The sequence below is a fragment of the Erithacus rubecula genome (assembly GCF_903797595.1).
Source record: "Erithacus rubecula genome assembly, chromosome: 2".
NCBI lineage: Eukaryota > Metazoa > Chordata > Aves > Passeriformes > Muscicapidae > Erithacus > Erithacus rubecula.
The window spans coordinates 73,019,866-73,263,658 of NC_136685.1; the positions used below are offsets into that span (position 1 = coordinate 73,019,866).

A 243,793-nucleotide genomic window follows, 5' to 3' on the forward strand; every position below is an offset into this window, starting at 1 on the left:
TTGGGGCATGGCATCAGCACCACAGTGGGGTTTCCAGTGTGCTCACACATCCCACCTGTGCTGCTGTACACCACAGCAGTCACCATGGTGTCAACTCTCTGTGCTTTCTAAGCAGCGAGGAATAGTTAGGCTTTTGTTCTTGCTAGTTTGTTTCTAATAAAAAAATTAAAATCTGGAAGCAGCACATGATGTAGGAGCTTGGATCTGGGACTGAATCCAGCACTGTCTTTAGAGGACACAAGTCGTGAGGGATGTGTCATATTAGTAGCTTGCAGCTAATGGACTGGCAAAGGCTGGAAGCTGCACTGGCTCCTTGCCCAGAGCCCATGGAACTGCTCAGGTAGCAGCTCCAACAGTTTGGCCAGTGGACCATGACAATTTCTTCATCCAGAGGTAATTAGCTAAGGTTTCCACAGGGCACCAGCTTTGGTTATAGGTGCCATCATCCCCCTCCTACCTCAGCTGTTTAATGTCTTCCCTGGACCACAAAAATACCTGTGTCCATGTCCTCAGTTAAAGCTTACTGCAAATTTCTACAGGGGAGTTACTGTCTCTCTGCATCTGGCACAATCAGCGCAATAATCACTGGAAGATAACAAACAGAGCAGGCAAGAGTAGAGTGTCTGACTGTCCTTTGGGCAAAAGGATGTCGAAGAACCCATTCACAAGGAAAACTTCATGAGAGTGACAAGTGACAGCCTGTCCTACTGGTTCATGTCAGAACCAAATCCAGCAGAAAGGCTGGAATGTAGAGCAAAGTGTTCATCACAGCCTGGCATTAGCAAGCAGGAAGTGTTGATTTTCCACCCAGCTCAAGCTGGTAGGTAATAGTGAAAAAAGTTTAAAATTATAAAGGAAAAAGAGGAAATAGCAGAGAATTTGGAGGAGATTCTGCTTTCTTTGCCCTTAGTAATAAAGGTAGCTCATGAAAAGCAGTGTTAACTTCCTTATGAGAGCATCCTGCAGCAGACAAGAAAACAGCACTGTGATGAAGCTGAGGTCAAAGGGGTGGCCAAGCCCAAGAGCTGATAGACAAGGAGGCAGCAGCAGGGCAGATGAGGAGGTACCATACCCTTTCTGGGACTCTAAATGGCCAGGTACCATTTATATCTGAGCCAGCAGCCCTGTATGCACAGTGCTTAACACCAACATCAAACACCCTCAAGAAAACATTGACACCCATCATCAAAACCCTGTGCTATTTCTAGAAAAATTGCACCTTTAAGGCATGGAAAAGAGATGCAACCATAAATCTCCTTACTCTAAAATATGTTCCTGAGCATGAAGTAGTTGCCATTGCCTAAAAGAGACCCAGATGCCTACATGAGACTATTCAAAGGAAGGAAATTACAGGTTAAAAACAGTGGTGGCTTGTAGTACAGAAATGCCTAGCCTCTCCTTAGCTGCACAGTTTACCTTGCCTGGATGTAATACCACACCTTTTGCTCATTAACTTAACTTTTACTTCCTCCAGTGCAAATATTTTGCACACCTAAGCTGTTACATACAATTCTCTTGAAGATACTGTCCTAAATGGTTATTGCTAATTTCTTCACTAAAGTGCCTGGCATAGTGTGACAATCATTCTTGGTAAAAAGTGAAACATTAAGTTCCTAATTTTCCTGGTTTTCCATTCTGTAAACTGTTTCACATAGATTATCTGCATTTTTCAGTGCAACCTCAATGAAAACAAACTTTTACCCTGTACAAAAAACACTTGTTCACTCTTCCAGTAAGGAGAACCTGTAATTTACCTGTTAACAGGAGATGATTTGCTGCATTTATCTTCTTAGCTGCAAGAAGAATTTGACAGTAATGTAAGAAGTTTCTTAAGTTGAGCTAAGTTGAAGAAGAGAGGAAGGAGCAGCATGGATCACAAGCTGCCTCACAAATTATTATTTCCATGCTTTTAATGGCTCTACTTGAATAAATGCAGTACACCAGGGGAAAATATTTTTTTCCTAGGAATACAAAATTGATACAATCATCCAAAAATTCAATAATTTCCTTTTTGTGTTGCCTTTGAGACTTTCTGACTCCACTTCTCTCCTGTCTTCACAATTCTTTCAGAGCTACTGGCTTGCCTGCAAAGGGATACTGCTGCAGCTCTGCATCAGAAACATGATCAGCTCCTGGTGTCTCTTCTTAAGCTACAAAAGCTGGCTAGGCACCTAAGAAGCCAAAATCACACAATAATCCACTGCTTTCACTTGACTAGGAAAAGCAGGATCTATCCCCAAAGTCCAGACCTGGGAAGGTCATCTCAAAATATCCAGAGGATAATGAAATTTTCAGGCTACGAATTTTTCTTGGGAAGCATTTGTAAGAGGCAGAAAACTTTACATTACAAATAACAGAGGTTTGTTAGGTTTTGTATAAATCAGTTTCCTGTCACACATTTTCCTGGTTTTATTAGTATTTTTAAACTGCCAGGCGTGAAGCTGGCAGATCCTAGTTTGCAATTTATTTTTTTCTTTGGAGTGAAGTCTTTTGCTGTCAGCTGATAGCTGATTTACTGTCATTGCCTTCATATATGTCACTGGGGTGAATAAACCAAAACAAATGATTCTTTACTACAGGAATTGAATTTCTTCCCAGCACCAACAGCTCTCCTCCTCCTTGAGTTTTTGGAGATGACTTCTTGTGATTCCAAACCTAATGCTGGATTTGTGACCCACGAGGATTTAATCAAATGTCACACAGTCAAATCAATCAACAATGTCGTTATCTTCCAGTATTTTCTGCTTGTTTAAGCAGATAAATGAAAACAGACAAAAGTCAATATATCAGTCATTTGGTTATACAAACAATTAAAATATAATCTCAGGTATTTGGGATCCCCAAATAACATATCTGGAAAGAGATGCGAGTCTGTAGGGTCCAAATATCGCTGGAGCTGCAAAGTACATGCCAAATAAATGGAGTTTACAGATCACCTTGTTTGATGCTTGAGACAACAAATGAAGGGACACAGGAATATCTAAACACAGGTAGAGATAGTGCTTCAGACCCAAGATTATGGAAAACATAAATCATGAAAACAGTTTGTTTATTTGTCTGGTTTTAAAGAACACACTCTAAATGAGAAGGAAGCAGAGAAGGTAGCACTGAAAGCTCTTAGCATTCTGGGAGATGTTGCTGTGGGTGGTGTGCTTTCAAGTGTGTTGAATGTTGTACATAAACTGATTGAGACCAGATGTAGTTTGTGCTTTTGATATGGTGCTACTGATTTGTTTTTCTCTACTGAGTCTAAATTAGATTCAGTGTTGATTTCCTAGATCTAAAGTATAAGATAGCAAATCTTGCACATAAGCAGCTTCTAGCAGTTACAAAGAATAGTGGTTTTGTGTTAGCATGAGAAAGACATTGACATATCTTGTTATTCACATTGTATTTTTTAAGGGTGAGAGCTTTCCTGGAAAGCAATTTCAAGGCAGTTCCAACATTATTTCCATAAACTCTCACCTTATTTTTAAAACATTGTTTCCTATATTGAAAACTATTTTCTTCTAATAAAATCATTACTCTCCCATATGTGTGTTTGAGGCACAAGTCTCAGAACAACTCACGCAGAGTCCAGCTTCCTGCTAATGAGTTGATATTGAGCTGACTAGGAGCTGGCAATATATCAACTGCTCATCATTAAATCATTCCCAAAATGAACATTAATGAACTTCACCTACTTCAGCAATGCAAGGTAGCTCATGCTTCTCCTGATTTCCAATCCACAGCAAAGTAAGTTGAATTCAGCCTACACTGCTGACTTCATTGAGCTGCTGTGCAATGAGCTACCATAAAAACAATAAGATTTTGCATGTGTATGTTGGACATTCTCAAACATATTAATTTGGTCATCCAATGTATTACAGCTACTCCAGTGAACTTCCAAATGGAAATAGACAGTCCTAATATCCTGCTTTAAACTATTAACTGCATGTTGGAAGAAAGTGCTTTTCTTAAAAGGAAAAGCCCTTTCAAGGCAGAAGTTTTGTATTCTGTTAACTTTTCCACTACAGAAATGTAATTCAAATGTCCTTAATTTTGTCATTTGCTTTTTTTCCTCAGTGCTATTTAAATGGGTGTTTAAATATCAAAGCTTCCTAACCCATACTTTCCTGTGTGGTCTGACAACACATCACACTTGCAGAATCAAGAAATTTATTTGCAAAGAAGCCTATGTGTGACAGGCTTACCTTTTATCAGTGAGGTCTACATAGATTAATACATACAACTGGAAAATTGTTCAGAAATTGTTATCTAAGGCTCATGTCCACATGTTGAAACATGTCTCAGAAAAGAGTTTAAAAATTGAGCATCTCAAAGGCATACTTTACTTCAGAGGTCAGTCTGTTCAAAGAGAAGGTTAGGAAGATATTTGATCATAACTACATCCATGGAGATAAGAGGAACCTCCGACTAGTACAGTAAAATATTGATACGCATGCAGCCAAAGATCAAACTCTGTGGCTACAACAAGAACCAGTTAGGTCTTTGTTCCTTGTGAATTGCTGCCCAGGATCAGTTTATCACTGCAAACTGTGTCATTTCAGGAGACATTTAGCCACCCCTGCTCTGGTGGGCAGCAGCCTCTGGGAAGGGGTGGGTGAGCAGATGGGGTAACCATTGCTCCAGTGATCTCATCTGAGCCTGATGTTAACATCTTTGGATAATGAGATATGAAACACCAGGGAGCTGAAATTAGGAAAATTCAAATGCAACATGAAATGCTTACTTTTGAGAAAGAAATAGCTATGTGAGCAGTTTTCTGTGGGATCCGGTAGATTTCTCATTATAGGATGTGTTTACAACAAAACTGGATATATGCTAAAACCTATACATGAATAGGACTTAATGCAGACATCAGTGAACTGAATTCTGTTACTTGCTTTATTTAGGAAGTCATCATAGGCCCTTCTGGCCTCTAAATACATGAACCCAAGAACCTTTGACAGGAGAGCAAAATTGTTATTCATGGTATTGCCTTGCTACAGGAGCAGTTGGTCAGAAGAACCATCAAGTTAAAATGTGTTCTATTCACTGGTGACAGAGAAGTTGTCATAGTCCTCTCCAAAAAGCATTTCAGACTTCAGAAATTGCTTCCTACTTCTCCTCCCATGTTTTCCTAATATAAACTTGAACTATCCTCTCTCTCCTTCATGTTACAATCACCTTCATTTCCTCAGGTGTCCAATAGGAGAGAAGAAGAATAGGGCTGAGAACACGATGCACCTGAGATTTGTGTCTGCAATGGAAATATTTTTCTCTATATTCCAGTTCAGGGAAAATCTGTGTTTGCTTTTGTAGTTACAGTTGGTTTGAACTTTTAAAGCAAGTCCAACCACCTTTGAACTTTACGGAAAGAGACTTGAAAACGTTGAAGTTTTTAAAAGAATGTTTCCTTTTTAAAAAAGCAAATACAATAAATGTGGCATAACAGAGATTTAAAGATACACTATACTCTTTGAGGAAGCAACATAGTCAACCAGATGGAATGAAGAAAGAGCTAAATGTGCATGCATACACACAGAAACACTCAGAGAATTTCCTTATTAACTAAGGACTATTAAGCACACTGCAAAATCCAAATACCATCAACATTTATTGTGTTTCCTAATTTAAGGACACATAATTATATTTAAATAGTTTTACACGTAACTGTATAATCAATTACAAAGCAACAGTGCTGATATCCAGGATACCCATGTACCTCCTCAGAGGAGTTTGCTCTGCCCACTCACCTAACAGCCATTTCCAGAAGCTGGCTACTCTCTCTGGCCTCCAAGTATGCTCTTTGTCATTTCCCTGCACTAGTTTTAGAATAAAGAGTGTCTCCAAACCTTACAAAGCAATCAAAACACAAAATACAAATAAAAGAAACACAGACACCTCTCCTCAAAAGATCTCCTCAAAAGATCTAGGTTTTCTTGAAAGGATGGCAGCACTTACTGAGGTCCCCCTAATTGTTCAGCTTCCAAAGCAGATCTATACTGTTGCTCTGAAAATTAGACCTCTCCACTTTTTTTTCATTTGAGCACCAACATTTTCAAGCCACTTTTCACTACCTTGACTCAAAAGCACCATAAAAGAAGCCACCTTGCTAGTTCAAATCAGGAAAGATTATTTTATTTAGTCCTCCTCCTGACACTGCAAATACAACTAAGTAGAAATCAGCACTCCATTTATAAAATGTCCTCTACAACCAATTTTTATTTATTTTAATTTGCTTTTCACAGAATCTCCTAGCACCAGGGGACTGCTAAAGACATGACTCAAACCATGAAGCAGTGATGCACTGCAATACCCTTTCCACATCTCTCTGCACACCCTGTCTCATAGCATTTTAGTACTGAGTAAAAACAGAGGTGGCAAAGTCCTGTGCCACAGGAGAAGCACAAACATGGATCACAGGGCTCACCATGCACTACTAAGCTTGCCCAGCTGCTAACACTTGCTGTTTTGGCTGCCTGGATGCTGGCCTTGGCTTGGGCTGTGGCTGGGGAGGTGGGTACATGGCAGCACCTTGGAGGCCAATGTGTCCACACAGTGCCAATGTGACACAAGGCAAAGATCTAAACATCCCCAGCTGCACTTAGAGCTCATTGCAGGGTAGAGTGGTGCTTGTGACTCTCAAGGGCACCAGCAGCAAAGGGAGGGCTACAGGGCTCTTATCTGCCTTCTTTCTTCCTCACACGTTCAGACAGGTAGAAAAATACTATAACTCCTCTGGGATTTGTGACCAAAACAGCCATATTCTTGGGTCAACAAAGGGAGGAGTTGAGCTGTATGGCAGCAATTTCTTCCTAAACAGGATCCTTTTTTCATTATTAACTCAACTGCTTTGTGTACCCTTCAAACAGGAATATATTAAAAAATCCTCCCATTAAGAAAATTTGCAAGCTTTCTTGCCCTTTTCAAAAGCCTTGGGAATTTTCTCTAAGTTTCCACCTATGTCAGCAGCTTTAAAAATCAGTCCCTCTCAGTTGGAAGGCGGATTTAACAATTGAAGCTTCCCTATTTACACTTGGAATGAAATAAGCAGAAGTTACAGTTGCTCAGACCTTTGGGTTGAAAGACTCAGACAATTCACTTTTCCTTCAGACTTGGAGCCATCACAGTTTAGAGGTGTGTATTCCTCCCCATGTGTCAAGCTCAGGAAAAAGATGGTCTTTCCATAACAGCAGGCTGAGGCAGTAGGAACAAGCCACCTAAGGTCTCTAGTCATGGAAGAACTTAAAAATTGTAAGGCCTAGAGGTAACTCACTCATTCACACAAGAAGCAACTTTTCTGAGAGAAAGAAATGTTACTTTCTCACTTTCCTTGGACATAGTCCTGGATCAATGTTTATATTTATAAACTGAAGTATTAAGTCTATGTTTCTTGTGGGGTTGCAATGGGTCATTTAAAATAAATGCAACATTTATGGTAACTCAAATTTTGTCTGTACTGTAATACTTCTTGTTCTCACTGTAGAAAATACTACAAATACCATAGCAAAGCTCAAATATCAGAGGGCACTAAAGTGTTGGTTTTTTTAATGGCAGTCTCAAAATAAAAAGCTCATAAAACTGCAGTTTTCTTAATACTAGCGGTATTCAGAGGTGAAAGGCAATGAGACATTCAGGTTCCAGAAGTAAATCCACTAAAGTCAGTGGGGTAAGAGCTAGACTCAGCTTGACCTTTGGAGAAAAAATGTGAAGGTTAGAAGTGGACAGGAGTTCAGGACAGGGATTTACAATTAAGCAAGAAAGCCTGGAGAAGTAGTGGGCTTCCTGAATGGATCCCTGAAAGCCTCAGCTGGGATGCTGCAAAAGCCATTCTCAGCAAATTGTTCATTTTGTGCTGCCTACAGGGTCAGAGGAAGGAGTGTGAGGAGTTCTGGGGGGATTGCTAAGAGAAGTGGAAATCACAGCTCAAATGGCAGAAATTAAATTAGAAAGGGGGCAAAACCTCAAAAGTGGGATCTGAACGTCTTTTTCACTATCAGCAAAGAGCCAAAAGCAGTTGAGAAGTTTCTTCAAAAAGTTGTAAGTTTTTTTGTAATGAAAGAAGTCCCAGGGGAACAACTGTAACACTGCAGAGAGTTGCCACTGTCAATTCCAGCTTACCAGGATTGTGCTTGCTTTTGCTACTACTTGAACCAAATTAAACTGCTCACAACTAAATAATCACTGCACTGTTGTTCTGTAGAGACCATGAAATGAAAAGGAATGAAGCCTAGTCCCTGACCAAAGAACTGCATTAAAAATATGTATAAATCCAGTATGCCAGAGAGAGTTCAGCTCCCATCCTTTGGATTTATGATCATGTCTTCCTAAACAACAACCTCATCAAGCACTGGCAAAATCCTAGTTGCCCTTCTATATTTATAAATTATTTTCAGTTTGGGAAAGGACCTCCATCTTCATCTAACACTGTCCAAAATATCTTTTGGAATTAAACTGGACAAACTAATAATTAAAAATCATAAAATTCAGCTTGCAAGGTACCCAGAAAGTCTCTGGTCCAACCATCTGCTCAAAGCAGGGTCAGATACTATATCAGACCAGATCACTCCCAATCTGCATCTCAAAAAACCTTCAAGGATGGAGACTTCACAGCCTCTTTTGACAACCTGCTCCATTGTTTGACTATGTGCTAACTTGAACATCTCATTTCAACTATTGCCTATTACCCCTTATACACCCAGTATGAAATACTGTGAGGAATTTGGTTCCATCTTGTTCATAACCCCCTGTGGTTACCAGAAAATGAAAGGTAAGGTGTATATTTACACAGACAAAGCATTATATGGTGATGTTAATATTAAGATAAATCCAAATCAACAAGTATGAAGTTTAGAAGATCATCAAGTTTTGGAAAGTGTAATCTGGATATAAGTTTCACAAATGAGTTGTGCTGCAACATGTGGTCAAGAACAAGGCACAAAATGCACTTTCAGTTCTCTCGTTGTGTGGTATTAAGAACCTGATATAAATCTATGGTTTCCACAAGAAATATCTTTGATATCATAGGCATCATTCACATGGGAGTAAACCAGGAATAGTCCTACTTAAAACTTGCTAAGTCACATGATTTCAGGCAAAAAATATCACAGCAGTTGATAGCACACTCTCAAATTAGAGCACTAAAAAAACCTTTCCAGAGGGAAAAAAAAATCAGCTAAAAAAACTGCTTCATGATGGTTTCATTTGTTTGTTTTATCTGGAATAATCTACTCTTTCCCTTGTCCATGTTCCTCTAATCAGTCTATATGGTACCACTTTTCTGCTGGCAAACCAGGCAGGCAGCTATGATGCCAGTATGCCTGAAGCTTGCCTCAGGCATACCCCTGCTAGTTTAAAACTTTTACCACCTTCCTGACTAGCTCAGCAGTGTACTGATACAAAAATCACAACTTATGGACATGTGCCCTTGACAGAATGAACTGTTTCAAGTCTTGAAATTCCCAAGTCTTGTCTTCAAAAGGAGGGGAAAAAAATACATACACATATATATATATCTCACATATTTTAAAAGACACGTGAAAAAATCTAAATTAAACTAGCTATATACTTCAGGCAGGAATTTCAAGTCTTTTACACATTATTTTCAAACTAGCTTCCCGATAAATGTTTCACACAATTTATCCCCTAAAATTCACTTTTCTCCACTGAAGAAGTCATTCAATGTCACCAAGAGATTTGCATACCAAACACATAGCAAATCAGACCATGGGGCAACATTTAATAATCAGATCATATTTGACACACAGAGAATATATCTGAGTCCAAGAACCATGCAATATTTTCAGCCATATAATTTATGCTGCAGCAGCAGAGAAGCAGAAGAGAATCAGATGGGTGCTAGCAGCACACTAATTTCTTGTCCAGTGTAACTTAGGCAAGTCTAAGTGAATCCAATGGCACAAGCACCTTGGTTGATGGATTCTCCATCAACAAAAAGACAAGGCCCACCACTAAATGTCACTCTTGATTGAAAAGCAAAGCCTGATGATCTTGTCTGTGAGAAAAGAGGAAACAAGGTAATTACAGAATTTAGAGATTCAGAAAAAAATTATTGCAATCTCCATGTTGAGACAGTCATGAACAGCTCCTTCCTCACTAGGCAGTGTTCCACATGGCAATCAAGAGCAACTGGATCACACTCATCCTCCCCAGATCCAAGTTAGCAGCCCAGAAGACACCATAGAGGATGCACTACACAGGATGAATTTCCCCTGTACATACAGAAACCCCAGGCACATTCCCAGCACTGCAAGGTGCATGTATATCAAGTTTTGCAAGGGCAACATCACCCTGTACCTGCCAAAATGTGAATCCACTGTCTTTCATTACTGTTTGTTCCAGAAGCTCCCTCTCCATAGGTTTGAGGCTGGAGGCAGCAGGAGGAAGACTTTCAATCCCCATCCCAATGTCCTCAATTTTTCAAACTTTCCAGCCTTGAACTGACAGGGGACGTCACAGATGACTCCAGTTGTCTCCAGCACCTGCTCAAAGAATAGACAAAGTAGGTGAGCTAATTCAAAACTGCCAAATGGTACCTGATTTACAGGGTCCTGGCAAGGAGGTACTGGTGCTGAGTGACTGTTAAAGAGTGTCCTAGAGCTTGCAAGAATTTATAGCACTTTTTATGCAAGACTTAATCACCTCATGGACATTTTTGTAAAAGGAGCACATTTAGGCCCAATCAATATGGAAAAGTCTAAAGGAATAAATAAGACATCTCACTAGCTCAAACCACTGATAACATGGAACCTTTTAGGAGCTGGCAGATAAGAACTTCCTCTATAATTTCATTGCACACTCACTTCTACCACCCCATTTCCTACTTTCCAAAAAGTTTTCATGCTGACACCAGAGGCAAGAGTTAAAAAATGTGTTACCATACCTAAGTTATTTCAAGGCACTCTTCTTCCTTAAGTAACTTAAGCCAATGGTTTAAATCAAAATTTTGTCTTGCCTCCAAGCATCTTAAGGGTCCATGGAAGATGTTACAGGGTTTTCATTTCCACTGCAATGTGATAAATACTGCTACAATTACAGGCACCATTCCTGGCAGCCTCAGATGCACCGGCCTTGCCTGTCTGCACTGCCTTTGAACTTGCCCTTCTAAACGCTTCCCTTTATATGAAAACATGATCCAGGGGAAGGAAGGAAGCTTGTGCTGGCCTGCACCTGCCCTACATGCAGTCAGAGCACAAGAAGCTGCCTCATTTTAATTTGGCTAGTTTGAGCAAAAGCTGAAGATTTTATGCTGCAATTTCTGTATATTTGACACTTGAGACACTGATGGAAGCCAGCTCAGCTCTCACCAAATTCACCCTCAACTCTGCCATCCTCCAGTCACACCCAAAGTCTGCTGAGCTCTTGTGTAGGCATTAAAATTCCTTAAACTCATTCTGACAGAACAACACCTCCTTTCCAGAAAGTTCTGGCTGAGAAACACACATCCACTCTCCAGACCAAAACGTTGATGCCTACCCCACACAGGGGATTTTCTGTCTCCCCCTGCTTCCCCCTCTGCCCTCTCAGACAGCTGGGTCTCCTCAGTTTCAGAGGGTCCTTACCAAGGTGGAAACAGAACTAAAATAACTTGAGAAATTTTCTGACAAAATATCAGATTGTATCCTTTGTGCCAAACTTTTCCATGGGTGGCTATAGCCTCATTCTCCTCAGGCTGGCCCCAAGCACACCCTGTAAAAGCACAACACCCAAAGAATAATGTTTGGCTCAGCAGCAGCCTGTCCCTGCCCTGTCGGCCTTTTCTGATCCCTTTTGTATTGCTGTATGATCCTCAGTATTTATCCACCTCCTCTTTTCATCCTTAATAAAATTGTTTTATTTGCAGTTATCATCTGCAAGCAGTTTAAGAATCATTCAGTGTTCCCAGCACCCAGAATAACAAAAAAGCTAATAGGCTTGACATATAAGAACTGATATACAGTGTCTGAAAGAAATAAAGCACAGATCCACATACCAGTCCAGGACATAAAATTTCCTATCAGGGAGAATTTATTCCCACTTTTAGTTGGACTGTACTAAATTATACCAGCTCTCTGATAAAGTGATTAGTCCACCCTCTGCTACACCTCCCATTTAGTCCTTCTGGGACATAATTAATGGGCAATTTACACTTCTCTTGCAAAAATTAATAAACACCAGTAAAAAAAAAAAAAAATCTACATTACACTGTCCAGCACCACTTCAGGATTCAATATTTTGCTGCAAATCACCATCATTTATTCAGATTCTTTCCATGCATGACACAATGCTTATACCCAAGTTGCTACAAAATAATTGTTCAGGCTGATGGTATTTTGTCAAATTCCTTAATAATATTGAGAAATATCTGTATTTCAGTCATACCATCAGTACCATTGACTACAAATTCAGTAATGTTAAAAAATATCTATAAATTCAGTAAGAGATTATGTTCTATATGTATAAAAGTGTTATCGTTCATCAGCTCTCATCCCTTAACATTTGCCTCACTACTTTAATAATAAAAATGGACTTAGCATGTACAGTCCCCATTACAGCTCCCCATGCTCTCCCACTCATACTTTTCATAATTTTTAAAAATTACAAAAGTATCACATCTTCTTTTCAGTTTCTGTTTCAGATTTCTGCAGTCACAGCAGTCATTTTTATCTATTTGAAAGAAGATTACAAATTCATGGACTAATTTCAGGAACACTGCAGAAAATCTATTAGAGCAACTTACCACATACTGCAGTTTCAAACACTAATGATTCAGCATTGAACTCTTACAGTAAAAGCTTTAATAATCAAATCTAGGAAGTCTTGTATACACCATTTATTCTATGTCAATGTGAAATCTAATTTGCATTAAAAGAACTATTGGTTACCAAAAAATTAATAATTATGAAAATAAATGTGTCTTAAACTATAACATTAAAAGGGTAAACTTAAATTGGTCTTTCAAGCTCAGCCTTCCATTTTATTTTGATTTTTCAGACCTGGAATTGTATTAAAACTTAAACATCATGTACACAGGCAGCTGGTTTGGGTTTATTTGGAATTAATTGCTTTTGAGAAATATGGTGTTTTGCCTACTACCCCCTTGTTGTAAGGAGCAATCAATAGTCTGCAGAAGTCTCAGCTGCTGAGGCTTCAGTGCTCACCACTGAAAAATCTAGCTCATTAGCTCTTAGCTATATTTGCTGCTTAGCTATGTAGCCTCTGCAGGGCTAATGAGTAAAAAGCAGTCAAGACTTATTTTAGCCATAAAGTTAAAGATCTGACTGAATGCACACAAGTAGGTGTCATGCTGAGGAAGAAGACACCATCATTACCCAGCCACTTTTCTGGGTAGAGCCCCACTATAAAATACATCTATCCATCTATTAATCTTCAAGCTTAAGAGTTAAGTTAAAAGTCTGAGCTTGTTTTTCTTTGCCTTCTGTTAAGGAAGCAAACAGTTCATGTTTATGGTTTAATGCTTGTACACAAAAGAAGAAAATCACAAAAAACACCCTAAAAACTAAGACACTTGTTCCAGTTTTCCCAAACACAGAACAACAAAATTTCTCATGCAACTCAGCCTAAATATCGAGCAGCCTGAAACAAATCAACTAGAACCAATTTTTTTTCCATATTAGTAACTCTACTTGCAAGTGCTTGTAGCATTTGAGAAGGCCATGGAGAGGAACCAGACCAAAAAGCAGCAATGATCTTGTTAATTGGAGCAGCTCTTGATTTATCACAATCACAAAGATTATTTTGTGACCCATTGCTAACAGCGAGAAGAGGTGATTGTCTCCCTGGAGGAGGCTAACAGGCACAGAGCAGCTCCCTCTCATTGCTCTGCTGGAGTGTCTTCCAGTCTTCCACAGAGGGAACACCAAGAGAAGACAGCAGGACACGGTCTTCAATGTGAACTGGTTGAAAACTTCAGCAGTTTAGCACAGTAAATATTTTTTCTCCCACTTCCCTTAGTGGCAGAAATCAATACAGTTGATTAATAGAAAGTCTCTCCTTCAAATGTTCTAACACAGGAATTTCAAAGAATTAACCTTCAAAAAGTTTCTTTCTTGTGCTTTCTTTATCTTTACATGAAATGGACACAGTTCATGTCACTGTTCATGTTTTTGCAAGTGATTGACAAGTGCTCCTTCTCCACCTGCAGGCCAGGAGAAAATGTAATCTGCAGCTATTTTAAGATCATTAGTAAATGTTTGCAATTTAGAAGAGCAACTCCCAAAATAAATGTAGATATGCACATTCAAAAATAAGAGGCTTGAGAGGCCAAAAGCTCCCATAAAGCTGATCAAAGTTACTTAATGTGGGCAAGTCTCAAAACATACAGATTTTGACTTTTAAATGCTACTCCTCATAAAAGTTACAGACCAAATGCAAAGTTCTGATTTTCTTAGAAAAAGGGTGTTTTTTTTCCAAACAGGCAGAGGGCTTAGCTTTAGTTGCTTGCTTTCTGAAATTTCTGTAAGTGTAAAAATTGACAGTGCTCTACATAATCCTTTTTGCTAAAATGAAAAGAAAAACTTCCCTGATTGGTGGTTGAAGTTAATGGGAATTGATAAATTACTTTACATCCCAAAGGACATGAAATCTTCAAAGTTTCAGATTCCAAATGAACAAGCAATTACTTCTGCAACCCAGTCAGCAGAATCAAATATAACTGTGGAGTTTTTTAATCTTATCAGAATGTGACAAAAATCAGAAAATTCATGGCTTTGTGACTGCAAGTTCTGAATGCACAAGTCACAAACATTCCATTTAGAGAATTGTAATTTATGAATGCCACCTTTGCTTTCACAATGCCAATTTAAAATTTAGGAATCCTTGGGATGCTGGCAAACAGCTCCCCAGTGCTAACAGCAGCAGCATCTGGAGGGCACAGAGGAAGGAATAATGTCAAAAGACCTCCTTCAGCTAGACAAGCCCTATTTTCACACTTCCCCAGGCACACCTTGCTCTCAAAGGCACTCTGAGCTCTCAGACAGTTAGTTAATATACTATGCTGAGCACAAATCCACTGGCTCAGGCTAAGACTTCTCTGCTTTTTATGTCTCCCTCTTTGGCAACTTCATCAACAAAACAGAGATGTAGAGGAACTGAAGTGTTTGCCCAACCCCAGGAGGCAGGGTGGAGGACCACTGAGCTGGTCTTGGCTCCAGCACTGCTGTGCTCTGGCCCTGGCCCCAGCCCCAGCTTTAGCAGACTGATAGAAATGAGCTTTTTTCAGTTTCTGAGTAGAACCTGAAAGAGCTCACAGAGAAACTGCCCGATGCTCTGGAGGCATTTGCCCTTCAACACCTAGGGTGAGCATGGGGGCTGTGAGTGCTGTCACACTCCATCTCCCCCAGCCATAAATAGCAGCCACAGTGAGATATGCCCTCAGCCAGCCAAGAGGCTGCACCCACCCCTCCTGGCTGGGGTCAGCTCTGCTATGCTGAGGTTTTCCTCACCTCCTGCTGCACAGCACCCCGCTGGTGGGCAAGGTGACATGTGGCAATGCTGTCAAAGAGGGTTGAACTGCACACCTTCGACCAGTGCTCTGCCTCTTGCCCTCTCCCCTCACCCTTCTCTCTGCCCCTCTGCATCACAAGGTCTGGGTGCTCCCCACACAACACCTGTGACTCCCAGATGGAATTCTGCCCTGCAGCATCCTGCCCCAGCACAGCCCACAGCATGGCCTGGCTGGGTTTGTCCTGGACTGACTCATTCCTGCACAGGGAATGAGCCAATTTAGGAATGTGGCACAGAGTTCAGATATTCATCCAGAGTTTAAGAAGCAAATGAACTTTTTATTATGCCAAATTTCACTAAATCTTGCAGTACTTAGGTAATTCACCTCCAACATTTGGCTTTAAGAGGTAAAAAAAGCCAACATTCAAAAGTTTGGGCTTAGGAGGCAAAAAACCAAAACACCTTAACCCTAAGATGCAAAAATTAATTTTCTTTGAAATTCTCATGAGATTTCTGGTTGGTTTGGTCCAAACTGCAAGAACAATTTCAATGTGTACTTACCTTTCTGCTTCCAGTCACAACCTGGAGCAAATATTGAGTGAAGTGTCAATGAAAAATACCTGAGAAAAACTGAAGAGATAAAGAAAACAGAAAAATATCTCAAGTACTGGATAAACATGACAAAACCCTCATTTTATTCCTGGATTTTTAACGAATGAAAGCATGCTCTCTCCCCCTTAGGTAAGAAATTTGTGCTTCAAATGTGTACATTATGTAAAAAAGAAAAGCATGTGCAATGGCACATGCACAAAAAGTTCTTTTTTCTGGCTATGTTGAGAGCCTGTTCAGTTTGAAATACCTACAGCCAGTAAGTGCTGCCAGTGCTGTACAGGCACCTCTGCACAAGGGAGAGGGTGTTGCTGCAGTGCTGGTGTTCTTTGTCAGGTGTGGAGGCTCTGTTGGAGGAAGCAGTCCACTTTCTCTCCAGCAGTAACAAGCTCAACAGCCATCTATTTTTTTATGGCAGCAATGTAAATGCCTGCTTCCCACCACAGCAAAAAGATACCATTTCATTTCTGGCTCACCTAGCTCTTCAGTGTCCCTGAGGATAATTAGTCCTGAACTCAGGGAAACTATTTATCTTACACTGGGGATAGTCTATCAAATGTTTCTTCACACAAAAACTCATTTAAAAGGATAAAAAACATTCCCTGAGGAACTGAATATATTTTCAGTCTTCTAGTCACTTCCAGCAGGTGTCATATCTGAAATCACAGAGCCTCCCCTTGGTAACTAGGTGAGAGCAAATTAGCATCATTTTGAACTGGGGAAGCTGCACCACAGCAGCCTCTAAGGAACAAGTTCCATTTGTTGTAAACAAATCTGATTTGCTCAGTTTTACCTCCCCACAAATATTACACTGCAGTAATGTACAGAGAAAGGTGTTTTACAGGACAAGCTCCCATCATCACTGGAAACAGGCATGGTTTTTATCTCCCCAGGAGAGGAAAAATAAACATGACAATTCACAGCTACCACAGGTAGTGGCTGCAAAGTAAACACTCTCACCAGACGTTCTCCCCAAGGCTCCCTTAAATATTCCATGACTAGCTACATCCAAATGCATCTCCCAAAGGATCAAAGTACAATTTTCTTTCACTTGATAGAAGGCACTGAGTGGTTGCTAACAGTTTGCAGTTATAGCCCTTTTGCTTCTACTACTTGCAGAAAGAAATGCTCTTTGAGGTTTTTCTTGATACAGTGATTGTCCGTGCCATCAGAGATTTATTTTGGCCACAGTGTTTTTCTGTGAGGACAAACACCTTGTTCACACCCCATTAGAAGGGGGAGCTCAGCTCTTACAGCAGTTTGGCAACTAGAGGTGTACTGGTCCAGCAAAAAGGACTAGGGCTATAAAGAGGATGAATCCACCCAAAGGTAAGTTCTAGGTATAAACTAGAGGCATGTTCTGATTTCCATACTTGGAGAAATAAAGTACTTCTAACACATTTGAAAATTAAAGGAGTTAAAGGACTGGCACAGCTACATCTGCCTGGGTCTTCTGCATGCAGACAGCCCCTGCACACTAAATTCTTCTAAATGAGAAATCAGAGCAAAGTCCTTCATGGATATTGGTGGAAGACTGTGTCCTCTGGAGTGTGCAGAAGTAGCACTTTCTCCTTACAAATAGCACAAGGTAAATCTGAAAGCCTTGCATGGTTTTCAGCACTTATTAAGGAAAAACTACTAATTAGGGACTGAATAATGGTACAGAGCTAAGACATGTTCCTACCAATCCATCAGGCTAACTGGCCATGATATGCTGTCTGGATAATAAATGTCACTTAGTGCTCATTAATATGTCCTTTATTAAAACCTATGTAAAGAGGGCAGAAATAAAAATTATGTAAAATAGTGCATAAAGCTGACACCACCCTAGACCCATGGTGCAGATAGGTGACATGTTGGCTCCATGAGAGCTTGCCCTGGCTTTTCTGTGGATAGAGATTTCCACTCTTAAACAGCAAATCAAGTGCTGTTTCCAGTCTGTTAAATTGTGACCAACTGGAGAACACAGTGGTATTAGTATTCACGTTGACCTACTATAGACAGATATGCACACAAAATACCTCTAGTTTTTCTACACTAACCTCTCAATAATCTCCATGGAAACTGTTCAAAAATATTAATTCTTTATTGGCAAAACTCTTGCCCTCCCTGTGATTTCAGGAACTAATCCCTACTCCTCTCCTCCCTGATGGCTGTTTGTGAATTCATAGATTAAGAAAGTCATTAAAAAAATGCAGATTGGGGAAAAAAAAAGCAAAAAAACCCAAACAAATCAGAGAAATTATAAAAGGGCTGATTACATTGTTTACATGACATTTCTTCACCTTAGGCAGGGTGAGAAATTGTCTCCTGTATGCACAGCAAGGAGCAGATGCTTCTTTTGAAAGAGACTCCACCACCATCAGCAAAACCTGAGCCTTAGTTTGGTTCTGTTTCCATCTTTATAATGAAAAATTTCCATTGGTATCCATCTTCATTAAGGGCTGGATAAGGAGATGGGGCCAGGATATCCTCTTTGCAACACATTGCTGATGATCAGCCTTTCAGAAGTCACAAACACAGAAACTTTGACCAAGGAAAAAAAACATCAGGAGGAACTTGGGGAGGAGCAGAAAAATTTTTTAAATGGCTTTGCCACTGGAGAGGCCTTAACACAAAACAAGGATCTTAGATAGCTGGACACCTCAGAAGATGTAAGTTTATAGTGTTTCTGTCCCTCAATTTCACTATTTTTCCTGTATTGTAAAAGGCCTTTCCCTCACAAACCCACAATGACAGGACTTCATTAACTGAGGTCTGGTGAAGGGCTTTAATGAAGAAAAATGTGTTAAGTTGGCAATCATTATCCTTACAAGCATGTTAAGCTATTAACAACAAAGACAGGAGCTAGGAAGATCTGGCATAACCATGTTGAACTCATCATGCTTTCCAAACCAAAGTGAAGTAGACATATTCAACAAGGCATGTCTCCATAGCAGCAGGAATAAGCCTGCATTAAATGTCATATTTATCTAGACTTCACCATGAACTTAATCATAGTGAGGGAGAAACAGGCCCACAAGAAAACATCAAAGGCTTGATCAATTACAGTATATTAGACTCCTTAATAATGTTGAAACCTCTGATGCTAAAGTTTTTCTACATTTATTTAATTTTCTTTAACCTCCTGGGAATCTGAGATCAGGAAAACAAAAGGATGAAGCATCTGCCTTCTGCAACATGCACATGAACACAAGGACAAATATTGTCAGAGGCACTTGACAGCTGTAAAAGCAACAGATTCTTTCCAGTCAACTCCTAGATAAGGAAAAGGAGACAGCTGCCCCTGGGTCATAGGCAAGGAAGAAGTGATGCTTTCAGAAATTCCCCTAGGCTGAATTTCAGCAAATATCTCCTTCATGTGTAGGTGAGTTTTTCCATTTTCCAACAGAAATTGAGAGCAAAGCAAATGGCTAAGACTTATGAAAATAAAATGTGTGGGCACAGGCATTAGCATCCTACTTTTGAAGACTGATCAGGTGAGGAAGAGGGCTAGATAAGGTCTGGGATTGGGTTTTGCAGAAATGAGTTGTGTGTTTAGAGGCTGTCAAAGGTATGAAGCATTGCCTCAAGGGGTTAGCAAGGAGTAAAGAGTGGTAAATTTTGCATATTTTGGTTTAAAATACTGCTGAGTGCTCATCTGAAGCCCTGCATAACCTAAGACCATTTCCTTGAGACAGTTGTATAAAGTTACATTAAAAAATTACACAGCACACTAAGTACCTGAGAACTTCCTTTTAAACATATACGTAATAGTCATCCCTCAGCTAAAATCTTGATACTGACCTATCCTAACCCATGTACATACATTTTATGAAACATCTGGCACTTGCTTTGGATCCCAGCAATTAAGTTTCTTACCACAATTCCTCCATGCTCACATCATTACCAGCAATAAGGACTTTGCAAAGATGAACAAGGTGAAAGCTCTGCTGATTGCACACAAAGATAAAGAATTTGTAATATATTTAATAGTTGTTTTAAAAAGTAAATAAATGCATTACAGTATCTTTGAATGCATGTACCTAAAGCAAAATACATTCAAGGAAAAGCTTGAATAAAAAAATTATGCTTTTCATTTTTTTCTAACTTAATTAAGGCTTAAATTTTTCCTTCAGCTTCCACAAAAAGAAAATTTTTAATTACTGTATGCGACCTTTTTATATTTTAGCCTGAGTATGACAGATCCTGAGTATTAAATATCTGGATCAATGGAAAGTAATTTAACCTTAATAAATACACGCTCATCTGAAGGAGAAAGAACATGAAATTTGCAGCCAAACTTCAGCAGTTCTTGAAACTACAATCTCACATGGATGGTCCACAGCACTCAGGCCTGAGGAAAGGGACCTGCACTGGCATGAAGAGTAGAACTCTGCCCTCTAATTGGCAGCATGGAAGGTCTAACACATACATTTTCCTGAAGGTTTTTCTCTTCTGTAGTATCCTTTCCCATAAGTTGAGTTGGAGTTTTTTGTGGTTCTGGGGAGCCAAAGCTGGAGTGTGTAGAAATTCAAAGGTTTGTACAGCACAAAACCTTCTCTACTACAGAAACTTCCACCAGCTTTTCCTGAGTTTTCTTTCTCCCTGCCTAACCTGTACTCACTGAAAAACAAACAAATAAATAAATAAATGGATAAACAAGCAAGACTGTTCAGCCACTTAGTAAGGTTTGGTGTGGATTCTGAGAGCAGCTGCTGAGATCAGGTTGCAGTTAACAAAAGCAAGAGAACAAAAATTTGAAAGTCTCCAAGTGTCCTGGTTCAACCAAACACACAAATGCTGAGGAGGTTATCAGAAGTGTGCCTCAGCCTCCAGTCACAGCACACCCTTTCTCCTCCTCTCCTGCACTGAAAGGGTAACTGCCTGGTCAGAATTACTCACTTCAGGTACTGAAAGTTTAAGGTAAAAGTAAAAAGCATGTCTTAGATGACTATTGAAATATATTCTTCCACTGAAGAACAGCACAATTTAATTATAAACAATATTAAAACAGAGACAGGTGAACATTACCCACCACAAGCAGAAAATACAAAACAGCTGAATGGTAACTGCATAAACAATGTATAAGGATCTGGGGTAAATTGCAGTCAAAAAATCTCCTGCTTTAAAAAATTAGTCCTTAAAAAAATAATTTAGCATCCCTAACAAGAATAGTGCACTTTTCATGGCATGAAGGAGCAGAGTGCAGAAGGACATGACCACACTGAGCCAGGTAATCTTCATTTTTCAGGCATTGCAGAACTTCTCAGAATTGACTCATTAGGCAAATTAACTCTGTAATCAATATTGCACTGTGAATTTATGCTTTCCTTGCATATTTAAAATTTTGCTAGAATTTCATTTGAGAAAAGAAAATACTGCTTCTGTCTGCCATGCTCAACTTGTTAGTTTTATCTAGGTCTTTAATTGCAATTTTGTAATCTATAAATTATAAAGGCTGAGTCATGTAATCCATATGGAAGCATAAATGTTACTTAAAATACAAAGAAAAAAAAAGCTATTTCCCAGATCTGTCTAGAGAAATCTCATTAAATAAAAGTTAAAAATATGCAGTCCTAGATCAGAAACTATTTAATTAGAGACAGACATGCCTACAGTTTTCTGTTGGACTGTGAAGTATTGTTAAAGACAGAGCTTCTTTAAGTGACATCTGCATAAGCACACATGCATGTACACACTTACATACATAATTATATCAGACAATATTAAGGAACCCTTAATAAGTATTTAAATTAGAGAATGCTGATCCATGCTGTGTTAGCTTACACAGCAGAAGTGCCACAGAGGCCTCTCAGGCTACTCTGCCTACCCATGACCAATGTCACCAGTGCCTGCATCACTTGAATATTGCAACACAGTAGGATGCAACTGCTCTAGTGTGAGTCCACAAGGTGACAGAAGAGGGAATCTTTAACCATCATTATGAGACCCTTTCCCTGTGACTGTCTCCCGCTCCCACTTTCTCCTGGTCCTCACTCTCCTGCAGCCCCTGACTCAGTGTTGCTTGCCCAGCTGATTTTGTGAGGCTGTGTGCCAATGCAACACATATCATCATCTCTGTGCTAGATTAACAGCAGAACACAACTAAACTGATGTCAGCCTCAGCAACCTCAAGGCTGCACTGGCTGGCACCCACACAAATCTGTGGACAAAGATACTTAACACAATCCTTCCATGAAGATTGATCCTTGTAAAAGACAAGAATGGGTCTTCAAAGCTGTAGTAACCCACAGCTGCATGTAGATGTGAGTAAATTTTGTATCAAAGCAACTAGACATGTGAGGCCATGGTGCTCATTGATAGCTTTTCACCATAATTAATTTTAAAAGTTAAAAAAAAAAAATCCCTATGTTGCTATCAGAAATTATCAAACCACTCAAAGTACACAAATAACTTGACTATCAACAACAAGATCTGCTGGGCTGCCATAGGTTTAACATATACAGCTCACCCTCACAAAAAACTGAGCCCCATAGGAAATAATGTTCCCTAAAATATCCTTAAGCTTCAAACAACCTACCTGTGGGGAAAGGTTTCTACTGAATTCTGCACCAAGGACAGAAAGGATCGTGATCTGACACTGAATAAGCTTCTTGATTGTGAAGAAAAGGTCCATGTCTGGTAATACAATGCACCTCTTTTCCTTGCCATACTTACAAACAAGCTGCCATTCTGCTGAATTAAAAAAAATTTGACAATTAACACATGATCCATACATGCAGAAATGTGGTGATTGAGGTGTACTGGCAGAGGGAGGTATAAGTAGAGTGGAATGTTTGGAATTATATGTCAATATTCCCAATTAGATGGAATTTGAAAATCTAATGTGATGGGTTTAAAGAAGCTGAGATTTTTTTTTACTTTTAGAGGGTAAATCTTGTTATTGGGATTCAGGTGATTGATCCTAATCCTAGCTCTGACACTGCTTCAAAATGGGAGTTTGGGCAAGTCACTTAACCAATTTTATTTTGCATCAGAAATGACAAGCACTTCTCCTTTCAGCAGAACACTTAATGATGTCCCCAAGGAAACACCAATGTTTTTACTTACTCGATTTAATTCTGTGCTGTAGACTGTGATACAATGGAAGGCCAAAGGGATTTGCCAAAGCTGTCTTTATGGATCAGAGGTAGCTCTATGGGAAGAGGACAAGCAGTTTCAGAAAAGGTCTGTTCTAGGTGGCCTCACAAGGGTATTAGTCACACCGATGACTCAGAAAAGGTAACGCTGATTAAAGCTATTGGCAGCCAAACAAAATATGAGTAAGGCCAGTTTCTGAGCACTTTGCCACATAGCATTTCTAGTGGCTTCTATTTTATATTAAAAGTTGCTACTCAACTGGAAGTGATACACTGGAGGCGGTGTCAAAAAGTTTTTAGTGTCTGGCAACCCAACAGCAACGTTATGTTGCATACAAATCATTTGATGTAGTTTTAACTATCTTTCCTAATGGCTGAGATAGCTCACCAGATATCCAGCTAATAGAAATGACATGGTGTAATTTGACAAGCCTGAGCAATTGACAGGCTTGTGGAATACAACTGTTGAGGAGATGGTTTAAATCAAGGTAATCCTGCTGCTACCTCATCCAGCTCAGCCTCAATCTCTGCACAAAACCATGAAACCTTTAACCTGTATGCTCCAGCAGCTGTATCTAAACACAAAAACTTCTCCTACCCTCCATTCTCCCTCCCTGGTACCCATGCACCAGATCTATGGCCTTCCTGGCAATAATCCAAATAAACCAAACAAATAAACAATTAATCATAGAACGCAATGCATAGATGGATCTCATTAATGCTCTTTCCATGAGTGACAGGTTTATCTGCTTAACTAAAAGTTTCAGGTGCCTTTCAAAGAGATATTTCCATCTCTTGGCCAGATCTTCCTCATCTCTGCACTGCCCTCTTCGAAGAAGGAGTGGGAAAAGGATAAGGAGAGAGGGCTGTAGGGAGTAACAAGAAGAAAGTGGCAAGACAGTACTAGCACATGAACTTTTCAGGATTTCCTTTAATCCTTGGCATTAGGTTGCAGGCTCTGTGCTTGTGTAGGAAGAAGTTCATGTCAGTTTGATGGTGTCTTGGCAATGGACAGTAATAACAGGTCCCCACTTAATTCCTTCAGATTTGTCAGAAACTCCAAATATCATTCTACTGGGAGGCTCTGCTGACATCTGGGAGCTGCAGGAGCAGGGAGAAGTCGTACCAAAGTGACTCATCAGCTGCCCAGGGAGATCTGCATGGTACAGCAGCAGCAAGGGGTGCCAAGTACAGTGTGTGCTCCACAGTGTGAGGCAAGCACGGAGCAGCTACTGATGAAAGCTGGTCAGACAGAGGTGAAAACCACTGACTGCCAAAACCAGCTTACCTCATCTACAGGAGATGAGAGGAAATTGTTATAGTGCCTTGCTTTTATAAGCTGCAAAGTGTGTCAGACACCAGTGGGCTGGGCAGATTTGACCAGTGCAAGAAAGAAGGAATGATACGTTTATGATATTGCCAACACCATCACAAAGACAATAAAAATGCTGTTTCAACACATTTTTTAGGCCACTGTTCATGAAGCAAAAAAATTACAAATGTCTTGCATTATTGTGAAGAATACAACATGTTGGTACTCACCAGTGAACTCCAGCTCTATATTGGACCCATGTCCAGGACATGCAAGAACTGTGATTATAGTGCACTCCAGACAGGCTAGACCACAAAAAATGTCATTTTCCTAAAAGGCGGTAACACTAGTCCAAAGACATCAAATATGGTGCTCTTAACTATGTGCAGAGTTGGAACAAACTTGGCTGAAATGTGAGCTGTAAAATCACGACTGAAGACATGGCCAAAGAGACATGTCACAGGCACAGGTAGTTGTAAGAAAAACAAGTTACTGGACATTATTTGAAATCATGTCTCATGGGAGAGAAGCAATACATTTTATCCTGTAGCACTGAACAGGTGCAAGAAATATAAGGTGCAGGGAGAAGTCAAGACCTCCAGTATTTTTCAAGTGCTTTTAGTAATGAAGTGATTGTGTCTAGACAGATCCCTGCAACAACTGTCTTCTGCATTGCATCACCAGGGGTCACTTGCAAGTCCAAAGGTCTCCCAGTGGACGTGTGAGACAGGTGTGGGGCCTTGATCCACGCAAGGACATCCATGGGGGGGTAAGTGCAAAAATGCTGTCTGAAGGTGGGAGAGCAGCAATGCAGAAAGGGATGGGCAAACAGCAGAAAGAGCCCTCAGGCATGGCTCAGGCACAGGATGGCATCCTGCAGTGGGTAAAATAAAACCTGTGGTGGAACAAGCAGAAAGGCTGTGTTAGCAGAATGTGAAAAATGGTCCATCTCCTCCCTGCAGCACTGCCCCAGGCTTGATGCCCTCCCCAAAGAAACAGCTGGGACCACTTTCATGCCTCAATAAAGACACGTGCCAAAACAAGGGAATTGAAACGTGGTAAGGTGAGCAGTCAGAGGTCTAGAAACAATGGCCTGTGAGAAGAAAGAGGAGGATGGGGGTTGTTTAGCATAGGGAATGCTAAGATGACCTAGGAAGAACATGATAATGTTGTTATACAGGCTGCTGCTAGGAACCAGCAAATAAACATTTTTTCATCTCTGTGGAGGGTGGGATAAGAAATAATTAGCTGAGGGTGCCAAAAGGGAGACTTAGTTTAGACATTAGGAAAACTTTCTGGTGATAAGGATAGGTAAGCACTAGGACAGGGGCAAGGCTGCAATCTCTCTGTCCCAGAAGAAAATTTAAGTTTAGCTTGGACAAACAATGGCACAGAAATCCTATCTCAAAAAGGAGTATTAGTCAAATGATATTAATAGTCCCTTTCCAGACCTATTTTTCCCCGATTTTCCTTCCTAAACATGGAATCCAGCTGTGACTCTCTGGAGCTTTACTCTATTAAGTACAGCATGGCACTGAATGAACTCCTGAATGAGTTTTCTAAAAAGAAAACAAATACAATAATGTAAATATCCTAATGCTGCAAGCTTTTATGGCTTTGTCTTCAGTTCTACTGTACTTGACCCATTTCTTAAAACTCTGGCTCTTGGAATCAAGCAGATTCATGAAAGCCAAGCTTAAACAAGCAAAAAGCTGTCTAAATTTATGTTGCAGGAAAAAAGAAAAAAAAAAATGAAATCCCAACCAAACAGATTAAAAGCATGACAGAAGTAATTCCAGCAGCCATAAATCCACAAGAGAAGTGAATTACATTATTTAGTTTAAAATCTGGAAACAAAAATCAGTTGATAAAAAAAAATATCCTAAGTGCTCAGTAATGCTTAATTTTTAATGGTCATTCTCTAAGTCAAATCTAGGCTTGAAGTACAAAAGGAAATTCTGGTGCTTAAGGAAAGATCCAGAAACCAAATAGCCCTCCCAGAGAGTGATATACACCAAAGGATATGGGAACCCCCTTTCAGTTCAAAATGGGGAAGTACCCAAAGAAACCTGCTTGTGATGAAAAAACAAAGAAACAAACAAAATAAAAAAACCAAAGAAAGTGGAACATCTTGTCACAGGATACTGTGTATTCTTTGTGTGTATGTAATGTAATGCTGTGAGCATGTCTGTGTGTGTGAGACTCCAACACAGGAAATCTCTGAGCCACAAATTCTTGGTGACTGTGAAAATTTTGGGGAGAAAATATTACCCTTTGCTTCCCTTTTTAATTCATGATAGTCCCCAGGCAGATTTTATGGGTCACTGTAGAAGACAAGACACCAGGTTATATTTTTAATCTGACCACTGGAAGATGGTCTTGTGTTCTTTTACTTTTTTGTTGTGGTCTTGATCAGACTGCAGCACACAGGCAGAGCTGCATGAGGAAATTTTATATCCATTCTCTGAATAGCACACTGCCTTTTCTAAGGCTGTCAATCACAGCCTAGCAATAAATTCTCAAAATAAAAACTTTTAATATAAATAAAATGCACAAATAAAACTGATAGTGCAGCATAAGTTGAGTGCAGGAATGTAATGATACTTATCATAAAAATCGGTGCAGTGTGAGTTTTCATCTGACCTGTCATCACTCTGCAATCTTTTTCATTATCATAAATCAAAAAGCATTGTTTGGTTTAAATCACTTGCTGTTTAAAGATGAATCACCTTCAATTTCCTGAGCTTTGCTTACGGCAAAAGGGGAAAAAAAAAGCTTTCAAAACTGTACAACAGTAAAAATTTCTGGTCTCACTTTGCATACCAAAAAAATGAAATAAAAAAACAAACTGGAGAGCTCTAAAACTTAATCTAGCAAGCAACATAAAATGAAACAGAACTGTGATTTAGGAAAAAAAAAATATATTTCTCCATTTGCAGAGCTATTAATTTAGAGTTTGGTCCAGAGAGTTCAAATAGAGCAGTCTGTGAAGAGGGACTCCAGGCTCTAATGGCTTGAAGAAGATAGGCCCTCAAACATTTAATCTAGCTACAGGTGCATATCTAAGCTTCTCTGTAACATCTGTCCCTGTGGATAAGAAACCACTGAGCATCCCAGACTGGATTGTGCAGACACCAGCTCCATGGCTTGAAGTGCATCCTGTGTACTGATGACTGACTTGCACCCAAGTCACCTCTGTGGGTTTGGCCAGTGACCTCTTCTCATGAGGAGCAGAGTCCTGCTCCTTTATCCCACCACCTTGGCATTACATCCCATGCCCAGAAGAGCAATTAGATTCCTGGCACTCTTTCCAAAGTCAGGAAGAATAGGGTCATTTAAAAAGTCAGTTGACTAAACTGATGAGCCTGATGGGCTGGAACAGCAGAACTGATCACAGCTTGGTGCAAGTCATCCCCAGGGGGACAACACAGAAGAAATATGCTGCACACAGTCATATCTAGGGTTGTCCTGTGAAGAAAATCCTAATAAGAAAAGAAACAAGCAAAAATAAAACAGGCTTCATTTTTTATGTCTCCCATTAGCTAGAACCCTCATGGCAATTCCCATCAATTTTGGATGTCTGGATAATAGCCAGGGAGCACTCAGCTTCCATATGCTTGGCAAAAAGAGCAACAGCAACAATGCAATGCTGTTGTCAGGCAAGGCAGGTAAATCACTGCATAATTCTCCACAAAACCAATTCTCTGAAAATTTCACCCTACTTTAGCAAACTGAAATTGGCCAAGTTTGGTAATAAGCCCTGTAAATCCCACAAGAAATCCTAAATCTCAAAACCTGCCTGATGGAGCTGGCTGCATTTGTCCACTCAGCCATATCTTTTGACCCTTTTTTATGCCCATGAAGTGGAAATGTTTCCTGAACATAGAATAGCTATTTGCTGTCCTTGGGAGGCAGTATAAGCTTAAAAGGCAGTAGGGTAGAGGCAGAGGAAGAAGGGTGGGGGCTGGACTCAGATGCATCTGTGTTTGAACCTCACTTGTGCTGCTGTCTGTTTTGGGGAAGTCAGTTCACTTCAGCCTCACATTCCTCTCTCTGTGTAAAACAGAGACCTTATATACAATTGTGGGGAAGGTGTATAATTTGTTAAACATATGAAGCAGTAAAAGAGCAATTCATCTTGCTAATTTTATCTGTCTGCAAGTTACTATCTGGTCTAACTAGGTTTCCTCCACAGCTCAGGGACAGAGAGAGCTTGGATAAATCACATCAGTTTTCTCCACTGATGGTGGAAGGAGACCAGACATCTGGCCACATTTAGGCAAAATTAATCCCATTTCATGTCCAGAGTCGTAGTAAAGGCCAGAAAACTCCTGTTGCTGGCACATCCCAGCCTCCTCTACTAGAAAGCTGAAGGATATGTTCACAATGAGTAGGCTTCTGAATTTTTGTTTCCAGAAACTAAACTCACAATTTCAGAAGCTCTCTTTCTTTACTTAGCCCTTGATAATTTGAGACATTAGGATAACATCACTCACTGGCTTTGATCTATCATTGCTACTAGATTGCCAGCTTGCTCCCTTCTGGCAGCACATCAGCCCCTATGTAGTACACAGGTAAGATTTTTGATGTGTGAGCATCCAGTGCCTCAAATTTAAACATGATTATTGTGGTGACAAGCACACATGTTTTAATGAATATTCCTGACACTGAATAAACAGCCAGATCTCACCCTTCACAATCTTTAACTAAAAGTTAGGTGTGCCTTTTGGAAGGGGAATAAAGGGTAGGGAAAGAGTGCAACAGGCTGGACAAGCCCAGAATTTCTCCTTGAGGTAACAGACCTCTAAAATCCTATTCATCTACAGAAATATTGCAGAACATCCTCACACTTAATATAAGCTGAGCAGACATCAAAGAAAAATGGCTTATGGTCATTACTGCCTGACATTGAATTCACATGTGAGTCACAAGGAACAACTTATACTGAGTTTTGAAGTCTGACCCATGCAGTCACAGGATTGTATTCTTTGCTTTACTCTTGGGTGGTATTTTTTTCTCAAAGCTTAGTTTTCTTCATCATACAGCATGATATTGGGTACTTCAAAAACCAGCTACTGGTGAATCTGGGGAGCCCTTTGCCCTCAAAGTCCCTTGACTGAGCTAAAATTTTCTAATGTATTATATCGCTTCCATTAACAGTAATAAACAAGCATTTCCATAGAAATTTCCATAATCAAACTTTTCCACTCAATATCTCCTCTAAAATGATCAGCTGACTTTGCAGGGAGGAAATCAAGGCAAAAGAATTATGCAAAATGCTCAAAATCACAAAGTGAGTCAGATTCCAAGGCAAAAAAAAAAAAAATAAAAATTAAAAAAAGAAAAGCTGGGGGGAGGAAGGAAGGGAAAACAAACCCTTTAGTTCTCCTATCTGTGCCTCTGCCCCAAGGCAATCCCTGTCTTTCACAGCTAGGGACCAATTCAGATACCATTTACACACAGATAATTCCACTGACACTTTCAGAGTTAGCCTTGATTTACAGCACCATCTGTGAGATCAGCATGCGGCACAAGACACTCTCATGACTGGAAAATACTTTACTGACAAGGAGAAAATATATATGTATTCCTGCTCTCTGTTGCTAATCTTTGATGGCTACCTTTCTTCAAAGGCTTTCAGTCAAACCTGGACTGAACCACCATTTCTTTCACATTTAAATAGCCTTGTTAATTGAGTTAGGTGTGATACATCTTCCTGGTCACGCAGCTCCCTTGGCACGCACTATGACCTTGTCAAGGCTTCTCCTAGTGCTTCTCTTTTCCATTTGATTGTTTTCTGCTTCTTGGTAATATAACCATCATCTAGATTTTGTCATTTGCATTATATGCCCCATCTTCCCAGCAATAATAACAACCTGTCTGGGGAAAAAAAAACCAAAAAAAAAACCGTAAAACCCAGCTGAAAACAAAACCCTGTATCCTCTATCTACTCATCTCTTCTGATTACAGAAAAGTCACCAATTATACCTGAAGAATTTTAACAAAGCACTGACATCTCACCAAATCATCAAGCACTGCTCCTCTCTGGAAGATACGCATGAACATCACTGCCTGGTATCTGTGTTCATGCAGATATCACGCATCAAGACTGAAATAAATTGTTTATGAAAATACAAAAATATGTGTTATACACAGATCGTATTAAGCATTTCTCCACCTCTATCCTGCCTTAAGATATACTTGCAAAGTCACTGAAAGAAAGACTAACTTATTAACCTTATTAACAAGTGTGAAACGAAACATTAAATCACCCCAGTGACCCTGTGAAAGATTTGGTTACACAGGGTAGCCTACTCACTAATTCACAGTTTAAATGAATTCCCCATATCACCTGCTGGCAAAACATCTGAGCTATTGCTATTTCCTCCCTGCTTTGGCACAGTTGCCTAACTGGGATGCCCTCACCTTTGTCCCTTCCTATGTTGCACATTCTAACGTGAATAGAGAAAAAAAAAAAAAAAATCCCACTTGCTTTGTTCTAAGCAACAAACTATGTCTTTCTTCCCTCTGCTCTTCAGAGAGCAAAGGAAGTAAAATATTAACAGCTTCACTCATGCTTTCCCCTCAGCTTCTGAGGTAACTTTGCAATGAAGAAAAACCTCTACATCATGCTCAGGCTGCTGCCCAGGGCCCTGCCACAAGAGGACCAGGCTTGTTTGCTCCTCTGAGGACTGTGCAGCCACAGCAGCTGTGTTGGGGCTGCTTGTGCTGCCAACAGAGTCAGCACAGGTGCTGTCACAGCGACCAAAACATCTGGGTCTGAGACCCAAAGCATCTGTGTTGTCTCTCTGGTTACTGACATCAGTATCTGAGTTAAATTAAAAATACATGGCCACGGTGCTTGCAGGTACAACACGTGTAATTTGTCCTCGTGAGCATGTAGCACACGAAGCATTCAAAAAATACTAATTCTCATTTCTGATCTTACAGGGAAAGCACACTGCTCAAAAATAATTAATTTGGATATAATTTTAGGGTTAGATTTCTGTGCTGTTGAATTGGTAGTGAAAACTGTGGTTTTCCAAAAAGCACAAGATTTCATACTATGCTAAGGCAGACATTTTTCAAAGAACATTCAGTTGCATTTTAGATTGCACCTCCTCCTGTCTTGAATGAGGCTTCTGTGGGTTGGAAAACAAGATTTTTCTCTCTGCCTGTTCAGGCAATTTATTAGTTCATGGCAGTACCTGGATATTTTACTAACTAGAATTATCATCAGCAATATAGCTGGCATATGAGAAAAGATTAAACAGTACAGGACTCCTTAGCTTGAAAAAGGAGATATGTGATTGAGGAAAATCATGCAGAATGTCAAGAATTATTATCAAAAGTACTTCTAAAAACTCAGCAGGGAATATTACTCACTAATCTTTGCAACGCAAAAGGTGGGAGTTGTCATAGAAATCATCAGGCTGCAAGATAAAAAGGTGCAAAAGAGGTACATTTTCACACAGGACCAAGTTAAACTGTGGAATTCATTTTCAATCAATAGTGCAAAGACCAAAACCACAAACAATTTTAATTATAAAAATTCATAGGAAAGAGACAGAAAAAAATAAATACAAAGATGTGGACCTAACCTGAAGTTGAGGAAATTCATACACTGATGCTTATCCAGGGATATCCTAGAGGAAGGACACTGAGCAGACATCCACCTACATCTGCTACCCATCTATGTAACCTCCTCACTAGAAAAAGGTGGTATGAGCTAGTTGGGTCAGGGACAGACAGCAAAAGAAAAGCAGGGCCCTGGCTGGGTCCTGATTTCAGCTCTGGGTGCATTAATGCTTGTTCAGGTAAGGAACTTGTAATCTGAGCAAATGATTAATTGGCATAAACACCCAAACCTAAACCTAAATTCTGCTTTAGCTGTCCTAGCTAATCTCCCTTCCAGGAAAACAAGGACCTTAAAAGCTTTTTTTCTCAGACCAAACCAAGACCCTGAAGTGTTTCCAATTCAAGCAGCTGGTATCAGCAAGTCACTTAACATGTCTGTGCCACCTTTGGTCTATGCTTTTAGAACAGCAGTTATTAATAGTGACTTCATAGGTGCCATGGGGCCCAAAACACACTTCCTCTTTATCAGCTCACAGATACAGGAGGTGGCAATTTCCATCAGTGATGTTCCATTTATCTACGAATGTAGAAAGCCAAATTTTGTCATGGAATTGGAGCACAGAGGGAGGTGGAGCATGCAGGGCAGAAAAGAAAAAAAAAAAAAAAAAAGAAGAAGAATTCTACAAATTCTCACCACACATATAACAGGCTGCTGTAAGTAAAAAATATATATAAGCTCCCTGGGGTTAATTATAAAGGAAATAGGGAACTCTCAGCAAAGTATTACCTCCAATTACTGTCATTAGTTGAATCAAGCTGTGTCTTCATGGGGTAGAATACAAGAAAGTCACAGTGGTCCACTTCTATCTCCTCTGTCTGCTGCCCACCACCCTGCTGTGGTCACACACACTGCAGAAAGCAGCTGAAATCATCTGCCAGCACTTACAGCTCTGACAGCTCTCCTGCATCACAGTCTGAGGGAATACTAGCTCTGGTAAATGCTACATTTGCCTGTATATCCCTCTGAACACACCTAGCCCCCAGGTTGCTGCCAGAGCTACTTGAGAAGTCTGCAGCAGACCTCCCTGTCACTGCTTAGGAGAAGCCAGGAGCAGCTGGAGCAGGAGCAGGAGCAGGGCAGAGCCATTTTTCTCAGGAGCACTAACCCCAGTGTGCCCTTACACCCCAGACCTGATGCAAGCATGACTCACCTGCCACTGGAGCCCAGGCTGGGAAAACACCTCCAACCTCCTCCAGCCCCATCCCATCCATTTATATAACAGCTACACAGCAAACACCCAACACCTGCTGCCCACCCAGCACAGCAAGCCCTGCCCTGGGGAAAGAAAGGGAAAGCCAAAGAACTTCAAAATATCTTGACAATCACAGGTGCAGACACAGGGAAGAGCTGGGCTGTATCACTGCCTCCATCCACTACCAGTGCAACTGTGGCACATTTTTTCCATTGCTGTTTAGCTGCTGTTTAGCTTTTGTGAGATTATACTCATTATTACTAGTGACCTACAGAGAATGTAATGTAAGACCTGAATATGGGTGCTGAAGGTTCCTCCATAGGAACCTTTTGGCTGCAAAACCAGGTCCTTTATTTTTTGTCTGACTCCACCAAACACAAGATGCAGGTGTTCAAGGCCTTACAACTAGTAAAATTTAGTTTGGGAGCATTTTATGAAAAATGTCTTCTTTATGCTAGAGGTTTTGCAAAAGGAGGTTTATCTCTTCTAAATAAGGATGGACTCATCAGTTAGAACAGGATTTTTTGGGGTGTAAATTTGCCTCGACTCTATCAGACTTATTGCACTTTAGGGCAATGTAATTTCTCCACTTATGAATGAGTTTTTCCCTCTGTGGACAAGTAGCTAAAAGGCCAGATTGACCTTAAACAGAGAGGCTAAATCAAGAAGTATGTTATGATGTTCTTTCTACCTGTGTCAAAATACTCTGGCATGCCACACATGAGCTGACATTTACTTTTGACTTTCAAGTGGCTGGGACTGTATAATACTCCCAAACATTTTCTAATGAACCAGTGCCCTGCAGCCTGCCCACCTAGAGGGCTGGCCTCTTTAGAAATGAGATCTGAGCACTCCCTTTTTCACTGAGCACAAGACAAAGGTGGAGTGTTCAGAATAGTCTCATTGCCCAAAACTATAGGGAAGCAAGTTGCCACATACATATCCGAACTGTATTTTCCAATCTTCATTCTTCCCCCTGCTCAGCCATCCCATCAGGTTTACAGCCAGAACTAGTATGAATGCCAAGCTCCCTACTGGCTCACACATAGTGCATGTTAAACTTTTCCACAAGAAATAAAGTTATTTAATTTAAACTGTAAACTGTTGAACTGTTATTTAACTGAAAAATCCTCTTTTTTTTTTTTTTTATAACATTGTGAAAAGAAGCATATAACAGAGGCCTGCTGTTTGCATGACATAGAGTAATGAATCAGTTAGCAAAGAGATTTAGGTGGAAGCATTGATTCATGACATGAAAATGGGAACTGGGCTTTTCACAGCACCTCCCTGATGTAGCAGCACACCTGTCCTTTCCCAGCTCCTTTCAAAACTGTTCCCACAGCACCACTCTTCCACCTCTTGCTTCTGCAGTTGGTTGAACACGGCATCATTTTGCAGAATTTGGGGGAATGGCACCATACAAGTGGCTTTGGCTGGTGGAAACCTTCTGAAATTGAAGGACTTGGGCTCAGGAAGAGTTTGTGCCACATTTCTTCCTTTCCATGGAAGCTTCAGTGTACAAATCCATCACTTCTCCACTTGACTCCGCACTGTTGGAGACACACACTGTGACACAGAGGGATTTTGGCAGTAGAAAAACTTCAAAAACACTGAGTCCTTAAACGTGCCAATACATACCAGGCAATAAGGATGGAAACCTGTCAAGGAGAGGCATTTCTCTGAGAGAGGAAGGCTGATCTCCCCAAGAGGGAGAGGTGTTTTCCCCATCCTCCCTCCCCTCCTCTCAAAAAAGCACATCACAAGTACTCAGCAGATGTCAGTCTGCTGCAGGATCCACAATTCCCTTTCCCTTCCCACCACCCACTATTTCTCCAGACTCCCAGCTGCTGTGTGGACCTGATCTGGGGTGCTGTGCCATGGCTCACAGCATGCAGAGTGTTTCTGGAGCTCCAGCCCTGAGCAGAGCTGAAGAGCATCCAGCAGTATCTATGGCAGAAGACAGAGGATCTTTTCTGTGATAATCCGCACTGGTGGCAGATTTCCTACCACAGTCCCTAATCTCTGTAACTGGTTTTCACTATTTCTCCATGTGGTGTGCCATGTCTGTCCTCATCTATTCAGCCAGACACACAGGGAGCATGGAAGCTTTCCACTGTATGCCTTATTTTGTCTATAGGGTGGTATGCCAGAGCTGGCAGCAGCAATTCTAACTATGCTTCAGTGAGGGTACAAAGCCACTAGGGAGGACTTCTGAGGAGATGGCAGGCAGGACAACAGCAGCCAGAGCTCTTCCATTGGGAAGGGCAGGAGAGAAGGGTGGCTTCAACCCAGCTTGAGGGGTTTGTGAGCAGCAATTTGATGTACAGTCACCTCCATTCTCCCAGCCACCCCAGAGCCTCAGGAGCCACAGCACTTAAAGCAAGTTTTATTGGCAAAACTTCCAGCACTGCACCTTAATATGTGGGATATTAGTGCAATTTAGATAAAGTAGGAAAGTCTTCATGGATTAAATAAATACCTAGTGCTAAACCATGCCTCACCAGCTATTTTTTTATATGGCTGGTGTGGTCAAGACATTGGAGGGAAGGAATGCCATCCAGAGGGACCTTGACAGATCTGAGAGATGGGACTGTGCAAATCTTATAAAGTGGAACTAGGGCAAGGTTCTGCCCCTGGGTCAGGGCCATCCCAAGCACAAGTAAAGACCCAGCAGGGAATTGGTTGGGAGCAGACCTGAGGAGAAGGATTTGAGGCTGCCTCTTGACAAGAAGCTCCACGTGACCTGGCAGATAGCACCTGCAGCCCAGAAAGCCAACTGTATCAGCATGCAGGGCAAGGGGGAGGATACTGGCCCTCTGCTCTGCCCTTGTGAGAACCCACCTGAAGTTCTGCATCCAGCTCTGGGGCCCCAACATAAGAAGGATGGGACCTGATGGAACAAGTCCAGCAGGACACAAAGATCATCAAAAGTTGGAGCTCATCTCCTATGAAGATAGGCTGAGTGAGCAGGGATTGCTCAGCCTGGAGAAGAGAAGGCTCCAAGGTGACTTACAGCAGCCTTCCAGTACTAAGGGGAGGCTACAAGAGAGCTGGGGAGTGACTTTTTATGAGGATGTGAAGTGACAGGACAAGAGGGAATGGCTTTAAACTGAAAGAAGATAGAGTTAGATTGGATAATATCAGGAAGAAATTCTTCACTGTGAGGGTGGTGAGACACTGGGAGAGCTTGCCCAGAGCTATGGATGCCTCATCTCTGGAAATGTTCAAGGCTAGCTTGGATAGGGCTTTGAGCACCCTGGTCTGGTGGAAGGTGTCCCTGCCCATGGCACAGCACTTGGAACTCAATGATCTTTAAGGTCCCCAAACCATTCTGTGATTATCTAAGTCTGTAATTCTATGATTGTATGATATGGACTTTCTTCATAACTGTTAAACATGATACTTAGCAGATTATTTCCTTATTAGAAAGATTAAACATCTTCTTGAGAGACTTCATTTATTAAATGTCACCTTTGCAGTTTACTATGTTTCTTGCTGTGCCTAACACAAACAGCAGGTATTTAAAGCAATAACTAATAAGCTGCCAGCTGGGAGCACTCAGTAGCAGGCAGGCCCTGCCTCAGGACAGCCCTTTGCCAGTGCTGCCAGGAGGGGGCCAGTCCAGGGACATGCCACTGGCCCCTGTCCTGAGCACCACTGCTGCCACCTTGATCTGAATCTGCAGGCTGATGAGGAGAAACATCAGCACATCTTTTGAAAACCAAATTTCCCAGTTCCAGTAGGATCAGCCTAATTCTCCCCAGAAATCCTTGGCTGCTCCTTCTCACTGGCAGTGTTTTGCTAAGGACATGGTGAAATGAGATCCACCAATTGGTATCAATATGTGATGGATGTAGGCTACATGGTCACCTCAGCACTGGCCTCCATGGGATAAATGCACACATGACACTGCACAAAAACAATCCCTGACTGCTCTGCAATGAGACATCTGGAAAAACTAGCTGGAGGGAGGTGGGGATTGGCATTGCCACTGCCGATTTCTGCTTTCATAATTCTGGTGTTAGCAAGTTAGAAAATACAAAACAACAACTTCTCCAAAGAATGGTTTATATGGGGGAGAAAACCAAGCAAATAAGAATACCTGGAGCCAGAGGGGAGGATCTCAGTGGAAGTGTGCAATTGGATGCTCACCAGAGTAGATGATAGGAAGCACTGGCTGTGCAGCTGCCCTCCCCCTAACAGAGATGGTGAAACAATGGCACATCAGAGGATGGCTTGATATGAAAGCTGGGTTTGAGACACAAAGCCCTCTTCCAGATTTCCTCCAGGTCTTGGCTCTGAGGCCAGCTTCTCTGGAAATTAACCTCTTCAGAGCTAGACTGTGTCACCTGCTGATTGGAAGCTGATACTCACAGGAGGAGCAGCCCTGGAACCAGGGTGTTAGAACCATGCAGACCAAGCTAAGACTCTCTTCATTGAATTTTTGGTAAAAGTGCCCTTATCACTTTCAGAAACAGGAATTTCCAATTTATCCAGCAAGCCCCAAGGAGGAGCTACAGACTCTGTGCTGGCCATCACCTTGGCAAAAACTGATTTGTGCCTTCAGCCAGAAGTGGCAGAGAAGAGGTTAAGAATTTATGAGCCTAAAAGGCTCCTTTTTGAGGGGTGGGTTTGGGGCAACCTGAGCTAAGGAAGCAGCCTTAACAATATAAGAAAAGGAAGTGATGGTCGTTGGTTTGTTTGTTTATTGTTTCAGCAGTTTGTACTGTGTGTGTCTTATGTGCTATCTTCATTCCTCAGTCTCCCAGTCGGTTAATTATCCAGGGGAAGCAGCCCTTCCTGCCAGCGACCTCCTGGGTTCCCTCCCATTGTTCCCTGGGCTGACACACAGTGCTGGAGACAGCAGAAAGGGCTGCTCATGTCTCAGCCAGTGAGAAACACCCCAGAGACTGTGGTTAGTTAATAAAACAGATGGGTTTATTGGCATCGGCAAATTTCAGTGCTAGTGATGCGTTTAATAGGGTTAATCCAAAGAAAATCCCAATAAAAATAAAACAAGGAGTTGGGAGGAAGGAGATAAATATAGGAGAGACAAGAGGATGATTTGTATCTCTGGCATCTCCATCAACCGTGCTGTGTCTTCACAGTCTTCAGGACTCAGCAACAGGGTTGCTCAACAATCCTTTCTCAGCTAAGACTTGCTAGAACAAGAAGAGATCCTTTGCTCTAAAATCCAGACTCAGGTGGTCTAAATCTCATCCAATCCCTGTGCCCAGTGAGTTCTTTAAGTTTGCTTACATAGGACATATAAATGCTCCTCAAAGGTCTCATGCTCTCCCTTCAATTGGTGCAGGGGCTCACATGGAAATGAGGATGACTCCTAGCCCCTAATACTGTAAACACATTTATCCCCAAAGCCTCAGCACCCTGCATGCCCCCAGGATTTCTTTTCTGTACTTCTGCAATGATCAGATGGCAGCGCCTTACAAAAGAAGTGTGTTTCTCTCAAATGCTGTTCAGACACTTCAATATTTATTTCTTTTAAAAGAACATTCTGTACAATCCCTAAGTGGGCCCTGAAGTAATGCAAACAATAACAAACAGCAGCAGGCTTGAGCTGCAGAGCAGGGATACAGATGTGAATCTCAACTACAGTAAAGTTTGAGGGCGCTTAAGCCAAGCATGGAAAATCTATGTTTGATAATTCCAGTTTTTTGAAAGATATCACACCACTGTGATTTTCAAAGAATAAAAGGATTTTTGTTCACTCACATAATTAAAGGTAAAGCAATCCCTTTTGAAGGCATGTACTGCCAGTTTTAGTATGCATATCTTAGGGGAAAGTGGGCTTTGCTCTGTGTCACATAGGTTTGTTCAATTTCTCCATGTATTTTTACTTTAGCAAGAGAACTGTCCTATATAAATCCAATGTCCAAATGCATCTTAGAAGTTGCACCACCCTGATAATGGATCATTGGTGGATCAAAATCCACTTGCCTAAAGTCTTAGAGGAAAAACAAAACCCGGATCCTGGCGATTCTTCACAGAGGGAGATACCATTTCTATGGATGAGTTGATTTCTCCTCTTTGGGAAAGGATATGCCAGAGCAGTGCTGTCATTGTTGGAAGTTCTTGTTCATGAGGAAATATTATTTGCACATGCCACATCCAAATGACAACAGTGGCAAAGAGGACTGGCAATTGATCCTGCTTTAAATAGCTGCTTCTCTAATGAAGGGAGGAGCATTTTCGTGGCTATTTCCGTAGCAAGATGTTCTACTCACTTCTGACCCAGCAGTGCAGCATTTTGATCTTGCTTTGCCTTGCCTTGCCTTCCCTACCCATCTTCTGTCAACAAACAAGTAGGAAAAGAATTTCACCACGTCAAGAATTTTAGGCTTTTCAAATAGCTAGCACACTTGTCCCTGCCCAGGTTCAAGACAGAGCTGAGCTGTTGCCCAGATGTAAGGTCATTTGTGATTTTTTACAGATGTTTTGAATCAAATCATAGTGCTTAAAAGGAACCAAAAAAAAAAAAAAAAACCAAACAAAAAAAAAAAAACCAACAAACCTCCAAACAATTCAGAGCCATGTTAAATAATTTAGAGAGTGGTTAGACAAATCTGGCAAAAGAGCTCTGAGACTGGATCTTTTGGCTCCCTGATGGGGATACACTTAAATTAAACAGCTGGTAAATAACAAGCCAAAGACCATCATGCCATTGAATAACAAAAGCAGTTAAAGAGCTAGATTGATGAGTGAATATTGTGTGCCTACCATCATTTCCCTCTTCTGTCTCTTGGTGATGAGAAAGAGAAGAGGAAAGAGCAACAAATGAGCAGGGTCCTGGCATTGTTCATCTCCTCTTTCCTGATGAAGGTGAAGAAACAGGAGGAAGGTAGAAATTATTCATTTCCCCCTCCCCCAGGAGAAAAGGGAAGTAAAACAGTCACAAAGACAGGATAAAAGTCTCCACCTTGGGGAACACAAAGCTGGCCTGTCAGAATAAAACTTGCAGCAGCAGAGAGCAGAGGAATTCCTTCTCCTCCCAATTATTTTCCTTTGTTTCTGTTTGTTTGCATTACTCAGTATTTTAAATAATTACAAAAAGCTCTGACACCAACTCTCTGAAATACACTGTGGCCACAGAACAACCTAAAGAGCTGTTTCTCCTGCAGAGCTCTGCTGGGGCAGAAATTAATGCACTGCCACTTTTCAAATATTCCATAGCCCAGACTGGAGGGTGAAGCAGCTATTCATTTTCAAAAGGATGAAGGAAAGGAGTGCACTAATTTATGCAGAGTGAATTAAAAGCTGAAAGCACCCTGGATTTAATGGATGGCAAAGCTAATCGACAACCACTCTGGATTCAATATTACCTAGCCTGACAAAATCCCTAATATTTCTCAAATTTAAGGGCTGTGTACCACAGCCTGTATGCTTCTAATGACGCACATTGGCAGAGCAATGCGTTCCCCACCCTCCTTCAGAGAGAACAGGAGACAGTCCACTTCTCGGGGAACACGTTTCAACTATGCACTGTAAAACAGTTCTCCTACTAAAATCAGCTGGAACTGAGCATGATTAGGAGCACTGGATCAGCCTCCACATATGAGAAATTTCCTGCTGCTGCAAAGGCAAAGAGTAGGTGATGCTCAACAGCCAGGAAAAGCTCTCTCTTCATAGCTGTGTAAAAGCTACTGAACGATGGCTGAATGCAAGGTCTCATGCTTGGGACACCAGCTGCTTCCTGGTGACTGCAGCTAATTTTGGCAGTGGGGCCGAAGCGCGGTGACCATACAGTTTGAAGCAGGATACAGATTATAAACATTGTTTCCCTGACATCTTGCTGTGCGCTGCTCAAATTTGTTTTCAAAGGCAGCTCAAATTAACCCTCCACCTCCCCCGAGGCTAGATCCAGAGATGTTTAAGACAACAAACAGCCTTTGGAGTGGAGACCAGTCTCATTCTCTCCTTTCCTCCAAGACAGGTTCCTTAGCAATCCGACTGCACCGGGGCTTTTCCCAAGCCGAAGTGCAATAACTGTGCTTTGATATTGCCCACTGGCAGCGTGTGTGTGCCGCCCAGGACCCTGCCCATTAATTAAGAAATTCTCTTGTAGCGCCTGCTGCAGCAGGTAAGCAGCCAGCAAATAAAGGAAAGCAATGACCATTCAACCCCTGTCAGCCCGTGTGCTCTGACTTTGATTGCTTGTGATTGCTTTGGGGCCAGGAAGGGAACACACCTGATCTCTGCCAATGGCAGGTCTAAGTTACTTGCAGACAGAAAGCTGCACTTTTTCTCCCTCAACAAGTGGTGACACGAGCAACTGTGGAAGCAGCCACGCCTTGTTTCCCTCAGTGGCGTCCCAGCTGAGCTCCTCTTGGGGTCTCTGGCAAAGGCTGGACTCACAGCCCAGCCTCCTCCACACTCAGCCATAGGAAACCTGGTCTGCTTTCAGATAATCTTCATGACAAGATCAGTCTCAAGACCTGAGGATTCAAGCCACAGACTTTAGTAAGAGCCAGAGAAGCCAGAAAACCTCAGCACCATTTAGTGTTTCATTAGTGGCTGTCCTCCTGGCAGCACTTTACTTTAGAAAATTACACTCAGGTTACAGACAGCAAAGCTGAGGCCTGCCTTTTAAAAAAGACTCGTCAAACATCAATCACAACCGAAAATAAAACCACTGCCAGCAGGCTGCTGCTCTGGGTGTGAGGCACAATTTACCAGCAGGGTGAAGCTCTCCCCAGGCAGCTGTCAGACCATGGAATGTGATGACGATGGCACGGGGCACTGGTGCACAGGGACAGTCCATGGGAAGGCTGCTGCCTGCACAACCTCCCTCCCCTGCCCAGATGAGCCATGTGGCCTGTGTGAGCACTGAAACAATTGTTTTTACAGTGCCAGAGTTAGTTATGTCTGAAAGGCTGCCCACAAGCACGGTGAGCAGTGTCATTAGGCTGCTGGCTGGGCACTGGAAGATGGATGTGTTGTTCACTTTCATGCAGGCAGTTAACAGCACAGCTATTTGGTTACATGAATTTACAAGCTTAGCTGCCGAATAGAGGAGACCACAGGTTAACAGCAAGGGGTGAAGGTGCTTGTAAAGGTGCAAGCTGAGCCCTGAACCAAGGTGATTACAGCTCACTGGGAGCTCTTGAAACCCATTAGTGCCAGAGCAAGGAGCTGTCAAGATCCACAGATGAGAAGCCAAGTTTGCAAGCTCAGGGTTGACCAGCCACATACAGGGAAGGGAATTTGCTTTGCTCTCACATAGTATCTCCCTCTTCTCTCTCCCTCACCAAACAGCCAGTGTGAACAACCCCAAGCCTCCCCTGGCAAGGACAAGGGACTCCCAGACCATCTTGCCCTTGAAAGCCACACTCCTACATCCACCCCTGTGCCTCCCCAGATCTGTGGGCAGCATCCCCACACTTGTCAGCAGCTCTCAAGAGCCACCAGAAGGAACTCCTGATCCCAGACCTGCATTAAGCCCTTAGGCATACAGATCTGCTGTACACTTTGGAAGGCAACAGAAAATTATTTTCCCTAATAGGCATCTTATTTCCCCATGCTGTCCTCTCCCACAAAATAAATAAAGGTACTTCAAGGTGTCAGACAAGTCGTCACACTTTAATTTCTCCCTTTGGCAAGCCTAGCCACTAATTCAGTCTTGTTATAGTTTTCCCAGTAGGGACAAAATATATACTGAGCTTTGAAAACCCATTGTGTAGCAGCAATTGTTGCTGTAAGCCAGTGGCTCTTTTGCTTTGTTCAGCACCGTGTGCTTGTGTCTCCTGTGAGATATTGTTTTGTTAAGGCCTGCTATTGATTAAAAGGGAGAGGAATTGAATTCCAAATGGGAGCAGCTGAAACATTCTAAAATGCTGCATAAAAAATGTGAACATTCAAAATAATTTTAAAGACAGGTAGCTTTCCTAAACCATATTCATTTTCCCCTCAATCCTTGCTCACCACAGCATCTCACCTCAGGGCTGACTTGCAGTTCAGGCCCAGGGTAAGGGCCACATCCTCATCCATGTTTTTGGGGCTGATGGATGCAGCAGAGCAATCTGGGGGCTGCTCTGCAGGTGGCAGAAAGCTCCAGGGCACTCTAGAGGGAGCAGCCTCAGGCATTTGTCCTCTGCCCTAATGCAGCACCACAATTCCCACTGTGGATACAGTAAAAAGTAAGTAGGCATAAAGGTACCCAAGGCTCCTTCAGCTTCATCTTCTACCTGATACAAAGAGATTGATTATCCCCTGATTGAGTATCAAATAATCTGTCTTTATCTACAACACAGGATTTTTACCTCTGTAACTACACCAGAGTAACAGAATAGGGTATGGTCTTATATAGCAGAGCAGCAAGCAGTACTGTCCCAGAGCAGGGACTGAGCTCACCTGGCTACAGCATCCCTGTAAGCAGTAGACAGGAAGGGCAGAAGTCCCATGGGTCCCCAGGCAGCAGCAGCAGCAAGTCAGACCTGCTTTTCTGCATCACCATCGCACAGCATAGACTGCTACCCATGCCCAAACCCTGGGCAATTGCCCCTGCACATCTTGGCCCCTCTTTGTGGCTCCAGATGGGCTCTGAGCTGCTCCACTGGCAGGCTCAGGCAGTCACAGTCTCATACTCCACACACTTACCTGTGTATTGTTTTGGTCCTGTTGTGCTGAAATGTGGAGGAATGAGGAGACTCCACAACACCACTTTTTCTCTGTCTGGGCAAAACTTCATTTCATTGACCTTTGAAGCACTTTGGGGGGAGTGGGGAGCTGAAGAGTGATGGAATAGATTTCTAAATCTTCTTCAACCAGTTTCAGCATTTTCACTGGAAAAATAATTGCAGGGTTGAAACATCCTTTGTGTGACCTGCTAGGAGTAGTGGATTAACCACCCAGGAAAACCTGGTGCCACTTAACAAGAGGGCCATGTGACATAATTCCTTTAGGATATTCTAGCCATCCCAAAGCAAAGAGGAAATAATACAGAAGAGTGGAACCCATATCTGTTTTGTTGTTGGTTTTAATAGAAATCAGAGGTTTTTGTAAGATCTGACATGTTGCTGGCAGTCTTCAAACCTAAAGCCTACTTGTGCCACTGCGCTGAAACCAACTTATCCAAAGACACAGTGGCAGAGGCAGACAGGAGAAACCAAGTCCCTCCTCCCACTTTCTGATGCTGAATGGCCACAAACAAATGCAACTGAAAAGCACAAGGGACCACAACTTGGCTTTCCACTGCTGATTCCCATCCACTTTACCTTAGAGACAGTTAGCCATTTTTCTTCGAGAGTTTCAGCTCATTTTGCAGATTACTATGTCAACATTTAAGTATGAATGATAATGGCAGCACATCTCTAAGAACTTATCTTGGACTCAAGAGTTCTTAATAGCCACTAAGTGCAGTACTAAAATCCTTATTAGAGGAATATGGAGCTAAAATACTGCCCTAAAGCAGGTGGTCTGGAGAATGTGCTTCCAGAGGTAAGATTCTAGCAGTGCTCTCTTCATGAACAGCACCTTCCCAAGATAGCTGTGCTTGCCTGTGCAGCTCTCCCAGAACAGCCACTTCTGAAAAACACAAACTCTGTGTGCTGAATAGCACTATTGTACTCACAGTGTTGTATTTCAGTGTCAAATACAAATGTGCTTGACAAAAATAGAGTAATGGTTACAAAATACAGCCAGACTTTTCAAAATGTTGCTATCAGAGAGATTTCTGGAAAAGGGAGCTGTGCTTGGTGGGACAGTCCCGTGTTTCAGCTGAAGGAGCACCGGCAGTGATGCACCCCACTGTGATAAGCGACAGTGTTTGTGGAAATAAGGGTACAGGGTGGATCAAGGGCATATGAAGATTACAGCAGCCTCCACCCATGTATACATCTCTGGCCCCAGCCCAGGCTGCCGCACAACCCCGTGCTGGACAGTGATCAAAGGGTTCAGTGTGAGCTGAGAAAGTCACACGGGGGGAGGGGGAGAGGCATCCCCAGCCTCCAGCCCACCCTTTGTTCAGCTTGCTCACAAGTTTCCCAGCTATGTTTGAACTTCTGTCTCACACTTGCCGGCGCTCAGCCACTGCTGATGGTTTCAGGGAGATGAGCAATCAACCTCAGCTTCACATTAACTTCATCCAAATTACATCTGAATCCTTTTAAAAGAAGAGATTTAAAGCTTTTTGTTCAAGAGAAGGTGTAGACAGGAGGGCAAAAACCAAACCTGAAAACACGGGGGAAGAATTAGGTTTAGAAGACACCTTTAGAGTTATTTCAATTAGTCTGAGTGCTGGAGACCTCTGGAGAAAGGCTCCTCTTAGAGCTACTGAAGTAGAACAGAGTATTTCAGGGTCTCACTTTCCCATTGAAATAGCAGCAGCACACCAAAAGCCTCTTCCTCTGGATTCATTCATCTTCTCAAATGCACAGGGCTGCACTCAGTGCTGTGTAGCTCTCAGCAGCAGCTTACCTCTGACAGGTTTTACAGAAGCATGTGCCCATGCCCTGGCAGGGGGGATGCAAGCAGGCACAGCGGTGTTTTGAACCTCAGACAGGGTGGTTTGAGAAGTGGAAACAAATGTTTAATCCTGGCACTAGTGAAATCCAGGGGCCTGCTGGTCCTTCCTCACCCTGCTGGTTGTTGATGCTAAGGTGGGCAATGCTTGGAGGCACAGAGTATGAAACAGCCCCTGAGCTGGGGCATTGATCCATTTGTGCTAGGCAGAGCTTTGCTAAGGTACTTCCTTGATGAAACAAGCCTCCTTAGAGATTGCTTTCAGTATTTCCAAATACTAGGCAAAACCCCTCAAACACAAAACTAAAAAGCTACAACAGGGAAAATCCTTGCCTAAAGGTCTCACACTGGCAGGACTAAGATAATCTTCTGTAGGCTACCAGTCAACCGGAAATTTCTAGGCTTTCTTCAGTCTCCATAATATCATGAATATCCCTCAAAACCATCAGGCCAAGACACAGAGAAGCTCACTGACTGGTTTTCTTGAGAAGGCTCCTGCTAGTCCTGCCTCAGGTAGTTCAGCTGCCTTAGTGAGAAGCCAAGGGTGTGTGTATTGATATAAGCACGTGCAGCACTGTTTATTCACAGGAGCAACATGAAGCAGAGCATTAGGAGGAAAAAGGTTGGCTGGGCTGCACAGAGTCTCACAGGGGAGCTTTGTGCAGATAATGTGCCTCATCCTGTCTATTCTCAGTGCAAGCTAACAGGCCAGATTTCTCAAGCAGAAGCCCCTAACTCACAAGAGTGTGTCCTGAAAGTTGGAAAGAGATTGATGGCTGACACTGAATAAAAGTGTGTTTACTTTTTGTCTGAGCCCAGTATCAGTGTGTATGTAGCAGGAGTGAATATTTGTTGAAAAACAGCCTAAATTATTCATGAAGGTTTTAGTCTTGAATCCTTTAATTCCTTCATATCCAGTGTACAAAAGAAAACACCTATCTTCCTTACTTACAGATTTTGTAAAGCAAAACTGGTTGGCAAAGCTTGATAGTTGAAAGAAAACAAAAAAAAATATTAATTGTTAAGCATCAGCTACTGTACCTCCCCTGCTGAAATTAACAGAGCCACTACTTGAAACAAAAGCTGACAGAGCTCTTTGGGAAGCAGTGGGCAGGTTTGTTTGCAGTTTAGTTGCACTCATCCATTCCAGCAGTATTTGCATCTTCCTCCAAATACTCAGTGCAGCTACACACAGAACTCACGGATAGCTGGGCTACAGGTTGAGTCCAAGTACCTGGCAATTCCAAACAATGCACATTTGTTTTCCAGCTGGTCTTTCCAGAAGAGGAAATCTGAGATAAATATTTGTTGTCACTTGAAAAAAGAAAAGAGACCTGTCCATACTCCAAGTTCAATATCAAAGCACTTCATAATTACTAGTCAAGTGCAGGTCCTGTAGCCCATGACTTTTCAGCAGGAGCTCACGGATATAGTTAAATTTTAGAACAAGCTTTCTTGTAGACATGAAAATTAACAAAGGGGTTGCTGGAGTCATCCTTCACCTTCTGAAAGGGTGTTGTAGGACCTTTCAGCTGGACAATATCTCTGTATGCAGAGCAAGGAAATCCCACTTTGGACAGAAAAGACTTCTACTTGAAAACCCATCTTATCTTACTTCATAAGGCAGCTGGCTACAGGAGGAAACCAAGTCCTTTGTCAAGGGCAATGTCCAAATCTTCCAGCCAGGGCTACATCATAGCACCAATTTTCACACATTACTTCTCATTTTTCTGAATGGAAAATCCTCTCTTGTTCTCAAAGGGCAGCTGGCTGCCCTAGTACAGGAGGGCCACCAAAATGCGCTGTATGCAGAGCTGCCCAGTACATGGAAGAAACAAAGGGAAGAAGGAAAAATTTCTTCACTGACAAGCAATCTTGCACATTACTTGTAACAAAAGGGAGTAAACACTGTTCAGGCAGAAAGATATTTTTCAAGCTGACAGAACGGCTTCCAAGCATAGTACCTAGCAGAGCCTGGTCCAAGCACGCAACGAGCGCTCGCAAGGCTCTTTTCACTTACAGTAGAATAGATGGGGCCAGACAGTCTGGCAGCCTCACAAAGGCACAATGAGCAGGAGCCCTCTTTCCCTGTGTGCGTATAAACACCAGCACTCCACGATCTTTCACAGCAACGCGCCAAAGCAAACACCAAATTGACTGTAGTGTTTCAGAGAGATGGCCAAAGCTCACAGATATTTTCCATGTGATCCCCTGGAACAATCCAGCGCTTTCATTAGCACAAATGTGAAAATATGTGCAGTGGAGAAAAGAGAGATTAGTTTTAGAAAGTTTTAGAAAGGAACATAAACAGAAGCAGGTCTTAGCTTGGCCAGGAATTATTCTGATCCCTGTGAGAACAATGCCAAGGTTGAGTGCTGGGGTGCAGGACAGTCCCACCCCAAGCAAACCATCACTCTTTGTTTCCAGGTGAGGCTAACTGATAGCCCCAATGCCTAAAAATCCTGTCTTCCTTGGCACAAACTGATTTTCTTGAAGGCAGGTGATGCACTCACATCCTTCTGCTCAGACACAATCTCTGGTCATAAAATAGCAATGAGGCTGAGGCAATCAGATGGAGGATGGCAGCTGGGAGAGCCAGTCTTAGTGCACTTGATGTAAACAGCAGCAGGACCTGAAAAGCTGTGAGGCTCATCCCAAATGGCTCAGGAGACACTGATCATCCTGTAGGCCTTCAATGAATCTCAGCACCCTGTAGCCAGCTAACAGATGGTTAGATTGCAACCCAAAAAATGGCAGAGCAGTGTAAGTGTAGTACTGTGCAGCAGTGTCTAGCTGTGATTCATCATTTTTGCAGTCTATTTTTGCCACAGACTTGGCTTGAAGTCCAGTTTCACAAATGGTCATCTTCAGCTGGCAATCTGTGGAGCCATGGGATTGGGAGATATTTCCAGGGGGCTCTAAAAAACTGACTGTAAAACCACTGTCTGAAAAATGCCTCTTTGAAACCCAATACCAGGTGAAGCACTCACCTTAAGGCTGTTCCTACTGTTGCCCTGTGTTTCAGTGGCACAAAGATGAATTTTCATGGAGCTGTGGGAGGAATCAATTTTAAAACTGGTTAAAACAAATGAACAAAAAAAGAAGGATTGCTTTTAACCTGAACTGGTTCCCCTGATGATCTGCCATGTAGCTGTACCAGACCTTTGCTGGCACCACTAAAGTGATTTGCAGAGTGAAAGGAAATGCTCCTCGAATTGCATTCTAAGGAAGGTTGCTGCCAGTAGGCTGCTATGGCCCACTTTCCAATGGGAAACCTCTGACAGCTAGGTCTGTAGTTTCAGCTGTCCAAGCACACTGAAACTAGCTCTAGCCAAGCTAAGTCAAGGACCTGAGCTGCTCTTAGGCTTACCTGTAGCTCTCTCTTCCCACAGCTGAACAGGATCCACCACCTCCTCTCTTAGGGCAAACAATCCATCCATGGAGGACATCAAGATTTCCCAATTAAGATTTTATTTACTGGCCTAAACTCTCACTTAAAAACATACATTCGCAAGACTCACAAGACTCTCATACCACTATAAAGTGAAACTCAGGAGAAGTTTCCCAGAAGACTTGTGACTCTCATGTGAAACCACCCATAAAGAAGATTTAACAGTTGTTGCAATAAAAATCTTAAGCAACAAAGATAACTGCACCAGGCTCAGCCTCCAGCACACTAGAACCATGCATAAGGTTTCACATGAAGGTCATGAGAGGCTTCAAATGTTTCAAAGTTTCAAAAGAGATATCATAATGGAGAAACAAAAGAAGGGACATCTTGTGTCTGCCTTCTAACTCAAGGGAGTCTGACTTGCCTGTGTGGGGTGCATTCAGCAAAAGCAAAAGCTCCAACAGCATTCCCTTGGAGGTACCTTCAAACAGCATGGACTTCCTGGTTTTGACAGGCAATTAGATTATTCTCGGTGGAGAAAGACTAAGGACAGCACTGAGAGGACGGACACAAGACACTCTCCACAAAAATTAGCCTCTGTAAATGCTATCTTCTCCAGGCCAGAGTACTGTAATACTTTTGTTGCAATTACAGCAAGGACAAAGTTTAATCAACTTATCTATTAATTTGTCAATTTATTTATTAATTTTTTAAAATAAACTTGTCTACTAATTTATCTTAATATTATATTTTTTACAGGGAAAAGTCCTACTCTGTTCATATACTGTCCATTTTTACATTTTGAATGCAACATAAGATGAATTTTAAACCTAAGATCATTTCATCCAGCACCTTGCTTTTCAGAAACCCTATATCTGTGTCTTCAATATTGCATGACACATGTATGTTTTATGTAATAAGTACAGATCACTGAACACCTGAAAAAGAAAAGCCCACATCTTAAAGTAATATATTAAATTCCAGTTACACCCTTTCAAAAAGCCTGCAGCAAAATGAGAAGAGCAGCAGATGCAGATGTGAAAGGGATGGTCAGAAGAATGGGTCACCTGAAAAAGGGAGACTAAATATGGCTTGGAAAAGAAGGAGACAACAGAGCAGAATACAGCAGACAGCTCAGTGTTTATGAAATAGAAAAGGTTAACAGATAACTGTTATCCATTGCTTTTCTTAACACAAGAGTAAGAAGGCACTAAAAGAAAACATCAGGCTGAAAGTTGATAAGCAAGAACAAAAGGGGACTATTTTGCAAAACCACGTGAGAGCACTGTGTGATGCACCACCATGGGATGGTGTGAAGCCCAAGGCTGTCCAAAGGAAGGTTCAGGAAGTGATTAAAAAGAGTTGTTAAATAAAGGTGCCTTCGGGACTTTTGGACAGGCACAAACATATCCCATAGCCCAGAACATCCCAAGAAATGCAGGATGCAAGGATCAGAGCCAGTTACAATGTGACCAGCATTGCCTTTTTTCTAGCTTTTCTTCTCCAAGCACTTGCTGTCGGCCACAGATAGACAGAGGGAAGAGAAGGCTCTGGGGAGCTGAAAGGCCCTGCTCTTGTATTTTCCCTTCAAGATTAGTCTGCTTGAGTGGCAGGCTCTGTCACTTAGCCAAGCTTCAGAGGTGACAGCATGAGGCAGGCTGAGAAGAAGCACCACAACACCTCTAAATGCTTCTAAGAAAAACGATCCCTCTTTCTTTATTATGATATAGCCTGTCATATAATAGCAATAATCACAATTGCTTTGTAATATACTTGGAGCAGCTTTGGAGATTGATTAAATGCTCCAGCTTCCCTTCAGCTTTAATCAACCTGAGCAGCTGTTTATCGCTCAGAATACTTTAGATCAATAGAGCTTATACCTTTAAAATAGTATGGTCCACACCAGCTCCCTTGGAGCTGTAAGCAGTGATTACAATAAGATTGTACTCTGTAGAGCTAAAAGTAGGTGTTATAAAATTGAAAAAAATCACCTTAGCCAATAACATCAGATGCTTTTGAAAGGCAGTCTTTCCTAATTTCAAATTTATCCCAAGTTCTTTGCTAAAGGAGGGTCTGGAAAGGTTGTGAGAAAAGTTCTGCTCAGACCCTGCCACCATCTTGGACAACAGAGGCAGGAGACAGCTGGACACCAGCCCCAGACCTGTTCTCCAGGAGTCCAGCAGCAGAAGAAAGACCCAGGGTAAGTCCTAGCACAAATGAGAATACCTCAACTTAGATGGCAGTACAGGGACTGAAACCTTCAGTTTTAAAGATTCTGTGTAATACAGCTATGTCTTGTGACTGTGTCAGCAAGCAGTTTCTGAGGCATTACACCAGTAAAGCTTTAAGCATATTTTCATTCTATAAAAATTAGCAAAATCATAGCAAAACAGTGTGAAAACTTCTCAGACGTTCACGGGTTCAGGACCTCACTCTGTGTTGATCATGGCGCATTAAGGGAATGAAAGTTGAACTGCAGGCATAAAATCATCAAATCCAGACAAAGCACACTGGAAAAGTTCATTTCATCATACTGCCAGACAAGACAAGACAAACTCTTGGCTGGTGCCTTGAAAAGACAAATATTTGGATAGGAAAAGAAAAAGCAGTTCAAGTCACTACTTCTAAAATGATATGTTATGGAAAATCATTGCATCACTTTTACTAGCAGTTCACAGCTACTCATTAATTTTGCAAAATTGCAGTAGCTGCTGCTTTCTGAGGTCTACTGGGGCAGCAAGGCATCTTGCCTGCTCATAGGGGAACAAAAAAGCAACACCCAAGAGAACTGCCACATGAAAAATAGTATTTACATGGAAGGTGACAAGACTTGGTTCATTCTATACACATCTAGGACCTGTGTTTAAAAGAGACAGCACTGGGACTGTTTTTTGCACATGCACAGCAATACAGGCCCTTCTCCACAGCAGGGAAGACACTGTAAAGCAGTATTAATGTCATGTTGTGTCAGCAAACACAGCACTTCAGGACTCAGGACCCTTTTAGGTGGTCCAGCCCTCTAACCCTCATCTGATCCCAGCACTAGGCAGAGAAATGAGAAAATTGTCAGGCAGAATATGCCACGCACTACATTTGCTTTGTTAGACGCTGAGGCATATTAAGTTAATGATCATTAAAATCCAATTAAGAACATGGTGAAAAACACTCTGGGTGTTTAGAAGGGCCCCAGCCTTCCAGTCAATCAGGCAAAAGAAGAAGAAAGCAGATAGAACAAGATAAACACATCCTGTCATTGCTGTTGCCATTCAGAAGAGGAGGAATGCTGGATAATCTAGAGCTTTTCCACTCTATTATATTTTGCTGTTTTTCTCAGCTGCATCTGGAATTTCAGCTGTTAAAAAAGAGGAGGGAGATGAGGGAAGATGGGCTCTTCAAGTTATTTTATAAACCCAGCAAACGTTTCACACGTTTCAATTTCTGCTACTCTGTGTTCCTTTTCACACTGCTAACCACTTAAAAGCCTCTTGCAGGGAAGAAGCTACCAGAGAAAATAGTTTTGGATGCTCCTTGTTTATTATATGCAGATTAAGCAGATCTTATTAACTCAGTCTTCATTCTTCCTTCCTAGGTAGCAGTGCTGTGATATTATTTGCAAGCAGCCAAGGTAATTACCATCCAGCAGGGTCCAATTGTTTTCAATTAAAAGCTTGACTGAAGTCTTTAGTTTTTAATACCATTGTGACCATCTGCTTTCACCGAAGTTCATCAGCAAAGGCACAGGCCTCATTCTAATGCTGCTTAATTATATAGAGGAACTTCTTTTTTTTGGTCAGGGGTTCATTTTTTCCTGCTAAAGAAATGGGCAGCAACAGGGCTGCCTGGCTTCTCTAATAGCCTGCAGCAAGATGAAGTATCCAGGAAGATCATTACCTTCCCGGGAGATCCAGCTGTTATTGCACTGACAAAAAGATCCAGGGGACCAACAGGAGAAAGCAGTTAACCTCAGCTGCCCTCCTCCCATTCAGGCACTTGCCTCCTTTTTCTACCAGCAAATCTGAAGGGGCCACAAGGAAGAGGATTTAATCTAAAACAGAGAGTACGATCCTCCCCTGCTGATTAGATTTTCAGACTTGATTCCGGGCCAGGAGCGCAGGCAGGCTCTCCTGCCTAGGCACACATCCCCTCCTCCCTGCACATGCAGTGAATCTTTTGCAGTCCTCTATCATCTCAGATCTGAGGATCTTCAAATCCCTTACGGGCATTCATTAAGCCCCGTGCAATCCCCAGGAGAGGTAAGTAAATATAATTTTCCAGATGGGGAAATTAGGGCGGCAAGAGGTTAAGTGACTAGCCTGAGGCCGAACAACAAATAAGTGGCAGAATCAGCATGAGGATCTGCCAAGTCCCAGGTTTAATGAAAGTCTCTCGAGTACTCAGCTCCAGAAAAGGAAAAGCAACACCCCAGCCCTCAAATCCTCAGGACACTTAACTCATTTACTGCAGCTCTGCTTTATATGTGCCAGTGCTAATAAGCGTGACTCTTAACATTTCCAACTGCACTGTGCACAGAAAGGCATTTTGTAGATTTAATGCAGGAACTGCTGTCTCAAGGCAGGGAAGCATGCTTGATGTTGTTCCATATCATCAGCCCAGGCAGGCACACAGCTTCCTTACGGGTGCCTGCTGCCATTTCTGTCACACACAGCTATTTCCAAGGATTGGCCCCCTGAGAGGCAGGTACTTTGCCAAGCACCAGTTAAAGAGGAAAAATAAGAGGTACAACATTGTCAAAGCTGAGGAGATGTGCTGTCTTGCTCTAGTGGTGGTTCAAAACCCTGAAATAAGAAGCCAGAGGGTTCTCCATCCTCTAGGCTGGCCACATAAGTAAATCTATCACTCCACTAAATCACACAATTGTTCAACCAAGACTCTCTGTTCCTCACTAATCTTCAGGGAGATGGGAGGTTGGGTTTCACCCTTGCCCCAGGGATGCCTCTCTCCTTGGCACGTGTTTCCACTCCCAGAGTTAGTCCCAAGCAGCTTTCCATCCCAAAGGCCAGCAGTCCTGCTCTGCCATGGTACAGAAGAAGCACTAAATCTACATCAAGACTGTTAGACAGCCAAACCCAGGTCATTTATGCTATACTGAGACCTCTGCAGCTCCTCTGCAGCAAAGGCATTGAAGCAACTGTAATCTGACGCTTGGGAGATAATTACTTCAGCAAATGGTGTAAATTACTTCAGTATTTTGAAAGGCTTGAGGTGTTGCTGCTCAACTACCTTCAGCTATTTGCAAATGTAATGCAATTTGTTTCCATACAGATTTCTTTTAAAGCTGTGTGTAGTATGTGTCCTAAATACATAATTACACACCAGAGTATAATGGCTCATTTGGGTTTATTTTGCAACCAGCATGCAGTTTAAAAGCAAATTCTGAAGGAACATGCAGCAACAAACATGCAGCACACATTCTGGTTTCTTACACTTTCACTCCAAAGATGCTCCCAAAGACCTATACCTGTCAGAGACACAGACATGAAAAAGTGAGAAGTAAACCCTTTCTTAAGAATTACCTTGAAGGAAACATAATGACCCTGTTATGAAAATAGTCCAGTAAAAACATTTTTGACATGGGTGTTCTGTGAATTGGATGGCCTAGGAAATTAGTAATAAGATTTTGCATTTTTCTTTCTGTGTTTGAAACTAATCTGTGCTGATAGCAATTCGGCATAGCTATTCCAAAGAGTTTTTCAGTGACCTATGTAAAATCATCTGGCAATGTCCAATTGGGCAGCTCTTAAAGAGCTTTGTATCCACTGCACAAATTACAGAGAAATTTCAACTCTTTTCAAATATACTCCTTATAAGCCCCCCAAAAGATGGTTTCTAGCAAAAAGTCCTTCTTTGACATGAGCAATAATGCATCAATCAGCACATGCAAGGTTTAAATGGTAGTCGGACTGATGGGAGTAACCTGGGGTTCATCTTCATGAGTACTTCAGACAGCCACTCTCACTTAAGTTATCAGTAGTTAGAATAAGTTGCCTTATTCACTAATTACAACCAAAATATTTGGACTTTTTTCCTTCTTTTGTAATTCCCTGATTTGCCCTAAGACAATGAACTGCCTTTAGATAGGAGTGCATGACCATCAATGCTTTTCCTCACATGTCCCCAGCAAGCTCCCAGCAGCATGAACAGCTCTAGGTCCATCCTGCTTAATTTGAAACATTTGAAATTGCTGAAATCAGGTACCATCTGCATCAAGGACCAGGTGCTTTCAAAGGACAGCTAAGATCCACATCTCCCATCAGAAGCATCTTTCTTTCTCGATCAACTACAGAAAGGCTCCCAATTCTGGCAGCTGAGTTAATTGCTCAAATAAAAAAATAAATTCTGCCTGTTTGAAACTACCTGTTAGCTGTATTTAAGCAGAGGAGCTACTGGATATAAGAAGCTCCCTATATTAAAGATGAGAGGGAGGAAAAGATCTTGCTTTCTGCTTTCTGGTCACTGTGCATGTAGGTCAGTGAGGCAAAGCACGACTTGAGATATTGTGGCTCTGGAGCCCAGTGAGCAGACAAGGCCTGCACACAAAATTCCATTAAGTATAACTACAGTCTTCTCAGTTTATTTCTGGAAATGCAAAAAAAGTCTGACATTGAAAAGGCAACAGTTCTTTGATGAAAAGTAATAATCTCCATCAAGTAAGACAATCCTATTTTCCTGCTAGTTTCAATCTGTTTTAATAAAAAAAATCCATTTTTCTTTCTCCAAATATAATTTTTCTTTCTCCTTGCTATTTTTATTAATTCAATTAAAATACCAGAGAATTTAAAAATAAAACTATATGGAGAATTACTCACAGCACTGGGATTTTCCCAGGTGATCTGCAGCACCTCTCTGCTGGAGCTCCAGAGCATGGAGGGCTTCATTCATTTGCCTTCTTTCAAGTCACACATTCACTGGGTCCAGATGGAATCTGAAATGTCACTGTACACATTTGAGGTGAAAGGGCCGGAATATAAGTGTTCAGATTCTACCACACTTTTTCAGACCTGAGGAAAAATGAGATTTCCAAATGCATCTGTATTATAACAACTCCATTATATCTCAGTCTGTTCTTTTTAGATCTAAAAACATCCAATTCAAGTAGGGAGGCAGCTGAGCCTAATGAGATGAATCAGTGGCAGAGGACCCTTTGGCCTCAAGACAGGAGAGTGTGCCACACCAGTCAGCCAGCTCAGGGAAGGCTGGCTGCTCATCTAGGTCTTCAGGGCTGATCTCTCTATTTTTGTTTCTTGAATTCTCATAACTCTTCCCCCCAAGTCAGCTCCCAACAAATTTTTTTACAACCAGTGTGGCAAAATGTTTCAGATTTAACTGCTGGTTAAAAGAAAGAAAGGCAGTATCTCATGCTTTGTATGTTTTTTCCTCTACACAAAAGGAAAAGCTTCCTCATTTTTTTATCCTGTACTTATCCCTTCTTAAAGCACCCAGACAGCTTAAAGACATAGATGTAGAGTCTGAGTGCCCAGAATCTATGTGAAAAACAATATTATCAGAGGATCAATCTGAAAACCTGTATTTCAGTGAGCTTTGTGCCATTTCCTGAATAACAACTTCACATCTCAGGTACTGTCTTATAATTATGAAAAATATAACTTGGTATAGAATGCACTGTGTCAGCTTTGATTATGCCAGCAGAGAAAGACATGGGATACAGAGGGAGAATAAAGGAAGAATGATGGCTGTCTACTGGCTTATCAATTTACATCTCTCTACAGTAAATCTAAGTCCTTTGTGCTGTCAGTCATGCACTCCTCCAGCAGTGATTGCTGGAATATGAAAATCACAGCTTTGAGTTCCATGTGTTCATCCACATAGTTGCACAGCCTCTGTGGGTTTATTGCTTCAGTGGCTGCAGCATCCCCCATCAGCATGGGTCCTGTGATTTGGGGCTTCCTGTTTGCCCCCACTATGCAGCTTATGTGCAACAACCTATACCAGCACTGTGAATCACCACCTTTTCAGTTCAGATTGAGAAGGAAAGTGGGAAAAACCCTCAGGAAACTGTAAAGGTAACAAATGATCGTGTGTTAGATGACCTATTTCAGGCCTAGAAATTGCAATAATGTGTTGTGATTGTGGCTAAAAATAACACACCTCCTCATCAAATATTTACTGTAACATAAATAACCACCTAGCCAACATCATGCTTTTGAACACATTGACAGAAATTGCATATTTTCAGCTGAAAGGACTGGAAATTAATGAAGACAAGAAGACATGAACAAAACCACCTCACTGCTGCCATCACCCCTATAGCAATTGTCAGCAGCAAAGAGCAGCTTCCTGGAAATTTCAGAGGCATGGAGTTCAGAAAAAAAAAAATCATGCTTGTCACTGGTACAACACATGGTTATGCACACACACACTCCACAACTAAATTTTCTATGAGCTGAGCAGTAATTTAGGACCTCACCATCCCCAGATCCCTCCCATCAGGACCCACAACCAGGAGAATGTCAGCAATGTTTCTTGCTGTTGTAAAACACACATGGTCATGGAAAAGTGTTTTTACAAACTTTTTATGCACACTGTGAGGGTAAACCTCCACCATGTAAATTTCCCACAGGGCCACAGGTAACTGGCAAAGAGGAAGAAAAGAATCAGAAACTATCCTTTCTCTAAGAACTGGTCTCAGCTATTTTCCTACCATGGAGCTAGCATTAAAATTTGTAGCAGAATACCAGTCCTCATCCAAATACTTGAATACTATATATGTCTCTAATGGGATAAGAATTGTGATGCAAGAAAAACAAAAGCCACTGGAAAATACGGAAGGATAACAAATTATTGCTGATTTCCTGAACTTACGTAAGTTGATCAGAATCCCTTAGAAAGCTCTCCAAACAATGTTTCTGTCTTAAAATTTCTGCATTTAAAAAGAGAAAACTGTCATATTCATGTACTCAGCTTTTGAGCTGCATTCTGTAAGGCAAGAACGATTCTTCCAGATCAGCAAATCTGTACAATATGGCAGTGTTTGTTCCCACACTGAATAAAACATGGTCTGTCCTATCTGATCATTTATTAGACTTGGCATTTTTTTCCCCACTATAAGCATTCCTAATAGCATTGGACCATTTTCATCATGAAGTAACAAGAACATGAAATCACTCCTTGTCTTTAAAGTAAACACATACACTGGTGTTTTGGGGATTTACCTTGTGTTGAGGCTGAAGTATCTTAATGTTTGGCACTCCTTGAGGCTACTACCACAGAAGGTTATTTCCTCCTTGGCATCTCATAAAATCCCAAAATGCCCATGTCTGGGAAGAAGCAGTACTACAAACAAGTAAAGGACAACAGAGAGAAAAGGCCCATAATATTTTCACAGTTTACCCTTAATTTTAGCTGGGAAAGATACTTGAGTCCTGCAGTTTAATTTGAACCAGTAAGGGGAACAACATTTGTTATTGGAAATAAATAACCCTAAACAGTATTTGCTCTTTTTGCAGCTCCTTAGACCTGTGCATTACCTCCACTCAAAAGCCAGTCTCCCTTAAAGCAAAACAATCACCCCCTGAACCATCACAAATAACAACCCTAGGATTAACCTAGGGTCCACTGGAGTCAGCAGCCTGTTAATGACAATGGCCAACTGAGGATGTTCAGGAAGCAATAAAAGAGAAAAGGAAGGCTACAGTTATGGTCTTGCATTTGTCTTTCATGTTGGGCACCATTTGAATGAGACTTAATTTTTATTTTAAGCTGCTTCCTGCTAAAAATGCCCTGGTGAATCAAAGGTAGAACTCAGAATATAGCACAATGAATTTCTGGTCTTGAGTTTTGACCACTAGGCTTTGACAACCTTGCCAAAACCCTGAAGATGTATCTGTGCCTATAACACAAGCAAGTCCATTAGAATGCTCCTCTGTCTTTCTCCTACTGCATGTTCTTTCACCTCTTAGAATGTTTTTGCATGAGAAGTACTTGAATGACAGCCCTAGCAACAGCCTATCACACCACAGTAATAAAGGATTAATTACCTCCATCATCAGCACTCTATTATTATTTGTAGCACCAAGTGCTTGCTCTATTTTTGTGAGCTACAAATTCCTGGGAACACCGAGAAGAAGACACTGTATTAATTCAACAAGTCTGCTAGCCTGCACCTGTGTTTAATTAGTTACTCTCAAATCAGACCTGCAGAGCCAGGAGCTGCAAGAGAGAGCACTGCTGACTGCTGGCCTGGCTGGGCTGCCAATGTAATTAATTGCATTCTTACTGTGGCTCTCTCCTCTGTGCAAACAAAAAAAGTTAATCATTTACTGGGAAAGTCTGAGCTGATGCTTCTCCACCGTTTGAGCCAGTGTGCATAACATTTCAATAAGAACATCCCCCCATCCCTCATGTTTACTGCTTGCCTCCCAAAATGACATGCTGACCATGTTTATGCTGCTGGAGATCTCCATGGAGGCAGGGATAAAGAAGGTATAAAGAACAAAAAGAAAAAAAAAAGGAAGTGAAAATCTGAAGTAGAAAAGTGCTGACCACAAAAAAAACCACCACACAGTATCTGTCCCTAACCAAAGGCTTCTTTGAGCAGAGGTTTGGCAAAATGACAGCTAATAATCTGGCTTTGTTGTTTCTCCTCTTGCCTTCAACTTTAGTGCTCATGTAAGCTTCAAGCTATTTGTACACAATCATGGTTGTATCCCCAAAGAACACTTTCAGAAAGAGGTGTGCATCATTATTGCTATTAAATGCATGACACGGAGACAAGCAAATATCATCTCCAGAGTCTCCACAGAAACCAGCAGAAAAGCAAGGTGCACTGCACCTTTGCATGGCTGCTGTTTCCAGCACAAGAACACTCCTCTTTTCCAGGAGCTCAGGTGACAACAACACCAGAAGACTGGCAAGAAGCCACTGCAGAAACAGAGGTTTAGGCATGGAGATGATACCTTCAAACCCAGCAGTGCCTGTGGAGCATGTCTGAACAGACAGAACGGGCTGCAGGTCTGAACAGGAGCCTTGCAAAGGAGCAGGTTGGTTATTGCTCGCAGGTCTGCCTTCTGCTCCTTCTTCCAAAGACAGCCAGCACCTTTTCCAAGTGGCATAATGGGGCTGGAGCAAGGACAAGAGGGAGAGGGATGGCAGAGCTAGGCAAGTCTGGAAACAAGGAGACAATTCTTTTCCTTGCTTGCTGGAATAACCTTCAGGGGTGACATGAACTTTTTTACGTATGATTAGACTTCAAATGGACTGTTTTGCAAAGGGGGAAAAAACACTCCACCAACAACAACCTTTGAAATTTACGAAACACACTATTTAGAAATGATGGGCTTTCTTTTTAAATTGTTTTATTTCCCTTTTTGAGAGCAGCCTGGTACATCTCTTTAAAATTAATGGCATATACTTGATCAAAAATGCTAAAATGCTGGTTCCAGCAAATTACACAGATAATTAAGTCTAATTTCAATAATGCTCTGAAACACTACTAATAAATCTTTGGGCTCATACATTCCTTGAATATATACAAGCTACTTCATGAGCACCAAATTCTACCCTTGCAGCTCCTTTTCTGTCAAGCTTTGGCAACCCCAAGCTAAATTCTGCTGTCAGTTATATCCTGTAAGTCTGGAGCGATTGCTTGTCCTCGGTGGCATAACTCAAGATTACAGCTGTGTAAATGAGCACAGAATGTAGCTTGAGATGTTGTAAATCTGACCTTCAGCTTGCTTCCATGAAAGGGGAAAACCCAGGAACTTGTTTTCACATTCACTAAGCTTCTTGAAAAACTACCCTGCATAAATATTATGATTTCAGTCATAGACATAGCAGATTTAAAATGGAGTTAAACCTGCCTAGTATCTAGGCCTACTGGGAGGGGGAAAGATGACAAGTGTAATATTTATAAGCTACCACAAGCAATGTTTGCTTTTAAACCCTGGCATGCTCTTTGGCCTGCTACCATGGCACATTGAGACCTTCAGCTTATTCTAGGTCAGCGCTTTACCTCAGGATACTGCAGCATTTTTTCACCAGCAGCACTTGAATGCTGGTCACCCAACCTCCATGGACACAGATCAACAGCCTCCCAACACACTTAGGTGGATCTCTTGTTTTTGGGGGGAGTGTCACAGAATTGGTGCCTCACAGACCACACCTGGAGAGTGTGAGACTGCTATGGACCATTGCTCCTACTGACCTCCCTGCTCCCCTGGAAAGCTGACCCAAGGCATTTGGGGCCATGTCTTTGCATGGGGGTGGATGGGTTCAGTCCTAGCATCCCCATTGGATTTTGCACTGGCTCAATTTGCCTGTGCAAAAATTCCCACAAGCAGACAGGAACAGGGAAGAAATCTCCCTTTTTGTTCTGACACCTCAGGACTAGCAGGCCCAGCAAATAAGAGAGACCCACTCTTTCCCAGACTCCTTTTTTCTCTGAATGGTATTATAGATGACTTGTCAGGTAGAGGGTATGGTAATATACTTACCAATAGTGTTAGAAGAAAGAATATCACAAAAAACAGGCCTCTAAACAAAACACCAAAAAGACAAGGGAAAATAATAACTGGAGCACCTTTTGTTCATTGAAGCATAAGTTAATTAATTAATGATTTTTCTAAACTGGTTTTGGAGAAAACATCATTTGCTGAGGTGCAGTACAATCCTTGCAGGGTTGCCATTTGCAGTTGTGAAAGCATCTCTCCGTTATTACCAATATCCATGTCTGAAGGGTTAGCTGGTTTCAGACTAGGGGAAAAAAGCCCACCAAAATACTGCCTGGTAAGTACCCCTATACATGTTGATTTTGATTATCACGTTATCTCTTTGCTTGGATATGTCCACATAACATTCAGAGATCTCTATCAGGCCACTAAGTATAACAAATTGCTGGCCTAAACATTTCCGAATTTTAGCTGTCTAAAGAATAAAATTATGGCTTTGTACTACAGCACACAGCTGGACAAAGCTGGACAAAGATGCATATATCAGTGGCAGCAAAGATATTTATCTACAGATGAAAAGCTTGCAGAGGATATGTCAGCATTTTATTTGCTTCTAGACTGCATTATCAATCTCTGGCATTACCCAAACTTAAAAGTCATTGCATTATGCAAAATACTTTCAAACAAGCAGCATCTCTTGTCTTCATTTCTAACTTTCTTAAAGCATAATTTGATGCATTACCATAAATGAATGAAAGAGCCACAAAATATCAAAATGAGAAGGGAGAATGGATCCGAGTCTGATGACCTGTAATTTGTCTGCTATTGGGGGCTGCTTTTAAAAAATGGACCAAACTCACTTTGTGCTGATTGCTAATTTAACCACTTTAAATATTTTAATAGATAATTTCCATTTTTCTTTCTATATTACGGAGTGAATGCACTTTCCATTTTGATTCCCTAACTGAAAAAGCAAGGGAAGAGTGTTTGAAGAAGCCATTTCAGAAATATATCAGTTCAGGCACATACCTGGAGACAGCAGAAGTCACTAGCACCATCAACAGACTACTAGGAAACTCCATCTAAGGACCTGTATTAATGATAAGAAACAAGAAGGAATTTCTCTTTACTCAACAGTGAGCATAGTTTCTGTGGTAAAACCTTCCAAGCACATGGTTTGTTCTGGAAACAGTGGGATCTGAAATAACTTTTGTAAAGAGGGAATGTTTCTGTGGAATTGGAACAAAATTATCCACAGGTATTTAGACGAATAAAAAAAAAAGTCAATAATAAAATAACCTAGATTTAATTTATTCTTTCTCCCTCTCCTGATTTCCACTGTCTTATCCCTTCTCCAGGGTTTGTCTTGAGAAAAGTATCACTGTAAACTGATGTGTTTGGTGTAGAATAATAAATTTCATCCAAGACCTTTTGAGTTACAGGTCATTTAATATAGTAACTGTGGGCGAGTCCCCATTGTGCTCCCACTGATGTCAATGAGCATTTGCTGGCCATGAGTTCAGAAATGAGTACCAACTCTGGCTGTGAAAGATCACTGCTAATCTAAATTTGTCACACTTGCCACTGCCTGTACCTCATTTTCTGGGTGCCCATTTTCAGGCTCCCAGAGATTAATTTGCAGAGCAGGCAGGTGCTATTGGAAACAGGGAAGATCTCTGCTTCACATGCTGAGACTCTTGCTGTTTGGATGCATTTGCTCTCCTACACTCACAGCCCTTGTGAAGAGCTCTTCACTTCTTCCATCCTAAATGCAGGCAAGTAAGTGCAGGTGCAAAGGGAGAGCTTATCTGGTTATGGCCTTCTGTCTGCAGCAGAGTGGCAATACTCCAGGGAAGCAGAGAATATAGAAAAAAAAAAAGGAGACAAGAACTGGGAATTTATACCCAGGACAAAAGAAAAAAAAATGCACCAAAACCCAAACAAAGAAAGCAGCCCTTTTATCATTTTGTGCTGGCAGAAAGCTGGGTGCAGACACTGTCATTTGGTTCTGGCTCTGGTAGGATTTGTATTAAAACAAACAAAATAAAAAACTAAAGAAGCCCCAAGAAAGCACTTCTATCGTTTCAGTAAAAACCAACCATGACCTCTTGTGTCTGGCTAACTTATCAGGTGGAAAATATTAACATCATGGAGCTCCAAGCAATTTCAACATAAAGCAAGGTCCTTGAGTTCCTTACAGGGACCTGCCCAGTTAGTTGACCCTCTTTTTTTTGATTTTTCTCTCTACAACTAAAATTTTAGGAAACAAAAGGAATAAGAACACTTCAGTGCACCCAGTCAGCTGTAAATAGACAAAGGATGAAGATGCTCTGCTGAGAATGCCACAGGGAGAAAATGACTGATCCTCTGCAGAGTCCAAGGAACCCAAAACCCCTACTGAATAGTGAGAGTGAAAAATAAAGAGATAAAATAAACCAAAGCCAACCACAAAGGATGTTTATCTAGCCAGGAAACGGCATCCATCCATAACCCAATGTTTCACTTCACAGTTCTGATATGTTTCAATATATTTTTGTCTCAGCTACACAATATACCATTCCTTAAATGCATGCATAGATATTAGTTCTAAAAGACTGGACAGTTTTCCTTGCCAGCTTTATTGTGTCAAATTTTTCCCATGTTTAAAAGGTCTTTCTCTGTTGCTGTGAGATAGACCTGGGCAAATAAAAATCTATCCCTGCCTGACTGCTCAGGGAAACACTGACCCTGAACAACAACCACATGCAAACAGTGTGGACAGCCCAGATTTCTCTCCTTTAGCCGATTTTGCTCTTGAAATATGGAAACTAGGTCATAATTTTGCAACAAAACTTTGAAGACTAAGATCTTCACAGGAGTCACTTGTAATTGTTAGACCAAGAAGAGCCTCTGGCACAGAGGTGGCCAGTAAAATGTGGACTCTGCAAACACTTAGGTGAGTGGTTTTTACTAAGTATAAGAGTTTTGGGAAGAACCCTGTTCCCAAGGACATCCATGGCATTTTTAATCTCAAAATTAATGGGGGAAAGATTTTATTTGATGGGTTTAGTTTATAATTTAATGTAAAAGGCCAGAGCTCAAATTGTTCTTTACTCATCAAAAATGAATAATACTAAGTGTGAAGTAGCACTAGATAACCAAATTACACATGCAAATAAAAACATTGTGATGGACTGCAGCAGTGTAAATGAAAAAAATTATTCACCTTCCAAGGGAAAAGAAATAGCTTTTAAATGAACCTTTAATTTAATCTATCCCTTTAGAATATTAGCTTAAGAGAAAACTTATTACCCCTTGGAAGATATACCCCTAATGGAGACTTCTCAGGTATCTCTCATAAAAATATTCAAAAGAGATATGAGCACACTTTCTATTTTTTCCATAAATGTCATCATTTATTTCTGGTAAATATTTTCCCTTGCTTTATCTCTGCCAGTTGGTATCACCTCAGACCAATAAATCTGTGCAGGAGTCCATAACTACTTACTACTCTCATTGGATTAGCAGTGATTACAAGTGACTGCCCCATAGATACACTGGATGGAGTCCAAACCCTTTCCTCATGGCATGTATGCCTCCTACCACTGCAGAATCCCCCAAGAGATTTCCCTGCTCTCAGGCACTATGGGTGTTCCTGGTAAATCAGGAAAGCACAAGGTTTGTCCCCCCTCTTAGGTCAAAGTGATCACTGAACATTTGTTAACAATGAGTTGTCCCGTTTTTAAAAGGTTCATCTTACATCCTAGGTTGCCTGTCTACATAAATCTGCCTGGATGACAGGCAGCAATCACACACACTAACCATACAGACCAGAGGCTAGGATAATTTAACATAGTTTCTTCAGACTGCCCCAAGGAGAGACAAAAGAATTGCCATGCCGTTTCCCAAATGGGAAGTGGCCAGTACGTACCAATACCAAGGAGGTCTTTTACTGCAAGTGTGATGAATGGCAGACACAGCCAAAGAAGCAGTGTCATATGAAGAAAATACTTTGCTAAAAAGGAAAGTACTAATTTCACCCTGGAGCTGCACTAAGCAGACAGGGTCTTGCAAAGCAGACAGTCCAAGCACAGGGGAGCAGCAGAGGGTAGTATGAAGGAATTCACTTTCCAAAGAAGACAATATTGGCAGTTGTGGGCTCAAGGCCAAAACAAATAGAGATGTGTTGATTTTACATCTGCCCACAGGCTGATTTTGTTGTGGGAGAAGAGAGCCTTAGAAACCTTGAGCTATTTTCCATGGCAGGAAGCCCCTGGTGATGATGAAAGTGCACAAACTGCCCACAGTTTCCTTGGGAGGGAATTGTCCCTAGGTTGCACCAGGTGTGTATTAGTCTGCTGGCACAAGGACCCTCTGAACCAAGACAGAGGATCTGAGAGGAAGGAGCAGGCTAGAAAGACGAAAGCAAGAACAGTTTCATGTGAATGTGGAGAAGGACAAAAAAATGAACAAATCCCACTTGACATGAACTACAGTGCCCCTAAGCAAAAGCCTAGCCCTACCCCAGGAGGACAGAAAAGCAGCTGTGACAACATGCAACAGTCAGACTCACAAACATCTCTTCAACTGGTCATAAGCAAGGAGTGTTCAAGGGAATCCCAGGAAAATATTTTTTCTGTGCCAGAGGAGTAGCCTTGAAAGAAAAAGGAGAATGAGAAGCCACAGTGGTGACTGAGCCCAAATAGCAATTGCATTGTTCTGTCTGGGAATCCTGCCTCTGTGCAAGTAACAATGTGCTCGGTGATCCTGAAGCTGTTCTCTAAACATGCTCTAGCAGTGATGCATTTGCACTGCTAAAGTTTGTGCTGAACACAGTTATTCATATAGGTGGAAAAAGTCAGACGAATGGATTGACCTTGGAACTTGGCCTGGAAGTTATTCTTAGTCTCCACAAGAAAAGCACTGTTCATTTTGCATAGCAAAGTCTAAGAAGTAAGCACGAGAACCCCAGGGATATGCTGGTGACTTGCTTGGGAGTTCTGTTCTCTTAAAGACACCTCAAGATCCAAACTGAGTAATTTCTCCCTTTGATACAAACATTCCCCAAGGCCCATAGGGGCATGAAATTAGATCCAGTACTTTTCCCAACACATTGCTGAGTAGATAGTCAGGAAAGTTTGGAGAACAGGTTCCACGTAAAATATTCACAGATTCAAGGAAAGCTAAGGCCTGGTCATGTGGTGCCTTCCACTTGGAAGTAGCTCTCCTGCCCTAAGATCCTCAGTGAAGGACAAATGCAGCAAGGAGAAATTGCCCTTGGACCCAGCTAAACCTGCTCACTTCTGGGTGAAGTGTTTCTGAAGGTGCAATCCTGTGTCCTCAATAACAGTGGCCAGTTTGTCATCTGAAAGGTGGGAAGTAGCTATCATCCAAACTGCTGTTATTGGAGTTATCCTGACTTGGATAACAGATGTTGCCATGAGCATGAAAGACACCAATGTGCAATGATCCCTCTCACCTTTCAATCCCTGTGCTAGCTTATTCTGTTGAATAAAATGCTTCAGTCTATGGACTTGAGCCTGAACTGAGTCATTAAGTATCTTCACTACAGTTGAGTCAATGTGGATACTGCCTTGAAACCTATCTCAAGTCCTTTTAAAGACCTCAGACCTGAACTTTGTGGGCACTATATTTATAATTGGTGCTTTAAATGCTGTAATCTGTAGCCTGGGTGGGAAGCCCACCTGCTTTCCAGCAAGGATTCAGAGAAAATCCCTGGTATATCTGCCCCTGGATTCTAGAAGGGCAGATGGGCTCCAGAGGACTCCCAGGGTGGGGATACAACACCAGTGACTGTGATGTAACAGCTCTCACCTGGGCCAGAATGGAGATTCATCTCCTTCCCAGGCTTCTTCTGCATCTGCTCTCCCCTGGGCAGCAGACCCAACACCTGGGTGACCAGCCCGAGGACTCACACCTGCACCACAGTGGGTGGTCAACACAAAAATCCCTACAGTGGCTGAGCAGCCAAGCTCACACCCTTCCAAGCAAGAGTCCCCTGCTGGCAAGCGGCACTCTAGAAACCTTCTCTGCTGCCTTTCCCCTCCCAATTCAGCATAAATCATAAATCAAAGGGAAAAAAAAGAGGTAGAAGCCAGTTAGCTTTTCTTCTTTGCTTACTCAACTGTCCCTTGTCCTTGTTCCCTTGCCAGAATGGGAAGCACAGGTTCCAAAGGCCCAGGGAGTTGCATCTGGTGTTGTCCAGCTCAGCTGGAAGCAGAAGAGCCTGATGCAGGTGGCACAAAACCTTGTCTGGGAACTGCAGAGCTCAAGACATCATTTGAAGTTGGCAGCTCCCCTCCAAGCTGCCCACTGTTTCCTTGGAGCAAGAGTGAGCATGGAACCTGCCCCAGGCTGGAATCTGGGATCTGCTCTCCCCTGTGTGAGATTCCAAAAAACAAAGGGAAAGAACCTGTAAGCTGTAGAAGGCCTCCTCATAAAGTCACCAAGAGAAAAAAAAAAATAAAATCAATTCATTGAAAATACCAAAGAAAGACCAAACATGTTTCTTAGCATTCCGATGCACAGTACTGTGCAATATATCTTCTGCAAGAACATTTTAACCATGCCTCTGTTGATGCTGCCTTGTGCCCCCTCTGGCTTATATTTAACTTTCCAGAACAGATCATACTCAGCTTTGGACACAATAAAACAAATCAGTTTCTTCCTTTTTATTTGTGTATGTCATTAACATTAAACACATGCTGCAATGACAGTGGAATTGGTGGCTGAATGGGATGTATTTTAATTTAAGTAATATTTCCATTAACCTAAAAGCTCTCCCTTAAAAGTCTGTACAATTTATTTATTGGAAAAAATCCAGAATAATTGTACTGAAAATTCTTCTTTGAATGATAATATGTCAGACTTTTAAAGCTCTCTTCTGGCAGCTTTTCTTTTTGCCTTTGAAAATTACTGACATAAGAATACATTTCTCAAAAGTCTGACGTGTGTTGAAAAAAGAGGAGAAAAGAAAAAGGAAGAGGGACTGCTGCAGAAATCCCACTAGGTGTAAAATGCCACAGCGCCAGATCTGTCCCCTTGGCTGGAGAAGTGCATCCCAGATTTGTTACTCGTTTATGTTGGGTTATGGAAAATGCAGAGGATTAAAAAGGCAGAGGGAAGCAGATGCCATGCAGGCAGAGACAGCTACAAGCCAATCTCCATCCCAGAGCACAGAGGCACTGCACCCAGCAGAAGAATGTGTTTGGAGGCAAAGCTCAGCTGTGGCAGCTGGGGCTGGGGCTGAGGGGTGCAGCTGCACTAGAGAAGGAGGAGGAGGAGCAGGGGGCATTCCTGAGCTCAGAGAACAGCAAAATCCACCGTGCAGAACAAATAAAAGCTGCACTGTCCTCCCACCCCCGTGTTTGTGCTCACTGGATTTGGAGCAGAGGGGGGCAGGGAGGGCTCAGAGCTGCCTCAAAGCCCGAGCTCAGCCTGCAGAGAGAGGCTGCTGCAGGTCTGCCCCTTCTGCTGCCCACGAAGGGCACAGCTCCCACTGTGTCTCCTCTAAGGATGTGCCATCAGGGGCACACAAACACACATCTACCTGTGCTTTTCTGTGGGCCAACAAACACATACATCTAGACAGTCTTCTGCCTAGATTTCTTTCAGGGAGGAGAGGGAAAATCAGAGACACATGACAGCTCTTGTCACGTCCCTTTGTGCTCCACTGATCGATGTATGCAATCCCTAGCAACTCCAATTAAGCAATATAAAGTGCCTAAATAGGGCAGCATGGAGCCTCCCCCAGGGAGCACAGCCCTGGATTTGGGATGCCACAGGTCAGACCATGCACGTTTGTCCAGCCTTTGCTTTCCCCAGCTTCAGGAGGAGGTGGTTGGGCAAACACAGGGGAGCTGTGGGTGTGTGAGGATGACTACTTCTCCCCTAAACAACAGCAGACTTCTGACAGACATCAGCACAGAGCCCTGTGAGCCAGCACAGGTGAGAGAGAGCTGGGGGCAGAACCTCTGGTCTCCTCTCATCTCTGTGGTACCTACCTACCAAAGCCAGCCAGCCCCAAGGCAGAGCCAAGGCTGTGTGTGTGAAAATCAGGCACAGCAGCCCAGCAGCACCCCAGGGCCAGGCCAGTACAGTCACACCCTCCACCCTGATACAGCTCCTTGGGGGAGTTTGGATCCACTCTGAGTACCTTGAGAAGCCCCCTTGCCTGCTCTGGCCAGCACGGGAGGATGCCCAACACCATGGCAAGTCTTCTCCTGGGCCGTGTAGGAGCTGGGTAGAGGGAAGGACTGCACTGAGATCCTGGAACTGGGAACTGGTGGGCACACTGCTCTCTTCTCTCCCTGCTACAGACCCAGGTTATGCAGCAGCAATGAGATCAGAATGCAGCAGCTCTCTCCCTTCCTCCCCTCCATCCACTGCCAAAACACCCTTGGCTGCACCACACACCCCTGCACTGCAGCCAGATGATTATTCATTTTGATTTAAGATAATGGTCAACAAGAGATCAGAAACTAATCGTACAAAGCAGCAACACCTCAGGAAAGCAGAAGTTACTTAGGATTTGGATATACTTTCTCCTGTCTCCACCCACAGTCTGTACCTCCAAGACAGGCTGGTTTCTCGAGCAGTGGAGGTGGAGCTGCTCCAGCAGCAGGTGTCCAGCAGCTGGAAGACTTTCCACCCAACTGTCTAGCTCAGTTGTGAGAACAACACTCCCATCAGCTCTGTACAGGGCCAAACAAAACCCATTTCTCTTTCTTGCCAACAGGGGATTTCTTCTGGAAGAGGACACTGACCCTGCAGTTTCACGGTACTCGCGAGCGGAAAAGAGCGCGCTCCCTCCCAGCCACAGCCCCAAGGTCTGTCTCCCTCCACGGTTAGGGAGGGTCAGGAAGGGCAGCCAGCCCTTCGTGTGTGGCCTGAGCCTGCTTAGCATCGTTCACCCTTCATCACTCAGCCGTGCCTCCCATCTGCACTGGCTCTAGATGTCTCTCCCTCCCCTCTCCTCCCCTGGCTTCTCCTTGCATAGGCTGATTATGTGATGCATCCAAAGGAAGACAGTGAAAAATACATTAATATTAACTCCTGCCTGGGCAGCTAAAAATGCTCACAATTCTTTGCCACCCATAGAGCTAAGCAAATCCACCTGCTTTCTATTACATGCAGCATACTCATGCTGACCTCTCCTTAGTCTTGTGTGAGGAAACATATTGCTGAGGCACAGCCATGCTAAATACCTGAATACAGAATGCATAGAAGGAAGTTGCTCTTATCACCAGCTATTCATTTCATAAGGCCTCTGCAAACAGATGAGGATTTTGCTTTTATATGTCTCATTTTTCTCATTCATGTATGGCCCTCTTTCTTTTTCCTTTGACTCCTCCTCCACTCCCAGCACTTCCCCATGCTGACTTCAGGTTTCAGCCATGATACAGTGGATTAGGTACAAGGTTGACTGGCAGCTCTTACAGCTGGGGAACTAATTCATACTGCTGCAGCTGGCCCGGCCTGTATCTCTGAAGCTCTCGTGGCACTTTTTTCTCCACCTGGAGAATAGCTATACTTACCCACTTTGGAAAAAAACCCATTATTTCCACTTAATACACCTAAGAATAGCATGGGGTGCTGTTAAATAGGAAACCTAATGTGACAGAGCATGTGTATGGACTGCTTTGCTTGGCCACACACAGCTCAAGGAGGGACATAGAGGATCTGCATCCCCTGGGACTGGTCTAAAAGCAGCAGCAGCAGCAAGAGGGCATCTGGAGGAGTCCATCCATCTCCCTCCCAGCAGGATGCTAAGCAGCTACACTAACAGCAGTTGACAGAGGGAAAGTTAATGGATGTGTGCATTAGCCTACATAAGCATGTTAAAGCTAGGAGGGCTCTGCAGAAATCAAAGGGGTTAAGTTTCCAAGCCTCCTGTTCCAGAGATCATGAAACCACTCCAAGGCTCAAGCTCTGTCATGGGATGGTCACAAAGAGACTTCACATCATCGTTTTTTTTTACCTCACTCATCAGTGCAAACTCTAATGTGTGTGTGCATACATGGGTGTCTCTGTACATGCTGCTCAAATTGATTTTTTAATTTATCCCCACTACCCCCAGAAACATGGGGCTATTACATGCAAGGGAGCTATTGCTTTAAACTCAGAAATTTTTATGTTTTAACTCACCCCTAATCTGTCCACTGGTCCAGGAAGAGTCACCAAACAGTTCACCATGGCTTGCCACAGGTCCAACACCAACCCCTGATAGATCTGTGCCATAGAACTGAAAAGTTATTGTGATGTTTTTTTCCTTGGCATAGGAAATAGGCACTGCTATTTGGCTTAGCAACAGATGCAGAGCCTCAAAGAAAATATTTCATGATAAACAAGAAACCTATGTAAACAGTGAGTGAGTATAGATATATAATTAATGATGGATGCACTTGGGACCAGAGCAAGGTATAGAGAACTTGGTTTTAGGCACAGTATCCAGAGGAGATACTTCCGACCTCTGGCATGTCCTCCAGGCCAGGTTCATTCAGCTCAGCTGTATCTAGGAGCTTAAACTGCCCTAGAAAGCTTGAACCACGTGGGTTGGGAATAGGGAGAGGGAGCAGGAGTAAAGCCAGACTGGGTGAGTGGAAAATCTCTCCTGTAAAAGCTTGTGAGACCTTTACGGATCATCATAATGGCTTTTTGTTGTTGTAGCTGCAGGGATCATTTTTTAAAACAAAGAGATAACGTTTGGTTCATTTCTTTCATTTTGGAAAAGGGCAGCTCCTAAGCCCTTATCGTTAAGAAATAAGAGCAGTGTTACATGTTCAAACAATTTATGTGAAGATCCTGCCATTTGTTATGGGAACAGCAAGTACAACTGCAAGTCCATTATCATCCCTCCCTGCCTCTGCATGCACAGCATGAGCAAGTGAAGAAGACTGAGGGTAAAAGCAATGGAGCCTGCAAAGTCAGTGACAAATATTCAGCACTTAAAACCCTCTTTGATGCTTCCCGCTCTGAAGTGAGGCTTTGATTTGGCCAGTGGTCAGACATGGACCCACTGATTTTTCTCAGTCTCCTCTCAGTCTCAAAAAATAGCAACCTCTTTCTGTGATGTGATGGCTGAGAAGCAAGTGACCCAACTCCACCACAGTACTCTGCTGATGGCCCCATGGGCAGTACTGACAGGAGGTGGGCTGCAGAACTCATACAGATAAGTTAATAGTGTTGGAAGGAGTTTCTGGACACCTGCCAATGTTGAAACCTGCCAGTGATATTGCCTTTTTACTTTAAAAAAAAATATAAAAAAATCACAAGGCAATTGGCATTACATTCTGGTCTTGTTTCCAAACCCACACTTCCTGTGACCTCCACTCCCCATCTCTTCACCCTCCCACTCACAGCTAATCTCTCCCTGCCTCTCCCCACTGCTCTGCTGTTTCTGCAGACAACACATTTATGTTGTGTGAGTCTGCAGCAGCCGACAGACCATTTCTCATAATAAACCACTCCTGGCTGCACAGCCAGGCTGGGCCCTGCCACGTGAGCAGTTGGGAATTTGTGGGTTTTCAAAAGAAGCAGCTTTGTACTTCACAAAAAAACCCCTACATCTCCTGTAGGGCAAGCACAGAGGGCTGGAAGGAGGACAGCAGGGATGGGGGGTTCTGGTCCAGCCCTCCATGGCATCCTGCACTGTGAGTGCTCAGCAGAGAGCCCATTGCAAGCAGAGAGAAAAAAAGCCACTTATTGATGGGCAGCAAGGAAGGGCAAGGCCCCTGCTGCAATTACTGAGCAAAGTTTAGAGGCCTTTAAACAAAGAGAAGGTTTCTGGGGAATGATCGTGACCAAAACAGCAATTAAGGATCCTCCTGAGAGTGCTCTAGCTGTGCCAGCACATCCCTCTGTTCAGTGCTTCTGCCCACAGACATCATGAGGTGCAGGGTGAGGGAGGGAGGAAGGAGGGAGAGGAAGGAGGGAAGGAAGGAAGGGAGGAGCAGCAGGAGAGCCACCCCACTGCCCCTGCCACCTCACAGATGTGGCAGTGCTCCCAGCACAGGGTTGGGGTGCAAAAAATCTCCACAGGGAGCATCACCTGTCTCCAGCATGCAGGGCTGTGATGACAGCTGAGGGGGCTGGCTGGCAGCAATGCCCCCTTCAAGCACCTCTGCTGAAGCTGGTGGAGCAAGAGACACCATGGCATCACTCCTGCCAGGGGTGCCTTAGTACAGCAAAACCAGCAAAGGTGGGGAGAGGGAACCTTGCCTGGGTAGGCAATGAAATAAAGCAATGCAGCAATGAGACCCTGGACTGATGGGGTGCCAGGGGACTGATGGGGACCCCCAAAGTGTGGGTCACACCCCATTATGGGCTCAACTGCTTTTGGAAAGAGCAGAGTGTGGAGGAAACCACATTCAGGAGCAGAAATCCTATGTGGGCAGCAGAGGAGCACCTTGCTGGGGGAAGAAAAGAGGGAAGTTGCTGTACTTGTTCACTCTAATTGCAACTGTGCCTTCCTCAGCCCCTCCTGCAGCATTCCTGTGCCTACAGTATCTTCCTCCCTCTGCAGAGGGGAAAGATTTACAAGCTCAGTTGGTATCATTCATTTCACTGGAAATTTAAGAGGGAACCACTTGTAAAAGTGTTAAAACAACAAAAGAAAAATGGCAGAGGGACAGGGCTGCCAGATATTGACAGTTACAGATGTCTTTATCTGCTTGAAACAGAACTGCACAGTGTGCTCCAGCCACCTGCACCAGCAACAAGGAAAGAAAGGAAAAAAGGGAATAATTAAAGGATGAACAAACCTCTTGGCTTGGAGAAATCCGTGTCCCTCTACACCTGAGCTCAAATGCTTGCTGCAGGTCCCTACAGCCCACCCTGTGCCAAAACAGACCTGTCATGAGGGGCCAACACAGCTACAATGCCAAGCCTGAGTACAGCGTGGTAAATTTTAAAGAAACTGAGATGTGGTAGAAAGTAATAAAACTGTGGGAACACAAACTTTTCTCTCTTCTGGCTCATCTGTTGGAGTCTCAGATGCTTTGGACAGTGATCAATGAGAGGAAAACAACAGCATTTTCCATCTGTACTTGCTAAACAGGCACACTGGCACAAGCAGCTGCTGAACCAGGGCATCCCACTGGCATCATCTTCCCATGAATCCATGGCTGGAGCAAGATGAGTCCTGCTACTTGGAAAGGAGAGATTTGGAAAATGCAACACTTATTTTATAAGAAGTTTAGTACTAATGAGAGAAGAATCAAAGTGGTGCTTTCAGGAAACACCACTTCCAATATCAAAACTGTGGTGTCAAGTACCAAGTGGAGGCTGCCAGAGGACACAGCCAAAAGTGCCAAAGCAGTGAGATACTGAGGAATTGATGGCAGTAGCTTCCAAAACAGCACTGGCACCCCAACATGTGGCAGGATTCAAGGCCAGACACCTGGAGGGTCTGAAAGCCCTGTCTCTGCAGATGAGAGAGAGTTTTCTCAAACTGAGGCTACCAAAGCATTTTGGAACAAAAATGCCAGTGCAGAAGAGTGAAGAGCATCACCTTACAGGAGTAAACAACAAATAAAGACTCTGAACATGAAGTCAAAATAGACAGGAGCCATTGGGAACAGAGGCATCATGAGGTATGGGAGCTCAGAAGAGGGCACACAATTAAACTTTCTTGCCTGAATGGGTCCAGCAGAACCACAACTCAGCAATGTGACTACTGGCTACTCCACATCTTAAAAAATGATCTGATTCCAAGTAGTCCCGAGTATGCAGCAGGTTCTCACTTAAAATTTAATCCATATTTCACACCTCCTAAGTGCCTAATATCCTCACCTTAAGCTGCTCTCTGAAATCACCTCCTCAGGAGTCAGCTCAAGGTTCATGTGCGCACATGTGCCTGGAGCACATCCTCATGTTCAGCCTCTCTTTGTGCCAGGGAAGACAATTCCTGCACTCAGCTGTCCCTGCCACATCCCTCTCAACCTCTTCTGCATCAACAGCACAGGGACACCACTGCAGAGAGTGGGAGGCCATGCTCAGAGGAATGCTCCTGAACACCCCTACACCCACTGCTTTAACTCACCACTGCTGCTGGTGCCTCGCTCACACCAGGGATCCCAGCTGTGTCAAAGACTGTTGGCAGGGACAGGTCTCTCAGGAGCAGACAGCAGGAGAGAGGAGAACTGACCTTCCAGTAACAGAGGCTGGATGAAATCATGACACATACTCCCTGCACATTTCTGTGAAATCATTCCTCTCAAAAACACCAAGGCTGATCACCTGAGTGCTGGGACTGCTGTAGAAGACTTTAATGTATGGTAGTGTTATGGTAGTGCTGGTGCCTAAAGCCACGGTGAAGGCAATGCTTGCAACACAGAGATGTGCCTAAGCCCCTGCTCCATTGCTCAACACCACACTGTACCTGATGGTGCCAGTGAGAAAACTCACTCACTCTCTCTTTCCAAAGTGAAGGAGCTGTGAGCCATTCTCATGCATTGCCTGCATTAGCAAAACAAGCCTGTGAATGCTACCTCAGCCTTTCCATTGGAGTGGTCAGCTCCTACAGAGTATACTCTTTCTTCCCAGATGCTAAGAAGAATGGGGAATCCCTTCAGGGCTCATTATCTTGACTGTGCACCAACCCAGATCTCCTCTTCCTGTCTACCCCACAATTCTGGATAGGGGATCTCTGACAATAGGGACTCACACCTATGAAGTGGTTCAGTGCCCTGGAAGCAGTGAGCAGGAAACTCAGAGGCTTTAGCACCATCCCTCTGGACGTGAGTCCAGCTCTTCTAAAACATTTTACAGAAGTCAGTTCATACAGCTCAGCACATGTTGGCAGAGATTTGCAGCAGACAGTTCACCACAAAGGTGCCCCTCTTAGAGAGTTCACCATAATTCCCCAGTGTCTGTAACTTAGTCCTGTAATTGAATGAATCAGCAGAATTTTCTATCACTTATAGAGAACAAAAGACTTAAAATTTAGCCTGAGTGACCTCTGAGGGCTCGAATCCATAGACTCAATAAAATTCATGGCAGAGAAGGACATCAACACATTTATCTGGTGTTTTCATTAACATTTTTTTCATCTAGTCTTATAATTTATGAGACAGGGAGATCTGACTCATGCCTTTGGAACGTTTGGGGTTGGCAGGAAAAGATGCCCCATACACGTTTGTACCTTGCAGTCTCTGAAAAGGTCGGCACCACTCATTAAGTGGGTGTCAGTGTTCTCGGGAATAAAGCACCCACACAGCTGGCCAGGAGGTGCACAGTGAAGCTGAGTGTGCATTGTGTCTTATGGAGTAGGATGCTATTTCACTGAGGAGGGGCCTACCTGATTATGCAGCTTGGTCTCTTTCTGTCTTTGTAATTTTCTGAGATCTTGTGATGTAAGTCTTACGCAAAGAAAATGTTATAATAAAAAATGAAACTATAAAATGTTAGAATATCCAGCATATTCATGTATTCACTGTACAGTAGAGGTAAGAATAGAGATTTTTTTCCTGCAAAATTCACCTTAATCTCTCCATTCTAGTCAATAGCACCCTTTTACACCACTCGGGTGCATTTCCATACTGAGCTATAGAATTCACCTAATGAACAGATTATGTTACAATTTGCTTTTGGGATTAAAATCCCTACTTACTGCTCATCTGTTTCCAAACAGTCATGGAACCTGTAGATGGGAAAACCTGGAAAAGAAAAATACAAAAAACTCATCCATTTATATGTTAAAACATCAGAACTGTCTATAGAATGAAAGCTTCCTCCTTGTTCGTCTTAGAAAACCAAGCAAACAAACTGACCAACCAAATGTTCTTGAAATCATGAGCACGTAAAGAAGGATTTTTTCTTCTATTATAGCAAGCAGGATGCAATGCATACTACCAAAAGGTTCTCAGCTAAGCAGCTCTGAAGGGGTTTATGTCAGAAACACTGCAAAAACAAACACGGCATGGAGCTATACAAATCCAGGGTGGTTTGCTGTGGCTCAGTCCTATTATCCAAGTTAATGATGCTGAGGTGTCACAGCTGCACACCCCCACAGGGCGGGTCTCCAGCAGGGCTGTCCTGTATCCATGGAGCTGGCACAGCCTCCAGAGGAGCTGCCCCAGGCTGTGGGCCAGTGTCCTTCCTTGCCTGGGAAAGGGGGGAAAAAACAGGGAGTGCAGGAGGAAAGGCAGTCCTGGTCACAGCTGTTGAGGTGAAACAGAAAAGAAGAAGATTTAAGAGTGAAAAGCACTGAGTAGGGAAACTTCTCCCTCTTGCCCCTTCCCGACAGGAGCCACTTCCCTTCATCCCCCCAGCCTCCCTCCACAGCTCTACCTAGATGAGTTTCTCATGGCTGGAGGATGGTAAAAGCAAATGCTGACGATGGCAGCTGGTTTTCTGCCAGAGGTTTGCATTGCACCAACCCTGAGAGCTGCCCTTCATGTCTGGTGATAGTTGTGTGGTTTTGTTTCAAGCAGATATCCCAGCCTAAGAATGGATGGTGGTTGAAGTTCCCTGCATGGAGCAGAGGTAGCTAAGAAAAAAAATGTGCTAATTTGGTAATAATGCCCCTTATTACACAGCAATTAATAAAAATTGTGCCTATTAACATGTGTTTGGTGTTTACATTGAATCACACATCTAATGCCTATTTAAGCCAGAGACATCTCAGCCATTTTCATGCTGGTTTTACCAGCTGCAACTTTTGAAAATCCTTCCTCTTTTTTTTTTTCCCTTGGATCTGCATCACCCATTTTCCTGCCTCCTCCCTGGCTACCATGCCCAACAGCAGAGGAGGGGAGAGATGAGGACCTGCAGTCCTCGAGCTCAAGGTGCTGCTGCAGCAGACAAGGTTCACCCCACAGCCCTGGGCTTCCTCTTGCTTTCAGTCTGTGTGAATGCACTGCACCAGCCCGCAGCTGCAAGGTCCACAAAATCAGGGCAGCCTGGGGCTGGTGTCACGCTGCAGTGAACCAGACCACTGACACCCAGGTGAAAGATTTCAGGGAAGCAAAGAGGTATTTCTTCTCCTGTAAGGGCTGCAGCTAAGAAAGGCTCTTCTGCATGAGATTTGGAGAGGCTCTCTCCTCTAATTCCCTGAAGAAAATCCGAAAGCAGAAAGCGAGACCAACATTGCATTGGTATATTGGCTTATGGGTACAAAACCTTCTGACAAGTCGTTTGCTTGGCCCTGATTGGAAAATATCTTTAATTAAAACACCACATCAGAATCCTGAACCAATTTCATCCCAGCTCCGCTAAGTGCTTTGTACAAAACATTAACTCTAAAATCTCATTACACATTAGCAATCCCTGTGACAAACATAAATGATAATTTAGCTCTAATGCATTCTGGAGCAAGCCATTTTTAAGATAGGCACATGATATCAGCTTGCTAGGAGAAGGAGAAGAGTTGAATTTATCTGTCTCTTTATTTTTTAAACAAATGGCTCTAACTGGCTCAGCAATGGGCGGCACAAATCATTGTCATGTATAGATCTGACAGTACATAGCAGCTGTTTAGCCCAAATCTGGCACTTGAGCCTGGGCTGGGTTTTGAAATCCCAGCAGCAGTGCTGAGCTCCCAGGTCTTTAAGTATTCAGAGGAAGGGGCTGGGATGGGGAAGTTGGGGATGTCTGGTGATTTTAAAGGATAGCAGGGAGGGAGATATATCCAGAGACTGCAGGAAATGTGAGCTTGCCCAAAATCACAGGGAGGAGGAAGGAGGTGAAACTAGTGCCTGCAGTCACTCCAGCTGGCTTCCCAGGAAAGAGGCACAAGTGCAAACAAGGCAACACCTGCAGTGGTGATGTGATCCCTCGTACTAGTGGGAACTTTGCACCACTAAACACTGCACAACCCAGCCAGGACAACAGAGGACACTGCAGTGGATAATATTTCTATTAAATACAAGAGCTGTCTTAACAGCACTTCTAGGCCAGGGGGATGGTAGTGGAACTAATGTTATTTGCATTTCTTGTCAAAATGATATTAAATATCGCTTCTTCGATTAGCAGCAACATTTTCAACCTCCCTCTAGTCTTGAAAATGACCTTTCTAAACTCCTCAGGCTGCACCTTGATCAATTTTTCTGTGTGCAAGTGAGCACATGGGCTGTTAGCTATGTGAAAAGGGGAATTTATGGTTATTTACTATGGGATTATGAAGCATGTACATAATAAATATTATACAGGGATTTAAAAAACTGGCAAACTCCAACATTTCCTCCAAATACCACCTGCCAGATTTGGTAATTTTCTGAAAATCTAAAGCTGGAATCACTTTTCTTTTACTGGCTAAGTAGAAGTTGCTGAAATTTTCAGTGAAAGGAATGCTTTCCTCTCATCTGATCTTTTCTGGCTGCACAAGAAATCAAACAGATTTTTTTTTTTTTTTTTTGTGGGGGGGGGGTTGGAAGGGAGTGGATCACCTGCATCCACTTCCTTGTCAGAGCTGAAAGATATCCATGTGGCCTAATGATCAGATGATGTTTCCTCTGCTCCATCTGGAGAGAAAAAGGTGCAAATCAAAATAAACTTGACTTGGACAATGAACATCTCTCTCCTGTAAAAAGACTTGAAAACCTGTGTTTGTTCTAGCAAGGAAAATGTCCCCCTAAAACTTACTGCAGGATGAGTGCAATCTTCAAACAGCTCTTCTTTCAAGCAGCAGTTGTGCTTTACTTTGCCCTACAAAAGTGAAGAAATTATCTCTACCAGTTTAATGGGTGCCCAGACATGTTAGCTTTATGTGCTTTTGAAATCTCTTGTGTGGCAGAAGAAAACTAACCACTTCATTTTTTCTTACAGCTGAAATGTCAATCTGTGGTTTTCCCTATTTCCAGTCCTGGAGGAGCTGCCTGCCCCTCTGTACTGGGGTTGTTCCTTCCCTTTCCTAGAGCTCTGCAAGAGGTGCCAAGTCTAGCCATCTCCATAGAGAGATCTGCTAAATATTTGGTATTTTTCTTGCACTTCTTTTCCAAAACATCTGAAAGCAACCACACAGATCAGACAACCAAGCTCCGCTTGAGAGCCAGGAGAAAATGAGAAACCCCAGAGGAGGTTTTTGTGAAAAGGCAATGATATTGCATGTAGGGAAGCTGACAGGTGGTGGGTGGTTGTCTGGGTGCTGCAAGGCTGATAATTCCTTGATTTTTACTGCTTAAGAATAGTAGCTTGGGGTTGCAGCTCTTCCTCTGTCTTAGTCTGCAGTTAGGCCAATGTCCCAAAATCATTCAGATTCTTTAGAAGATTTTTCCTTGAATCATAGAATATCCTGAGTTGGAAGTTACTCACAAGGATCATCCAAGTGCAACTTCTGGCCCTGCACAGGACAACCCCAAGAGTTCCACCATGTGTTGTGGACAGTGGTGCAGTCCAAACCCTTCTTGAGCTGTTTGGTGCTGTGACCACTTGCCTGGAGAGCTGTTCCAGAGCCCAGTCATAGCCTGGTGAAGAACCTTTTCTAATATCCAACCTAAACCTCCCCTGATACCACTCAGGCCATTCCCTCAGGTCCTGTCACTGGTCACACAGAGTAGAAATCAGAGCCTGCTCCTCCTCCTCCCCTCAAAAGGAAGTTGTAACTGCAGTGAGATCTGTCCTCAGTCTTGTCCAGGCTGAACAGACCAAGTGACTTCAGCTGTTCATCATATGGCTTCCCCTCAAGGCCCTTCACCCTCTTCCTGACCCTTGTTTGGACACTCTCTAATTGCTTTATGTCCTTACATTGTGGCACCCAATTTGCCCCCAGCACTGGAGGTGAGGCTGCCCCAGCTCAGAGCAGAACAGGACAATCCCCTCCCTTGCCTGGCTGGTGATGCTGTGCCTGATACCCCCCCCTCCCAAGACAGGGTTGGCTCTCCTGGCTGCCAGGGCACTGCTGACTTGTTCAACTTGCCATCAACCAGAACTCCCAGGTCTCTTTCCATAGCACTGCTCTCCAAACTCTCCCATTCTGTGCTTACATCCAAGTATGCCCCACCCCCCATGCAGAATCCATCACTTACCTTTGTTAAGCTTCATGGAGTTGGTGATGACATAGCCCTCTAATACACCTTGGAGACTTTCTGGCTAGCACACAGTTTTTCATTTCTTCATTTACAATAGAGCTTTCCTGAATTGTTTCCTCTCTAGAGGATTTGTCTTCCCAACCACCCCGCCATACTGCCAGGTCTCAGTACAATTTTCCTTCCTCTTGGCACACCTGTCCACTTGCCTCAGATACTGGACACTTTTATCCTAGACTGAAAAATCATATTTAGTAAAACTTCCAGTAATAAGCAGCATGATGTGAAGGCAACTCTACTGTGTTAGGTAGCTGTACTCTTTCTCCTCTCTTGGTTGCAATCAGTGCACTGGGTTTCAAACAGAGTTCAGTCAAAAATGGTTGCATGTTGTCCACAGAAGGGGTGGGGAGTAATTAGAGGTGATAGCTTCTTTCATCCTCAGCATGGCCCTTGGCTAATCATTAAATCATGTCTGTGGGCTCTGCAGAAGTGAGTCCATTTGAAGGGTTGATAAACGCTGCAGGGTGGGAACAGGAGCTGTGCTCAAATTTGTGTTTGGCAGTGACAATCAGCATTATCAAGTGATGCTTCATTTCACGTGAAGAAATGAGCAACGCTGTTGCTGTATTTGCAGCTTTCTGCCTCAGTTATATGCTGACCTTGGTCCACATAGCTCCAGTCATAACACTGTCTTTCTGCAGCATATCTTACCAAAAAGTCATCAAGGCCCCTGACTATTCATGACATGCTTTACAGCTCTGCCTACATACCTGTGTCTGCATGGCTGTGTCCCACACCTGCCTGGGACCTAACCACCCTTGTTCGAAGGCAGCAACTCATCCAAGGTAGCTTAAAAAAAAAAAAGCTGAACTTGTTCTACTCCTTAGTTCAGCTTATCCTTGTTGAAAGTCACTGCCTGTTTACTTTGTGCCAATCACGTGTTCAAAAACTACATTTGGCTCACATCAAGAGGAATTTTGTTCTCAACACTGCTCCAGCAGAAAGCATAAGCTTCACTTGCTGTGGAACACATGACATCACTCCAAAAATAGTCCACTATTTCTTCAGAGTAACAAAGTTACCTATTGGAGAGAAAACTTACAGCTACAGCCAGGGAGATGCTGGAGCTGAATGAAGAAGACAAGAATGCATCAATCTTCACAGGATAACCATTGCCCAGGTAGAAAAACAGGAAAATCCCATTACCCTTGGGAATTCTGCTCTCTGGTCTTCTCTCTCCCCCTTTCCTTGACCAGATTCTGTTCTCTGGCAGCCTCATTTCAGGAAGGAGTCCATGCTAGGACACCCATGAGTGCTGCTGGAAGCATCTGGGGAGTGAGGTGTGGGAAGTGGGAGGCCAGTACCTCCTCATAGAGATCTGTGCTTCTCTTCAGGACTGGCCTGTGGGGATCATATTCCAGCTTTCTATAGCATCCCCTGCACAGTCTCCTGTGGCTGGGTCTGCTACATAGAAGAAATTTTTCACCCCACAGGCTGTACCTGTTCCAAGGACAGTTCCCAGCTGGGGTGGTTGTGCTGTCCTTTTCAGTGACCTGCATTCACAGTGATTTGTGCCTGCCTATAAATCTGCCACCTGTGCCTGGTGCCATCTGAGCTCTTCCAGGAAATCCCTGTGCCCTGGCCTCACTGCCTGACACTGACCCTGCAAAGGGAGGCTGGGACAAGCCCAAACTGAGCCCTGAACTCTGCATCCCTGTGGATCAGCGAGGCTGGGACAAACCCAAACTGAGCTGTGCACTCTGCATCCCTGTGGATCAGGTCCACAGGAGAGCAGCAGGGGTGGCCACTGGCCATGCAGGCAAGTTCTGCCCTGGGATTTGCTCTGGTGCCATCCAACAGAGCAGAGTAAGGGCACAGCCACGACCACCCAGACAAATGCAGATTGACTGCATCAGCTGGGGGAAGACAAACATGAGGAAGAGGAACAGGGTGTGCTGCAGCTCCTGGCAGGATCAGAAGCAGTGCTGCTTTCACACACGTTTTGCTTAGCATAAAGGCTCCTCTGATGTTTCATGACTATCAAAGGCTTTGAAATTCACAGGAATTTCAAGGAAGGCAGAAGTTCATCTGAAATGAGAGAAAGATTATATTTTCCCTCCCACCATATTTCCAGCTTCCCAAGAATTTTCCTTTGAAGGCTCCACTGCTCCCAGAAATGTCTTCATGATGTTTTTCAAGTCACTTCCTATACAGGATCACCACTGCACAGTGCAAGTAAATGGTAGAGGCTCAGAAAGCAACCTATGGGGGTGAGAACTGAGGATGGGTGAGCTTCAGCTTCTCAACAAAACTAAATCATGCTACCACAGTGTAGTGCACTGGTTAGAGGCAAGTGTACCAGTATCACTTACTGGAAGGAGAGCAGGGGCTTCCTGAGCAGCTGCAGTGCCTTACTGCTTCCATGCTGGCTAAACCAACAGTACAGATTTGAGCTATGGGAGAAATTGAACTTTTTCAAACTTTTTTTCTCAAGTATGAGCCACTCCCATCTGGAAAAGAAAGCACCTGCTAACTGCCTGCAGCAAGGGAGAAGAGTCTCACAGCAAGGCATTTTAATTTCCAGCCCCCAGAAGGGGACTCCTCTCACTGGTCTGCTCTGAAATCTGGCCACCAGGGAATAGATAAGCATGGGGCAGACTGCAGAAACTGAGATGAAACTGCTCCTTTCCCTCTGATAAGAAGGAGCTGATATTGAACCTATTAGTCAGATTATGGTGGATCTGAATTTGTTTCCCCTTGAGCAGCAGCTACAGAGAGAGCAGCTGGATTAAGTTTCATTTTCCTATGTAAAATGACTTAACAGAGTAGATAAAACTTAAAATTTGTGAAAGCTCATGTGTTTCCCTGAGACCTGATCTCAATAATGTCTTATGAATGCCTTCCTGATTGTTTAATGAATTATTTTTCTTCCTCTCAGACTGTTAATAATAAATTATAAGTAGAAGGAATGTACAGACTGCTTGAAATAATTCCTTAAATATGAGTTCAGCCGCAGAACTCACTCTGTTTTGCCTTCCTCTACCTCTGAGCAAGTGCTTTTTGATGAGGATTTTGGGGCAGAGAAGTTCCCCCTGTTCCGGTGAGATAGGAAGGCCCTAGGGATGAGTGAGCTACATTAGGGAAGCTCAGCCTATCTGTGAAATACATGAGGTTTCAGTGAAACCAGCTGGCTGTGTGTGTACATTGTTGGACACCTCCCAGATGGACTTTCACTTGGCAAAGCAAAGGCAGGAAGGACAGAGAAGCTTCAGAGGCAGAAGAGGAGGCATGGTCCCGTTTCAAGGCTGTGGAAAAGGACTCAGGATCTCACCATCTACCTCCCTTGCCATGGGCTTTAAGAGATGCTCAGTGTGAGTCACACTAACCTCACACAGGCTTTGCTGTCTGAAGGACTCACATCCAACCAAGCCACCTCCATGGAGAGCCCAGGCAGGTAACAGGGGAGGAAAGCTCTTGTTTGTATCAGACTCTTTCTGGAATCTGGGCTGAGCTGCCCTTATTGCTGCCCACATCCTGCAGCTGATGAGGAGCAGGAGCCTAGTTGAGAAGCCCAGATCAGGACCAGAGTCAGGCATCCCACTGCTAGTGCCAACAGCCACCCACCCACACAGGAATGTTATGTGGATGGGTCTCTACTAGAAGCTATTAACTACAAGAGGGATTTCCATATTAGTCATGAGCTATAAATATATAGTCTATAATATATATATATGCATTGTAGAGTATAATCCACAGATTATTAAAGTGTGTCCCTTAGCACAGTTCACCCTGGAGGTTTCATGGATCATTTCACACATTTCAGTGTTAAATAACAACTGGCTCTATATCCATAGGCATGTAAATGGATCAAACTCAGCTACCCCAGTTACTCTTAGCAGCACTTTGCTCACAGGAGAAAAAACAACAGAGCATTAAAAGAGGAGACAGCACCAGGAGAGTAAATGAAGGACAGCCTGAAAGACACAGGGTGCTAGGATGTCAGCTGCATTTATAAACTTCCATTATTAGCCCTCACCTTCATCCTTGCCTCTTCCATAGCAAAGTGCTTTAACTTTAAATAGTGCCATGCACCCAGGGGAAGCCTGTGCAGTTTTCTGCATGCAGCCAAGCCAGACCATGCCTTGCATTCAAACCAGAAGCAAACAGCTTTCACCATCCCCAGTATCACACATGGAGCTGAAAGCCAAGAGAGGACATTGAGGCTCTGCACTCAGGGGAGAAGCCTTTTGAAGAGGTAGGATGGGCACCATCCCACCCCGCAGTGTGGGCATACTGTAGAGCAGGTAGGACAGGAGAGGCTGTTCATGTTGTCCCCAGGAACACACAGAGACATGGAGTAAAACAGCAATAATCCCATGAGCTCCTCTGCCCAGTCACTGCACGCCAGTCCAGCCAGCTGGTTGCACAGTGATGTGCAACTAAAACCTTGATTGTGAGGGGTAAGAAAACATTCTTTAAATCAAAACCAATTCTGCAGTTTTAGCAGGGATGCCGAATACAGAAAACTCACTGAAAGCTTCCTAGTTACTTATGCCAAGTGTTTTGGCACATGTCCTACAACAGCACTTATTCCACTGGTAAATTTTGCAGTAAAACCAGTGTCCCAGGTTCCCCTCTGCCCAAAAGGCAGCCCCAAGGCTCACCAAGGCTGCAGGTTAGCTTGGAGTCTCAAGTGAGGAAGCATGAGGTGGGCAGGTCAGCACTTTTGGTATAGCTCATTAGAATGACTCACAGCTTGGATACAAAGCCAGGTAGATGAGGATTACTCACTGCTCCTTTCAGCTGATCAGAGCTCGCCTCCTTCCAAAACCTGAGTTAGCAATTGTCACCTTTGCAGACTGCAGGGTAGCCAGAGCTGCAGCAGAGCTCATTAACACCATTTAGGCTCCTATGAATCACCCTGTGGTGGGACACCATGGTCTGCAGATGGGCCAGGAGGGATGCTCTGGCTTCTCTAGTCCATCTGCTTTCTGAGTGACTCCCACAGCACCCACCAGCTGCTGGCATATCAGCTTTCCACCAGCCTGAGCAGGAACTGCAGGTCCCTGCACAGGACACACAGTCACTGTGTGGGTGGGCCCCAGCTTGGAGGCTGACAGGATTTAAGCCATCAAATAAATTTTCTTCACAACAGCCACCTGTGTGAGCTAAGCTGTGTGTCTGCCCTTCTCACAGGACCTGGAAGTCACCAAGAACAATCTGGGGGAAAGAAAGCTCCAAAGAAAGTGTGAAAGAAAGACATCTATGTCCTCAAAGACATGTAGGCACCTGCTGCTGAATGAAATCAAGGGTGAGGTGGGTTTTTTTTGCCCCTGTAACACCCAGGGCATGGATTCCTCCCAGGCTGGCCCCTGATGCTCAGAAATTGCTCACACTGAGGACTGATGTGCAGAGCCCCAGAAAGATTCTTACATGTCATTCCAGGTTGTACAAAGTGGCACATTACAAACACCTGAGGTATCCCAGCTTCTTTATCTCTGCTCTGATAATGAATGTTTTGACCTGAGCTAGCCTTCCCCACCTCCTCATCTGTATAAACCCACCACTTCAGAAGCAGTGGTTTTGGTGCTGCACTGCTGACTCCTGCAACTTGGGCAAAATTGCTCCAGAAATCAGAAACTCGTAGGTGAACATTTATCAACCCTGTATTAAACTGTGTGGTCATTACTGCCCTTGTGTTACACCATGCCCTTGGCAGTCGCTGTGAGCTCATTGTACAAATACCTACTTGTGTCTGTACTTCCATCACACTGGTTTACTGAAATAACTCACCATGAAAATGCATTTCCCATATGGGAGCTTTCTCTTTCCCCAGCCGTACTTGCTTGTGCATCTCCTTCTCCTTTGGCTGTCAGACCTGCCTGGCACCAAACCACTGACCTCCCCTATGTTTGGCAGGGAGCTAAGGAGCATTTCCATATTTCCCCACACTGCTAACATCCTTAGTATTTGGGATGTTGGTGGAGAAAGAAAATGAGATTTCTGCCAAAAAATACATGCCCTGGTTCTTTAAAAAAAATTTTAAGTCTTATTTCAGGCAATAATTCAGCCTCTAATTATTAGGGAGGTGGCTAAGATAAGCCTATAACTAACAGGCACTACAGCTTCTCATTGAAAGATCATTGGGCCTTCCTGTAACAAGTCACAAAAGGACAGTGTATTTATAAGGATGCCTTAGGAAAAAAATCAGTAGGGGGGAGTGAGAGAGAAGGGGAGAAAACATCTGACCAAAAATTGTAATTAATCTGTGGAGGAGAAGGTGACAATTTAAAAGATCCAAGAAGGCTGTTTTTACAGTCATGAAAATAGCACTGAACACTGCAGGTCTGCATTCAGGCCACCAAAAGAGAAATCTTGTGAAGCAAGGTGGTGGGGCTGATTTTAATGCAAGGAGGAAGTGTCTCTGAAGTTATCAATTTTCTTTTCAAAAAGATTCTTGCAGCAGGCAAGGATCAAGTAATTACTTTGCCCCTGTTCACAAGATATCTCAGAATAGTAACAGACCACACACCCAGGAGATGATTAAAGGAAGTCAGGGGTCAGGAACACAGAAAAGCTTGTGATACAGAAGAGAAGATTTGCATGGCCATTAATATTTCATGACTCACAAGCCATGTGGTTCAGAACAAATATCTGCACAAAAAAAGTAGAACTGTCTGCCATCAGGTTGCATATTTCAAGACATACCTGAGTCATAAAGGTATTATTTACATGCCTTTAGCCATAAATAGAATGCAAAACTGTCTGAATCCCTGTACCTACTGTAGGGAACATGGAAAGCTTTCTGAAGGCTCAGCAGGATTTGAGTGGGGCCTCTGCCCTCGCTAGACCTCTGCACAGGGTGAGTTTCAGCCTAAAAGCAAAGCATAAGTAGCATTTTTCATACTGCAGGCCTATTAGATCCACTACAAAGGAAAAGGGCCGCTGCACTGTCAGTTTGTCTCTTCAGCCTCTACTCCAACCCATGAAACAAAAGAAGTGCTATTTATATGCAAGTGTATAGGTAGCAATGCAGACAGGAGATATTGTATTCTCTGCCATTTTCCCATTTTAGACACATCAAAGCTGGTAATTGAATTTAAAAAAAAAACCCCAACAAAACGAAAAACAAAACACCAAACCATAAATGACTACTTTTCTCCCAGTGAAAAGAACAAGATGTGTCAGGGGTTAAGCAGAAGTATTTTATCCCAGGATTTTTGCAATTACGCCTGGTGAGATTTCATTCTGGGAAAGCAGAGTTTATTGTGGTGGCATAAGCAGGCCCTTTCCTCACAATCAAAGCAGGAATTTTCCCTGCCTGCACTTGCCTGTGTGTGGCTGGAATAAGCAAGTGGAGCGAGTGGCTCGGCTGACTCACCGGCACAACCAGACTCTCCTGCTGCTGCCAGCCACCAGCGGAACCTTCCCTGCCTTTGCACCGGGCTCTCCCTTTCCCAACTGCTGGAAGCTGCGAGGCTCCTGACTTGAAAGAAAGGCTGAGAGCCAGAGTGACATTGCTAAATCGCCCCAAGGAATTGCTCAGAGAAGGCAGGCATGTTAGCACTGCTGTCAAAGCTGCTGCTTCCCGAGTCTCTTAGTGCTCTCTGAGTGTGAGGGAGAGGTGAGAAGAAATGAGAAGTTGGGGGGAGTGAAAAAGAAAAAAACAAAAAGCACTGCCACCAGAATTGCATCCACTGTTTTACTGACAAGAATAAAAGCCTTTGCTTAGGGAATTTATAGCCAAAATTAGTCTAATACCACAGGGCTTGATTGCCCTGATTGAGTGCTTTACAAATTACTCACATGAGCAGCCCCACTGACTCGTCTGAAGGATTCTTCCACGTGCACAGTCCGGCTCACAGTGATTAGTGAGAGCAAACTGCAAGGGGAAAGGCAGGACAAGGGAGAAATTGCTCTGAGGCAACATTATTTACTGCTTCCCTCCCTCCTAAAAGGAGTCAGGTGTTTTGGCTATTTCATTCATTGGCTTCACCTTTGTTTTAAAGCAGGTGCTTGCCAGAGTGGAAATAATTTATTTCAAGGTTCCTTCACAGAGGGAATTCTGAAGACAAATTCAGAGCAGGTGGAAGTCCTACTTCATAAATATAATTTATTATTATCATTGTGAAGTACATGACTAGTAAAATGCAATTGCTTACTTCACCAAGATAGAATTTTAGAAGAGTCTTGGCTGAGGAGGTAAATTCCCCCTTCTCCACCTTCCAATATAGCTCTGTTGGCCAAAAGTGTTTGGTTGCCAGCTGTCTTGTGGTTGAGTGTGACCAGGGGTAAACTGGTTAAAGTCGAATTTTGCTGAGGTTAGTGATGTGGCTGATGAGATGATTTTGTTTTTTATCTACCTGCTAACCCTGGTTCTTGCTTGAGAAATCCAAACTTGTAGCATTTATCTCCCTTCTTCCAAAGCAAATTGAAAGCTCACTGAAAAATCTGTATCCCACATGTAATCATTCACATCTATAGGCATGAAGCTGCAAACACTGTTGTTCTTGCCTCAAAGTTAATTATTTTAAGGCATTTCAGTTTCAAAAATTGTATGTTATGCTGAGAGTTGAACCTCATTTGACTGCAGAGCAAATCTCACTCCTGCAAACCAGGTTTTCAATAGAATCCCTTTTTTTTTTTTTTTGGTCCTCCCTGGTCTCAGGTGCTGTAAGTGCTCCCCACTTCTACATTTCACTGGTGAAGAGACAAAGCAGTGCAGTTTCCTGCAATTGCATCTCTGTCCCTTTGCCTCCCCTTGGACTTGCCAACTGTGAAAACCAGGAATGCAGCTCCCCCAGTGAGGCTGTGGGACTCAGACTGTTTTGAACCCAATCATAGAATGCCAGGTTGGAAGGGATTGCAAGGACTATCTAGTCCAACCTTTTTTGGTAAAAGCAAGGTCTAGACATGGGCTAGTTTGCTGTCCAGCTGACCCTTAAAGGTGTGCAAAACTGGAGAGATTATTCCAATGGCTGCTGTGTTCCTTGTAAAAAATTTTCCCCTTGTGCCAAATGAGGATCTGCCCAGGAGTAGCTTGTGCCCATCATTTCTTGAGATGGGCATCCCTTGAGACAGTACTACTGGAGGTACTAACTGAGGTGGTTTGATCTGAGACTAGGGCTCAGCTGGCCTACGAGATTCTGGAAACTTTAGCATGGGTTTGACTAAGTAAGAAGTCAAAGGTATTTTGTTTTGCTTTTGTGCTTTATTCTCAAGTACATTCAAGATGGTGAGACACTTGGACATTGTGATGATACTGGAGTGCACTCAGCATTGTACAGCTTGAGCATACTGCAATCTCAAACGTGGCCATCCACAGCTTACACTCTGCTGGGGTTCTCCTGTTAACCTCATTTCACTGACAGGGACAAAGATTCAGAACAAGAGCACCAAAGGTACTTGAGTAAAAGCGTAGCTTTCATCATGGGTAGCTGGGGAATGCCAAGGGCAGAGTTACAGCCACACATGCTGCGCATGTGAAAATGCCTGAGAGAGACAGACCCAAGCAGCCAAGCTGCCCAGCTGGTTACTGAGGGGGTGGTGGAAAGATGGGCATTTACAGACCAGCTTTCCCCTCTGCACTCAGGCAGGTATGTTGTCTCTGGCTACCAGGGCTTTATTTTTGGATGATGTTGTTGCTTGAAACAAACAAAAGAAGATAAGGAAATGGTGTTTACTTTAAAAAGACCATTAAAAAGATCCTTTTGATAAAAGTATTGGTGACCACACTTTGTATCTTGCCACATCACTTAAGATGATGGTGGCATTTTGTGGATTTGCCTGCAGGGGCCTTGCCCAAAACTGCACAAATCATCAGCAATGAAAGACACATCTAAAACCCTGGTGTTCCCACCATTAGATTTGTGCCTTCACTATTGAAATAGTTCTCTTCCATCGGCTTGGAGTCATGTGTATGTAAAACAGGCTTTCTAAATAATGTCACACTTGAACATCCTGATCTAGACCTGAAGTCTTGCTTCTTGTCTTTCTGTACCAAGACGAACCTGTGCCACCTCACCATCCTAATGAAGGGAGAATTTGTCTATGAAATGCAAGCCAGCACGGAAAGGGGCAGGGCAGAACCTCAGAATAAAAGAACAAGAATTCAAATTAGGCTGAAGAAGGGGAAAATTTCCTACAGAGAAATTAACAAGCTTGCTTAAGATAACAGGGAGATATAGTGAACCAGTTCTTCAAGGACCAAGATAATTTCAATTTTCTTCACTTAAAATTCCAGCCTACAGTCTCTGATGGACTTCTTGTCATCACAGTAAACACCAGGCTTGACAGTGCTGCTCTTGTTTAGGGTTGCCTCCTCTTCTTGGCTTATATAAAGTCCAGAGTAATGTTCAGGACAGGGTTCAAACCTCTGATTTTAGTTATTCTTTATCTTCTTTCAGTCAACATTGGTACACATTTCCTATTTTCTCTCAGAAAAAAAAGCTGAAGATTTGCTTCATTCGTTGCCTTTCAGGGAGAGAATCAAAATTGTCTCATCACTAAAGTTATATGGGAAAAGTCACACAAGGGCATGAAAGTAATTGCCTTGTGCCCCCCTCAGCAGTACTAGAGCCACTCTTCATGAAAGACCATAAAAATGATCCAGAGATTTACTAGAGTAGTATGCATGGGAAGGTCTCCAGATTGTGCCCATGTTAAAAACAAGACAAGGAATTTGCCACAGCAATTAACATGCAGTAACATTTCCTAACTGGAAGTGACATTTGAACATTCAATGGTTAGCAGATAGGCTAACAAATAAACTGTGCTCCCTGCATCACAAATTTACAATGTTTTACCCAATATTTGAGGTCAAGACCTTAAGAAGGCTGTGCTCTATGAAAGGCACATGCATAGGAGTGATCTGCAGTTATCTCATCATTTCACTACCTCTGAACTGCACAAGGTAGTTTCAGTCTCATGAAAACCACCTTGTCTGGAAATCCTAATTGGAAAGGTGTAGACAACAAGATAAGTATTACACTAACATTTCATTGTGGATTTCTAATACACATAACACAGTGAGACTTTAAAACAGTGATCACAGTATCTTTATCATATATTAACACATTTCCCATAACACTCTTGCTCACTCAGCCTGCCTTTTTACTGAAATAACTTCAATTTAAAATAAAAAATCCCTTTAAAACACTGCTCTAGGAGGTACAGACTGATACATCTGTCATTATATTAAAAAGACCTGGATACAAAAGATGTGGCTTCATTTTCATATGAGTATGAAAGCAAATCAGAATCAACACTAAACACTTGTTTGTCCAATGACTGACCTATGGCAAGAGGACCTGGGAACTTCCTACCTTCAGGAAGTATCACCTGCTTAATAAAGGCCACCCTCAGTGAACAGCAAATTTATAGAATTCATTCTGAAAAACTTCTACAAACAAAAATAATTTCTCTGCTTAGCCTCTTGCCTGTATAAGGTGCTCACAAATACATGAACTTTAGAGAAAACACCTTCATCTACTGGCAAGTTGCTGAAATGATGCAGTCTTGAGGTGTGCCATTATTTGATGGTTTTTTCCTTGAACCTCACCTAAGTTTATCCAGTTTACTCTTCAAAGTAGTAGCCTTATTTATTGCTGAAGATGAAAACACTTTGAAAATACTGTGATAGAAATCAAAAAAGGACAAATATATGCTATGCTACTTCGTGAAAAAAAAAAAAAACCCAAAACCTCACACCTTTTTAGGGAGTAGCTGATTATTTGTGATTCTAAAATTTTAGACTTCAACTCAACAGGAACTGCCTGTCAGTTGTGTACTTTTAACTGTTTGAGAACTTCACAGAGACACCAATAACAGTTGGATAAAGTCTCTTTTTACTTTTGCTGGCAGACCTGAATGCCAACATGAAAAGAGTAATTTCTGGCACTGCACTTTGTACTCTTTGCTATGAATCTCTCTCATTATTTTGACACTGATAATGGTTAAGCTTGTATTGCCTCAAGGAACTAAAATAACTGTAGTAATAAAATGAGGAGCCATCTAGTAAGGTCAGGCCAACCCCAATAAACATACCAAAACACATAGACAGTGCTGGTAGAATGGTGATAAAGTCTGTTGATAAAAGATTCCTAGTCTTTAAACTCTACCTCTAGCTTTAATGTGTAGACCTATAAATGCAATTCCTAATGTGAACGTGACCACAAACAGGTATTACTGACTTGGTGCAAGAGACACGAAAGGTCAACACAATTTTGCTCTCTAGGGATCTGGATGGATGAAGGAGGGGGTTTGCACAGTGCAGCAAGAGACAGCACAGAAAGTGAGGCTGTGCCCACTCTCCAGGCCAGGACTACAGGGTACAGGCAGCTGGCACTCAGTGCAACAGCAGAGATGGCAAAGGCTGCTTTACCTGCTCAAGTGGCACATGCCAAAAGCATCCCTACATCCTGTGAACTTCTAAGACTACAGCTAGCTCAGATCAACTATATGCCATTATTTTGGTGAGACTCATCATGGAAGCTGTCTTCAGACTAATTATGCCAAACTTTTCATCCTTGTAGGGTGTGCAGAAGTGTACCTGAACAATGGCATTCAGCCTCCTCTCCCCTACTCTATCAGACTTCTAAAGATGCCACACTTAACCTTAGCTACTTCACTTAGTTCTGAAGCAAACATTTTTTATTTAAGCAGTGTGAAGTAAAAGGCATTTTTAGCAAACGATACCTTGGTAAAGAAATTATCCTTAACTAAAACTACGCATCCTCACATAAATATTAAGGAAAATATAGAACACCATAATCTGGCTCTCCCCAAAAGTGTGTTTCTTGCTAGGTTCACACTAGGTGGGGGTGGCAGACACCTTAATTTTCTACAGTAATCAGAAATTATGCCCTAAACCAATGTGTTGAAGTTACAGTGAAGTAGTACTCCTCTTTCTTATTTGCTCTGAACAATTGTTCATACAATTATGACTGCAAAAGTACAATATCACCAAAATCATGTGGTTATCTGCAAAATTTATAGATATGATGCATCCACAAACCCATATGCATAATGTGTATTGCATGCTTATGATATATAATGCATACTTTCTTCATTTAGTTACAAACAACAGCATATGCAATAAGAAACTGTTAAACAAAATATACCCTGATAATCAGACGACCATGAAAGTTTAAGCCTCTTCAACAATTAACATCTTCCATAACACTGCTAGAAGCATTAATGAAAATTTAAGTGTGAAAAATGTACATTCTTTATTCTGCGGTTTAGATACAGAATAAAATTTAACTTTTCAGAAAATAAAACTATAGCTACAGCTTTGAGAGCTGTCAGTTTTCTTTTGAGGATAAAGTACATGCACTTTTTCCAGTTACTTTATTGCACATAATGTACAGTCATTAAGTGGTGTTTATTTACATGTGTTTTGGCAACGTCCATGTTTGCTTTTCCCCTCAGAATACATTATTTTGCACAAACAAAACCTTAAATGTTTCACACAAACTGCCATAATACAAGTCAAAGCATATATGTATATATGTCGCTTTATTGTTGCTGTATTTTCAATTAATTCTAAGTTTCAGACCTCAGTTAATCTTTGCCTTGGAGGCAGACTCCTCCAGTTAGTCTGCTGTCAAAATGGACACCCAAACTGCAGGCACCAAGAAATCAGGACTGCAGCCTGCTGTGCCTAACCCCAGCCCTATGCACCACCTGCAATTAGTGCGCAGGCACAGAGAAGGAAGAGCACTGTACTTGCGTTAACCAGTTTGATTCCACATTGATTATCACGTGTTAATGGTATGGGTCATGTGTTATTTGGACAGTACTCCATTAACAGTGTTTTAGAAAAACATATCAAACGTATTAAAACAGAAATTCCGGGAACAATCATGTACGTCTAGCCCCAGGAATGTGTTACTCAGATTTCATTCTGCACAACGTGCTATTGCTGATAACTGGTATTTTTATCCAGACACAAAGAACTCAGTTTCGTATGCTCCCAAGTATGTTTCCCCCAAGTTAATTTCTTAATGGATGGTAACACACTTCAATGTTTCCCTGCATTTTCAGGGCAGAAAACCTTGTAGTGGTCCCCCGCATGGAGTACAATCTGGCAATAAACCTTTTGCTACATGTGGATTTTTGACACACTCTTAAAAGGCACGTTCAAATAAAAGATCAGTGTTGTCAATACACTGAACATATGCTCATTAAAAATATCTGAAGGATGTTCTCGAAGGCACTTATGCACAAAAATACTCTTGGAGAGACCAAATCTGTTGTACTTTGGTACAACATTTAAGATGTGAACAGCATTGCTCAGATGTTATTTTTAAAGGCTAGATGATATTTTTGTTTATATTTTACCTATCAAAAGAATTTACCCGAAGATAAATCCCACTTTATTGGATCAATGATCTAATTGTCTTGAATGTATGATCTTTCAAATGCTAAAACAATTTAACCGCAGAATAATAATAAAGAAAAAGAAGCTAACTTCAGTGATTTAACAGTATTGAAGTCATCCTCAAATTCACTTCTAAAAACAGCTCACGTCTTTCCTGTAAGCAGGCAAAGTATAAAATACTTAGATTTCCAGACAGGCACTCAGGTAAATGGAGAAATGCCTTTAGTGGACAACAATAATGAATATATTATTTTCATTTTAGAGTTTTCCTATTTTTTTCTGTCTTTCAGCTTTAAAGTACTACAAAATTTACAGCAACTTCGACTACTGCATATACTGAAGAATGAGATGAAAATGCACTGTGGACAAGTATAACAGTAGTTAATACCTATTGATAAAAATACAAAATAATAGACAATATTACAGAAAAGCAGTAGTTCTGTAAATAGAAGTGTTGTTCAATATAAAACGTTAAAGTTTTGTTCCATCTGAATAGTTTCACCTATACTGGACAGAGTACTTAATCAAATTACATGTGCATCTCTGATAAAATTCTTCAGGAATATAAATGATTTGCTCTTTAATGACACTTATTCCATTATCCAGTCAAAATGTACTAATATTATCTGTTGCAAATATCTAATATTCTTATCACCTGCCTGTGGCTGAGTTTTAGAATCACAACATGATCTGTTAAATTAAAAATTAAAATTCTGCACAAGTGAAACTATTCAAAATGAATCTGCATTTCAGCTCTACCTAAAATTTTTGTAAAACAAAGAACTACGTGCCATTAGAAAACTAACATCATCAAAGCTAGACTATTTTTCTCTATAAAATAAGGATGCATAAAATTTTAATTACTAGTAGTACTGTGAGAACTATTTATAAAGTTTTATATTGCATGTATGTCAAGATAAATAGTTCCAAACGTCATAAATTAAAGGAGGAATTTGAACAGATTCAGATTCCTCATCTGAATTTTTACTATCTACAGGAAAAAAAAAAAAGGATTTTCAGGAAGAAAACTGTTGACATCTGAAAAGTTATCTACATTGAGGATCTCCCTCGACATTAGCAGTAATTACTGCCCACTCAAGATTACAAATCTATAACTACCTGGGAAATGTAGAGGAGCCTCAGATAGTGCAGTTCTAAGAAAGGGAAAGTGTTTCTGTAAAAATATTTGCATAGATGTACATTCAAAACAGCATTTTCACCATTTCAATTCCCTGCATTCATGCTGCTTCAGTCATCCACGGGGATAAATATCACATAAAGGCAGCTGTGGAATTTGAAATGGATGTTGCTTGGTAATTTAGTGAAAGGTGTATTTTTGTACTTTCTGCAGTCGTTAGGAAAAGATCCAGTTTGACCTTTGGCTTACAGAAGCTGTACTCCCCTGAGCTAGGCAATACTGATAGACTTCAGCAGAAGTACAAAAAAAAAAGTTACTTGAAATAGCATGGCATAAATAAGCCACTTTTGCCAAAGGAAATCCCCAGGTTTTGTGTTTCAATGTACAGCAATTCTACCCAGAAATATTTTGTGCTTAGAAACGTCACATGATGCAACAGTGAATGAGGTGCCAAAACCAACAAATCACAAATTACTGTGCAATTAACTGCAATCTCTGAATGGTTCAACAAAGAATCAAACTGGTTTCTGTACACCGTCACGATTTACCAATACACTGGCATCTTTTGCTGTCAGCCAATAGTAATTATTTTAGAGAAAGAAAAAGAAAGTGTGGAATTAGTAATGCAGATGCTGAAAGGCAAGTGGCGAGACTCTACAAGAAGAATGCCTCAAAAAATGCTACTTTGTTCCCATTTCTACTGGCACCTATTCCCCAAGGTAAAAGGCCAGAATGACCAAAGCCAACTTAATAGTAGTGTGCAGAATGTCAGCTGACAAACAACATAAAAACAAGTCACGTTGTGTTATCTGTGGTCACGTTCTTCAGGGTTAGTCCAGTAACTCAAGACTTTACATTCTTCCGTCTTTATTTGTTTATTTTAATTAAACATGTAATGGTTAATAAACAGACATAGTCCAGAGTTAGTAGGTTGGTATTATAACATTTATTAAAATAATGCTATGGGTTAATAGAAACAGCAAAGAACCAAAGAATTAAAATGCAAGCTATGTAAAAACCCAACTAAAACCCAAATATGTCTAATGTATTCATCCAGTAGCTAACTAAAAGCCCAAGAAAGACAACACTCCCAATATAATAAAGTACTGCAAAACAATTGGCAATTTTTCAGTTATCAAAATTGTGGGTTTTGCATTTTGTATCCTTTTTTCTCAATCAGGAAAAAAATTCTTTTGAATGTTATATAACATACATATAAAACAAGATAGAAAAATACATTATAAACTTGTAACAATGGCTGTAAATACATTATCTTACATGTTTCTCATAGGCAATAGGTTGGTTATGGTACATACATAGCATGAAACTACTAAGATAATAAAGAATAGACAAATACATGTCATCTGTACGGTTACATACAAGCGACACTCCCATCTACCCACTCTAAAAAAATTACATAATACTGTCAGAAAGAAGTCTTAAAACTACTTATTTTAATAAAGAAAAAGTCATTAAAGAATGATAATACTGAGAACCAAGGCATTCAGAGATTTCAAAAGTCATGCTTTTTAAGTTGATCCAAAATTTTGTCAACTAAGTTTTCATAAGTTTGTTCAGAGCAAACATTACTTTCACATGTCACACATCTATCCCATACACTTCCCCTCCCCCCCTCAGTAAAAGACCTTTGATAAATGTCTAAAGCATCCAGGTTTTATCATAGTTGAGATGAAACTGGATCAAATACTGGTATTGTTTTAGCAAATCTCTCTTCAAATGTTTGAGTGTCGCAAGTTTATTCAACCAACCAACCAACCAAAATAAAATCAAAATGGCACAGCATATACTGTAAATAAAATCAACACAACTGTATGTGTAACAGGAAGACAAAGCCGGTGGCACAATAAACAAAAATCTAGCTGAATACGAAAGGATGAATGTCTATTGCATAGTAAATAAACTGATAATTATTTCCAGGTGAGACAAGATGTTAGATGAGGTCACCATGCAGGTGCTTGAAAATGTAAGCCCTCTTAGCTTACTATTGACCTTTCATTTGGAAGCTGTGAAGATTTGCAGGAGGAGAATAAGTTGACAAGAGGGGAATAAAATTATCACCTGATATTTGCCAAGTTTAGTACTGAGCCCCACAAAGTAATACTTAATGTTTTCAGAACTAAATACTGTGCGTTCAACAGCTTCAGCTCTTGCAATTGCCCAGCTATCTGAACCTCATGTGGAAACAAGGGTTAAAAATAAGGTATAGCTGGACTTCAAATGGCTGAAGTCCTTCTCCTGCTTATCTTTTGAAGAAAAGCCAATGGGCCAGATCTCAAAATAGTCAAAGATGAGCTGAAAAGTAACTAACTTCCGTGCTGTTTGCCACTGCAGGAGCTGCTCGTGGAAACTGGGGATGTGCTCAGTCACTGACTGAAAACTCACTAAGCACTTTCAGTTTCATTATCTGCAGAACATCCATGTGGGTGATGCCGAAGCCTACTACAGTTGGTGTAATATTTATTTCAACCAAAATCAGGAAAACTCTTCTCCATCCCTGAACAAAAATGACATAACTTCCAGCTCTACAAACATTTGTCAGCTAATAATCTCCTTTAGCATGAGACAGTCTGTATCACAGAACCCTTTGGTTTACGTTGCACAAGTACAGCGTTTGCTATGATTTAAAAAGTAGAGGGGTTGAAATAATAATGGGCTGGTTTGATGAAAACTTAGCAAATACTTCACTTAATGAGATTTTGGCAAAGTCACATCACACTAGTATGGCAAAAATCAGGTAATTAATATGGTCAACTCATCATTTGTCTTCCCTCACAGCTTCTTTCACATACTGGGCGACTGAGTAGCATGCAGTAACTTGTCTGAGGGAGAAGCTGATTATACAAGACATTTGACTAAATGACCATGAAGAAAATAAGGCACTTCCTTTTCTTTAGACTTATTCCAATACTTAAAAAATAAAAAAGAAAGACTAAAAGGCTCTTTTGGTCTTTTGTTTCTTGACAACCACCAGAAAAAATCATTTAATGAAATAAAGGGTTTCTTTGTTCTTTTTTTCTTTTTTTTATAACACTTGAAAGTATAAAATGCTACATTTCCAAAAATATATTTTTTTTTCTGCACCAGCACCCTTGTATAGTAAAAGTATCTACTTTTTTGTTCATTTTGTTTCAATGCACTACACTTTATCTACAATTTCATTACATGTATACAGCAAATAGGCAAGCATGGCTTTTACATCCTTAATGAAATTTTTTCTATACAGGGAGGTTTAAAAAAAATATTTGAACAGTTTGCCCAGTAATGTGACACATAATGCATGTACCTTGTTCTCATGTAATCTTCCAAGGAGATTAAAATATGGTTAAAACAATTTCAACTTTTATTTCGCTTTAATAGTGTTGCTGTTTTGTTCTCTGCATTAATGTAGTTCTGAAAAGTCATCGTAATCTGCATTTCATGGCACACGTTCCTTTAAAACGTCCAATTTGGCAGGCAATAGAAAAAAGGCTGCAACATCTGCCCTTTGAGGGCACTGGTAGTGACTAAACAGCATATCAAATTTTGAATACTTTTTGGAATCCCTTCCCCAATGACATCCCTGACCAAAGGTTCATGCATGATGCATCATCACACAGTACATTCAGAGAGAGCTTTGACTTTTTAAATTTTTTTTTTCTTTTTTTTTTTTTCTGAGAAGAAAAATATTCCTAGAAGTCTCTCACAGTAACTGCCTCTGTCATCGGGTAGTTAAGGGACATCTGTCTCCATCTGGTGCGAGGCCTCCTTACCGTTCGCTTGGGGCGGGACACTAGAGGATGATCAGTGCGGAGGGATGAGTTGGACCTTATTGCTTTACTACTATTCAGTGCAGGTTCTAGAACCACTTTCACCCAAACAGGAGAACAACAAAAAGCGGAGTTGGAGGACAACAATTTCTTTGTCTGTTTTGTTAGATGGTAAGACGAACGGACAAGTGCCCCAGCTCGCTGCACTGAAGACAGGCAAGCAAAGGCGTTTACCAGTTAACTGATCAGCAGGCAGGCATGGTCAGGTCATCATTGGGTGAAGAGTTCAGAGGTCAGAAGGTCATAGGTTAGTTGCCGGTGGCGGCTGGGTGGTTAGAAACAAAAAAAATAAAAAATAAAAAAAAAAAAACCAAAAAAAAAAAAAAACAAAACAAAAAAAAGAAAGAAAAGATAGAGAAGAGATTAGTTCCAGCTAGTGACGGCTTAATGACAACATGAAAACTAATCACAACTAATAAAAAAAACAAGCATGTTTAATTCTGACATACTGATTGACACCATCTACAGAATGCAATAAAATCATGACAGCCCTCCATCATGATTTGGACATGTGAAGGAGAAGCCCACTCCCACAAAACCGGTTAACAGGAGAAATAGAGATAAAATATGACTAACGACTAATGGTTAGTAGCAGTCGATGAAGGAAATCGGAAAACAAAAAACGATGAACAGTTTCTGAACTGGGTAGAAGATTTTTGGAACAACAGTCAGTGCACAGCATCAGTATCTGACTGCTATTAAGCATTAGTACCTCCCCAGGTGCAAGCATTAAAGCAACTATTAATGATGGATGTGATTATTAATAACTGGTTGTTAAAAGAATGGAGTCATCTAAGGAATTCTGGACTTAGAGAAACAATTTGGTTCAACAAACTATGGGCCAAACAAAGGGTTTTTGTTCAATAAATTTTTTATTGCCTTTCATTTATTCTATTTACAAACAACATGGAATTTCTTGGCCTCATGATACAAAGCAGTACTATAAACTGTAGTCTAGCAACATAGGCATCATCGTGGAAACCAGGAAAACGCTCAGCCTGCTACTATAGCCAGCATTTTCCCGTTCGAAATACTATTTTACATATAGGACACTTATAAAATGCACTTGCATGTAAACACTGTAAAAGTCCTGCCATTTTAAAGTCTATACTTAAAAAGCTCTAAGTACATGAAAAAATAGAGAAAATATCTAATTGATACTAATAAGGCATTTTAAAACTACAAACAGCTCTCTTTATTCATTTTCAAAGCTAATACTCTGCAAATACAATAAAATCTGACATTTCATATACATTCCTGCTTTATATTTTTATATTTTAAAAGAAGCCACCTGTAAATACTATTTTCTTTTGCAAAAAAAAGGAAAAAAGAAAAAAAAAACAACAAAATAAAACAAAAACCCAAAACCACAAACAAATTACAGTAAAACATAAAAAAGTTCTCAAGTGGAAAGTTATCATTCCCAATGTTCTTGAGCTATTCCTTCTTTAATCATTCTCTCGCATTCTCCTTCACCAAACTTGGTCCACTTAACAGTAGTATGATTTTTTTTATTTTTTTTTTTAAGACTCATTCAACAGCTTAATTAGAGCTAATAATTCTGAGGTTGATAAAAGTTTCTGTACTGTTGCCATTTTGACTAAGGCAGAGGAGATGAAAGTGAGAAAGATATTCAGTGCAAAGTCAGATTTGTGCCATTACATAAAATTAAGTCCAGTAGGTGTAATATTCACAGATACCATCGATTTAACAATCTTTCTTGTGGGTTCATTTACTTTCACATAATAGAAGTGGCCTATCATTTAGGATACAGTTCATAACACTACAGAAAATTACTACTGTAACATAAATGAGACCAAACACTCCCTGAATTTTTTTTTTCAGAATCATCCTAAGTGGGATTTGTTTAAATTATAACAGCTGTTCCAAAAAGAAGAGAAAATTAAAATAAATATTTTATGTGGCACAATCTTACCACTTTACAGGTATACTAGAAACAGAATCTTAAAGCATTTTGATACTCATTACAATTTTGATTAAAAGGTATTAAAATTTATATATAAATTATGTGAAAATTGGTTTGGATAAAACATTTGAGAAAATTCTCAGCATTAATATTTCTTGTGGAGTTTAAAATCAAAGCAAGCTACCTTTAAAAAAATACCAGGACACCTGTGATACATCCTCTGCCAAGTCTCTGGCCTTCTACAGTACACACAGGTTTGTCAACTGTGCAACACCACTTACAGTTTATTACAATTAAATCAGTCAGTCTCTCTGTTATATGAATCAAATTCAATTTTGTATTATTTATAATCTGGGAGTTTATTCTGAGTTAAAATGAGCTATATTTTCCAACCCTTCACCAATTCTACATGCTTAGTTGTAAAACATTTACACATTTGGGGATTCTTGCTTTAAACGCAGTGCTTATATCTGGGAAAAAAACCCAAACCCCAACAAAAAAACAAAACTATGCAAAGAATAAAAACGACTAAAAAAGTGAATGCAGTAGTACTACAAAGTCATCTGAGAATCAATTTAGAATTAAAAAAAAAAAAATCAAAAAAACAACAAAACACCAACTTTAGACCCGATGAATGTAAAAATAGAATTAGTGACACTTAATTACATAAAAAAAAAATTTCCTCATTGAAAAAAAAAAGTATTTCGGTTTGCTGACATTGCTTTTTGTGGCCATAGCTACAGAAGTATCCTGGTGACAGAATAACCAAATAGGTGAATATGGCAAATATTGATAGTATTTTAATTCTACAGTGTAATTTTAGTACATTGAAAGAAATTGTTATTGCTGAACATAGTTGTCTCCAAGACCTTTTGTGTGAAAAAGTATGTGCATACTTTTAGGTATGTGCAGGGATAACCTATGATTTAAAATTCAAAATACAATTGAAGTTCAGTTGTAAAATTAACTTTGTGTAAATTTCTTAATATGCACTGGGATTATTTAGATAAGACTTTAAAATAATGTTCTGAAATATCAGCATGATTTTAATAAGACAGAGGTGTGTATGACTTATTCCACAGGAAATAGACAGGTATTCATTTATCTCCTTAAGACAGTGGGCTTCCAATATTGCTAGAGATGAATGTTGTTCTATTAGAAAATGGCTGTTTCTTAAAAGAAATTATGCTAATAATTAATTTAAATTACTTTTAAGTGACCCAGATGAAACATCTAGGCCCTTCAAAAATATTTAAAATCTATGTTGAGCAAATATTACATTGATAAACTAAACACCTCTATGCCCAATTTATCAGTGTATTTACTAGTTGTCTAAGGTAATATTCAATTACACAAAAAGTAGCCACATCTGTCACCTGAAACAACCATTGCAGATCATGAAGACCATTAGCAAAAAAATGTTTTTTGCAACGTCAGGTTAAATTTTCAAAGACAACCAAATCCTTATCACAAATTGCTCTTGACTGAGATTGGAAAAAAAAATTTTAAAACCTATGATTAAAATGACCAACTAATTATATGCTGTTGTGTCTTTGAAGAGTTCTCAAGAAATGAGAACAAGCCAATGGGCTGCAAACAGTGTGCAGTGATATAAAACAATCTTACAGAAAACTAGTGTCCTGTACCAGCTTTACACCTTCTGTAAAGCCTAAGATGATATCAAAAATAAAAATGTTACATAAATATACCAAATATCCAGGAGGGCCCCTTCTACTGCATTAATCAGAATCTGTATTCTCTCTTGTAGTTAATTTATGGAAGGTTATGAGAAGTGTAGTCAATGCTTGAACATGTCAGATCTGTCACTGGAATTCGGCTTTTAAATATCATGGAAGCCTGAACAACATTGATTTGGATGAGAGCAGAATAATAATACTTGGCACATAATGCTTTGCATCCTCAAAGCTCTGTACAAAACAAGAACCCCCACAACACCCCTGTGAGGTAGGGAAGTATTATTATCCTTATTTGATCAACTGGATACCATACACAGAGAGATTAAATGACTTGCTTGAAAACCACAGTGAGTCAGCAGCAGGGATGGGATAATTCATCCCCCACACTGCTTCCAAGCCAATGTCAATAAACCGAAAATAGCAGTTTTCTCAATAAGCTTAAACACTTCATTCAGGGGTCCAAAGGCATGACACTTGAGGAACAGGAGAAAAATGAAGATTTACTTTCCATTCAAGGGTTAAAGAGAGATGCCCAAATATTGGATGTCATCTCACCAACAGGTCTTCAAAAGTTGTTTCTCCTTCAGGTTATACATTTTAGCAGCAAAAGGCAAATACCAAGAAACAGATTTTGGAAAAAAACCCCAAAACCAAACAAAAACCAAAACAACTAAAACCCTCTCCCTTTCCCTACCCATACTAATTCAAACTCAAACAACTTTTGAAGTTATCTTCACAGCCCTTACCTTTCTGAATTCAGTTAGGTATCTGAGAACATGCATCCTCCTCATAATATACAGTACAGTGGCTCAAAAGTTTATTGGAAAAAAGGGAATCTAAATCTTCAGATTTCTCCAAACACAGACAGGAGGCATTTATTCCTTTACTTCTTTCTCATTAAGCAACCATCCATTCATCTTATTTTGCAACACCAATCTGATATTTCCACACCAATTAAAAGAACAAACCGGGGAGGAAAGAGGGGAACATGACCAAATTAATTATTGCAGCACTGATTTCATAGCGTTTCCTGATGCAGATAGATGTTTCATTTTTAAAACTGAATCAATTATAGAATTTCTGTTAAACTTATCAAAGCATATATATTTAATTTAGCTGGGAAAGCCAAGTTTAGAATTTTTTTTAAAACTGCATGCATTCCCAAAGCTTTAAAATATTAACTGTCCAGGTTTTTGAGAAAAAAAATCATGAACGGGTGAAGACAGGGTATTTGGTTAACCAGCTGTGGTGTTGCAAATCTCATGTACACTCAAAGCACTTCTTACAAACAAGAACTGCAGAACTAAACTAACCTCGGTCTGCGGTCACAATCCTTTGGTAAGGATGGACACGCATATCGTGCCTTCGAACTTTAGTAGCCACCGCACCTAGTTAAATTGCAATTACCAAGACAAAGTTAGAAAACATTCACAGAAAACATTAACAGCAGGTTTATCAAAATGGATTTAAATGATCATTAACTACAAAAGTTCATTTTAAGAAAAGCAACAAGTTAAGGCACAGTAGTTTCAAATCTTAATCTTAAAAAGAAGTTTATCTGTGCAGATTAATATTGCATTTATTTTAAACATCCTGGCCTTAACCTGTTTAATCCATTCATTTACAATCCCAAAATTACAGTATTTCATGAAATCTATTAGACCCAAGCACATTTAAGCTTTACTAGTCACATATTCACTGAAGTGCCTTTCTTGCAGCAGGACTATTTTAAATAATGCCATCTTTAATACTGACAATTATTTGCTAACCTTAAGATCACTTCCAGTTCTACCACAAAAAAAAGTTTTAAAGCAATTCTTCAAGCCTACAGATTGTGATTTTAAACTTTAAGTCAATAAGTATGAACTGCAATGAATTAGGTGATTAGTAAAGCAAACACTATATAGAACACTTAGCAGTCAGTATACTACTATACACTCATAAATTACAGCTACTCTGTAATAATAGGACCTAATCCAAATTAATAGCACTATTTTATTTTAAATCTATGTGCAAAAAAGTGCAAGTAAGTCACTGACTGCTAGGCCAAGCTTTTTTCAAGGCTGCTGAAAACTAAGCATTTGTTAAAATTCAGATCTGATGAAGGATCAGTTAAGACCGTTCTTGAATTCTTAGCCTTTCGTTGGGAAAGCCATACCTGAAGATAAAAGGAAGGGAATTGAAAGTTAGTCACCAACTAAACTTTGATCTCAACACCAACATCCCCAAAAATACTGATAGGGATGCATTTCTCTGCCATTTTTAACAGAATTATTTTAAAACATCTTAAAGGTCCACCACAAAATGGACAAAGTACTACTAATGAGAATGAGCATATAACAAAATAGAACTCAATGAAACCCAAATTTAATGCAATCAACTCTATACAACTGCTCAGATAATAGAGCAGATGTATTAAGAGTTATTGATTCTAGGCAGCTAAAGTGGGAGTATGGGGTTTTTTTCCATGCTCCCTTTTCCTTCTTCAAGTAAAATTTTTTTGATGAGATGTGTTTTGGGCATTATACCTCACACAGTTAGGCCTGAGAGCATGCAATGGTTTCAGATGCCATTTTAGAAGTAATTTTAATTTTTCCCTCCTATCTCTTTATAAAAAATCCTGTGAGAAGTCCAAGTTCCCTGCACTGTAATAATGGAATGCTGTATTTCTTTACTTGCTATTAACTGAATTCAGGAGGGGAGCTTGCCACTAACCACTAACAGCTACTTTAATGAACTCTGTGACTTCACCCCAGGATGTACTACAACTGGACTCTCAGACTGGGGGTAGAGGAGATAGGGAGAATATTTACATATTTGTGGGAAATTAATAAAAGATAATGTTATCATATGCTCGTGGAATTTTGGCTATGGGTCAACTGACAACAACCATAAGCTGAGAGATGTACTGCATACTTTTGAGCTAATATAATTTCTGCTGTTAATTCACCAATCCTGCAAGACAGAAGTCTGTAATAGATTTTCTTTTTTACTGTACGTAATGTGAAACATGCACACAATACAGATAACTCACTATTTGTCACGTGGAACACTGATTTTTTTTGCAATACTTTCAACAAAATATTGACTTTGAACCTTATTGTCCAGTGTTCATTAGAGACATTTAGAATTTGTGTAAATCAATAACTGCCACTGAACAAACTAAGATCAAAGTCCTATAAAATCAACATTATGCAGCACCAAGGTCATATGCAATTCAGAACAAACTGAAGAGAAAAGATTATTTAGATTCTGTAGAGGGTAGGGAAGGAAGAAACTATTGGAACTGCTTGTTCCATATTGGCCATTTAAATGAATTGTCACGGCTGCTTTATCATTCTTGCCTTCACACACCAAGTCAGTGGTCTGAAATATTAGGAATGATGGACGTTTCAATGCAACGTATATAAAAGAAGCCATCAGTAAAGTTGCTAATTTTATAATCCTTTGGTCAGAACTTGGCTTGTTTTACATTCATTTACTGAAATAATTTTCTGTTCACAATATAATTTAGAGCTTTCTGACATTGAAGAGAGCTGAGTATTAAATAAACAAAAACTCCAACTTAACAAAGACTATTCCGTTCCCTCTAGTTTTGCTGCTAATATGACATAGTTAAAATAAGAAGTCCTCTCTCCCAAAAATTGCTGGATGTAAGATTATGTTAAAGAGAATATAAACTAATCTGTTATTAATGGGAGCCCAGATGACATGTAATAGACATCAACTTGTATTAGCTTTTTGTCCCTTGCCTATGTATCTACCATTTAATATCATAAAAACACAAACACTTTATTTTTGGTGATTTGATTACTATAAACTAAGCAGACACATTCAGGAATGCCAAATATGTTAATATGCTTAACAGCTGCACCAATCCAGCAGCTCTCCTAGAAGGTTTTGATATACCTGAAATAAGTTTGCTGCTTCAGATTTTTCCCCTTTGAGCTCCACGAACCTCTACCTCGCAAACACAACAGAAGCACAAGCAACACACTCCCCAGTCATGCACGCAGAGAGGTCTTACCTAATACACCACTAGGTTCAATAGGGTACTCAAGGATTGATGTAGCTGGTGCCAGCGTGTAGGGGTACTCGTATGGTGTGTAAATGAGACCGGCCTCGGGTCCGGGTGGAACTATTGCGGCGGTGGGATGAGGAGTTCCGTTTGGCATGACAGCGGTTTGTATTTGTCTGATCAAAGGCATTATGGTAGGGCCAGCTGGCGTAGGAGTACGCAGGGCAGCTGGTGGGAGAACAGGCGCAGGCCCAGTGATAATCCTTGGAGCCTGGGCTGTTGCTGCAAGAGAAAAGGCAAGGGCTGCTACAGTAAGCAAAGAAATTCAGAGGAAAGTATGGAGATAGCAGTACAAAACGTGGAAAGAATGGGAAAAAAGGGGAAAAGTAGGAAAGAAGAAAAATAAAAGGAAATCATTAGTACATGCGCTGATCACACAGTGCCAAAGCACACCATTCAAATGCAAACAGCTTTCCATTTTCCAGTGTGATTAAGTATGAACATGCAAAATAAAAAAAGCCATTGTAAAACAGTGAGGTAGATTTCTCAAACAGGTTACACAGCACGAAAGCTCCATTTAGACCACATTTCTTCATTTATGCTATCAAGACTGCATGAGACTGAGATGCATGCAGGAAATACAAGGAAAATACTGTCACAATCAGATACGGAGTACAAAATTTAGTGCATCTATAGAGTCCACAGACACTCAGTTATGCAGAGCTGCCGTATGAGTCCAGAGTTTTCATGTGTCTTAAAATTGTATTTAAACATATACACAATTCCCATTTACAGGATCAGTGAAGTTGAAGGTGACCTAGAAGCGTGAACCGGTCCTGTCCTACCCCAATATGAATAAAACAGACTCAAATTTTATTTCCATATAAAATTTCACCAAATAACATACGTCCTTCGTATTAGAAGCTCACCATTGCCTTGCTTAAGTTAATAGGTGTTTTTCCATTTTGGTTTGTTTTTTTTTTTTTGTTTGTTTGTGGTGCCAGCACATTTCATTAAGTGTTATTTGAGGCCTGTTGGCACACCAGATGAACAACAACTTAAGCACCAGCACATCTGCTGATAACAGTCAATCTTAAAAGGTTATAGTTTCTGTATTTCTATGCACTACTGTTGATCTACATTCATTTAATTTACTTAGAGGTGCCCTGAAAAGAGAAATGTGGCAAGTTTTTCAGATTTGAGACTGGTGCATATTTAAAATTAGTTTTATTTTTTAAACAAAAATGCTCAGATAATTTAAAAATTGCACTCAAATATTTCTACTTCCTTTCCTAAATAGAAATAAACCAGTACAGCTTCTAAATCTTCAACTTTTCAGTAAAATCAAAACACAAAGACAGAAATTGTCCTACAAAATAATGAGTATTAGTGTGGCAATCTCTAGTCAAAAAGTAAATAAAAAATTCCATCTTCCCACTTATGCTGATAAAATAGACCAACAGGAACAGATCAGACAAAGAAATTACTCAAATTAATTAAAAAATTCCTGTGCAAAAGTTTACATCAATTTAAGCTATTCTGAAAGCTACCTAACTCATAAATTTGCAGTAATTTAGAGACTACCATATATTTAAAACTGACCTAGCTTTAAATATCATAGTGTTCATTAGGGCTGAAAGATTTACCATTACCATTGTAGTGGTAAAAGCCCTTGCTTATGTCTCTTTTCAAATCAGAATAATTACACTGGTGTAAGCACTCTCAAATTGACCTAACTGCATTCCGACCTTTAAACATATTCAACATTGAAATGGGGACTGTGTGGAGAAACAAATTTGCAAATATCAGTAGGTCCTTAGTGAAAAGACTGATTTAACTGTGCTTACATTTGACATCAGCTACAGCAAAAATGAACTTTTGAACAGCATCAGCAACTATATATTCAGGAGGAGAAATTAGATTTTCAACTGAAGAAAATAATTTGTATCACACATAATAAGTATATGCTTTCATTAGTAGGTGTCTGTAATTAATTTTCAAGTGTAAGCTTGTGTATACATGCGTTTGCAAAAGCTTTTCCACACAAATGTAATGGAAGTAATTGTAAAAATGGCTCATTACATCACTGATCCCTGTGAACTCAGCTGTGAAATCAGTTGATGAATTGTTGGTAAAACATAACATTGGGGGTACACATGCAAGCAAGATGAAAGGAAGGAATATAATACAGAAAAATGTATTCACAGTATCCTGAACCTCTGCAACATTTTAAAATTAAATCTCTAAAAATAAAAAATGCAAAGGAGTCTTCTGTCCTTTATATGGTTTAACGAAAAAATGACCGTAAACCAGAAAAATCCTGCTTAACGGTTGAATGTTTTTATACTATATATCTGTAAATAATTCCACCCATAAATACTGTTAAAAAAATAATGGGGACAAGAAACAAGCCGAAAAAACTCCGGAAACTGATGTAACTTATCTCCCAAAAATCTTTTGCAACAGATACCTACAATTTTGTTAGATTCTTACTGCCTTCCATTCTCCAACATAAGTTGCAACTCTACATGTTCCAAAGGCAGCTTTAAGATTCAAAACCTGCAAACACTCCTATGGCATTGACCCTTGAGCTCACGACATGCTTACGTGATTTGATGTTGGCATCTCTGTAGGTGCCATTCAGAATTGCAAGCTCCATCAGCTGCATCTTTTTAAGGCTGTCTTCTCCTTCTGCCTGTGTTAGAAAAAATGGGAAGGAAGTCAGGATTATGAACTCATGAACACAAGATTTAAGTGACCTAGAATAAAACCGTACAAGTTCTAACCAAGCAAAATACCTGCTTACCATTAGTCACAAAAGCAGCAAGCTTTGTCAACTTTTCCATAAAATTAAGTGGAATTTGCCTGCTGACTATCATTAAGTCTTGTTGACAAATACCTTAAAAGAGTTTTGGAGAAGGTTCATAACATAAATTATCGAAATTAAGGATAAATTGCATTTGGCAGAAATAATTTACAGATTTTTTCCCTCAAATACATTTTCACGTACTCCTAAAGGCACCTTTACAAAACTTGTATTCTTGGGCCAGAGGAAGAACACACATCACAAATTTTAAGCAATGCAATTTATTGCAATTTGTTCCACTATAGTCGATACTGACTGCTGGGAGGGGGTGGGGCAGGCACAAAAATGAACAACAATCTTTGAATAGCTTTCCAGACAGGATATTGACAACTGCTCTGAGGCTGATTCTGGCACATGGAGACATATTCCAATGAGGATGTAACTACTATTTACACAGCATACACTACTCTTGGTTTTGCTTCAATAAAAACTTCCCTGAAGTCACCTATTCCACTGGTATTGTGCAGGTTGCCTAAATATTAAGTAGTGTTCAGTAGAAAAATGCTCACTTTTTCAGTTAATAATGAAAACATTTCTAACAGTATAATCTCATTTTTAAGACCAGAGATTTTCTGATCAATCTTTCCAAGAATATTACCATTTGTTTTGTCTACACTCTATCAAGCAGAAAATGTGATTATGATATAGGAAACCCAAGAGGGAGGGTCAACACATACTTTAATGTTAGGTTACCACCTTGTCTCCTGTATGGAACGCCACTGCTGAAATTCCTAAGTCAGATGCACAGAAGGGCAACTTTCCTGTGAGCTGCAATGCACTCTTCCTTTGTTAAACTTCTTACATTTTTACTTATCTAATCACACAATATTTCCCAGATATTTGGAACAGTATTTTTCAAGTTAATGAGCTTGTTATACATACTTTACACCCAAACTATGGATTAGTAATTTGGTAAAGTCCAAGACAAAACTGGTTTCTGAATTTTATCTAAGCAGATACAGTACTTATTGTGAGGTATGCTCAAGGGCCACAACCCCATTCAAAGGGAAATTTCAGCAGCTGATTTTAATCAACAACTCAAAATCAACATGGTAAGATGAGTCAACAATTAATTCCTTTCAAATGCCAGAAATTGAAAGTCCCAACTGTAATACTGAGGACTTGCATAAACACCAAGATTATCACGCAGTAAACATTCAGAATATACTGGAAGTTAGACATTTTCTTTATATGTTAAATGCTGTATGACAGGGAAAACTGACACTAAGACTAAGAAAGGAAATACACATTCAATTACCATCTTAATTGTACAGTTAAGTACTGTACCATGTAAAAATGTCAGAAACCATAGTCCTACAGACCCTTCAGAATACAAAATGTGCCAATTTTAGCATCTTAACATGACACAAAATAGATTTCTAATTTACATGCAAAATAATTTTATCTTCTTTTTTTAAACTAAAATATTTTTCCATTGCATCCTTGCTAGTAAATTACCTAGGAAATCATAATACAATAAAACCAATTGCAAATCTATTTGCCTATCCAGGGCTCACAAATTCTTGTCATTCTGGATATACCTAATAAGTTATTTTAGCAATGAAGATTTTTTTAACACATTGATTACTCCTTTCCCCTCCCCCATAAGTTGTACCTTGTCATTTGCTTTTTCTTTGCATTCATGTATCTATTTATTTGAAAGTGTGTAACAAGAAAACCTCCTCCCAATGTCCGCTGCATCGCCAGTATAGTTCCATTAATGTTACTAAAATTGCTCACTTCCTCCAAATAAAACTTTCAGGTGATTGATCTACACCATTAACGACTTTCAGTAAATGCTGAATATTACACTCCACTTGCTAGGATAATTTTAGTAACCCTAATCCCAGATTTTGCACCACAGTGAATATTTCCCAATGTAGCTATTTACAGGACAATAATTTTAAGACAGAAAATATGTTTACCCTTTTGACATGGTCAAAAGAAGGAGATACAAGTCCAAGCAATCATTCTTACTTTAGCATTTTCCTATAGGTCACTACTGCCTTCTATTAGAAAGGATGTTGCAATTACTAGGCTTTATGAAGCATGTTCATGGAAATAACAGTGGACTTAATCAAACAAAGCAGACCAAGTCCTCAAGTTTTATTTTTGAGATTTACTTCTCTAGACTATGCTCAGCAGTTGATAAACTTTTCTTCTTTCAAAGAAAACCCCAAAATACAGCTTAAGATTTTTCCTTAGAAACTGTATGAGTACAAAAGTCAGAGATGCAAGAAGTGGACTTGCATTACCAGACATTAACACCGACTTGTGACTTCTGGTGCTTTGCTTCTTAAGGCATTTATTAGACACACAACACCCCCAATGCCAAGAAAAGCCAACCCCACCACTCCAAAGCGCAGGTGTAGGGCTGACCACAAGGTCATCGTTCCGGCTCCTCCCAGAAGATGGCACTGTTTGTTGCACAATGCCACCTCTGCAGACAGGTGCTCAGCACTGCCTGCACCATCCACCAAGCCACCACCCACCCAGGGCTGCCCAAACTCCATCCTACAAACTCCTGCCACCCCTACTCCCTACACTTGGAACAGTCACTTGCCCCCTCTCCTCATGGTGAAGCCACAGAAGCGGCCAGAATCCTTTGGGACACAGTGTCCTTCACTCCCTGGTACCAAGTTCTCCACTGGAACATCCTCTACTCATAGCCAGCCCCTCAAATTTCCAAGAGCTGCATCAGAGCAAGGGACACATGTTTTTCTCTGCCCTATCCTCTCGCTTCTTTGCTGACAGATGATCAAATGAGGCACAGGAGATCTATCTTAGCTCCAGGCATTCCTGCAGGCACTCTCTGTTAAAGCAAAGAGAGGTTGCATCAGGGATACAAAGGCAATCTCTAAAGGGACAGTACATTACCTGTACAATAGCTGCAACAAAGCTCAGTCATTTGTACCAAAAGGAAGCTACTTTGAGCAAACATCAATAAGGTCACTTAAAACCAGATTTGCATTACTAAGTTGAAGCTCAAGTGATTGACTCAAACCTCTCATCCTCTTAAATCTCCAGTGCTTTCCTTGTATTTATCATGTACAATATAACATGCAGATTAAAAAAAAAAGCCTTAAATGGTATCTTGAAACATAATTCTTTAAATGTAAGCAACCACTTGCAAATGCTCACTGAATACAAATACAGAAGAGATGGAAGCAGTAAATCCTAACAAAGCCAACTGTGCACAGACACTGGGTGCTGTTCTGTGAACACACAGCCTGTAACTCCTCAGCAGCTCAACTCTACTTGGGCTAGCAATAAACAGACCTAAAGGAGACCAAATGCCAGTGAGGACTATCATTTTAAGTAACTTGAATTTTAATATTTATCAGTGTAGGATTAATACTTGCAAGGCTCAAAATGCAAGTTCCACCTACATGAAGTTTCTGGGAAACACTTCCTATAAAATCACAATTGCAAACTAAATAGTGCTGACTATACAAATGTCCAGTAAAAATCATAATTGCCTCCCCTACTTTGGACAAAACCAACAGTTTCGCACAAAAAGAATGCAGTTTATTATATAACTGCTATTATCAAGAGCTTATTTCATATCATGAAATGGGGAGTTTAGATAAAACATTCCAATGAATTCTTTCCATTACCAATGTCTAAGCTATACTTCAATCTCAGATATTCCAAAACCTTGAGAAAATCCTTGGTTTCTAGGTACTGAAATGCCTCTGATTCTCATGTGCATACAGGGTACCCAGAGGAGTATCACATAGTTTATCTTATTATTTATACACAAAACATATATACACTACATAAATTTGTTATCCAGGTGGAAGACAGACAGGCATGCAGAAAGCCTTCATTGTGCAATGTCAATGAAGGACTTCAGCAGATGACAAGTTTTCAGAGGTGAAAGGTGGACAGTTAGATTCTGTCAACCCTGAGAAGCCTGTAACGAATTACAGCAGAGAAGGAAAGGAGGATCCAATAGCAGTGTTTAGGACAGGGCAGAGATCCATAAGCTAGACCTGTGGAGATAGTGGCCAGTGGCCATGCTGCCCTGCCATACTGCTGCCAGGCCCAAAAGGAACATCACTGCAGCTCAGTAGTGCAGAAACCAAACAATCCACTCACTTGTATTGTAGCTGGGATACCTTATCCTGACAGAGCTTCCTGAGCCTTACAGTCTCACCATGTAAGTCTCAGAATATTCTCTGATTATCACTATTATCAGGGTTAGAAGGGAAGGCTTTCAACATATCTCTACAAACATAGGTGTTTTCCCCATATAATGCTCAATTTTCTTTTAAAGTAACTGCTTTGGAAAATATAACAGGTACACTTTGTCCCCCCTACATTCATAACAAATAGATCCTCATATTTAGGTGATGCTAGTGAATTTCATAGGCAATCTAGCTTCCAGATGTCACGCATTTTGGATGACATCTTTGCAATCCTGTCACATCCCTGTACTTCATCTGAATTCTCACTAACTGAAGTGAGCCCAGCCCTAGGAAAGGCAGCAGACAGTTTTATTATTTTGCACAAAATGCAGAGAAGTCTGACTTACTTTATAAACTGTTCCAGGGCTGGAGTAGCAAGTGGGAAGAGAAAATGGTGGCAAAGCAAAGCGACAGACAGATCAGCCAGGAACACAAAGATCAAAAACCAGTCTCCATCCTCCCCTGCCAACTGCAGGAGGCCTGTCCCACCAGGCTCATGGAAAAAATGACCAGGGGCCTCAGCAGCACCAAAGAGCACTCACCTGTCAAGCACCTCACAACCTCTCCTGCAGAGCTGAGCTGCCTCCCTACCTGCTCCACACCAGACAGCAGCACCCTCCTGACACCCTTGGAGAGAACTCTTCCAGCTGCCTAACAGTTTGTCCAAGTCCATGCACCTTCAAGCATTTGTTTTGAGAGAATTCTCCTAAGAACACACTATATTTTTCAGAATGCAGGTAAGGCAATAAATAATTTTACATGTACTCCAAGCAGAAGGGCTGAGCACTTGGCAGTTATGGAAGAACACTATACTAATGAACAAGAATAAGTACTTAAAACACTTCCTCAAATAAAAAAGTAATATAAAATTGTCACATAAAATAAACTTAACTATTCTACCACCTGGAAATACACACATTAAATCTGAAGACTCTAATTATTCTTTAGACTGTCTAGCTACATAGTATAAGCCATCTAATATTTACTAATTTAATAGAAATTTTGGTAAAACACAAAAGCAGCACTGAAATATCTAACTGTCATTGATCTTATGCTACTTATCCAGGAGGCAGTGCAGCTCCTCAGGGGTCTGTCACCCTGCCTTCCCCCAGTCCCAGCTGCTCCACAGCCCAACAGCTGCAGCTTAGAGGCTTGCACCCTGACACTGGCTGGACTTTCTGGGCTCTAGAATGCTTTTATCTCCCTGACAAAGAAAAATCTTCCTCTGCTATTCACTTGTAGATCAGTAAGTATTCCTAACATACCATGTGCCAGTCAAACAGCCTTTACACATGAATGTCTCCATTCAAGGACAAAACCCTTCCATTCATAATTTATAAACAAAAAAACAAAACCTTACAAACAATATACTACAAATTCCTAGACGCACATATATTAGACAAAAAAAAAAAAAAACCTAAACAAACACAAAACCAGATCTCAGGCATCAATATCTTGTAAAATATATTACAAAGGCTAAAACACATTGGAATGTTTCATGCTGAAGTATCTAATGCTTAAAATCCATGTTTGGAAGATGTCTTTTTTCATATCTAAGTTGTTGAAAGTGATGTATCTATAGCAACAAAAGCCTAGACAAGATGACAGGTAACTAGATGTAAAAGACAAAGAAAAGAGCTATTTTATAAGACTCTGAATGGGAGTACCTCAACTATTAATCAATTACCTAGTGCAAGAGATTAGATTTTACTTTTGTAGAGACTTTCAGTTCTGTAAATTACACTATTACTCAATATTAAAGAAAACATCTCATCCTCCCTTTCCCTCAAAAAAATCTGGCAGAGACTTTCAAGTTTCCCATGCCCAGATTGTAAATATTGATAGTTAGAAGTTGCTAGTAAACATACATAACAGACTTTCTCATCCTTGATTATTACACACTGCTGAGGGTGATGGAGCAGAAATCCTACACCATAGCTTTATTTGTTCTGAGGGGAATTGGTCAAAGAGGTCTTTTCTGTCACAGTTGGGCAGCTATTCTTATATTAAAGGAAACTTTCCCAAATACTTTTGAGACAAAGACTTCCAGACCAGCCATATTACTCAGAGTCCTCTATGTCATCAACAATCTTATGGCACTGAACAGGTGGTAAAACTATAGCTCAGTTATTTCTCTATTTCCTTTTCAACACTGACACACACTGCTATGGCTATGAGGACAGGCAAAGATAAATTAGCATCATTATTTCTTCTGGGCAACACAGCCTGCTTATCTTCTTCAAAGCCAGCTCTCAGTTCAAATGATATGCAAAGAAGACTTGTGCTGTTTCACTTGACAAATTCATTGGTCATAATGTTAAAGATACACCAGGGGAAAAAGGCAGCCTATCTTTTTACACTTCCCATCACCTTATCTGACATATCCCTGTTTAATCATGATACTTGCCTTAACAGTAATACTTTTGAGAATCCTGATGCCCTCCCTCCCCCCACTTTCCATTCCTGCACGAAGAAAATACAGATAAGGTAGAGAAAAAACTGGCACATAGTGTGTTTTACAAGCCAGACTGAAATACAGCATCAGTGGAACTTACAAGTTTGCTTCACTATATATATCCCCTAGATACTAGTTGGTAGCACATTGGGGTGGGGGGAATTTTGGATTGACCTTAATAGGTCAACATTTTTTTAGGACAGATATGATGGGCTTATATTTAAATTACAGAGTTTTGGACTTTGAAGAAAAAAAAAACACTCACCTGGACAGGTTAAATAAGACCCTCAACAATACTTGACTTCAGAATTTGTTTCTTGATTTGCCTTTATTTTTTTTTTAAATTATCATTCCTATTTTCCTTGCTTTCTGTTTTAATGCTTTAATAAAATCTATGATAAGAATCTGTATACTCCACACTGGAGGGCTTCAGCAATTCACAAAGCTCCATAAAAGGAATGCATCTTTCATGACACACATACACACACTAAACTCCAAGAAGTTCTGAAGAAAAAAAACAAATCAACATTTTTACAGTACATTCTAAAATGTTTTTAAAAGGCAGAATAATACCGAGATGCATTCATATTTATTTGCTAGCATAGACATCTGCTGATATTTGTATTAATATTGAAATGAAATACCTACCAATCTAAAGCCATCTATGCAATCTAAAGCATTAGACCTATTTTTAGCAACATGCAAGCCCAGCTTAAAAACTTTCAGAGCTGAACACTTTACTTTTGGTATTTCCAGTTTTGGAATGCTAGACTTTCAAAATTCCTCCTCTCTGGTAAGTCTAATTCTGAAAACAGCAGTTAAACTATAAGCACACTGGATGAGATAGTACCAGCAAGCCTCTCGTACAAATTTCCCACATATGGCTCTACCAGCAACATCCTGAGTTCCACGAGCATCCTAGGAATCTGAAGAGAGCAGAATGCAAACATAACTTATATGATGCAGGTCTTTATTCCAGCTGCAGCCTTTGGAACAGGCTGAACAGTGCCAGAACACTCTGACAGTGTTGACACATTCCACTTTTATCAGGACAAATTCATTAACCCATCCTGAGTTTAAAGTAAATTATAAAAACAATTTAACTAATATATGCTATAAAACGACCTAGGATCAAGGTGGTTGTTCTAACAGGTACAAATTAGAGTCAGTTGTTAGAACAATGGAATGATTAATTAAAATATTTACAGTTAAGTGTGGCCTGACCTGCAATGTTTATTTTCCCTCTGTCATCCTAGGAGGTCTCTATTCAAAGTTTGAGCTTATACACTCCAAATAGCTGTAAATTCCCCTGAACTGCAAAGACACCTAACTCAAATATTGGACTGGGTGGGCACACGGGAGGCAAAATGGGACTGGAGACATGGAGAACCCCATTTAAGGGTTTCTAAACTAGTATTTTGTTGCAAACTCAATAGATCCCAATGCCCCACAGTTTTCTTTCCAGCTATGCAAATGGTTTACTACATAAACAAAGACTTGCATTTCAAAATGGCACTGAGATATGACTGCATGTTTTCATACAGAAAATATGCCCAGCATGTTTTGAATCTGTTCCCACCCAGAAATCATTAAAGAAAAAAAAAAGATAGCAAGAAAAATGACATTTCATATCAAATTTAGCAAACAATAAAGAATGCGAGGGGTCTCATTTTAGAGCAACAGAAGAAAACTAACTGCTGGCAACAGGGAGCAAGCACAAAGACTGTTGCTGTGAATTCGTACACATCTTTCAAGTGTATCTTCTCTCAGGTGTGTCATTAAACACAGGATTCATGCCTGCACACTACCACATGGGAATTCCAGCTGCAGTAGTAACTTCAAAGACATTTTTAACTTCAGCATGAGATCTCCTGAAAATGTAATACTGGCTAATTAAAATAAACTACTTTATTACAACATGGACTAAACCCATGAATGTTTAGGCTGTTCCAGTTTTAAAATGTTAGTTTTCAGGGAGCTGTGGTCTTCCAATAGCTTCTTCAACTGTCACACTTGCTGCTCTACTTGTATTTTCAAGAGAACTCATGACAGCTACATGTGATATAAAAAATTGTTTCTGCATTTCACCTACATTCCCTTTTGTAAAACACTTGCATTAATGGCTCTATTTTCAAAATGTTTGCTTTTTGTACACATACAACCTCTAAGGCTGAGGCATGTAATGACTGTTTCATTCAGAACTTTATATAAAACTACCATCTAGAGGAAGAGTATTGTTTTAAACCTAAGATGCCCAAAAATGCGACCAATTTAAGTTTTACATTTCTAATCCAACTAATGAAACAGAATATTGGAAGTTTAAAAGGAGACATGAGCTCAGTATATACTTGCAGTAATTTTCAACAGCTGCTAAAAAGTGAATGAGTACAAAAAGCTCACAATTATTTCCAACTGCTTACATGGGCATGAGCAGCCCATAGCTGTGTGGAATCTAACACCACACGTGTGTCTCATGTGCACTTTACTGGTACTCTAATACCAGTGTTTAAATACTATTTAAATATTAAAATTAGCTCTTCTAGAAACACCACAGATGCCTCTCCAGTTCTGGAACTCTCAGAACTGATGAAGTCCAGAAGAAAGGGGTGATGGTTATTTCAACTGGCTGCTAAAACCCACTTTCACACAGCTTAAAAATACAGAGAAGTGAAAAAAATAGTTGTGTGCATTCTTCTTTAGGGGACAAATAAGTCAATCATATGACCTTGCTGCTCGAGGCAGCGTGCTGCTATGGAAAGAGCTTTCTCTGCTGTTTACTGAGCTGCTTTCCAGCTCTTAGAGACTGGCCAAGCCTTGTTCTCCACAGACAGGAGCTGCCTGGCAGGCAGGGACAGGCACAAAGGGCCTTTCAGGAGCACCTCTTCCCCAGGGACCCCCACTGCTGGGCACACCTGAGCGCTCAGAGCATTCCCTGCCCTCCAGACACAGCCCCAGCCTGTGGCCAGGGAGCTTCCCTGCCTCAAGGAGGGAAGGCAGAGCCACTGTGGCTGCTGAGCAGCCCCAGCTGCACACAGGTGTGTGTGCTGGCAGGCACCTGTCACTGCAGAGCACAGGTTTGATCAGAGGGACACAAGGCTGGCTCCTACAGCCTGAACGTGCACCCCTGTTGTCACTCGGGAACGGAGGGAAGGCTCTGCATATCAGTTTGCATCACTGGTTTGTTTCTACATAACAAATTTAGCATTAAAAAATGTCAAAAGCCTTTCAAGATAGTCTCACAATTTGCCACAATACTTCTGACATCTGCAAATATTACGTGAAGATATACATGCAACAGATTTTAATTTTTTAATCAATTCCTTTCATCTTAGTAAATTCAGTTACAAAAGATTAGTGGATTCTTAGTAAATCATGAAAATCATGCAACATACTTCAGTTTCTTGTACCTACTCCAGAATAACAGAAGTGATGATCATTTGACTTTTTTTTTTTAAATGTAGTCACGTAATTTTCCAGTGTAATCACCCAGAATAATTCAAACATACACAAGTCTTGTTTTAATTATTCATCACAGTTCTTGAGGGGAAAAAAAAAAGGAACTTGAAGCTGTAGTAAGTGTCAAAGAAAATTAAACTAACTTTATGTTTGAAGACATTCACCTTTTGGGCTTTGGGAATTAATCATGTACCCTAAGATCAGTATTTCTCACTCAGATTTTGACAAATAAGAACCACCTGTTTTTCATAATGTATTAATATGAAGTCAGTTTCTTACAATATTCTACTTTGTATATGAGATTTTATTCTGGTAGGTTTTAAGACAAGATTACAAATACTTATTACCAAAAATAGAGGACAGCAGCAGTAACAAAAATTTCTAGTGCTTTACATTCTGAAAAAAGAAACCCAATTGCAATAAAAATACCATTCTGTTATCCACCGATCTGCAAAAGACATTTGTATTACAGCAATCTAAGTTTATAACATAGAGAAATTTCCTAAAACTTGTTAAATTAGTAAAACCCAAACAAACTAAAAACCCCAAAGAACAACAAAAAAAACACTCCAAACCAACAATTCTCCCCCACTAAATAAAACAACCATTTTTATAAAAAGTATTTTCTGGGATCTGCAGTAACACTTAGATGTTTCCCCCCTACCCAAGACTATTCAAATGCCATGGATAAATAACAAACTCTACCAGTTTTGTCTGTGGGCCATGTTTCAGAACTCTCTCACAAGCCAGTACAGGTTATGGCAGCTCACATATAGAAATGAGACTGTGGTATAGCAAACATCATCTTCTGTCCAGAAGGTACTGGGATCACAAGGTACCTGCCTAGAGACTTCTCAAAATAAAGAAGTGGTTAACCTATTTGGAACATCCTCAAAGAAATTATTGACCAGAATTTTTTAATCTCTTTTTTTTTTTCTAAAATCCTACATTACCAGAATCAACTAATTATAATTTTTTTCTATATAATAATTTAGCCTATGATAGGACAATTAAGTTCTTTAAGAGTAATCTTCTGTCCTAGAATGAGAGAATTATGTATCAAGCCTATCTTAAATAATTAATTTGATCATCCTTCCCTGCTGTTCTACACACTAATTTAAAAATCTGCCTCCTCAGCAGACACAGACACTAAAGTAACCATTTAGCAGGACTTACAGTATAAATTTGATCCAATTTCATTGCAAGTTAAAGGCTACACTGGGACAGAAATATTCAAGACCTCTGTGCTTCTCTTTGTTGCTGATCATTGCATGTTTTACAGTGTTGCATCTGAACAGCTTGCTACAGAGCCAGATCAGATATTACACCAAAACTTCATTTAATAGTTTTTCTTTTTCATTTTCTAAGCAGCTGGGTACCTGAACTGTGGCTGAAACCAACTGCAGCCACTGAGCCATTCTAGATCAATGCTGTCATGTCATGCTCAGGAAACCATTCTTGACAGGATACTCCTGCAATACTTCCATGTAGCATCTCCCCTGTAGCTCCTAGCTAACCTTAAATGCCAGATGCATATTGCAGGACCTTTGTAGAGAACATGCAACGTTGGGATTAAAAATATTAATCCACCCTAATAACATCAAACTGTTCCAGTGGTAGCTTAATTTCTTCCTACATATTCCCTACCAGTGCCTTGCCCTCCACTCTCAGTACTCTGCATCGTATTGATACGAGATTTCCACCTGCTTTTGAGTGATCTTTGAGTCCTGTTTAAACAAGTAACACTGTCCCATTTCTAGATTTGACTCAATTCTTCACATCTTTCTGTTTGAATATTGAGACACTTTGGTTCTCTAAGCGTTTATTGTTCTAATCCAATTTTTAGGAGAAACAAATTTAGGCTTAGATGTTAAAAATATGAAGAATTAAATTGTCTGAGACTGTAGAATTATACTTTTGTATTGTAGTAGACAAGGTGCACAACCATAAGCACAAGCAGCTTAAAATACATTTTCTACTACAAGACAAATCACCTTAGTGCCTCTTAATCTCCTGAGCCTCAGAATCTCATGAATATTTCAAAATAATACCTAAATTCACACAGTCTCTAATTTTATGGACTATATTCTTATACATACCACTTTGCAGTAAAAACCTCCCTTAATGTGAGTAAAAGCTAATACAGAGGGGAAAAAAAATCCAAAACCAGAATGAGAAAAAGTGTATTTTAAGCTTTCAGCTACATGATGTGGCTGAAAAATTAAGAAGACGACCTAAAAAGTGATGCAAATTTTTGGACTCAGCAAAACTGAAGAATATTTATTTACTCAGCATTAATGGGAAGAGACAAATCAAATCCTTTTACTTAAGCCATGAGAAATAAGGACAACAAAGGCCCAAAAAGGTGTGAAAAGCAAGGCATATAATTTTGAAGTGATTCAAATGAATGGATAAATTAATGGAATTTTGTTTCCAGTATGTATAAAAATAAGTTGCTGTGCATCTGTGCATGATTGAGTTCAGAAAGCTAAGACTTTGAAAAACAGAGAATGGAATGGGAATCAATGAGAAGAAAACTTAGGGGAGAATAATTTCAGTGGAAATAAGTTCAGACAAGTTTACCTAGCAAATACAACAGTCAATTCCAGAGCGTAAAAAATGCCACCCTTAAGACTTTTTCCCAGGCTACAAATTAGTTCAGGATGATTAAGCTGAGGTTTTACATTGCTGTCAAAGGAATAAAAAATTATTTTTGAAGAGGTAAAAAGCCTCTCACAACTGGCACTCCTGTGGTACTTTAGCCAATTTAGCTAGTGGTGGCCACAGTCCTTTCCTCACTGTTGCTCTCCTGTACCTATCACTGCACCCAGGACTGAACCATGCCAACCTGTTCATCATGCAACACTTTTTTACTTTAACCTGTATATTTTTCTGTCAGGTTACAAAACTGAAAGAGTTCACTGCAGACTCACCAGTAAGGGAGGAAAGAGTGATGGGAGCTGGCACCTCAGTGTGCCAACTGACTCAGTTCCATGTGGAATCACAACTCTTAGTCTTGGTAATTCTGAAACCCAGCACTTTAATCTTCTTTTCCAACTGGAAACCACCACCTGACAAAAACTAAATGATTCTTTTCTTCATATCAAAATATTCAATTTTATTTTTCTTATTCCTCATTGTCCTACAAATATTTTTTATACTTTTTACCCACTTCTCTACTAACAATCATTGTCCTTTCTGTTTTTCTTCTTTCTTGATGCCTACTTTCAGTGGAGAAATACTATTACAGCTTCTCTTGGCCAGCTGTACTGATTAGACTCCTCTAGGTTACCTTGAACTATGAGAAGTGTACTCCTGCATTTGTAGATTTGCTTATAAGGTGCAATGGCTACAAACTCAAGCATTTTCCTACAAGTCTAAGTACACACATTTGTGTTTTGCAGAGATCTTTGAACTTCTTTGGTATTTGCACTCCATGTTCTAAAAGCACTAAAAAAAACCGATTTCAAATCTCTAAAACATCATAATCAAAACTGGCAATTCTTACACCTTATACCAGCAACTTTAAATCCATAACAGTTAAATCCAGTATCTACAAAGATTCGAGTTAAGAAACTGAAAATAATGCTTGGTTTGATAATGTGAGGACTCTACAAAAATCAATTTCCTTATTAATATTTTTTTGTGTATTACATTTTTCTACAGAACTGCCCCTAGTGAGAGCTGCTGATTTTCATGAGCCAAGAATTGTATGACTTAAGATTACGCATTTTGTTTTCATGTCTCTGCATGCAATGTTAATTTTAGCATAAAAGTATATAAACACTTCTGACCTGGAGTTCAGATACCTACAATACACATGCAAAGAACCTGCTCTCAAAAGTTTACGAGCGAAAAAAATGCAGAAGGAAACAAATTGCTGGAATCTAAAGATCAAAGGCAAAAGCAACAGTGCCCCAGCAGAAGCAGAATTAAATGGAGACTGGATAAAAATACTTGCAAGAGAGGTTATTAGAAAAGAGGGAGTGCCCAGAGAAGAAACAGCTGCTATCCCTACTGGTCTAGCAGCATGCGCATTTCTTTGATTCTCTGAATTCCTGGACCAGCAGGAGCCAAGAACCCTCAAAATATAACAAATTAAACACAGAGAACAAGTACTTGCATAGCGTCCCACTTCTTCCCCATTATGGGTATTCCCACCTCTTCTGTGTGAATATCCCTGACACTTCCTCTGTGTTCTCCAGTGCTGGGTGAGACATTCAAGAAGGTGATTTATGTCTCCAAAACCCCCAGAAAATTTGAGAGTTACTTTTCTAGAACTTAGAAAATAAAATCAGCTCACAGAAAAAATCTGGTAAGTGCTTTTTTATTATATCCACCCACAAATTAATTAGCTGCGGCTTCATTCAGGAGTGAAGCAGGAAGGGGACTTTTGCTTTTGATATGAAACAACAGGCTCATCAAGTTCATGAGAACACACTTTAGCTGGAATTAGATTCAGATCTAAGCAGGCCCATCTCAGTTTTACCTAAAACCAGACTTTTTTCTGTATGCCATACTTTTAGAAGGCTAAGGACAGAATGTCCTTCAAATGAAATATCCATCTTCCATCAGGTAACTTGCCTGATGTGTGTTTCCATGTGCTCTGGAGAAGGGCGTTTCTGATGTGACCAGTCAGTAAGTTCCAGGTTATGAAAATCCTTCATTAAAAAAACTAAGTGAAATACTAGGCAGCAATTCCCACCTTCATCTTCCACAGGTACTGCAGAATGAAACTCATGATGTGTTGCCCAGAATCAGGGCTCAGTCATCAGTACTTTTAAAATATCCCTATCTCAACATCTGGTATAGCCAAAAAAATCCCACAAGTTTGAGCTTTTCCTGCACTCCAAATGCCAAGTATTTTCACCTCAGTTTTACAAGTCAAGCAGAGAGGAGAAGTGGAAAAATGAACAAGTTATGATATAATATATGTCTCAATCAAACCCCATAACCTGTGGAACTAAAATTCTAAAATGCAGAAAAAAATCCCAGAGTATGAAATCTGAAAACTATCATACCAATATGTACCATTTTATTTTTTCATATTTTTTTACTGCCTGATTTCTGTAAATAGCATCGATTTGCACAGGTGCTGTAAGGTGTTGGAGCTAAAGACCTTAGCAATGCACTCAGCTCAACTCAGTATCTCAAGGAGTCCTCTGCAGCATTGCCTTTTCTATATGTATTTTTTAATGCTGATAATGTCCTCTTATCATTTAGCAACCCTCTTATAATACAGAGTGTAGAAGTTTTCATAGTTTTAGTTTCTCAAGCCACTTCACAAGCACTTAGGTAAAATTTATATTTTATTGTAAATATTTATTAGTATTTTATTATAAAATTTTGCCTTCCAGTAACTCATCTAAGAAATAAGAAAGTATGGGAGAGGGGATCAAGTCTGATGGAATTAACTCCCTTACAAAATACTCAGAGTAACTTTAAATGAACAGTTAAAATTTTGAGTATTAGTAAGAGTAAATGCCTCTCTTGTTGTCTTCTAATTTCTTTGGAGGTATTTCTGAAGTTTCACAGAAACAGTACCCTGAGGCTACCAAACAGCTTCAGCTGCATCATTAGTAACAGTTCAGGAATTTGTTAGAACTTAGCAGCTGTTCAACCACTGAATCACCAGCACAAATTTACTATTTTCCTTTGCTAATTTACAGGATTCCTGCTAGTGATGTAAGATTATATCAAGGAGTTTTGACCGTATTTTTAAGGCTTTAAACTGAAGTTAAAATTACTGCCATTACGGCAGTACTGCTCTCTTTTTAATTAGTTCCACCTCCATATCCTAATACTTACAATGAGTAAAGATTTGAGATATGTACTAGGAAGGATCACAAGGCAACATTTAAGCTCTAAGCTATATAACTGATATAAATTATTTTGTGGAAAATATTGCATACTGCTTCAAGTATGACACATCCTTGAACATACACTTTTAGAGCCAGCACCAAAGTATCCCAGCACGTGCAATCTTTTCTATCTCTTTAAGCTACCCTGTCTGTAAGTGGCTGGGAGAACACTAACACATGCCTCCAAACAAGAGGAGCAAACAGCAGCCATGAGTTCTTCCACAGCTACTACAGCTGACTTCTTGAGCACAGCTGAAGGTTAAACAAGCATAAGTGATGTTCATCACTCGAGGCACTTGTGAAAGCACCAAGTCCATCTTCTCACATTTCAATAGCATCGGTGCTGACAAAGAAGTCAGCGGGTCAAAGCCCAACTCCCTTTAGAGAGAAGGCAGGCCTGAGCTGGGAAAACATTTACATGTGACCCGAGGAAAAAAACAGTTTGAAGGGCCATAGGACCTTATTTGTTTTCGAAAGAAACCTCAATGCCCTCCCTCCCCTTTCAGAAGCAGATCTGACAAGTGTTGTAATAAATATTACATGCACAGCGGAAAGCTGAAATCAATAGCAGGTTAATGTTTATTGAAACAATACAGAGAACCATTTTTAATAGTATTACTTGAAAATAGATCTAATCTAGCAAAGGAAATTCAATTTATGTTTAGAGCAATCAGATGTTGCTTTTTACTCCGGGGATTTGTTGCAAACTATGTCTCTCAAAATGTGCTTACTGTACTGTATTTAGCAGAAACAGTTTAGCCTTAATAAGCTGATAGTCTGCAAGGGAGCATGGATCAACTTATTCTCATTAAGAATGTAAGCAGCTTTCTAACAGCCTTCTTTGCTGTTCAGCCCATGCCAGAGAAAGCAGGGATCTCTCCTCTAAACCCCGTAATTTATGAGTTTATTCAAACTCGCCAAATTGCTTTAAGTAAACGCCTCTTATATTTGAAAATTCCCATGGCAACTCATTTAGTTTGGCAGGAAGGCAGACCCAAATTCAATCCTTTTATCCTCCTGCTAAACCATTACAATGGTAATTGTGCTCTGACACTCTGAAGAGACTGCTAATTACTGCACTGGGTCCCCAGACAGATTCCCCATTCAGATTAAAATGGCTGTGCAGGCAGAGAACAGCAGCAACACCTTTGTGCACAGGAAGGGATGCACTCCCGCATTTCGGCTTTTTACCAGAGGCTCCAGGGCTGCGAGACAAAGCATCTCCTATCCACCAAGTCATGAACATCAAACACCGAGGAAGGCAAAAAGCCAGCGGAATGACAGCCACGGGGACAACCGAGCCACTAACTTCAGTGTGCTGCTCCTGCAGGTACTGAGTCACCTCTCACATGGCATTAATTAATCCTGTTATTGCTGTTATACACCGCATGTAATAGGCGAAACTACAGATGAAGGAACTACATAAAATGCTGCTGAGTACTGTGTAATTATACTCCATATGCAGAGTCCACTGCCTGCCTGTCATGGGAATGTCTCAATCCTTGAAAAGCCACCCAGGCCCTTCTACAGTGTCATTTATTTTGAGAAAGGGACATGCGGATTTTGTAGCAAAGCCTTTTTCACCCCCGTCATTTTTAATTGAGAAAACGTGAAGGAAACTAATGACTGCACCCTTGCTCTTTTGCCCTAGCTGTTCCCTCTTTCATTGAAATGTAAACAGCAGCTCAATGCTGAAGAGAATAAACATTTGCTGTCTCTGGACTAACAGTGCATTGGAAAAACCTAAACCCTGGCTTAACTCATTGTTCTATAGCAAATGAATATGGTGGTCTGTCCTCTCAAAAAATTAATTTTAGTCTGTTTTGGTCATACCACCATTACTTTTGGAGCAAAAACACCCATAGTAAACATTACAACAACTTTCCTTCCTTTCTCCGCATGAAAACTTACCAAACTAGTAAAAATGTGCAAAACTTAGAAAGTAACTTAGTAACATAGAAAGTTACTCAAAAGGGAAGCAAGTCAGTTTTAAAATGTTAGAGATCAAGTAATGCATTTATAATTTCAAAACATATCGTCTGATGTCTCCTTTAATCTAATGTGAATAGCTAACACTTCATACTTGTTTTTTTGAAGTATGACTTTAAATTGTGCATCAGTTTGATTCATAATATTTGAGAAAGTTAAGCTTTCACTTAAAATATTACTGAAATATTCTAAACCAACTGCATATTTGTTTTAAGAACAGATTTCGTTATAAAATCCTATATGCAATGGCAAACTAGAAACCCAAAGACAATTTTATCACAAAACATTTCTAACAAAATGCAGCCATACTGTTAAAAACATCATTAAAATGTAGGCTGTCTCATCTAACAAGCCAATTACATCTGGCCCAATTAGTGATGCAGTCTAAAACTTCTGCCAACACAAAAGTAAAAACAACCAAAACAAAATAAAAGCTAAAAAATCCAAACAAACAAAAGCCACAAGAAAACAACCAAACAACCAACACCACTACCACAAAAAACCCAACAAAACAGCAAAAAAAAAAAAACAAAACCCAAAAAAAAATCCCACAAAAACCCCCAAACCAAACCAAACAAACAAACAAAAAAAAATCCTAAAAAGAGCCCAAACAAAACAATCCAAATGTTAGTTCAATTGCAATCCATATATTGCTTCACCTGGCTTCTACATGCAATTCTTTCAGTGGCTTATAAGGATGCTGGTGAAGTCAGGACTAGTACCAAACAACAGGTACAACAATCTAACAATGTACTTTAATCTGAGATGTAAGGAGAATTTGAGATAAAATCATATTGATGCACTAATTATGCCTGCCTGTATATTACACTTGCCAACTCTCTTAATTTTTAAATTAAGTGTCTATTGGTGCTCCAGATAAGGTCCTCATATGCCTGTAGGATATTCCAGGCATACCTACACTCCAGCATCTTACACTGCACATAGAGTGTAAATGTGTTAGTGTATTACATGTCCATCACCACCTATGCATATTAAATGCAGTATGGTCCAAAAAACTCCATACAAATTCATGCCACTCATACAAATGCATGCCACTCCTATTCTACCCCAAGAACAGTCCAACATCAAATTTCACCTACAGAAATATTGCTCATCTCCACTTAAATAAGAATTAGTGCCTAGTGTTATTACTAATACTTTATTAAGGATAAAATAATAATTTTCATTTTGGGGTTTCCGCTATTTTTTTTTTCAGGTTTAAGACTGTACTATACACTTGCATTTGGCAGTTTACAAATAGAAAGAAGCTTCTTTGCCTTACTGTGATGGCAAAAACACAGATTACCACCCACGCTTCTTTATCTTGCTTTGCCATTTGAAAACAGTTAATCAGTCCAGCTGGAGAGTATCTGAAATTTCTCTGCAGCATCGTATTTTAGATTGTAGCAAGTTTGTTCATCTGCTTTCTCAGCCACCCCACACACCACCCGAGCACAACAAAAAAATTTGGTTTTGATTATGAAATTATTCAGTAAAAAGGTTCAAGTTACCTTTATTCTCAACTGTACCCCCAGTTTTAAGCCTTCTGGAAGCTCCTAGTTCAATTGTCTAAGACACAATATACTGTCAGTCTTACTGGGGAGAGGAAGGGGTGTCCCAAGAATAAGAAAACCCAACTAGTTTATCTAAAGATAACCAGCAAAGAACAGAGCAGAAGTTTTTGTGCAAGTCAGTACATAAAGCTGTTGAGTGTGAAGTCTGGATGATAACTACAGAGGCAGACTGGTGACAGACTGGTTCATATATGATTTTACGAATTCTTTTCCCAAAACATCTTTCAGAGAAGGCTGCAGGACTCAGCAAGGATTCAGAAATACCAGTTGCTATGCTCTGCTGAAAACAGTGTATTTTAAACGAGTCAACACAGAACGAATATTGTGGAAAGGTGGAGAAGAGTTTACAGAAGCAGTTTTGGAAGTGGTTTCCTATACTTCCAAAAGCAAGTGCAGATAATTAATGAACCAAAGAACTGTTCTGGAGTAAGGTCATCACTACTGACATGAAAAGCAATTTCACTTGCATCAGACCCTTCAAGATTTCAAGATTCTCTCCAAGCAGGATGATACTCTGGGTTTAATACATTTTTCTCCCTTTTGCAGATCTTGCATCTACAAAAAAAAAAGGACAAGAGAACCATGCTCTGACTAGCACCCCTAAGATGCTGCACTTCAGGTACTAAGAGAAAATAAGAGCTCTGCACTGCACTAAGTACTTGTCATAGGAAGCAGAACTGAGACTTAAATCATCATCAGATCTATTTATACTTCTGAAACAACGAACACTGACACAAGTGAAGGCACAGACACATGTATTAACCTCCCTTTCCCAAGAAACTATGTGGAAAAGCCCTTTAAACTCTGCTTTCTAGATGATGCCTTTTTGTTTCTCATAAATCTGGGCTATGTTGCAGTCATAGCCAAATACTGTTCTCTGCCATAAATGCAAAATGCCCACATGCTTTTGAGAAAATGAAACTAATCACCAGAAACAAAAAATAATCCTGATAAAGTTAGGAGAGTATAGCCATAAGCCTGAGGTCAAAACCAGAAAAAAAAAAAAAAAGGTCTAATTAATCAGACATTTAAAGGATGCTACAACAGTAAAGAGAAGGTAACTGTATGGAGAATCTCTAAAAAGATAATTTTTCCCCCAGAATCCACACTAAACCCTTATTTATATGCTTTTAACTATAATATTTACTTGTCTGGATTGGTAACATATGCTATTAATACTAATATTTTAGAGAAATATGGACATATTTAATTTCTATAAATGCAACTATCAAACTAATTTTTTTCTGAAATTACTTTTTTTCTTAACATAAGCAACCAGCTGATTCTAAAGACAAAACTTAATTTTTCTACTCTGTACATATGCTTGCCTAGAAATGCATGCTGTTTAGAGAAGCCAAAATGTCACAAGTTTACTGTTCTTATGCCACTTAAGGTTCCCTGATAATAAAATGGTTTAATTAAACAGGATTCTACTTAGACATTTCAGTGAAAGAATTTAAAGCAAAAAGAAAACTTGTTTAAAAAAAAGAGCCCAAAGTAACTGATAGAAAAGACCAAAAGGAGTATTTGTTTTCTTTTTCCCCCTCATGACTCTACTATACACACTTCCACCAGAGAGAGTTTGCTGAACCTAGAAAGAGAAGCCATGTGATAAATTATAGGTGCTTTATATTAAGTGACATGGAATATATCTAATTTCCTAAGTTCCCCTGAACCTTAATATTTGGCTGAAAGACTAGGTGTGATTCACATTTGAAGAAAATTGACAAAACTGAAATAAATAAAGCCAGTACCTAAAGTATGTTGGGCATTACGTCTCAACTACATCATCATAGAAGTTGTCTCAGCAAAGATTTCTAAAGTTTCCAAACAATTTGAGACTTTTAGTAAAAACCAATTCCCAGATTTCAAACATAAACCACTGATGCACACAACTGTGCACCTTTCAAATTCCTGGAAGTAACCTAGAGTAAGATTTTTAGAAGAGTCTGTACGCTTCAGAGGTACAAAGTACTACTAATCTTAACGGGATCTTGTTACTGAAGCCACATAGGATCTTTAAAAAAAAATCCTAGTAGTGAAAGAAAGGATGATTTTAAAACTATTAACATTTGTATGTTGAAACGTCAACAAACAGATTACTTTTAAATGCTGTAAAATATATTGAATGTAAAGCATGACATAACAAGAATAAATTGTGCTATTTGTCAGCTTTATGTCTTACATGCTTCACTTTATTTTCCAAGCACTGCAGAATGATTTACATGGAAACAAGGGATGACATTTTCTCATATGATACTGGCAGAGTTCCTTTAAGGCTGTCCACTTAAGCAGGGCTCCTATTTGATTCTTCACAACTGCTACTTTTTCAATTTCCTTTGTATGGAAGACGACATATAATTTAATGCCTAGTTTACTGGTAGCACAAAGGCAATATAGCTGAATATATATATATATATATATATATATATATATATATATATATATATATATATATAGTATGTTAAAAAGTTCCTCCATGCAAATATTTTGGCAGTACACAGAATTTAGGTTTATGCAACACACACACACACAAATATTTGAACTAATTCTAAAATGAAATAAATGGGACCACTTATTAGCACAACTTGTTATGAGCACCAAGAACCTTCAGTCTCTCCACTGCAATCTCCAATCCTATGGGATAATAAAAGCTTTGCTCATTCTTCTGCCTCCAAGAATCACCTCTAAAACTACAGATTGCTACAAAACAAAGAGCATTCCAGTAATGACCTCTCACATATTTATTGTTAAGCAAACATTTACCTCTCAGAGTATTAAAAAAACATTAAGGTACTCTCACCACATTTTACAGATAAAAAAGTTAAGGTTTATTTAAAGTACCCTTGCTATCATAGGAGAAAACAAGTTCATACTCTATGACCTGATGTATTTTAAAAGCCTGATTTTTTTAGGTTTATCTGTCTTGAATATGATTGACCCTAGGATCATTAGAAGTAAGGGATTTCCCTGAAGCTCTCCTTGCTGCTGAGCAATAAAGGATCTCTTTGACGAGTCCTCCACCATTCCACTAGGAAAGGAGTTGATATTGCAAAGATCAATAAGGGAGCTCCCCTCCACATCCCAACCAGCTTCATTGGAAATTAACCAGTAATTTCAGAAGTGACTACTGAAAGGCAAATACAGGCTTTGCTCTTTCAGACATTAAGAAAAAACAGTGTTCTTCCCAACACTGTATCAATAGTCTATCTATTCCAAATGCCAGGATACCATTAACTGACAAATGAGATTAGCACAGTATTACCATACATACCACAGCAGGCTTAAACCAGGAGAAATCCAGACATGCCTCTTAGCTCCCCTGCACTTTCAGAACTTATCTTCAAGATAAAACATGGAATTATACTCCTGCCAACAGTTCTTCTGCACAATACGTCAAGATTTTATTATTCAAAACATCTGATGTCTCTTAACAGTAATGATTTTGACTTTTAATTCTAAAAAACTAAGTAAGCAAGCTTTATTTTAAAAATTTCATTTAAGACCCTAGAAGCTACAGGTCTGCTCATTAAAACTTGAAACCTCAGACTAGCAGACAGAAAAATAATGTCACCAGCTGCCTAACGTAGCCAAAAGGCAGAGCCTTTGGGACTTGCCCACTTCCATCACCATGGCACTCAGGTGTCTGTGCTTTGACAAATCCCCACTCCCCCTTCTAGCTCCATTTCACCTGATCTATCATTTGTTTGCGTTAGTACAACTGTATAAGTATAGTTACTTAATTACTACAGCTGCCAAGAAAGCCTAAGTTAAAATTCCATTTTCAAACTAGGACAACAGGCTAGAGAAAGAAGGAATCTAAAAGATTTTAAGATGAGGACACAGCAACACATGCAATTACATGACTGAAAATTAGTCTTCATGAAAACTGCTTCAAATGATCTAAAACAGCCAACTCCAAATGGTGGTTTTGGGGCTTTGAATTTTTTCAGTCTCATGAAAAAGGATTTGTAATGTAATGTGCAATTTGGGAGGCTGTAGCAAAATATCTATCAAAGGCTGGAATTTTTTATTTATAAATAAAGCAGCTGAAATTCTTAGTATCTACAGCTGTGTTTGGTCAAACAGAAAACCTCACATCTTCCAATCCATTTATAAAAAGCTGCAATATCAAAGGACTGGATATAATGCTAGAGACCTCTGACTTCATTAGATTTGCTGGTGTTGAAATTTCCTTCTATCCAGTATTTCCAAACAATTTGGAATATAAAATACATTTCACTCTACCATGAAAGTTGAAACTGATGAACTTAATTCACTACATACACAGATGTTGTGAAAAACATTACAAATTAGATAATAACAGCAGTACTCAAAATGTAAAAGGCAGTGCTGTTTTCATTAAGCTATCACGGTTAATAAAGTAAGTTTGAAAATAAGGCAGAGCTTTTAAAATACTTACTGACATACTGAAGATATAATAAAAAATTATAAAACTCATTTTATATACCATTTATATATCATTTCCAACAACACACAAGAAATATAGTATACTACCTGATGGAATCTTAAATACTTTTCCTTATTAACTGTTTTCCAAGCAATGCCACTTTCCAGTAAGATCTCATCTAATCACTTTCCAAGATGGCTTACCACTCTCCAATTTAAGTATGTTACAAATGGCCTAGTCCAAAATCATATAAGCTATTTAACATAATCAGCTCCAATCTCTTATATCATGCCCACCTATGTTTATCCTGCTCTAACAAAGTCTTAGCCTATAAACAATTTATGAAAGAAAAGAAACCATATAATTCCTCCACTAAAAGCTCAGGTATTTCTGTACTGTTTAAAAATAGAAACACTTAAGTCTTCTATTGAATAGTAAGTGAAAAACCCTTGGCACCTCTCCACAGGTTAGAGTTTTCTGTCTGACGTCAAAATAGCACAATGTAGAGCAACTAGATGACTGTAAATCATCAGTCAGCATTAAACCACAGATCTCTGTATGACAAACTTTACTTTTGTATAATTAGAAATCTAGACTTCAAAACTAACACTGGCAATAAAGGATACTTTAAATGGCTGGAAAAGGGAAATGTTTACTGGTTACTTTACTTTCTTTTCACACAAAAATTTTTGCAATTGCTAAGATCCTTCCAGAAACCACTCCAAGGTGACTCACACATGAAGTGATCTGACCTCCTTAATATAGTCTGGTTAGTGTTAAAACGTGTTAAATATGTAAAACGTGTTAAAAGTGAAGGGCAAAAAAATTCCTACCCTTTTTACTACATCTCTCCAGGAATCACAATTCTACAATTACCATTACTTTGACTTAATTATAAAGTTGAGATTTCAAAAAAGAAACCAAAACCAAATTGTAACTAGAAATAAAAGATTTGTCATCATCTTCATTAACATGGCCAGACAAGGAGAATTGTAACTTAATCTGCTTTTTCAGTAAGTGGAGAAATGCTTTAACAAGATTTTATATAAAGATCCCAACTTACATGTTCTGTTCCAGGACCATCCACAGAAAAAGAACAGAAGTATGGAAGAAGAAATAAATGTAAGGAAAAACAACTAGAGATAGCACTGGGCAAACAGCCAAGACTAAAGGAAGCAAATTATAAAAATGGGATGAAAAATTAAAAAGAAGTTTCAGGTACCACAAAACAAATTACCAGAATAGGTCAATACCATTTTTTTCTTCCACAACTATGTCTACCAAAAAATCAAAGAGATTAGGCACATTTCTGGAAGACAGACAAAACCCACACAGAACCTAATTAGAGCTCTTAATCAATGCATAATCCTGCTCTGGAAGGGCATGTCCCTAACTGAGTTTCAGGCAACAGAGCCTCTTTGTTTATCTTTGAGAAGACACTATTTTCTAAGTTTCCCAAGGTCTCTTCCAAAAACTAGATCTACTATTTCTCAAATTATACATTTGTAACACCTTAAATAAATGAATACAGAGGGTGGTGGTGAAGAAGGAAAAGGGGATGAAAAAAGAAAGGTATTCAACAGTAACTGTATGTAGGCACAACTAACTAATTTCCTTAGGCTCTAGAAGCCATCAAAGATGTCCAGAAGAAGATTCATAGTAAACACCTGGATTAAGGTGCTTAGAAATAACTGCTGGAGAAGCTTCTAACTTGCATTACTATAAGAAAAGCCTAGATGGTACAGGAGTCCCTAGGAACTTAGTTATAAGCTAATAAAACTAGACATATTTACATAGTTGTATTTGAATATGACTGTGTCCAAATTCGTAAAACAATCAACTGAAATATATGAGGACAGAGATCATCATAAATTTGTGCTTACCATTTAATTTTTTGTCAACTTTCTGAAAACGGAAAGTTGAAAACAAATTCTAATCATAATATAAACAGCACATTTTATATCTCTTTTCAAAATTATTCTCAGCACGGGATCACCAAATGACTGGGCTTGGAAGGGACTTCAAGAGACAATCTAATTGTCAGCCAGAGCAGGTATCAGGTGAGTTTTGAATATCTCCAGAGAAGGAAACCACACAATCTCTTTGGGCAGCCTGTTCCTATGCTCTGTCACCCTGAACAACATTCTGATGAACAATTCTGATTTTCTACTTTGTACTAAGACAATAATTTCAGGAGAGCTGACAAATTTAACAAAATTTAAATTTTAGATCTACCTCAATTCAGTTGAAAATCATCAAGACAGTAAATAGTAGTAAATATGGTGTCAAAAAAACCACATTTCCATTCAACAGGTATTATTTTGATGGTAATGAACCATCAAACTATCTAGACCATTGGTCTAGATAGTTTCCACCACAGTACATAATGACGGAGATTACTACTTCTCACTTGCAGCTGGCCCAAAATGATTTTGTTAATACCAAAGTGAATACAAAAATTGAACACTCAGTGACATACCAAGTAGCGCAAACACTTCCTATGTGAATTGGTTTAAGAAATTCTTGTTTTCATTTTTAACTCAGACTTGCATGACAGTAAATACTTTCAGGGAAATTAGACCATTAAAAGGAATAGCAGAATTTACTTAAGGACTGCTCAACACAACTCTTATAATCCTTTATTCAATTTGTAAATAAGCTACTGAAATTACCACTACTAGACACACTGGACAGTGGAACACAGAGAGGAACACTTACAGTCCTCTTTTGTTTTTCACTGCCATAATCAGAAATTCACTGTAGCAGGACACTACTGTCATGCTATTTGCAGGTGAACATACTAACTCACACTTCTACAGAAATTTATTTAAGAGTGGTCTGCTGCAGAACCGTTTTTCCCTGTCTGTCTGTTCCCATGCCATCAATTCTGTCAGTGCTAAACAGGTCTGACTCCATAGAAGCTCCAGTGAGGTCCAGCTCCCACTGAATGGACTTGCCAGACCATCAGATGAAGGGCAGGGCTTTCTGATGCAGAACAGGAAGCAGGACCAGCAAATCAGGAAGGAATGGCAGGACTGCAGCAGCTATCAGTTCATACAGTCATGGAAACATTAAGCCTGCTTCAGGATACTAAAAATAAGGCACCATCACCTCTCCTCCACATGAGAAGGTTTGCCACGTTACTATCAGCAGCCAGTGCCGAGGCGCTTGGCTGCTCCGCTGCCCTTCGCACAGCGCTGCCGGTCTGGCCACTCACCCCGAGCCTCCTGTCACAGCTGCACAACACACACCACCTAGAACTGCCTAAAATGCTCCTGAGGACACCACTGTCCTTTTCCTGCCACTGCACCACTTATTAATTTCATTACTTGAACTGAATAAGCAGCAAACAATGGATTGCACAGCATGACCAACATTTCGACAAGGAAACTATACAAGGCAGCACTATATTCTCACTTGTGAAAGCAAAAAAATGTAAAACCAACACACCGTGCAGGAATGAATTAGAAAGAGCTATTCAAGGAAGTCAAACTTGCATGCAGAATTCATTGTAGCTTTTTAGATGGCTAATAAAAAATTGAAATCTCCTAATATCTTTCAAATGTCAAGCTGTTGCTAGTCTTAATTACAGAACAACAAATTATGTACAGCATTACTATAATAACTACGTTCTTTTTTAAAGAAAAGCTAAAGCATGCTTAAACACTTAAATGTTTTCTCTGTATTTTGTAATGGAATTCACAGCATACAAAGCTCCCAATGTAAAAATTAAGAATCCTTCAGTTTACTCTAAGTAGCTGAAAAGAAACCATAAGGAAAATTTATAACCACACTTATAAGGAAAGTATTAGAAATTCACTTTAGCTAATAAACAAGCCCCACCTCACCACACTTTATGAAAGCAATCTTTTAGAAAGAAATCCTTTTAGCTTATTCAACTGAAAAATAAACTACTCTACCAATATTATTGCTGCTTCATAATATTCTCTCCTGTATAAAAAGATGTGTTGCATACAGGTGTGACTAGAAAAAGAAATACCATCAAAATAACATCTCTAGTAACAGAGACTAAACAGAAAGAGAATAGTGAACGAGTAGATACCAAGCACCACTATAAAAGATGCTCCAATCTGTAAAAATCATGCTGTACAGCACATTTACTTTCTCATAAAGCTAAATTTAAAGATATTCAAGAACTGAAAAGTCTAAAATCACAATTACAAGCAAGATCCAAATGGAGGAGCAAAATGAAACAAGCTTCTACTGAAACATTATCTCCTACCATTAAAACTGTACAAGTCTACACAGTAGTGGCAAATGAGATACAAAGTTTGACAGGGTGTTGGGAACAACAGGGATCATCAATGAATAATTCTGTGTTGTAACTATCTTCCAAGAAGATGGAAGCAGCAACCAAGTAAAACTACAGCAGCCTCAACATAAGAAAATTACTAAAATATCTGAACACTGATTCCAGAAAAACTTAGAATAGCTAAGTAGATAACAGAAATATGATCTTTTCCTCATTAAGGAAACATGTGGAATGAAAAGAAAAAAAGAGGTAGAAAGTATCTGTCTGAATACTGTCATATGTGCCTCATCCTTTACTAAGATAGCTAGTATAAATGTGAATTAGTAATTAAACAAGACCTGGTCATCAGTAAAATGCAAGGAATAGCTAGATAAACTCATTCAGCTAGAAACATTTATTCAACACTTCTTAGAACATGCAGAAGGCCTAACATTTTGTCAGAGGAGGTCAGCCCTAGAGCCCAGGAGCTCCAAGGACAATTTCAAACTCTTAATGATGCTCTGGGGTTTGGTATGCTATACTTCATTATTATGTATGCTCCCTAACTGGGTTCTGAGCTTTTTTCTTCTGTTCTGCAGTGATCAATCAACCCAGAGCACATTTTGCCTTTCCTTTGCAAGACAACCACCCATCTTCACTCATGCAAATAACAAACAACTCTCAAAGCTCCCACAGTAAAGAGAGATCAATGATCTGGAGGATTCATTTCTGAAAGAGGCATAAGGAGAGTACAACTTGATGTGATCCCAAAAAATCTGCAGTCTACTTTATTAATTCTGCTTTTTTTGAAGAAAAACATGAAAGAAGTAATACTGTATGATCTTGCAGGTGTAGATAAAGACCAGTATCTCACTGAAATACGGGAAGAGGAAAGGAATTAATCCTATGGAACTTGAAGTGCAGCCAAAAATGTTCAAAAACCTGCTTCATATTTAAGGAATGTAAATTAAATACAAATGAGTAATAATGAAAAAAAAATGTTGGCCTTTCTCCTCAAGGAGGAAAAAAAATGGCTTGTTCAGACAGTCTTGCTCAAGTTGCGCTTTTCATTTCTAAAGATAAACTACTTGACTATATCACTATCATGGTAAAATGCAAGAGCAAGTGAAAAGGGAAAATATTAATTCATATCCACAAGGAAAAAAAAAATCACTAATGATCTAGATTCATAAATGTAGGAAACACACTTTAGTACTGAAATAGTCTCTGTTCACTCAAGTACGTTCAAATAGAAATCTACTTTAATAAATGTGCCTATTTCTGCACTGTAGCTAGAAAACGTAATTAGACTTTTTAACATCTTGAGTACAAAAATAACTGATCATTCCAAAAAATTAGCAACTAATTTCCATCTCTGAACACTAGAACACTAACATGCTTCTGAAATTTATCTCATAAACCCAAAGCATTGTCCCATTGTATGGCAAAAATGAATAGAGTCTTCTCTCCTACATAGTCTCAAATTTTAATCAAGCTGGACAGTGACAGAATAGAAATAGATAATTTTTTTTCAATTTTAATCCTTCAACATTGATCTGAAAAACATTAATAGTTGAAGGTATTCTACCACATGAAAGGGAATTTTACTTTTTCTATCTTGCATTTTAGAGTATCTTCGGAATCTTCCAACATCCACACTTTCATTCATGCTGTTATAATTCACTAGAATTTTCCTTATGCTTATCCTGATTATTTGAAGGTTTATGACTTCCCTCATAGAAGTTTTCATTTCCTATCTTTTAACACTAAACTGAGTTTTTCAGCTCTAAAACTGCCTGAAGACAATTCCATTTTTCATACTAATTGAACAGATGCAATAAAAACCCAAGTTCACCTATATACTAATTCATTAGAATGTACTGCACATACCTGATTCAGCAAGGCATAGGTTTGAGAAATTAGAGCCAATAGACCTTTAACTCTTGTGCAAGTAAAATGTACCACCCAAATTTCTTATGCCTATGCATAATATATAAAGATGATAATGAAGTGAACAGACAAAGTGTATTTCAAGTGATGTTCTATTCAGACAATAGTTAGCCCTGTGTTGTTATTTTTCATTAAAGGGGAAAAACAATTATTTCTGTAATCAGGATTACAGTGCCTCCCCAGTTGATAAGGCAACTATACGAGGCAGAGAGCTTTGCAGACAAAGAGCTGGCTGCCATTTTCAAAATGAAAGAACTACTGATGCATTACATTTTTTGAGTCTCAGAACACATCCATTCAACTGCTCCACAAAACAAGCATAACACAAACATACACAGAAAAAACACATCAGTACTTCAGAAATACTGGGAAGTTGACCCTTCAGTCATATTATTCAGCAATAAGGGGGAGGTAGAAGAATGAACAGATACCTGACAAAATTAATTCATGTGCTAGCTCAGTTTTTAAACTGTTTGCTCTGTAGTAGCTAAAGAATGAACATAAGGGTTTCTCAAAGTTTTGCCCATATAAAAATCCTAGCTGTAAACCCAGCCCTAATGTGCTCAGGGTCTCTTTAGTAAGTGAGTAAATTCTGAAGATATACTTTCTCTAGTTGTCTTCTGCTTACAGAAATTGACAATGTGCAATGTCAAGAGTTTTAAATCACAGTTTTCATACCTCCTGCTTAATATTCTACCACTTTTTAGCAACTCAGAAATTAAATCTCTCTCTCCCTATCTTTAGTAATTTCTAAAAATGTCTTCTGAATAAATCTGCTTACAGAGACAGCATGTGTTACAAGTTTCCTCACAGCCAGTCTATCAGCATTCACTAAGTACCCAAAATCAGTAGGTCATTTTAATACCACCTACTACTTTTTCGCAAGATAAGTCTCAATTTTCCTTGTAATATGGAAAATTTTTCCACCACTGAAAAAGATCTGATTTATTCTTATCATTTTACAGGGGCACAAAACTGGTGGTAAAGATGAGCACAAGATACAAGTTAATGGCATGGGATGCACTATAGAGCCACACCAAGTCACCTTGTTTTGAGTGACAAAATAGAAAAGATCTAAGAGAAGGGCTCTCACAGAGTAATTCTGCTCTCTGAAAAAGGATTTAAGTCATCTAGCAGTACAGAAGCCAATATTATATTATCAGAAATGAGAAAGACAGCCATTTTCCAGTTTCACTACTTTTATTTTCCCCAGTATACTGACAGCAAAGTTTTTTGATACTAAAGGGTTTTGTCCTCCTCATTGCAAGACGTTTAATGTGATGATCTAAAAAAACATTCCTTAGTTTCTTAAAGCATCAGAATCATCTGAAAGTGAAACATAAAAGCATGTTGTATTTCTCCAGCCTTAAAGTGAAGGATACTAATAGTGAAGGAAAGAAAGAAAACTAGTGTTTGTAACAGTTCAGCATTGCCTTTTAAAGGTGATAACTGTTTCCTGTATCTGTATCTAAAACAGGCAAAAAAAAGCCCTAATGTCTCTTTAAAACACTGATCTTTTCTAAGGAACAATTCAGTCTGGGATGAGACAAGTTTCAAGATCACTAGAGTATTACAAAATCATATCTAAACTTCCTTTTAGATGCCCCAGTGCAGGCTTACTCTTACACCTACAGTAAACTAGCTGTATTTCAAAAGTACCTTCTGAAAATGGAAATCTAAGGCTTGCACACAAATACTTACTGCAGGTATCAGTAACTTTTTTACTTCTTCAACAGCCCTCTTCAGCTTTATTTCTGCTCTGTTTTGAGCATCCTCCACAGTGATAAGTACATGTAAATCTTCATTCAGGTGTTCCCAGTTGGGCTTGCCTCGATTCTGTTCTTCCTAAAAAAATTAAAACATGGAAGTTATGAAGCACTTATATTCTGCATAAAGCAATCACAAACAGTAGACAAATTCAATTCTGTGAATAGTGCAAACTTTACTTTCAGCAATGTTTCTTCATACTTTGAAGACTTTTGTATCATGTGAACTCAGCCTTCAAAATATCATTTTGGGGTTTTGTTTGTGTTTTGGAATATCCTACTCTGTATTACACTTTTTAAACACTACAGTACATATGCTGCTTCTTAAGAGTCCTCAGAACACCTTCCTCAGCTGAATAAAGGAGCAAGAATAAGAATACAAACACAGTACTACTTTGAGTATTATTTAGAGTCTTTGAATTATTAAACAGGTAAGACATACTAATAGCTAAGCAACCAATCTTTTGATGAGAAGTGAAACAGACACCAGACATAGAAACTCCATCTGAATCACTCCAAAGGACAAGAAAGCAATCTCCAGTGTTAGAATCACTTTCAAATACTCATGAAAAGTAGTTTCAAAGAGTCAAACACTACAAAAGGAACAGAAGTTGCCATTTTCAAAGAAGAGCTGCATGTACTGGATGAAGAAAAGACAGGAGGAGATGACAAGGCTTTAATACTGAAGTTACAGAAGGGGAAGTGACAAGATGGTCACCATTGCACAGGCACTCATCACACCCATGTCATCAGTAATCCCAAAGATAAATATTAAAAATGTTTTCAGAAAGGGAAAGCATGCTAAACAAAGCATTTCAGTTTTAAACAACAGAAACCAATAAATTTAATTAACACATTCAAGTAGCCTGTCTTTCAAAAATAAGATAATGAAACACAAACACAGAAGAAACTTCCCAACTCCTTTTTCATTAAACAGTGCATAAAGCTCACTAAATTTTCATGAAACCTCATTCAAATTTGACAATATTTAAAATATAACATAAAAAGTTTAAAAAAAATAGGGCATCAAAAAGTAAGTTTATTACACGTTTGAATCTATAAAAAGGCCCACATAAACAAATCCTACTTATTTAAAACTTTAAAAGCTGGGTATAATAGAAGAGTCTCCTATTTGTAAGATAAACCTCTGTGGCTTAACCACAATTCGCATTTTAACTTTGACTTTTTTTTTTAAATTTATTTTATTTTAAAATTTATTTATTTATTTATTTGTATTGCAAATGTGTCTTTTCCCCAAGTTTCATGAAAAATTCCTCCAGGAAATCAGATACATTCAGGAAATGTTTTAAGATTTAATACCAAGAAATGTTTGCAGTGCCTCATATTCACATATATCTGAGGAAGCACTGCTCCTTAGAGTGTTTTATTTTTAAATATGTCTGAAATGTTTTGTGGAATAGACAAGGATAAAAACAGGCATTAAAAAAAATGGAACCATGAGAGATGTATGAAAAATGTATATAAAAGATTCAGTACTTTGAAACTACTTTTCACTATGCATGCAACATGCATATATCCAATACTCCATGCTATCAGATACAATGATGTCTTTTGCTGCTTTTAATGTTATCTATGCCAACTTTTATAACAAAGGTAGTTGTGACAATAGGTCTGCCAGTTTCAGAAACTGGAAACAGGGAGAAAAGTAACTCTCATGATATAACAGAGAATGTGATGCCAAGTGCAGCTGAGTTATGTAACATGGCCTCTATGTAATCTTTGAAAGAACTGTCTATGACAAGGTATTTGCTACTTATTTATTCTATTGTGATCAAAACTCCACCATTACTTTTTAAACAATTCCATATTTTTTTTGTTTAATCCAAAGCAGGAGTGAGCTGTTTTCTTTCAAGATGTTGGCAAGCTACATCAATACCAGGTAGTGTACAAAATAATATGCCACAGGTATGAAGAATGAGAGAAGGTTCCTAAACCAGCAGAGGGCAGAGGAAGAAATGTGCAACTACCTCTTCTTGCACTAACACAGTGCTGGAATTGGCAAGGTCCTAGATACTAACACCAGATACAAGAAACCTGCACAACCATAATAACACAGGAGGCAAAACAAATGAAAAAAATTGACAACCCCAAGAGGAACAAAGGTCCCCAGGTAAATCAACAAGTTCTGTTCCTGAAAGACAAGGAATGCCTAAATGCAGTTTTAGCTACCATGCCATTAAACACCATGCACCATGTTTATACACAGTGTAGGCAAACATACAGGTGCTTATGGTGTTGTATCCTTTTCTCTCATAATGAAAATAATAAGGTGCTAAGTCACCAAAACTTGTTTCAGATAAATGTTACATCAAAGCCATGTTACATTCTTTGAGTCAAATGCTAAGACTGAAAAAAAGGGCTAAAAATAAAATTTCACACTATTTTTAAAAAATAAAAGAAAAAAACCAGAGTTTGTAATGGACTTCTGATTTATGTTTTCTCTCAATACACTGGGGTTATAATTTCATCCAGTACTCCCATTCCATCTCACAAGATGGTTTTCTTAGCGGGTTAACAGTTTCCTAAGAAATGTCTTTTGTTCAATTGAAAATGCTCCTTGAATGTTATATCAGTATGTATATTTGATTATGTACGTGTTTGGTTTTACCCAAATTGGGAAATTCAGGTCTTTACTAGCTCATTCATTCCAACAGCAAGTCAGATGCAAAACACAGAGATACAGTCATGAAAGAGAGATAATCTGCAAACCTCTTGAACTTAAAGCTACCATTTTTTATGCTACCTAATTCTCCTTTTAAATCCTGAAAGAATGCTTTGGAAAAACATATTTTCCCTGAAGTAGAATCTTTATTTATAATAAACTAACCCTCTGTGCAACAAGTCTTGGACACATCTTTTCTCAACCATGTTTTGTTACAGTAAAACCTGAACAGTCAAGTTTAATATATCTGGAACACAAGTAGGAAGGTATCTTCTGAAAACACATGTAATATATGTCCAAGATTTTAAAGGCTGATTAGGGTTTTCTTTTGAATATTTTGGGGGAGAAAATAGTGAAAAGATGGGCAGGAAAGAATTATTACAACTTGCCTCATTGCACAACTTGGTACAAAGAAACTACAAGATGTGGCAGTCCTGAAGTGAACTGTAGATAAGACAAAGCAGATCACTCCACAGATTCAGAAAATGTCTGGGGTGCAAAGAGACCCTGAACATCATCCAATCCAAATCCCCTGCTCAGGACAGGTCAACTCAAGCATGTTGCTATTGGGCAGGCTCTAAACATCTCCAAGGACAGAGACTGACCCCTCTCCTGGGAGACTTGTTCAGTGCTCAACCAGTGTTCAGTCACAACAACAAAAAGCTTTTCCTTAGGTTTAAACGTGACTTCTTTCTCTTTGCCCATTGTCCCTTGTCCTTCAGTAGCAACTGTTGAGCCATTCAGCCTAGTTGCCAGGTCTACCTATTGAAAAAGTAGTCAGGAGCAATAGAAATTGCCATGAGAATTATTTTGGGAAAGAAACATTTACTACCACAGCAGGAAGGGCACACACACTGAAGGAAGAACCAGCACCAGGGAAATCAGAAAACCTGACTAAGACTTGGGGAAAAAGAAATTCAACTGCATATATTCAAAATTATATTACATACACAAGAAGTAATTGGCAGCATGAAATCTTCCTGCATCCCAGAGATTGTTTATGGAAGAATTATACAAGAAAAATGGAGACCGAAAATGTAGAAAACTACAAAGTACAGTGATTTATGGCACAACCTTGGGAAACAACAATATTAGAAAAGCTTAATTATAAGCAAACTGTCTTGTCTGCTAAATTAAAGAACATTAAGGACAACATAAATGGCAGATGAAATTTCACTGTGCTCCTTGTTTGGCAGAAATTTCAGTATCCTTAAACATAGCCTAATTCTGCAGACAGATTTGTTTCATTCTCTTGCGTGTGCGTGTACACTCATTAATCCTCAGAGTACCTATGCACAATAATGGACTACTCAATATTTATCTTGCTATTAGGGTCAATGTATTAGGTAGTTAAAAAAAAATATTGCTGCAAGTCCTCAAAATTTAGCTGCATAAGAATGAAGTAGTGTAGCTACAGGAATTTTCTTGGGGAGTGATTTAGAGGGAAGCAGAAAAGCAGGTAAAGCATGCAACTGACCTGAATCTATAAAATCAAACTTAAACATTAGAGAGGTTAAAACTCATCTAAAATAGAGTATGAAGTTAGGTCTCTTCTCTTTCTTGCCAATATGTTTCAAAGAACTTCAAACCTAAATGAAAGAAGTGTCAAGGTTGACCAAAATTGTTTAAATTATTCAAATGCTTGAAAAGGAAAATATTAACATAAAGAAAGCAAAAAAAAAAAAAAATCATAAACTTAAAAAATAAATAAATCTAAACTGTATTTCTCCCACCCAAGACCTTCACAGTATGGCAACTGATGAAAAATAAGTTGAAAAATTAAAAACTGGTGAAGTAGGATCCAGTCACTTCCAACTATCAGAATACCATTTAAAAAAATGAAATAAACACTGAAAAAAATACTATGGTAGTATCTGTTTATATGCAGCCAGAGAAATATTAGTTAAGACAAGAAAGAAGAAAGAAAGAATGGAAGCAATGTGGTAAGAATGGAAGCAACTTTCCCACACGGCACTTTTTCAGAAAGCTATGGGCTATTCTATAGTAACAAAAAAAGTGCAGCTTCCAGTCTATGCACTTTTTTCCACTCCATCTCATACAATTTCCTGTAATGTAGGCCACTAAAAAGATTCAAAACCAGTTCAGTACCAACAGCAGGGATCTTTTAAAGAAGTCACCAGCTCAAGCAAGTGTTGAAAATCAACCTCAGTATTCCACTCATCATGATGTGATAGGCTATTAAATTCTGTTTTCACCAACCTATTAAACAAGCTGGTCTCCCTGCTGAATGACAAAAACTACAGAAAAGACAGAGGAAAAGGGAAGAATGTTTTCATATCATGTCAAATTGAATACTAAAATTAAAAGGCATCAGAATAGCTTTAGTCCTTCAAACTATACAAAGGTTTAATTCAAGTACACTCTAAGAACTTTAATTAAAATTATCCAAAGATATAAAACCCAGTATAATCACTCACAGCCACTTCTCACAGTCAGATGGAAGAGGCAAGATGTGGAGAAAAGCTATTTAGAAAAATCTCACAATATATTTTGTCTAATAAAATGTGTAGGTACATTAAAATTTATTTCTAGGTGAGTATTTCCAATAATGAAAACACTCACACATATATATCAAAGTTTTGAAAATAATTCAAAGAGCAGTTTAAAAGAAGTTGTGTGAATTTAAAAAAATAGAGCTAACATGATGATTTTAAAGAATTTTGAAAGAGAAGTTAAATTTAACCAAAAAGTCACAAATAAGGTCCAATATAAATAAATTCTGGTCCTGATCTAATGGTAGTATTTTTAAGTAAGACATGATATGTATTGCGGCTATACAACAATATCTGAATCAGTAAGCCCAAGAGAAACATTATTCAACTATTCAATACAGTTCACATCTTACTTTACAACCTTTTGTTGACACAGTTGAACTGGTAAAGACAAGTCAGAGGAATCTTAGAAGAATGCACTTTGCCCTAAAGTCATATACTCCCAACCTTTCAAGAGTTGTCTTGTTTTGCTGAATGAAACAACCCTTAACCTTTCAAAAGTTGTCTTGTGCTGTTTAATGAAACTTCCGTTCTTGCAAGTGTTCTGCCAGCCTGAGCTACAGAATTGTATTTTTAGGTTTTTGGCTTCTCTACTGCAGAGATAGTTCAAAACAAACATCTAGAAGACAGAAGATTCCTGTAATATTGTGCAAGGAATAAACCACTCAGTCTGCAAATAATTCCACATCAGTTGATCCATATCCATGAGAAGTCCAGACGTAATGAAGCAAAAATCCCTGGGATAATCTCTTACTGTTGTATTGCTGCATCCTTTCCTGAGAGTGTAACAACTTCCTAAGGTTCAGTGCCCTTGCCAGGCAGGCAGCCCTTACTGTTCCCACTGGGACTGGCCCCAGCACCACACCAGCCTTTCAGAGCACATGCTGATGCAGCAGATGCCTCCCCACTTCCCCCCCTCATTTTCTGCTGGACAAGGGAATTTACAACCATGAAGGGCTACACTGAGTGCCAACACAAGGTCAGTGCTGTAGCTGGGGAAAAGGAGAAGGTGAGGGAACATATTTTAACACAACTGCCCCTTAAAAGACTGTCTCACCATGCCTCATGAAACTGTCCCAAGTGAAATCCAATTATGCACATGCCAGGGACAGAACACACTGTCATCTTTGTTATCTGGAATGAAGGAACCTGCTCATCTGTGTATTAAATGCCAGTATTACAGTAACAACTGTAAACTGGGGCTTCTTCTTTCCATTTTGTGACTGAATCTTAGGCCTTGACAAGACTGACTTGTTAAAAATAAAGAAAAAATCCTGAAAAATGACCCATCTATCCCCAAACCCGTATTGGAACGATACAGTCCTGATATTAACATTTCAACAGCAGTTGTTAATTTACATGAGGCCTGCAAACAAAGTAAGTGCTTAGTAAGTACCAAAAATAGAGGTTTTCATCAGACGAAACTCCAAGCCAGCCCTGCAGAAAACCAGTTTAAAATGATGCACTAATTACAGTATCTGTTTGAACAACAGAAGTAATTTTATAACATGAAGCATCAGAACACATTGATTGTCCTAACCCCTGCTGATAAACTGCTTTAATTGTGCAGTTACAGTCAGGCAAATTAACACAGACTTTTACTCCTACTGAGTTTCTAATGGCAGCAGTTCACAAGCAGAAAGCTGATAAAAAAAAAGTAAGGTTACAAAAGCATGCTGAGGGAATAGCACCTGGTCAGGGAAACATGGCAGCTTACTCCACATTTAGAATTTCTGATCGAAGTTTTCACCTATAGAAACAACTGATCAATTGCTTAAATTAACAGTCACATACTTGCTGTTTTGATTGTCAAACAAGTTAGTGCTATTTACTGAGTCTTTAATTATAAATTATTATTGTACACCAAGCCCCCACACCAAGACAATTTTGGATTGAAACAGTGGGTGTCTTTCAGCACACACTAAAGTAGCCAACAGCTGTCAAACATTGTGTAAGGGCATTGTCTAAAGCATCTTTTAAGAACCGCTAAAAAAAAAATTAAAAAAAAAAAATTAAAAAAAAAAATCTGGCAGCATGAAACAACCTAATGTTTAAATGACACAAGAGGATTCTGTTCTCTGTTCTCAAAGCCTCAGCACAGGCTTTGTGCTCAGGAGATCTCCAGCCAGGCACTGCCCCAAGCAGGGCTCTGGATGTTCCCAAAGCCGCAGCTCTGGAGCACATCCCCGGGTGCTGCGGGCACAGCTGGATGCTCCTGCCACAGCTGGATGCTCCTGTCACTGCCTGGCCAGCAGTGACACGGCCAGAAACGGGAACACCCTGAGAAACCAGCAACACAGCTGCATTCCCCAGCCACTTCTTCCTGCACGCTTCTCACAAGCTGTGCCCCTGTGTAAAATAAGGCTTGTGGAACAAGCTGTATTGTCGAGTGCTATCAAAGCCCAAGAGCCTGTTAAGACTGAGTATTTCACTGCTGTGGGATAAAAGTAAAAAAGTTTTGCATGCATTGGTATTCACAGGGGAATAAATGAGAATTTAGCACATGAAATGCACAGCATAAACTCAATAGCTGAATATATTTGTTAGAGATGGAGGCAATTTTTAATATTGATACTTAAAATTGCTATGAAGTAACAAACTTTACCCAGGCAGAGGAGTGAGACTGTACATTTCTCTGACTTCAGACTCCAGGTAAGAGTTTTAACACTTTATCAGTAATCTTGGCATATTAAACTTTATATGGATGTAGTTACACTGTAATCCAAGTATGGTTTTATTCCCCTACAGAAAACTGAATAAGCAGTATGAAACATTTCACAATATTTTTACATGCTGACCACTCAGTAAACAAACATTAAATTCCCTTGAAAGAAAATGAAATACCAATAAATCCTGAATGCAAGTCTTCTTAGTTCAGAGCTAGCTTTAGATGGCTTTTTGAAGTAAAGTACCTCTATATTCTGAATCACAAGGTACAAAAGGCATTTTTCAGTGCTGGCTTCCACCAACAAAACCTAATCTGTGAGAGTGGACACATTCCTCAGAGCATTCTCTAATCAGCAAATACAGGCAGTAAGTGTATTTTAACTCATGACTCAAGTCCATTCATCATCAGTCACTAATGAAATTAACTTCAAAATAATCCACAACTGTTATAAAATCACTTCTGCATAAACCTATTTGCCTCTGAGTTTATGAGCATTATTAATCAGTATAAAGTTGATTCCACAATTCAGCCTTAGATAAAGAAAGATGGCAAAAGCAAGTGTTTTTTTATATACCTTATAATCAAGCAGCACCTATCTACCATGCACACATAGTAAATTACTATGTTTGAAGTAAATTTACTTCAAATATTTTTAAAATAATCAACAGGATGTTAAAATTATATATATATGTGTGTGTATGTGTGCATGTGTAATAGAAAACAAATCTAGAATAGATCAGTTTCCATGAATATGAAATGGTATCTCTTGAAGCAGAACCAAGATGTCACTGATATTATATTTTACTATATAATACTAATGAATTTGCTCTTTTAAGTACATTAAGATTCTTTTGTACATCTCAATATTTTATTTAGGCAGTATTCCAGTTGTATTATGTTTTAATTTACCATTTTATTTCCTTCTACCCAGGAAGAAGACTAGGGCACCCATGTTCTAGCCTTGCTAACACATGCCTCTATTCCACCCAAAAACTTAAGAGGCATCACCAGCCCAACCATCATAAAGGACTTCATCAGCAATTAGGTTCCTGTATTTCTACTCAGCACTGGAAGCTTTTTGCAGTTATGAATGTTCAAGTAAAACATAAATAGCATACTGAGGTGTATCCTTATTTACAGATTCAAGGCAATCATCCTAGATTTTAGCTTTTCCATTAATACAAAACTTTTACTTTCATCTATGCAATGGACACTAATGGTAGAAAGCATCATAGGCACCTCTGATTCAATGATTTGGGAACTTAGGGACAGTGATTTCACATTTTAGAATACTTACTGTATTATTAGTAAACTGCTATCACTATACCCTCAACTGTGTTTACAGGGAAAAAGTTGTCTGCTCATTAGTCTCTCAGTCTTTTAGTCTACACAGGATACTACTCCCAAATATTTCTCTGAGAAGCCCTTTTATTTTAATGGCTAAGAGAAAACTAAGCAAACAAACAACAAACTAAAACCCCAACCCCAAAACAGTGTTCTTGTCTCCAATTTGGAATGATATTTACATTTAGAGCATGCTGTACTTGGAAAAATGCATTTGGCTAAGCTAAAAAACATAAAATAAATTATACTTTTGTGTTCACTGGATGCCACGATCAGCTTCTAGGCTAGTAGTGTAATTGTATATGTTTTGCAACATTTTCTTTCCTCTTTTGAAGTACTATCATGTAACTTTCATCAACAGGAACTGCTGCACTTAATTGTGGCACCTGTCCTTACTCGAATTTCAGCCATTTTTTATTTCTCCATTCCATGTTTTATTTCCTCTGTCTTATTCTGGCTTGATTGCTGCTTTGCACAGCAAACCTGGCCAATGTATTAATATTCCCCTCACCAATAATCTGAAATTCTGTGTTAAATTGATCTATTTCACAGCTAAACTCATCCTCAAACCCCTGGGCTCCTGCTCTTTTATTACAGCTCCACATATAAGTGATCTTGAACAAACTGAAAGGGCCAAGAAGTATCAAAATAAACCCACTCTTCTTTTCAGGTACTATTCCTGCTTAATCTAAACATGAATTCCAGAAGCTTTCACTCATTTACTTTAAAAGCCTACAAAGTGACAAAACTACAGTAATTCATACATAAATCTGTGAAATTTCCTTTTTTTTTTTTTTTAATAATTGGGAATAAGTGACTGTTTTGGTTTTTTTTCCAAACTGAATTTACAGACCTCCTAAAGAAAAGGAGGGGAAAGAAATATCAAGAGGAGAAAAAAACTGTAATAGCTAAGTGACATTTTAGAAATACCACAACAAAGAGCTGCTGATATTTTGCATTTTAATGCCAACACATCCACACTTCTACTTCCTTCCTCTCAATTTGCCTATCTCTTCCAGAGTCCTGTGGCTCAGCCTTTGCCTGAAAATCTGACCATTCTGCCATTAGCATTTCCTCAAGGAGAAGTTGCACATGCCTCTCATGTAGATAAAAAATACAAGATACATAAATAGGGGTTCCTCTACAAAAATCTTAGTGAAGGTCTTAAGGGAGTATATTGAAGACAACTTTGTAAAATTGCAATATATTTCCGCCAACCCTTTGTTTTTTTTGTTACAAAATAACTGTAAACTTTTTAAGGGAGAATTTTTCTTCCCTATTTTCCCATGCTGCTAACATTTATGATAATACACAACTACTAATATTAACAATCTTTCCTGAGACTGCTTAGCACTTAGTAAGAAATGTGAAATTTCACTAACTCCAAAGCTCTGCACTAAAGTATACAAAGATGTTACTAGGAATATTTTTAACAGAAACTTACATTGAACACATTAACATAACTTCACTGTGCTGAGAAAATTAAAAAGCACCACCTCTTAGTCCACAATATAATAGACAAGTTTCAGATACAGCATAAAACTACGCACAGAAGCCAAATTTATGAAAATAAAAACTGAAAGTTCTTCTCTATTTCCTCCCCTTCCCCCAAAAAAAAGAAGTAAAAAAGTAACAGGTTTGTATTTTTTACTTTTTGTATGTACAAAAATGTGACCTCGGCTTAAGAACATGAAGTTACTACTGTTTCTATAAACTCAAATGAGTTTATGTAATGTAAAATAAAATTATTGTTATAGTAATATGTTGTTAGCATTATTTTAGGACATTGTGATCTTCAAGTTTTTTTTCTGTTAGTCAAAGCAATTAAAAAAGAGACTCATTACTCAAAACAAACATATCTAGGTAGTAGTTAAGTAACTTCAAATAACTCAAATAACTTCCCAAGCCATAAAGAAACTGTTTTGCTCAGAGAAAAGGGAAAAAAAAAAAAATAGAGCTGAAACAAACACTCAACACCACTGGTTTTTTTTCAAAATGGTTTGGGGACAGGTTGGGGAAGGGAAAGAATAGAGTATGTAACTTTAACCTGTGACACTTTGCTAACAGAATTTTACTTGTGGGCAACAAGAATGCTGCCAAACGCAGGAAGGACACCATGTGCAGGAAAGCAAAGATGTTTTTATTGCTAGGACCAGGCTGACATGGTTGCAGAGTCAGAGTTTTAGCTCAAAATCTGTATATTGCAATTCTTGAGAGTGGTTCTTTGTGATTTGGATGTGTAACTAAACAAAAACTGAGTTTTGACAAGAGCAGGCAGAGTCAGAGTGGAAAAAAGAAGGTGGGAATGAGGGATGTAATCCATATTACAACAGCTCTCAAACAAACTGAAATGCTTTGTGGAATCCTGACCTTAGCAGAAAATAGTTTAGCAAGTACTTACATGATAATACCTAGTATTTTTATTTTCCCTTTTTTGTTTCAATTCTTGGGATGAATCTTAGAGGGAATTTCCTCAAAGATGTACACCTGCTTCCTCTAGGTGTGCCAAGCTAGCAAGAAGACTCAAGTGCCTAGGCAGCTAAATGCTCCCCTGTACATTTGGATTAAAAGCACCTCTTATTCCAATAAAAAAAAGCAGAATGCTAAATATAAACCAAACTGTTCCATAAGTGGCTGCTTCAATGAATATTGAGAACTTTAGATACAATGTCTGTGCTTATAATTAGAACACTAATCTTGCACAGTCACTTCAGAGAAAGAAACTGTCTCAAATCCCACAACAGAACTATTCTGACTTGCACAGAAGGGTTTCCTCCACAGACTTCAATTTAACACAGCTGCAGGGGTAAGTGCTCACTCCCACAAGAGAAGTGGCTCCACTCCTTTCTCCTTCCCTCTTCTTTGTACCAGCAGCAGCTCTTGCTGGGGCTTTCCAGGGCCAGTTAACACAGCAGCAAACCCTGCTGTCAGATTAGGTTTTGCCTGTTTAGCAGGCTGAACTGGCTGGGTGACACATTCCACAAGAGGCAGGCTGAGCACAGGGAGGGCACAGGCACATCTCCCTCTGTCAGTCACACCTCTGGCAGGACACACAGCCACTTCCAGAGGCACTGAGCGTGGGAGCCCCTCACTCTGGCAGCCCAGGGGACATGCTGGATATTGTAAGTGCCACACATGTCAAATGTAATCTCACCGCTATACATAAATTACTATTAGAAGTTACCTATTCTGAAAATTCAGTTTCCACACCAAGCTAGGCCTGCAAAGCAATCAGCTTCCTTCCACTTCAAATGCTACATCCCAGTTACTTACCCTGAGAAACCAGCACACTGTGTCCCATGTATTTAAACAAGGGTGTGTCAAAGAAAAAACCTTGTGATTCACAGCATAGTGATTAAAACTCTAAATTCACTTAGACATAAAGGTATGGAACCGTCTTAAAAATGTGCAGTTTCACAGGAGATACTAATGCAAATTATATATACTAAGTTATATTTTTAAAATAAATGAAGTTCTGTTACAAAAAATACAAAGAAAAATGAAATTTTCCACTGAGTACAGAGCTGACAATAAACATGGACTAAGAAACTGAAGCTGAGTCCTTGAAAGAATTCAGAACTCCTGCTTCAAAAAATCTCAGCACACAAGTTTTCCCTGTATTTAAGACTGAAACATTGCACACAGCCTGTAATTACAGATTTATTGCAGCAGTTGCCTCAAATCCTTGCTACAATTACGTGGAATTTGACACAACCAAGCTACCACCTAGATAACTCAAAGTATGACCATTGTTCCAAACATTCTTTACAACCAATTTCATGCAACTACTTTATTGATTATAATGACTACAGAATGAGGAGTATTCCATCATATGCCACTGCTCTCAAGGCTGGATTAAAACACAGTAATAGCCATGCCAGTTAAAGAATGTGTAGCTGAGTGCCAGCTTGGCACTGATATTAAATGGCTTTTGAGAATATCACTTATAACATATTAGGGAAACCTTCCCTAGGACACAGAACTGATGGATGTTCAGGATGCCCCTTCACTGCCCAGATTGCATCAATCCAGTGATTTAAACAAAACCAGTCAAACAAAAATGCCCCACACAACCACAAAAACAAACAAACAAAAAATGAAACAAACAAAATTTAAACACACCAAACAAACACAAAAAAAAAAAAAAAAAAAAAAAAGGTGCCAGCACACAGCAATATGACTTACATGACTTTAACATTGCAACTCCTCTTACTCTGATGATTTTGATTTTCACAGAGAATTCCCTGGTCCTTCAATGAATCTGTCCTTAAGGTCTCATTTGGAAGTCTCTATTCACTTGCTACACTTAATGAGGTGAAAACCACAAAAATTTTAGTTCATTTTAAATATTGTACACTAGCATCAGCTCTTTATAATGTATCTGTGCAACATATTTAAAATAAAACCCTTGTGAAATTAATGAAATAAATAATTTCTGTAAAGGAGTAATTATGAAAATGATGTCCACTTTCTAAATTGGGAAATAATGTTTAATAAACCTCCTGCTCATTATGTAAGAACAAAAGAAAGTGAAAACTAGTGGTATTTTTGATTCTAAGTCAAATATCACAATATTTACATGTATACTGGTTTCAGGAGAGAATGTCTAGATATGCATCCTTCAAGATCCCATTTAATTAGCAGTCCTACAACTGCTGTTTAGGAGACCTCATCATCCTTCCAAAAAAGACACCTGGTTTCACAATAACTTTTTGAATCCCAGAAATTCTGATGAAATGTACAAAATCATTCACCAAAGTAATGCAATTTTCTAAAAAAATAATTAAATAATGAATTTGCTTCACTTGCATCATTTTGAGTAAAAATGAGTGTGCAAACTAAGATCTATAACTAACCAAATTATCACAGCTCTATTTCAAGTCACCATAATATGCAAAATTAAGGCTTATTATGAAAAATTTCAAGTTCTGTTTTTTTCAACACATTCCCTCAGCTACCAAAGATATTAATGCAGAGAAAAGTATCATTAAGAAATACAGGACAGATTAAAAGAGGCAAACGAAATTTCAGTATGAAGCTACAGAAGCAAAGTAAATCCTTGATGTGCTACCTAATTTAAAAAGAGCAACTTTTAAACAAATTCCAGAACACTTTCAGAAATGTGCAAAATGTTATTAAAAAACTAACTGCTTCTGCTCTTCAAAAGACAAGTTCCAAGCTTCTTTCATTAAAATATCCATTATATACGTTTTCAGACTGCACGCTTATCTGCCCCCACAAAAAATCAAATGGAAGTTCTACAGTTTAACTTAATATACTTCTGAATTACAAAAGTTGCAGGAGGTAAGACTAGGTAGAAAAGGTCATTATGTGGAAGCTTTTCTTACATTTTACAATGGTTTCATCCACCTTAGAAAATAAGACAGCATTGTACATGAATTGAGGACAAAAATAATTACAGACTTTGCTCACATCTTCGAGAGACAGGTAGAAGAAAGGTCAATTTCCTCATTCTAAACGTTTCCTCTTCTTCAGAAAAGCACAAGCATTACAGCTTTTTTCAAAATCCATTTCCAAGAGATGACAAGGATTTACTGCCAACTAACAGGTCCTGAACTCCCACCTCCTTTTTCCCATCCTCTCCCTTCTCAAACTGGAACAGGTATTAATTTGGATCCATGCAGTTTATTAACTAGCAATTTTTTATTTTTTTTTAATGCCCACTGAACTATTCTTTCACATTAGCTGGACAAAATCCAGCTTCTTTGCTGTTCTCACTATATCCCTCTAACATGGATTAGAACATTTGTTCCCACCTCCCAAAACAGAAGTTAAGAAGAACTTCCAAACTTCCCAAATGTGCAATCCTGTACTCCTACCCAGCGATGCCAACTGTCTGGTTTTATTCACAATAAGGAGTAGGAAGGGCCAAAAAAAAACATCAGCAAAGCAGATGGATAGTTCTTTCCTGTACCACTAAGAGAGCCTTTAAGATGATGTGATGCCATCAGGAGGAGCTCAGTGTGAGCTGTCAGGAATGTCCCTAGCACAGAAAGGTTACAGGTTCCCTACCAGCACATGAGAGGCTGCTCAACTGTGCATAGTGAGCACACTAAGGGCTCATTTGAACCAGCGGCTGGAGACAAGAAACAATCAAAACTTTTCTTATTTTTCTGAGAAGAAATTCACCTATGACCCACCCAACAAACCTTCATTTGGTAGATCAGTTCAATAGAAAAAACTTCAACAATTATTATCATGAAAACCTTTCTAATATTAGAGCTAGATATTTTTACACCAACTGGATATTGCAACAGCGTGTAACTTATGTGAAACCTATCAATTATCAATAAAAGCTTAAATATATTGCTCCTCACATAGAATCATACAAAGCAAATTTAGGAAAGGGTGAGAGGCTGAGGTTCTTTTTCAACCAGTCTCCTCAAATAATATGTGATTTGCAAAAACTTACTGGAATGTTTACAAGAAGTAAAACATTTACTTGCCTCTACCTCCAAAATTGCTGCATCATGGCTGTCTCTGCTCTTAAAGGAGACCTGAAAAGCAAAAAAAAATTGGGCTTGTGCCCTATTTTGCTTCTTTAAGATGTTTGAGAGGCATGAAGAGTTGGAATTATGGCTGTTTTTCTACCCTGTGATGGACATAAATTACTCCTTCTTTTTACACTTGAGACTGAAATTTCAAGAAGCTATAAGACAACCTACTAAATGAAAACCAATGCAAGAATCAACAGAAGCTAAGTCACAGAAGAAAGAACTTTTTTTTCCCCTCACCCCTACTTCTTCATGTTCTCCTCTATTTGAGTGATGAGTACCACAAAATCCTTTTTCCAGAGTTAAGCATTCTTGCACTTCCACTGTTCATGATTTGCACACAAATTTATGTTTTAATATTGTGCATGCTAAATTAAAAAAAAAGGGAGAAAACCCTAAAAATTTGACTGAGGTTGCATTTTAAAATTTTAAAGATAAACAACTGGGGAAAACTCAAGTCCTTTTCAGGGACTCTTTATGGTTAAAAATAAGAAAGTAAGTCAAATAATTGTTAGAAGTTCTCTGCAAATGGCAAAGAGTGAAAAATTCATGAACTGGCTAGCTATAAAAGGGAAACAAACATGATTTCCTCTTCTACTACAAACACAGTCTCTAAGACATTTCCTGTGTATGCTTGTAGTGATGCAGTTATCTTATGAGAAAAGATACTGCAATGGATTTTCTAAAAATTAGCATATTTCATCTTATAGCACTAGTGAAATAAAATTTATACTAGATGCAAATGAGCAAAGAGTATAGTTTGTTTTAACCAATGCCCATTACTGCTATGGCAACTGGAATGGCTCATTAGTATTGAGATGTAATGGCACCTTGTATTTCCATTCTAAAAAAATTGTTCAAAGCCCCTTCCTATTCCTTCCAGCCACACTTCAACTATGTAATTTCATATATATAAAAAAGTCAATTTTTTTTTTTTTTAAAAAAGAAACATTTAAAATGCTGGCTATGAAAAACATGCAATCATCAAGAAAAATAAAAGCATGATGCCTAAAAATAAGAAAAATGTATCTAAAGTACATCCTTAGAAAACTTATAAGACAAAAAATTCTCATAAATTATGTATCACTGAAAAGCTACACTCAACCAGTACAGGGCTGTAGTCAATATTTTGAGCCAAATCTGAACTGCCTGAAGGTCCTTATCATTACACACATGGAATATGATCTTCCTGAAATGCTAAACCATCATTAGACAGGCCAAAGACCTGAGCATCTTTACCACAGGTCTGTTACTCAACTCAGCTCTCTATTATCAACAATTATAGACAGTGTTATTTCTCCAGTTGCAACATGCAACAGGCACCAATTCAAACTATACTGGCACATAACTGAATGCCCCAATGGCATAATTCAAAAGCGGTTATTTTGGTTTGGGGTTATGGGACAGTTGGTTTGTGTTTGGGGTTTTTTTTTAAATATATTTTGTTTTTGCAGTTATTTGGTTAGTGGTGGGGGCATGTTTGATAGGGGTTTCTTTTTCCTGCCCCATACACATTATAAATAGGGAATGGAACTAAATAAATCCAGGAAAAAAGCAACAAATTTCATGTTCCTGTAAAACATTGGGAAAAAAATCTTTAAAAAAAGAACCACAATTAAGAAAATGATGCTTCGTTTAGAAGTGACTTAGAGGCATATAAAGAATCATATTTCAAGATCACACAAAATAACTGTTTCAAAGACATGAAAAAAAAAATCACTAAATTATAGGGTTTTTTCTCCTTTCTGTTCATCAATAATTATTTTCGCCAAAAACTTCTTACTTTTCTGGGTGAAATATATGGTGACATAGTAAGCTAGAATTTAAAGTGAAAAAATTTTAATAGAAACACTGATGTATCTCTATCATGGAATGTGAAAGTGAAGTTTAACTTTGCAGGCTGAGTCTATTTAACAACCAGCTGTCACTGAAAATAGCAGCCCTGACTCTGCTACTTCCACTGAGCTGCTCCTGCTGCTTAGACAATTGTGCAGGGGCCAATTTAGGAAACTCACAAACTCAATTGACTCCTGAGGATGCACATGAAGCAGTGGGAACAGATGTCCTAAGGCCTTTCATGGGCACTGGCCATCACATCAATCCAAACACAGTGCTGTACCACTCACAGAAAACCTTCCATAATTTGCAACAGAGAGAAGATTTTGTCCTCTGAGGACTACTAATATGATTAGAGCTCAGGCATTACTCTGCTTAAGAGTGTGTGAGCCTCTTCAATCCTGTATAATTTGACACAAATTTAAGTAAAAACACTTCAAATTAAATTCTAATCTAAGGTATCTGTAGTGACTTCAATACCCATTATAATGCCTTCTTAAGGAAAAGTGTATTTACATAGCATAGAATTCACTTTAACATTACCAACCATATCAAGGAAACAAATATGTTACATTATTTTTAAAGTATGTTTTTAATACCCTTTTTACTATGCAACACATACTACATATGTAACTATTTAGCTTGATACCTCTTCTGCCTGTGCAATTACTTCATATAAAGTATTAAATCCCATTTAAATGTGATGCAATAAAAGTGCATGACTGACTTTGGGGGAAAAAAAATATCTAAGTAATCAAGTAAAATCAAGTAAAAAACAAAGTACCTCAAACTATCAATTTCAAACCTATTCTCCCCAGAAATTTGAAAGAAATTAATCTTCTGCTGTAATTTACAAACAATGCTTAGACCGTGTACTCAAACTTCTTGCTGCAAAACCATATGGTCTCACAGGGAAAGACACCTTCACAAAAAAGTGCTTGCCTAAGTTAGAAAAATCATCAGTGGAAGTTTTTGATAGGATTTTTTCCTTCATTTTAATTATTCAACAAATTACTAGAATACTCAACAAAAGTAAAACTGAAGTTTCCAATGCAAGCCATGCTCAGTAAGCACAGTGTATAACTTCCATATCTTCCCTGTTCTGCCCCCAACTCTTACACTGCAGGCAGAGTTAATATGATTTATTCCACTTTTGCAGGATGCCACATTCTTGTGATAAGGACAGAAAGGTGGAAACCATCTGCACTAAAACTTTATTGACTGACTTAGTACATAACATGCAACTATTTAGCACACCAACACTCAAGCTTCACAAGGCAAGGAAGGCATACATTGCAGTTGCAGTATATGCAAAGTGAAAAAATAAGCACAGCCCATCATCTATTAAAAAAGTTAAAGGAGACCAACAGCATGAAATACACAGAAATATCAATGGATGAAGAAGGAATTAAAAAAACCACGAGGTGTCTCAAAGCAAGACGGGATGTTTTTATTTGGGCACTTAAATACTTATAAACTGTTTTAATAGCTTGCTCTAAAATGATACAACATGCAGGATAACATACTTACTAGGGTTTTAAAACACTGCCCCATTTTAGGCAGGAGATGTTACTTCATTACTCTGAAGACACCAACAAATAACCTCCTAAATCTGACGATGAAACAATACACAAAAATACCACAAAGATGCAAATACACAGGCATGCAAAAGGGTTTATAACATACCTATATAAGAAAAGGCACTAAGAAAATAAAGAATTACACTAAATGAGAAAGTTTTCACTTTTAGATGTTCACTGAGTCCAAAGAGCAGCTAAATTACCTCTAAACAGTCATGTAACACCTGAAACTCCAGGTACAGAGATTATTAGTACAAAGCTCCACACTGAGCTTTTCACTTTGTATGTTCCTAATGTTTCCCTTACATATGGGAATAAGCTTTGGTTGTTTTGGGTTTTTTTTGTAGTATGTCACCAACCACACACAGTCCCAGGACACTGAATTCCATGCATTCTGCAAGTTCTGTAGGTCCCAGTGTTCACCTCATCCTGTAAGTAACTAACATGGCTCTAACACTATTAATCACTGTAAATGCTGGTATGAAAAGCTGAGTGAACAGACTATTCAAATATCTAGTTTGATACATATGAAAAATCTCAGCTGCAGAAAGCAAGAAACTGTTTATCATCTCAGAAAATGTACTTGTAAAAATCACAGATAAATAAACATGAGGGAAAAAAAAAACCTTTTGCAACTATTGTCAGATTTTGTGCAGACTTAACACCTTGTTCTCAGTTTCCTCCTGATCCCTCAGGCCTAATTTTGTTCATCTCAAACGTGCTACATTTCCTGTTGGCTGTGCTGCCTCACTTCCTTTTTAATAACCCCCCTTGCAGAATCTCAAATTGGTCACACAGGTGAGCATGACACAAGCAAAAAAATCTCCAAAACCCCTGCCTGTTTAAAATAAATTTAGTTTTTCAGTTTTCCCAATGTAAGGCCAGTAACAAGACATACAAAAAAAACCCCCACTACTCTAGTCATTAAGACTTGTTGCTGAATGTTCCGTATTAATGATGATTGGCTATTTCAGACATGTCACTCAGTATGACCAGATTAAAAGCAAAGTCAAAGTGTCACATGTCTGAGATGAGATGTAGAGAAACAATACTGGAGTGCTAAAATTTTAGCTTGATCTTTACCGATAAGCTGTTTTAATTTTAGCATATAGGAATATACGAAGTCCACAAAACCAGACACAGGGGAAAAAACCCCAAACACATAAATGCAATTTGATTATAGAATTGTTGTCTGCTTCAGCAGTATAGATGCACACTCACAAACACACTGTATATACATATGTATAGGTATAACAGAAGTTTTTGATGAAGTAGATGGTTTTACAACATTGAAATTTTATTCTATACATCTTACCCATTATGCTTCTTTTTATACTTCAGCTTAACTCAAAGTAATTTTTTCCCAATTTTAGAGACTTTGACCAGAAAGAATAGTCAGGATGATTTAATCTGGCCTTCAATATACCATAGGCCATTACTTCTCAATAGAAAAATAACTGCTCTGACAGTAATCATTAAAAATTGGTTTAGAGTGTATCCAAGGTCATCATAACTTGACTTTGCTAATACATGGAATTAAAGTTTGTTTCTAGATGGATTCTTTACATTTTCTCGCAGAGAAATCTCTACCACTCAAAATCTGATTTAAAGAAAATTCTTAGCTTTGAGGCACAGATATACCAAGGGCTAACTGATAAATTCTCCTTACTTTCTTTCACAGTAAATTTTGCAATTTTACACCTTAGCCTCATTCTCAACTGCCCAAATGGCTCAAAAAAAATGGACAGGAGGGATAAAGAACATCAATATCATTGCTATCTACTTTTTAAAAATCTTAGGGAGTTGTGCTCAGTGTGACCTCACTAGAAAGAATACTTATCATTGTTATGCAGCCAAAAACTGGAAGTACTAATGTGAGACACAGTCTACAGATCCAAACCATAAATAAAGTATCATTCACATTTTCAGTTTTTAGCTGTTGATCCTACATAGGCAGGATCTGAGCCTGCAGGAAATTATGATTCATTGTGTGCCTCTGCAATAAAACCAAGTTTTACGACATGCTTTCAGCAGGACTGTTTTCATCAGAAAGAAAAAAGCATGTTTAGCAGGTGTATATATATTTCAAATGACAAGTACCATCAACTCAGATTATAGGGAGAGATAAGGGTCTGAATTTTCCTCAGTGGTACATAAACCCTGTCAACAGGATGTTTAAAAGTGGTGTTCTGGATGACTATATGGAGAGCAACAAGCTCTCAGCTTCTAGATTTTTCTAGTGGTAGAAGAAAGTTAAACTCTTTTCCCAGAGTTACCGAGATAGCGAGCTTTTCCTATTTGACCAAGTGTATAAGTTAACAGAATTATTTTTGTCCAACTTTTTAGTGGAATTTGTGAAAAATTGTCCATGGGGTGAGTGCAGAAAACTGCCATGTTTGTGCATTGTAGCTGGGATTTCTCCAATGGGAAAAAACTCCCAAAATCTTAGACTAGAAAAGAGAATTCCCATTCAGTCTTAGACTTAGGAACTTCACTCTGGAGCACAACCAGACACACAGCAACTCCTCTCAAGAAGCTGCAAGTCGTACAAGAATAGTAAAGAATATAAAGGAAATGCATGCTTGTGGTCCAGGAAAGGCAATTATAAAGTTTCAGTCTGTTACACGTCTTAACACAGAATTTTTCCTCTCTTCAAGAAGATGTGCACACAGAAATTACATGAAAATAAAGCAAATTAATACTTATGCAAAATTGGATGCTACAACATTGTTTAAAAATTTTATATGCGGAAATAAACCTCTCTAAAAGTGAATACAAGAAAGATTTCCTCAAATTGTAACTGAACTACATAACAAAGAAAATACTCAAAAAGCACCAACAATTTTTTTTTCCAAAAAATTTGCGAAGTCAATGAAACGTAATCAGAACAATTTAAGCAGAAAACTGTGAGAGCCTTGCTACATTTTCTTAACCGGGAACAAAATGTGCAGTATGTCCATTTAAGACTGTTCATTTTGGAAGAACACACTCATTGACTTCATTTGAGGCTGGGAATTTATACTGAATGAATGATGGTCTGAGTAAGCCTTAACAGAGTGGCTTTGGGATTACACAAACTGTCTGTGGTCTAAATCTACTAATCTGAATGCACATCAAACTAAAACTCCATGGGCTTTTTCTACAGTGCAGAAAAAAGAAAACTGGAAAAAACTATTAAAGAAACAGAGATAACAGCACTTCAAAATGCCAGATCATAAAACACCTTATCTAGTTCTTATTTAACGCTTATCACTGTTTACTTGGCATGAAAGGGCAATTGTGTGGTGAGTAAGAACAAATCTACATTTATTGACTTTATGAATTACCTGCAGAAAACGTAACGAGTAATCACGTAGCAACTTATTGCTAAATACAAAAATTTAATGAAATTTATCAGTTAATATGCCCAGAAGAACATTTACTTTAAAAAAGCAGACTGGCTAAAAAACACGCCAGTTAAGATCTAAGATGGGCTTTCTAGTGTTCTTTTTGTAAACCACGATCAATTCACACAGTTACAAGTTTCTTTTTTTCGTAAGCCTGATTTTTTCACAGGACTTTGCTTGCATCCTGTGATATTACAATGTTCCACTAAAAAATGAAACCCAGCTATCTGTTCTTTAACAATGACACTCTGTTGACGTTTTCAACAAAACAAGAAAATCTTTCAAGTTTCCACACCTCACAAATTCTTTTAAGGAACTGTTTTATCTGTAATGATTTTTGTGTTTGTTTGTGTATGGTTATCTCTCAGACCAGTCATTACTGCTAACTCTTCAGTATGCGCAATATGCCTTCTGAGCAAACTTTATTAATTGTGCCTAATTACTGCAGGCAACCACTCTCACTCTGCATGTGACCTCTATTCACCTAACAGTTGAAGCTCTGAAGTTCTACTTGAATTACCATGCACTGCCGTATCCACTGAGCTCCTCAAAAGAATTTCGTGTACAGGCTTTAAAGCTGCTACAGTAATTACTCCTTTTCACTTACTGTTTCACATTTTTGGCCAAATTAGTCTAGCATCAAACATTCAGCTTTCACTCCAGAATAAAGCTGTTCAAGCTTGCTGAACACAGACTTTCCAAATTTCATAAGGAAAGCAACCAACTCATTCCTTAATTTCTCTGGATGAAAAAAATAAATAACATTTAAGTATTACTATAACAATTTTATACCCTTTCTTACTGCCTACTGATATTGTTTGTATAAACTCTGTTCAGATATGCAAAAAATAGCTGCTACTTAGAGAAGTCCATCTCAGACTGCATTACGAAACATGCTTCACATACTTGGAATAGAAAAACTCAGTCAAAAACTTTAATAAAAAAAAAAAATCTGCCATGTAAGATATGCAGGTTGTCATGTCATGATTTTCAATAGATTTTCAAAAACCATTGCAATAATGACCAGTGGCAAAAGATGCTTCACGCAGAGGAATGAGAAGGAGTAAGAGAGCCAGCATCGTTCAAATCTGCAACTCTTAACACTGCAGCTGAGGTTTTGTCTTTTTCTGCTTCCACTACAGCCACTGCTATTAAACAGCAGGATTCAAGAGTCACAAAGATTTTAAAAATCTATAAAATAACCAAAGCTCACCATACACTACTACTCCAAAAAAGACAATTGTCTTTTTGTCTTTACTGTCACTAGGTTTATACAAAAAACAAAGCCATCGTCAAACAGATGGAAATATCCTGTTAATTTTCTTCACCTCACGTCTTCTCCACCAGATAAACGAGAGCATTATCACTGTTTAATACAAGTTTTAATTGAGTACTGTCACTGGTGGGAAGAAAAGTGTGGAACCACTACTTTCCATATCAAACAAAGCAGGTAATTAACAGCTACTCTGGCACAATCCCTTATCACCAAAATACACAACACTGTTAAGTTCTCTCAACGAATGCTTTGCTTCAACAAAGGAAAGCTGATGTTTCAGGGTCACATTCGCTCCTTTAATACACAGGCATAAATTTACTGCTCAGTCAGACACCTATAATTAAACACAAGAAGAATATAATTCTAATATTCAGACAGGCTTGCATATGAGTGGGATATCTCCCCCTTTAGAGATGATTGCCTTTCATTTTTTAGTTTCAAGCAGCTACAGTTCACTTAGTTTTGATTACATAGCAATTAGATATGCAAATACGAGAGATCTAAAAAAATGCTTTTTCAAATGTCAGATTGTAAGCAATCAAGCTTATTCTTTCCTCCTGTACACACAAGCTATTCATTAAATAGCTATTGTCTTAAAAACATTCCAACAGATTGCATTTATCAGTGTTTTAGAAGCACAGGGAGAGCACATTACTCAGAACACTGCTCATCAGGGAGCGAAATCGATCTTGCAATTACTTTAATACATTCATGATAGTGGTTAACTAAGTTGAAACTAAGTATCATCTTCTTTGGGCATTTTCCCTACAACATCGAAACTCCCTGCATCATCAAATTAGCCAAAACTCATTTGCTTATATATTTAATGACAAATGTGTTAACAATAAATGGCACAGCTAAAATCACTGAATTGTGAATATCACTATTTTTTGATCCTGTATAGAAAATCGATCCTGAATTATTATCAATTATTTTTTCATTGTATCTTACACATACGCTCACATAAAGGAAGTCACTATGAAATGATGTGGTTAGTATAGTTATATGGCAGGAACAGCCATTCTGACACCTGTTCTTTTTCTCCCATGAAGGGCCACAGAGTCTTTCTATTAGAAATACAGACCTGGAACTTCCCATGCATCAACACCACATATAGGGTCTTGGTTCTTTGTGCATTCCACAGCTTTAACCACTAACCACTGGTTAAAATGGAGGGAAAGGACATTTGGCAGCAGCTCTGAGAACATCAGAAAACAGCAACTACTGCAAAACTGTATGGACTGGACTATAAAAGATTCTTACCCACAGCTACAGACAGCCACTGACAGTTTGAAAACTTGCTCTTTCAAAACTCTAAAACAAAAGAATGAAATGAGATGGGGGCAGGGGTTGGCCAGTTGTTTCTTTACAATATCACAAAGTCACCTCCAAGCTAACAGGAGGGAGAAAACAAGATTCCTAAAAGCAAGCCCATGTGTTCAGTGACTCAGCTGTGCAGAAATGTACACTAACATGGGAAGCTGAAACAGTTCTTTCCTCAGGCTGAGCTTTCAAGCTAGGTAACTGAAGTAAATAAAATGTTTTCCTAGATGATTCCATGGTCACCAACCACCCTTCAAGATGTCTCTCACAGGGGCACAGATCCTTTTTGAAGGTCAGGAGAGCAGCAAAAATTACAAGAGATGCCTGATGCAGAGGTCTGTTTAAAAACCTGAAAAAATCAGTTTAGCTCTGCAGCCCAGTTGTAGGCCCCAAAACATTCTGCAAAACCAGTTCCAAGAAAAACCTGGAGTGGCTTTTTACAACAACTGACATTTATGAGCTAACAGATGAGTATGCATGAGACAAATTATTGTAAATTCTGTGGGTCTTCAATTTCCTTTTTCTTTTTGTGTTTTTTCCCCTCCCTTTAAATACTCAACGTGATTTTCTCTTTCCCTCCCCTTCCAATACACGAGCCTTATTTAACCAGCCAATAAGGTAAAACTCAGTGCCTGTCAGCTTGCTGTTGCTGCCCATGCAATGTTTATATTCTTTCTGTTGCTTCTTCCCTAAGGGTCACTATAAACAACTATTTGAGCAGCAAACATAACCTGTGTACTTCAACTCCTACCCACTACAGCCTAACACAAAAAATGATACAGCTGACAGGGAAATCTGGATAATTCCCTCCCAGTAGTGCCCCTGAAAACACTCCCTTATCTATTACGTTTCTCCAAGAAGACACTGGGAAAATCCTGTATCTACTCCTGTGAAATACCAGGATCCATAAAACATACTGAAAATGCCACATACCTGCCAATTTCTGCTTCTGGTAAGATTGGTGATACAGCATTGTCCAGCCAAATTTGCAACATGTAATACTCCGACTTTAGAAACAGCTAGTTGCAACTGAGTTTAACAGGAACACAAGTAATGTACCAAGTGTGACCTACTTAAAATCATTACACCTTATTCTACCTGGTAGATTCCTCTAGTGCAAGTCATGAACCATATATGTGACTGCAAGTAAGAGGTCTGAAGCCTGCAATAACCAAAATCAGACTTATGTAAGAGAGCCGAAACACACAATCAATAGTAAATGTGTTTTCCTCTGCAAAATGTTTCTGCAGGAGTATATAGATGACAAGGCAAAATCTGATTTTTCTTGGATGTGGATTTTTTGGGGGTTTTTTGTTTGTTTGTTTGTTTTTGTGGGTTTTATTGGTTGGGGGTGTTTTTTTGGTTTTTTTTGTTTGTTTTGTTTTGTTTTTAAGGAGGGTTAATTTTACTACCAAATGAGCTATTCCAGAAAGGTACATTTCAAGCTAAATGGCACATATCATTTAAAAGGCTAGATACCGAAAAATTCCACTACTCAGGCTGCAAAAACCAATTTCGGTATTTGCAGTATCCTTGTGTCCTCACTGCATACTAATTTCCAGACTAACTTCAGTATTTCTAACCACGTAACTTTAAAATTTATCACTTATTTTGGTTTGTAATACAGCTTATCTTAAGACCTTTTCAGATTCATGCTGGTGTGAGTCAATGTGAGCTAACAGATTTAAATTCTAGGTGGTTTTGTCAGTCAAAATTTAAATGGACTTTCAATTCCAGCATTGTCAGCCTGAAACATAGGAGTATCTCACAGCCACCTCAAAGACTGCTTGGTAATTTATGGATCATTTACTAGATGGAAACTGAATACAACATACTTTATCAACACAGAAAAACCTCTATTTCGCTGTCTAAAATTTAATTTTAAATCTAAAATTTGTCAACTACTAGCTTTTAGTTCTTGAAACTATGTATCAGTAATAGTGTATTTTACAAGTTTGGCAAGCCAGTTAAAATATCTGCCAAGACCCCCAATAGCTTAAAAATTAAGTTCCCTTTAATACATATGATTGTAAATATGGGAACATTTGAAATCAACAGCTCAGAATCTTAAGTGTCTCTGAAATGATTCCTTTAGGTGGATCAATTAAAACAGTCAGGTGTGTGGCTGCAGGACTGAACAGTCCAGATAAACATTTATAAAATGTTCCCAAGAGTCCACAAGCAGTAGCAGAGCTGTTATTAAATATGTTATGGATCCCATCTTTAAGAAAACTATTTCTTTCATATTCAAGAGAGACTTGCCATTGCTAAAGCTCACAGCAATTTTACCACAGAATGGACCCAGTGCTGTCACTGCTTCAGTATCACAGTGTCTAAAAAAAACCTAACAAAGAAATCACCACAATACCAATATCAAATCAATATAGAATAAAACGATTTAAAAAAAAAACCTCCATGAAACTCAGACCTCACTGGAAATAATCATATCAACCTTGTGCCACAGCACGTGATCACAGAACACTACAGAAAGATTAGGAAGAAAGTAACACATCAGATTTACCAGCCAGAAAAAAAAAAAAAAAAAAAAAAGTATAACAATTTACAGAAGTATTTGCATCCAAACATTTAAGTTATATGCACTCACTGCCCACATGCCAGATAAAGGCACTCAATCAACAGGCTGTTCTTCTCTCTTGAAGAAAAATCCCTTTCCATTTGTTCATGCAAAAATACCACTAGCACACTTGGAAAAATGAAGCATAAAAGAAAGGACACCTTAGTTCATAATTACATCACCTATTTTTAGTTGTGTCAGGAATCAAAAAAGAGTGAGAGCAACTTTGCTATCTTCTCTCCACACCTCTTCAAAAGCTACTGCACTCAGAGTTCACATTCCAGTAACTTCAAGGCAAGCAAACTGGTGAATTTGCAATATCACCCTCACTCTGAGGAAATCATTTTCTTCATATATTTTTGCTGTTGGATTTTTTTCTTCCCATTCAGACAGTCTCATGCATGCTAAATAATTTAAACTGTTAGTTAGTAGCATGAGCAGCGTGTCATTATTTCCTTCTGCCTGGTGTAATCTTCCTTGCCTGCATTACTCAGATTCCCCAATTACAACTCTTGTTTTTAAACACCAGTGTTTATACCATTTGCTACCATAATGCAAATACATAAAGTGTTGCTAGAAACCAAAACCCATTTTAGTGCACTTTCATACCATCTAATTGTATTTGCAGAGAATAAATGAAGCACCATAGAATTTAGCCTTTATTTTATTACAATAATTTATAAAGCCCATGACCAATGAGAAGGAGGTACTCGAGGACAAAAATAGAAAAAAAGAGAGAAGATTTCTAGAGAGAACTAAGAGCAACCTTATGTAAAATCAAGGAAAATTAATATAATTTATGAAAAAAGGGAGAAAGAAATGAAAGAGGGAAGGAGAAAAAACTCAGAAAAGGTCACCTAGGTTTAAAGTAGCAGAAACATTAGGAAGGAGGGTGGAAGGAAACAAGAGAGGAAAGGAGGGAGACTCGGGCTTCCTAGGGAAGGGGTCACAGCATCAAGCCTGACAGAGTTCAGGAAGCATTTGGACAATATTCCTGGCCACATGGTGTGATTCTTGGGGTGTCCAGTGCAAGGCCAGGGGCTGGACTCAATGATCCTGAAAGGTCCTTTCCAACTCAGTATATTCTATGACTCTACATTAGACTCAGTAAGAAAAAAAAAAAAAAAAAAATCTGTAGCTTCTGCTGTGAAAATGCAACTGTACCATAAATGATTTTGGGTTACTTTCCACAGTTACACTCCCCACAAACTTCAGTCTTTCATACATCAAAATGTCCTGGTGTTTCCCAGCACCATGTGTCAAATTCTTGACATTTTTATACTGACTAGACATCTCCCTGTACTGATTCCATCCATTCTTATCAAATTTTGTACATAATTCTGTAACACTTTCTTATGAAACCAACCAATAATTTGATATTTCGACTTTTTTCCTACGGCCAGAGTTTTCCTGTTCCTTCAGCTGCCAGTTAAACCATTCTGCCAGGCCCATGTAAGCTACTGCCTGAATGCAGTCATTGCTTTGCAGATCTTTCAACACCTAACACCAGTCTAATGTCTTCTTCATTTCAAGTTATTATGGTTAGGACAAGATTTTGTTTGTCATGTAGGAATATAGTGCTGAATTCAGTTATGGGTCAAATTATATTCAAGAATCACTAACATCAACAAATGCATCAAGAAAGTATAAATATTGTGTGTTGTGTTTGTTCCATGGCAAGATTGTGGCACTTAAATCAAATAATTTACACAGAATATCACATTCTACTAAGTTAAACAGTCTCCAAGCACTGCTTGGAATGTTCTACTCCTCTAAGAGTAACAAGTTCTCTCTAACAGAAAAACAGATTTGTGTACTTGGCTTTACCAAACATTTAAATAAGCTTTCATCTTTCCATGCACACACTTTAAACAAAACTGTTTTGAGTTGCAAGCAAATTTTTAAGGATATATTCAGTGTACATGCACTTCAGTGAGTCCTGTATTTATCAAAGCACTCCCCATTTACTGCCCAAAAAGATGTGAAAAACTGTAAGAAATAAAAGACAGAAGCTGCTAATTACTCTGATGAAAGGTTAACAAAAAATGTGCAACCATCTGTCAATAAATGCCTCCCTCTACCTTAAAAGTATAAAGACAAACAATAAAATATTGCAACTATAGCTGGATAAACTCTAAAGTGAGGATACTGTCACATCCTTACTAACATCTACACAGCCACCCGAATTTCATTCATATGCTTAATGTATGGTACATACATAGCAGAAGGGTAGCTTATGATTAACAAGATCCATTTCAATCCAAGTCAAGGCATGGCAAAGGCTAATACTAAGCCAAAACCCTAAGGAAAGTCACCATCTATAAACAAGTTTAAATGGCAAACTGATCACTTGTTTTAGGAATTACACTTTGTTTTATGGTTGGCAAGAAATCCAGTACCTTGCTGCAATGAAACAGATCACTTGTCTCTATTTGGAAAACAATAAAATAGCATGAAGTCAAATATCTCTAGCTTCTAAATATTCAATTAGCAATTTAAGTATTTGGTTTCAGCAATAGTGGTATCTTATTTTGTGCTCACTCTTTACTCCATGCTAAAGAGCCTTCCTATCAGTCTCAATAAAATTGCTAAATAAGACCCTGAGGAGCCATATCCACTATGGTAAACAACCACCTGCCTGTATTCTGCCTGCCTAAAGAAGCCACCTAAAAAATTAAGAGAACTAATAACTGCCAGGAACCGACAGCTACTCAGGAATCACACAGGCATGCTGCTTTCCCCCTGAAACAAGCAGCCCTAACTCCATTCCCACATTTAAGCAGACTCAATCTTCATGCAGGCACAAGAAAATTCCCTCAAGCCTCAAACTAAGTATGGCCTTTCCCACACAGAATTGCAAGCACAGTTGCATAATACTAAACAAACACACTGAAATCACAAACCTGAATACAAATTATTTCTGGTAAGCAAGACTATCACAGCATTAAATCTTAAGAAAGTTAGAAATGTTAGCAAGAAAATAGTTTCAGGTTGCAGTACATTTTCATTATTTAAACCTTGCTTCACTACTTTGCTAGGCAAAGTAAAATGCAGATGGATGTTTGCAGACAATTTCGTCAGCCTCTCAAAACAATTCTGTATGCAGAGTCTCCCAAGCCTTTCAAAACTTCTATTCAAATGCCAGATACAAACTGCTGTGAGCTGAAACCTGGTCAGCCTTTCAGAACACAATTAACACTCTCTGTGCTTCCCACCTCACAAAAGCTTAGGAGCAATTCTGCAGAAAGAGAACTTTTTCCATGCTACAGGATGAGCCAATTCCCGTTCAACAGACAGAGCATTTTAATTTATAAACTAGACTTGTTTATACACAGATGTTCAGGCAATGATTCAGGATTCCCTTGATATACTTTTTTCCTCTACACTTCATGCTACTTTTCTCCCATTTCGAAATAATCTAGATTCACTCACTTCTTGCTTATAAGGGTTTTTTTTCCTCACAGGGAACTGACAGAAAAACAAATAGAAGGAAAGTATAATACAAGCTGATTTCAACTAGCAGGGCTTTGATTACACTTCTAACAGTCTACAGTTTCCATTGTAATATGTACTTAATGGCATTAAAAATAAGTATTTTGTTAAAGTCAGTTATTTCCATATTTAATTAGCTCAATAACCATTTTAACTGCCCTGAGAACAAAATGATATATAATGAATTTTTGATAGCAAAGTTAATCATAGCCAAAGGCTTCAGCTACTTTCCACACTACATAGGAAAACCCATTTCTTAGCAGAGTTAGAATCTGCAAATTGTATTGAGCTCATGTAGAAATATATCCAATATACACTGTATATATTTGGTATGTAGCCAATACAGAGCAAAAGTATGTATGAAATAAACTATCCAAAAGATGCATTGCATCAGATACATATCAGTAATTTTTTCTGAAAGACTAATATTGCCTTGTAATAATTTTAAGGTCCTCAGGCACCTAATTTTTTTTTTCCCTTCAAAATAAAACCATTCTACTCTTGAAAGTAAGAGCATTCCCCTGGCTGCTATGAAAATACTCTTGAAATAAATTACTTCAAATAAGAAGTGTTTGTCAAATCGTATATAAAACTTCAGAAAAATGTTCTCTTGTAAAATTTGCATTCCCATACATAACTATGCTAAGTTGTGCCAGCGTTCTTCACTACTGTCATCATGAACTGAACATTTTTTACTTAAAGAAAAGACATATGAGGGTAAGATTTCCAAGAAAATACTCCAGAAACTCTGGAAACAAAACCCCTATTAACAGGCTTAAAAGGGGTCTGCTGTCAGTAAGAAATAACATGTATTACCATCATCACTATCTAGTAAAGACTCTATTGAAAAGAATTAAAAATTCACTAATCTTTAGCATTTAATTATATAATTAAATCATTAACTTGGTAAGAGGACTTATTTTTGTGATTTTTTTGCCTATGCTATTAGCTACTAGTGCAAACTCTTGAAAGGGTCACTGGCTCAAATATTACCAGGGATATAACTTGAGAGACCTCTGATTTGTCTGTGGTAAGGGGAAAAAAGAGCCATGCTTTCACAATTCTTTAATAATAAAAAAAAATAATAATAAAATTCAGCTTTACAATTCCCTCTGTATTCAAAACAGCTAGTTACAAATGAAATAAAGGATTTGAAATTGGAACACAAAAACCCATTTTCTAAAGTACTCACTATTGAAAAAAATAAAAATATTAGCTTACAAGCAATCAAAAATGTTTTCAGCACACCTTATGTTTTACAATGAACCTCTAGGAAGGTAAAGGAATATCAACCATCAAGTATATTCTAAAAACATTTTAATGCTGTGATACAGTGAATATATAAGCTTACATTTGTACTTGTTTACAGCTAGTTTAAAAATAAAAGGGCATTTATTGCAGTAGCCAAAAATTAAGCATGAAAAAATCTCTGAAGCTTGATCAGTTCGAGAACTCAAACTTAATCAAGACATACATGCTTATGAAAATGTGTGTTCAGAGGAATTGACACTATAGAAGATGCTGAAGTTTGTTGTTCCCAGGGTAGCATCTTAAACACTTCATTCTGAATGCCTTAAGTAACTTGCTGTTCCGAGTTTCTAACCTGAATGCACTAGATTCAGGACAACACTGTATAAGCCACGTCTCAGTCTTACCTAAGGAGCCTGTTCATTCAATGTTTTTTAATGGACAGTCACAGAATTTGATGGAAATGCAAATGAATGCAGCAGTCAACTACCTGCAGCTTTGATTTGCAACAGAAATTAACAAAGCAGAACCCAGCATCGCAAATATGCTGAAGTGCTCCACACTGTCTCAGTCATTTTCCATATCTAGAGGTCAACTTCAATAAACAGCATCCTTAAGGATGGAAGTCGACATGGGATTCTGCTAGTTATAGTTTTAAATGTAAAAACAGGTGTCTAACCTAGCTTCAGAAACTCCTCCAACATGGTTAAAAAGGGATTTTTATTTATTTTAATAAAAGAACAGTCATTCTAGTCATTTATTATGAATATGAACTTGATTTCACTTTCACATGTCTCTGTCCCCAGTCATTTAAAGTATTTTTCCCCTAATATTCCTAAAGATACTGACAAAGAATCAAACCTCCACCTTTGCAACTAGTTACAAAATTTTTCTAAATTGCCATTCTAAGCCACCTTTTGCCAACACAGGCACATGTGATTGTCAAACACCACTGGCATGGTTTTGTACAGAGGCATGTGCTGAAGGCAGCAGCCTCAGCCAAGCGATTTATTCCCATAACACAAGATCAATGCTGGCTGGACAGCCTTCCATTTTGAAACACAAAACAACTTAATCTCCTCCCATATGCTAAATATATTCCATTTCAACATGCATGTCAGCACCAGAACTTTATGATTTGTTCAACATAGCACTTTTCATAGAATATAAAAGCTAAGCATCTCATAATTAATTAAGATGGCAATAACAGGGCTTGCTCAACAAGACAGTAAAATGTATTATTTGATGTCACTATCACTTTATCAGCTAAACAGAATGTTTAAGCTTTCCATTGGAAAACAAAGTTTATCAAATGATAAAGCCTAAAAGGTAAAAAAATATTACAAATATCTAACACCATACAGCATGTAAATCTAATAAAATATCCTGATCACAAGACAGGTAATTTTTTCCCGTCTGGTATTTTCCACAAACTTTGTGCAGGTACCAAGGTCAGGGTTTTTGTAATTCCTTTTTAGCCATACTAAAAAAAACAGAAAAAATTAGAGTATGAAGAAATGGAATTATCTATTTACTGTAACAACTCTGCACAGGTCAATGATGAAGACTGGTACAGAGTGCATGTCTTTCATGAAACCTTGTGCTTCTGCTTGCTTGCAAGGTGAACAGGATTGGAGGAACAAGTAAACTGGAACAAGTAGGTCAGAACCATGAATCAGTTCAAATCATCCAACACAGAGTGAAGTGCAACAGACTTAAAGCTGCTACAGAGGATGAAGGCACAGTTATTCAAATTCAGAACTGCATAGCTGCATGCCCTTCTATCTGAAACTACCAATTGTAAGAAAAAATTTCTGTGTATCATAATGAGATGGCTTCCTTGTGAAGTGAAAATGAATGATGATCTCTCATCACACACTGTTCTAGGGAGATTCTTGTCTAAAAGTAGAAAGAAATGGAAAAAAACCAATGGTGTTGACCAAGGCTGCCACAAGTCAGCAGCCTGATGCTGTAGGGCTTCACACCCCTCTAAAGTGAGATAATGGCAGTGTGCTATAGAGCACAGGGCTGACTCCCTATGGGCACACCAATGCCTGTTTTACAGAATCCATTTAAGACAGGGGAGATGCAAAAAAAAAGTTTTGCTTGTCCATTACTGGACAGTCATCAATATAAGCTTTCTTTAACTAGTGTGCAAATTACCAGTTTTCTTCTTTACCTAATGAAAGGTCCATTCAGACCAAGAAAATAATGCCTTGGTCTTAATAAAGTTACACATTCATTAGCTTTTGATGAATGCCTGCAACCCCTTTTCCCTCCCCAATAATCTCCTTCAAGTACCCCTAGGCTCTAATCACAGTATTCTCAGTAATTAAGGTTTTGATTTTAAATTTGTTGAAAGCTGCCTAGAGAGATGTTCTGATTACCAGCTGAGACTCAAATATGAACTATTTGAGGATTTTCCCTGCTTTCCGGGAGAATCTGTCAGCAAGTTTCAAGACTTGATGCCAGTTCAAGTGTTTTGGTCACATGACAAGGATTCCCAATTCATTACCTCTTTCATGTGACCACACAGCAAAGCAAAATTCTCTGCAGAGCATATCTGGATGGTTTATTTTCCAGCATGTCAGTCTTTGTATTTTCTCTTGGATTCTGCAACCACTAGCAAGGTAGGAAAAGTACCTGGACAGTTTATTTATGTATTTAGTACCATGTAGCTGACACTGCTTTAGTAATTATTCCCACAACCAATAAATCTTCTTTTATAATTAACACTGGATTTGCAAGTATAAATTATACTCACAAATTACACATAAAAAATTAACCTGCATCTCTTAGCTCCTCCAAATTTCAAAACTATTAAGTGACATATATTTCAAATACTGACTTTTTTAAACAACAGTGACTCTAGAGAAAGGAAAGGGTTTAAAGAAAAAATTAGTGTATCTGAACCTGTCATGAAAAAAACAGTATTACTTCTGTATTTTATATTTTGATGTTCATTAGCATTCTGCAGTACAACCTGCAAAGAGAGAACCCATATGAGAATATGATAAAAGGTGGTTATCATTAAATGCACTGCAAGACCAGGGAGTTCATCTGTAAGTATAATTCACCAGGAAAAGAGGAAACAGTCAACAGCAAGAAGTGTACTTGTGCCCCAGACGGACAGATATCAATTCTTTCTTTTGTCTGCGACTGCCATGCCTGAAATCAGCTGCCAAATCATTATTTTTAAAATAAACATCTTACTGCTGTGCATTATAATTAAGGATTATAAAATTCTTCCTACTTCATCAACAGAGGTATAGCACCAAAGAGTCTGCTCTGAAAAATGTAAACTAATGACCAATACAAATCACCTCAGGAGAGCAAATGAGCTGAAAATATTAAGAATGGATGGCATGAAAATCAGTTTTCTGAAGAAAATTATTTGGCACTCAACACTGGTTTACAACCTATATCATACTGTTTGATATACAAATACATTACAATAAGATATGGTTCTAATACCTTCCACACTAACTGCAGTATTATCTCATTACATTATCAATGGTCAAGTACTTTATGTTTAAAAATTATGAGAGAACCAACTTTGAATGTTTTAGTGGGCATTCAAGTGCTGACTGGATATCAAGTTCTAGTTTGTAATGTTTACAAGGTTTTATGTGATTTGCCACACTTGTCCTTATTGAAAGTAGCTTTTTTTCTTACTAAACTTAAAAAAAAACAAAACAGGTGACTTAGGTGGTCTCAGTTCTTCTAATCTTTTTCTTAAATACAGAACTCCAGTAACTCCCACTGCCTACTCTTCTGTGAGTCATCAAAAAATACAATAAAAGAGGCATGGAGAATAGGGAAAATCAGTCAAAAAATACTTCCCCAGAGAGTAAACCTGCCCAAGCTGTCAAGAGAGACGACTCCCCACAAGACAGGACAGGTTTTGAAGCACAGTGGTAGGAGGACACTACACCTAGCAGCCACCTGGACATGGTCCTAAGAAACCTGGACATCCAAAATCTACAGCAATGGTAGGATAAGACAAATGACAGTGACAGTATTACAGCAGATTATGAAAACAAGAGACATTAAATGGAATTTGAAGGTAACACATAAGCTTTGGGAAGGAAGAGATGTTTAACAGAGTAGACATTAACTTTCTATTATAATTCTTATGCACTACATATATACCAATAGAATGTATTATGTGGTTGACTTGTAAGGGAAAAGGGGGACAGGGGTTCTTCTAAAAAAGAACCAAAAGAAACTGTATTTTTGGGAACAAAGAGGCAATATTCAAAACTACAGTGGAGATGTTGGTGTAACTTCAACAGCAGTAGCCAGAAGTAAAGGGAAATAGCTAGAAAATAAACCTAGAAAAACAGAGCTACCACGAGAGCAACCTGACATCCAGGATGGCTCTATCACACAGTTTCCCTATTCACATGGGCAGAGCATGCATATTGCAGGACAAGGCAAGAACAGCCCTAATGACTTTGCAACTCCACTGAACACAAAACAAAACCAGAAACACAGTGCTTTTTGGTTCACTCAGACAGAAGTGACTACCAGAAATACATTTAACTCCTCTTTTTTTTTTTCCAATCCACACACACTCCATGCACAAATCATTACTTTGGATATTAAAATACAAGAAAGTTATAAATAAGACCTTTGAGGTTAACAGTTCTTTCCTAGAAATACACATTTAATTTCACTTTTTACCTTTACCTTGTGAAAAGTGACACAAATGTAAGTTAATTATTACTTAAGAATACTATATAATTGCTAGACTCCTAGTTGCAGAATTATAGAGCATGTACATTTTATTTCTTCAGGACAGCCTGTGTTATTTACTAAGTCTGTGTAAGACATTTGATAACAAAAAAGCATAATAGTAAGAATGAGTTTATCCTCCATTAGAAAACAAAATTATGCATCTGAAACTACACTGTCCTTCAAGACCTTACCTTCTTTTTGTCCCTCATTGAGCCCTTCCCTCGGACCATTATCTTGCATCCTGTTTCTGCCTCAAGCTGTTTTGCTGTTAGTCCTCTTGGCCCAAGGATTCTTCCAACAAAGTTAAACTGAAAGAAAAAAAATAATTTCTATGAAATCAAGTAAAGAAAATTAATTTAAAGTTTAACAAGACGTATTTCTATGTCTATAAGTATCAAGTGTTCAATGGCTTAGGACACCATACTAAATGCCTGAGCTACAGTTTTCATACATTAGGTGACCCCAACTTTGAGGATATAAGTTTCAGATGAAACTAGTTCTTTTAGATGTAACATCAGGTAGTCTACATCAGCAGTGGTGGAAATCTTAATTTCCTCCTCACTAAGTTGCACAGGCTTTTACAGAAACTCTGAGCTCATTATTTTCAACCCCACATTCTGAAAACTATGACATAAATAAAAAAGCACTAAGTGATGGTAGCTTTGAGAATACAGAGCGGTACTCTGTGACAACTGCAGTGCAAAGATGAAGCAGCAGCTCAAACAAGAGATAAACTAAGACATTTCAGGCCGAACATTACATTCAAAGAAGAAATTAAAAGAACAGAAACTCTACTGTTACACTCTGCTTTGGGTATTTTAGATCCTGGTAAACAAAGTTATTCAATGGAATTGTGAAGAAGTTGTTGGCTTTCATTTCCTTAGCTAATTAAAATCAGGCTTGAATACTAAAACTCAACGTATTTGAAATCCTTATGAAACACCAAACACCAGAAATGATTTAAGAGTAAGCAGAAATTATGAATGCAAGCAAATTAAAGTTCTTTAAGAAAATTAACAGTGCTTCACAGCAGCTAAACTATTCTGGGAATATATACTCCCAAAGTTATTTAGTATTGCAAGCTCAGAAAACAAAGACATATTCTGAAATCTGAATCAACTATAGGGAGGTGAGGGGGTGTGGAGTAAAGACAGAAGGAACTTGTGAACACACAGAGAAACTGTGAACCATAAGAAATTAAAGAAATATTCACTACTCCTCAATAAAGCAATGAACTAGGTACAAGAAATAAAGTTCAATCGTAAAATATTATTAAAATCTCACATCACACATTCCATGTTTAATACCAGAATTGTACCACAGTCTTACATGAACAGTATCTTACTTACTTTTCTCCCCAACCATACTTCTGCACACAAGAACTTTAGATATATATGCCCTTCCACCAATAATGCTAAAATATTGCAAAGCTGACTTTAATCAATATTTTAACCAACACACAAGATGATTATTCTCCATTTCCCAAGAAAAACCGCAGTCTCTAACGTTCCATTGATTTGGATAATGAGTAAAAGAATAATCAAAATAATAACAGACTTTGGATACAAGTAAATTAAATAGAACTACACAGGATACAAAAAAAAAAAAAAAAATAAATAAATAAAAAAGGAGGAATTGTCATTACCCAAGTTTGCAACTTTATTCATGTCATCTGAACATTATTTAGAATTTCTAGTTGAAGAATCAAAGACTTAAAACTGCAACACAATCTGTTAAATGTTAAACCAGTTCCTTTACCAGTTACTCTCAGGATAAGCTCCTTATAAAGAGCCTTCATAAATTGTTCCAAGGCAGCTCAACTCTGCCTTTTCTTTCCAAACTATATGTATGAGCACTTGGGAGTCTTTTTGTGCAGCTATTCCTTCCAAACCTCTGCCTGCTCCCATTGGCCCTCCTGGGCCCTAGAATTTGATCATATCTAAAAGCAGAATGCCTAGACAAGGCAATACTTCTACTGAGATCTCAACAATGTTAAGTTACTCAGAACAATTATATCTTATAAACCACAATCTTATTAACACATCTCAGGTTGTATTTTTCCCTCCCTCAAAAATTAAGTTCTTATGCTTGTTTCAACATTCACTGTCCCCAAATACTCTTCTCCATTACCTCAGCCTTGATTCTTTCCCCTAATTTTCTATTCATACAAAATTTTATGTGCCCCTGCAACAGCATATTGCTCTACATTTGCGTAATGAATTCCACATTGTTGACTTCAGGCACAGTAATTTCAAGACAGAATTAAAATCCAAAACCATCTTTAAAAGCATTTGGTAATGAATTAATTTCTTTCTTACTTTTTATCCTAACAGTTTTTCTTCAATGTGCTGGAGAAACAAGATGGAGAATACTGCAGGACCCCACCTGAGATGCAGTCTTAACTGACTCATCAGTAATTGATTATCAAAGATTAAGTCAAGTATTGCTGTAACAAATGATCCCTACTTTTTGTACCAATGTATCACTGTCAGTATTCACTTCCTCAGATTACCATCTTAAAAGTCTGAGCTCAGAACTCATAGAAAAACGTGATTCAGACTTCATGAGACAGAGCAGTGACCAGCAAAACCACAACTGAGGAACACAGAGTAAGCCTTCAAGTCAGACAGTTTTGTCAGAATCCAGCTGTATCTGCAGCTACTGCTTCTCTTACCTGTCAGGCCAGCTAGAACATCACACAGAATTATCAGAATGAGACATCTGACAAATTCAGAAGATCATTCTTAACGTCTAACTATTTCTCTTGCTCTTTGTCTCATGTTGTCACCCAATCACACTCATCATTGCATTCTGTTTCTCTATAAATAACACACTTGTGTTCAGGGATACTGTTTGTTCTAACATTTGTACAGAGACAAAGCTAAGACTATTTCCCTTTATTTTCTGGGAGTGTTTCTCACTTTGCGTTTGAGTACTGTAGGACTCACCTCACCCCCAGAGAATTGCTAGTAAAGAAACAGCAGAGGTTCAGAAATCAATTTGACCAATTTAAGGCTGCACTACTTAGAATGTATCTAACCTCACACAAGCTGAAAAGTGAGATAATGTTAAAAATTAACCAGAAGTGGCTCAAGCTAAGATTAACTGACTCTAACATCAACAACACAGAAAAAGCAACCAAATGAAACTGACTTCAGTTAAATGAAACTGACTTCAGTTTAAAGGGAAAGGCTGACATGGAACAGAGACTAGACAGAGCAAAAGGAATAAGTTAGGTGTTTATTGAAAGCATACACTTTGGGCAGTGCAAGAGCCTGGCCCAAGGCAGCACTTCCACAATTACCATCTCTCTACACTAAATATATTTTTGTATAATATTTGTAAAATTTCCACTAGTGGTATTTCACAATTGCTTTGCTTAGTTTTATTTTCATGTGCTGAAATCTTCATCAACTCAAAATGATAACCAAAGAAACAATCTCCATGAGGTTAACACACAAGCACAAGAGCATCCTAAAGCCAGGAATTGCAAGTGTTAAGTGGAGCTCAGCTGCTGAAGTTTCAACCAGGTACACTTGTGTTGCTCTCTCTCTGCATGTTTCTCTGCATCATCATCCTCACATTCCCTTGGTTTGCTCACTTCCCATGTTTAGAAGTTTTCACCATGTAAAAAACAAAACACTAGTGGATCTTGCTGGTGTATAAGACAGTTGTTGCCTTTTTTTGAGAGGATATCCAAAACACACACCCTTAAAGAAAAGAGACAGCATAGCTTGGGAGACTGCACATGAGGATCTTTGATACTCAAAATGTTCAAGCAGGAACAAATGTATTGGGAAAAAAAGCTGCTCCAAATCCTAATGTTTTTACATACTCTGGGATATTAATGATTATTCTACAGCAACTGACACACCCAAGAGTCAACAAAATTTCTATGTGGTGACCTACCTAATAAGTCCACTGCAAAAGAAGCCCCTCATAAAAAAATCTTGTATTCAACTATTTCCTAAGCAGACCAGCTGCTTTTATGGTCCTCACCAGTCCTCACACTCAAGAAAAAAGTAGTAAAAAAAAGCAAGAATAAACCATGTCAAAGTCTCAGAGCTGCTGATTAATAAGAGATTACATAGAAGTCTGATTTTTAGTATGAGAAATGCACTGTTTAAGGATCTTTCAATGCATGTTAAAATCTGAGGCAGACTAGCAGCACTAAATTTCATACTACTGTTATAACTCTTGTATATTGTGTTTTCCTTTGAAATATGAAAATAGGATGTGACAAGAACTAATTTAACTTACAAAATTTTTTTTTTACTTCATTAAGGGAAATGAATTTGAAAAAAGCCAATTTGATTGAAATATCCAAATCTAGCAAGAACATAAACACATGCATTTGATCAAACAATTATTTAACTCAATTAAAAACTCATTCATTCTACCATCTTATTAGAAAATGTTCCAGTGACTTACTAAACATTGATTTTGCAGAGTCAGTTACTTATACCAGAAAAAAGCCAAAACAAGCTATTCTTCAAGTCTATTTCTACTTAAGGAAATCAAGAAAAGTTTTAAAACGCTTTTATGTTTCTCAGTTATGATGTGCATTTCAGTACTTTTCATACCCAGCCTAAACAGTATTTTAAGGAAAGTCTCAAGAAAAGCTCCTGTAGTAGGAGTAGTATAATGAGTAGTTCCTCATTATAATAAAACCAGAAGATGCTCTACTCTTCATGCTGACTTTACACATACTTTCAGATAAAATAAGCAGCTAAATTCAGAAAAAAATATTATAAACACAGAAAAAAAGGAACCCTTTCTTTACTAATTATTCATAACAAATGCTTTGCAATGTATCGATGTTTCTAGTAATCCAGCATTTGGTTTCACCTTCTGATACCCAGCTTAGAAAAATCACATAAATTCTATTAAACCTGCTGCAATTACTACAACTGAGTACTTGTAATCATAAATGTCCCACTCTTGATGATACTTCTTAACCTCCTGCAGAAAGCAACTTCAGTGTAGTTATATCATATACGAAAACAAGTTCTCAATTTTGAGACTACCTTTACATATAATTTCCTTTTTTTTTATTGTAACAGTACAAAAGCTTCAGACTTCTCAATTAGTTAGCGAGCAGCCTCACCTTTCCTTATCCATATTTTTTCCCAGATTTAGTCTACAGCCTAGTTATGTTAAACATAACTACCAGCTGAAAGTGGATTTTCATCAAGAGAAAAAACTATACCTTATATTGAGCCTTCTCCATAGTCAAATCAACTTTCAGATTGCATACTGATACATTAAATAAACTAAAGAATCTCAAAAATGTGGTTTAAAGTGTCCTGGTGGTTAGTTTGCTTTTTGAAGCCATAGAGAGCAGCATTTCCTGCTCATTTCACTTCAATATGATTTTCCACACCAAATAAAAAACATCTGAAGACCAGGACTCTGCGTGGTTCAGTGGTTAAAATATGTCATGGTTAAGAAGCAACTAAAAACGGGATGTTAGAATGGAGAGCATCTGGTAATTTTATCTTAGGCAGCAATACTGGCAGTCAGTTTAGCCACTTCAGAAGAAAACTTCTATGTCTTCAGATTGCAGTAGTCATACTCCAAGACCATTCAGGAGATAACTTAATCTGACAGAGTCACAGGCTAAAATGCCAACTGTGGAAATGGAGTAATGAAGAGACACAAAGGAACTGCAAGACAATGAAGGCATTCAAAACAAAGCGTGATGAATGTGTATGACACTCACAATAGTGTTTGTTTAATGTCAGTACTCCCTGTGAGCAAGATTAACATTACTCCAAGGATTAATAAATTTATTGAAGCTACAATTAAATTCAAGTATGCATTTTCATGCGTGTTTTTAACAAAGAAAAATCAGCTAATGCATTTAATTATAACATTTATACGCAAGCAAACTGGAAATAGTAAAGCAGAAGACAAATAATACCACTATGCTGACAAAACAATTACAAAAATGGACTCTGAATCCAATAAAGCTTTCACTGACCCACCAAAATTAGCAAATTTAGGTTTAATTTATTTTCATTGTCCTCTTTTTTAAAGGAATATTGTTTTATGATACTGGTAATACAGTCATTTTCCTGTATTTCTTAGAAAAGTTTGCATTGCTCTCAGCTGAGTCTTATATATTCATAAAAAAATAAATCAGACACATACAGCTGATTTGATTTTTTGAAAGCCTCTATCTTGAAAAAAGCATAAAACCACTAGAGGTATTAGGAAACAAAATACAGCATATTAAATCATAGGATTGTATACGTTCAGTTAGGTAGTTTAGTGTTTAATAAAGAAAACAAGCTTGTAGCATAAAATTATGAGCAGGGACCTTTGAGAATGAATTTCTGAGAAAGTAATCTGCAACATTTCATAGGGAAAAATTAAATGACAAATGGTTGATTTACCCTACCTTATGCTGCAGATACTTTCTATCAAATAAGATTTTCCAATATTTACTCCATTAATATATCATGACCATATAATCATTTCCACAATGGTAATTTTGTCCAAAACCTGGCTTTTGCTTGTTGCTTTGGGTTTGTTTGTTGTTTTGGGGTTTTTTGGGGGGGTGCTGGGATGTTTGGTTAGTTGGGCTTTTTTTACAAGCACAGCTGTGGTGATGTGTATTTCTGTACATGTAAGTGTACAAACACACACACATACTGGTAACAGTATTTACACCTGCACACATGTAATTTGCCATTAAAATAGCAGCTATGGATTAAATTCACTAACATTAAATTCAGCTAACATTCACAGTCCCCACCTCCTCCTTTCAGTCAAAATATTTTCTTTAAATACTTGAAACTGTTGCCACTATCTCCCCCCATACAGATGATGTTGCCACTACATTTTTTGGTAAATTGGAATTAACAGAAAGTTTCTTTTCCTGTGAAGACAAAGCCTCAGATATATTTCATGCCTTTCTTTCTAAGTATTTTCAGTGATTCAATACCACACTTATCTCAACAAAAAACAGCTACACAGCTTTTGTTGAAGCAATAAGGGCTGTTATCACATAAAAACAAGGGCATCCCATACACAATTTACTCAGTGACCATATTGTATACTAACCAAAAACAAGGAAGGCCAAGTTCACATAAATAGCTTCTTGCATGTATTTCAGAAATCAAGAGGGGAAAAGTACAGTGTTTCCAGAATAGTGGTGAAATGGGGAAATCTTTTATTAACTGCATTAACATGCAGCCTGAGGATTAAATGTGCTCAGGCAGAATTCAGCAAGTTTATAACATGGTTAAGAAAAAACAGATTATCTGATGAGATTTAAAGGGAGAAGAGGCTGACAAAGCAGATGGTATTATCACTGTCAATACACTGAACACAGACAACAGTAACCACGTTTAGAAGTTTTACACACAAACTAACTTTAGGTAGGTGTTAACACTGCCAGTGACAACATGAAGTTATTTCCCCAAGCCTCTACTAAACCCACCCACTGCTGGTAACAGAAGAATTACTGCAGACAATGCATGAGAAACATTCTCTCCATCCCTAAATATGGCACATTTTCTGAGCAAAATAACCAAGTGAAGGCCAAAGAACACATGTGCTGACTATCAGCCTGATATGTATAATCCGCTTATGTCAAATATATCCACTTACATTTGGTGTGTATCTGATCTATAATCAAAGCTAAATAAGAACTATTGAAACATTTAAGTGATGAACTGAAGTAGTAAATTAGAAATGCTGCGCTGTAAGCAACCTATACATAAAAATTATTATTAATAATCGCTTTATCAATTAACACAAAAATAAAACCTTTAAGGTATTGAAAATAAAATACAGAATATAAACTGCCAGAAAATTAGGATCTGTCATATTTTCAATTAGGTACTTTCTGCTAGATAAAAAACAAAAAAATTCGAAACTTCTAGCACATCTATTGAGCTACCTCTGAGATTACTTCAAGTGTGAAAAATTTAATCCCCAACATTTAATAAAAGGGTCACTACAGCAAAAATATTTAAAATAGTTGTAATTCTCTAAAATTTGAGTAGGCACAAAGAGGAGAACATCCAGTGAAAAGATTTTTTCTTTAGTGTATTAAATGGCTAAGCATAATTTTCAGTACATATGTAATGCACTCAGATTGGTTCCATCTTCATTTAGTACACTGCATACATTTTAAATAAAGATTATAGAGTTGGGGGCATTTTGGGCTTTTTTTTTTTTTTTTTTTAGTTCTAGTTCAGTTACTATAATCACTTTTCAACATCAAAGGCAAATAATAGCTTGTCTTGTTATGGGAAAGAACTGATAATTATTGTGGGAATAAGACCAGTTTGGTCTAGCTCAAAAGCATTTGTAAAATATGTATTAATGCAAAAACAAAGGATATGAACATAATTGTAATACACTACTAAAACACAGCATTTGTGCAGCACGACAACAAAGTTAATATTCAGTGTTTTGAAGTCTCATAAACTACGCACAAAAAAAAATCAGCATCTGGAGGAAAATGCACAAATGAGTGCAAAGGTTTTACCTATTAGTCATTGCAGAGTTTCCAATGAAAAATTTGGCTCATAACAGAGGAAATGAGTTCTCTGTATACAAATACCTGTATCTATTACTCTTTCCCAGAACAACATTTCAGTATTACATAAAGCAGTTAATGTAGGAGTAATTTTCTAACATGTTAATTTCCTTTAAATTACATTGTATTTAACTGGGTTTTTAAACATAGTTTCTTAAGTCAATTAGAACAGTACAGATTCTATGGGATGTCCAGAAAAGAGAAACATCTCCATACATTTTATCAAACCTATTATTAAGCACTATGTGGAACAGGAGACAACAACCTGAATCTCTCTTCTAAGTACTGGGGTATTTATGTCTCATGGCATGCATGAGTCAGTCCACCTCAATGCTGTCTAACCTCTAACTCACCTCATCTAGAAAGCTACAATTCAAACACTGAATTGTTCACATTATGATCAGAACCAAATAAAATCTCTTGAATGAACACATGCATGCTTCAAGTCAGTTGGCTCAAAAAACTTGTGCACAATATTTATCATTTGCTGGACAGTCAGAAAACAGATTTTGCCTACATAGACTCTGCACATGATCTTTAATAAGAAATGCTGATAGAAATTTATCTATGTTTTCCAGTAAAACTTTACTAAGAGGATTGCAAACAATCAGTGATGAACAGTAGCATCTTGTTCTGTAGGACTAAGAATTGCTGCTTTCCCTTCTTGGACACCAGCAATACATGTTTAATGGTTTAAAGGATGGATTGCTATAACAAACAGTTTGATCTACCTTAAAATTACACATCTACTATTTCTTGCTTAGGTGACATTCTCTAAGTAACGTAAAAACAGGTAGAACAATAAATTAGAACTTTTAGGATTTTTTAATATGACAAATCAGGATTTGTTTCATTTTAATATTTTGCCATTTCAAGTAATTCTGTTATTTACTAGAATCATAAGCATTAAATTTTCAAAGAGTAACCCTGAGTCCTACTCAACTATTAAGTTCTCTTTGCTAGTACCTATATTCTGGCACTGTAATTTACTCAACAGATGAAATACTAATTCCAGTTTTGTTCTGGGATGTGCCAAAATCAACAGTACATCATATAATTTCAGACAGAAAATCAAGGTTATATTAACTGGGTGATTAATCTTAATAGATATATTGCTTGCTACAATAAAAACTAAATTGTTTTTATGAAGTACCACCATACAATTAAAGCCCCAACACCACAGCAATACAACCATCTTAAAAGAAAAGTATCAATTTACTGCACTTCATAAAATCATAGAACTGCTGGGGTTGGAAAGGAGCTTGAAGATCATAATTCCAAACCCCTGCCATGGGCAGGGACACCTTCCACCAGATCAGGTTGCTCAAAGCTCCATCTAACCTGGCCTTGAACACTTCCAGGGATGGAGCATCCACAGATTCTCTGGGCAACCTGTTCCACTGTCTCACCACCCTAAGGGTGAGGAATTTCTTCGTAACATCTCTAAATTCCCCCTTGACCCACTCTAAAAGACCCTCTCCAGCTCTCTTATAGAGCCCTTCAGATCCTCTAAGGGTGACTCAAGTTAGACACCATCATTCTGCAATGTTAGCTTTGCTGGTAGAGTTGACTTGCCCACCACAGATTATTACAGATTATTCACATTTGTTCCTGACTGAGCAGAGTATCAGCCACTGATACAGTGATCATTCAAGAAGCTCAGAATCTTTCTGATCACTGCAGCAGTAAGCTAGACAAACCAGATTATCCACGTGATGTCAATAAAATATCATTTTTACCCAGCAGACCACATCCTAATGCTTAAAAGGCTTCTTCCAAAAAAAAAAAAAAAAAAAAAAAAAAAAGGAAAAAATGCATTTAAAAGTATAGCTGGGATTTAGAATGAATTACTAAATCCTTTAAATCCACATCATTCACCTCTAATAACCTCAGCTGAAGGCTTTGAGAGCATGTTTAACTGACAAACAGCCTTACAAACCTCATGTAAATACGTTAAACCAGATCTACAAAAAATGAAACAAATAAAATAAAAATCAGACTAGCTTTCCAGGTCATTTCAATAATGGTAATACAGCTTGCTTGATTAAAGAACAAAGAAATCTGAAAGAACAGATTAAAAGATAAAAACAAACCAAAAGTAATACAGTGAAGGAAACAACTTTTTTCTCCAAATTCTAAACCTGCAGTTTAAAGGAGGATCTGAGTAGATCAAAATTAAATAGTTGATGTTGCTCCTGTTAGATATTGAAAAAAATTTAAGGAAATACAATAATAGCTAGATACTTATCTAAAACTTCATTTTTAGCACTGAAATGCTAATTAATGTGACAAAACCATCTGAGCAGCTACACATCGTTGGCTGAATGCAATACAACTAATCAGAGAAGCCACATACAGTTTTCTTTTGTCATCTGTTTGAAACAGGTATGTGCCAGAATTCATCATCAAAATACAGTCATAAGAATTCAGGATGTAGTAATTCCTGTACATACAAAACTTAGTATCTTCAAAGTATTATCTAGAATGCCAAATTAATTTTCATCCATTGAAATAACACTGAACCACTAACAGTCTTCCTGGAAAATGTATTTTCAGATCCTCTGGGCAGAAGATTACACTTTACTTTTAAATACAATGTATACATGTGTTATCAGAGGTGGAAAAAGAAAAAAATTATTTCTATGTTAACAGTAGTACCTTTAATCTCAAAGGCATTGTTTTCCCAGATTAGCTGCTGAAGAGCTAACAAAATTTCTTCATCAATTCTTTGACCAATTTGAAGATCAGTCTAGCAGCATAACAAAAAATGCGTATCCTAATATTCTAGATTTGACAAATTATCACATATAATCAATATTTGTTTCAGTATAATTTTCTGAAAATTAACCCAAGATGTAAGCATTCATGCAAAGAGATTTACCATTTAGTTCAAAATTAAGTGAATGCTAAGAAGCTTTACTATCCTAGAATTAAGAAAACTTTTTTCATTTTCCTGTAAAAAATTACACCTACCCCATACAGTTTTGGCATTAAGATAATAGAACATTCAGATGGAAGGTAGAAAGCAATCCAAATCTAAAGGGAGATCTATGTTGTTTTGTTGAAATCAATGCTGCTGTAAGACCTTACATTATAACATCAAAGAACCAAGAAATTTCAAAACACTGAAGATGTTGCACTCCATAAGTTCCTTTCAAGAGAAGCGGCAAAAGTCAGATAACAGACTACAAAGGTAGAGAGAATTTAAGAATAACTCTTAAATTACTGACCTCTAACATAAAGCTATAAAAGCTGTGTGCTTCTGTTTTTCACTGTGCAGAATGAAACAATCATTGGAAAAAAGCTAGTACTATAAACTGCATTAGGTATATAGAAGGAGTAAAGGCAAGTCTAATAGATTAGCTAAGATTAGCTAGATAAATTAGCTGTTGATATTTATTCCAATCTTTTTGTATAACATAACACATAGGTAATATTGGCACTGGCCTAAACAAGTCACATAATTAAAAATGAAGATCCACAAAGAGCTGCTGTGTTTATTAAAAAAGGGACCCAGCACTTCAGAAATGGCTCATGAGCCAAACACAAGAGAAGACTCAAATTACTATACAGCTCCATAGCCACAAATCCCTCTATACGGAGGTACAGAAAAAAAGCCAATCTGCCTACACACAATACATCAAACTCCCTGAGCAAAGCAGTCAAATCTCTCTAATCCCTTTTATTCAGGGCCTGAAAACCTTATCTGGTGCATCATCCTGCTACGTACAATCCACCTGAGCTTTTGCTTACTATAGAGAAGAAAAACATACACAAAACCCACATAAATTAATGCAAGAATATCTCAAAATTATAGAAAACCACACTGATAGTACTACTGTCACAAGCAGAAGTTGCTCCTGTAATAAGAAAAAAACAGCTGTTAACATTAAGACAAATGAGACCCAGCTGTCACTGTTGCAGGTTTGTAAAAGCTGACACTAAGCTGCGCAGTTACACCTTGCTTCCACAAACACTACAGCAAACTTCAAGGAAGGGGACAGACAATTCCTGCTAAGAGCAGATCTGGAATTTCCCGATTTCTTCTCATCCTGTCAGAGCATGCCACAGCACAAGGAACACCAGAAACAAAAAGGCAAAGTCCTCTCTGCTAAAGGCTTTCACCTGTATTACAGTTCCACATCTTAATCCAACAGCTGCTTTCAGGGACCTGCTCCAGCCAGCATCAGAGTGCCACCAACACTGGGACTACAAAAGGGGACAGAAAAGCTTCTTCACTATCACTTCACTTGCTGAGGAGCCACAGACCAGGCGTTGCTCTTCTCTCTGAGCCAGCTATAAGACAGTGATAACTATCAGGTCTGGGTTCAAGAACTAAACAGGTTCTTGAGAAGAAACTGTAAAAAAATCTCAGACATGAAGAAGCAGCAAAGAGTATCAAGCAGGACTAATGTTTCGACTAAGGTGCTGTACTTATTTCAAGCTTATAGTCAAACAGCCTTCACTGCAAGAACCAGATATAGTTTTAAGTTATATGCCAAATAAAAAGCTTTTAAGCAATTAGACACAGATTTTTCCCAACATTAACCTTAATTTTGAAAGTGGATCAAAGATAAAATCCTATTTAAATCATATGGCACTTTTTTATCTCTCTAATGAAGATGACAATTAAGATATATAAAGTTTATACCTTATTTGAGGGCATTCATGCTTTCAGCTATTAGAAAAATAAGCCTTGTTTTTTTCTAAATTAAGCATTAACCCCAAGATACTTAATCAAGTATCAAACTGTTTCCAAGCATCCCATTATGGAGCAAGAAAACACAAAGTAAGTTGTAAAAATCATCTAACAAACTTCTTGAATCAGAAGAAAATAAGCAAATTTTGAAAGTAATTTTATTTGGACAACAAATAAAGCAGTCATGTCTTATTTATCCTGAACATAAGAGTAACTTTATAAAAATACTCATATAAAATTAAAAATTTAATGTTACTAATAAAAGCACTCTTTCAAGATTTGTCCTTCCAAACTCTTTAACCTTCTCTGTCATTAGGGCTGACTGATAAGCCACCAGCTGTTTTTTTTCTTCTCAGTGCTACAATGCATTCTCTTCCTTTTTAAGGCTAGTATATTCAAGCAACAAACAGCAGGACTTTAGCCAGCTGCTAGAATGTCACAAATCTATATATTTAGCTCCCATCTCATTTACTGCCATCCCTCAGTGTCAACCATTTAATGTCCCTCTTGCTCCAGCCTCCTGACATTCCTCACTGAGCTGACAACACTGCGGGCTGGATCAGCAGACAGAAGCTACAAGAACACCCAACAACAAAGCTGAGACCTTATCAGTTACCAGAGACAGAAGCCAGCCTTGTCAAACACTCTCAGGCAAAAAGAATTCTGGGTCTTGCTTCCCTCCCACCACTTCTGGACTCAGCTTTACTGGTTAGAAATGGTACAGCTGTCTGCATAAATATTACCTTTAGGTCTTTATGAAATAGCAATTTGTTCTTTTAGCATGTTTAATTAGCAACTTTGTTCTTCTAATAAGGCAAAACCTCCTCCTGTTTGTACACTATTTGCTTTGCCTCTGCTTTCTCAATACTTTTTGTACATTATAATATAATCTAAAGTCACATTTTCTTTCCATTTAATATTGTTTTTAACATTAACCCTTTTCCTCATGTCACAAGCTTAAAGAGAATCTTAATTGGGTAGTTTCAATTCCACTTCAAATAGCTAAAATAATATCCCTCAGAAAGACTTTTTTATGCTACATATTCTGTTCATATAGAAATACTAATCTAATTACTGTCGTATTTTGGAAATAATTGGATTTTAAATTGCTTAGAATTATCAACATAAGTGAGAAAGCTGTAAAGATAGACAAATTAACAATTTCATGGTTTTAAAATGGGAATCTCTGTTATCATTAGATTCCCATTTGCAATTATTTAAAGGCCCACAGAACAGTTTGGTAGTTCCCTCCTTTAAGTGGTCATAAAAACCTTTAAACAGTAATTGAAAGATTGTTAACAGAAACTCTCTCAGGAAATCAGATCCTGGAACAATCTAATAGCAGGCATGCTTAAGCAAGATAGTGAATAATCTGTTTCATCCTATTCAGTAAGATGAGGTTTTCAGAGCAGTGACAAGACATCAGTTCCAATAACACGAGGAGATGAGTAAAAATTGTTCAATTCCATGCTCTACTTGGGAATTGTGACACATTTATCTAGAGAATTAACAAGTTTGCTGTGTGTAAATCAGTCTCCAAACCTAACTGTGGATCCAGCAGTGCCCTCTAAGCCTCACAGTTTACATCATTAAACTCATATTCCAATAACAAAGGATCCTCAGGATATACAGTCCAACAACTAATTTCCATAATAATACCTTTTAATTAGATATGACTACATATGACATTACCCAAGGCACTTAAAGTTGGCAATTTAGCTGCAGACTGCTTCCATTTCTCAGTAATTAGAAGTGAGAAAGATATATTTAAGTTAGAGCACCACTGCAGATAGTGATACTAGAGTTAAAAACACTAGGCAGAAATGGAATTCTTGTACTTAAGAGACATGATTGTCTTTTTTTAATTTACCAGATAAATGCATTCGCTTTTCCTCCTTTCAAAAAGAAAAACTGACTTTGTAGAAACAGGCTTTGAGGTTATATTCAAGTTTATGCAAAGAGCTGCTCAGTACCCACTACATTTTATTTTATTAGGTACTGGAACTTAACACAAAGTTCTTCAACCCTTTAAGGCAACAGTTTGTATGATGAATTATTCAGTCTTTTATATTTCTAAGTCACAAAAGTGTATTTATTTGCCACGTTGAAAGATGGGAAGGGAGGAAATACAGAAACTGCACACTTCCAAATCAGAAGACCTCAACGCAGTACTATATAAATAGCAATTACTATTTTTTCCTCCATAATAGCACTCTTTCATAAGCAAAGTTAAAAATAAAGCAGTAAAGCATCTCACCGAGCAACTAAACCCCATGATGAAGATACACAGTATTGTTTTGTGGATAAAGATAGGCCTTACCAATTAGAGCTGTGATGAAAGTTTCCATATTCAAGCAAGGTATTTTGGGGGAAAAAAAGTATTTTAACAAGCTTATGAAGTGAGTGAGAAAGTAAGGTGTTTAACATTCCTAAACATAAACATGCTTTTTATTCATGTGACTGATTTTAATTGCTTAATTTAGCTGACTAAATTGTAATTTATAATCAGAACCAATATTAGATAATTTTTGCTTTGCTCCTTTAACTTTTACACACATTGGAGAATTTGTAACACAACTGCAAATCTCATTCACATACTACGAGCTCGACAGTGAAACAAACTGAATTTTATGAATTCATAATAAGAATCAGAATTCTTACTTCACTTAAGACAAATCAAATTCTGAAATACCTATTTCTATCCTTAAATATATTGAAAATACTTTGAGTATTTCACAAACAGAACTACAAAACTCCACCTTCTAAATAAATTTTACGCTTAGCCATAGCTTTGTACACAGTATATACCACTTCACATTCATTAGAAATTTATTTACCAAACTAGGTGCTGAATTTCATGCCATGAAAATATTGAAACACATCAGAGAAAGTAATTTTAAACTGCTTTATCAAAACAAAAGCAATCCCCCTTCCAAAATTTAGAACAAAACCCAGTAGGATTATCTAACTGGCACCATTTCTCATTCTATTACAGATTCTACTATAGATATATTTCAATCAAGTGTAAAAGAAAGTAAGATTAGATACTCTCAATGCCTATTTCCTGTTGTACAAGTATTTCTTCTAACAAAGGAAATAATAGATTTCTCAGTGTTGACCATAGTGGAAAATTAATAATTCCATTCACCTTCTGGAAACATTGTTACAAAAATTCTTCTCTATATATTTACAACTATCATAATCAGTAAACTTGTAAAATTCAGACTTAAATCTGCAGCACAGGTCAGAAACAAAGAAGACAGCTCAAAGTATAGCCCTCAATACTTCATTTACTGTTTTAAGGTCTAATCTGCCTTGTCTGGTCTAAAGGCCTTCTGCTAAAAGCTCTAAGTCAATCTTAAGTCTAGTCTATGTTCTAACTGTAAGGAGGTACTACATAAAAAGACAAAGAAAACACCTGAAACACCTTGAAAAGTCCACCTTTTTGAGAGTATTGAAGGATGCAAGTCCCACCACATAAGCACTACAGTTATGTGCTTCAGCCAGCACCAAGCCCTAAGAGCAGCAGTACCACAACAGACCAGCAATATGATAACAGTAGCACCTCTGGATATTGAATCATATTGAGTCTATTATCCAAAATATCTACTAAAAGAGCAACTTACCAACAATTGCTACATTCAGGCTTCACTTCTAACTAACTTGAGCCTTTCACTCTGGGATTTTGAAGTAAGGAGATGGGTACTACCACTTCTTACAGCTCTGCAATGACCAACATCACTGCAGACACTGCAGCAAAAGAGGAACTCCTCATATTTGTCACAGGAGAAATAGCAAAAGAAAAAGTTATAGCATAAGGCTTTAAGATGCACTTCAGGTTTACATGTCAGCCTACCTGTCTGAGTGACTTAGGATTTAGAGATAAATATGTTCCTGCCCTGTCTATATTACAAAGCCAGAGCTTCAGGTCTCTCTCTCTCTTGCTTTAGCTTGCCCATCAGCTGGCTCACAGAAGAAACTGAAGTCCTGCACAAAGACTCAAAGGCTATTGTGTACAATTTTTCCAGTCTTAAGGGCAACATCTGCAATTGGAGAAGTAAAAAAGATATGCAAAATAATATTGTGGATAGAATAATTTGAAAAAACCTAATGAGACTGAAGCTCAAGATGCACTATTTGAGTATTTCTGTTGAATGACATCAACTCTGCTTTACTTTTAATGCAAGTGACATTCATTTTTTAAGAAATGGTAATCAAATTGTCAAGTAAATTCAAATTACAAAACTTGAGCAATTAGATTAAATATTATGACCCAGACATTTAAGATTTTGATTTGAATAATATATTCATTATCATCAGTACTTAAATACATTAGCAATATAACAACGGGTCATTTCCAGATGGAACAGCAATACAGAGATATCTATTTAATGAACCATTCACAGGGGAAAAAAATCTGGTAAACTGCTACATATTTAAAACAACGTCAAATCACAATTTAATTGATAATTTTCCCAGAACAATCAGTCCCTGTATCACTGACCACAGGGCTGCACCTTCAGTGCCCTCTGACACCACAGATCATAATGTTAGCAAGTAGAATGAACTTGAATTTTTGGGTCAGTATGCTCTGAGTGTTTATAAGCCACAAAGCTGAGAGATATTGATCAGACTTACATCAGTACGCTAAAGAGACAGAAACTTTCTGAAAAAGCATTAATCAACCTAAGCAACAAAAGTATTGGGTGGATGAATGTACATGATTAGGACAGTGCATTAGCTTTCCTGAAGAGAGGAAGTGCTACCATATAATAAGAGACAACTGAGTGCAAATAATGTGTAAAAAGTAACTGGCTGTACATCAAGCAAAATTCTTTTTCTTAAAGTACTGAGTGTATTGGAAAGAAAAAGAATTCACTCATTTTTGAAATAGTGCAGCAAATTTCAAAAGGAACCAGTGCCTTCACAAAATTCACTACGCTTAAGGAGAAAATAAACATATAAAAGCTTAGAACTGTGAATTAATATGATCCCAAAGTTACTCAAATCAAACAACAGTTCCAGCTAGTGTTCTTACTAGAATTAAAAAATAGCAGAGACTAATTTCTTAAATTGAGTAGATCCATACTACAACTGATGAATATCTATTAGCTGTAGAAACCCTGAATCTCCTATGCAGATACCTATTGACATAAATTTTGTATTTTGATTTAAATCCAGCATACCAAACCAAGGCAGGTAGACAACCGTTCTCAAGCAGTGAAACAAAACATGGAAAAAGAAAACGCCTAAAAGGAAAGTTTATTCCGGAAGCTGGATTTGTGTACAATCTTCCTCTCAAGAAGACTCGTACATAAGACGACAAAGTAACCAACACCAATGAGACACACAGCAAAACAACTCTGTTCTTTTAAAATATGGAACAAATTCAGATCTGAAATTAATTCCATAGATGCAGCATTACACTGAAAATTTTTCCTTGACAAGTCACGTACACTTGAAATGTATTAATAACTTCAGAAATAGCACAACCTCAAAACAGCACAACTATTTAAAAAAACTCAACCATGTTGCTCAAAAGGCAACTTTTTTTTGTTGTTTAATTAATACCTCCAAGGTTTGTGGGCATAGTTACTCTAGTAACAAATAACAGACCTTTTTACGATTGAGAGCATGTAAATCCATTTTTACCTAGCATATGCTTTAGGACAGACACAAAGAAAAGCCAGTATTCTGACTGGAACTCAAAACTACATTAAGTAGCAATTCTAGATGGGTCTTGGTGCCATCTTATCCTGGCAAAACACAGAGCAAACACAATTGGCTGAGACTTGCATTTCACTGACCTACCCATATGAAGTTACCAAATTCCTGCTGTCCTCTGCCTGGAAAGCATCGACTTACTTTTGCAAGGGCAACTCCATAAAAATCTGACTATACAGACAGTAATACCAAAACTTACAGAGCTACTGAAAAAGAAGAACTATCTTTTATATATATATATATATATATATATATATATATATATATATAATATATATATATAAAGCTCACTGGTCACTGCAGGGGGAAGGGTATTATATATAGTTATATACATATATATATATGTATTATATATAATTGCCAGGTGAAGTTTCTGGGGAAAGTACTACAGCTCAGTGCTGCAATTCTCCTTTTGTCAACTGATCAGAGGGGAAAAAAACACAATTGTCAATAAAGGGTTTTTGTCTCTATTTCCTCTTTTCCTGAAACATTCTGCTTCTTAAATTCCATTTCCTCCAGGAGTCTGTTGCCACTCCAAAGCAGAAGGAAGATCTGTTCCTGACTTTGACTAACAAAGTACAGTTGTTAAGGATTTTGATCTCTAAACAGTAATTTGTAAATTCACCTAAGTGTTTTAAACACAAACTCTATTTTGCTCTGTTAAGTATTGTTTCAGCACTTACTGGAGGGACATTAATTCACAAAAAACAACTGATAAATTCAGCAGGTGTGCCCAAGCATGCCTCACCTCACAACAGCAAGCAAAAATATCATGCTGAAGCATTTCCTCACATCTGTATAAAAGCCTCTTTCCTAAAATAAACATTTCAGAGAACAAAACCCCAATGTAAAAGAAAATGAGTATGCCACAAATATCTGCCTCACAGCTGACCTTTCATTATTTGTATTTGCACCCAGCACTCCTAGACTTAAGTTGTGCAAGAGCTACTATACCAAGTAAAAGTTGTGAGGAAAAACAGTTCAGCAAAGGCAAGCACAAGCTGACACCAGAGAGTTGTAGAACATAACCAACTGAAACCATGCACCCAAATATTTCTGTAGTCCATGAAAGAAACATATGCACATGAAGTGCAGAATTCAAAATACAAGAGTGTAGGAAGAAGACAGCTCTGATCAAATACATTGCCCACTGAAAGCCTGACTCTGCACAGAAAATGAGATGAGCTGTAATGAAAGGCACCAGAGGAACAAAACCAATCATGATGGATGTTGTCTGCTACACCTAATTCAAAAAGTTCTGCTGGACACTTCCTTTGCAACCTCAAATTTTATAATTTCCAGAGTTAAACATTTTTAATAAAATTAACTTATTAGAATAATTTTAATTATTTCATGCACAGAGAAGTAACAGGTATCTTCAAACTAGCTATTCAGACTAATTTTCTAGACTACCATTTTCCTTTATCACTTGGCTTCTCCATATACACACAGTCCTCTTCATTCATGGTGAAGAGAGGCACTCAAATGTCTATCACTGGCCGGTCATGTCAGATTAGGGGATTCCTACCCTTACAAGTTGGACCTGTATACTGATTAAAAAAGAAAAAAATTCCACTGCTTGATGTAGGGAGCGTCACATATATGCTGGACATGGCATGTATATCAACATGTATATAAAATTAGGAGTATAATATAATTATGCTAATTTGCAGTTACTAATACAAGCATCAACATAAAAACATGATGTCCTAAAAAATATGTTCAGCTTTCCAAGCACTACCAAATACAACTCATTTCTCCTCTCAGATTTCCTAATTTGCTTTGAAAAATATTAAGGGATAATGGCCAAGGCAAATGCCACTTCCTAAGCCCTTACTTGTCTTACTTCCACCCTACCTTTCTTCTCTTTTTATTTACACACACAGGAAGACCACAGGATCTGCAAACTGCAAAATTAGTAAGAATAAAATTGGAAGAACAACATTAACAGATAAATTACAAGGTGCTCATCTAACTTAATTGCACAAAATTCTTGAAGAGTTTAAGAGGGAAAAAATAATGGAGATATGGACCAAGTTAATTGGTACTGCTGAGCCTGCAAGATTACTGTAAGGGACTAAAGGACAGTATTTTTAATCCCAATATATTGGAATATACTGTCTTCCATCCTTTTGTCTCCAAATACAAACATGCACTTGAGATTTGACCATCTTATGATAATAAATAAAATCATGACAACATATAAAAAAGTGATTCAAATGGTCAGTAATAGGAGGATATCTAATAAAACATTAGATAGAAAGAGTAAAAAAAATATTCATACAGATATTAAGTCATGTCTCCATTTTATGGAGATAACCCTACTAAGACTGAAAATTAGTAATCAAATGACTTCAGTTATTTCATAAACATCTGTACTTTCATCAGGAGCTGAACATTTTCCAAATCTTCCTTCAGCCCTGCCATTATTCTGTATCCCAAGTTTATGAACAGAGACCAGTTATATTCTCTCTTTCCTTCAAATTGCAAGGGTAAACAAGACCAAGTCTTTTAGCCTCCTTCCCTGTTTACCACTAGGGAATGAAAAGCTTAAGTAAAAGAATCAGAACAATAAACAAATAAAGATGTTATCATTTTCCTAATCCGTATTAGAGATGCTATTAAACTCTGATATTACAAATTGAAAAAGGATTTAAACACTTTGTCAGTAAGTTCCCCATAGTAAAATGAGTCCCTGTGTTCATTGTTGTGTTGTACTAATTAAACAGTTTTAACTAAAATGGTCAGAAAGTACGCACAAGCTGTTTATCACTGCTGGCCTTTGAGCTTCAGTATACTCAAAGGACATGCTACTGCAGATGCGATAATTACTGAGTTCTTACATTTTTACTGAAGAGGCACAGAAGAGTTCCAACAGAGAATTTCACTTTAATCAGAGATAACAGGCTACTTATTAATAATAAAGCCATGATTAGAATAGAAAAAACATTTATTCAGTTCAACATTTGTAGGTACTAATTCCAAAAACTGTTAAATGGATATCAGGCAGAAAGTTTAGTCTCAGCTCTTTAGGGAAATTTCAGAAAATTAATCATTTATCTGAAGCATAAGAAATGCTAAAGACTATTAACTATTCACCCACAAACAATAGCCTATCCTCCATTCTTCTGCTTCTTAAGAGCTCAACGATTTGTCTGACATCTTTTCTTCTTACTTTTTAAAATTCTGATGGAAGTTATTTCTCCATTAATTGGAAATGCCTTCAGACTGTAACACCAAAGACTTACATGAGTACAAATATTGCACTGCAGAGAAGTCACTTTTAACTTAAGGGCAAAATATGGGCAATTAATGGAATTTCAATTCTTGGGGGCCTTGGGTGCACATGTTTTCTCCCAAGTTTCAGGACCACATATACATGGTTCAGAAAAGCTAAGTATCTAAAATCTCAGTTTTAATAATAAACTTATATAAAGATTAAACACCTTTCAAGGGTGCTAGACAAAAACAACACAAATAGACCCAACTGCATAACAACAACTTCCTACAAAAAAAAGGTGCCACAAGGAGATCATCCCAACAGTGACACAATTTATCACACTGTGACTACATTATGGAAAAATTCTCCTTATTAATACAACACACCAAAATTCATTCTTGCTTAGCAAGATTTTGGCATATCTTCCACCTATTAGTACAAAAGCAGAAATTCAGACACTGCAGAGTAAGAATTTAAAAACTACAGGCTGTTTCAGTCAATTTTTTGGCAAGTTGAACCTTCCTTTAACAGTGGCCTTGAAATAAATATTAGATTAAAAATGCTCAATATGCACTGGTATAAAAAAAAAATTAGGAGCCTTCAGGGGATTTTATATATTTATTTTAGCTTTTACATTATATTCCTTACTTTGTGTGGATAACCAAAGGATAGTAAAACAGTAATATCAAAGTGATGCAGGCTATGAAAATTTACTGTTTCATCTTTTGTGTATGTTTATATATACACATATATAAAGTATGTTTGTTTAAACTTATGGTAGACCACTATTTTTATGCCTCACAAGTAACTGAGGATTCTGTGCACAAAATGACACTATAGTACCATCCATTATTCACTACAGTCAACTAGTCAATATGCTCAAAATAATAAGCCAAAAATATTTACCACAACAAAAGTTTATTAGAAAATCCTAATATTTTGTTGATTATTTTATTTTTTGTATTTATTTCACTAAAAATATTATTAAATTTACATCAGAAAACCAGTTTCTGGTCACTCTTCTCTGACCAACTTCAAGTTTATGTAACTGTATATCTTTGTAGTGTATACAAGATTGTCAGTTGGAAGAAAATTATGGCAATTGAAAGACTCAATTAGATTTGTCTGAAAAAATTACTCTCATAGTCTATACAGCATGTCTTTCCTATATCTGGTAACAATTAAATTAACTGTTGAATATGAGTAAGAAATTTTCCATACCATTATGGAAATTCTCACAAGTAACAATTGTATCTTTACACACAAGTTTACCTTTACTGGTGAAACTAATATTTAGGAGTGAAATTTACACTTATTTTTTTTAACAAGCTGGAATCACTGTACTCCAGACCCTCTGAATACTGTGCTAGCCTGAATTCAAAGCAGGCTACTTAATTTCTAAATTGCAGAATGATTTTAGAACTGACCTACATACCAAAGCACAATTTTTTATTTGCATGTAGTGGCATATTCCAGTTGATTAACCAATTATTGAGGCTGTGCAGATCCCATTCCAAGCAGCCATGAATAAATACAGGAGCACACAGCTCCCCAGTGAAGCTCGAACTGCCAGGTCCCACCACAGCAGCAGCAGCTTTACATTTTCTAGCACACACTTCATCTCACAAGAACCAACAGCCTTTTTTACTCCAGGTCACATGCACACAAATCACAAGCTCCTCCAACTTCTGAATGCCTAAGAATTTATTAAAATGAATTAGTGACCACTTCAAGCCGTTCTTCTCAAAGCAAACAAAGAGCTAGCAGTAGCTAGTGAAATCATTACTTTGCAATGTAACTAGTGAAATTCTTTCCTGCAGATTTACACTATATTTGATAATTAACTAGCAGTGAAGAGCTAAGCTACCAAACCCCTGGTTTCTAGAACAGCAGCTTAATAGTTAAGGGAAATCCAATCCAACATCTTTGTCTTATTCATAATCCTCCTACAGCAGGCATCAAGTTCTGTAAAAACTGCAACAAATAACTAAGGCAACTCTTCACAAAGAATACATTGTCAAGTTATGAAACCAAGATTTCAGTAACTAAAGGCTTTTGTTTTAAAATCTAAAATTTTTTAAACTTCAAAAAACTTCTAAACCTTTAAAAAACTTTTAAAAGTTTAAATGTTTTTAAAAGCCACTAAGCAATATAATTCTAAGATATATGGAGGTATTAAATCCAAAGTTACTTATATGGCTTTGTGTAACAATTGCAAAGGACAATTTCTCTCAAAAATCTATAATTCTGAGGAGTTTCAAAAGAACTAACGTTTTTGGTATAGGGACATGTATGCATGTATACATGAGTATATATATATATATATATATATACACACACATACATATATTTAATTTGGAAGAAAAATGCAATACAAGGGGAGAAAGCTGTCCTTAGTGCCAGTAAAAATTCCCTGAACTCTTTCCCCAGTACAGGTACTTTAACCCCAAAGCAAAACAAGCACATGAAAACTTGAAAAGGGAGAAAGGATTTGTCTAAGTATTCTGTTCATAATAAGGACTTGCAGTTAATTTTCTTAATGGAGCATGGCACAGTGAGGTTTATTTAGAGGCCTGTATGTTCTAAGCAGCATTGAAATTATAAAACTCCACTTGGAGAGCTTAATTAAAGAAAAGCCACAGAACATACAAGTGTTACCTCAATTTTTGCTGCTCTGTACTCTCTTCCACTTTTCATCACTTTAATGTGCAAATCCCTACTTGGACCCTGCACTCCTCTACTGCAACAGAACCTGTATATTCTATTAGGGAAGAATAACGCAGTTTCTTATTTTGTCACTGATAAATGAAAATGGTTAGGGTAGCTGGGGTATATTTTGAAAGGACTGTTTTTCCCAATTAGTTTTTAGAAACACTTCAGATCAGATGAACTCAAAACAGTTCTAGTTAAATGAAACCATTCTCCTTCAGAAGGTAAGTGTACAATGGAACTGAACACCCCATGGAGAGCACAATATTGACAGGCAAGCAAAGAGTTTTGCTTAAGCAGGGTGGGGAAAGGGGAGAGGACAGGACAACCAGCCCTGAGATAAAGACACTTGGATAAGCAACAGAACTGGTTACACAGGTATGGGACAAACAGTAATTGAGACTAAGTACAGTCTCCAGAAGGTCTCTAAAGGGCTCCTAAGCATTCTGCAGCTTTTAGAAATACACCAGGAGGAAAAAACACCATCCCAAGAACTATTTTCATCCTAAAATTCATTTCACGAGTGTTTCAGGACAGACAATACCGAATGAACAAGATAATTAAGTTCTTACATCTATGGTTTAGTAATCCACACTAATAGTTGGGTATTTAACACAACCTCCTTCCGCTCACACCCACTGCAAACCAAGCAAAGTGGAACATACACTGATTACCTAGTATCCAAAGCAACTCAGCGTGATCCAAGGGTAGCAACACATTAAATTTACACTTAAAGACAACCACAAGGATCAAGAAAATAATTTAGGGACTAAAAAGGTATACTTACATCTGGATATTCTTTTACAGGCACATATAGTTTCTCTTGTAACTGTACAATAGGTCCCACAGCATCTGGTAATTCTGCACTTCTCTTCTCCGTACTACCATTTAATGTGTCGTTATACATGTCTTTCCGTACTCTGCTAATTTCTGTGGGGGGAAAAACGTATATTAGGCATTAAAAACAGTAACAGATTATAATCTAACACGACAGTCTTCTCTATTATTTCCCAAATCTTAATGCCATTTTCTTCCTCTTCTCATAAACATTATAGTAGCTGAAAAATCTGTTTTGGCCTGCTTTTCTTTCCTTCTGTTTTGTATGGGGGTTTTCATTGGCTTAGTTCTTTTTTTAAAAATTGCAGCACCCATTCTTGAATGTCTTTCATGTCTGTAAATTTGCTGCCTACTCATCCTGTTTATGGAATTCAGCTATTGAAGTAAAAATTATCTACATCTCCTCAGAACACTTACAAGATTGCTCACATCATTTACAAGGGGTATAAAAACATTTCTTTTATTTTTTTTTTAATAATAAAGCAGCTAGAAAGAAAAAAAAAAAAAGTAGAAATCTGTACCTAACGTAAAAAACAGGAAAATGCACCTATACAGTACTTTTTTTAGTTCTGGGATTAACTATAGCACTTGGAAATTAAATAGAGCATCTTTCAGCAATGGAAAATAAGACAACTTAATGGTATAGTTCATGAGCACATGGTATGACAACAAACTGGTAGATACTGTTCTACTGACTACCTCCAAAGACATAACAAAAATAACAAAGTCAAGTGTGGTACAGAGATCTATAGGCAAGCTCTCTGTGCACCCAGAAGCCTGACTACTTCATTTCAAAGTAATGAAGAACTCCTTAACTGCACTAGGGAATGTCAAGGGTGAATTTTTAAGTACTGTTTCTACCATTTGCATCTGTGTTACTCACACTTTGCAGTATTTCTGTGGAAGATGGTTATAAACAAGGTAGTGAAAAATGGGTAATTTGATTCAAATCTACATTAGTGTCACTAAGCTGTAATAGTCTGAGAATGAACACAAAGCTTTCTTTTGTTTAACCAAAAAAGACATGTAATAAGAAGTTACATTTTACTTCTAGATCTGTTAAATGTGGTATTTAAATTGCTGCTATAAAAATCAGAAATTCCACCTTTCATAATTTATGGAGTCCCAAATAGTGTAAAAATGTTCTCAATGAGCTTATTTTAGCATCACTGAAGAATTACTTATAATGACTGTATTAACTAAGTTTCAAACCAAAAACTAACATTTCAACAGGATTGTTCCCAAAGCATTAAGACTTATAATAGCATGGACTGTAAACAAAATCAGCTATTAGTAATTTGAGTCTTTTACTTCGACTTGCAACAACTGCTTTCAAAACCTTCAGAATTAAACATGACACTGAAAACAGAAATCTTATGTTTTCATTTAAAGACAGGAAACTCCAGCAGCAGACAAGATATTAATATAACCTCTGTTTCATAATCAGTTTCTTCTCTGGCAAATGATTAATAGCTGAGATTTCACTGCCTGAAAAGCTGCAGGGTTGGGGAGAGCATCAGAAAGGAGACATCTCTGAAAGGCATGTTCAGAAACAAGTTGTTTCTCTGTTGGGAACTGACACAGTCATGGGTACTGTATCATGATTTGGTAGTTAACACCTGTTTACAAAGGAAAACAAATTTTGTCACCATATAATCATAGCTGAAGGAAAAAATCCTCATCTTCTTCTACACAGACAATTTTGGCAATGTACACAAATTCCTCAGAACTACAAGCAGTATTTATACTTCAGTATATAAAGAAATTCTTTAGCACATCTCTTGGAACAAATACTACTATATTTTGGCACATGTTGCTCCCCTTTCATTCTCTTCAGATTTTCCATTAATTTACACACACTGAAAGAAGCTAGGCAATCTGCAGAAGTACAGAAGCCTAAGTAGCAACAAGGTCATTTTTATTTATAGTTGGCAGCTACTGAGTAGCTGCATCAAAACTTTCCCTTTAAAATGTATGTTCTGTACAGAATATAATCACTAACATTGGATATCACAGTCTTCACAGGAGAAAACAAACATTTATTTTAATCTTTCCTTTGCAAATAATCCTATGCCACATTCATGACACTTGAAGAGCCAAACATTCAGAAATGAGAGCTGGCTTGAGGATGACCCTTCAATTTTGGCTTGTGTGAAACTTAAGCTAACACACTTCAAACTTTATGGAGAATGAAGACATCTACCAAATCAGTGGAGTAGAAAACTCCACTACAGGACCAGACACATGAACTTTAGTTTTCTCTGCATGTGTAAGTTTGTATTTTCTCTCTTTACATTCAAACCAGCAGTAATGGTAACAAACATCAGGACGGTTTGGTCAACTACAGCAGTCGGCAGCATCACTTGCAAGGGCTACCATTTCTTCTGCTTCTTGGCATTTTACTTTCTCTATTGTCTTAGACACTTTCTCCAAGCAAGTTTCTTCTTTTCTCAGAAGAAACATTCAGAAGCAACAGATGAAATACCAGACATGTGTTCCCAGTTTCCTTTAACTGCTGATCCTGTCTCCAAACTCCCCTTCTGTGCAACACATTATCTATGACACTCTCTTTCCACTTTTCTTAAATTTGACAGAACTGAAGGACTGTTGCTTAAATGATGAAACAGACCAAATCTCTAGTTCACCCATGGTCTCACACCCCTAACTACAGATGGACTACAACCTATCTTCCTTCCCAAGGTGTTAGCACAGCTGACCACAAGCATTCTCTCAAATGCACAACTCGTGGAGTATTCTGCTTGATATACGATATACCTCTTGGATTTTTTCAGATTCTGCTGAATCCTTCTACACATCTGGCAAGATTACTTTTTTTTTTATGAGCAGTTTTCTCACCTACTTGCCTCTTGTTTAATCACACCTCTGGTGCCTCAACAAGACTCCACACAAAGTATTGAATTTTGATGACATAACCTTTCCTTTTATGGTCTCCATTACATCCAATTCAAGATTCCAGTCTCCTGAGCATCTTGCAACTTTGCCACTCACTTTAGGCAGTTATGGGTATTGACAGAATTATGTGGTCCTGTACTTTCAGCACCTCCCTCAAGTTTACCAGGAGTTAATAAGGTTTCAGAAAGCATCACCAGCAACAAGTTAGAGGAGATAAAAGCTCTGCTCTCTCAAGTATTTAATGAAATACATTAAAATACCTAAAAATCTGAGGAGCAGTGCTAAAGTAGAAGTTCAAATCCTCCAAGTACCTTTTTATTTTTTGGCAGAATCTTTAGAAAGAAAAAAAAAAAAAAAAAAAAAACGAAGTCAAGTAAATATTTTATTTAGGTTTTTTTCACATTTCTTACACACTACCAAACAGGTCTTCCCTTGCCAAAAGCTTCTTTGGTATGTCTCTCATGAAATCACACTTTACAAGTTCATTTGTAAAGCTTCATCTCCTTCGCATTTACAATTCTTTACAGATTCTTCCCTCTCACAGAAAGCCAACTGTTTAAAAAATAAGGTAAGCTTTACTTTCAAAGTGAACATCTAAGTACAATTCTAGGTACTTTACCTTAATGCTGTGGAGGTAATTACGTTGTATAACACTCTAGGGATTTTAAAAGAGTGTTAATAAGAAGAAATACTTAATTATAATAGTAGATATGACTGAAAAAAAAAAAAAAAAAAAGAAAAAAGGCAGACAGCAGCTTCCCCATATCTCTGAAGTCTGTGAGTTCTGCCAATGCATTAATTGGTTTCTGAAAGGATATAAGTATCCGTCTCTACTGTAGGTAAAAACAGAAACTCAAAGAATTTCAAAACCTCCAGGATTCACCTTTAACAGTACCCTAGTCTATACGCTCTAAGTAATAAATTTAGCAGTAAATGACAAATTTGTCTTGCTCACAGCAGGGTAGTGGAGAAATAAATTTAAAAGAAAAGACAAACTGGTTTCAGTATCTTTATCTTGTTCCACCTTCATACAGCATGACCTAGTGAGCCATGGTAGCAACGACGTGCATTCTGGTCCAGAGGATGTTTTTCTTCCTCTGTCCCTGAAACTATGCAAGTAACAATCTTTTGTTTCCTTCAGCCACAGAGCATATTTTTTAATCTAATACCTTTCTAAGATATGTTTTGAAGCATGATATACTGTTTCTACTGCTTACATCCTTCTACAGATATGTACTGTTTTGCTTTCTTCATTAAACTGAAAGTATTCTTCCCCCTTGAATGTGTAAAGGACAGTGTTCATGTGAGTGTTTGTCATCACACTAAACACCATCAAGAAGTTACTCATTTTCAGCTGTCAATTATTCCTTCAGAGGAAGTAAGACTCTGCACATGTGTTTAAGACTGGTGGGTTGCAATGCAAAATGGGTTTGCATAAACCATTCTGCAACAATATTCAAAGTAGGAAATCACTGAAAAGATTCAAATCTGACCTGTCCTACCACTTTGCAAACCACTTTCATCACCAGTGGCCACGGATTTACTATTTCACACCATGAAAGCTTCTTCTAAAATAAAGTTTTATTTTTTTGGAAGAGGACCAGATTTACTGCTTTTAACTTGATGCATTTCTCACTGTAGTTTAAGCTAGAACTAAGAATTTGAAGAACTGAAACAAATCTTCTGATATTCCAATTTAGCTACATCCATTTAAATAGAGTTAAACTGATACCACTCTCAGCTTCTAAGACCATATTAAGTCATCAACACACACAGAATTTCATTTCTGAAACTAACAGAAGAGCACCTTAACTATCATTCACTGTTTTTACAATGCACAGCAAGTGGGAGTGGAACAATCCAATAGTCAAAATCAGCAAGAGATAAAGAATTAATCAAAGCACTCCTACCACCAGCAGGCATGCTTCCTTAACCAAGAGAAGCACCAGGCTTCCAAAGGTTCTCAAGTACAAGCTAGTTTCCAGATGAAAAACTGATAAAGTTTGGAGAAAATGTTTGAAGTTAAAAGTTTAACAGTTATGGTAAAAAAAAACAGTTATGCTCAATAGCTAAAAATCTACATGGTACTTGAATCTCACTGATGCATAGAACACCAGTTTCCATTTTCTACTTTCTCAGAGAAATCAAGTTATGCCAAAAATATCGACACCAGATTTTTTACATGCAGCGTAAGTTTACGTATTTTGACAGGTAAAAATATTTTTTATAATTTTTTTCTTAGACTATGACACTATACTGAAGCACAAATAGCACCTTGAATATGTCCACAGCTTTTTGCAAAAAACTGAAAAATTCTAGTAACTGCCTATCAGAGACCCCTTTAGTGAGTCCACCCAAATGCACATGATTAGCATGCACTGCATTGAGGGAGCAAGTGAGGAACTAACTGAATCAAGTACCTTCCCATTCTTTATTACTATGCAGTGCAATTTTTTTAATGCAACAGAATGTGTGCAGTAAGTTAATATTTTTACAAAGTGTTTTTTCTTGCACACAACTGCTGCTAGATCATCACTTCAGGCATTTTGGAGTTACTTTGAAGCAACAATTTATTTTTTTTCCAATTTTTTTGCAACGAGGTAAGTCCCTAAACTAGAATATAACGTTATAGACACTAATATAATAGACATAAAATCACCACTTTGTAGGATCTAAATCCACTGAACACAGATCCACAATTTATACAAGCAGGCAATCAATTTCATGTGCCATTAAATCATTGCCCATTAATTTGACCACTGCATCTAGATACCAGTTAGTTTTATATAATAAAATGTGTCAAACAGCATCCAACAACATCGCAAAAAATATGGAAAATATAATTAATAATGAAGAGAAAAAAGCAGAAAAAGTAGGCAACTGTTATATTCTGCATATTTTAAATCTCTGAAGACCAGTGATTTATAATCTCTCTTGAAATTGTTCTGAAGACTAACAGAGCATGTACTCAAACTACAACATGAGCAGCATGCTGAGTTCATCCCCTGCACAAAAAGAATCTTGTTGACACAGCATATCAAATTGAAATACATTTATTGCAAAAAAATTAAAAGAAAAACCAAATTGACATCACACGATTTATGCATTCGATGAATAGACACTTAGTCTCTCAGAGGAAGTTAAAAAGTACATCGAAGTATTCAATGCCACCCCTGAGAATATGACACATAAGTCATGCAGAAGTACCACAGAGAAAAAAAAAAATATAGGAAAAAAAAAAAAAAAAAAAATAAAGTGTTTGCATTTCAAATTTCAGTTCATCTTTCAATGCTTGGGAAAACTATAGGTTCTTCTCTTTTGCCCCTCAGAGCCCAATCTAGCAGTACACTTTCGATGATTAAACTGTCAGTCCAATGATAAGTGGGCAGCACTCTCAGCAATTTGTCAGCACTCTTGGTGTCAAAATTCTGTCATTTCTTTCTACAAGAAGAGCCTGCAAAACTCCTTCTTTTGTGGGCAGTTGTAAGGTTTGTATCAAACTGACTTCAAAACCAAATAGAGCATACTCATCTGTTCTCTTTGTATAAACGTCAACAGAAAGCTTTAAAGTGCTTTATTATTGGTGGAACATTGCAACTCATGTGTTTTCTAATCTAGCAGCTTTAGTATGCTTACTTGGCAAAGAAATAGCTGGTTTTATTCATCACAATTTTCAGAGTCTTCACTGTTAACACCAGTGCTGTTTACTACTACTGCTGATGCAGCAGAAATAGCAATGCTAGCAAAAAAACAAGTCATTTTTAATATTGTGCCACATGGATTTGTACCCCACATGCATCATTGGTACATGATCTAAAATGCTGGCAAGCATCTACACTCCCCACACCTGATATTAAAGCAGTGAAATGCCTGGGCATCAAGGCAAACAAGATTCATAGCATGTGTCCTTCAGAAAACACACAGGGTTAAACAAAATCGACTTAGGATCAAGCAAAGCTGATAAAACAAGTCTACTTTTGATAAATTTTCATGTATCAGCAATTTGGTCTAAAGCATGACACTGAACTCGGACATAATAAACTGGCAAATTTAAAACAGTCATGCATTTGTTTCCACTTACTAAAACTTGCATTTATGTTATTTAACATTAGGTTATGTCATAAAGGCCAGAGTACATCTGAAAAAGTCCATCAATCCTGCATTACAGCTGCCAGTGGCAATCTGCAAGTGATTAAAAAATATAATATAAAGATGATTAAGCACAGCCTCCTCATTTTCTTGGTATGCTCCAAGAAAAGCTGTACATTTGAGATTAAGTTCTTGTATTTGTCTCATCACACCCCAGCACTATGCTCCAAAAACCTAAATATCTTTAACACAAAAATGAGTTTATAACTTCCCAAGAGGATACTTTAAAGAACTTTTCAGCAGTCTACTTGGCATACTCAACTAACACAATACAGCAACTGTCGTACACTATCCATCCACACCCAAATGAGCAGCACTGGAAAATGGAAAGTTTCTTGAGATGAGTAATTAGCTGATAAAAAGAAAACTGCAAAACTAAAGTCCATCAGCACAGCACGACTGCTGAAGCAGATTAGGTGCCTCATATTTGCATAAAACTGAACAACCATCCTCTCAAAAATCTACTTTAGCTCCCTTGAGCAACAAGTTGCCCCTAAATACTTACAGAATAATATAATTAATTAGGTTAGAAAAGCCCTCTGAGATCCAGTCTAATCTGTGACCAAACACACCAGCTAGACCACAGCATTAAATGCCATGTCCAGTCTTTCCTTAAATTGTGTCCTCTTGTCCTGTCTCTGCTTGCCTGAGAGAAGGGGCTGGCCCCACCTGGCTACACCCTCCTTTCTGCAGAGCACAACAAGGTCTCCTGAGCCTCCTTTTCTCCAGGCTAAACACCCCAGCTGCTCCTCCTCTGGAGGACTTGTGCTCCTGACCCTTCCCCAGCTCTGCTGCCCTCTGGACTCACTCCAGCTCCTCCAGTTCTTCCTTAGTTACCAATAGCACAGCTGAATGCACACCAAGCTCCTAGAGCTACTCACAGTTCTTGTCTGTTTGTTTTTCTTTCCATACCCAGCAGCATAAACCAAATGTTTGTCAGGTAACCATAATTATAAACAACTTGAATATCTTAGATGTGGGAAATCTGCACTAATACTACTCTGTGTGAACTACAAATCACCAGGAAGATTAAAGAAAGGAGCCATCCATTCTCTGATATTTCAACAACGGTGTTACCTGGCACACTTTAAAAATACACTTTAAAAACTTTAAAAACATCAGCTTGACAGTATCAGCTCAGACAGAACTTGTACATTTTTAGTTCCTCAGGTGGGAATTTTCTTACAAGAAATACGTTAGCTCAGTTTATTGTCTTTTTTTTGAAATTGATCTTTGTGAGCAATGTAGATTGACGGGTCTGCAATGAACCTTCTCTACCCACACACAATCCCATGCTCCCTTCACACAGAATCAATTGCTGTCCACTTTCCACAGGAATCTTCTGCACATGAAATAAAGTGCATTTAATGGGAAGCTCTCCAGTAAAGCCAGAAGAACATTCTCTCAAAATGTGTATGGAGCACTTCAGAACAGAACAGAACAGCCTGATTAATATCAAAATCACCTGGATATCAACACTGAAATCCCATGCTATGCAATTCTGCCAATAAATGCAAGAAGTGCATAAATGTACAATACACTATTTTATAACCTTTTAAATAGACCAAATTAATTTAAACAAATATGTGGCACAGATCCTTCTAAATAATAAGTTTTGAAGTTTATTATAAAATAAAAATTACAACTGAGTTACCTAAATTTTAGGACCACTTATTCTTAGAACTGAGAAGTAAAAACTACTAAAACCCCCCACTTGAAAACTAAACAGCAGCACCATTCCTTTCCTATATTTAAAGGTGCACCTTAAGACTCACCAATTTCAAAGAGCAACCTAGTGCACATGCAGAGTTATTTTCTCAGTCTTTGGGAACTATCCACAATGATCCTCCACAGTCAGCAATTACAAGAAAGCATTCCATTGGTTAATGCACTCTTTGTCTTTTGTATGAAAGGAGTGAGGGATATTTTTTTTTTTTTTTTTTTTTACTTCCATGGCCACCCAAAAATAATTACCTATTCACTAATACAGTCATGTTATGTGACCCTTCTCTCTCTTTTACTAATTGTTTTAAGGCCAAAGTAAATTTCATACATATTAACACACAAAGGCAATCTGAAGAAACACAGAACTTGGTTGCTTATATAAAGTATTTCAGGAAATGCTGGGAAGTGAAGATGCATATCCTCCTGTGTTCTGTCCATTTTTCACAGTTTTTTGTATATATCTGCATCACAAAACTGAAATCTTCTAAGGTTTATGTACACAGTGATCACTTGATACACTGAAAACCACTACGTATCTGGACAATACCCTACATGCTTCATGAGATGAAGTGGAGAAAAAAAATTAGTCATTATTAGCTGACTAGTTGTGAAGTATTAACATTATATGTTCTATATTAAAAGAACATGTAAAAACTATACTGCTACCGAGATGCTGATGAAAACACTTTATAACCATAAAATCTTGTATGTAGGTACTACAGGTTTTCTAACTGTGACATCTGAACAAACTGATTGTTGGTTATCAACTGAGTAATTTACCTAATACTGTAAGAAACACCAGAAAATGAGAAAGCAAGCATACCTAGAGATAATTGACTTGGCTAATAAAGTGAACATTTCCAATTCTAACCTGCTAGCATGTAAAAACAAAGCTCTTCCAGTACTTGAAAGAAATGTCTTTCTCTGTGTATTTCTGAAGTACAATTTTGTAAGAGGCCAAGCTGATGGCTTTCATCACTTCAGCTGGAACCTAATCCATCTGAATAGGACTGACTAGTGCCTCTCACTCCCAATCTACTTTTTCTTAGCTGATCACATACAACAGTAACACAATCCCACTTTTATACACACTGCTCCCCATCACACAGCATTCTTGTAAATGCTGCCCTACCTAGCTCTGTCAGCATTTTATTCACAGGATTAAAACAGTAACCATTTCTGGTCGACAAGTACCAGCACTGACAAGTCAGTCATCCACAACACTAAATGCATTCATTATTGCACTGCTCTGATAGAAATTACATTATGAAGATGCACTGTGCAACTTCAAATTAACTTTTAAGTATTGAAAGACTTCCCAGAGTTAGTCAGAACATAAACAAGATCTCTACTTAACCATATACATAACCAACGTGGTACCTTAAGAAACAACACAGTTGACCAAGTTACAGCCCTAAATTAAGCATTACCCATCTGTGTTAAAAAATTATACACATCCAACACACCTGAAAATTCTTGAGTTGGATATAGAATAATCAGTTTCCCATGCAGGAAAACACCCCAAAATTTAGTTCTACAATAAATATTCCAGCCAGACACATTAGTCCCATTTTTATTACTAAGCCATGTTTCAAGCACATTGAACAACTTTTTAAAAACAGCATGAAAGTCTAAGACATATGACAAGTTTACTACATACACTCAGCACTAGACTAACACAATAATTATAAGAGTGCTGAAGAAACAGAGCAATGCTTAGTTGGGTTTCCCATGGAACACTCTGCATAAAATTTAACTAAAGAAATTTGTTTAAAACATGACAGGGAAGCTGGCACTAGACAATCCCTAAGGTTCCTTCAATCAAAACCATTCCATAACTCTATGAAATAGGTACTCCTAAAACAGCTCTTCAAAGTATAAGCTGAAGCAAAGGTACAACAGCTGTGCCAAAAATAGAACTGATTAAAAGGAGGTTGCCAAAACATCATTAAAAATCTATTAAGAAGAATACATATGCTAACAGGAAAAGTTTTTACCTTACTGCAAATTGTAATTTATTATATAAACACCAGTGACAAAAATTTATAGATGAGAAACATAACTACTAAAAAAATTCTAGTAATGCCATTAAATACTTTAATCAAGATGTTGAGTTTAAAAATGCTTGTACTAATGCTAGGTAATACATACCAAAAAAAAATTACTTCAATATTGTCACTGAGTTCCTCTAATACAACTGTTAAGCAACTTCAATATCACATTGAAGTGATTAAGATTAAACCAGTCAGCTTTGAAAAGCTGATCATTTTTCATCAATGTAGAGAAAAAAAAGAACAGTGTGCTTGAATTCACTGCAAATACATTCACCTCAATAATCTTCTAAAAGATAAATATATCTATGTAAACACGGTTCTCCAGAGAAGTGAAACCTGGCAACAATCAAACTAAATCTCACACGACTGAGACTTAAATTTAAGGTTAAAAAAGCAGGCTGTTGGCAATTGTAATTTTTACTAAAGCTGAGTATTTTTTCAGACTTGAACATAAGTTAAAAAGAAGTGACATATTAGTATACTAATCTAACTGTTATCCATCCTTTTGTACCACACATTAGTTCAGCCATCTGACTCAACACATTACCAACCAGCAGGAAATCAGCAAGGCAACTCTTTCTAAACATGCAGAGCCAGCAAAACCTTTGAGAATCAACTACAGCTACCATCATCACCCCCTGACAAAGTGAGAAATAAGAACACTGCTACTTACACTTATTTTACTGCAGTGAAAGGTATTAAGTGTTATTAGTCCTGTTTTACTTTTTTGTTATTCCATATAGGGAATGGAATGTTCAACTTAAATTTCAGTTGAGTGTGTTAAAACCTATTTAGATCATCTTACAAAGTTTCAAAGTGTCAAGAAAAAAAACAAAAATATTAAAAAAAAACCTCTAGTAAGAGTATTTTTATACTATACCAAAATCTCATTGACTCTCAGAGGTCTAAGTAGCCACACTCTTTTTGTCCCTTTATATGACAGATACCTGTTTCCAAAAACTGCAGCTGCTAAGATTACTGTGTCTTTTTCCTAATTACTTAGGATCAGACAAAGTATCTGCATTAGTTAGAAAAGGATACAAAAGAGGCTCTTTCAGGTCCCAAGTTTATTTCATGGCGATGGTGTAGCAGGAAAGAGAGAGATCCTCTCTGGGAGAGAGGTATTCAGGAGAAGGTAATGGGAGTGGCCTTGGATGGCAGCCAATGGGGTAAGGACACAGGGGGTAATGCAGGAACTTCAGGTGGGCTACAAGGTCACAGGGGAAGGTCACAGGACAGGAAGAGGGACAGGGAGCCAGGGACCAACCAGAAGAGACGGACAGAGGTATGCTGAATCATTCTTTATACCTCATTATACCTCATTACAACATGCAGCATTACCTGCTCTATTAGATAGATTCTCGTTTCAACCAACACAGAACTAGTTCATCCCTTTCATCCATAACAGAGCTTTCATTCACAATAATGAGAATAGAGTTGGTTTGCCTAGTATGTAAACAGAAGTAAGTATTTGGTTAGTGGCACTACTCTAGAAGTACCACTTCTAGAAGTAATCAGAATAAAACAGACTAGGTTGAGCCTTCTAATCATCCTTCTTTTCCATTTTACACAGTATTTGATTTGCATATAACATCAGTCCCCCATTAGGCAGATCTGCCTTGACAGGTGAGGCAGGCAGAGTCAAAATGGCCCTCAGAGCATTTGGGTCATACAAGTCTGAACTGCCTTGGAGATATTCTAGTAAAGGTACACAGGTAACTTAGCCCTTTGACAGGAGATTCCAAGTGGCATGGTTATGTATGCTGTCACAAGAGCAATCCACTGAAACCTAACCAAACAAAACCACAGCCTTTGCTCAAAAAACAATTGCACACTCTTCTGGAATGTGAAGAGGTAAGTACTCCTCGATAAACTACTACTAATATTTTTAGAGTTGCACAAAGTAACTATCTTGGGAAGTATGACAATATTATCATATATACTTGGTTCCAAAATAGCAAAAAATGCCACTATTAACTGAAATAATTCTTCAGACTTCCAATCCTCAATTACTATTACTCAGTAACAATTCTTGCTATTACTGCATATTTAGGCCCTGCCTTGTGACACTACGTCAGTAAAATATCTCCCTCAACAACAGCCCCATGCTTCTTCCCATGTGAATAAATATACACTGTCCTGGGATATGTCATACTGTCTAGGTTAACATTCACCTGTTCAACATCAAGAGGCATTTTCTAAAAAGTCTGAATTGCACTCTGCTGGGAGATAGACCTTTATGAACAGTCTCATGAAACACTATAAGAAAATGAAAGATGTGATCTTTTCCCTATGATATTCAAGACCTGACCAAACAAACAAAACCTAGCAAAGCTTCAGAGAGCTGTTGCCTGAGACTCCCCCAGCACAGAAACACCACTCTTCCAAAACAAGCATGCCTGAAAGCTCTCACCTGTGTGCATCTTACAGATCACTTTTAGTGCCACAAAACAACTGTGCTCCTATCTGGTAGCTTGCTAAATTCAACCAGTCAGCTAAGCTGGCATTTTTCCATCCAAAGACCTCTGCCACATGAAATAAGGTATTAACTGACAGCAGAAGATACTGTCCTGCAGCATAGGAGGAATGAGACAATTTGCCTCTGGGTTTCTCAGATATTTCCTGACAGCAAAGACATGGCAAGACTCCAAAACTTTGGGTTTACTCCAGACTCTGGAAAGCAGCTTCCTCTAGCAGACACATACATTTTGTTTCCTTCATCCCAAACCTTCTCCTACTCCCAAACTGTCTCTTCTCCACACTCAAATCCCATTTTCCACCTATGGAAGACACAATTCTTCATTTCTTCAGTCAGTCCTAGTTTTCACCCAACCTCACTCTCACTTTATTCTTCAAGAGAGTCCACAAACCATGAAGGATGGCAACACCAGACTATCATGCTCCAACATAGTATATTCCTGTCCAAAAAACAATTCCTCAATATAAGTTGAGATTTCAGAAGAAAGTCATGTTTTTGCCTACAGCACAGGAAACTCAGTCCATTCTCAAAGTCCATTCCCCAAACCACAGAAACTTGCAACAGCAATTACATGGCTTTCTCAGGTTGGAGTAAAACATCCCTGTCCTATAAGACAGCTCAGTAAGAGAGACTGCCTGGAGGGACAGCACATATTCATCAGGATAACCTTTTTGTGCTCAAACTTAAGTGCTCAAATCCAAACATGATCTAGCTCATTTAAATCTAGGAAGACTTCTAGACAAAATGATAAAAGTACTCACTTTAGTAACCTCTCACAGAAAAAAATTAAAGTGCATTTTGTTTTAAAATACTAGGGACTTTTATGCCCATGTTCATTCTTGGTAAGTTTTTCACTGCTTTATTTGAAGCCTAAACCACACATTTGGCAGGAGAAGCTTCAGATAGTTCTGCAAAGTTAAGACAGCAAAGAGACCATTTAGTGGAATGTATAATGCAAACTTAATCACAAGTTGTATCAGAGCTATTTAAAATATAAATGATAGTACAGCACATTCCAGAGATCACATATGCAGCTTTCCATTACCTAAGTCATGTTTCTTCAGAAACACAGCCATACTCTGAATGACTGAAAAAGGATTTAAGTTTATGCACTAGAAATACAAGGATTACAGGTACCATGTTAATGGTCTATTTCTTTTCAGTGTCATAGTGTTTGGCACCAGATATTACAGTGAAAGACAACATCACCTCTGCCAGTCTGCTTATGAAGTCACTATTTTCATTTTGTTTCATGGTTTATCTTACACATCCTAAGGAGAACCACCTCCTAGGAAAAAAACAAAACACCAAATACTGCACAGAAACATCCCTCCCTGCCCTTCCCCCTCTCTCTCCACCCCAACTACCCCCATGCCCCCACTATGCTAAGATGTATTTCAGCTTTAAATACAGAGTATTAAAACGGAACTGAGATGAGGCCTCAACTACACACCACCTTACACTACTGCTCCCAACATTAATTGCCAGAACTATATTCCACCCAAGCAGATGAGCCATCACTCATTAAATCCCAGCCATGCACGACTAGTAATGGTATATAGCTAAAGCTACATTACCAGAAGGGAAATAAAATTTTAACACATACTGTGTTGAGCAGGAGTAGAAGAAGTTTCATTTCTTTCTTCCATTAAACATTCCAGACTTGTTTTTATAAGCTTTGAGTATAAAAGCAGCCAAAACCTGAAAAAGCCTTTAAGGCTTCTATTTTCTCCTACTTTCTGTCTCTTTCTAACTCTTCTCTTTCACCTGTTCTCACATAGTGGCTGCAGGGGGAAACATTTTTTTTTTAAATCATCTTTGAAGGATAATGAAAAAAGCCAAAGGAGAATAGGCAATCCCCTCCTGCAGACCTGCAGAACATCTGTTAGGAGCCTGACTGCTTTCAATTACATTGCATCGTGGAAAAAAAGCAAACAAACAAACAAAAAAAAATCTAAATGAAACCCCAATAAACACAAAAAAAAACCACAGGAGAACACAGAAAAACTTTTTTGGGGTCCTTTGACACTTTGAGAACTTATTTCAATATGATTTTCCTACAGAGCATGGAACCACACTATGACACCATAAAGCATTCATGGAAGTATCAAAAATCACTCCAGGTAAAGTCTGTAAAGCTCCATACAATGTAGTTAAGAACTAGAAATACAACCAGTAACACTAGTTATAATTACTATTCAAAACAGCCTGGATGCACAGTGGATGCATTTCAGCTTGACAGGAAAAGTTTACATGAGTAATATTCTATTAGTTTCCCTCATCACTGTGGCCAGTAACTAATGAAAATATCCTAGCTGGTATATTTTCTCAGCTTTGAGAAGCAGCAGACTTGGTACCAACTCCTGTGATTCCTCTAAAAATTTTGAAAAACAAAAAAATAGTTTAACACTGAACTGCAAATTGCAACTGAACACTTAAAAAGAGACTGAACACTGGGAGCTTTGCACTCTATTCAGGTGTCTCCCATGATCCCTCAACATCTCCTCAAGAAGCAAATTAAAAATAAAAATAAATAAACCCACCACAACATTTTTGGGGATAATCTCTGTCACCTGCAACATTTCTCCTGTAGATCAGTAATCACTGAAATTAAAGTGAGACATAAAGATACCACTGACTGCATGATGAAGTGCCTCATCACTCCATCACTTCCTATACTGGGAGGAGATCCTAAATTAAAGTTTTTAGTTTATATCAATATAGAAGAACATTCTGCAATGAAATTAAGTAACCAGCATATTTAAGCAACCTGCTTCTCCTATTTACTATGACTTCAACAAATTATTTCAAAATTGTGAACCAGATAGTTTGCATTGGAGAAACCTACTAAAATTCACTTTGTTTCTGCCAAAAGTCAGTGAACTTACTTTTGTTCTCTCAGAGAAGTAGCAATAATTAATAAAACAAGGATTCAGTTTCCTACCTCCTTCCATTCTTTTTCCATTCTTTTACAAAAAGTAATCAAATAACAGATCTAATTTTAGAGACCTTAACAAACAAACAGCTCTAAGTAAACCATCTTTTCTTTATTAAATTATGTGCCTCTAACACTATTCTACATCTGCTTAAAAGCATGAAAGATAAAAAGTTGCAGGGAAGATGATGGTTTTGGGTTTTTGTTTTGTTTATAAAAACATCTCAGTGAAATATCAAGAACAACCACCACAAAACTGGACTTCAAGATGTCTATAAAGTTTTCTCAAGACCTTACCTCTTAGTTTAACTGATTTTAGCCCACAATCAAATGCACAGATCAATTCCTTAACTTGGGAATAACTAGACATCTTACCTAAGGGTCTTCATTAATGATAAATGTTAAGGTTTGATATTTACTAGAGACAAACTGAAAACAGCTTTACAAATTCAGTCAACAAAGCAAAACAGAAACTAAAGTATGCACAATGAGGCTGCAGTAAACAATACTCATGAAAACTATGCAATGTTAGTGTAGATTGAGACTCTACAGGAAGATTGGAATAAAAAATGAAGTAGATTAAATCCAATGCTACATAAAATTAAATTTAGAGGGGAAAAAAGTGCTCTCTTATATGTAATGCTAAGGTTCAACAGTAACAATTCAAAATAAAGTGCACATCATTCTGAGCAGGATAACAAAGACATTTTTTAGAAAACAATTAATATTAGGACCCCTAAAGAAACAGAACTGAAAATAAGAAACAGAGTATGCTTAAAATAAAACAATGGTTATCACTACTGAGTAAGCAAGCAGTACAGAACACACAAGTTTAAATAAATAAGAAAGCCAAAAGACAGTCTTTATCGCAGTTTGTGATAATATCAAGACTTTGTACTGTGCACTGTAGAGAATATCTTGCTTCACCTCAAGAAAAAGCTTTCTGAAAGCTTAAAATCTACGTATCAGTAAGGGGAAGCAGAAAAATGAGGTGGAAGTAGACAGCATAATATGTCTGGTTACAAGCAGAGACCTAAAAAAACCAGTTTAGTGAAAAGATAAAGAAGACAAGAGCAGACAAATGGCATGAAGAAAACAACCAAGCCAATTTCCCTTGTTAAAACTCAAGGTGAAAAGCACAGTGGATCAAAGGAAGGCTCCAAAAGGAAACCCATTTTGATATATACAGACAATAGTGCCAAACTGTGAACACGACTTTGTGCAGCTACAGAGGGTAAACACCAGTGTGATCACTGTTACTGGAGACGGGCCAATAGGTGCAGAAGTGCACCACACACACACACAGAAATAGTGGAATAAAGTAAAAAAATAGGCATTTTCTCTGTTCTGAAACATGCATAAAACCAAAAAAAAAGTAGAAAAAAATTACCTTGAAAAATCAATCTACACCAGCGTCTGAAGGTAACAGAGCATTAATCAGACTGCACTGGAAGTCAAATGCTACGGTAGTTTTGTTACACCTCATCATTAGCTGTAGCAATGTTACAACTCATTTAAGGAGAATATAGCATTATTTTGGTTTCTAGATTTTATGTTTGTTTGATCTCAGTTTGAAACTTGGAAAAGATGAAAGGCAATACAGATGCCTAAGTCTACCCAGGTATTAACCAACAGGAAGAAAGAACAGTGGAAAAAAATGGTTAAGAATAACCAAATGGAAGATGCAAAGAACAGTAACAGTGAGCTGTATGAAATGATTCCTGTTCCTTTTATAGGAGAAAAAAAAAAATTGTGTAGTTAAGAAGCCAACACACCACTCATCCCAGAAAAGAGCTGTATATCTTAAGGAAGTTGTAAAAAATAGATTAAAAAATAAAAAACAATACAAGAAAGTCGAGTACTCTGGAAGATATGTAGGGGATATGTAGTCTCCCTCTGGAAGACTAATCCAAAAGTCTTGCTATACCAATTCTCTGGCTTGCTATACCAATTCTCCTTCCTTTGAAGGGTAAGGAGATTTACTACTCATAACAACACACTGCTGCTGAAAAACAAAGTTTCTTAACACCTCTCACACCAGCTGTGTCTTAGTAGTAGTCACTTAGCTGTGTCTTAAACTCACTTAGTAATTAGTGAGTTGAATTAGTAGGCCAATTCAATTCCGCAATCGAGCAAATGACTATTCTTAGTCATTTTCTGGTTTGCTTGGTTAGCTTTCTTCCAGGTTACTGAGCTGAAACAGATCACTGAAGAATTCACTGAATATCAGAATTAGCAAAAAGAAGCAGGGACACCTTATCCAACAAGAATCTACTTTTTGCATTATCAAGCTGCTAAATTACTCAAAAACAATATTCAATAACTTTTATCCAGGGTGATCCCAGTAACTAAAACAAAAACAGGTCCTGAAGTTATTTTGCAGTAAACAAGCTGGACATTATTTTTTTCTATTAATTCAGAAAACACATTCCAGTTTCATCCCTATTCTACACCTGTATTTAGTCTTTCCTAGTTCAATAGGTGCCTCTGAATGCTTCCAGACAGAAGGCAATAAAAAGCAAAGGAACAGGGGTGGAAGTTATACCAGTTAACTCTGGATGCCTGTATTTGAACTTGGCAATGTGCTCATTTGAATCCACTGCAGTCTTAGAACATTAACATAACAAGATTATAAATGCTACTGAACACCTCTCAAGCAAGTTAGGCCACAACTTTCCATGATCGGAAAATACAGAAATTTATATTGAAAATATATCCTGTAGGAACTTAATTCTGTATTTTTTTATAGAAAAATAAAAATAATCCAATATGGTAACAGACATACAAGAACTTGCCAACCATTCACTTTATTTTGCTACAAATCTACACTATCAGCAAAGGAATACAGATGAGTTACTCATTAACTACAGACTTCCAACAACTGCCAAAATCAGGCTCAACTGTTTTCATCACACAGTAACTTAATAACCCTCATGTCTTCTGTCAATAAGAGCATTACCTCTTAGGAAGCTTCACTCCACAAAAAAAAAAAAAAAAAAAAAAAAAAAAAAAAAAAAAAAAAAAAAAAAAAAGAAATAAGATCAGAAATTAGTAACAGGTTTGATTTTCTAAACAGCATAACAAAATTTAATCATTAAATCATGAACAAGAAATGAGCAGCTCCTATTTCAAATACCTGTTATAAATTTTTTCCATGTTGGCCAAGAAATTTAGCCATATTTTACCTTAGGGATCATATAACCAACAGAATCATTCTAACACAGACCTTACTTCTGATGGCACTTAGGAGGAGAAACTGGATCAATGAAATGTTTGAAGAAATAACCTTAACAGATGCCATTCTTGATGTCTTAAGTGTTCCCACTCTCTTCGCCTTGAAGTCTGTGTCAAAATCCAATGCTATTCATTCTTACTCGCACCTGAATGATCACCACTCAAAAGAGCAGCCCAAAAGTGCTGTGGTGAGGACATTCAGTTCAGTGTACAATTCAAGTACCTGTTTGTGACTTAATTATCTGCAATTCTTTCTATGAACAGATGATAAGCACTCCATCTTTTACTACGCTTCTTAAAAAGATTTTGTCTTCTCTTTTTGATATAGTGTTCACCATACATGGGAATCATATTTGTATATTCAGCTCCTAGTTATCACATGGGAAGAGCATCAGCATTTGGCACTACTCAATAGAAGAGGTTAAGATCTGCTGAAATGTATCAGTACCAAAAAGTTTGAAAAACACTGTGCTGCTATCAGAAATTATGTTAACATACTGCGAGATGCTTCCAGTAGGATTTCAAGACCAGTTCAATTATTTATGGAACTGCTTCAGTGCAAATAGTCTTCAAATACAAGGCTATGTGGTTTTTAAATCTCCTATCACATTAGGGTTAAATCTGGCATAAGGGGAAATCTGTGGGGCAGTTGCCAAGTTTCAATTAATTACGCATATTAGGTCCTACTTTCTAACAGGAGCAAGTACCAAGCAAATAAAGGAACTGATTTTTCCAAAATACTTGCTGTGTAAAGTTTAAGCAGAAAGGTCAAATTTTCTTTATTTAAAAAAAACAGTGCAACACTGTAACTAGTCCTTTAATAAAAAAAGACTAAAGTGTCATCCATCTGAACTAAACAGCCCAAGCAAAATACCCTGCAATTCCTGTGTTCTCCTCAATGTCGAAATGGGTGGATAAATTTAAAGCCTGCTCTCTCAGGAGTTGCTTTATAGGCAATTTTCTCCCAGTATCAAGGTCTGCAATTTCCATTTGGCTGCCAGTTTGCGATTAAATTCATCACCTTTATTATAAAAATGTGCTGCACTGCACGGCCTGCTGCACCAGAATCGTAAGGAAGACATTTTTCACTGCTAACAGCAGCATCATTCCAAGGCAGCCATCACATCCATTCAGACATTAGTGTCTCCAATGTAATGCAAGGACCTATCGCTCACCTGAAAAAGCCCTAACAGCAGGTATACCTCAGAGGAGCTTCTTCACAGGTGGTACCTTTAGTACAACTTCTTCAGTAAAAGCCACCATTACACCTCCTGTGTTAAGTGCTTCTAAAAGTCAGCAGTTTAAAAACAAGTGTTGACATTAAACTTGCCTACTTGCATCAATCAAAAAATTTCCAAGAATAAAATCTCTCCACATACTGACTAGACCTTCACATACACCTTGCACTTCTTACTAAAAGACATGTTTTGAGCAACCACTCTATAATTTTTATTGTTACATGCATTTTTTTTTAATAATAAGTATCCCTTTCTTTCCTACAAAAACTTTTTTGAGAAATTTCCACTGCCTTTTCCTACCTCCAAATGATATATTTTTTCTTAGAAGTTTTTGGACAAGCCTGAAAAATCCTCAGAAAAAAATAAAAGTACTTAATACTTGCTATGCTACATGTTTTAAGGTCCTCTGATAACTAAAAGAAAAGACAATCTTCACTTGGCTTCCTTTTTATAAATGTCACCTGAGCTAATCAAGATAAAATACAAAATTTGTACCTTTATAAAAATATATACTCCTTGGAAGGACAAAGCAGCAAAGTGATGGATACAAATAGAAGTAAGAGCTAAGTAAAAGTCAAATGCCAAATCTTTACAAAGCATGGGAGTCAAATTCATACTGGTTTGGGCTTCATTGAATAAGAGATTTTAATTGCAGTAAAACAATAAAAGATAACATGTAATAAGCAATTAAAAATATTCCCCTTTAGTATTCAACAAAAAAAGAAGCACAAATGTCATTTTAGCATGTGAAACAGCTGTATTGGTCACACTGAGAGGCAATCAAATTCCATTAGATGTAACCAATCTAACTGCACAGCATGAGAATTTCACACATTGGCTTATTTAAGTTTTACTGTGTTAACTAACGATGTACTTCAAAAGGTGCATTTTTTACCATGTGAAACAGTTTTCAAAAATAATTTGTAATCAAATAAGCAAACAGGATGTCATACAAAGCTGATGTATCTCAATAGTCAATCTATCTTAAGTAATTTCACTTTATGTGGCCACAATAAGTGCAAATAACATTCGAAACAATGTTGTTCTGGTCAACTCTTACAAGCCTTTGGAAAATGCAAGATAAATACATTAAACCATAAATCTCTGATACCTAGCTGTCAGAAGTTTAAAACTCATGGGCACACACACCAAAAAAAAAAAAAAAAAAAAAAAAAAAAAAAAGAAAAAAAAAAAAAAAAAAAAAAAAAAATTAGCCTGGCACAACTGAGATATTTTGTACTGTAGTAGTTGGGTCCCATGAAATGAAAGGAAATGAAAGTGCCATCTAAACTTCAGGGACTAATAAAAATTACATATTGCTTGGCATTAGCATCACTGTAAATTAGAGAAATCACCTGAGAAGCCATGTGGTAAACATGAACTCTAAAATACAAAATTAAACAACCAAAGGCTCTTTTGTCCTATGTGTCTACAAAATTAACTGAAATTGCAACAAAAACTGGCAAACATTTGTTCACATTTCAGAATAATAACAAAAACTCTCTTCTGGCAATAAAAAATGGTATCTTGTCACACTGTAACTAATTGGTTTCCACTGCAATGCAGCATAGAAAGCAGATTTCAACTCAACTTTACTGAAAACAATAGCTTGGTATTTGCAAGCTGAAGTTCCCATTATTTCACAGGCCAGTGCATTCAACAGTTGGCACAACAAGTTCCGGGACTATTAAATGAAATTATCAACTAGATAAGATAATGCAGCATCAGTGTTTACCTCTTGCCATTATAGCAAAGTTGAGATTGGAGCTTTTCTAACTAAAACTATGATTAAAGAAGGATTACTGTTTTGTCATAATTAACTGTAGAATTAACTAAAACTTGTTTTATTATAAAGGAAGGTGCCTCTGCAGAACACCAGTAGGTATCAGATGATTGGCAATAACCAGCACAAAAAAAAAAAAAAATCCATGTGCAAGTATGCATTATTACATGCACCATGTTCTGTACGTAAATTTAATTGCATTTTAAGAAATGCAAACATGAATTTTGCTTCCTGCTGAAAATAAAAGTTTATTTACATTACATATTAACACCTGATAGTTTTATTTAAAAAAAACCAAACAAACAAAAAAAAGGCACTTAAAAGTAAAGATTTATAATGCTGGAGTTTCTAATGTACATGCTCTTCATACACAAAGTGAACATTTTAGTTCATTGAAGCACAGTAGATTCTCCCCTCTACCCCTCTGGCTTTACACTTCAGCAACCTGGCTAATAACTTTAAAATCCATTAGAAAAAGTAAGTAATTCTGATAATATAAAATCTTGCCCATAGAGACAACATTTATAATTTACTAAGTGCCTCCTACTACTATAAGGAAGAGGTATTAACAAGTACCACTACCACAAAAGGGAGGGGGGAGGGAAAGAGCACAGGAGATAGAGTGTACTCATGTCTATACACACACATGGTAGAAACAGACAGAGAATATTAAAACAAAACTAATATTTACTTTAACAGTCTGGTAGCCAAGATCTTTGTTATTTGCATAATTAGAATGTTGAAGATAATGTATTTATGGAATAGCTACAGAATCATCAGTTGTCTCTTCAGCTGATAAACTCACTGAACAATAGTCTCTTTTAGGAACAAAGTAAAAAACCAAGTTGAAAAAAGTGCAACCCACCACAGAAACTAAACATCCAATATTTAAACTGAATGCTAAGTTCAATTAATGTATTTTTTTAGCAGAATTGCACAGGCTTCTAACAGAGCATAGATTTCATTTACACTATTTCCATCTATCTCTTAAATCTACCAGAGAAGTTCTTACAAATTAAGAGTTTAAGAGGATTGATTTGAAGAACAGACTTATTACACTAGCAGGACCTGTACCTTGACTTCTATGCATTAGACATGTTGTAAGTTCTTTTTTTCCCAAGCCCATTTATCATTAATGCTGAACAACAGGTCTATCACCTCATAAAGCTGTCCATTGTAAGGAGAAAGCTTGGGGGGAAATGGGGGAGATAACAACCTGAAACATTTCATGAAATATTTACAGCTAAAGGTACTTGAGCATCTGGAACTGGCTTTAATATCCTTGTTCATGAATGACAACAGTCTGACTATTTTAATAGAATTTAAATTGAAAGGTTCAGATGCCCTAAAGACGGTTTACTACTAAAATTATTCTATAATAACAGCATACCAATTTGAACTTGGTAGGTTACATCTCTTATATGTACTTTCAGTAATTAACATCTTAACATTTTGGAGCTCCAGTGTTATATATTAATATAACACAGATTAATATAATTAGATTCTCTACATCTCAGCTGGGGAAAACAACATATTCACTAACTCAGTAAATATATAACATCAGGAAGTCCTAAAAAAAAAAAAAAAAAAAAAAAAAAGAGAGAATACAGATAGGTGAAACATGTTTCAATTCACATGATGGTAAACACCCTTTTATTTTCTGATCTCACTGAAGTTTCTTGTTCCAAAGTTTTACTTCAGCCCATGGCCAAGAATAATTACTAAAATTCAAATGTTCTTAAATCACTGGTCTTCAACCTTTTCCACTTACATAACAACAAAAGGCTCCCAAAAAAAAAGGCTCAGTGCAGCCTATTTAAATCTCCCAATAACAAGTTTCCTTTTCCTTTTTTATATGCAGCAACTCTCCATATGCAGTGAGTCTGCAAACAAGTAGATTGCAAAACACCATTCTGGTAACTCATATTGCTTTTCACTTAGCTCCATTAACTTTGCTAACAAAAAGATGCTGTCTACTTCAGAAAGAAAGTGGTCTCAAAGGTCTCTTTGAAAGACCATTTTGTTTTCATGCAATTTCCAAATGCAATCCCTTCAGTTTAGGAAAGAAATCTCTTTGATGTTACTTTTTGCACCAGTGACCACACAGTTTCGCTGATGGTGCTGCAAAATGAAATATGCCTGATTCTTTGCTATGTCAGAAAATATATGGGCAAGGAATGGCTAGAGTGGCTCAGTGTGACAAACACAAGAAAAAACAGCATAGATTGCATTGGAAAAAGACACTACATGCAGAGGAAACCTTGATTAGATTAACCTCTTTATGACTATCTCCATCTCTCATAGGTGTAATGTATAATCTCACAACATTTGAAGGCTAAATAAACTGTTGTGCCATTTTTAAAATTAGTACTATTTTCTGAGCAAAAAGACACCTCAGAGGTCAAGGAAATATGTTTTCTCTGTTCCTTTCATATAATGATCTGTTTAATTTAGCAGTTTCAAAACCAACACATAATAAAATTTCTGAAGTTACTTATACAGTAAAGTGTTTTTAAAATAGACTGTGTTCTTTCTATTCATTTTTTCATTATACCAATATTGATAGGTACATACTGTTGTACCCATATAAGTGGCATTAAGCTTCTTTAATTAGCTCAACAGCCAGAAAACAATCCAGATTTCATTCCTAGCAATATTTATTCCTTCATTTACCATGGAGGGGAAAAAAAAAGCCCCAACTTTCCATGGCTAGGGACGGTGTGGGAAAAGATAAAAAGTTTATAGCACCATAAGTTTTTTTCAACTATATTACATCCTATGAGAAACTACTCATCCATGACTAGACTAAGAAAAAAGCTCCTTAAATTTTAGTGCTTTATTAGTAACCCATCTTTTATCTGAAATTTAAAACTAAGAGCATCCAATAAAAGTTTGAAGGAGACATCGTGATACACTTCCAATTATTTACGAACACATTTTAGTTATTAACAACTGCTGAAAACTTTCAGCACACCAGATGCTTAATCCAGAAAAATGTACTAGAAATGTAGTTTAATCTGTGCAGCAATATACCATGACACCATACTAGTTATGACTGCTATACAACATACCAAAATGTTTGATACAGATTTCAGTACTGAATTGTGCACAGGGCTCAGAAAGCCTGTACATACAGATTTTGTATCCTAAAGTCAGTCAGCAGGCAGAAAAAATCCATATGAAGAGCCCCAACAAAGAAAAAAAAAAAACAACAACAACTTGAATATTATTACTTTAAATGGTTTTCCATGTATCAAGTGTTCAAAAATTTGATAGAACAAAAAGCAGTCAAAGACAATTCTAGTACAAACCATATTAAATGGGATTAGAAAGACCTGTGCACATGACAAAAGCCACTTAGTTATGCTATTAGACTGATAGAAGAAAATCCCCCCTCAAATTTTCTTTATCCTGGAGGGGAAAAAATTAAAACTTAAAGTAATTAGTAACTGAAGTAACAAAGTAACTGAAACTTGTGAGATCTAAGAAAGGCTAACACAGAACTTGAAGGAAAATTAATTTTAGAAAAAACTAAATCTGCCTCAAAGTTAATTTATCCAAATTCTGAAGTCAATTAAGGTTGCTGAGACTGCAGAGATCAAGAGATTTTGAAGACAAGTCTGTCTTCAAAATGTAACTCACATTTATCAATACTAAAGACTGATGTAAATCTTTTTCAATGAAAGAAAAACCAGTTGTCCACCTGTCATTTTAAGCTGCTGAATCCAGTAACCTTTCTGGATTGTACAAGTGATGCATTTCTCTCCCATTCAGCCGAGCACAAGCGGGTGGTCCCTCCTCACTTAATTACTCAGCGCACACCTGAATAGCAGCTGCCATCCCTCAACACCCCAGCGCTGGCTGGAGCAGCCATCTACTGCAGCATCCATCTCTCTCCAATTCATCTTCGTCAGCCTTCTTGCTGACACTCCAGAGCTGCCTAGCTGATGAATTGCTCTGTTCTTCATCCCATGTTAATCCGAGGCTGACGCAAGAATACCTTGCTGAAGACACTTAACAGTATTAAAACTCAGCACTACCAAGTGCCCCCAGTGTGCATTAAACCTCCCATTTGGAACCAACATGATTCCTCATGAATAGTTATGAATAACATACAGTTACTAAATCAATAGGCACTAAGTTTATGTACCCCATCACCCATTGACAAAGCTTCCACACAGTTCCTTGCTCCTCTGGAAGCTAGTCCCGAATTATGAGAACTTGGAAATACTTTGATCCATACAGAATTTAACCTCAATTAACCCTATAATTAAGATGATATAGAGAAGTTTTCCCCTTCCTCCCCGTCAAAATGTCAATATATATCTCAAATGTCACAGGTCCTTAAAAAATGTTTGAAGTTCATAACTTCAATAAGCTCTTCTCATGAAAGCAAGTTATACATTTTCTCTCTTCTAAAATGGATTTGATCCTTACATGTTTTTTCTGGTGGTGGTTTTTTTTTTTTTCCATCAAGGATTATGCTAGTCTTGTCAGAAAAAATAAAATTTATCCAGAGAATGAACACAAAACCACTACAAGAAGCTTCCAAATATTACTCAAATCTCTGTAAACATGTTATTAAACACAAATATAGTCACTGATTTTATACCTGAGACACTAAAATATCCTTCTTCCTCTGAACATGTTTTAACACGCATATAATCAATCTTCCTGATAGAACCTTTGTTAGAATTCACTTCTGATCCCTACCACATCATTTGTGCTCAGATTTTGTTCAAGTCTACTTGAGCACAAAGTTGACATAACTACATGAAAAGTGGGAGCAAAAGAACGTGCATGTCAAGTCTTGCTTCAGGTTGATTCAGAGGCAGTATCAGATTTCCATAAAAGCCTCAAGTGATTTAAAGCAGCAGTAATTCCCTCGTAAACTGACTGTATATGAGCCTCTCTGACTATGCTTATCTTTATAGATGATAAGATACTTAAGCAATTAAAGGACTATCAGCAACTTGTCTCTACCAATGTCTAACACACACCACGTTCTCACTGCACAGCCAATCTTCGCAGCAAAAACACCACACTTTAAAAAAGACAGCTGGGCCTATTACAGCATTTTAACCTTCAACTTTAACACACAAACCAACTGCGACGGGAACACGCCTGACAGATTGTACATTGAGTATTTAGGCAAAGTTATTTTGTAATTTTGGGCGGGGGGTTGACAACTGCGACAACTTTCTGAGAAATGTGTCCATGTTGCTTTATGCTGGAGGGGTGCAGCTCATGCTCCTTCAAACTGAGATAAACTGAAACTAACTAAAAGCAGTATGATCAGCAACACTGCCCAAAAGCAAACAGCATCGTATCAGAGAATTATTTTCTTATGTTCTCCTCCTCCTCCCTCTTTCTGTAATGAAACTGAAGATATTCACAGCAAAGAGACATGGATTTGGCCTGCTCTGCATTTAAAAATTGAAAATTGCGCATCTACTTTTAATATAATTATTTGCAGGTTATTAGATTAAGCTGCACTGAGAAGAATATTAACTGATTTGCTACTGCTTCAAAGTCTGATAAATAAATGGAAGCATTATGCAACATGAGCTGAATGTTTTATTTTAGCTGCCATTTAAACTTATGAACCAGAACATTAGGGTTGTATTAATACTTGTGCTAGCAAATCTGTTGCTTATTTTTTAAAATTTCAGGCACCTGACATCTCCTAAACATTAATGAAAAAAAGTCTTCCATATCTAGGAAAGGACACTTTGACCAACTAATAGCTACAGAGATTTCTAAAGAAGTTCTTTAATCAGAATTAGAAAAAAAACCACAAAGGTCCATTATTTCAACAGCTAAAGGGTTTAAAGAATTCAGCAAAGTCTGACTTCCATCTAGTGTCAGCTAGTCTGCAAATAAGCACATCGGTAAAATTCTGAATGGACCAGATGCACAATCAGTTGACATCAATTAGGAGCTTCAGACTTTTAAGTAAATGTTTAAGCAAATGCAGTTCCCTCCCCAAGGCGCTGCTCTACATCTTCAGTATCGAGCCACCTCAGCCACCGTGCCAACACGGCTGCTCTGAGATCACACACAGGAGTGAGATCACAGCTCTGATCCAGCTGAAAAGAACGCCAGCACCACACAAAAACAAACTCAAAAAAACCCTGACCGGTACAGAATATCAGCTGACCTTTTAATCCCGAAACTGATCTACCAGATAAGAGTATAAAATACTGTATTATCTTCCCCTGCCTCTGCTCTGACATCAGCAGCCACTCTGATGCATTACTCCCTAGATTACCAAGGAGTAACTCCCCAGCAAAGTAACAAGATTTTAATTACTTGTCATGCTGGGATGCTTTTATTTTTGAAACCAAGCCTTAAAGAAATGTCAACATTTGTAAGGTTATACAGCACTGAAGTGCTAACTGTTCCAACTATGAATACCCTCGGATTTCAGTGAGTTATCACCCAAATGGCTTGGTGGTAAAAAAGGGGATCCTGAAGACCTTCCTGCATGGGCATTTCCTGGAGTGCTGCAATTATAGTACAAAGTATCAAAACCTTGCTCTGGTTCCAGCCCTGCCGGAAACACAGAAAATCCCTACAACTACAGAACAGAGTAAAGTAAACCTACTCAAGTGCAGCTGCACAACAGTCAAAAATATTTTTAAAAGGAATTTAAAAAATTTACTTTCAGGGTGCTACTCAACTATGCACCACCAAAAACATTAAAACATCAATAGCTACCTACTGCATTTCCCTTCACGAGAACGATTTTTTGCATTGAACTGAAAAACAAAATTTACTATTTGACACCAAGTATAAAAAAAAATCAATTCTCAAATGAAAAGTAACTGAAAATGTAATTTCAATTTCTACTTACTATTTCAAACCATGAGAATAAAATAAATAAAACCCTTTTAGCACCACCACACTTATTCCAACCACTAACACTGCTAAAATAACTGCAGGGATCAAAAAAGCTGCAACTTCTAGTGAACTCAGACAACATAGGTTTAAGTAACAACTCCAACTTGCACTGTCTTGTTCACTGTCTTGTTCTCAGACACACAGCTAGTCTGCAAAAGCCACTTTATAATGGAAGAAAGAATAACACAGTGGAGGGGCAGTTTTGCTAATGAAGCCAGATATTATTTCTCTTTAGTGTTGTCACAGCCGTTTTGTTCATTCATGCATAAATTGTCTCAAAAAATTTAAGCTCTGCTATTAAAAAGCTAACTCCACTTCTATTAAACATTTCCAAGAAAAACAACCAAAAGAAACACTAACCTGGACATTGCTTTAAGCACATTGTACATGGTTATACATGGTACATTGTGAAGTTGAAAGTTAAAATGTAATGTTGCCTAACTTTCAGCTACCCCACTCTTTATCTTAGCAAAGCAAAGGCATATAATTCAGATCATAAACATTACACCTATTATCTGTTTCAGGATTCAAACAGTAATTTCAATGTCCCTCACAGACACAGTTCTTCCTGCTAGCAAGTCACAGATACAGCTCATGTGGTACTTCTACTGACCTAACCAACACATAGTGACTGTAAAAACACTAGCAGTTTTACTGTCCCTACTAGTTTTCTTAGCACTGGGTTATTAAATTTCAATGAAATGTCAAAATCAACAGAAGACTTCTATAGTCCACATTCTGACTAAAATCAGTACAGAAGAATTCACATGGCTGGAATGAGAAGTTGTGAGTTATGTTTCCATAAAGACAAGGGTCAGTGAATGAGGGCATTTCATTAGTTCACAGCTTTCCTGGCAAGGCATTTCCTCCAGCTCCCCACTCTCCCGCCCCCCAACATTCCATATAAGCAGTCAAATATAAACCACCAGTTTCTATGGCAGACTGCTGCTGTACTTCAATCAGCCCGAGCTGTCAGGATGGTCTGGTAATTAACATTAACATAGGTCTATCCTGTCAGCCACAGAAATACACCAGATCAGCATCTAATAATGTCTAATTAATAGGATACCTGCATCACTGTAAATTCTCAAAAATGGAGAACACTTGATGGCTACAGACAGGAATTAAAGAAAATTTAAACATGCTTGTCCTTCTAACAAAGTCTATGGAAGTGAAATAATTGTAAGCATGCCATTACTGACTTGGCATTGTATAGCGTGCTCAGAAGAAAAAAAGATTTAATCTAAGAATGACTGAAACAGATAACCAGGTCAAAAACATTACTAACCCACAAAAGTGACCAACCATTTCATGTCTAGCTTTCTCTTCACACCCACAGCATTCATCACACATCAGCAACTTTCTATCTGTTGATGCATGTGAACTTCATTTTGATAATCAGGATATTCTTAGTGCTCTCTTAAAATCTATAGAGTTTTTTCTCTGCTGGTGGTTAGGGTTTTGGGGTTTTTTTCCCATTTTACTATAACATTAACCAACACACCTCCAGTTCTTCCCCTTGTGCGTCACAAAAGCGCCGTGTGCCATTCCCTAATCTAATCCACACTTGGTCAATTGTTTCTAACCTTAGCAAGGGATTTTTACATGACAACAGTTTTAGAAAGTACTGCATTAAGTTTCAGGGGAGGAAAATGCAACTCAATTACAACCTTAATAAAAAAGTTGCACGTAGCAAGAATTATGAATTCAAACAGGTCTCTCCCAGTTTAACAAGTCCTTTATAAAACTATGTCTGTGGTTACTCTTATTTAAAAATTAAAACAAAAAATAAAATCCAAAGACACATGTTTTAACAATCAATTATCGGTAGCAACAGGGAACAGACTACTTTCAAAGCATGAGAGTAAAACAACCGTTTTACTAACATAAAACTTGTATCAATTTAAAAATACCCTTTTTTGGTTACATGTCAGGTAACTGCAATCATACAAATGCTGCAGATACAGCTCCAAAAATAACATATTTTTAAAAAGAACTGAACTGTTGCCGTTTTAAATATTTTTCCAAATCCCAAAAAAACTGCCACAGCTTCTTAAGTGCAATGGAGCTTTTGGTTTGGCGTTATAAGAGGCTGTGCCAGGCTATTAAAGCCGCTCCCTCCGCCAAAAAATAACCAAACACCCACACCTCAAAATAGCTCTTGCAAGGTTTCTGAATACAAGTTCTAGAAGCATTACAACCTTGTTATTACAACACATTAATAAATCAGAAAAACACCTCAGACCATTAAGTTTTAAGAGATAATTAAAGAACCAAATTCAAAAGAGTACTAATGATAAGCAGCACACAAATAATACTCAATGCTCTTGTGGCATGCTGCTTTGACAAATTTAACATTAATACACCAAGTTTAAAATTAGTCTGAGACTCTCTAGGCAAACACCTTTCATAAGGCCTTTATCCCAAAGAATATTCATCCCTGAATACTGCATTAAGAAGCACATTTTTAATGAATTAACGGGGGTCTATTGCAAGATCTGATACAACTGAAAAAACTGACATGCTAATGTGGTCAGTGCCCCTCCATCAAATCTGACAAGTCAGCAAAACTCTAGCTAAGCACAGGCTACATTTACATAATCACAAACAATAAGGTCATGTACAAAAGTAACTAGATAATTTCCCAGGGAGAACTCATTTACAACACCAGAACACAGTTCTTCATCCCTACTTCATGCAAACATTTTGGTTAATACAACCAGACTGACATAAAAACTGCACTCTTGGGCACTAAGCTCTCCAAGTCCACATGCACTTTTCTCAGTGAGAAAACTAAACAGAGAGAGCAACATTCACAAAAAATTTATCCTCATACTGCCTAGCTGGATGTTTTTACACTAGCTTTGTTATACCTGGTAGATAGAAAGAGGCAGCCTATTTGACACAAAAATAGATTTATCTCAAATAGCTAGATGGATGATTTAATTTACATTTAAAGGTAGACATGCTTTTCAGTCACCTTCAACATAGTTTTGAAGGGAAGATGCAGGGTTTTGAGATACAGATTACTGAGGAAAAATGAATTCTTGATAAAGTCCACTTCAGTCTCTTTTTGAAAACAGTTCAGACCACAGGTGTGTTCTGTGTACATTCCAATCAGGTGCAAGAGCCTATGCACTTACAGGTTCAAGAAACAAAATGTAAATTTAAAAATTAGACTACTCAGATCTCAGTAAATACTTCTGGCACATTTGTTAGCAGTCTGCTACAAGAATACAACTGAAGTACCTCATTAATTTCAACCTGTCAGTATGCTACTGAGGAGTTTGAAATGTCCAATTCATTTTTTAAAAATAGTGCAAGAAAACAGGTACAAATCCATTCACTGTCCACAAAGGGGAGCATTAAAATATAAAAGTTGTCAGAAAGAAAAAAATCTAGGTTAACAGCATAAAAGTTTGAATCTCAAAAGCTTAAGGAAAAAAAAAAAAAAAAATCAGGTCACATTTGATGGTGCAAACAATTACAGGAAATACAGCCTATTCCACATTCAGGAAAAGCCCTCTCTTCCCACAGGTTTGCACCAGTCTGATAAAAACAATTCAGCTTCCTAGTTATTATGATGTGCTCTTTAAACATCCTTGCTAATCCACAGAAGCTTTATTTACACATAACAAGTTAAAAGCACACATATGGAAAAATAACTGTAACCTAAACAAAACCGTAACTTTCACATTTTATGAAAGTAGTTCTTAAAACAAAAAGGTTTCCTCAATATACTTCTTACATTTAAGCTAATCTTCAAAAACAAAATGCTGCAAGACAGAGACCATCTACTAAGTTAAGCACTAAAATTTTCCAAGATCAAAAAGTAGGATAGAGTTCAGAAAGGAAAACATGCTTTGGATAATACACACAGCATAGAAATAGCCCCCCAAAAAAGCAGATGCACATTCTGTAACCTAACCAGATTAGATGTACTGTTCACCTAAACCCACAGGTCTTTCTATCTCTTGTGGCATACAATTACAAGAAGTAACCACAGCTGAAGCCCATTTAGGATCTGTTTTGAAATACTAGCATGTAACAATAAATAAATAATAATAAAAAAAACTACCCTAGCATTCCAGTAAGGAAAGCAATCCCACCTTTTATTTGTTTGAATTCTTAGGGTTGTAACTTTATTTCTTCATTTTGATCAGCACACGAAATAAAAGACAATGGCTGATCATAATATTATTCTTCTGAAGAACAGGAAGCATAAACAAAAGCTTCAGGAAAATGGTTGTATTACAACTAAAAATAAAAACCAGCACCTACCTAAAGCATACAACAACAAACTAGAAGAAGGAAATCAAATTACTGGGTGGAGGGGTTAAAGAAACGTGAACCCTGTAACTTTATTTTTAGATTATATATACCTATATCTATATATATACACACATACATATATCTATGCACTTGCCCCAAATACTTGGTATTCTCAAGGGTGCCGGGAAACAACTGATGAAACCATGAAATAATACACTTTTCAGCAAGCACATTAAATCCTGCTGACTTTTCCAGCAAACATGCAGTTTGCCATTACTGAACTCTTCTGCTGGAGGATGTCAGTGGAGCACACAGTTCACGATATTTAACACAGCTCCCACTGGTAACCAGGATAGGTGTTTTACAGGGACAAACACTTCTTCCAGCTTCTCTGTTGTTCACTGCTACTGCCTGTAAGCATACAACACATGGAGGTCCATGCAAATACAGATACCTGCACAAATCCACAAGTATTTTGTCATTCTTTGGCGTCTTCTACCAGATTTGATAATTCTACTGCCCGAGTCAATAGTGGTGCTGGCGGACTCACGCCTCAGAAAAAAAAATAACTGGCGCCCCTTAGTGTTCAAATTCTGAAGTCTTGAAGCAATTTACTAGATTTGCATGAAACTTTTTTTTCAACATTCCAAAAAGTTTTCTGCCTCCACAATACTTCCACCCAACTGCCAACGTAAACAGGAAAAGCAGAAAAGCTTAAAGGGATCGCAGGCTTCTTCCAGAGACCATTTAGGAACACAGATTGTATTTTATTTGCTTCGCTTTTGAAGAAGAGAGTGAAGAATAGTTCCAACATAGTCCTTAAACTCTGTCAGCAAGAGTCTCGAGAGACCTCGCTTTGGAACTCCCAAGACTTTGCGAACAGACTTCCAGAGTTTTCAGTATTTCAAAATATATGACAAGATGTAAGTATTTCGGGAATTCATTCCTTTTTCAGTGTCCTTTTCGCATCGGGAAATGTTTTTCTTCCTTTTGTTCTCTGAAAATAAAAAAACAGCTTCAGGCCTCCTCTGGCCAAATACATAAAGTTGAAGAGATTCAGGAATTTAAAAATCCATTATCAAGCCTCTGGAAGGCTTGTTTGTGCTGTAAAGGAGTCTTCTCCATGAAGTTTCTTCTTCATGTTTATTGTAAATCTAGCTATTCTGAAGAGGTTGCTCACTGTGGTGACCAAGAATATAAGTTCTAAACAGTTTTGCTTTTCACGTCCACATTTGCTCCAAATATAAAAGTCAAACTACTCCAAGCATCTTGAAAATAAAAATAGACTCTCCCATTATAATGCTTCCCACAATCCATATTTCAGTGTTCTTCACCTTTTGTTTGGGTTTTTTTAAGCTCCTCTATCATGTATTTCAGAAGGTAGCATTTTCTCGACACGCTATTTTTGTGCCGTACTACAGTCGCTATCTCATTTTTACAGTCTTGGCAGAGGGCGGGGAGTTGTTCTACCAAATATAACCAGTTCTTTCATCTTCCGAGGTCAACAACTTCCCAAACTTCTCTCAGCGAGGAGGAATACATCCGCAAACAAGAACCCTAACTCAAAATCTCGAAAATCAGTACTTCATACTAGAGAATCCCAAAAAGTTGAAACTGTATTAATAATTTATGTTCATATCATATTCTACAAAGCCATCAAATACGACTAAACAAACAGGTCTAACTCTCCAGAAAGCCTAGGTTTCAAGTCACAGGAAAGGAAATGCCTTTGACAAGAAAAATAAACCTGCGAACCCGAGTACAAGGCGAATTTAAAATACTAAGAACAAGTGTTCCACCTCATTTTTTATACACAGTGGGTCCGCCACTGTAGTGGGAATACGTATGGGACACAGGAAGTTCCCAGCTCGCAGTTTTCCTTTTAATTTCTAAAACGTGATTATTTACTTGTGAAATCTTAAACATTACACAAAGTTATCAGGGGAAAAACTGGGGGTATGGGGGGGGCCTCGCCCCGTGCCAGGAGCGGGTGCGGGGCTGGGGTGGACATTTGGCAGGAGCAGACCAGTCAATTTCGTAATCCTTTTTGTTTCTCCCCCTTCACTAAAGTCACACGCAGGAGTCCTTCAAGTTCAGTTTCTTTAAAAGGTAAGGATAGCCGAGAGAAGAATTTGCTCGCTTCCCTCGCGATATAGGAAAATCGTAATTAGTTTGTGGCCAGTCCGGGGTGGGGTAGATCTGGAGCTGAAGAAAGAGCTCAGCCCCCCTCCGCCTTAGTCATTCAAGTCCAAGCAGCTTCCAGAAGAGGCAAATCTCGAAACCAAACACCCGCGGCCCCCCCGGCGGGGGCCCCGGGGCCGGGCGGCGGAGCGCTCCCAGGGCGCCGGCAGGACCCCCGTGTCCCCCGCCGCCGCGGGAGGGAGGGAGCGAGGGATGGAGCGAGGGAGGGAGGGGAGCGCCAGCCGCCCGCCAGCCTTTCCCCTCCTCCCTGCCTTCCCCCAGAGCGCATTCCTGAGCTCCTCTCCTCGCTCCCTCCCCTCCGAGCTGGAGTTACCCTTCCCCCGGTTTAAGGAGATAGTGCGGAAAAGGGCAACCAAAGAAAAAAAAAAAAAAAAAAAAAAAAAAAAAAAAAAAGGAAAAATAAGGGGGGCAAATCCTCCGGGGGGATCGGGGACCCGCGCGGCCGGGGCTGCCCTCCCCTCCCATTCGCTCCCCGAGTCCCCCGGCACCGCGCGACGGCGGCCAGGGCGGGGAGAGCCCGCACTTCCCCTTTGTTTTCGGCTCCCAGCCGGGGCCGGGAGCGTGCGGGGAGCAGCGGGGAGAGCGGAACAGGCCCCGGGCCGCCCCCGCCGCCCGGCCGGGCCGGGACGGGGGGCCGAGCGGGATCCCCGGGCCGGGGAAGGCAGGGCAGGGCGACGGGGCGGGGGAGGGGGCGGCCGGGCGAGCGCTTTTACCTTCGTCCAGCAGCCTCTCGAGGTGGTTGAAGATCCCGCAGAAGTTGGGGAGGCTGCTCATCAGCTTCTTGTCGTTCATCAGCTGCATCAGGTAATCGGGGCTCGGCTTCGGCTTCTCCTTGGTTTCCATTTCCCCAACCATATTCCAAGCCCGCGCAGAGACGGCGAGCGCCCGCAGCAGCTCTGCCGAGCAACGCGACCGCGGCACGGGGCGCCCGGCTGGATCCGGGCGGGCAGGGAGGCGGTGGGGGAGGGGAGGGGGCGGGGAGGGGAGCTTCCCCGAGGAAGGAGGAGAAGGAGGAGGATTCAAATCCGGAGACAAACGCAGACCCGCCGCTGAGTCCCAGGGAAAAAAAAAAAAAAAAAAAAAAAAAGAAAAAAAAAGAGGAAACTCGGTAGAAACCCCCGTGCGGGCTGCGCCCTCCTCTCCGAGCACAAGGACCCGCCGCCGCCTCTCGGTGCCGCCGCCGCCGCTCCCCTGCTCCGTGCGCCCTCGGCCGGCGCAGTCCTCGGTGTGTCCCCCCTCCTCCTCCTCCTCCCGCGCACACACACGCTGAGCCCGGTTCTCCTCTCGGCGCTGCCCCCTGTCTCCGCGGCGGGGGAGGGAGGGAGGGAGGGACGCGCGGGGCGGGCGGGCGCTGCTGGCGCGGCTGCCGCTTCCGAGGAGCCGCCGCCGGTGTCTCCCCGCTGTTGCCGCCGCTGCTGCTGTTGTTGCCGCCGCGCTGCGCCTGGCGTGTGTCCTCCTCCTCCTCCTCTCCTCCTCTCCGCCTCCCTCCCGCCCTCCCGCCGCCGCTGCTGCTGCCGCCGCCGCCGCCGCCTGTGGCTGCTGAGTCTCAGCCCCGCCGCCGCCTCCTCACTTCTCCTCAGTTCGCTCCGGAGTTCGCTTCAGTTCAGGCTGCGCTGGCAGCAGCGGCGGCGGCGGCGGGAGGGGAGGGGGCAGGGCCCGCGGGGGTGGGACACGCCGGGGGCG

General features: G+C 38.6%; 1 protein-coding gene and 1 long non-coding RNA gene across 13 annotated transcripts; both read right to left on the minus strand.

The window, feature by feature from the left end:
* Positions 1-76,092: 76,092 nt before the first annotated feature.
* On the minus strand, positions 76,093-82,884 carry LOC306798570. The gene is made up of 5 exons (XR_013773402.1): positions 81,542-82,884; positions 80,160-80,222; positions 79,964-80,038; positions 77,188-77,233; positions 76,093-76,460 (listed from the first exon to the last, which is right to left on the minus strand). It is a non-coding gene; the product is annotated as an uncharacterized lncRNA (long non-coding RNA).
* A 9,104-nt stretch (positions 82,885-91,988) lies between these two features.
* Positions 91,989-243,589, minus strand: QKI (QKI, KH domain containing RNA binding). Of its 12 annotated transcripts, none has more exons than XM_079333477.1 (9): positions 242,824-243,587; positions 206,174-206,316; positions 180,672-180,788; positions 158,977-159,027; positions 143,237-143,380; positions 111,139-111,226; positions 108,541-108,837; positions 105,827-105,901; positions 91,989-92,014 (listed from the first exon to the last, which is right to left on the minus strand). In XM_079333477.1, exons 1-9 carry the CDS (start codon positions 242,963-242,965, stop codon positions 92,004-92,006), a joined length of 1,068 nt encoding a protein of 355 aa, XP_079189603.1. In that variant the 5' UTR covers positions 242,966-243,587; the 3' UTR covers positions 91,989-92,003. The 12 variants fall into 12 exon arrangements, 11 of the variants coding, with proteins under 11 accessions (XP_079189603.1, XP_079189602.1, XP_079189604.1 ...); XR_013777820.1 differs by lacking the exon at positions 91,989-92,014 and adding an exon at positions 94,752-101,154 and having other exon boundaries at positions 105,827-106,671; positions 242,824-243,584; XM_079333476.1 differs by lacking the exon at positions 91,989-92,014 and adding an exon at positions 94,752-101,154 and having other exon boundaries at positions 108,541-108,834; positions 242,824-243,589.
* Positions 243,590-243,793: the final 204 nt, after the last annotated feature.

What these genes read in the sequence shown, in the direction of transcription:
- QKI (XM_079333472.1), bottom strand. Translation starts at nt 242,965, where the DNA reads ATGGTTGGGGAAATGGAAACCAAGGAGAAGCCGAAGCCGAGCCCCGAT. An exon ending in CTGTAAAAGAATATCCAGAT is followed by an intron (nt 180,789 to 206,173) that starts GTAAGTATACCT and finishes TTTTTCTTTCAG; the next exon opens with TTTAACTTTGTTGGAAGAAT. An exon ending in AAAAGTTACTGATACCTGCA is followed by an intron (nt 111,227 to 143,236) that starts GTAAGTATTTGT and finishes TTTCTAACACAG; the next exon opens with GCAGAAGGAGAAGACAGCCT.